The 281,749-nt window shown below is 44.0% G+C and overlaps 1 protein-coding gene across 3 annotated transcripts; it reads right to left on the bottom strand.

The window, feature by feature from the left end:
* Positions 1–49,741: 49,741 nt before the first annotated feature.
* aplp2 (amyloid beta (A4) precursor-like protein 2) lies at positions 49,742–250,770 on the bottom strand. Of its 3 annotated transcripts, XM_080214733.1 has the most exons (18): positions 250,653–250,770; positions 183,294–183,467; positions 179,410–179,539; positions 148,861–148,973; positions 128,988–129,169; positions 116,351–116,514; positions 103,485–103,652; positions 94,152–94,282; positions 88,280–88,354; positions 81,355–81,513; positions 78,496–78,624; positions 77,371–77,470; positions 67,136–67,291; positions 64,681–64,716; positions 62,069–62,151; positions 55,121–55,195; positions 54,626–54,781; positions 49,742–50,480 (listed from the first exon to the last, which is right to left on the bottom strand). In XM_080214733.1, the coding sequence occupies exons 1-18, from the start codon at positions 250,728–250,730 to the stop codon at positions 50,379–50,381; spliced, it is 2,211 nt and encodes a 736-aa protein (XP_080070859.1). In that variant the 5' UTR covers positions 250,731–250,770; the 3' UTR covers positions 49,742–50,378. The 3 variants fall into 3 exon arrangements, with proteins under 3 accessions (XP_080070859.1, XP_080070860.1, XP_080070861.1); XM_080214734.1 differs by lacking the exon at positions 64,681–64,716; XM_080214735.1 differs by lacking the exon at positions 103,485–103,652.
* Positions 250,771–281,749: the final 30,979 nt, after the last annotated feature.

Raw genomic sequence — 281,749 nt, 5'->3', positions numbered from 1 at the left:
TAATTCAAGAAACATCTTCTTCATCAAGTTTTTTTACTAATTGTTCTCAGATGTGAGCATCGCATTTCACATTTATTGTGTATTCTCAGTAGCTTTTGAGCAGGGGGTGGTTCACTCTCTTTCTGAATTGCTGCAGTTTGTGTAGTGACGATATACACACTGTGCTGTTAGGGAAGTAATTCCAGGATTTTGACACAGTGACTACAAGTCATTCACTGCAGAATACTCAACTTTGACGTCCTCTTCTGGCTTGGGGATTTGCGCAGTTTCATCCCAGGTCAATAGTGATCCCAGCTTTCGTGAAAGAAGCATTAGTAACCTACAAGATGTAATGATATGCCCCTCATATCCATTCTCCATTTTACATGCCCACCTTCCATTTTACATGTCCACCCAATTTCAGGAAACAGTCACATCAGGCTATGTTACTGCCTCCATGCACCAGGAATACTCCTGACCCAACATAAAATCCCAAACTGGCCCTCTAAAAGCTCTCAACAAGATCCATAACTAGCTGACGTAGAATTATTGCTCAACTGGGCAAGTTTTCAAGGCCAGAGTTTCCCCTTCCAAATGAAACTCACTGGTGGCAATGGAACCCAACCTGCCAGCCTATTTTCAGCAGTGCCATTTATAGCTTCCGCCCATCTCCATTCACAACACCACTGGGGCATAAATTCTACATGCAGGTCACTAATGGGTTGACTGTTAGAAGTCACAGCTTTTTTTGAAGCTATGATGGCCATCTATGAAGCAAGGTCAAATGAACAAAATCTCTTTTACTCACAAAATGATGGCAATGCCATCTGTTTTCTTTTTAAAGAGAGCAGGGCTTCTCAGTGTCTACCTTTGATAAGTTTATCTACGTTTGATAAGGTTCACCATGGTGGGCTTCTGCAGAAAATGCAGATGTATGGGATTGGGGGTAATCTAGGTACTTGGATCAGGAATTGGCTGGCAGATAGGAGACAGAGGGTGGTGGTTGATGGTGAATATTCGTCATGGAGTTCGGTTACGAGTGGTGTGCCTCAGGGATCTGTTTTGGGGCCACTGCTGTTTGTAATTTTTATTAATGATCTGGATGAGGGTATAGTTGGGTGGATTAGTAAATTTGCTGATGACACCAAAGTCGGTGGTGTGGTAGATTGTGAGGAAGGGTGTCATAGTTTGCAGGGTGACTTAGACAGGTTGCAGAGCTGGGCCGCGAGGTGGCGGATGGAGTTTAATGCAGAGAAGTGTGAGGTAATTCATTTCGGTAGGAGTAACAGATGTGTTCAGTATAGGGCTAACGGGAGGACTTTGAATAGTGTGGATGAGCAGAGGGATCCAGGTGTATGTGTACATAGATCCCTGAAGGTTGGGAATCAAGTAGATAAGGTTGTTAAGAAGGCATACGGTGTCTTGGCGTTTATTGGTAGGGGGATTGAATTTAGGAGTCGCAGCGTCATGTTGCAACTGTACACAACTCTGGTGCGGCCGCACTTGGAGTACTGTGTGCAGTTCTGGTCCCCACATTACAGGAAGGACGTGGAGGCTTTGGAGAGGGTGCAGAGGAGGTTTACCAGGATGTTGCCTGGTATGGAGGGGAGGTCATATGAGGAGAGACTGAGGGATTTGGGGTTGTTTTCGCTGGAAAGAAGGAGGCTAAGAGGGGATCTTATTGAAACATATAAGATGATTAGAGGTTTAGATAGGGTGGATAGTGATAGCCTTTTTCCTCGGATGGAGAATGCTAGCACAAGGGGGCATGGCTTTAAATTAAGGGGGGGTAGTTATAGGACGGATGTCAGGGGTAGGTTCTTTACCCAGAGGGTGGTGAGGGATTGGAATGCCCTGCCTGCTGCAGTTGTAAATGCGCCTAGTTTGGGGGCGTTTAAGAGATCTATGGATAGGTTTATGGACGAAAAGGGATTGGTTTAGATTGGTGGGTCAGTGTTTTTTTTAAAAAAACTGGTCGGCGCAACATCGTGGGCCGAAGGGCCTGTTCTGCGCTGTAATGTTCTATGTTCTATGTTCTACCTCAGTGAGAGGTTTTTATTCAGTTGAACTTAAGATGGCACCCTCCAGAGAGCTGCCTCATGGTGGAGGTCAGATGACTACACCAAGTCAGGTAAGACATGTAGAAATGATTGCATTTCAAACCAAATACTCCTGTTTTCATTCCAAACAAAAGATACAAACACCAAATTTTTCTCGCAAACAAAAGACAACTGTGCCTACATGCAATTTTCCACTATACCTAAGTTACCAACTACACAGCCACTGTTCTCTGCATTAATAACTAATTTTTCTACTAGTCAGTTCCTGCCCCTGCATTGCATATGTAGGCTGGAATTTTCCAGCCATTCATACAGGTGGGATCTTTCAGTTTCCCAGTGGCAAAGGATGCATTCAGCCGGAAACTCCGCTAATAACAACAGGACCAGAAGATCCCACCACCTCCGCGAAAAATGCAACGGGTTGCACGGAAAATCCCACCCATAGTCTTTAAACCATGCAAGTCTCTTAATGGTACCAGTCCATGTTGACATTGACATCTGGGTATTGTTTCTTGTCCAGAAGAGTGTTGTTCCTGTAGAACTTGTTGCCATGGGGACTTTCATTGCGGTTGTTGCGACCTCGGGGATTGATGGTAGTTCTGTACAGTACTCAGTAGTGAGATCCCTTCTTTCTGACTGGCAGATTTCTCTGAAGGAACAGTTTTACTAGTTGTGTATGTATGCCTATGGCTGAGCTGATACATTTGGTCATTCATTTCCACTGAATTTAATCAAGGTGACAATTTCTCGATGAATGTCTGAAGTTTTCACTTGCTTTACACCTTGGGTATGTGTATCATTAACCCAAGGTTCAAAGCATTAGTTCAAGGCTTTCAAAATCTCTGGCACCTGTTTTCTTTGCTTTTTGGTTAAATTTAGGGTAGCATACAATTTGTAGCAATCTCTTCCCATAAGTGTTAGACGTATGGATACTCTTATTGGTTCTGGCTTGTTAACTGACACTGTTGCAAGCTCATAGTTTTGCCATTGCAAGTGGATAAAGTGCCAATTCTGCCATGTTTGACCTTTCAATTTGACAAGAACTGGAATTAGGAAGTTCAACACCCTTTTCTCTTACCCAGTATCTTACTTGCAGCTTTCAGTATGCATTCACTTCTCCTTATCCTTTTCCAGCAGTTCTTTGCAGATTTTAACATTTCCGTGTGCCTTTCTGAGCTGTGTCTTCTCTGCAGCATTTCCAGGATTCTAAAACATTGTTTTATCCCCACTTTCTGACACTGTTTTATCTTTAAAGACAGCCTAGCTGCTCAGTGAATGTCTCAGTTAAGAGGTCTTTTTTAAACTGAACTTACGATGGTAGCCTCATAGTAGAGGTACATTAAATGCAGCAAGCCAGACAGGAATATTTGCATTTCAAACCCAAACTTTCCATTGATGCTGGACGAAACATTTTCAACAACTCCTCAGTCATGAATCCACAGTGACAGCTTATACCCTCCAGGCTATTCCCCAGTGGGTCTGTGGTAGAATCCATGGTGAACTACGATCAATGGGGGACCTGCGATAAGCAATCAAATAAATGAACAATAACAAAGCCTGCTGCTCCAGTGGAATCCCAGCTGAGATCATTCAGTCACATCAAGACTCAAAACAATCATCTGGGGGGATAAAAGAGCTCGCCGCCCTGACTTCAGGAATGCAACTGTTGTAACTACTTTCAAGAAGGGAAATAAATAACGCTGTGGAAACTATTGTTGTACTTCTTTCTTGTGCAAAGCGGGGTAAATCCTGACACACATTCTCCCGAATTGCCTATGAAGGCTGAGGAAATCCTCCCAGAGAGATCATGGGGGGCAGTTTAGAACGGAGTTGAGGAGGAACTTCTTCACTCAAAGGGTGGTGAATCTCTGGAATTCTCTGCCTGTTGAAGTGGTGGAGGCTGCCTCGCTAAATATTTTTAAGACGCGGGTTGATGGGTTTTTGATAAGAGAGGGGATTAAGGGTTATGGGGAGAGGGCGGGAAAGTGGAACTGAGCCACGACAGATCAGCCATGATCTTATTGAATGGCGGGGCAGGCCCGAAGGGCTAGATGGCCTACTCCTGCTCCTATTTCTTATGTTCTTATGGAACTTATGACCTTCCAGAGGAACCTCTCACATGGCTTTTGTGGCCAAGAACAATGTTAGCACTGCTGCCTCACAGCGGTTTGGGTCACTGTGCGGAGTCTGCACCTTCTCCCTGCGTCTGCGTGGATTTTCTTTGGTCCTCCAGTTTCCTCCCTCAGTCCGACTGATATGCTACTTAGATGCATTGACCCTGCTAAATTGTCCCTCAGTGTACCTGAACAGACGCCACAGTGTGACGACTAGGAGATTTTCATAGTAAATTCATTGTTAATGTAGGCCTACTTGTGACAACAATAAATAAACTTTAAAAAGCTTATTTATTAAAATGCAATTATTATTCATTTGACGACCTGACCAAATCATGGGGTTTGTGCTCCAAAGAGTTGGATGTCCAAGAATCTTCATCACAATCTACAATTGCTTCAAATATATGACTGCAAGTGCCTGGACAGTGGTTATCTGAAACATTCACCCCCAAAATTCCGACCAGGCTAAGCAAGGTTGAGTGATATTCGCAGTCTACAACGGCTATTTGCCTCATCAAAGATCAGCTGTCCTTTGGCATTAGTAATAACTCAACTCTCAGATGGCCCAACTTCCAGGAGAGGACAAAGGAAATGCTTCAGAGACACTCTGAAGTCTCCTCAAACCATGACAGCATTGACACTAATGACTGGGAGGAGGCGACAACTTATCCATCGAGCTGCGTTATGCTTTGAATCATAATACCTTAATGATGAGGCAGAGCAGTGGCTAATAAAGAAAGGAAAAGGAAGCATATCCTGCACTCCCACTACCCTATGTGGTCAAAGTTCTGTGGGCTGAGAATCAGACTGTACAAACATGTGAAGACCAATGGCAGAAACTTGCAGGCCAAGTGTCAGATTTGTTTGTGGGGGAGCACTTTGGAGATAGTGACCACAATTCGGTGTCCTTCATTATTGCAATGGAGAGGAATAGGGTCACACAGCAGGTCAAGGTTTATAATTGGGACAGGGGTAATTATGACGCGATTAGGCAAGAATTAGGGAGCATAAGATGGGAACAGAAACTGTCAGGCATGGGCACAAATGAAAAGTGGAGCTTTTTCAAGGAACAAATACTGCGTGTCCTCGATAGGTATGTCCCTGTCAGGCAGGGAGGAAATGGCCGAGTGAGGGAACCATGGCTCACAAAGGAGGCTGAATGTCTTGTCAAGAGGAAAAAGGAAGCATATGTAAGGATGAAAAAACAAGGTTCTGTTGGGTCGCTTGAGGGTTACAAGGTAGTTAGGAATGAGTTAAAGAAAACCCCAAGGCTTTTTACTCTTATGTGAGAAATAAAAGAATGACCAGGGTGAGGTTAGGGGCAGTCAAGGATAGTAGTGGGAACTTGTGCCTGGAGTCAGAAGAGATAGGTGAGGCATTGAATGAATACTTTTGTTCAGTGTTCACTAAGGAGAGGGCCATGTTTTTGAGGATGAGAGTGTGATATGGGCTGATAGGATGGAGGAGGTAGATGTTCTGAGGGTATTAGCAATTTTGAAAGACCTGAAGGTGGCTAAGTCCTCTGGGCCAGATGGGATACATCCTAGGATACTTTGGTAGGCAAGGGATGAGATTGTGAAGCCTTTAGCTTTGATCTTTGAGTCCTCACTGTCCACAGGATTGTGCCAGAGGACTGGAGAGTGGCGAATGCTGTTCTTCTTTTCAAGAAAGGAAATTATAGACCAGTTAGTCTTACTTCGGTGGTTGGTAAGTTAATGGAAAGAGCCCTGAGAGATAGGAAATATGACCATTTGGAAAGATTCAGTTTAATCAGTTTAGTCAGCACGGTTTCATGAGGGGTAAGTCCTGCCTCACAAATTTGATTGAATTCTTTGAGGAGGTAACTAAGTGTGTAGATGAAGGTAGAGCTGTTGATGTTGATACATGGATTTTAGTAAGGGGTTTGATAAGGTTCCCCATGGTAGGCTCGTGAAGAAGATAAGGAGGTGTGGGATAGAAGGAAATTTGGCTGATTGGATAAATAACTGGCTGTATCATTGAAGACAGAAGGTGGTGGTGGAGGGAAAATTTTCAGACTGGAGGCCAGTTACCAGCGGTGTACCACAGGGGTCAGTGCTGGGTCCTCTGCTATTTGTGATTTTTATCAATGACTTGGAAGAGGGGGCTGAAGGGTGGGTTAGTAAATTTGCTGATGACACCAAGATTGGTGGAGTAGTGGATGAGGCGGAGGGCTCTTGCAGGCTGCAAAGAGTCATTGATAGGATGCAGAGCTGGGCCGAAAAGTGGCAGATGGACAAAGAACAAAGACAGCCCGGGAAACAGGCCCTGTTTAACCCTGATAAGTGTAAGGTGATTCATTTTGGTAGGACAAACTTGAATGCGGATTACAGGGCCAACGGCAGGGTTCTGAGGAATGTGAAGGAACAGAGAGATCTTGGGGTTCATATCCACAGATCTCTGAAGATTGCCACTCAAGTGGATAGAGCCGTGAAGAAGGTCTATGGTGTGTTAGCGTTTATTAACAGGGGGTTTGAGTTTAAGAGCCGTGGGGTTATGCTGCAACTATAATCTACCCCATCACAGGTGTGGCTGATGATGAGAGAATTGTCCGTTTCTTAACGGTGACTGGATTGGTGAGTAATCAGCACTCGTTCACCAGCTGTTTACAGGGAAATCGCTTCACGCACACTTACAACTGGACTAAAAACAAGCAAAGCAAGATTCTCCCCAGTCACTGAGGCAAATTGCCCACGTTGCGTGCTCACTCATCACTCTGTACTTGCTATTCCATCATCACCTCCCAGTCCATCGCTGCTTCTCGAGCTATGAGGAGAGGCTGAATAAACTAGGCTTGTACTCGTTAGAGTTTAGAAGAATGAGGGGAGATCTCATTGAGACGTATAAGATGATGAATGGGATGGATAGGATAGAGGTGGAGAGACTCTTCCCGCTCAGAAAGGACAGTAGGACTAGGGGGCACAGCCTCAAGATAAAGGGGGGGCGGTTTAGAACGGAGTTGAGGAAGAACTTCTTCACTCAAAGGGTGGTGAATCTCTGGAATTCTCTGCCCGTTGAAGTGGTGGAGGCTACCTCGTTAAATATTTTTAAGACGCGGGTTGATGGGTTTTTGATAAGAGAGGGGATTAAGGGTTATGGGGAGAGGGCGGGAATGTGGAACTGAGCCACGACAGATCAGCCATGATCTTATTGAATGGCGGGGCAGGCTCGAAGGGCCAGATGGCCTACTCCTGCTCCTATTTCTTATGTTCTTATGTTCTTATGTTCTTATACTGGTCATTGGTGAGACCACATTTGGAATATTGTGTGCAGTTCTGGTCACCTCACTATAAGAAGGATGTGGAAGCATTGGAGAGAGTGCAGAGGAGATTTACCAGGATGCTGCCTGGTTTGGAGGGTAGGTCTTATGAGGAAAGGTTGAGGGAGCTGGGGCTTTTCTCTTTAGAGTGGAGGAGGATGAGAGGCGACTTAATAGAGGTTTATAAGATGATGAGAGGGATAGATAGAGTGGACGTGCAGAGACTATTTCCTCGGGTGGATGTAGCTGTTACTAGGGGGCATAACTATAAGGTTCATGGTGAGAGATATAGGAGGGATGTCCGAGGTAGTTTCTTTACTCAGAGAGTGGTTGGGGTGTGGAATAGACTGCCTGCTGTGACAGTGGAGTCGGACACTTTAGGAACTTTCAAGCGGTTATTGGATAGGCACATGAAGCACTCCAGAATGATAGGGAGTGGGATAGCTTGATCTTGGGATTGGACATAGCTCGGCACAACATTGAGGGCCAAAGGACCTGTACTGTGCTGTAATGTTCTATGTTTCTATGGCAGCATAGTGGCAGAGTAGTTAGCATTGCTGCCTCTCAATGCCAGGGACTCCGGCAGTCTTGGGTATCTGGCCAATCCACCTACTCTACACATCTTTGGACTCATCCTGTCCTGGAGATTTATCCACTTGTAAGTCTGCCAACACCTCCAATACTTTGCCTTTTCTACGTCAGTTTGCTCAAAAACCTCACAGTCTCTGTCTCTGAATTCTACACTTCCATTCTCATTCTTTTGAGTGAAGATGGATGTGAAGTATTTGTTCAACTCTATACCAATGTCCTCTGACATCACTCATAGATTGCCCCTTGATCTCTAATGGTTATCCTCTTCCGATTGATATACTACATAATATCTTGGGATTTTCCCTATTTTTATCAGCCAGAGATTTCCCATATCTTCTCTTAACTCTCCTAATTGCACCATGTACTTTCTGTACTCCACTAATGCTTCTGCTGATTTACTTTCCTTGCACATGCTAAAAGCCTCTCTTTTCCTTCACATCGTATCTTGATATCTGTGGCCATCCATCGTTCTATGGGCTTGTTATTCCTTCCTATAACCCTAGAGGGAACATATTGGGCCTTTACTCTCCCACTTCCTTTTTGAATGTTGCCCCCCCCCACCCCCCCAAAACTGCTCTTCTGTAAATTTCCTGACAATGAGCTGTTCCCAGATCCTGCCTTATTTTACTAACTAAATCACTCTTCATACAATCCAAAACTTTTCTTTGCAATTTGCCTTATTGCTTTGTGTATAACAAGCTTGATTTGTACAAAGTTGTGATCGCTGTCACTAAAATGCTCCCTACCAGCACCTCACCCACTTGCCTGGCTTCATTCCCTGGAGTCAGGTCTAACACAGCTCCTTTCCTTGTTGGATCCTCCACATATTGGCTGAAAAATTTTCTCCTGTACACATTTCAAGAAAACCGCTCCATCCAATCCCTTAACACTGTGGGGGGAATTTACCCGTCCTGCCTGCCTCGGGAATCGTAGCGCGCTGGGGACGGCCATCCAAATTCCATTGACCTCAGGCAGGTTTTTCTGGTTTTGGGGCGAATGCGGCTGGAAAATCCCACCCTATGTCTATCCCAATTAATGTTGGGAATGTTGAAATCACCCAAAGTAATTACCCTATTGTTACTGGTTTTACACATCTCTGTGAATTGAGCACATATTTGCTCCTCGATATCCCTCTGACTTTCTGGGGGTCTGTTATAAACATCTAACAATTTGGCTGCTCCTTGTTTTATTTCCAAACTCTACACACAAAGCTTCATTTGATGCCCTCCAAGTTATCATCTCTTCTTCCTGCAGGACTGACTCCTTACTGACATTGAAATATACATAGAAAATCGAAGCAGCTGTAGGCCATTTGGCCTTTTGAGCCTATTCCACCATTTATTATGATCGTGGCTGATCTTCAAAAATACACAAAAAGCAGCTACAGAAAGCAAAGGCAGGAAAACCTCCCGCCAAAGGATCAGGAATTGGCGGGTCAGTTAGGGGCAACGGGGCCTTTTAACAAAGATATGGAGAGCTGACACTCATGATGGAACATTTCAACTCTTATTTCAACTCTTATTTAAAGGCAAGTAAGGTAGAGGAGGAACTTGCAGTCACAGTGTTCTTAAGCACTACAGAGAGTAAAATGTTTGCAAAGTTAAAAAGCCTCACACAACCAGAGAGACCTGCACAGTGCAGCCGATCAGAACGATGCAATTCACTAAAGAATCATTCAGCCCCAAAGTCACTGATAATAGCAAAACAGTTCTGATTTTATTTGAGAATGCAATTGGAAGGTGAACCCATTGTGCAATTTGTGGCTGTGTTAAAGAGACAAGTTGAGCACGGAGATTGTGGGGCTTTCCCACAAGATGTTTTGAGGGACTGTATAGTGTGCGGGTTTCACAATGGAGCGATTCAATGGTAACTGCCGACAGATTGGAAAGTGGTTTTTGAGACAGCTACTGCCATGGAACTGGCTGCAAATGAAGAAATACAGCTGGGTGTCAGTGCCTGAGCACACAAAGCAACCAAAGAGCAGCAGAACGTGGTGTCCGCCATACAATGCTGCTGTTGTGCCAAGTTCAGCCACAAAGAGTCCACATGCTCGATTTGCTAAGCCCAGTGGCCCCCCCCAGTGTTAGCAGGTGGGGCACATTGCCCAGAATTGTAGAGCACAATTAAAGGAGGAGAAGGGGAGCTGGAGAGAGACAAACCTGAAGACTGGACACAAAATAAATGCCCACCAGCCATGAAGGGGACAGGGAGTCTGCCGGATCTGCCGAGGAGGCAGAAGAACCCAAATTGACAGAATTTTGATTGAATATTTTGTCAGTTGGAGGAGCAGCCGATATATTCTGGGTCCTTCCAAAGGTGGAAGGGAAGGTAATCAAAATGGAAGTAGATATGGGGGCAGCAGTGTCACTGATTCCAGACTCAGCGGAAAACACTGCAGCCTTCGAAATTCACCTTCCAGCCTCATGTGGAGCAACTGGTGCTACCAACAGGACATGTGCCGGTAAAGATACAACTGACGGGCTAGAGTGTGGAGCTACCATTGTACACGTTCAAGGGTGACTACCCTGCCTTGTATGAACATTCCTGGCTGCAAAAATTAAAACTAAATTGGAGCGTGGTGGATTCAAAGACAAGGGTGTTTTTGTCCCTTTTGTGCTGAGGTACTCAGATAAATGGCATACTCAACTGGGAGACAAATTAACTGCATTCGGTGTCACATGTGGGAGTTTCTGGGGACAACTCATCTCCCGAAAGTCCACATCTGTGCTACGTGTTGGGAGCTGCAGCGCCTGAGAGACCGGGTCAGGGAGTTAGAGCTGAGGCTTGAGGATGTATTTGTAGTGAGGGAGAACGAGGCAATAATGGATATGAACCACAGTCAAGTGGAGATACCAGGGCTTAAGGGGGGTAACCATTAGGAAGGGGAAAAAGAAGAGAAGTCACGGTCCAAAGGCTACCCCAGTGGCAGTCTCCCAAGACGTCAAGGGAAGGGTATCAAATGGGGGAGATGACCTTCCAGAGGGAAGACAGGAGGACAACTACGAGAGGACACAGGTTTAAGGTGCTGGGGAGCAGGTACAGAGGAGATGTTCGGGGTAAGTTTTTCACTCAGAGGGTGGTGAGTGAATGGAATCGGCTGCCGTCAGTGGTGGTGGAGGCGAACTCACTGGGGTCTTTTAAAAGACTTCTGGATGAGTATATGGGGTTTAATGGGATTGGGGGTTATAGATAGGTCTATGGCTTAGTAGGTATAGAAGTGATCGGCGCAACCAGTGGGCCGAAGGGCCTGTTTGTGCTGTAGTGTTCTATGTTCTAGAACGCCTTACAGGGAAGGAAGGGGATTAGAAGTGAGATAGTGGTGGGGGATGGGAGGATCAAAGGAATAGATAGGCGGTTCTGTGAGCAAAAGCGAGACTCCAGGATGGTAGTCTGCCTCCCTGGAGCAGGGGTACAGGATGTTTCTGAAAGGGTAGAAGGAATATTGAAGGGTGAAGAGAATCAAGCTGATATAATTGTGCATGTAGGTGAGAAGGACATAGGAAGGAAGAGCAGGGGGGAAATACGTAGGCAGTTTAGGGAATTGGGTGCCAGGCTGAAGAGCAGGGCCTCCAGGGTGGCAATCTCTGGGCTGCTACCAGTGCCTAGTGACGGTGGGGCTAGGAATACTGAGATCCTTCAACTGAAAGATTGGTGTAAGACGGAGGGTTTTACATTTGTGAGTCACTGGGAAGTGTTTTGTGAGAGAAAGGCACCTGTATAGGAGGGATGGGGAACACTTAAATGGGAAGGGCACAAATATCTTAGCTGGGAGGTTAGCTGGAGTGTTCGGCAGGGTTTAAACTAATGTGGAGGGGGGCTGGGGATGAGACCGATAGCTCAGTAGGCACTGGGATTGGGAGCAAGTTGGGTGACAGGGTAAGATTAGACGAGAGGAAAATCATCCGGGAGAAGGAGGGTCCGAGTGAGTCTGGAAGTCTGGAGTGCGTCTGTTTTGACGCGAGGAGCGTAATGGGTAAAACGGATGAACTTAAGGCCTTAATGTTCACGATGAATTTAAATGTGGTGGCAGTGACAGAGACGTGGTTAAAAGAAGGGCAGGACTGGCAGCTAAATATTCCTGGGTACAAGTGTTTCAGGCGTGACAGAGGAGGGTCAGAAAGAGGAGGGGGAGTGGCGCTGTTAGTGAGGGAGCAGATCACAGCGGTGCAGAGGGAGGATAATTTAGAGGAGTCAGGAAATGAGTCGCTGTGAGTGGAGTTCAGGAATAGGAAGGGAGCAATCACTATGCTAGGGGTATATTATAGGTCACCCAATAGCCCGCAGGAAGTGGAAGAAAGGATATGTAAAGAAATTCTGGAGAGGTGTAGAAAAAATAGGGTTGTTGTAGCAGGAGACTTTAATCTCCCTGGGGTGGATTGGAAGGTGCCTAGAGCTGGGGGTCCGGACAGGGAGGAATTTGTAAAATGTGTACTGGAAGGGTCCTTGGAGCAGTATGTAGATAGCCCGACTAGAGAGGGGGCTGTACTGGATTTAGTTCTGGGTAATGAGCCTGGTCAGGTGATCGAGGTTGCAGTAGGGGAACATATGGTAATAGTGACCACAATTCAGTCTACTTCAGGATACTAATGGAAAAAGATGAGTGCTGTCCGAAGGGGAGGGTGCTAAATTGGGGGAAGGCTAGATACAGCCGGATTAGGCAGGAGCTTATAGATACTGACTGGGAGAGGTTGTTTGAGGGTAAGTCCACATTTGTCATGTGGGACTCTTTTAAGGGACAGCTGAAAAGGTTACAGCAAAGACATGTGCTGGTTAAGAGGGGGGATGGGAAAGGTAGGATGAGGGAGCCGTGGATAACTAGGGAGATTGAGGACTTGGTCAGGAGGAAAAGAGAGGCGTATGTTAGGTCTAAGCAACTGGGAACAGAGAGAGCATTGGAGGAATATAGAGAGAGTAGGCAGAGCTTAAACAGGGAGTTAGAAGGGCGAAAAGGAGGCATGAGATGGTCTTGGCAGATAGGATTAAGAACATAAGAACATAACATAAGAACATAAGAAATAGGAGCAGGAGTAGGCCATCTAGCCCTTCGAGCCTGCCCCGCCATTCAATAAGATCATGGCTGATCTGTCGTGGCTCAGTTCCACTTTCCCGCCCTCTCCCCATAACCCTTAATCCCCTCTCTTATCAAAAACCCATCAACCCGCGTCTTAAAAATATTTAGCGAGGCAGGGAAAATCCAAAAGCATTTTACTCCTATGTCAGGAATAAAAGGGTGGTTAGAGGAAAAATCGGTCCTCTTAGGGACGGAGGAGGGGAACTATGCCTAGAATCCAAGGGAATGGGGGAGATCCTGAATGAATACTTTGCGTTAGTATTCACAAAGGAGAGGGCCTGTTTGGAGGGCATTGTAGACCCGTTAGAAGAAATTTCTATTGCGAGGAAGTGTTAGGATTTTTAGGTAGTATTAAAGCTGATAAATCTCCTGGGCCTGATGGCATTTATCCCAGGCTGCTTAGGGAGGCAAGAGATGAAATTGCTGGGCCTCTGATGCAAATCTTTGTCTCTTCTTTGGACACAGGTGAGGTCCCAGAGGACTGGAGGATAGTGAACGTGGTACCGTTGTTTAAAGGGTAGTAGGGATAACCCTGGTAATTATACGCTGGTGAGTTTGACGTCGGTGGTAGAGAAGTTGTTGGAGAGGATTCTTAGAGTTAGGATGTATACGCATTTAGAGCGTTGCAATCTGATTAGGGATACGCAGCATGGCTTTGTTAAGGGGATGTCGTGCCTTATGAATCTGGTAGAATTTTTTGAGGAGGTAACAAAAACGGTCAATGAAGGACGAGCCATTGATGTCGTCTATATGGATTTCAGTAAGGCGTTTGACAAACTCCCTCATGGTAGATTGGTTGAAAAGGTTAAGGCTCATGGAATACAAGGACAGGTATCTAGATGGATCGATAACTGGCTTGCTAAGCGGAGACAGAGATTAGTAGTGGAGGGGTCTTTTTCTAGCTGGAGGTCTGTCACTAGTGGTGTGCCGCAGGGCTCGGTACTGGGACCTTTGCTATTTGTAATATACATAAATAACTTGGAAGAGGGAGTACGTGGTGTGATCAGCAAGTTTGCAGATGATATGAAGATGGCTGGACTTGCTGATAGTGAGGAGCAGTGTCAGGCAATACAGCAGGATGCAGATAGGCTGGTATATTGGGAAATGGCAGATGGAATTTAATCCAGATAAATGTGAGGTGATGCATTTCGGAAGAAATAATGTAGGGGGGGTTACACCATAAATGGTAGGCCTATTAAGAGTATAGAAATGCAGAGGGACCTGGGGGTGCAAGTGCACAAGTCCTTGAAAGTGGCAGTACAGGTGGAGAAGGTGATGAAGAAAGCCTATGGTGTGCTTTCCTTTATAGGAAGGGGTATAGAGTATAAAAGCTGGCATCTGATGTTGCAGTTGTACAGAACACTGGTTCGCCCGTATTTGGAGTACTGCGTCCAGTTCTGGTTGCCTTACTACCGGAAGGACGTGGAGACCCTGGAGAGAGTGCAGAGGAGGTTTACCAGGATGCTGCCTGGTACGGAAGGACTGGGTTATGAGGAGAGATTGGGGCTGTTCTCCTTAGAAAGGCGGAGAATGAGGGGAGATCTAATAGAGGTGTATAAGGTTATGAAGGGTATAGATAAAGTGAACAGTGGTAAGCTTTTTCCTAGGTTGGATGCAAAAATTACGAGGGGCCATGGGCTGAGGGGGGGGGTGGCGGGGGCAAGGTATAACTCGGATGTTAGAGGGAGGTTTTTCACACAGAGGGTTGTGGGGGCCTGGAATGCACTGCCAAGCAAGGTGGTGGAGGCAGGCACGCTAGAGTTGTTTAAGGCTTACTTCGATAGGCACATGAGCAGACTAGAGATGGAGGGATACAGGAGACTTTTCTAAATAAAGATCAAGAGCTTTGGGACGTCCCTGGGAATCAATTGATTCCTATGGACCTTCCAAAATATTCATGACTCACTTGCTTTATTTCTGAGCTTCTGGGGATTCCATAAATGTCTGTCTAAGTTGTGCATGTTTATTGATGTCTTTTCTTTTACTTCACAGGTGATCGGTCTGCCTTGTTGTCCAACGAGGGGCATACACGCGGTGGGTCGTGCGAGGGCTGCTCTTGTTGCTTCGAGAGTTGCCTAGTGCTTCACGTCGTTAGTGTACGCTTAAACTGGACCAACAACGGGTAACACGACAGCTCAGTGACTATCACTGTTTGCTGTGCAGACACATGGATTTGGGCCGGTGTCTGTGGGAGTTTGCGCATTCTCCCTGTGCTTGCGTGGGTTTTCTCCGGGTGCTCCGGTTTCCTCCCACATCCCAAAAACGTGCTCTTAGGCTGATTGGTGTAACAAATTGTCCCTAAATTAGTCTCCCCTCAATCTTCCCCAATAGGTGTAGATAAAGGTCATGGGTAGAGGAGGACACTCACAATGTTAAAATGGCAGCGTGGGCTCTTTGGGCCAAAGGGCCTGTTTCCCGTGCTGTGTGGTGTTGTTCTTTGTAAGGTTACAGAAAGTTCTAGAGAGATATCAGGATGGATTCAAAGGGACAATAGGTGAGATAAAGATTCAACTTTCAGAAGCACGTCCAGTGCTATACTTGATGAGGTCAGAGGTAGAGGCTGAATTAAAATGTCTGTTGAGCATAGGGGCACTCGAAACAGTCGTGACCAATGAATGGGTGACCCCAGTTGTGCCAGTCTTGAAGACTGATGGCATGGTGAGAAACTGTGGGGACTTCAGGGTAACTGTAAACACAGCACTGTGTAAAGAACAGTATCCATATCCTCCGATTGAGGAATTATTTAGTGGATCAGCAGGAGGGAAGAAATTTATGAAAATGAATATATCTCGAGCCTATCTTCAAATGGGAGTTGCAGAAGAGTCGTTATCACTCTGACCATTATAACCCATTGGGAGCTTTCTCCATTGTAAGGCTCATCATTTTGGTATCACATCGACACCAGCCTTTATCGAAAGGACAATGGACCAAATTCGAGGTGGGTTCCCTGGGGCGAAATGTCACTAGGACGATATTTTGGTGTTGGGCTCTACCGAGAATGAACATTTGAAGAACCTTGACTAAACTCTCAGAAGTTTGCAGGAACATGGCCAACAAGTAAAGACAAGGAAATACAAATTCTTTAAAGGTTTGATTGGCCACATCATTGATAGTGAGAGACTACATAAGTCATCCAGGATAAGTCATCCAGTCCCCACAGTTTCTCACCATGCCATCAGTCTTCAAGACTGGCACAAAAGGAGAGAGCAGTGATCACTGAGATACGCACAATACTCACACTGTAAACAGGAGAGAGCAGAGTTCACTGAGATACACACAATACTCACTGTAAACAGGAGAGAGCAGAGTTCACTGAGATACACACAATACTCATATTGGAAAACAGGGGACAGCAGATTTTATTGAGATACACAAAATACTCACTGTAAACAGGAGAGAGCAGTGTTCACTGAGATACACACAATACTCACTGTAAACAGGAGAGAGCAGTGTTCACTGAGATACACACAATACTCACACTGTAAACAGGAGAGAGCAGAGTTCACTGAGATACACACAATACTCATATTGGAAAACAGGGGACAGCAGATTTTATTGAGATACACACAATACTCACTGTAAACAGGAGAGAGCAGTGTTCACTGAGATACACACAATACTCACTGTAAACAGGAGAGAGCAGTGTTCACTGAGATACACACAATACTCACTGTAAACAGGAGAGAGCAGTGTTCACTGAGATACACACAATACTCACTGTAAACAGGAGAGAGCAGTGTTCACTGAGATACACACAATACTCACTGTAAACAGGAGAGAGCAGTGTTCACTGAGATACACACAATACTCACTGTAAACAGGAGAGAGCAGTGTTCACTGAGATACACACAATACTCACTGTAAACAGGAGAGAGCAGAGTTCACTGAGATACACACAATACTCACTGTAAACAGGAGAGAGCAGTGTTCACTGAGATACACACAATACTCACTGTAATTAATTAATTAATTAATTAATGGGGGTAAGGCAGTTGACGTGGTATACATGGATTTTAGTAAGGCGTTCGATAAGGTTCACCATGGTAGGCTTCTGCAGAAAATGCAGATGTATGGGATTGTGGGTAATCTAGGAAGTTGGATCAGGAATTGGCTATCAGATAGGAGACAGAGGGTGGTGGTGGATGGTAAATATTCATCATGGAGTGCAGTTACGAGTGGTGTGCCTCAGGGATCTGTTTTGGGGCCACTGTTGTTTGTAATTTTTATTAATGATCTGGATGAGGGTATAGTTGGGTGGATTAGTAAATTTGCTGATGACACCAAAGTTGGAGGTGTGGTAGATTGTGAGGAAGGGTGTCATAGTCTGCAGGGAGACTTAGATAGGTTGCAGAGCTGGGCCGAGAGGTGGCGGATGGAATTTAATGCGGAGAAGTGTGAGGTAATTCACTTTGGTAGGAGCAACAGATGTGTCGAGTATAGGGCTAACGGGAGGACTTTGAATAGTGTGGATGAACAGAGGGATCTAGGTGTGTGTGTACATAGATCCCTGAAAGTTGGGAATCAAGTAGATAAAGTTGTCAAGAAGGCGTACGGTGTCTTGGCGTTTATTGGTAGGGGGATTGAATTTAGGAGTCGCAGTGTAATGTTGCAACTGTACACTACTCTAGTGCGGCCGCACTTGGAGTACTGTGTGCAGTTCTGGTCCCCGCATTACAAGAAGGATGTGGAGGCGTTGGAGAGGGTGCAGAGGAGGTTTACTAGGATGTTGCCTGGTATGGTGGGGAGGTCCTATGAGGAGAGACTGAGGGATCTAGGGTTGTTTTCGTTGGAAAGAAGGCGGCTAAGAGGGGATCTTATTGAAACATATAAGATGATTAGAGGTTTAGATAGGGTGGATAGTGATAGCCTTTTTCCTCGGATGGAGAAAGCTAGCACGAGGGGGCATGGCTTTAAATTAAGGGGGGGTAGCTACAGGACGGATGTCAGGGGTAGGTTCTTTACCCAGCGGGTGGTGAGGGATTGGAATGCCCTGCCTGCTGCAGTTGTAAATGTGTCTAGTTTGGGGGCGTTTAAGAGATCTCTGGATAGGTTTATGGACGAAAAGGGATTGGTATAGGCTAGTGGGTCATTGTTTTTGTAACTGGTCGGCGCAACATCGTGGGCCGAAGGGCCTGTTCTGCGCTGTAATGTTCTATGTTCTATGTTCTATATTAAACAGGAGAGAGCAGAGTTCACTGAGATACACACAGTACTCACTGTAAACAGGAGAGAGCAGCGTTCACTGAGATACACACAGTACTCACTGTAAACAGGAGAGAGCAGAGTTCACTGAGATACACACAGTACTCACTGTAAACAGGAGAGAGCAGTGTTCACTGAGATACACACAGTACTCACTGTAAACAGGAGAGAGCAGTGTTCACTGAGATACACACAATACTCACTGTAAACAGGAGAGAGCAGTGTTCACTGAGATACACACAATACACACACTGTAAATAAGACAGAGATATGAACAATACCCACTCTGAACAGGAGAGAGCAGTGTTCACTCAGATACACACAATACTCACTGTAAACAGGAGAGAGCAGTGTTCACTGAGATACACACAATACTCACACTGTAAACAGGAGAGAGCAGTGTTCACTCAGATACACACAATACTCACTGTAAACAGGAGAGAGCAGTGTTCACTGAGATACACACAATACTCACACTGTAAACAGGAGAGAGCAGAGTTCACTGAGATACACACAATACTCACACTGTAAACAGGAGAGAGCAGTGTTCACTGAGATACACACAATACTCACTGTAAACAGGAGAGAGCAGTGTTCACTGAGATACACACAATACTCACACTGTAAACAGGAGAGAGCAGTGTTCACTGAGATACACACAATACTCACTGTAAACAGGAGAGAGCAGTGTTCACTGAGATACACACAATACTCACACTGTAAACAGGAGAGAGCAGTGTTCACTGAGATACACACAATACTCACACTGTAAACAGGAGAGAGCAGTGTTCACTGAGATACACACAATACTCACTGTAAACAGGAGAGAGCAGTGTTCACTGAGATACACACAATACTCACACTGTAAACAGGAGAGAGCAGTGTTCACTGAGATACACACAATACTCACTGTAAACAGGAGAGATAATAAAAATCTGGTAAAATCATAGCCATTATCTTCAACAACACCACAAACTGTATTCCCAAACCACTGATCATCCCATGTCCCTCCCGAGCTCCTCTGGGAATCCTGTGATTTTGACTTGTCCCATCATCACTTTGTCATTTAATCACTCTAGTAATTCCAGTTTGTCCTTCCTTTGTTTCTTCCCCAGCCACCCACCGTTGCCACTTCAAACCTGACATTTCCCAGTTCCAATGAAAGCTCAAACTTTAACCTTGTTTCTTCCTTCACAAATATTTACCTAACCAACTGAGCATTTTCATTATATTCTATTGATGTTTCATTTTCAGCATTGAGTATTTCCTCATTCTATAGCAATGCAAGTTGTGCTTTTACAATGTCTCATACTGTACATTATTATTTTTAATTGTATTATTTAAAACACTGGGAATTCCATTTATTTTTCTGTCTCTGATATCCAGTCTGTGCAGTGAGACTCCCAACTCCACTCTCAGTACAAACCACTCACTGAGAATTCTGGACCTGGATTCAAATTTATTTCATTTTTAGTGTTTCTTGGTATTTTAATACATAATTTGGTCTGAAACCTCCAAGCAGTGGCTGTAGCCGTTCATGAACATGATTCGAACCTGAAACTGCTGCATATTCCCCTCAGGATCTTCAGCGCAGCAACCCCAGAGCACAGTATAGTCCCAGAAGAAGAATGAGGTTAACTCAGAGGCTTATCAGGTCAGGAGAGATTGGGTTCTTGGGAGGTTTGATAAGCTTTGTTAAATGGGGTAGTGGGCAGAGATAGTCGGACTGGTGTGGTGTAGTTGAGATGAATCGGGGGGCGGGGTAAGTCAGGTTGTGGGAGATGTTGTATGCTAGTCAATGGTGGCTATTTAGTTATTTGTTATGGGGGACTTTAACTTTACTAACATTGATTGGAATTGCTATAGCTCTAGCTCGTTAGAGGGGTCAGTTTTTGTTCAAAGTGTGCAGGAAGGTTTTTTGACTCAATATGTAGATAGGCCAACTAGAGGTGAGGCTATATTGGACTTGGTGCTGGGAAATGAGCCAGACCAGGTGCTAGACTTGGAAGTTGGTGTGCATTTTGGTGATAGTGACCACAATTCGGTTACGTTCACCTTAGTGATGGAAAGGGATAGGCATGAACCTCGGGTCAGTAGTTTTAGCTGGGGGAAGGGTAATTATGAGGCCATTAGGAGAGAATTAGGAAGCATTGGTTGGACTAGGAGATTACAGGGACAAGGAACGTCTGAAATGTGGAGTTTTTTCAAGGAGCAGCTACTGCGGGTCTGTGATAGGTATGTCCCTGTCAGGCAAGGAGGAATTGGTAGGGCTAGGGAACCGTGGTGCACAAAAAAAGTTGATTTGTTGGTTAGGAAGAAGAAGGAGGCTTATGTTCGGATGAGGCTTGAGGGCTCGGGTAGTGCAGTAGAAAGCTTTAGATTGGCTAGGAGGGAGTTGAAGAGGGAGTTAAGAAGGGCTAGAAGAGGGCATGAGATGACTTTGGCTGATAGGATTAAGGAGAATCCTAAGGCGTTCTATAGGTATGTCAAGAACAGAAGGTTGGTTAGGGCAAGATTAGGGCCAGTTACAGACAGTAGGGGGAAGTTGTGTGTGGAACCGGAAGAGATTGGAGAGGCATTGAACCATTATTTCTCTTCGGTGTTCACGCAGGACGATATGAATGTAGCTGAGGAGGTCACTGGGGTGAAGGGGTGTAAAATAGAAAGTATTGCAGTTGATACAGAGGATGTGTTGGATATTCTAGAAGGGTTGAAAATAGATAAGTCCCCTGGTCCAGACGGGATTTACCCTAGGATTCTATGGGAGGCAAGAGAGGTGATTGCAGAGCCACTGGCTCTGATCTTCAGGTCGTCGTTGGTCTCTGGTATAGTACCGGAAGATTGGAGGACAGCGAATGTTGTCCCATTGTATAAGAAGGGGAACAGAGACTTCCCTGGGAATTATAGACCAGTGAGTCTTACTTCTGTAGTGGGCAAGGTTTTAGAAAGAATTATTAGGGATAGGATTTATAGTTATTTGGAGAGTAATGAATTGATTAGAGACAGTCAGCATGGTTTTGTAGCGGGAAGGTCGTGCCTTACTAACCTTATTGAGTTCTTTGAGAAGGTGACCAAAGAGGTGGATAGGGGTAAGGCAGTAGACGTGGTATATATGGATTTTAGTAAGGCGTTTGATAAGGTTCACCATGGTATGCTTCTGCAGAAAATGCAGATGTATGGGATTGGTGGTAATTTAGGTACTTGGATCAGGAATTGGTTAGCAGATAGGAGACAGAGGGTGGTGGTTGATGGTAATTATTCATCATGGAGTTCGGTTACGAGTGGTGTGCCTCAGGGATCTGTTTTGGGGCCACTGCTGTTTGTAATCTTTATTAATGATCTGGATGAGGGTATAGTTGGGTGGATTAGTAAGTTTGCTGATGACACCAAAGTTGGAGGTGTGGTAGATTGTGAGGAAGGGTGTCGAAGTTTGCAGGGTGACTTGGACAGGTTGCAGAGCTGGGCCGCGAGGTGGCGGGTGGAGTTTAATGCGGAGAAGTGTGAGGTAATCCATTTCGGTAGGAATAACAGATGTGTTGAGTATAGGGTTAACGGGAGGACTTTGAATAGAGTGGAGGAGCAGAGGGATCTAGGTGTATGTGTACATAGATCCCTGAAAGTTGGGAATCAAGTAGATAAGGTTGTTAAGAAGGCGTACGGTGTCTTGGCGTTTATTGGTAGGGGGATTGAATTTAGGAGTTGCAGCGTCATGTTGCAACTATACACAACTCTGGTGCGGCCGCACTTGGAGTATTGTGTGCAGTTCTGGTCCCCACATTACAGGAAGGATGTGGAGGCTTTGGAGAGGGTGCAGAGGAGGTTTACCAGGATGTTGCCTGGTATGCAGGGGAGGTCCTATGAGGAGAGACTGAGGGATTTGGGGTTGTTTTCACTGGAAAGAAGGCGGCTAAGAGGGGATCTTATAGAAACATATAAGATGATTAGAGGTTTAGATAGGGTGGATGGTGATAGCCTGTTTCCTCGGATGGAGAAAGCTAGCACGAGGGGGCATGGCTTTAAATTAAGGGGGGGTAATTATAGGACGGATGTCAGGGGTAGGTTCTTTACCCAGAGGGTGGTGAGGGACTGGAATGCCCTGCCTGCTGCAGTTGTAAATGCGCCTAGTTTGGGGGCGTTTAAGAGATTGGTGGATAGGTTTATGGACGAAAAGGGATTGGTTTAGATTAGTGGGTCAATGTTTTTTTTTAAAAATAAGACTGGTCGGCGCAACATTGTGGGCCGAAGGGCCTGTTCCGCGCTGTAATGTTCTATGTTCTATGTTCTATTAATACTCACTGTAAACAGGAGAGAGCAGTGTTCACTGAGATACACACAATACTCACTGTAAACAGGAGAGAGCAGTGTTCACTGAGATACGCACAATACTCACACTGTAAACAGGAGAGAGCAGTGTTCACTGAGATACACACAATACTCACTGTAAACAGGAGAGAGCAGTGTTCACTGAGATACACACAATACTCACACTGTAAACAGGAGAGAGCAGTGTTCACTGAGATACACACAATACTCACTGTAAACAGGAGAGAGCAGTGTTCACTGAGATACACACAATACTCACTGTAAACAGGAGAGAGCAGTGTTCACTGAGATACACACAATACTCACTGTAAACAGGAGAGAGCAGCGTTTACTGAGATACACACAATACTCACACTGTAAACAGGAGAGGGCAGCGTTTACTGAGATACACACAATACTCACTGTAAACAGGAGAGAGCAGTGTTCACTGAGATACACACAATACTCACTGTAAACAGGAGAGAGCAGTGTTCACTGAGATACACACAATACTCACACTGTAAACAGGAGAGAGCAGTGTTCACTGAGATACACACAATACTCACTGTAAACAGGAGAGAGCAGTGTTCACTGAGATACACACAATATTCACACTGTAAACAGGAGAGAGCAGTGTTCACTGAGATACACACAATACTCACTGTAAACAGGAGAGAGCAGTGTTCACTGAGATACACACAATACTCACTGTAAACAGGAGAGAGCAGCGTTTATTGAGACTCACACTGAATTTCAACACATTCAAAGTTGTTTTTGCACTTCATTCTCTGGTTTCTGATTGGTGAGGCATCTGTGCTTCATGCCTCTTCCATCTCTCTGAGAGAGAGATAATTAATCCCGCTCCCGCGTTCTCTCCCCATAACCCCTCAGACCTCCTCTTCTAATACCCCAATATCTTCTCAAAATTATCACCATCATTCCATGGTGTACAGATGGGATCTTCGTGTTGTCTTGTACTGAGACTCAGTTTGATGTTCTCCGGTCTCTCTGCCTCTTTCTCAACCTTCCGGGTGACTTCCTTTAACTCCACTCCCTGCCTCCATGGAGTAGTTTGTACTTTTACTCACTCCTCCCCTTTCCACCTCTGCCTGTCTGTCTGTGAGATGTGTGGAATATTCTTCGCTCCGGTCTGACTCTGGGCTCCATCCTCATCTCTTTATCGAGAATATCAATGACCGGATTGGTGTCATTATCTGTTCTCACCCTGAACTGGAAAATCTCGCCACCTGTGTCCCAATTTCCATCCTTCCCTGATCCTGACAGAATCCCTACAGTGGGCCATCTTTCCCAGCCCGTCCTTCACATGATCCACCTTCCCCATTGGCTTCTCTGTCTCTATTCCTGGTGATCAGCCATCAATAAATATTCTCTGACTCCCACAGCTATCTCAACTCCACTTTCTCCCATACTGACTCCTGGAAGGTTTTTATTCTATTCTCCTGGGTTTTCCGTCTCTCTTTCACTGGATACTGCGTCCTTCATACGAGCATTTCTGATATTTCTCCTTTCTTCCTGAATTGGGAAATCCCTCTCACCGTGGCCAACAATACTCTGTACAAAACCTGCCCCATCCCTCTCACCCCCCTCCCCAAACTCACCAAACTCAGGCAGAGTGGCAGCGTCCCCCCCCTCCCCTTCTCCCTCTCACTGATCTCAGGCAGGGTGGCAGTGCCCCCGCACCCCCTGCACCCCCACCAGCCTCCGAACTCTGATGGAGTTTCATTTTCCTCTTTTTCAGCTCTATTGGTTTGCAATGGCTCATTCTCAGCCATTCCAGAGGAACCGACTGGGTGTATTGAGGGATTGCACACACCCCACCACCCCCCCGCCTCCACCCCCCACCCGCCACCCCCCCCCACATCCCCATGACCTTTACACTTGACATCCCTAATCTCCCACCGCTGTCTGTCCCGCCTCTCTGATTCCCCCCCCCCCCACACGAGCTAGTGCTGTAATGAGGGGGTGTTGCTTCACTCGCCCCACTGCTGTCCCATGAATTATAATGACTGGAATGTCAGACTTTGTTCAGCAGGTACAGCTCAGAAACCTGGGTGAAAATATCTCGTTCCAGTCTCAGCAAAGCAAAGGGTGTCTGAATGTTGATCCGATGATGATAGATGTGGAAGATTCAACCCAGAAACTAATTTCTGGTTCAGCTCCGCACAACCTTCAAAGTTCAGCACTTGATAGAACCTCAGCCCCACCCGTTTCCTTTTATTTGGAGTTCATGGTTTTAACTCATTTTTCTTTAGCTTTTGTGTGACAACTGTCCATTGTTCCACCTTTCACACTCACTCTGGCCTCACCCAGTTATCACTCTGCCATTCACACTCCCTCCGGACACAACCTCTATCCTTTTGCTTCTTCCATTGCTGCTCCCTTTGACCCTGCTCCACCAAACGATTGTTCTTTAATCTCCGTGGCCTTCCGCCCTACTACAGGGTTTTCCTTTTGTTCTTTTTCCTACCCTTGCCAGTCCTGTCGAGGTCGGGATGATGCAGCACAGGAGGATCCCCTGGGCCCAGACAGACACATGTGGAGATGCCAGGGTTGGGCTGGGGTAAACACAGTAAGAGGTCTCACAACAACAGGCTAAAGTCCAACAGGTTTATTTGGCAGTAAACGTCACAAGCTTTCGGAGCACTTGTTGCCTCTTCATCAGGTGACTCACCTGACGAAGGAGCAGTGCTCCGAAAGCTCGTGGTTTTTGCTACCAAATAAACCTGTTGGACTTTAGCCTGTTGTTGTGAGATTTCTCACTGTGTTTGTCCAAGGCAGACACACAGCGTGTAAAAGCTGCTCCGTTTTATTAATAAAGTTTGGTTGTTGCTGTGCCTGGTCACTGGTGATAATCACCAATATTCCCACATGGTGTCAGGAGTTGGCAAAATGTTCACCACACGACTCGCTCGTCTTTGACAAACATCATGGACAACTGGACAAAAATTAGAAAAATATATCCAGTGTGGTGCCAACCTATCAGACAAACCAAAGAAAGTACAGGCATAAACTCTCTTCAATGTAGTCTTGCTTCTCAAGTGGCAGAAGAGAAGGAGGATCCCAAAATGTTGCTATGGGAGTTCGAGGACTGATGCACGCCACAAATAAAATTATATTGTATAGGCATAGCATTAATGCAACCAATCAAAAATCTAATGATTCTATTCAGCCTTGTACAGTGACTCTTAAAAAAAAGCAAAGAAATGTGCATTTGGTGCCCTCGGTGATGATGCTGTGAGAGATTGCATTGTGTGTGGGATCCATTGGGATGTGGTTCACAAGCAGGTCCTACATGAGAAAGATCCAACACTGGAATCAGCCACCAGCACCTCTGCCCTGAACGAGCAGCCAGAAACAAACAGCAAAGTGGGAAATAGAGGTTTTTGGAGTATAGGGTGTGTCCTGAGCCACCGTGCTAGCCATCATCCTCACAACACAGCAGCAAGTCTGGTATTTGGTAAATGCTGTGACAAGTGTGACAAGTGGAACCACTTTGCAAAATGCTGTGGATCCAAACCCTGCCCCTATCACCGGCCACATCGCAGCTCAACCCTGCTCCAGAGCATCAGCAGGCTAAATTAATAGAAGTTCAGAGCAACCAAGGCACTGAGACTCCAACAACAGTCTATAATGAGAATGTTGACACCATTATGAAGGACATGAGATTTTCGCCACGTTAAACATTGCCCACAGCAACAGAAAACTAAAAGTAAAGATTGACACTGGTGTGAAGTACCGTGTACAAAATCCAATTCAATCCAATCGAGTCCAATTCAGACTCTCAGCAAGTGAGACATTCCCGATCCAAGCTGATGAGACAGGGCTCTCACCTCGTGTCTTGGGCTTGATCTACGTGATCCTAGCTGATTGGAGTAGGCATTGCACCTCCTCCAAGGCTTGATCTCATTTGCATCTTAGCCAAAAGGCGAGATGCTGCTTTTAAAAATTGCTTCAATTGAAGCCTCAGTGTAACCTTATGACTTCAACCAAGCACAGCATGTTGATACTGCACTTGATCTTAGCTGAAAGGCCAGAGAAGTGTACCACCCAGGCAAATGCCACAGGAACTAGACCCAGATGCAGCACCAAATCTTAACACCCAGGTGGATCTCATGGCGTATGACAGACAAACTATCGACATGGACAGTGTGGCCACTCTTCACTCCACACAGGACAGGCTCCAGTTTCATATTGTTGACTAGAACATAAAGCCACTGCTGGATCATCAGGCAGTATCACACCGGGGTTAACACACCTTGGTCCAGACGAACGCACTTTGCAACACCAGGCCCCTGAGCTGGTAGATTATAAAGATCTCTTCAACTACAACATTATTGGGAAGCTAGCTGTAGATGACCTGGTACCACCTACAGTCTGTGCTCCAAGAGGAGTTCCCCTCGCAACAAAGCAGAAAGTTGTTAATGATCTGCACCATGTGCCAACATCGACTGTCATAGCCCCCATTGGCGAGGCCACAGAATGGGTTTCAGCAATGCTGGCTGCGGTAAAGAAAGACAACACGGTCAGGATATATATTGACTCAGTGAACTTGAACTAGGAGCTGCTCAAACCTCATCGCCCCATGAAGACGATGGAACAGGTAATGGCAGACATGCCCAATGCCAAAGTGATCAACATCCTGGATGCAAAATACGGCAAATCCTGCTGGATGACAAATCCGTGAGATTGATCACGTTCATGTCACTGACGACAGACACCATTTCCTCTGTATTCCCTATGGGATCACCACAGGCAGTGAGATTTTCCAATGGTGCAACTCCTTGTACATCAACTCTGTGAAATCATTTTCACTTACTTTGTAATCTGGGGTTGTCCTTTACAAGAGCACAATGCTAATCTTCACCTCATCCTTGACAGAATCAGGATTGTACAGTTAAAGCTCAACCCTGCTAAATGCAGATTCAGGGTGAATCAGATTCCCTGTGTGAGTCACTTGTATAAAGCCTGATGCAGATAAGGCAGCGGCTGTACGACAGATGGACTTTGCAGCACCTCATTGGTTTGACAAATTATCTTTCTAAATTCATTCCTGTTACATTGAGGTCACCAGAATTCTTCGTCAGCTCCGTCCATCCATGGTATCGAATTGTGTTGGCAAAAGCAGCACAAAACTGTGTTCAGCAGACTCAAAGAGGCACTCTCAGCTCTCCCAATGCCACAATATTTCACCATTCAAGCCCCTGATCTCCTATCAGCAGATGGCTGCCAGCTTGGCAGACCGATAGCCACGCATCTAAGGCCCTCACTAACCCTGAGACTCCTTATGCCCAAATCAAGACAGAGATTTTCGCCCTCATCTTTGCTTGTCAAGAAATCTCATAAATTCTCTTATTTTTGTAAGTGTTGAAACTCATCATCAGCCTCTCATCACTATTCTAGAAAAGCCTCTTCACGCTGTACCTGCCTGAGCACGATGCTACACCTGAACATTGTCTACTCACATGTTAAAGAACTGTACCTTTGGGAAGCTGTTTCCAGATCCTTCCAACTGAACCACACATTGTGATTGGAGGGTCCATGGAAACATAGAAGATAGGAGCAGGTGGAGGCCATTTGGCCCTTCAAGCCTGCTCTGCCAGTCATTACAATCATGGCTGATCGTCCAACTCAATCGCCTAACCCTGCTTTCTCCCCATAACCTTTCATCCCATTTGCCCCAAGTGCTCTATCCAGCTGCCTCTTGAGTACATTCAGTGTTTTGGTATCAGCTACTTCCACACCCTTTGGATGAAGAAAGTCTCCTCATCTCCGATGTTGTTGGCATCCTGGAGATGTGGCTGCAAGGGAATCAAAGGCAGGATCTGAATATCCAAGGAGAAGTGTCATATTGAAAGGACAGGCAGAGGAGGCGGGGTTGCCTTGATGGTAAGAAAGAAAATGAAATCATTAACAAGAAGTGATATCGGGTTGGATGGAGTAGAACCTGTGTGGATACAATTGAGAAATCACAAAGACATAATGTACATGGTGAGAGTTATATACAGGCCCCCCTAGTAGTTGTGAGGACGTCAGACAGAAAATAAACCAGGAGATAGAAAAGGCAATATTTCAATAATCATTGGGAATTTCAATTTGCAGGTGGACTGGGAAAATCAAGTTGGTAGAGGATCCCAAGATAATGAACTTATGGAATGTCTATGGGATGGAGCAGTTTGTGACAAAGCCCACTAGAGGTTTGGTGATGTGTAATTAGGCAGACTTGATTACAGAACTTAAAGTGAAGGAACCCTGAGGAGACAGTGACCACAATACGATAGCATTCAACGTACAGTCTGAGAGGGAGACGTTGGAATGGGATATAACGGTGCCAAAGTTGAGTAAAGGAAACTACAAGACCGTGAGGGAGGAGCTGGCCAGATTTAATTGGAAAGGGAGTCTAGCAGGAAAGATTGTGGAACAACAGGGTTAGGAGCATTTGGGGATAATTCAAAGAGCGCAACGTAAAATCATTTCAAGGAAGAGGAATCATTTTAAAGGGAGGACGAGGCAACCACGGCTGACAAGGAAAGTCAGAGACAGCGTAAAAGCAAAGGGAAGAGCGTACCGTGAGGTGAGGAATAGTAGGAAGCCAGGAGGATTGGGAAGCCTTTAAAAGTGAGCAGAGGAGAAATAAAAAAATCAATAAGGGGGAGAAGATGAAATATGAGCGTAAGCGAGCTAGTAATATAAAAGAAGATTGCAAGAGTTTTTTTTCAGTAGTTAAAAGGTAAGAGAGAGGCAAGAATGGACATTGGACCACTGGAAAATGAGGCTGGAGAAGTAATAATGTGGACAAAGAAATGGCAGAAGAACTGAATGGTACTTTGTATCAATCTTCACCAGTGACATCAGAACTTCAGCGGTAAGTGTAGTGACCGTCACTAAGGAGAAGGCGCTAGGGAAGCTGAAAGATCTGACGGTGGATAAATCATCCAGATGGGATGGACTACATCCCAGGGTTCTGAAGGAGTTGTCTGAGGAGATTGTAAGCATTAGTGATAATCTTTCAGGAATCATGAGACTCAGGGAAGGTCCCAGAGGACTGGAAAAAGCTAATGATTAAGAAGAGAGGGAGGCAGAGGATGGGAAATTATAGGCCAGTTAACCTCACCTTGGTTGTTGGTAAATCTTGGAGTTCAATTTAAGGATGAAATTGCGGAGTATTTCGAAGTGAATGATAGAATAGGGCTGAGTCAACACAGCTTCATAAAGGGAGGTCATAGCTGACAAATCTGTTAGAGTTCTTTGAGAAGAAATTAGATAAAGAAGAGTCAGTGGATGTGATTTATTTGGATTTCCAGAAAGCCCTTGACAAGGTGCCTTACAAGAGGCTGTTAAATAAACTAAAAGCCAATGGTGTTAGAGACAATGTATTGGCATGGAAAGAAGATTGGCTGACAGATAGAAGGCAGAGAGTCGGGATAAGGGGGTCCTTTTCAGGATGGCGATCAGTGACTAGTGGTGTTCCGTAGGTGTCAGTGTTGGGACCACAACTTTTCACTATATACATTAATGATCTGGAAGATGGAACTGAGGGCATGGTTGCTAAATTTGCAGATGACGCAAAGGTATGTAAAGGGGCAGGAAGTGTTGAGGAAGTGGGGAGGCTGTAGAATGACTTGGACAGGTTAGGAGAGTGGCCAAAGAAGTGGCAGATGGAATACAATGTGGGAAAGAGGGAGGTTATGCATTTTGATTGGAAAAATAGAAGCATAGACTATTTTTTAAGTGGGGAAAAGCTTCGGAAGTCTAAAGAACAAAGAGAGTTGGGACTCCTGGTCCAGGTTAATGTGTAGGTTCAGCTGGCAATTAGGAAGGCAAATTCAATGTTAGCATTCATTTCTAGAGGGTTAGGATACAAGACTTACTGCTGAGGCTGTATAAGGCTCTGGTCAGACCCCATTTGGAATATCGTGAACAGTTCTGAGCCCCATACCTAGGGAAGGATTGCTGTTCTTGGAGGGAGTCCAACTGAGATTCACAAGAATGATCCCAGGTTTGTCATATGAGGAGCGGTCGAGGAGTCTGGGTGTGTACTCGATGGATGAGGGGGGGGATTGAATTCAAACTTGCAGAATACTGCAAGGCCCAGATAGAGTGGATGTGGACTGGATCCACTAGTGGGAGAGACTAGAACTTGGAGACACAACCTCAGAGTAAAGATATATTCCTTTAAAACAGAGATGAGGAGGAATTTCTTCAGCCAGAGAGTGGGGAATCTGTGGAACTCTTTGCTGCAGAAGGCTGTACAGGCCAGGTCATTGAATATCTTTAAGACAGAGATAGATAGATTCTTGATCAATAAGAGGATCAAGAGTTATAGGGAGAAGGTAGGAGATTGGGGATGAGAATCATATCAGCCATGACTGAATGATGGAGTAGACTCGATGGGCTGAATGGCCTAATTCTGCTCCAATGTCTTATGGCTCTTATGGTCTAACTGTCAGCACAGGCTTGGTGGGCCGGAAGGCCTGTACTTGTGCTGTAGTGTTTTTTGTACCACTGACCAGGCCATTGACATCATGAACATACATGTCTTCTCATCTCATGAGAACATCATGAGAAGCTTCCTATACCCACAGTCCAATGACCTGGTAGAATGGGCAATATGCAGGTGTGAAATGTGCCAAACAGGGTCTGCCCTCATCAGCATAGACAATGTTCTCCTGGCGTACCTGGACCACAATCCACATTGGCTTCGACTTTCAGTGGCAAAAGGGCTTCGGCAGTACAAGTGGCACTCTCATGGAGTGGCGATGATGGGGAAAGAAGTATTACGATTGCAATACATGCACACTATCCTCTAGAACCTGGTCAAACTGTTGGAATCCGGACCACACACTTCTATGACAAGCTGGTGATGGTACACAGCCATACCCACAGCCAAATTGTGTGCCTGCCTCAGACAGTGTTCACTCTGTCCAAAACCAGTATTACCTGCTTTAGGTATCAGACCCAGCATCATCACCCAGCCCACAGTCCAGGTTCCCAATGCCAGTGGAAGTGGAGAATCCTCCAGGGCTTGACACAGCAAGTCCTACTGCCATTGGGTACACCGCAAGGTGTCCACACTGAGGACACCAATCCAAGAGCATCTCCAACACAGCCAACTGACACAATCACCCTCTCCGTATGCAAATTGGCCAGAAAAAATAACAGACCTGAGGATTGGGAGCAGTTTAGAATTCATCAAAGGAGGATCAAGGAATTGATTAAGAGGAAAACAGAGTGTGAGAGTAAACGTGAAGAGAACTTAAAAACTGACAATGGAAGTTTCTATCGTGGCGAAGAGAAGATCGGTGAAGGGAAAGGTCGGAAACTGGGAATTTATAATGGGGGAAAAAAAACATGGCTGACCAACTAAATACATACTTTGGTTCTACCTTCACAAAGGAGGCCACAAATAATGTACCAGAAATGTTGGGAAGTCCAGGGTTTAATCAGACGGAGGAACTGAAGATCAGCATTAATAGAGAAATGGTGTTAGGGAAACTGATGGATTGAAGGGTGATAAATCCTCAGATCCTGATAATCTACATCCCATAGGATGTAGGTTTGTGGCCCTAGAATTTGGTGGTCATCTTCCAAGATACTCTAGACTCTGGAACGGTTTCTATAGATTGAGGTTATCTAACATAACCCCAGTAATTAAAAATGGAGGTAAAGAGAAAACAGGGGATTAGAGACCAGTCAGCCTGACCTCAGTTGAACCAGTATCAGGGACCCAGGTTCAGTTCTGGCCTCAGGTGCGCACTTTGCACATTTTTCCCCTGTCTGTGTGGGGTTCCTCCTGATGTTCCGGCTTCCTCCCCACTCCAAAGATTTGCCAGTTAAGTTGATTGGCCATGCTGATTAACCCTTAGTGTTACATAGAAACATAGAACATTACAGCACAGTACAGGCCCTTTGGCCCTCGATGTTGTGCTGAGCTATGTCCAAACCCAAGATCAAGCTATCCCACTCCCTATCATTCTGGAGTGCTCCATCTGCCTATCCAATAACCGCTTGAAAGTTCCTAAAGTGTCTGACTCCACTATCACAGCAGGCAGTCTATTCCACACCCCAACCACTCTCTGAGTAAAGAAACTACCTCGGACATCCCTCCTATATCTCCCACCATGAACCTTACAGTTATGCCCCCTAGTAACAGCTACATCCACCCGAGGAAATAGTCTCTGCACGTCCACTCTATCTATCCCCCTCATCATCTTATAAACTTCTATTAAGTCACCTCTCATCCTCCTCCACTCTAAAGAGAAAAGCCCCAGCTCCCTCAACCTTTCCTCATAAGACCTACCCTCCAAACCAGGCAGCATCCTGGTAAATCTCCTCTGCACTCTCTCCAATGCTTCCACATCCTTCTTATAGTGAGGTGACCAGAACTGAACACAATATTCCAAATGTGGTCTCACCAACATCCGGTATAGTTGCAGCATAACCCCACGGCTCTTAAACTCAAACCCCCTGTTAATAAACGCTAACACACTATAAGCCTTCTTCACGGCTCTATCCACTTGAGTGGAAACCTTCAGGAATCTGTGAATATGAACCCCAAGATCTCTCTGTTCCTTCACATTCCTCAGAACCCTGCCGTTGACCCTGTAATCTGCATTCAAGTTTGTCCTACCAAAATGAATCACATCGCACTTATCAGGGTTAAACAGGGCCTGTTTCCCGGGCTGTCTTTGTTCTTTGTCCATCTGCCACTTTTCGGCCCAGCTCTGCATCCTTTCAGTGCCTCTTTGCAGCCTGCAAGAGCCCTCCGCCTCATCCACTACTCCACCAATCTTGGTGTAAATTTACTAACCCACCCTTCAGCCCCCTCTTCCAAGTCATTGATAAAAATCACAAATAGCAGAGGGCCCAGCACTGAGCCCTGTGGTACACCGCTGGTAACTGGCCTCCAGTCTGAAACTTTTCCCTCCACCACCACCCTCTGTCTTCTATGATACAGCCAGTTACTTATCCAATTGGCCAAATTTCCTTCTATCCCACTCTCCTTACTTACTGGCCTATTCCTATTTCCTTTCTTTCTCTTGTCCTTTCTCGAAAGAAGTTAAGGGGGATTAGTAGGTGGGATTATAGGGCTAGGGTTTGGGGTGGAATTTCACCCTCACTTCTAACACCAGAAGCTCATGGGTTACTTTCTCTCCTCATGAATCAAAAGCTTGTTATTCTGCACAAGAATTCTTATCCACCCTGATAGATGTTCGGCATTTTGGGGAATGCAGCAGTAAGGAGGGTTGATTTGGTATTTGGGACACAGGGAGAGGGTTGAATTGGTGCTTATGGTGGAGAGGGGGAGGGATAGGTTGGTGTTTGGGGTTGAGGGGGAGGGATAGGTTGGGTTTGGGGTTGAGGGGGAGGGATAGGTTGGTGTTTGGGGTTGAGGGGGGAGGGATAGGTTGGTGTTTGGGGTTGAGGGGGAGGGATAGGTTGGTGTTTGGGGTTGAGGGGGAGGGATAGGTTGGTGTTTGGGGTTGAGGGGGAGGGATAGGTTGGTGTTTGGGGTTGGGGGGAGGGATAGGTTGGTGTTTGGGGTTGAGGGGGAGGGATAGGTTGGTGTTTGGGGTTGAGGGGGAGGGATAGGTTGGTGTTTGGGGTTGAGGGGGAGGGATAGGTTGGTGTTTGGGGTTGAGGGGGAGGGATAGGTTGGTGTTTGGGGTTGGGGGGAGGGATAGGTTGGTGTTTGGGGTTGGGGGGAGGGATAGGTTGGTGTTTGGGGTTGGGGGGAGGGATAGGTTGGTGTTTGGGGTTGGGGGGAGGGATAGGTTGGTGTTTGGGGTTGGGGGGAGGGATAGGTTGGTGTTTGGGGTTGGGGGGAGGGATAGGTTGGTGTTTGGGGTTGAGGGGGAGGGATAGGTTGGTGTTTGGGGTTGAGGGGGAGGGATAGGTTGGTGTTTGGGGTTGAGGGGGAGGGATAGGTTGGTGTTTGGGGTTGGGGGGAGGGATAGGTTGGTGTTTGGGGTTGAGGGGGAGGGATAGGTTGGTGTTTGGGGTTGAGGGGGAGGGATAGGTTGGTGTTTGGGGTTGGGGGGAGGGATAGGTTGGTGTTTGGGGTTGGGGGGAGGGATAGGTTGGTGTTTGGGGTTGAGGGGGAGGGATAGGTTGGTGTTTGGGGTTGAGGGGGAGGGATAGGTTGGTGTTTGGGGTTGAGGGGGAGGGATAGGTTGGTGTTTGGGGTTGGGGGGAGGGATAGGTTGGTGTTTGGGGTTGGGGGGGAGGGATAGGTTGGTGTTTGGGGTTGAGGGGGAGGGATAGGTTGGTGTTTGGGGTTGAGGGGGAGGGATAGGTTGGTGTTTGGGGTTGAGGGGGAGGGATAGGTTGGTGTTTGGGGTTGAGGGGGAGGGATAGGTTGGTGTTTGGGGTTGAGGGGGAGGGATAGGTTGGTGTTTGGGGTTGAGGGGGAGGGATAGGTTGGTGTTTGGGGTTGAGGGGGAGGGATAGGTTGGTGTTTGGGGTTGAGGGGGAGGGATAGGTTGGTGTTTGGGGTTGGGGGGAGGGATAGGTTGGTGTTTGGGGTTGGGGGAGGGATAGGTTGGTGTTTGGGGTTGGGGGGAGGGATAGGTTGGTGTTTGGGGTTGAGGGGGAGGGATAGGTTGGTGTTTGGGGTTGAGGGGGAGGGATAGGTTGGTGTTTGGGGTTGAGGGGGAGGGATAGGTTGGTGTTTGGGGTTGGGGGGAGGGATAGGTTGGTGTTTGGGGTTGGGGGGAGGGATAGGTTGGTGTTTGGGGTTGAGGGGGAGGGATAGGTTGGTGTTTGGGGTTGAGGGGGAGGGATAGGTTGGTGTTTGGGGTTGGGGGGAGGGATAGGTTGGTGTTTGGGGTTGAGGGGGAGGGATAGGTTGGTGTTTGGGGTTGAGGGGGAGGGATAGGTTGGTGTTTGGGGTTGAGGGGGAGGGATAGGTTGGTGTTTGGGGTTGGGGGGAGGGATAGGTTGGTGTTTGGGGTTGAAGATGTTAACTTTTGCTGGGATAAGGGGAAGAGGGAGTGATAGGTTCCATGAAGATTCATCTTCAGAGCAGTGCTGAGAACAAACAGCTTTTTGGACTTTGGCCAGGCTCCTCAAAGCACTCTATCGGTCTTTGAGATCAATTTCCATGCTCATGAGCATTGGAGATTTAGAAATATGACAGCACACACACACCCTACACAGAGCCTCAAGGATCTGTTCTGGGACCCTTGTTGTTTGTCATTTTCATAAATGACCTGGATGAGGAAGTGGAGGGATGGGTAAGTAAGTTCGCTGATGTCACGAAGGTCGGTGGTGTTGTGGATGATCTGGAAGGATGGCAAAAGTTGCAGCAGGACATAGATAGGATGCAGGACTGGGCGGAGAAGTGGCAGATGGACTTCAACGCGGATAAATGTGTAGTCGTCCATTTTGGCAGAACCAACGGGATGAACGAGTACACTATCAAGGGCAGAAGTCTGAGTAGTGTTGAGGAGCAGAAGGATCTTGGGGTCCGGGTCCACAGGACTCTTAAATCGGCCTCGCAGGTGGAGGAGGTGGTCAAGAAGGCGTATGGTGTACTGGCCTTCATTAATCGAGGGATTGAGTTTAGGAATCGGGAGGTAATGCTGCAACTTTATAAGACCCTTGTCAGGCCTCATTTGGAGTATTGTGCGCAGTTCTGGTCGCCTCACTATAGGAAAGACGTAGAAGCTATTGAAAGGGTACAGAGGAGATTTACAAGGATGTTGCCTGGACTGGGAGGCATGCCTTATGAAGATAGGTTGAGGGAGCTGGGACTCTTTTCCCTGGAGAGACGAAGGTTGAGAGGCGACCTGATAGAGGTTTATAAAATGTTGAGAGGAATAGATAGGGTGGATTCTCAGAGGCTATTTCCCCGGTTTGAAATGGTCGCTACGAGAGGACACAGATTTAAGGTGCGGGGAGGGAGGTTCAGAAGTGATGTTAGGGGTAAGTTTTTCACTCAGAGGGTGGTGAGTGAATGGAATCGGCTGCTGTCAGTGGTGGTGGAGGCGAACTCGCTGGGGTCTTTTAAAAGACTTCTGGATGAGTATATGGGGTTTTATGAGATTGAGGGTTATAGATAGGTCTGTAGGTTGGTAGGTGATGTGATCGGCGCAACTTGTGGGCCGAAGGGCCTGTTTGTGCTGTAGTGTTCTATGTTCTATGTTCTATTCAATGAGGTAGCCTCAACTACTTCAGTAGGCAGAGAATTCCACAGATTCACAACCCTTTGTGTGAAGAAGTTCCTCCTCAACTCAGTCCTAAATCTGCTTCCTCTTATTTTGAGGCTATGCTTCCTAGTCCTAATTTCACCCGCCAGTGGAAACAACTTCCCTGCTTCTATCTTACCTATTCCCTTCATAACCTTTATAAGACCCTTGTCAGGCCTCATTTGGAGTACTGTGCGCAGTTCTGGTCACCTCACTATAGGAAAGATGTAGAAGCTATTGAAAGGGTACAGAGGAGATTTACAAGGATGTTGCCTGGACTGGGAGGCATGCCTAATGAAGTTAGGTTGAGGGAGCTGGGACTCTTTTCCCTGGAGAGACGAAGGTTGAGAGGCGACCTGATAGAGGTTTATAAAATGTTGAGAGGAATGGATAGGGTGGATTCTCAGAGGCTATTTCCCCGGGTTGAAATGGTCGCTACGAGAGGACACAGATTTAAGGTGCGGGGAGGCAAGTACAGAAGTGATGTTAGGGGTAAGTTTTTCACTCAGAGGGTGGTGAGTGAATGGAATCGGCTGCCGTCAGTGGTGGTGGAGGCGAACTCGCTGGGGTCTTTTAAAAGACTTCTGGATGAGTATATGGGGTTTTATGGGATTGGGGGTTATAGATAGGTGTTGATGTGATCGGTGCAACTCGTGGGCCGAAGGGCCTGTTTGTGCTGTACTGTTCTATGTTCTATGTTCTACAACACGAGGGAAAAATACAAAGTGGTATCTTTTGAGATGGTAATAAATTTTCCTTTCCTTAACCCGTGTGCAGCATTTTACACCGTTAATTTTTTAATCATTAATTTACAGGATATGGGTGTCATTGGTTTGCAGAATTTATTGGCCATCCCTAGTTGCCCTTGAGAACGTGGAATTTAATTGTGGAATTTAATCCAGATAAATGTGAAGTGATGCATTTTGGTAGATCTAATGCAGAGGGGAATTATACAGTGAATGGCAGAACCATCAGGAGTATAGACACACAGAGGGACCTGGGTGTGCAAGTCCATAGATCCTTAAAGCACAGGTGGAGAAGGTGGTGAAGAAGGTAATGGCATGCTCGCCTTTATTGGACAGGGCATAGAGTATAAAAGTTGGTGTATGATGTTGCAGGTATATAGAACGTTGGTTAGGCCACATTTGGAATATTGCGTCCAGTTCTGGTCGCCACACTACCAGAAGGACGTGGAGGCTTGAGCGAGAGTACAGAAAAGGTTTACCAGGATGTTGCCTGGTATGGAGGGTATTAACTATGAGGTGAGATTGAGTAAATTAGGGTTGTTCTCCCTGGAAAGACAGGGGATGAGGGGCGACCTGATAGAAGTTTATAAAATTATGAAGGGCATAGATAGGGTGAACAGTCGCAAGCTTTTTCCCAGGTCAGAAATGACAAACACAAGGGGTCACAAGTTCAAGGTACAGGGGGCAAGGTTCAATATGGATATACACAGAGGGTGCTGGGGGCCTGGAATGCACTACCAAGTAAGGTGGTTGAGGCAGACACACTAAGATCATTTAAGACTTGTCTAGATAGCCACATGAACAGACTGGAAACAGACGGATACAAATCGATGGTCTAGTTGGGAACACATGGTCAGTGCAGGCTTGGAGGGCTGAAGGGCCTGTTCCTGTGCTGTAATGTTCTTTTGTGGAGAGCTGCTTTCTGAACTGCTGCAGTCCCGAAGGTGTAGGTACAGACACAATACTGCAAGGGTGGGACCGCCAGAATTTTGACCTAGTAACAGCGAAGGAACGGTGATATATTTCCAAGTCAGGATGGTGAGTGGCCTGGAGGCAACCTTCAAGTGGTGGAGTTGTCGTGTATCTACTACTCTTGTTCTTCAAAACAGCAGAAGTCATGGTTTGGAAGATGTTGCTTAATGAGCCTTGGCGAGTTATTGCAGTGCACCTTTGTAGATGACTGCCACTGTCAGTGGTGGAGGGATTGAGTGTTTGTAGAAGGAGTAACAACCAAATGGGCAAAACATAGTGTCGACAGCTAGATGGTGTCAAGCTACTTGAGTGTTTTTTTGGAATTGCACTCATTCAGATAAGTGGAAAGTATTCCATCACACTCCTGAATTGCACCTTGTAGATGGAGGACAGGCTTTGGAGAGTCAGGAGGTGAATTGCTTACTGCAGGATTCCTAGCCTTTAATCTGCTCTGCTAACCACAATGTTTATATGACAATTCCATTTCTGGTTAATGGTAACCCTCAGGATGTTGATAGTGAGGGATTTAGCAATGGTAATGCCATTGAACGTTAAAGAACAATGGTTAGATCCCCTTTTGTTGGAGATGGTCATTGCCTGGCATTTGTGTGGCACAAATGTTACTTGGCACTTGGCAGTCCAAGCCTGGATGTTGTCCACACCATCTCCTCCATTGTCCAGCTGTGTGGGGCTGTCCTTGTTTGGTTCCCCTTACCTATTCAGTCATGCATGTCCTTTACAGTACACTGGATGGAGAATCGTTCAGCATTTTAGAAGTGGTTACTGTGCAAGTTACTGAATTCTCCCTCCAAGCTTCCCAATCTCTTTGGATCCCTTTAGAGCAACTATTTAGTCACTTGTCCTCATATCACCCATTTTCATCTCTAAACTCCTTTACTTTCTGTCCAAGACTCTCGAACATGTTCAAACTTACCTGTTCCAAATGCCATTTGAGTTTTCCAATATTGAGCTCAACCTGGTCCATCTCATCCCTGCTTCCAATCATCCACCTCCCTATCCGAATCCAAACTTTAAAGTCTGTTTACTTCTACTTCTGTCACTTACTTTCATCTCTACAATATTTCCTATCTCTGTTCCAATCTAATTTTTAGTGGTGATGAAATCCCTGCGCACTTCTGCCACTTTTAGACTGAATTCTACATTCTATAACAGTTGAATAAACAGTTTTCTTCTTTGTAACATGCTTGAAATATTTCATTGGAACTAGAAATACTGCAGTTTTTGCTTTGTGCAATTAAGATAATGAGCTTGTTTAATGTTGATCAAATACAGTAATCTAAAAACTAGAAATATCCATGTCCTTTCAGAAATACCATTTTAAGATCACAGCTTTTCATGCACAATGAACAAGCAGCCCCATGGTGAGCAGGTTCTGAACATTGAACTTAATCAGCTTTGGAGCAAGACAAAAATACTTTTGGGTGAAAGAGACAGAGGCTCTGAATACAGAAGAGGATTGGAAGCTAAGGCTATACATTTTTAATTAAGCTCACATTGCATGACGATAAATAACATAGCACAGCGAGATACCAAAAATGCATCCTTCAGCTTGGGTTTTAATAGGCTAGTAATTACTGGATTGTCATGCAACTGGAAATGACTGAAAATTTTCTTGCTCATGTTCGATATTGATCTAATTGGCAATAATGAAATTTCTGGATTTAAAAGATTATAAATCATTAGCAGCCACCTGGAACTGGTAATTAATGCCACCGAAGATTCAGGATTTATGGTCCTCACATTACACACAAACTTGGAGACCACAAAGAGGGGTTAATTGAAACTGAAACATCTCATTCCAACAGTTTGGAAATCGTTCCGAGAGGTATTTCTGATCTGTCTTCAGTAATTTTTAAAGCTTCTGTCGGCCACATTCACGTTAGTGTCAGGATGCAAAACTGCCTCAACTTTCACATCACTACTTCAGTACATTTGTGGTTTGAGACATTGCCATTCTAAGTACAATATTCTTAGATGGAAAGGGGTGACTTTGGATCTATGATTTCCAAAGATTTGATCACCGGAGATTGATTGTCATGATCGCCTAACTCAAAGAAAAAAACAAAGAACAAAATCAGCCTGGGAAACAGGCCCTTCGGCCCAACGAGCCCGCGCCACCATCTCAACACCACCCTCTACCCATGACCCCTATCTAATGTTTTATGGCCATCCAAATTGAGGGAAACTGATTTAGGGACAATTTATTCCTGCCAATCAGCCTAACAGCACATCCTTGGGGTGTGGGAGGAAATCTCTCTGTATTCCTCCAACGCTCTCTCCGTTCCCAGCTGCTTAGACCTGACATAAGCCTCTCGTTTCTTCCTAACCAGGTCTTCAATATCTCTAGTAATCCACGGCTCTCTAATCCTACCTTTCCCATCCTTCCTCCTAACCGGCACATGCCTTTCCTGCACCCATTGCAGTTTTCCCTTGAAAGACTCCCACATGCCTAACATGGTCTTGCCCTCCAACAGCCTATCCCAGTCTGTATCCCTAAACTCCTGCCTAATCCGGCTGTATCTAGCCTTCCCCCAATTTAGCACCCTCCCCTTAGGACAGCTCTCATCTTTTTCCATTTGTATCCTAAAGTAGACGGAGTTGTGGTCACTATTAGCCACATGTTCACCTACCACAACCTCAACCACCTGACCCGGCTCATTGCCCAGAACTAAATCCAGTATCGCCCCCTCTCTAGTCCGGCTATCTACATACTGTTGCAAGGCTCCTTCCAATACACATCTTACGAATTCCTCCCTGTCAGACCCCCCCAGCTCTAGGCACCTTCCACTCCACCCCAGGGAGATTAAAATCTCCCACTACAACAACCCTATTCTTCCTACACTTATCCAAAATGTCCCTACATATACCCTCTTCCACTGCCCGCGGGCTATCGGGCGGCCTATAGTACACTCCTAGCATAGTAATGGCCCCCTTCCTATTCCTCAACTCCACCCACAGAGACTCAATTCCCAACCCCTCCATGTTATCCTCCCTCTGCACCGCTGTGATCTGCTCCCTCACTAACAGTGCCACTCCCCCTCCTCTATCACGCCTAAAACACTTACACCCTGGAATATTTAGCTGCCAGTCCTGCCCCTCCTTTAACCATGTCTCTGTCACTGCCACCACATCTAAATTCCTCGCAAACATCAAGGCCCTAAGCTCATCCGACTTTCCCGTCACACTCCTCGCATTAAAACAGATGCACTGAAGACCCTCAGTCCCTCTCGGATCCTCCTTCTCCTGGGGGATTTCCCTATCAACTAGACTTCCCCTGACCTCCAACTCACTCCCAGTGCCTGAGCTGTCTCTCTTCTCCCCACCCCCTCTCCATACTAGTTTAAACCCTGCCGAAACACTCCAGCCAACCTCCCAGCTAAAATATGTGTCCCCTTCCCATTTCAGTGTTCCCTATCCCTCTTATACAAGTGCCCTTCCTTTGCAAAGACTTCTCAATGGTCAACAAAACTAAAACCCTCTGTCCTGCACCAATCCCTCAGCCACACATTCAGCTGCAGGATCTCATTATTCTTATCCCTGCTATTGCTGGGCACTGGCAACAGCCCAGAGATCGCCACCCTGGAGGCCCTAAACTTCAGCCTGGCTCCCAACTCCCTGAACTGCGTACGTATATCCCCCCTACTCTTCCTTCCTACGTCCTTCTCTCCTACAAGTATAATTACATCCGCCTGGGTCCCTTTGCCCTTCAACATTCCCTGTACCCTCTCCAACACATCCTGTACCCCAGCTCCAAGGAGGCAGACCACCATCCTGGAGTCCCACTTTTGCCCACAGGACCGCCTATCAATTCCTCTAACCCTCCCGTCCCCCACCACTATCTCACATCCAGCCCCCTTCATAGAACATAGAACACTACAGCACAAACAGGCCCTTCGGCCCACGAGTTGCGCCGATCACATCAACACCTATCTATAACCCCCAATCCCATAAAACCCCATATACTCATCCAGAAGTCTTTTAAAAGACCCCAGCGAGTTCGCCTCCACCACCACTGACGGCAGCCGATTCCATTCACTCACCACCCTCTGAGTGAAAAACTTACCCCTAACGTCACTTCTGTACTTTCCTCCCCGCACCTTAAATCTGTGTCCTCTCGTAGCGACCATTTCAACCCGGGGAAATAGCCTCTGAGAATCCACCCTATCTATTCCTCTCAACATTTTATAAACTTCTATCAGGTCGCCTCTCAACCTTCGTCTCTCCAGGGAAAAGAGTCCCAGCTCCCTCGACCTAACTTCATAAGGCATGCCTCCCAGTCCAGGCAACATCCTTGTAAATCTCCTCTGTACCCTTTCAATAGCTTCTACATCCTTCCTATAGTGAGGCGACTAGAACTGCGCACAGTACTCCAAATGAGGCCTGACAAGGGTCTTATAAAGTTGCAGCATTACCTCCCGATTCCTAAACTCAATCCCTCGATTAATGAAGGCCAGTACACCATACGCCTTCTTGACCACCTCCTCCACCTGCAAGGCCGATTTAAGAGTCCTGTGGACCCGGACCCCAAGATCCTTCTGCACTTCAACACAGCTAGGACTCCTGCCCTTGATAGTGTACTCGTTCATCCCATTGGTTCTGCCAAAATGGACGACTACACATTTATCTGTGTTGAAGTCCATCTGCCACTTCTCCGCCCAGTCCTGCATCCTATTTATGTCCTGCTGCAACTTTTGACATCCTTCCAGACTATCCACAACACCACCGACCTTCGTGTCATCAGCGAACTTACTAACCCATCCTTCCACTTCCTCATCTAGGTCATTTATGAAAATGACAAACAGCAAGGGTCCGAGAACAGATCCCTGGGGCACTCCACTGGTGACTGACCTCCATGCAGAAAAAGACCCATCCACAACCTCTCTCTGCCTTCTGCAGGCAAGCCAGTTCTGGATCCACAAGGCCAAAGGCCCTTGGATCCCATGCCCTCTCACCTTTGCAAGAAGTCTTGCATGGGGGCCTTATCAAACGCCTTGCTGAAGTCCATGTACACCACTATCTTACCCCTGCTATCTTGAGAGACTACCCCTGGGGTAGCCTTTAGAACATTACTCCTCTCCTTTTTCCCCTTCCTAACTGTAATCCACCCATCCCCCCTCCTAGGCTCTGAGATCCCCTCTTGAATCTGGTTCCTATTCATTAATGCCTCATTCTCCCTCACTAAAAATAAATCCTCCAGCCTCAACTCCAGTTGCCTAACCCGGGCCCTCAAACGCTGCAACTCCAGACATTTGGTGCAGATGTGGACTCGTCGGAGATGCTGTGTCTCCAGGAGCTCCCACATATTGCATCTTACACAGCTGACATGTCTCCCCATGGTCCCTGCCATTTATTTGACTACCCTCAGACCTTTGGACACGCTTTGAAAAACTTGACCAGTAACTAACCTTGCCTAACCCTGTCTCGCCTAAGCCCTGTGAGCCAAAGCCCTTGCAGTGCTCACTCAGCACCCGCCTCACTCCAATGCCTGCTCCTGACGCTGCCCGCTATCTACTGTGACCTTGTTTTTATACTTCCTCACTCCCTTCCCAACAGCCCTCTATGGAAAGCACAAAGGGAAAAAAACCCACAACCCAGCAATGTAATTTAAATAAAAACACAGAACACTCGCAGTTTACACTCTCCAGCCACCAGTACACTGCTCCAGAGAACAATGAGACTGATCCCCAGGTGAGTACTTGTTTTTATACTTCCTCACTCCCTTCCCATATCATATGGACAGTATTTCTGGAACTGGTGGATCAAGAATAACGTGTTTCACACATTTACCCTTTCATTCACTCATGAAATTTTCAAGGACTAGTGCCCAACTACCAAACGCTACTAAATTTCACCTTTTTTTCTTATTTTCCCTTGGTGTGTTTCCTCGATTTCTCCCTATCCAATTTTTTTCTCTTTATTCCTCTATCTTCATCTAAAACTTTGACTCTGATTCACGTCATTGCCATCTTTCTGTAAACCTTTCTTTCATTAGTTATGGAGTGAAATCATTAGACAAGATATTCATGAGGTTATTGAGCTATGATTTGTGGCACTATGGTGAGCAACACTGTCAAATTCACAGCTTTTATAGAAAAATAGCAAGTATTTTAAAACTTGTGGCACACAAACGAGGCTATTTGGCCCAACACACCCGTCTTCGTCAAGAAAAAACAGTAACAGCTTAATTTCTCGGCTCTTGCTCTGTAGGTTGCAGCTCATCTGAATGTACTCTGATCACATTGAAAATGGCCCAGGTATGTCCTCTCCACAAAACGCAGGGCAAATACTGCCCCAGTCTACTGCGGCACAGTGATTAGCACTTTTACCTCAGTGCCAGGGACCCAGATTCTTTTCTAGCCTTGGGTGACTGTGTGGAGATTGCACCTTCTTTGTGTCTGTGTGGGTTTCTTTTGGGTGGTCAGGTTTCCTCTCATAGAATAAAGGTTAGATGCAGGTTAGGTGGATTGGCTATGCTAAATTGCCCCTTGGTGAAGGTTAGGGAGGGGGAGATTAGCAGGGTAAATGTGTGGGGTTACAAGGATAGGGCAGAGGGTGGGCAAGGTTAAGATGCTCTGTCAGTACAGACTTGATGGGCTGAATGGCCTCTGTCTGCTCTGTAGGAATTTCTATGACTCTCCCAATTATTAACAAAGTGATGAATCGTTGTTGTTGGAAGTGCTATCAAGTGGCATTTGCACAGCAATACCCTGTTCACTTTCACATAAAGTTTGAGTTTTGCCAAGGCCACTTGGCTCCAGACTGTATTATAACCTTTACTCCAACAAGAACAACTGAGCTGATCTCAGTAAGTGAGGTGGAGTGTCTGTCGTTGGGTATCAAGGCAGCATTTGGTCAAGAGTAATATCAAGAAACCTGGGCAAAATTGAGGTCAATGGACTTGGAGGGGAAAGTTCTCTAATGGTTAGAGTAATTTTTTCACATAAAAAGGTTTTGGATATTGGAGGCCAATCAGCAGACGTCCCTCTGTGCAGTGTCTAAATCCAACCATCTTCAGCTGCTTCATCAGTGACTTCTCTTTAACACAAGGTTAGAAGTGGGGACGTTTGCTGATGATTGTGCAGTACTTAGAAGCACTCCTGACTGCTCAGATACTGAAGCGTCTGTGCCCATGTGCAGCAAGACCCGGGCAACATTCAATGTTCCTTCATCATTAAGATATTAAGGGGTTAACATCGCATGCAACTAAGAACTTCTGAGTTGATTTCAAAATTACAATCTTAAAGACATGTGATTAAAAAATTTACCCTTTAACAGTTCTCTTTCTTTCAACATAACGATATTATGACCTTAGATATGGTTAACCTGACTAGAACAAAGGGTGTCTTGTGATAAACTATATTGTATCAGACAGCATGTGATCATAAGGATTGTAAAAGCTACTGTTCGGTGTGCCTTTGCTACCTGATTCCCAGCACTGGATGGAAGTTACATAGCAAAGGTTTGCCAGCTTGTATATGTAAGAAGAATAAAGAACTTTTGAATCGGACAGCTGTTGGCGTTTGCCTTTGTATCAATGACAGAAGAGTCTCGCGAAAACGAACTTAACATCATCACTGGGTGAAAACCATGGAACTTTTTCCTCAACAGCATTGTGAGTATACTTGCACCACATGGACTGCAGTGATTCAAGCATGAGGGCATAGGCATAGGCAATAAATGCTGGCTGTACATTCTACCCATTGTGGGCAGCACAGTGGTTAGCACTGCTGCCTCATAGTACCTGGGACACGGTTCAATTCCTGATTTGGGTGATTGCCTGTGTGGAGTATGTATGTTCTCCCCATGTCTGTATGGGTTTCCTCCAGGTGCTCCAGTTTTTCCTTCCACAGTCTGAAAGACGTGCGGGTTAGGTGCATTGGCCATGCTAAATTTTCACTCAATGTACTCAGATGTGTGTCAGAGTATGGTGACCAGGGGATTTTCACAGTAACAGCCTACTTGTGACACTAATAAACTTTTAAAAAAATCCAGAATGAACATGAAGTGCATATCCAAGTACTGTTTAACTGCCTCTAACAGCCTTAGAGTTGACAGGTTCCAGACCACCACCATCATCTGGTTAGAAACTTCTCAGTTCTCTCTAAACCACCTGTCAATAACTTTAAACCTATGCCCCCAGGTTATAGATTAACCTCACTGATCAAGGAAAAAAACGTCCTTTTTTCTGGACCCAATTAAATCTCCCTTCAGCCTGATCTGTCCCAAACAAAATAACACCAGCTTTTCCAAATTTCTTTACTGGTAATAACATCCCTGTAAATCTTTCTAGTATCTAGGACTTTCTTCCTATATTTCAGACAGTAATTTGAACTGTGCAACACAGTGCTCTTTGTGGACAAATTAGCTTCAATAACAACAAATGGCACCCAAGCAGTAGGAGAATGGCAGCATAAGCAGAGGGTTAACGTCCTTCAGCAATAAACTCAGTGACCTGTCTAGATTTGAAGTACACTGTTTACCAATGATTGGTCTGAACTCAACTCCTTACCACAGCTCACACTGGGAAAAATATTCCTTAATGTATTTACCAACTTGCCCATCTGTGCTCTTTGCTAAACAACTTCAGAAAATTTGCAGGCAATCCAGACGGCAGCTCAAGCAGAAACTGACTCCCATCCATCAGCACAAAACTTGTGCTATCATACCCCACCCACAGCTCTGCAACTGTATCACTATCCACCCCATCACTTCTCTTTCTTTCAAGCTCTTCAAGGAGAGATGGTGGTGTATCAGTGATGTCATTGAGAAATAATATTTTCAAAGAGCCAGGTTAATGTTCTGGGGACATGGATTCAAATCCCACCATGGCAGCTGATGGAATCCCAATTTAATTAATAAAGCTAGTCTCAGCAACAGTGACCATGAAAGTACTGACTGTGATAAAAACTGACCTGATTTATTAACGTTCTTCAGGGAAAGAAATCTGCTATCCACACCCGATCTGGCCTATGTGACTGCAGACCCACATCAATGTGGTTAATTCTTAATTGCCCTCTGAAATGACCTAGAAAATCAATCACTTCAAGGGCAATTAGGGATGAGCAACAAATGCTGGCCTTGACAGACACACCCACATCTACAGGTATGTCAAGAATAAAAGATTGGTTAGGGCAAGATTAGGGCCAGAGACAGCAGTGGGAAGTTGTGTGTGGAGCCTGAAGAGATAGGAGAGGCACTGAATGAGTATTTTTTGCCAGTATTCACACAGGAAAAAGTCAGTGTAGTCGAGGAGAATACTGTGATACCAGGTAGTAGACTAGACAGGGTTGAGGTATATAAGGAAGTGTTAGCAATTCTTGAGTATGAAAATAGATAAGTCCCCTGGGCCAGATGGGATTTACCCAAGGATTCTCTGGGAGGCTAGGGAGGAGACTGCAGAGCCTTTGGCTTAGATCTTCATGTCGTCATTGGCTACAGGTATAGTGCCAGAAGACCGGAGGATAGCAAATGTTGTCCCCTTGTTCAAGAAGGGGAGTAGAGACCATCCTGGGAATTATAGACCGGTGAGCCTGACTTCTGTTGTGGGCAAAGTTTTGGAAAGAATTGTAAGGGATAGGATTTATAATCATCTAGAGAGAAATAAATTGATTAGGGATAGTCAACACGGTTTTGTGAAGGGTAGGTCATGCCTTAGAGTTTTTTGAAAAGGTGACCAAAGAGGTGGATAAGGATAAGGCAGTTGATGTGGTGTATATGGATTTCAGCAAAGCGTTTGATAAGGTTCCCCATGGTAGGCTATTGCAGAAAATGCAGATGCATGGGATTGACGGTGATTTAGCAGTTTGGATCAGGAATTGGCTAGCTGATAGAAGACAGAGGGTGGTGGTTGATAGGAAATATTCAACCTGGAGTTCAGTTACAAGTCGTGTACTGCAGAGACCTGTTTTGGGGCCACTGCTGTTTGCCATTTTTATAAATGACCTAGATGAGGGTGTAGAAGGGTGGATTAGTAAATTTGCTGACAACACCAAAGTTGGAGGAGTTGTAGACAGTGAGGATGGATGTTACAGTTTGCAGAGGGACATAGATAAGCTGCAGAGCTGGGCTGAGAGGTGGCAAATGGAGTTTAATATGGAAAAGTGTGAGGTGATTCACTTTGGTAAGAGTAACGGGAATACAGAGTATAGGGCTAATGGAAGGACTCTTAGTAGTGGTGACGAGCAGAGAGATCTCAGGGTACATGTGCATAGCTCCCTGAAAGGTGGCATCCAGGTTGATAAGGTTGTTAAGAAGGTGTATGGTGTGATAGCTTTTATTGGTAGAGGGATTGAATTTCAGAGCCGTGAGGTCATGTTACAACTGTACAAAACTCTGGCGCGGCCGCACTTGGAGTATTGCGTACAGTTCTGGTCGCTGCATTATAAGAAAGATGTGGAGGCATTGGAAAGGGTGCAGAGGAGGTTTACCAGGATGTTGCCTGGTATGGTGGGAAGGTCTTGAAGAAAGGCTGAGGGACTTGCGGTTATTTTCATTAGGGAGAAGAAGGTTACGAGGTGACCTAATTGAGGCATACAAGATGATCAAAGGATTGGATAGGGTGGACAGAGAGAGCCTTTTTCCTCGGATGGTGACACGAGGGGACATAGCTTTAAATTGAGGGGTGGTAATTATAGGATGGATGTCAGAGGTAGGTTCTTTACTCAGAGGGTAGTAAGGGCGTGGAATGCCTTGCCTGTAGCAGTTGTGGACTCGCCAACTTTAAGGGTGTTCAAATGGTCAGTGGATAGGCATATGGATAACACTGGAATAGTTTAGGTTACAGGGTCATTAGATTGGTTCCACTGGTTGGCACAACATCGAGGGCCGAAGGGCCGGTACTGTTCTTTCCCACAAAATAATAAATCTTAAAATGAGTATGCATTGATCAATGCTCGTATCAAACTCATTACAAAAACACAGCTCCTAGGATGGTCACTTCACTGTACATCACCTTTCCGCTGTGTAGATTTAGAGCACAATCCCTCCTGTAATCAAATTCCTTGAAATCACAGTATGACGAAACACATTTTGCCAACGTAGCAGAGCTGTGAACACAGTATCTTGTGCAGTCCAGACCAGCTCTCCTCTCCACCATTACCCATCCATTCATGCAATTATATCAGGCTGACTCCCAAACTGCCACAGCAGAACCAGACAAGATCTGATGTGAGAAGATTCAATGTTAAAAGGGGACACACATTTTTGGAAGTAGTGTTTATTGATGAGTTTGCACTCAGTAGCCCTGCAATTTAAAGCTACCACAGTAACATAACTGAAAAATGTGCATAGTTTGACAGAACAAATAAGAAATGTGCAGGGGAAACGAGCCACAGGTTTCCAGAACCTCAGTAAATGCGACGTGAATTTATAATCACTCAGACGCACAATGAAAAATGGAATCATCAACTCCCGGTTTCAGCTGCCAATCACAGTGTTAACCATTTAAACGTAGTATACAGCAAAAAATCCTGCAGGTTCTGTGAGATAATTCAGTACAAATCCCCTTCATATACGGTGCTCCATTAGGTAGAAATCTACAGCCTCTATTTATAGATCTTTGTGACACACAAATAAAACTGATTTAAAATAATTTTAAAAAGGAAACAACTATATCATCATAGCTCTCATCAGATAATAGATTTTCTCACGATTATACATCATATATATTGTGTATTACATTTCAAGCCCATTTAAAAGAATGGGAATCTTACAATCTACAGTAATAAGTGTTTTACACTCTGAATTGTGTATGTGAAATGGAGACCTCTAATGTTATAGATCAGTAGTTGGAAGATTGGCTGAATGTGCCACATTTGGCCCGGTTTAGCATCTGGTGTTAGATCTGCATCTGCTCCAGATACTTGTAGGTTGGGTTTTCATACCCATGGTTTTGCATCTTGTTCAAGTGGCGTTCCTCTGGGGTTAACATGGGATCAACCTGTTAAAAACAAAGAATTGCATTTTACAGAATCCAGGTCATACTCAATTCTGGAAAAAAAGGCGTTGACACTGAAATTCTGCGAGAATTAACCAAAGTCTCTCTTGCATACTGGCACCAATTTTGTAAGTTAGGATCCTAATTAAAGAACCGGTGCCAGATGAACATAGGCTAATCAAGGTTCCAAGCCAATCCACCCAAGAATGGTTTACAGCAGATCAAAGAGAAAGACAGAAAGGACTTTAAGAGAAGTTTGATATACGATCAAAGTTTTCTTCATTTTTATTTTGTTCTGGGAAATAATGAAGTTTTACACCTGATGAGAATGTTGTATTAGATCAAGTATCTAACAGTTTGATCAAGCAGATGCAGCATGGATTCGTGAAGGGGGAGTCGTGTTTAATGAATTTATTGGATTTCTATGAAGATGCGACTAGTGCAGTTTTTAGATTTCCAGAAGGCATTTGATAAGGTGCCTCACACAAGGTTAGGGTGCAGAGAGTTGGGGGTAAGGTATGAGCGTGGATTGAGGATTGGGGATTGGTTATCTAACAGGAAGCAGAGAGTTGGAATCAATGGGTGCTTTTCTGGTTGGCAGTTGGTGACTAGTGGAGTGCCACAGGGATCGGCGTTGGGCCTCAACTGTTTACCATTTACATAGATGATCTGGAGAAGGGGGCTGAGTGTAGGGTGACAAAATTTGCTGATGACACGAAGATGAGTGGAAAAACAAATTGCGTGGAGGGCGCAGAAAGTCTGCAGAGAGATCTGGACAGGCTGAGTGAGTGGGCGAGGATGTGGCAGATAGAGTATAATGTTAGCAAATGTGAGGTTATCCACTTTGGTAGAAATAATAGAAGGAGGGATTATTATTTAAAGGGTGAAAAGCTACAGCATGCTACGGTGCAGAGGGACCTGGGGGTCCTTGTGCACGAATCGCAAAAACCCAGTCTGCAGGTGCAGCAGGTGATCAAGAAGGCGAATGGAATGTTGGTCTTTATAGCGAGGGGGATAGAATATAAAAGCAGGGAGGTCTTGCTGCAACTGTACAGGGTACTGGTGAGGCCACTACTGGAGTACTGTATGCAGTTTTGGTCCCCATATTTGCGAAAGGATATATTAGCCTTGGATGGAATACAGAGAAGGTTCACCATGCTGACACTGGAGATGAGGGGGTTGGCTAATGAAGAGAGATTGAATAGACTGGGTCTGTACTCATTAGAGTTTAGAAGGCTAAGGGGGGATCTTATAGAGACTTACAAGATAATGAAGGGGCTAGATAGGGTAGAGGTAGAGAGATTCTTTCCGCTTAGAAAGGATAGTAGGACTAGGGGGCACAGCCTCAAAATAAAGGGGGGGGGGGGCAGTTTAGAACTGAGTTGAGGAGGAACTTCTTCACTCAAAGGGTGGTGAATCTCTGGAATTCTCTGCCCATTGAAGTGGTGGAGGCTACCTGGCTAAATATATTTAAGTCACGGGTAGATAGGTTTCTGATAGACAAAGGAATTAAGGGTTATGGGGAGAAAGCGGGTAAGTGGAACTGATCCACTTCAGATCAGCCATGATCTTATTGAATGGCGGGGCAGGCTCGAAGGGCTAGATGGCCTACTCCTGCTCCTATTTATGTTCTTATGTATTTATCAAATTAATTTGTTTCATCATTGTAGCTTCTCACATTTACCTGCCCTAAACATTGAAAATAGGATGAGCCCATTCAGCCCTTTGAGCCTGCTACACCATTCATTGTGATCGTGGCTGATCATCCAACTCAATAACCTGATCCCACTTTCCCCCATATTATAGAAACATAGGAAGTGGGTGCAGGAGTGGGCCATTCAGCCCTTCAAGCCATTCAATATGATCATAGAACATAAAACACTACAGCACAAACAGGCCCTTCGGCCCATAAGTTGTGCCAATCATACCCATACCTACCAGGCCATAGAACTATCTATAACTCCCGATCCCATTAAATCCCTTGTACTCATCCAGAAGTCTTTTAAAAATACCCCAGCGAGTTCGCCTCCACCACCACCAACGGCAGCCGATTCCACTCACTCACCCTCCTCTGAGTGAAAAACTTACCCCTGACATCTCCTCGGTACCTGCTCCCAGCACCTTAAACCTGTATCCTCTCGTAGCGGCCATTTCAGCCCTGGGAAATAGTGTCCGAGAATTCACCCTATATACCTCTCAACATTTTATAAACCTCTATCAGGTCGCCTCTCAACCTTCGTCTCTCCAGGGAGAAGAGACCTAGCTCCCTCAACCTAACTTCATAAGGCATGCCTCCCAATCCAGGCAACATCCTTGTAAATCTCCTCCGCACCCTCTCAATAGCTTCCACATCCTTCCTGTGGTGAGGCGACCAGAACTGCGCACAGTACTCCAAATGGGGTCTGACAAGGGTCTTATAAAGTTGCAGCAATACCTCCTGACTCCTAAACTCAATCCCTTGATTAATGAAGGCTAGTACACCATACGCCTTCTTGACCACATCCTCCACCTGCGAGGCCGATTTAAGAGTCCTATGGACCCAGACCCCAAGGTCCTTCTGCTCATCAACACTGCTAAGACTCCTACCCTTGATATTGTACTCCTTATCATGGCTGATCACGCACTTTCAGTATTCTACTCTTACTTTCTCTCCATTGTCCTTCATTCCTTTATCCACAAAGGCCACATCCAGCTCCCCCTGGAACATATCTAACGAACCAGCCCAACAGCTTTCTGTGGTAGAGAATTCCACAAGTTCACAGTGAAGAGGTTCCTCCTCATCTCAGTTCTGAATGGCTTACTCCTTATTGTTAGACAGTGACCCCTAGTTCTGGTCTTCCCTAACATCAGGAACATTCTTCCCGTATCTAGTCTGTCCAGTTCCATCATGATTTTATAGTTTATATTTTATATCCTTTGATCCCTTCAGCCCAAAGTGCTATATCCCAACTCCTTTTTGAAAGTAGACAACGTTTTGGCATCAACCACTTCCTGGGGTGGCGAAATCCACAGGGTGACCACTCAAGGTGAAGCCATTTCTCCTCATCTCAGTTCGAAATGGATATCCCCATACCCTCAGACTACGACCCCAGTTCTGGACTCTCCCTGCCATTGGGAACATCCATTCTGCATATACCCTGTCTAATCCTATTCAATTTTTATAGGTTTCTATGAGATTCCTCCTTTATTCTTCTAAACACTAGCAAATATAATCCTGCCTTAATCTCTCTTCATATGTCAGTCCTGCCATCCCATGAATCAGGCTGGTAAAGCTTCGCTGCACTCCCTCCAAAGCAAGAACAGAATTGAAGACTATAGAAAATAGGATGAGATTTATACTGTTGTGGTGATAAGGTGGAACTGGAGACGACGGAGGCTGGAGAGAGAACCAGGAGAATTAGGAGTCAAATTTAGCAAAGACAAATATGGGCCCATTACAGGCAGAGATGGGAGAGTTTCTAATGAGGAATAAAGAAAAGGCAGAGAAACCAAGCAAATGCTGTGCATCAGTCTTCAGGGAGCCAGTGTGGGAGGGTGTTCCAATACCCAGTGGCACCAGTGTGGGAGGGTGTTCCAATACCCAGTGGCACCAGTGTGGGAGGGTGTTACATTCTACCTAATTTATGTGAAATGTAAATGTAAAACTCCAGAATTAAAGTTTATATGACATCAAAAGATGCAAGTTGTGATATTAATTCTTAACATTTTCAGGTTGAGTGTCCAGAGGAAGCACAGCTCCAATGAATTTTAATACTCCTTTCATGCAGAATGGAGTTTGGAGAACAGCCTGAAAATACTGTTAGCAGCACTTCCAACCCATGCTCCGTCGGCTGGCAGCTAAGGGGCTGAATTTCCACCAGGTTTCAGTGAACTGTACCATGAAATGGATATGAACTTTTCACGACACACCTTGGACAGTGAAAAGTCCAGCTACCATGTATGTCATTTCCCAAGCTTGTGTGTAGACTGCAAAGAGCATTATGTGCTGTGTAACACTAGGATTACGCATCTATCCTTGGTCCTGGCAGCCAGCTGAAGGGATAAATTGAGGGTGTCACCCAAGATGAAAAATGTTTTCTTTCCACAGCATATTTATAACAGACTGTAAAGAGATAGCTTCACACCGAAGGTTTATTTGACATGCTCACCTCTACAATGCCATGGCTGATTGTGCCATATTGCCTCTTGCGTAGCATCACCAAGCTGATGACAATCACCGTGGCTACAGCAACTGCAATCACCAACATTCCAATAAGGGCACTGCTGCTTAAGCTGAAGCCATCTTGCATATTCCCATCAGTGTCCTAGAGAAACGGAAACATTTAGTACAGTAGTCTATCTTGGGAGCAATCCCAAAGTTCGTTAAAACAAATGTAGCACTTTTAGTTATGTGCGGAGGAAAAATAAATTTGTGTAAGCCCGATTAAAATTCTCAAGAAAGAGCAAGTTGGATAAACAGAATCAGTACTTTGCCACCAGGATCTTATCCAACATTACAATTCTTTTTCTGCATAATCTCATGCACAATTTGCAAAAAAAGTATACACTGTTTTATTCATGATATCATTACTTTCTGAAGCACAAGTTATTCCCAAATGGATTGGACCTCACTCAACCTTCCCACCAGAAAGTGCTGTCCATACCATGTCATCGTCTCCTCCACTGACTCGTTCTGCATTGAAAATCATTTCTTTCACATCAAAGCTCTCATCAATTACCTGAGGAGGAGGAAGACACAGCTATTAGAGTTAATATGTGCAATTATCATAACAATACACCTACTGAGCTATCAAATTATCATTAGCAACAACTGAAACAGCAACAGGTCATTCAGCCACTGGAATCTGTTCTAATTTTTCACTAGATCATGGCTGAACTGCTTCAGTAACTCTTCTTACAACCTCCCATTCAAAGGAAAATTAATTTCTATCCACTCTTTCAAGTCACCATAACAGTTTTTTTATGTTGCAATAAAAACACCTTCAGATAGTACTGACCACTCAGCCTCTCATCACAGGGCTTCCCTCTCATCCCAGAGGCCAATTGAGTGAACCTTCGCTATACTGCAGATATGAGTTGTATGAGCATATTCTTAAATGTGGAGAGCAAAACTGCGCACAGTATTCCAGGTGTGGTCTCATCAAATTCCTGCACATTGTAGTAAGACTTCCATATTCATGCACTCCAATTCCTCATTGCAATGAATGTTAATGCTCCATTTACCTTCCGAACCGCTTTCTGTACTTGCATGCTAGTTTTGTGCTCATTGTACAAGTACAACAAAGTCTGTCCGAACATCAACAATTACAAGTCCCACACCTTTTTAAAAATATTTTGCGTTTCTATTTTCTATTCACACTGTCAAAAGTGAACCCCAACATACTGTACTCCATCTGTCACCTTGGGTGTCCATTCATTTAATCTGTTTATATCTCCTTGCAGCCTCTTTGCATCCTCTTCATAGCTTATGCTCTCAACTAGCTTTGTATTATCAACAACTTTAGAAACATTAATATACATTTTAAATCGTGGCGGCTCTAGTACTGATCTTGAGAGACATCAGTAGTCACAGCTTGCCAACTTGAAAATCGCCTACTCACTCCTGCTCTTTGCTTCCTGTCTGTGAACCAATCTTCTATCCATGTGAATATATTAACCCAATTCCATGAGCCCTTATCTTGTAAATTCGCCTTTTGTATTTTCAACTTATCTAATTTCGTTAGAAAATTAGAGAAAATCTTTTATCTAACATACAAACCACATCCGCAAAAGACTCGTCGAACACCATTTCACTTTTGTAAGACAGATCAACGCTGTCTGGTTGTTTGATGATTTTCTAATGCAGTGTTAAGATTATTTTAATTATCTACTGCAGCATTTTTTAAGTAACCAAAGCCAGGCTAACGAGCTGTAGTCTGTTTTCTCTCTTGCTCCTTTCTTAAATGTGTCACAGCTGCTGTCTTCCAGTATGTCAATCGAAGGAATGTGGGAAAACTATAACAGCACATCTACTTGCTCTGGATCTATCGCTTTTTGAACCTCGTGTGTAGGCCATCAGGTCCGAGAGACTTGAGGTTTTAGTCCCTTAAATTTCTCCAATTTTTTTTTCTCTTCCTGATACTAATTACCTAAAGTGTTGTACTCTTAGCATGCAGGTGACCCTCTATTTCTGGTTGCTGTTTGTCATTTCAGCTTTGAAGATGGACACAAAATATTTTAACAATGTATCTGCCTTTTCCTCACTCCCCATGATAACTTTCCTATCTCTGAGTCTAACGGACCAACAGTTACTAACACAACCCATTTATTTACTTCTAAGAGCTATTCCAGTTTGTTCTAATATTACTGACAAGTTTACCCTCTCAAAGAACAGTACAGCACAGGCCCTTCAGCACTCCAAGCCTACACCAATCATAACCAAGCATTTGACAAGGTACCGCACCAAAGACTGCTACATAAGATAAGGGTGCACAGTGTTACGGGTAATGTATTAGCATGGATAGAGGATTGGTTAACTAACAGAAAGCAAAGAGTGGAGGTGAATGGGTGTTTTTCTGGTTGGCGATCAGTGACTAGTGTGTGCCTCAGGGATCAGTGTTGGGACCACAATTGTTTAGGACGACTTGGAGTTGAGGACCAAGTGTAGTGTGTCGAAATTCACAGATGTCACTAAGATGAGTGGAAGAGCAAAGAGTGCAGAAGACACTGAAAGTCTGCAAAGGGATGTGGATAATCTAAGTGAGTGGGTGAGGATCTGACAGATGGAGTACAATGTTGGTAAATGTGAGGTCATCTATTTTGGTAGGAATAACAGCAAAATGGACTATTATTTAAGTGGTAAAAAATTGCAACAAGCTGCTGTGCAGAGAGGCCTGGGTGTTGTTCTGCAGGAATCTCAAGGAGTTGGTTTGTAGGTGCAGCAGGTAATTAAGAAGGCAAATGGAATTTTGTCCTTCATTGCTAGAGGGATGGAGTTTAAAAACAGCGAGGTTATGTTGCAGCTGGATAAGGTGCGGGTGAGGACACACCTGGAGTACCGTGTACAGTTTTGATCTCCTTACTCGAGGAAGGATATATTGGCCTCGGAGAGGGTCCAGAGGAGATTCACTAGGTTGATTCTGGAGTTGAGAGGGTTGGCTTGAGAGAGAGACTGAGGAGACTGGGCTATACTCATTGGAATTCAGAAGAATGAGGGTCGAGCTCGCTGAAACATATGATTATGAAGGGAATAGATAAAACAGAAGCAGGGGAGTTGTTTCCACTGGTGGGTGAAACTAGAACTCGGGGGCATAACCTCAAAAATAGGGGGAAGCAGATTTAGGACCGAGTTGAGGAGGAACTTCTTCACACTGTTGTGGGGGAATTAAAGTGATGGACACAAAATGGTTACCTGGGAAGGGACATTAACAGGCACTGGCTTTTGGCACAGACAATTACTTAGAAATTAAAACATGCAGGATCCGAAATGCTTCAGGAAACTGATCAGAGCTTGAGGCACTTTAGATAAGGGCAGACCCAGAACAATGAGTCTGAGGTCAGCCACAGATGGGGACGCAAATACATAAATGTAACAAGATCAGCCACTGAACCAGTCACTGATACAGGACATAACTGTATAAATGTGTCCATTCTATGAACAATGATATGTTAACTGTCCATGTCTGTACCTGTTGCTTGTAATGATACGTTAACTATCGATGTCGATATCTGTCTACTCAACTTGTAACTACGTGTTAACTGCTGATGTCTGTACTGCCCATTGTCTAAAAGGTATAAAAATGATCAACTACCATTGTGTAGCTGAGAAGGTAGCTGCCAAGTACTGCAGAATACCAGTGCTTTCTCTCACAGCATTGTATCCGAAATAAAACTATTGTTGAAACCTCCAAGTCTGACTTTGAAGTGGTAAATTTCCCACAACAACACAAAGGGTTGTGAATCTGTGGAATTCCCTACTCAGTGAAGCAGTAAAGGCTACCTCATTATATGTTTTTAAGGCAAGGATAGATAAATTTTTGAACAGTAAAGGAATTAAGGGTTGTGGTGAGCAGGCAGGAAGTGGAGCTGAGTCCACAAAAAGACCAGCCATGATCTTATTGAATGGTGGAGCAGGCTTGAGGGGCCAGATAGCCTACTCCTGCTCCTAGTTCTTACGATGCCTGCCTAAACTAAAACTGTATGCACTTAGAGTCTATATCCTTCCATTCCCAACTTATTCACGTATTCGTCTAGATGCTCTTTAAATGCCACTGTCATAACTGTTCCTATCACCTTCCCAGGCAGTGCGTTCCAGACGTTCAGTACCCTCTGCCTCACACAACTCCTCTAAACTTTTCCCCAAGCACCTTAAACCTATGTTCCCTAGTACGTGACTTTTCAAACCAAGGAAAAATCATCCGACTATTCATTCTGTCCATGGATCTTGAGCCATCCATCAGGACACCACACAATCTCTGTTGTTCCAGCGAGAACAAACCAAGCGTTTCCAACCTCTCCTCATAACTATCACCCTCCAGACTAGGCAACATCCTGGTACACCTCTTCTGTACCCTCTCCAAAGCCTCCACATCCTTCTGGTGGTGTGGCATCAAGAATTGCACATAATATTCCAAATGAGGCCTAAGGTTCTGTGCAACATGCAGATGCAGCATGACCTACCAATTTTTATACACAACGCTACGACCAACGGGGGCAAGCATGCCATATGCTTTCTTGACTACCTTATCCACCTGCGTTGCCACTTTCAGTGATTGGTGGACATGTACACTCAGATCTCTCTGCCTGTCAATACTCTTATGCGCTCTATTATTTACTGTATAATGGACCTTTCAAAATGCATTACCTCAATTGTATGAATTAAATTCCATCTGCCATTTTTCCACTAAAGTCAAGATGTAGACCCAAAATATAAGGTCTATATCTTGTATATGCCCTGACAATCCTCTTCACTATCCACAACTCAACCAATTTTTGAGCTATGAATTTACTACATTATCCTCCGAAGCATTTATATATACTACAAACAATAAAGGAGGGTGGCAGGGAGGGGGAGGGGAGTAGCGGGAAAGGAGTGAGAGGTGGGCTGGCCAGGGAAGGGGGGTCCGCCGGGGGGAGGCAGAGGGGGTCCATGAGTGTGGGAGGGAGATGGTGTTTGCGGGAGGAGGGATAGGAGGCTCAGTGGTTGCGGGGGTTGGTGAGGCAATTGCCAGGTAGAGTGACGGGGCTTGCGGGGGCAAGGAAAGGATGGAGGGAAGGGAATGAGACTTGGGGGGGGGAGGGGGGGGGGGCGGCAGTAGAGCGAGATAGAGGGGTAGAGCAAGATAGAGGGGGAGACAGACAGTTGGCAAGATCAAAATATAAGGGTGGAAGAAACAGGAAGAATGAGGGGGACTGTCATTGCCATCTCCACAAATACACAATCTCCCCAAAACACCTCCCCTTCCTCATGGAACTGCCATCATCCCAAATCCTCCTTTCCAGCATTCCTCAGCTCCCTGATCCAAGTTTCATCAGCTCCTCGAGCGCGAACAAAGTTAAATGTGGTCCACTGTGCAAAATATGTACACCCCTGTTTTTTTTTATATAAATCAAAGGAAGGGTTTAATAAAGAAACTTCATTCTCCAAACTTGGAGGCTTGCCCTGGGCCACTACAAGCTTCCCACACAAACTGTCTAAATATATCCAAGGTAGACATTCAGATTCTATAGATAATCAGCTAAATTGCACCTGTTTACAAGGCTGTTAGTCAGATTACATTGGAAAGAGCCTTTGACAGAAGGAGTGTCCATCCGAAGCCATTGTGTAGGATGGAGTTAAAACTTTCCTAGAATACAACTCTGCAACTCTCAGTTAAGTTACTCAGCCAGGATCCAGCAGTGTGCCAGAAAGCATGGAGGTAGGTGATGATTGAAATGGTCAAATTGTGAGGATTTTAAGTGAGACTGGAAGGTTTGTCTAACTTGTGCCAAAAAACCCTCACCATTAAAGACATCTTAAAAGATACCAGTCTGGGAAAGAAAAGGAATGGAAGTAAACCCTTGAGAGCTGATGTAGATTAGCTGATCTAGTTCAGCTAATAAAAACACATAACCATAGGTTTAAGAACGCCAACACAATACTGACTTAACAGTGAATGATCTTGCACGATAGGAATGCTGATAAGGGTCGATGCTATGGAAGACAGTTCTATATGACTAACAGGCAAGGAAAACATTTAAAAACATTTGAATTTATGAAATGACTGTAGTTTCAGGATTTAGTGAAGTTTCAGTCAGTGACAAAATACAGCAGGGCTTGATGGGGAAGTATAGATAGTGCCTGCATTTCAAGGGACAATGGTTTCAATGAATGTGGTTATGTTATCAGCAGTGGTCCGGAATAAAATGGCTACCAAAGCCAATTTGATGAATAGAGCTATACAGCTCCGAGCTGATAACGTGCAAGGCAGACATCAGGGAATTCTCAGGTTCAGATGAGTGTCATGTGGGTTCAATTTAGTCGGAATCATTCTCACATCTCGATCATCACATCTCACTGTCCAGCATTCTGTGTTGCTGGGCAACAGAAGGGATGTAACATCCATAATTAATGACAAATGATATCCCATGAGGTTCATACGTGTATTGTTATTGGCTGGAGTTAATGACAGGGTGATCCTTGACTGATTTATATTAATGTTTACTAGATTTAGTTTTAAGGGTCTTTTAAGAGACTTCTGGATGAGTTCACGGGACTTAGGATTGAGGGTTATAGGTAAGCCTAGTAGGTACAGATGTTTGGTGCAACTTGTGGGCCAAAGGGCCTGTTTGTGCTCTAGTTTTTCTACGTTCTATAATGCCCATCGGAAAGGTAGGCAATATGATTTTCTAAGTGTATAACTGTCCTTGCGAGGGCTTTGTATCTTACTGTGATAATGGGCTGCTAACATTCTATACCTCGAGTGCTGGGCTGCCTTGTATTGTTCTCCCATTCAACCATTCGGTTAAATAAAGTCATAGCTTAAAATCAGTACTCTGCATTTCATGAGCCTTTGTATTAGCTTAAATTTAACAATATATAGCCTCGAGAGAAAATCCTTATCAACAGGAGCTAAAAGTCACATTGCGTTGGCTCTGTGAAAATGGAATAATTACTTAAGGGACAGTGTAAATTAACCAGCTGAACTAGGATTTCAGTTGTGTTCAATCCAAAAGGGGAAAATTCTATTCTTTAGCTTGAAGTAGAAGTTGTCTACAAAAATAGTGTTTAGGCAAATGATAATGTTTTTAGTCTGTTGTAATAAAAGTCTTAAAACATAAAATGTTCTTGTGTCAACTTTTTCAGCTATCAACTGGAAGTTCAAATTTATTTTCTTTAAAGTTATTGCTCTGTACAGGGATAGTGATATAACTCCAATCACTATTTGTTGTCAGAATCTATCTAGCAAATTTACAATAAACAGGTTAATACCTGAAGTTAGGCAGAAAATACTGAAAACAGATTAATATTTGCACCTGAAACAAATCCATTAAAACAACATAACTCCACTTCCCTATCAGCAAACTCAAGATCTCAGATCAGATTACAGGATTCTAGTAAAGATGGTCCATACCACATTCTCTTTAACATTGTTCTCATCGCTGCTGATTGCATTCTCATCAGGTACCAATCCTTCAGGATCAATCATCCCAGAACCTGTTCACAATATAGTTAGTTACTCTGATGATATGTACATTGGATGATGAACATCATTAATTATGTGAAAGAAAAAGCTGTGAAACAGATTAAAGTTGACTGCTGTGAATTTCTAAATTAAAGCTCAAGATACAAGGAGTCTGATGTAACCCTCACCTCAGCTGCTGTCTGTCACCTTTGGAGCTACCAAAAGGTCCAGGCATATTGGGAAAAATGTGCTCTCAGTGTTATGCTGTATGCTGAAGCCTCTCAAGTTATTGAGGCATCTGTTTGATACGGAGCACAGAATCCCAAAGAAACAAACTGTAGTTACCCATGTCCAAAGCCAAGCTGCCAAGGCCAAAGCTTAGGGCAACATACCAGTGCTGAAACTTAACCAAATGGTGGAGGTTCTTAAGTTTCTACCACTTGTTCTGCCAGCAGCAACCCATGGGGTCACTAGATATAAGGTTACCCGAGCTAAGTAAGCTCAGCCCTCCTGGTACCATTATTGAAGCTGTCTGACTATTCCCATAGTGTTTTGGAGGACTGCATCCTTCCTGCTCTGTTATCAGTCTGACACAGTGAACCCACCTGGTTCCAAAATTCCAGCACTTAGAATGTCATCTTATGCCTACTCAAAAAAACAGACCCCATCTACAATTTACAATTAATTAATGACTGTACTGGTCACAACATTAGTACTTTAACAAAAACGTACACATATATCTGTGATTATTGTAACCTGGGGCTCACAGGGCAAGGATCAGAACTATGAAGCTCTTCCTTAAGCACTGACTTCGCATTCAAGCTGTGGAGATGCTGGCATTGGACTGGGGTAAGCACGGTAAGTCTCACAACACCAGGTTAAAATTCAACAGATTTATTTGTAGCAAATGCCACTAGCTTTCAGAACTGGCTGTTCCTTCGTCAGGTGGGTGGAAGTTCTGATCACAAACAGGGCAATATCAAGAGATAAACTCAATTTACTTGAATAATGATTGGAATGTGAGTCTTTTGAGCTAATCAAATCTTAAAAGGTACTGGACTACAACCTCCTCAGAAGACAAACACGGGACAGGTAGACAGAGTAGCTTCGTAGTCTAGTACTTCCCCGGAGCGTAGAGGCTACGACATCTTCTCTGGAGCCTTCAACACGTCATTGATGAAGACGAACATCTCGCCAAGGCCATCCCCACATCTTGCCTTCAAACAACCGCACAACCTCAAGCTGACCATTGCCCGCAGCAAACTGCCCAGCCTTCAGAAGAACAGTGACCACAACACCACACAACCCTGCCACAGCAACCTCTGCAAGACATGCCAGATCATCGACACGGATGCCAACATCTCACACGAGAACATGATCCACCAGGTACACGGTACATACTCCTGCAACTTGGCCAACATTGTCTACCTGATACGCTGCAGGAAAGAATGTCCCAAGGCATGGTACACTGGGGAGACCGTGCAGATGCTACGGCAGCGGACGAATGAACACCACTCGGCAATCACAAACTTCCTGTTGGGGAACATTTCAGCGGTCACCGGCATTTGGACTCTGATCTTCAGGTAAGTGTTCTCCAAGGTAGCCTTCACGACATATGGCAGCACAGAGTTGCTGAGCAAAGACTGATAGCCAAATTCCGCACACATGAGGATGGCCTCAACCGGGATCTTGGGTTCATGTCACACTATCTGTAACCCCCACAACTTGTCTGGACTTGCAAAATCTCACTAACTTTCCTGTCTTGAAATAATACACATCTTTTTAACCTGTGCTTAACGCTCTCTCCACTCAACATTGTCTGTACCTTTAAGACTTGGTTAGCTGTAAAGACTCACATTCCAATCATTATTCATGTAAATTGAGTTTGTGATCAGAATTCCTACCCACCTGACAAAGAAACAGCCAGTTCCGAAAGCCAGTGGCATTTGCTACAAATAAACCTGTTGGACTTTAACCTGGTGGCATGAGACTTCTTACTTAGCATTCAAGCCACAGAGCTGAGAAATGAACGAGTGTTAACTAATTCAATATCAGCATTGACATTCCAAAAGCATTAGTGATGTGTGAAATCTGGGGATCAGGATAAAGGATAGGAGAATTAGGACACAGCGCATTACAGTGGTCAGCTGCCTGAGCCTAACATTTGGCTCATGCTGTAATCCTGTAAACAATCCGCAACTGAGCTCACCTAAAAGGAATGCAGGCTTCTAATCTGAAAGCAAAAGCATTAAAGCTTTATACTGAAGCAGATGCCTTTGGGTTTGCAAAATCAACTGAAGGTAGCGGCCAATTTCATCCAACTTTCCAAAGTTCAGGACAATAGAAACATTCCAAGTAAACTTCAGACAAGTGACAACTAAACAGCGTAAACTAGGATGGCATGCAGGTCAGTGAAGCCTGGGAGTGGAAGAAAATTACTGTTTCCAGCAACAACAAATAAATGATAAGCAATTGATTGAGATGGGGAAGGCAAGTGGAAGAACAGGCTGAGGAGGAAGAATGAGTGTGAGAAGTGAGGCCTGGGACAGTTTTAAACCAACCTTTCTTAATTGCTGGCCACGAATCCGGCACTGTGCCTGGCAGCGAAGTCAAGAGAAATCGAAGAATGAAAAGACCAAGAAACAAAGAATAGGACAGACAGAATTCCTAATTTACATTTGTAAATACATGTGATTTTGAAGCAAGTCCAAATATTTGTGTATTAGAGTCCCATCTATGTCAAACAGTAGGTATCAAATGCTTTTATTAGTGTGAACCCTCGCTTTTCACAACTGAATCACAAAAACGAAGGTCCAAACTTCTGGTCCCTGTTAATCACAGCAACACTGCTTAAGGGCAACAACTGGGAGGGGAAATGAATTGGGATAGTTGCTTACAACACCATTGGTTGAATTGGTCCACATTCTGCTTGAATTCAAGTGGTCGTGATGTGGAGATGCCAGCGCTGGACTGGGGTAAAACAGAAAGAAATCCCACAACACCAGTTTAAAGTCCAAACACGTTTATTTGTAGCAAAAGCTGCTTTTGCTACAAATAAACCTGTTTGCTCTTTAAATTGGTGTTGTGGGATTTCTTTCTGAATTCAAGTGTCATGGTGCTTAGCACTGCTGCCTCTCAGTGCCAGGGACCCAGGTTCAATTCCAGCCTTGGGTGACTGTGTGGAGTTTTCAGGCTTTCCCCCAGCTGGTTTGGTTCCTCCCACAGCCCAAAGATGTTAGGTGGAATGGCCATGTTAAACTGCTCCATAGTGTTCAAAAAACTGTAGGTTAAGATGAATTAGCCATTGTATGGGGATAGGGCAGTAGGTAGGAAGCTTTCTCAGAGATTCTGTGCAGACTTGATGGGCTGAATGGCCTCATTCTGTACTGTAGGAATTCTGTAGGAGAACAAGTTTTAACATATTGATCCTTGTTAACTTGGTCTTGAATTATAGAAGGATCAGAAGAAAAACTCAATTACTGGAAAACGCACAATATTCTGAGATTCGGAGGTGCATGTTTGTAAAATTGACTGGAAGGACATTAGAAGAACATCTAACCTGATTGAGTTGCTTCAAACTGACACACAGAGCCTAAAAGTGGAAATATGCTCCAGCTATAAGCACCAATAGCCCCAAACATTGTGAACAAAATAATAAAGAAAAAAATCTTCATAAACATGCAAAAGGTTCCTTTCACTGAAATATTTTTTCCTCAAATTTAGTAGAGTCAGAAGTAGAAGCATTCGTATCTCAGTTCCTTCACTGAAACTCCAGAAGTCTAGGAGAAGCATTTGGGCACAGAGGTCAAATATAAAATCTGACTAGCATTTGGGTTTAAGACCAAACTTTTTGTAACAGCAGTATGCCATTTGCATTTTTACCACATGGCATTCCATCACCCATAGAGGCTGGGTTAAAACACCCCAACCTCATTGCAATTTAGACTTTCAAAGCTCATCGAGAATTTAATTCCATCTGGATTTACAGTATGCACACCACATCATTGTAATTTCAGCTCATTTGTTAATTTGTACCTATAAGGACAGGTGGACTACTGCAGTGAGAAGGCAGCCTTCATTGCCACCTACCACGCTTGGTGAACTTGCTGATGCTGACAAATTGTATCAAAATTCAGACACAAAAAGTACCAACTAGAGTCTCAGAAAGAGAGTCAGCCGAAGCATTTCCTGCTTTTTATGAAATATGCTTTCACATTAGGAAGTTGCACAAACAGAAACTGTAGATCTGAAGACAATAGAGCCCAATGCCAAACTATCCTGGGACGATTGTTTTTCGGAATGGGTCCTGGTGCCATTGCTCTTTACTGGCAGATTTTAAGGGCCACAAAATTACAGCCACACTGCAGTATTTGCAGTTTGGAAAGGATTCTTATAATTCTGAAACAAAATAATGACTGGGGTGATGCACTGGCTGGAGAGAAACAGAAATATTCTCCAAGATTAAGACTTCATTAAGGAAAACAGCAGAGATTTAATCTAGAAGTTAGATTCATTTTAATTAATTAATTAAAATAAATTGTTATCAATGCTCACGTTCACCTTTTTATGTTCTTTACTACATTACGTACAGTATAGGAATTTAGGAATGAATTAAACTGATCTGTTTTATAAACAATCTAAAGCTTCTTTGTAATTTGAAAATTGATCGCAACATTGGCACAATCACTGAAGAGGAAGGGGTGAAAAAGGGACACATGTTAACCAGCCAAATTTATTTATGTACGTATATCTCCCTTCTCATTCCTGATCACCCCTAGCCTCCCTCCGTCTCACGATCTTCACGGTGTCATGGCAATCCTGATCTAAACCAGGGTGTGTGTGTTGGGATGGGATTGATCAGCTCACCTTTGAAAGTTCTTGACCTTATATTGAAAAAAATCTCTACCTTGCAAGGAGAAATTTCTTCATGTACAATTTATCCTGAATAATCAATCTTTTAATTATTGCATTGAAGAACCAAATCAATTTTGCATTCTTTGTTTCAAGCGCACATACCTTCTACATCAGCGATAGCCGGCATGGTCTTAACCTGAATCGGCCGGAATGGTTTGCCATCAACAAATGGTGCCTCGATGGAATCAAAAGCAGTTTGGCTTTCAGAGCTGGAAGCAAGTTGATCCATACCAAAGTGTTGCTCCTGCAATAGTTCATCTAGGAAGAGTGCATTTCACATTGTCACATTTTGCTGGGATGAAGCCAACAAAACAAATTGATCTACAAAAATCCAACCACTGATGAATTACATACAAGCTGAAAATAACCAGGTTAATCAGATTCAGAGGCATGTCAAATTTCAGCACTTTTTCTCTAGCTATCTAGTACAAAGTATTTACACATAGGTATGAATCAGGAGTAGGCCATTTGGCCCCTCAAGCCTGCTTCACCATTTGATTATTAGATCATGGCTGCTCTGACTGTGGCTTCATTTCTACATTCCTATCTACCTGGCACAACCTTTGATTCCCCCGTTAATCAAGAATCTAACTCAAACTTAAAAGTGTTTATTGACCCCGCCCTAGATGCTCCCTGTGGGAGAGAATCCCAAAGATTAATGACCTTCAGAAAAAAAATTCTCCTCATCTCTGTCCTAATCAGGACACCCCCTTTTTTTAAAAAAAGTGATGTTCCCTCATTCTTGTATTGCTGAGACTGCCCAAGTTGTCTTCTCCATCCGTTCCTGTGCAGCAAGGAGGACATGTTGCTCACTTGCAGCTCTCTGACCTGGAATTCAGTGGCTGCATGGTGACTGAACTGGAACAGTTGCCTGCTCAATTATCTTTGTTTACTATGAGCAAGCACTTATGAATTCATTTGGGAACTTACTACATGGGGAAAAGTTACACATTAGAAAACGCTAAATTATTTTGTGACATCACAGAATATTCCAAAAAGCGTCCAATAGTTGATGGGTCTAGAACCAGAGGGCACAATTTCAAAATATGGGGGATGCCATTTAGGCCTGAGATGAGGAGAAATTTCTTTACAGGTTGTGAATCTTTATTGAACCGTAGGACATTACAGAACAGAAACAGGCCCTTTGGCCCTTCTTGGCTGTGCCAAGCCATTTTTCTGCCTAGTCCCACTGACCATATCCCTCCACACCCATCTCATCCATGTACCTGTCCAAGTTTTTCTTAAATGTTAAAAGTGAGCCCGCATTTACCACTTCATCTGGCAGCTCATTCCACACTCCCACCACTGTGTGAAGAAGCCCCCCCCTAATATTCCCTTTAAACTTCTCCCCCTTCACCCTTAACCCACATCCTCTAGTATTTTTTTCTCCCCTAGCCTCAGTGGAAAAAGCCTGCTTGCATTCACTATAGAACCTATAATTTTTTACCCAGAGGGCTGTGGATGGTCAGTCATTGTGTTTGTTTAAAGCAGAGATTGGTAGATTTTTGATTCACAATAATGTAAAGGGTCATGGAGATAATGGGCGTAAAAGGTATGGAAGTGTTTGATCAGACACAATCATATTAAATAGTGGAACAGACTTGATGGGCTGAATGGTCTACTCCTGTTCCCATGTTTCTACAAAATTAATAAGCGAGTACAGAAGGTCAAGGAAATAAAGGCCAGTAAACAAACAACAAATTGTTCAGTGATTAGTGGATATAATTCAATGCAAGGAGTCATTTGAACAAGGAAGATAAGCTGAGGGCACAGATAGATATCTGGAATTATGAGATCATAGCTATTATTTAGAGGTGGCTTAAAGAAAGAGAGGAATGGAATGGCAGCTTGATGTTCCTGGTTATAAATTAGAATCGAAAGAGGGATAAGGTGAGGAGTGGGGGGTGGGAACAATAGTGTTACAATATTAGTTAAAGAAACAATGATAACTATGAGGAGAAGGTGACATGTCAAGAGGATCAAATGAAATCATAATGGGATGAACAAAAGCACAAAAAAGAAGCAACTACACTTTTTGGAATAAATGCTCTCACAGGGAGACAGAGAAGCAGTTCGGCAAACTGAAAAGTGCAGAAGCAAAATGGGGGATTAATAGCAAGGGATTTACTACCATCATGTTAAATGGGGGGAAATAGAATGTACAAGAATCACAATCATAGAAACCCTACAGCGCAGAAAGAGGCCATTCGGCTCATCAAGTCTGCGCCGACCACAATCCTACCAAGGCCCTACCCCCATATATTACCCACTAATCTTTCTAACCTATGCAAATCAGGAACACTAAGGGGCAATTTTAGCATGGCCAATCAACCTAACCTGCACATCTTTGGACTGTGGGAGGAAGCTAGAGCACCCAGAGGAAACCCACACAGACACGAGGAGAACGTGCAAACTCCACACAGACAGTGTTCCGAGCCGGGAATCAAACCCAGGTCCCTGGCGCTGTGAAGCAGCAGTGCTAACCACTGTGCTACCACGTCGCCCAAAAAGTACAACATAATTCTTAAAACACATTCAAAAGAATTTTTTTAGCCTGAGTAACAAGTCCACCAAAAGAAGGGGCAATTTTAGACTGAATTCTATCAAATGAATCTGAGTGGACGGAAGCAGTGTTAGTGGGAGAGCATTTTATTGGTAGTAATCACTATTCCAAAAGATTTAGAGTAATTATAGAAAAGGATAAAGATGGATCAGGCTGAGGCCGTTTTTATTAAGCTGTGCTGTGATGTGTCAAAAGTGGACTGAATAGCTACTTGAAAGTAAATCAGTGTCTGAGCATTGTGAGATGGTCAAAGAGGAGTTCAGGAAAAATACATTCCCACAAAGAATATTCTCAGATATCAAACAGCATAGAGTAGGATAAGGCAATAAGAAAGCTTATGTCAGAAATTAATATCTCAACACTGCAGAATGCTTGAGGTATCAGAAATATAAGGTGACATCACAAAAAGCTGGGAATGAAATAAGGGCATGAAAGAAAATATTGACAAGTAAAACCAAGAATAGCCAAGAGCAAAAGGTTAACTCAGGAGAAAGAGCATAGGCAATTAGAGACCAAAGGAATTGCTGGTGCGTGTGGAGCCACAAGATGTAGCAGTGGTTCTTAATGGGTACTTTGCATCTCTTTTCACAAGAAAGGAGCAAAGCAGACATTCTCGTCAGAAGTGTAAAATACTGTCTGGGACAAACAATGAGAGTGGAATGATTAAGTTGTACAGCATCTCTGAAAGTGGACAACTCATGAATCCCAGAAGAAATATATCCCAGGCTGCTGAGGAATGTAACAGAGAAGGCTATGACCATCACTCTTCATAGAGCATTACAGCGCAGTACAGGCCCTTCGGCCCTCGATGTTGCGCCAAACAGTGGAACCAATCTAATGACCCTCTAAGAGCTTCAATCTTCTTGGATACAGGTGTGATACCAGAAGAATGAGGGCAACTAATGATGCACCACTTTTTAAGTAGGAAAGCAGGGATAGCCTGAATAAATACAGGCCATCAGCCTAAGCTCAGTGGTGGAAAATGATTGTGAACAATCCTGACACACATTTGAAATCATCATTTAAAGAGGAACAGTCAGGACAGATTTGTTAAGGGCAGACTGCATCTGGCTAAATTGACTGAATATTTTGAGGAGATAGCAAAGAAGCTTGATTAGGGTAGTGCATTTGATGCAATTACCCCATGACATTACGATCGCTGAAATCTACACCATCAACATCCAGCGGTTATCAATGAATCATTTAAGTACTATAGCTACAAGAGCAGGTCAGAGGCAAAGAATCCTGTGGCAAGTAACTCACCTCCCGACTCCCCAAAGACTATCCTCAATCTACAAGGCACAAGTTAGGAGTGGATTGGAATACTTTCCACTTGTCTGGAAGAATGCAGCTCCAAACACTCAAGAGGCTGCACGCTACCCACAAACATTCTCTTCATCACCAATGCACAGTGGCAGCAATATGTCCCGTTCCGGAATTCCCTTCCTAACAGCACTGTGGGTGTAACCACATTATGTGGATTGCTGTGATTCAAGAAGTCAGCTCACCATCACCTTCTCAGGGCAATTAGGAATGGGCAATATTATGTCTGGGTCTTGTTGTCATGAGGAACAGTTTATTTCAGGTCTTTACAGTTGCACAGTCTGACTCCCCAAGCTCCATCCTGGAGCATGCCACTCAGGATCACCTGATGCACACTTAAAGGGAAGGCACACACCCAAACTTGCATATGTAACAGGCAATAAATGCTGGCCTAGCCAGCAATGTCCACATCATCGAGAAGAATTATATTTAGCACCAAATGAAGCTACATCAGGACTACTTGCCTGGTCCCTCAAGCTCAAGAAGCTTACGGGGTCCAAGATAATGTGCAAAATTGAAGCAAAGTTTATTGGTCAGTGGGTGTTTCTGTGACTTGAAAGCTATTTATAGTAGAGACTCCACAGGGCTCAGCATGAGGTTCCTTTGCATGTAAACCAGTAATAATTGAGAGTCAAATATAAAATAGAATATAAAAGCAGGAAAACTACAAATGAGTTGTATGAAACGCTTGTTTGACCACAGCTAGAGTAGAATGTGCTGTTCTAGTCACTACGGTACAGGAAGGATGTGATTGTAAGGGGCAGGATATTTAGTGGGAAGTTGAGGAAAACCTTTTTCACCCAGAGGGTGGTGGGAAGCTGAAACACTAACTGAAAGGTGGGAACGCTCACAACATTTAGAAGATATTTAAATGAGCGCTTGAAATGCCACAGCTACACAGGGCTATGGACCAAGTACCAGAAAATGGGATTCAAATAGGTAGGTGCGCTAACAGCAATTTGTCCCCATGTCAGATATACTGAAGTGGTCATAGAAGGCAGCCCACCATCCAACAACAATCAGGGATGGGAACAAACACTAGCAGTGCAGACAAAAATGGGCCGAAAGGCCTCTTTCTGTGCTATAAAACTCTGACTCTAAAAGAATCTAAATATGAATTAGGAAGCTTTCAGATTATATGAAAATTTGCCATGTGGCTGAGTGTGACAAAGACTGCGAAAAGATATCGATGGTCAGGTGGGCAAAACATGGCAAATGGAATTTATCGTGAGAAATATGAGGTAATGCATTTGAGAAGGACAAATCAGGCAAAAGAACACACAATAAGTGCAGTATTTTGACAAGTATAGGGAATGGAGGGATCCTGGAATCTCTGTCTACGGTTTCCTGAAAGGAACAGGTTGAGTATATAAATTGAGCAAAGTGGTGTCCAGAATATTTTCCTTTAATGGTTAAAGTACAGATTATAAGAATGGGGAGGTTATGCTAAAGATTACACTAAAACACAAGATGAAAAGAACTGTCCCACATACAAGTCAAGAAACATACTCCTTAAATTACACCTTACAGTCAATATCCCAGACACAACCATCACCATGTCCTAATAGCAGGACAGACTCACCAGAGGTGGTAGCACATTTGGTAGAGAGTTACCCTACGAGTCCTCAACATCCAACCTTAAAGTCTCATCGTATCAAGCCAAACATGGGCAACGGAATTACCGCCTATCCTCCCTCAACTAATGGATCAGTGTTCTCCATGTGGAAAGCAGTTTGGTAGAAGCACCAAGGGTTGAACAGGCACAGAGTTGGTTGGGGGATTTCAACACCCATCACCAAGAATGAATCAGTAGCACCAAGCTGGCTGAATCTTGAATGACATAACTGCGAAACTGGGCTTTCAGCAAGTCATAAGGGAATCAAATGGAAAAACCCTTATCCTCACCAAACTAATTGTTTAAAATACATCTGTCCATGACTGTTCTGGAAAGAGTGACCATTGCAAAGTTCTTGTGGAAATTAAGTGCTGCTTTCAGACCGAAGATACTTTCCATCATGTTGTGTGCCTCTATCACCATGCTGGATGGGAAAATTCAGAACCTATCTAGGAACTCAAAATTGGGCATCTACATGGCACCGTGGACCATCCGCAGCAATGGAATTGCATTAAACTATCACCTTATGGCCTGGCATATCTCCCACTCTCTCATTACCATCAAGCCAAGAGATCAGTCCTGGTTCCATGTAGAATGCAGGAAGGCATGCGTGAAAATGAAGTACAAATCTGGTCACGCTACAATGCAAGTCTACTTGTATACCCAACAGCAAAAGCAGCATGTGATAGACAGAGCTAAGTGATCCCAAAATGAAAGCGCCGCAATCCTGCCACATCCAGTTGTGAATTGTGGTGGGCAATTAAACAAATAACTGGAGGAAGAGATTCCGCTATTACTGCCATTATTTTAAATGTATTTGCTTATGGGATGCGGGTGTTGCAAGCAAGGCCAGTGTTTGTTCCCATCCCTGATTGTTGTTGGATGGTGGGCTGCCTTCTATGACCACTTCAGTGCATCTGTCATGGGGACAAACTGCTGTCAGGAACGAAGTTCCAGAATTTTGATCTAACAACAGTGAAGGAACAGCAATATTTTTCCAAGTCAGGATGGTGTGTGACTTGAGAGGAGAACTTGCAGAAGCCGGTTTCCATGCAACTCTTGACTTTCCAAGTGGTGGAAGTCATAGGTTTGGACAGTCCTGTCTAAGGAGCCTTAGTGAGTGGCTCAGTGTGTCTTGTAGATGGTACACAATGTTACTAGTGTGTATTAATGGTGGAGGGAATTAATGTTTAAGGTGTTGGATGGGAGGCCAATCAATCAGCTGCTTTGTCCTGGGTGGCTTCAAGCAAAATGGAGAGCATTCTACCGCACTCTGGACTTGAGAACTCAGCTGATGAGAGACAAACTGCCTTTGATGTGAACAAATACAAGGTAATGAAACGGCAATCAACATGTGAATTTAAATCAAATAATTGAAATTGATGAGACTGTTAAAAAAAGCAAACAGTACAAAGGCAAGCAAGTGACACTAAACTTTATAAATCACTTTTGGCCTCAGCTACAATTCTGGGCAAAACATTTTAGAATGGCTATCAAGAGCTGAGAGGGCACAGGGGAGATTAATGACAGTGCTACTAGTGATGAGAGGCTTCAGTTACGTAGAAAGACTAGTAGTGTCCTTCAAGCAGAGGTTAGAGGAAATTTAGAGGTCAAAATTGTGAAGCATTTTGATAGAGTAAGTAACAATGAGCTGCCAAAGGCATAATAATCGTTAACCAGCAGTGACAAATTAAAGACTATTTTTCAGTGCAGTGAGTTGTGATCATTTGAAATACACTGCCTTAAGGGTTGTCAAAGTGGATTCAATTCTAACTTTTCAAAAGAAATTAAATAAATAGTTGAAAAGGAAAAATTTGTAGGTTGATGATTCTGAACAGATGGTAAATTGACTGGTTTGTAGCTTGCTTTAAAATGGCATGGAAAGGCAGAAATAAACAGATTTAATGAGGGTGTTTAATGAAATAGACCAGAGTTGGCTTTTGTGTGTTGTAAAGGTTAAACCTTCAGACAGCAGAGGACATAAAGATTGAAGGGACAATATAGATCCGTGAGTCTAACATTGGTAATAGGGAAGTTGCTAGAATCATTATCAAGGATTTCGTAGCATAGCATTTGGAAAGCAGTGACATAATCAAAGTCTGTATGGATTTATGAAAGGGAAATCATGCTTGACAAATCTCCTGGAATTCTTTGAGGATGTAACAAGCAGAGTTGACCAGGGAGAACCAGTGGATGTGGTTTACTCAGACTTTCAGAAAGCTTTTGACAAGGTCTCACATAGCAGACTGTGTAAAATTAAGGTGCATGGGATTGCAGATAATTTCTTGATATGAATAGAAAGCTGGTTAGCAGACAGGAAGCAAAGAGTTGGAACAAACGAGTCTTTCCCCAATCGGAAGACAGTGACCAGTGGGGTACCATGGTGATCTGTGCTAGGACCCCAACTGTTCACATTATATGTGAATTATTTGGAAGAGCGAACTAAATGTATTATCTCCAAATTTGCAGATGATACAAAGATGGGTGGGAGGGTGAGCATATGTATGGCAGATAAATTATAATGTGGATAAACGTTAGGTTATCCATTTCAGTAGCAAAATTAGGAAGGCAGATAATTATTTGAATGAGTGTACATTGAGACGGGGGATACTCAGTGATACCTTGGTGTTTTCATGCAAAAGTCACTGAAAGTAAGTGTGCAGGTAGAGCAGGCAGTAAGTAACAAGGCAAATGGTATGTTGGTCTTCATAGTGAGTGGATTTGAGTACGGAATAGGGGTATCTTCCTGAAATTGTATAGGGCATTGGTGAAGTCACACTTGGAGTATTGTGTGCAGTTTTGGTGTTTTTATCTGAGGAAGGATGTCCGTGCTATAGAGGGAGTACAGCGAAGGTTTACTAGGCTGATTTCTGGGATGGCAGGTCTTTCATATGAAGGAAGATTTAATCAGTTAGGATTATATTTATTGGAGTTTAGAAAAGTGAGAGGGATACTCATAGAAACTTATAAAATTTTAATAGGATTAGACAGGGTAGATTCAGAAAGAATTTTCCCAGTGGTAGGGGTCAGAGCTTAAGGATAACAAGTAAAATTTTTAGGACTGAGGTGAAGCAGTACAGTGACACAAAAGGTTAGCACTGCTGCCTCACAGCGTCAGGGGCCTTGAGTTACTGTGTAGGGTTTGCACGTTTTCCCCGTGTCTGCATGGATCTGCCAGGTTTCCTCTGGGGGCACTGATTTCCTCCCAAAGTCCAAAGATATGCAGGTTAGCTGGATTGGCCATGCTAAATTGTCCTTTAGTGTTTCAAGGTAAATAGGTTAGGAGGATTAGCAGGGTAAATATGAGGGGTTGCAGGGATAGGGCCTGGGTAACATGCTCTGTCGGGACTCGATGGGCTGAATGGCCTCCTTTTGCACTATAGGGATTTTATGATTCTTTGAAATTTCTTCACCCAGACAGTGGTGAATCTGTGGAATTCACTACCAGAAAGTATTTGAGGCCACAGCATTGTGGGAAAAGAATTAGATATAGCTGTTGAGGCCAAAGGAATTAAGGGAAGTGGGGGAGGAGGAGAGATCAGCCATATTTTTATTCATTTGTGGGACGTAGGCATTTCTGGCTGGCCAGCATTTATTGCCCAACCCTAGATGCCCTTGGGAGTGCAGTTGAGAGTCAACCACATTGCTGTGGCTCTGGAGTCACATGTAGGCATGGCAGATTTCCTTCCCTAAAGGCCATTCGCGAACCAGGTGTTTTTTCTGACAAGCAACAATGGTTTCATGGTCATCATTAGATTCTTCATTCCAGATTTTTTTTTATTGAATCCAAATTCCACCATCTGCCATGGATTTGAATCCAAGTCCCCAGAACATTAGCTGAGTTTCTGGATTAATAGTCTACTGATAATACCACTAGAGCATCGCCTTCCCCTATGAATGAATGATGGGGCAGGCTTGAAGGGCGAAATGGCCTATTCTTGCTTCTATTTTCTACGTATATTTTGATGTATGTTATGTTTCGTAACATTCTTGCTCGTAGCAAGCAGGATTACATTCAATGGAAGCCAAATTAAATCCTATAAATTATACATAAAGACTCGGGCATGCAGGATTCACTGTTGATTAAATGCAGACCATAAACAAAATCTCCGCAACAAGTTTCAGTAACATCCTCAAAGGGTGCTTGTAAGCCTCACAATCTGCTAATGAAAAGACGCAATCCAGCTTTATCGTGGACCAAAGGGAGCTCTGCCTAACTTCCAGGGCTTTACCAAGTGTACACTAAGGATATACACCAGAGTAGCCATGAAACACAAAAGAAAAACTTACGTTAAAACAACATTCCTTCCTGACATGGCTGACAACTGAAGGATTGCAGGTTTACACCTGACAGATAACAATCTGACGTGCCTCATCACTGAACACAATAGTATTTATTTATTCCAAGTAGAATAGGGTTAATCTCCCAAATTATGTCACAGCTCTTCAATTTGGTCTTGGAATCGTTGCCCCATATTCTGAGCTCAGAAACTGGTTGAACCCTCTGGCCTGAAACAGACAATTTTCATTCACTGCACAGAGCAGAATGTTTCATTGGCCATTAGGGGTAGTTTATGAGCAGTCAGATGGCAAAAGTTGCTAGACTGTGTCTATCAAAGTGGTGGATTAGTTCCAAGATCAGTGAGGCACCTCTTTGGATTTCAAAAATTCTGAAGATTGTGGCAATAACCATAAGAAACAAATAAGACTACCAAGTCTAATGCACAAAACACCTCACTGTGCATTCTGCATCGAGAGAATTATTGCAATATTGGTCCACAATGTAAGTACTCTCAAGTATGAAACACAAACAAATGCTGCAATACTTGTACGCACCAATCTGATCTTGGATTTCCTCAGCAACAAATGGCACCTGGTAAAGCAGAGAGAGGCTCTGGTTCATTCGTTCCTCAATAACATGGAGGTGGGTCACAACCTAGGCACCAGAGACAATCATTTAAAGTATTTTAACACTTGCTTGCATAAATTAACATGAAACTCAAATGCAAACAACATCAGCAACAAGATATTCTTGTTTTTCTTTCACAATGGTTGGCTCAGAGGTAGCACAGAGAATGGGGAATTAAGACATAGAAATCATACAAACCCTATAGTACAGAAAGGCCATTCAGCCCATCGAGTCTGCACCGACCACAATCCCACCCAGGCCCTACCCCCATATCTGTACATATTTTACCCACTAATCCTCTAACCTATGCATCTACGGTCAATTTAGCATGGCCAATCAACCTAACCCGCACATTTTTGGACTGTGGGAGGAAACCAGAGCACCTGGAGGAAACCCACACAGACACAAGGAGAATGTGCAAACTCCACACAGACAGTGACCCAAGCTGGGAATCGAACCCAGGTCCCTGAAGCTGTGAAGCAGCAGTACTAACCACTGTGCTACCGTGCCGCCCATGGTATAAATATAGCATCTAGGACAAATATCGACTGTAATACCTGCTGCACTGAAGACGCCATTCTTCAGGTGAAATCAAATCAAAAGCAACTGCTAATTCTGGTTGGTGAGCTAATTGAAGGATAATGGGGATATTTTCAGTATTCTAGCTAATCCTTCTGTTAAAAACACCCAACTACATTTGTGTGTGTCCTAATCTTGCTGAATTACTACCTCATTCTTCCAGAAAACAGTTAGTGCATCTTAAAGTAATTTATTGATTGAAGTGCTTCAAGATATTTTAATACTGCCCTGAAGTTCCCAATTATCCACATCATGAATCCCAATTCTATATTCCCAGAGATTTTAAAATGAACTCTGTTTAACTGTGGAGTTATTATTTTATTGTATTTTACTGGAAAATCTGAAAACTATCCAGTGTCAATAACTATTTGCATCTGAGGCCTACGTCTGAGGAGCATGTTAGAAATGAACAGAACAGGAGGCTCCCTTGGATAACAAGGGCAATGTATTTTGTTTCATAATATTTCACTCACTTGAGATTTCATCTGTGCTGCTTTCTCTGGATCTACAGCCATGACGTGCTGGTAATGTCGAAGAGTGTGCTGCCGATCCTTCTGCTCTGCACGGATGTAGCGTTTCAGGGCCTGAAGGATACGATGAGGCTGCAGAGGAAATTATTTATTAAAGGTATCAGTGTCAGTCAGAAGGCAAGGTTGAAACACAGCATTTAACTTGCATTTTAATTCACTACCACTTTTTCAGGAAATTAAAAATTTCTCCATTTCTCTCCAATAGGATTCCCATTTGCTTCTTTTACCTTGCTCACCCTGTGTCGATCCAGCACAGTCCCTCTCATTGGGATCTGATCAATCAAATGTCAGCTCACATCCTGCGCAGTAGCAAGCTCCATCTCCAATCTTCTGTCTGAGAACTTGTTCAGTATCATATTCTAGCCTCTTTTTTAACCACATGTGAATTTCTATTGTGCTCAGATTGCTCATGGCCTTCATTTCTTTTGCTACTCTTTTAAGGGAATGCCAGAGACTGAGGTACAAATGAGAGGAAATAATGGAAAGACGATGATAATGCCCTCAAAAAGGAGGCAAACAGATAATGAAATTATTAAAAATAAAGCAAATCAGCCAATACAGGAGTTGTGGCAAAGTTAAAGTGGAAGCAGGGTTTTTTTTCTCATTACAGATGTGGGCATCACCAGCATTTATTGCCCATCCCTAACTTCAGAGGGCATATATCAACGGGGATGTAGTGGAAATGGTCAACAGCTTCAGGTTTCTAGGTATCCAGATCACCAATAACCTGTCCTAGTCCTTCCGCACTGATGCTATAGTTAAGAAAGCCCAGCAACGCCTCTATTTTTTCAGTAGGCTAAGGAAATTTGGCATAACCATTAAGACTCCCATCAACTTTTACAGATGCACCACAGAAAGCATTCTTTCTGGTTGTATCACAGCTTGGTATGGCTCCCACTCTGCCCAAGACCACAAGAAACTACAAAGAGTCGTGAGCGTAGCCCAATCCATCACACAAACCAGCCTCCCATCCACTGACTCTATCTACACTTTCCTGCTGCCTCGGCAAAGCAGCCAGCATAATCTAGGACCGCATGCACCCCAGACATTTTCTCTTCCACCTTGTTTTGCGGGAAAAAGATACAAAAGTCTGAGGTCACGGACCAACCGACTCAAGAACAGCTTCTTCCCTGCTGCCATCAGACTTTTGAATGGACCTACCTTGTATTAAGTTGATCCTTCTCTACACCTTAGCTATGATTGTAACACTACATTCTGCGCTCTCTCCTTCTCTCTGCATGGTATGTTTTGTCTGTTTAGTGCGCAAGAAACAATATTTTTCACTTTATGTGAATTCTATGATTAAATCTATATGACAATAATAAATATCAACATTTAATCAACAAGAGTTTCATGGTCATCATTAGACCTTCAATTCTATATTTTTTATGGGATTCAAATTTCACCATCTGCCGAGGTGGTGATTTGAAACCGGGTCCCCAGATCTTGCTCTGGGTCTCTGGATTACTAGTCCAGTGATAATACCATTACGCCATTTCCTTCCTTGTCAGTAAACAGGCACAATTTGCACATGGGGAAGCTGAGAAATTGGGAGCTACAGCAATGTTCAACATATCGTGATGGACATTGACTGGCTGAATGAGCAAGCAATGGCACAATGTCTCAGCCTGCAGTGCCAAGATCTAGCACTGGGCATTACTGACATGCTAGGTATATAAAAATGTAGATGCTGCAAAACACATCAGTCAGAAAAATGGCCCAAGATTTTTACCATGGCTAGTAGTATGAAGAAATACTCTGACTCAGCAGAGGGACTTGGAAATGGTACTACCTGAAAGGGAACACAGCAAGTGCTCCAATGTATAGCATCAGTCTTTTTACATTTCATTTGTGACCACTGAAATCAGACATTTAAAAACTGGACATTACTGTTGAAACTGCCTGATATTTTCCAGTCACAGTATTAATTAGTGGCTGTTTCCCTGAGTAACATCAAATTCTAGCAAACAATTCTGGCTATTGCAGGCCCGTTTGACCAGAGGATTAGATCAAAATCCCGAACAGTTTGCCTGAAGGAATATGCATCAACTATACTATAATTTAGAGATGGGAAATGTTGCTATTGCTCCGTGGGATCAGGAACTCAGGTCAGATGTTTATCTCACTTTCAAAACATGGCTTATTATCCCTCAGAAGTCTTGGACTGGAACTCAATAGATACATGAAACAATCCAGTAATGTAATTAGCAAAATACTGCAGATGCTGGAATCTGCAACAAAAACAGAGGATGTTGGAAAAACTCAGGAGTCTGACAGCATCCGGAAGGACAGAAAACAAGAATGAATGTTTCAAGTCTGCTTGACTCTTCATCAGAACTGAAGAGGGAGAATGTGTTAGACATTAAAATGTAGCTGTGAGAAACTGCAACAAGATATAGCAACTTTAAGATCAAGACAGATAGCCTGATGTGTGTGTGTCTGTCTGGGAGGGGAGGGGGTTGTGGATTTTTGCATTGAGAGAATACATAGAACATTACAGCGCAGTGCAGGCCCTTCAGCCCTCGATGTTGCACCGACCAGTGGAACCAATCTAATGACCCTCTAACCTAAACTATTCCACGTATAGGATATGTTAAAAGACAGCTTAAGATGAAGCAAAGTGCTGTACTGTTCTATGTTCTAAAGTTGTTAAACTTATTCAGGTTATTTTGGTTACCCAGCCTTGCTGGTTTATTTTATTCCAGGTTTGTGTGTAGGAAAGGGAGAGGTTTATTGACCTCATTCCTGTCCTAAAATCTCTGCTCCAAATTCCATCAGCAATTGGAAGCAATGGTTACTCACACGTGGTGGATCTGCTTGTAATGCAGATAGGTAGTTCTCCAAAGCAACACGACGACGATCGTTTAGCAAGGCCTCAACACGTGCAAGATGAGTCTCAACCAGCTGCAGCTTTTCAGTGGCTGCCTCTTCCTCCAGAGCCTCAACCATGTTCTGGAAATGCTGAGCAGCAAGAAAGGGTTGTCAGCACATTGCACTGCAGATCCCATTAGTATCAAAGATCTATTCATTTCTATACAAAGTAGTATTCAGGGACAACCATTCAGTATAAAAAAAACACACAATAAAGAATTGGACAGCATGCAGGAAAGAACAGATAATTAATAATTAAATGTTTGTGTCAGCTATGGATCAATGAGCAACACTCACATCCAAATTAAAAGATTTTGGTTTCAATTCCCATAACAGAGAATTCAGTACACATAATCCAAGCTAACAATCCAGTTCTGAAGGAGTGCTGCACTGTGAGAAGGTGATGGCTTTCAAATGAGATGTTAAAGCAGGGCTCCATCTGCACAGTCAGGTGGATGCAAGATATCATGGCACCATTTCAAAGAGTGGGGAGATCTCTCCTGGCTATTATTAAACCTTCAATCAAAATGATTAAACCAGATGATCTGGACCTTGCATCATTTCTGTTTATGGAACAATGTTGTGCACAGAGTAGCTATCACGTTTCTAATGCACAACAGAGACGTACAGATCAAAGAACTTAATTAAAAGTGATTTGGGGCATGAAATATTCTACATAAATGTGTTGTTGATTCCTCAGAGATTTGATGGGCTGAATGAGGATAAGACAGTGGTTGGTATGGATGCCTCATAGTGGCAGGATTTGATTCCCGACTTGGGTGACTGTGCGGAGTCTACACCTTCTCCCTGTGTCTGTGTGTATTTCCTCACACAGTCTGAAAGATACGTTTGTTAGGTGGATTGGCCATGCTAAGCTTTCCCTTAGTGTACCCGAACAGGTGTTGGAGTGTGGCAACTAGAGGATTTTCACAGTAACTTCATTGCGGTGTTAATGTAAGCCGACTTGTGACACTAACAAATAAGCTTTAGACACTTCTCTGATAACTATTTTCTCTCCTCTTTCTGATTCCCTCCACCTTCTGACAGATGTTTCCTCTGACAGTTTGTTCCACCTGAGGATTGATGGTCTCTAACCCTCTCTTTACAGCCTGCACACCACACTCCTTCAAGCATTACAACTCCCCGTTCACCCAGCTCTTTGATACTTCTTGCATTTTATTGAGCTACAAAAGCCAGCGAAAGTACAGACTGAATCAATAAAGTGAGATATTGTAGCTGTAAAAAAAAACCATTAATTAACAAAATTCTTGGATTTAAAATTTAACTGGTCAAGCATTAATTGCCATTTGCAGATGACACCACTGTGTGTGTGGAGGCATTTCCAAATTTCACCCTTGAAAGGTCTGACTGACATGAAAATATTTAGATCCCTAGTCCTAGATTTCTCAGCCAGTAGAAATAGTTTGGATCTACCCCAACTATTGCCCTTAAAATCTTGAAAGTTGAGATCAAATTATCACACAGCCTTCTAAATTGTGGAGAATACAACCATAGTTTGTGTAATCTCTGTTACTTAATTTTGAGTCCAGTATCATTCTGATAAACCTAAGCTGCAATATTACCAATATCAGAACATATAAAAGTTGCTTTGCAGTGACCTCTTACGATATAATGGAAGAATTTCACCTGGAAAGATCATTTGGACCATGGGAAGGAAAGAGGTAAAGGGCCAGTGTTGCATTTCCTGCATTGACACAGTGGCACAACGTTGGCACTGCTGCCTCAAGCACCAGGGACCCAGGTTTGATTCCCGGCTTGGGTGACTGTGCAAATTCCACACAGACGTTCATCTTGTGTCTGTGTGGGTTTCCTCTGGGTGCTCTGGTTTCCTCCCATAGTCCAAAGATGTGCAGGTTAGGTGGATTGACCATGCTAAATTGTGCCTCAGCATCAGGGGGTCTAGCTGGGATTGTGTTCGGTGCAGATTTGATGGGCGAAATGGCCTCCTTCTGCACTACAGGATTTGATGATCTTCTATGATCTGTGATATGGGGAGGGAAAGGGATGAGCAATGAGTGGAGCAAGGTGTGATAGAGGGAACAGTCTCTTTGGAATGCTTCAGTAAGGTATACTGGAAGAGAAGGTTATTTAAAAGCAGTGTCGGAATCAGGCATCAGCAGCAGTACAGCAAAGCAGAGAGAGGTGGGGAAAAATTCAAAAAGTGACATCAAATCTAAATCAACATAGAGGGAGGAGTAGCAGAATCCAAGGGTTTGAAGGCAAATATATAATTTAATAATCAATACATTTATAGCGACTTGTGTGATTAGTCATTTTAAGCTATGATCAATTGAACCAGAGAATGGTGAGTATAAGTGTCAGGAAAAAAGACAAATAACAAAAATGATATCAGCACAAAGGAACCTCTGGTGAGTAAGCAGCTGCTGAATGTTTCTTTGCCAGGTCAGATCAAGGACATGACTCAAGTTTATTTCTGCTAAGTTTAGAGGGTAGTCTTAGAAAAGGATACATTTAACATTTCTTCCATTTCTAAATGTTGTACTTACTGCAAGTTAATGTGTAACAGGAAACCCTACAAACTAAAAAGTATATCCAAGTATTCTAGACCAATGTTTGGCAAAGCAGGCTGTACATCTGGACCGCAGTACATTGGAGCTTGTGGACAATCAGAGTGGCCCAAGTTAACAACTGCAGGTAGGTCCCTCCTTCTGAAATCTTTCCGTCGCAAAGCATGAAGCTGAAGGAGCTGGATATGCTCCAACACAAAACGGAGTGGGAACATAACCTAAACAGTGGTATTCAATAATTAAGGGATCAGTATTCATTCCCATTTGATGCCAAGATGAAGGTCATTGTAAACCAACTTGAAAGTATATTGGAGATGAAAGGGAAAGGTTCAATCATTGAAGTCCATTCTGAGACCAAAAACATTGAAACGAATAGACAAAAGGTCCTGTTTAGAGATTGAAGATCAAATCAAAGCAACTCAAGGGATGCAGTCATATGATTATGGCTGGGTTTGCGTCCAATGCGGTTGACAGGGTCTTCAACCATTTCCCTCCCATTTCCAGCACTTCTGTTAACACTCCTTCCCTTGCAAAGCCATAATAATGTGGTTAAACTCAAATAAGTCAGTATAAACACTGACGGTTCTTCCCAAAATCATCTGGAAGGGCAAGGGTAACAGGTGCCTCATCCCCAAGTTGCTCACTATTGTGACGTGGACATATGCCGCTGTTCTTCATCTCTAGTAGGTCCAAACCCTTGCAGTCCCCAACTAACAGTATTACAAAGAACAGTCGAGCACAGGAACAGGTCCTTGGGCCTATCAAACTTGCACTGATCCCTAATCTTTATTTAGACCCACTACTTATTGCCTATATGCAGTTTCTATCTTCCTGTTCACTTCCTATTCACGTATCTATCAAGATATGCCTCGAATGTTGCTATTGTGCCTGCTTCCACCACCTGCACTGACAGCGTATTCCAGCCACCCACCACTCCATGAGAAAAACTTTCTCCTCACATCTCCCTTAACCGTACCCCCTTTCACCTTTTACCTGTGCCCTCTTGTAGTTGACCTTTTCATTCTGGAAAAAAGCCTCTATTCTACCTATTACCTCTCATAATTTTGAAGACCTCTATCAGATCGTCCTTCAGCCTCCATCTTTTGAATGAAAACAATGTGGGTTTATCTAACCTCTCCTCATAGTTAAAACCCTCCAGGCCAGGCAACATCCTGGTAAACCATCTTAGCGCCTCTTCCAAAGCGTCCACGTCCTTCTGGTAGTCTGTTGATCAGAGCTGTATGCAAAATTCCAAATGTCGCCTAACTAAAGTTTTATACAGTTGTAACATAACTTGCCAACTTTTATATTTGATGTCCTAGCCAATGAAGGCAAGCATGTCGTATGCCCTCTTGATCACTCTGCCCACCTGTAATGCTACTTTCAGGGATTTGAATTCCCAAATTCCTCTGTATGCCAACGCTCTAAGGGTTCTGCCATTTACTGTATAATTTGCACCTGATTTTTTTCTTCTAAAATACAACACCTTGCATTTGTCCAGATTAAACTTCACCTGCCATTACTCTGCCCAAGTCTGCAATCTATCTACAGCCTGCTGTATCCTTTGACAATCCTCATTACTAACCTGCAAGTCTGCCAATCTTTGCGTCATCTGCAAACTTTCTAATCAGACATTTTCCTCCAGACCATTTGTATACATCACACACAACAGAGGTCCCACCACTGATCCCTGTGGAACACCACTCGAATTAATCTCCATTTTGAAAAGCACACTTCCGTTACTCTCTGCCTTCTACGACTAAGCCGGTTCTGTAAGTATCTAGTCAGGACGCCCCAGATCCTGTAAGACTTTACCTTTAGTACCAGCCTGCCATCAGGGACCTTTTCAAATGTCTTACTAAAGTCCATGGAGACACCATCTACTGCCTTTCCCCATCAATCATTCTTGTTGCCACTTTAAAAAACTCAATCAAGTTGGTGAGGCATGATCTTCGCTACACAAAACCATACTGCTTATCACTAACAAGTCCATTCACTTCCAAATGTGAATAAATCCTGTCTCTCAATACCTTCTCCAGCAATTTCCCCATCACTGATGTCAAACTCATCTGTCTATAATTACATGAATTATGTCTGATTCCCTTCTTAAACAATGGAAAAACATTGGCCATTCTCCAGTCCTCTGGAACCTTGTTTGTGGCCAAAGAGGATTCAAAGATATCTGTTTAAGTCCCAGCTATTTTCTCCCTTGCCTCCCATATATCCTGGGCTAGATCCCATCCGGCCCTGGGCACTTGCCTACCGCAATGCGTTTCAAGACACCCAACGCTAACGTGCCTGAAAGTATTCACACGCACTTCCCTAACCTCAACTTCCCTCATAACTCCCTCTTTGATGAATACTGATGCAAAGTACTCATTAAGGATCTCATTGACTTCCTCTAGCTCTACACATAACCTCCCTCCTTTACCCTCGAGTGGGCCTACTCTTTCCCGAGTTACTCTCATGCTCCTAATATATATAAAAAATAAAATATGCATATGTAAAAATATATACAAAATAATGTAGGAATACTTTTATCATATGAACAAAGAACAACACAGCACAGGAAACAGGCCCTTCGGCCCAACGTATGGACCACAACAGCTCAGACAGTGGCCTATCACAACCTTCTCGAGGGTAACTAGAGAAGGTCAATAAATGCAAGCCTTAGCAGCGATGGCCATACCCCAAGAATGATTTTTTTAATAAAAAAATCAGCTACAAGGCAGGACAAAAAGATGACAAACTGCTAACTAAACAGCAAACTTGCAGTGGGACTGTGAACACATACTCCATTATGACTAACCACAGAAAGTATGATCCTTTGCAGTCATGGAATTTAGATTCTGGGTCATCAACATGTTCAGGGCTGGTTCTAACAGGACGGGAGATTGCTCTTAGTGATTTCAATACTGTGGATTAAAAAAAACCCTGGCTCTCAATCTCCACAATGACAAATTTACTACCTCTTAAAAAGGCTAAAGGAATGAGTATTCCCCGCGATTTACAGGTTTATCCAATTCTGGACCACAATCCGAAATTGCCAAATAACCAGTGGGATAAGTTGAAATAGATTTGAGGAAGCTCTGAATTGAACTGGATTACTTTTATTCCTCAAGTCAGAACCTAATAGTGCACTAACTCCACAGTGCGAACAAAACGAGGTGATGTTCAAAGGGGAAGGAATGGTCCATCTATACTGGTGGTTTTTATTGCATGGACATTTAGAACTGCTCATCTTAGACAACAAGCAGCAGGCCAAGGGAGAATGAAGTAAGGAATCCAAGGCAGCATTGATAATGGGCTTTTAAAAAATTGAAAACCTTGCTGCGCATTAATACAGTGGTCTCTTTCCTTTGGAGTCTTGTAACTTTATTTGTTTCTGGGAATGTGGCCATAGCTGATTAGGCCAGCATTTATTGTCCCTCCTTAATTGCTTGAGAAGGATGAGAGCTACCTTCTTGAACTGCTCAAACCACAGTGCTGTCAGGGCATTTTGACCCAGCAACAGTGGAGGAATGGCTGATATATTTCCAAATCAGGATGGTGAATGGCTTGGAGGAGGAACTTGTAAGTAGTGGTGTTCTCAGGTAGCTGCTGCTGTTGTCTTTCTATGGTGGTCATAGATTTGGACGTTGCTGCTTAAGGAACTTTAGTGAGTTGCTGCAGTGCATCTTGGTCTACACAACTACTGCTATTCGCCGCTGGTGGACGGATTAAATGTTTATGGAAGGGTAGCAATTAACCAGGCTGCTTCGTGCTGGAGGATGTTGAGCTTTTTGCACTCATACAGGCAAGTGGAGAGTATCCGATTATACTCCTGACTTGTGATGTGTAGACTGTGGGGGGTCAGTAGTTAAGTTACTCATTCACTGCTCACCAGAATGTTGACAGTTGGAGATTTAGTGATGGTAATGCCATTAAATGTCAAGGTGAGATTGTTAGATTTTCTTTTGTTGGAGAGGTTATTGCGTTGTACACGTGGGGCACATTATTTGTCACTTATCAGCTCAAGCTTTAATGGACATGGACTGTTTCAGGAGCCCTATGCTGAATATTGTGCAATCATCAGTAAACATCCCACTTCTGACCCTAATTGCTAATTTTGAGCGAGTGAAAATGGCACAGGATATAGTTCACTTAAAAGATGTCACCATCAGGTAATAAAAACACAAACAGCTTGCTAAACAATTCTTCTAAACAGACTGCCGCTACTGGTTACTTTTCCAGAATTCCACACAGCAAAAACAGAACATAAACCTGAGCTTCTAAAGTAAAATGATCACATGGGAATGTGCTCATACCTGAACCAACAGCTGTCTTTCTGTTCTTGGCAGGTTCTTCGCTTGTCGTTCAGCTTCTTCCCACTCCTCTCTTACCTAATTTAGAAGCAAAAATTTAAGTGTCAGTTGGGGAACTACAGAAATATTTGCCCCAGAGAGTTCTTAACAGAGGGGAAAAAAAAAAGCAACAGCCACTGGCACAGATCCAAGAATCAGAAACACTGCTAAAATAATCAACTCTACAGGCTTTAAAGACCATTGAAATAACAGTGACGTCAGTGGTCCTGGAGTGACATCCATCATTACAGTGACCAAGTCCACCATAATGGAACAAGTGTTACAACAATCAGCACAGCAATCTGTTATCATCTGAAATAACAAATGCTGGAAATACTCCAGAGGTCAGACAGCATCAGTGAAAGGTCATCAACCTGAAAATTTATTTCCCTCTCTCCCACATCATTAATATTTTCCTTTTGTCCACTGTATGTATGTACCAAATTGACACTATTCTCCCCTGAATCTGGCTAAGTTAGGGGTTCCATTCGTAGACATGCAGGGTAGAATAGGTGTAGGGTGATGCGGCGGCGCGGGCTCGTTGGGCCGAAGGGCCTGTTTCCCGTGCTGGGTTGTTCTTTGTATGGCACAGTACAGAGAATTTCGCCAATAAAAAAAGGCAGGTGATAAGGAAGAAGGTGCAGTGTGATATAAGGTGGTCAGGGAATGGTACCAAGTGAATTATTCATTTCGTGAGCCAGTGCAAACACAAAAGGCTGAATAGCCTCCCTATTGCTGTAACAATTATGTGATACTGCACCCAACACTTAAGGAAGAATGACAGAGTTGCAAAGGAGATTTCCAAAATGATTTCCAGGTATAAAGAATTGTAGCAAGTTGGAGAAGCCATTGCAGAAATTGAGTGACCAGATCTGGAGAATCAATATTAGAATCCCAACTATGCAGAAGGAGGCCATTCAGCCCATCGAGCCTGCACATACAACAATTTCACTCAGGCCCTAACCCTGTAATCCTATATATTTACCCTGCTAATCCCCCTGACATGAATGGACAATTTATCATTTCCAATCCAACCAACCTGCATATCTTTGGATTGTGGGAGGAAACAGGAGCATCCAGAAGAAACCTACACAGATACGGGGAGAATGTGCATATTTCATACAGACAGTGACCCAAGCTGGGAATCGAACCTGGGTCCCTGGTGCTATGAGGCAGGCCCAGTGTACAATATTCCGGGAGAGACAACATTTCATAAAAACAGAGTGGCATAGGAAGTGAAGTAACCTTGATAGGAGAGGATGACATAAGGACATTAAGTAGAATACTATGATTTGGAATAACAAGAACCTGAAAATGGTGCTGCGAGTAGTTTAAAGCCTCCCCGAACTTATGTAGTTGGACATTGCAGCAAACAAGAGACTACTGGAGTTTTTTTTACAAAGTCAATGTAATAATTGGGGGGGGGGACACACTGTAATAAAGAACAAAGAAAATTACAGCACAGGAACAGGCTCTTCAGCCCTCTAAGTATGTGCGAATAATGATGCCTGCCTCATCAAACTAAACAGTATGCACTTACAGAATCTGTATCCTTCCACTCCCATCCTATTCGTGTACTCATCTAGTTGCCCCCAACTGGTTCACTAATGTCCTTTAGGGAAGGAAATCTGCCATCCTTACCTGGTCAGGCCTACATGGAACTCCAGAGCCACAGCAACGTGGTTGACTCTCAACTGGCCTTAGGCAACTAAGGAAGGGCAATAAATGCTGGCCAGCCAGCAACACACATGTCCCAAGAATGAATAAAAAAATCTTCACAAAAAGATAAATAATATCCCAGAAATAGATGTAAATCAAGAAACGGAAGGAAGGAACTTGAGAAAATTACAATTACCGGGGAAGTGATATTGAGAAAATTCGTGTACTGAGAAAATTTCTGGAACTGCGGGCTGACAATTCCTCAAATCCTGTTGGGTTTCATCCTTGCGTCTTAAAATAAACAGGTGGTAGAACAGTAGATTTGTTGGTTTTAATTTTCCAAAATTCTCACATTAATTTGGCAAATACCAAACGTAACTCCTTTATTCAAAAAGGGAGACAGAAAGCCAGAAACAACAGGTCAATTAGCTTAACAGCTGTCATTGGGAAAACGTTAAAAAAATGTTATAGCAGTGTGCTTTGGGAAATATGGGATAATCAGGCATGGTCAACATGATTTTGTGAAAATAAATCATGTTTAACCACTTTAATGGAGTTTTCTGAAGTAATGTGCTATGGATAAAGGGGAACCGGTGATTGTACTGTATTCACCAAGAGGCATTTGATAAGATACCACATCAAAGGTTACTGTGGAAAGTAGAAGTTCATGGTGTTGTGGATAACATCTCAGTAGCAGTCTCTAGTGGAGTGCTGCAAGGATCAATACGGGGCCCTCAACTATTTGCAATCTATATTAATTATTTAGATGAAAAGACAAATTATGTATCTAAGTTTTTTGACAATACATAATAAGATGGAAACATCAGCTGTGATGAGAACACAGAGAAGCCACAAAGAGAGATAGACCAGTTAAGTGAGCAGAATGTGGGGAAGTGTCAGGTTATTCACTTCAGCTGCCCAGTATTTATTACCCATTACTAACTGCCCTTGAGAAAGTGGTGCTATGCTATCTTCTTGAATGCTGCAGTACATGTTGTGTAGGAACAACTACAGTGCTGTAAAGAAATTTCAGGACTTTGATCTAGCAACAGCAATATATTTCCAGGTCAGGATGATGAGTGGCTTGCAGAGGAAGTCGCAGGGAGTTGCAGCAAGTTACAGATGTGTGTTCCCATACATCTGCTGCTCTTGTCCATCTAGGTAGAGGTTGAAAGTTTGGAAAGTGCGTCAAAGAAGCATTGGTGAGTAGCTGCGGTGCAGCTGAGAGATGGTATACATGGCTGCCACTGTGTCGGTGGTGGAAGGAGCAATTGTTTGTAGAAGGGTTAGCAATCATAAAAGCTGCATTCTACTGTATGGTGTCAAACTTCTTGAGTGTTGTTGGAGTTGCACTCTTTCAAGCAAGTGGACAGTATTCCATCATACTCCTGACTTTTCCATCACATCCTGACTTGTGTCTTGTTGATGGAAGACAGACTTTGTTTATAAGTTTATTTATTAGGGTCACAAGTAGGCTTACATTAACAGAGGAATGAAGTTATTGTGAAAATCCCCTAGTCGCTACACTCCAGCGCCTATTCGGGTACACTGAGGGAAAATATGGCAAAGCCAATGCACCTAACCACCACATCTTTTGGGCTGTGGGAGGAAACTGGAGCACCTGGAGGAAACTCACACTGACACGGGGAGAACATGCAAACTGCACAGATACAGTGACCCAAGCGGGAATTGAACTCGGGTTCCTGCTGCTGAGAGGCAGCAGTGACAACCACTCTGTCACCGTGCTGCCCATTTTGGGGAGTCAGAAGGTGAGTTATGCGCTGTAGAATTCGCAGTCTGTCCTGCTCTTCTAGCCATAATAATTAAACGCCTAAATAGATGTTGGTAGTGAGGACTCAGTTATGGTAATGCTAATGAACGTCAACAAGGGAGATGGTTAGATTCTTTTTGTTGCAGATGGTCATTTCCTGGCACTTACATGCAATGGATGTTACTTGCCAGTACTTGCCAACGGGCGGCACGGTCACACAGTGGTTAAGCACTGCTGCTTCACAGCTCCAGAGACCTGGGTTCGATTCCTGGCTTGGGTCACTGTGTGTGGAGTCTGCACATTCTCATGTCTGCGTGGGTTTCCTCCAGTTTCTTCCCACAGTCCAAAGATGTACAGGTTAGGGTGATTGGCCATGCAAAAAATTGTCCTTAGTGTCCTGAGATGTGTAGGTTAGCAGGATTAGTGGGTAAATATATGGCGGTAGGGCCTGGTTGGGGTTGTGGTCAGTACAGACTCGATAGGTAGAAAGGCCTCTTTCTGTACTGTAGGGTTTCTATAATTTTTCTATGATTTATCTGCCCAAGCCTGACTATTGTTCACGTTTGCTGCAAATGGACATGGGCTGTTTCAGTATCTGAGAAATCAAGAATGGTGCTGAGTATTGCGCAGTCATCTACAAACATCGCCCCCTCCCTCCCCCCCCACCCCTTATGATGGAGGGAAGGCCACTGATGAAGCAGATGGTTGGACCATGGGCAATATGCTGGGGAACTCCTGCAAAAAATTCCTGCAACTAAGACCAGTGACCTTGAACAACCTGAATCATCTTCCTTTGTGTTAGGTATGACTCCAACGGTGAAGAGGTTTCAGGCCTGAAAACAATTTTGATTATGTATTTATTTGATCAGTCTAGTTAAGTTTCTGGCCATTGGTGACCACCAGGAATTTGTTGGTGGGAAATTCAATACCATCGAATGTCAAAGGAATGTATGTATATCTCTTATTGGAGGTGATCATTGCCTGGCATTTGTAGGTGGAAGGTGGACTTTGTCACACTAAGGTTATTTACCATTTATCAGCCCACGTCTGAATGCTATCCAGAACTTGCTGCATCCAGGCACAAAATGCTTCTTTACCAGCAGAAAACTCACAGTTTTACTTAATAAAAACACTTTCTTTTGTTCCAAGACAAAAGTGTGCTTGTGTGTTAGCAATCTGAGATACTGATGTAGGTGAAGATGCTTGGTAGGTGATCATAAGCTGCTGCAGTACAATGATCTCAACAGATCAAATAATCCGTGATTACTAAAATCTGATAAATCAGTCTGTTTCATTGTATCAATCCTATTTATTTGATATTTCCTTTCAAAGAACTGGCAGAGGATAACAAAACAAGGTCTTACATGAAACAATGTTGAGTAAATTACTTGTTTAAATGTGGGATAAATGCTGGGAGGGCTACCATTCAGACCCCCTTCTTTGTATTACTGATTTAACACATTCGAGTCACACAGTTTTGGGAAAATGAGATGCTCATTTTGAATGTAGTTTTTCATCAATAGTTACAAAGAATTAAATGAATTTCCTTTCCATTTGTTAAATCTCCCCATAAAGAGATGTGATCAAAAGAAGCAAACATTACACAAGGATCTGGGGAGAACGTAGGGTAATGAGATCATTTTTGGATTGTCTTAGCAAGGAATTGACATGGACACAGTTAGCAAGGAGGTAAATGTTGGAGTTGTACACAGCATTGATGAGACCACACTGAAAGTACTGTGTACAGTTCAGGTCACCTCACTATAGGATGGATGAGATTGCACTAGAGGTGGTTACAGAGGAGGGTCACCAGGATGTTGTCTGAGATGGAACATTTGAGGAAAGACTAGATAGGCTTGGATTGTTTTCTTTAGACCAGAGAAAGCTGAGGGGGGACATGATCGAGGTGTATAAGATTATGAGGGTTATGGACACTGAATAGGGAGCAGCTGGTCCCCTTAGTTAAGGGGTCAATCATCAGGGGGCATCGATGGACCGAATGGCCTCTTTCTGCACTGTATGATTCTAAATTCTGAAATTCTAAAAGGCGGCAATGAGAATCTGGAATGCACTGCCTGGAGGCCAGAAGCCTGACAACCTTTAAAAAACATTTGAATGAGCACTTAAAATAGCATAACAGTCAATGATATGGGACAAGAGCTGGAAACAGGATTAACGCAATTTTAAACTCAAAGGGCCTTTCCTGCATGTGTAACTCCATTACTCCTTGACTCTAAGTAAAGGCAGGCTCCGTTCCCTTCCTTCATGACCTGGTTATCAAAGTATAACAACACTACCTTCATATGAAATAATGGGAGGGTATAATTAGGACATTCCAGACAGATTACTGACAAATCTCACTTCAAAAACTAAGCTAACACAAATGCTCATAAGTGTACCTATTACCTTATCCATGCGGTCACGATGTCGGACCTCCAGTTGCTGTTTCGCCTTCGCAAAACGAGCGTGTTCATTTTCATCAGCAGGTGTCTCAAAATAAACATCCACCTCATCAGTTGGTTGACGTGTGGACAGAACTGCAAAAAAAGACACGAGTCAGACTCCTCACCTTCTGCAAGCTCAGACTTACACCACAGACACTTCAATGTTAGTTTTCATCTTTTACAAAAAGCAACTTCCTTGGTTTCTTTTTGTCAAGACAAGTTCTAAATATTGGTTACAAATCTCCACCTACAAAGCACTGAACATTCTATAATTTTGCAGATAGTTTAGAAAAATTAAAATTTAAACTAAGAACAATGTTTTTCCCTTTTCTTTTTAACACAACCAAAAGGCAACTCCATGGATAAAAGCAAATTTCTGTGGATGCTGGAATCTGAAACAAAAGCAGAAAACACTGGACAATCACAGCACGTCTGACAGCATCTGTGAAGCGAGAACAGAACTAACGTTTCGAGTCTAAGTAATCCTTCCGGAACAGAAGGGTCATTTAGATTTGAAATATTAACTCTGTTTCTCTCTCCACAGATGCTGACAGACTTGCTGAGATTTTCCAGCATTTTCTGTTCCTAAGCTGACCTCAGAGTATGCTTTACACTGTCCCTTAAATTGGGATTTGATTTTCCCAAATCTACTAAAAACTGATTCTTAGTTCTCAAAGGTTTATTTCCATTTATTTCCTTTCCCAACATCATAACTTTTAAGCCACAACACTCTTTCACAGTGAGGATTTTCCATGGAAATTTTCCCACTGGCACAAGATAAGCGGATCTGCCAGCAATGTTTCAAATCCTCACAAATTTGGACTTTTGAATCCAAATGCAAGCCCCTGCCTGTATTTCTGTGTGGTAAACTAGAGAGACTTTCCACATCCAGCAATGAGTTCCAGATTCTCACCATGAATGAATTTTAAAAAATGTCACTTGGACTGCATCTCACTCAGAATCTTGTCTCTCCCAGCTGTTTGTGCGCTTCTTACTATCTTTTATTGATTTCACCATCTGCCTTGGTGAGATTTGAACCCAAGTCCCGAGGGCATTACCTTGGGTCTTTGGATTGCAGTCCAGTGACAAGATCACTACACCATCACCTCTCTTGTGCTTCCCCAGAATGCTGGTGTTTCTGCCAATCCCAGGATTCATTGTTCATCTATAAACTGCTGACACAGTGGTTGCGTGTCTTCTTCTTGAATCAGTTTAACACAAATGAATGCTTTTCTACGCCACTTGAGAAAATAATGAAGAATCAAACAGGATAGTACAGACTGAAGTAACATTCAGATCAGACTAGGTGAGGGCAGCGGGTTTCCTTTCCTGAATTGAGTAGAAGCAAGTGAGTTTTTAAGTATAATCCATCTTTACTGCTACAAGGTTTTTATTAACAAATATTTGTTTAACATTAATGCAAATTCTCTATGATGGAATTCCAACTCAATCTTGGGGCTCTGAGCCCAGCCCTTAAAGTTATGAGCAACAATTATGCCAGCACTGAAAAAGGAGAAAAACGTTTAAGATGGCATTGGAACATGGCGACTCCTTGCGAGCTGCCCCCAGCATAGCCTTCAATTTTATCTTTTACTCTCATTCTATGCTTTTAAAACTGTTCTCTAACTCTTTTAAACTGTCTATTAATGACACCCTCTCCTTTCCTTCTCCCCTATGTACTCAATGCATGGTATGGTGTCTGAAATGTATGCAAGAAACAATACTTTTCACTGTATACCAATACATGTGACAGTCAGAAATCAAATCAAAAGCAACTTTTTACATGTTTTTGAACATTTATTGCATTTTCCTGGAAGGGATGGTCAAAAACAAAAGCAAAATTTACTCAGAATTTAAGGAGCTTGCTTTCGACATCTTCAAACGCATGGCTTTATCCATTTTAATGGTGTATTTTGGAACTAGTAAAGTGCCAATGAACTTTCCAACAAGGACAGGATTGAGATAGTAGTAAGAAACTTGGCAAAATTTGAAGCTCCATCCACTCATCTCTCTTTCTCAAAGCCTTAGCTGTAATAGTCCAAGGAAGAAACTTGAGATGAGAAATTGCTGTGAATGGAATGCAGTCAAAACCACCATGTACTAGGGAGGCACAACGGTCTTGTCCATCCAGCATTTAGCAATAGTCTTACGCTGTTGACCAAACAACATTCTTTTTGTCAGCAGCTTGCAGGTTAGAGCGAGGTGAGTCATTTATGGTTGTGGAATCATGTGAGAGGAGAAATTTTGTGGGTCCACACTATTTAATCCAAATTCTTGTCCATGAATGAAGTCTCTAACTTTCAAACTAAGTCACAGAATGATGAGTATTTTCTGAGTATTTTACTTGTCATGAAAATTTTCTTGATGTTTTCCTCCCCAAGGGTTTATTTCAATGCCTCTGGATTGCTGATTACAAAAGATCGAGAGGTTTGTAGCGCACACATGCAAAGGCAAAATATTTTATTTAAGGATCTCATTCCCTCAGAATCTGACTAACTGATGAGTGCGTTTGGTCTTGCAAGGAAACCAATAAAATTTGTAAGAAACTCAATACCAAGTGGCAGCGTTGAAGAGTTAAGGCACTCAAAATGGAAAAGGCAATGTCATCCAATGGTTGCCATCCGAGAATACTACATAAATGCAGAGACAGAAAATTAAACAGGATATGACTAAAGCGTGTGATACATTTTGCCAGAAGGGAGAGGCAATATATCTTCACGGCAGGAAATATTGCGAGAGTAATTAGCAAAGCCTGTGTGAGTGTTGAATTTACAAAGGGGCACTGAGTATAAAAGCAGGGAAATGATGTTAAATCTTTATAAAACTCTGGTTTAGGCCAGCATTGGATTGGGGTAAACAAAGTAAGAAGTTTCACAACACCAGGTTAAATTCTAGAAGATTTATTTGGTAGCAAAAGCCACTAGTTTTCAGAGCGCTTGCTGCCCCTTCGTCAGGTAAATGAGAGTTCTATTCACAAACAGGGCATATAAAGGCACAAACCCAACTTACAAAATCATGATTGGAATGAAAGACTTTACATGTAATCAAGTCTTAAAGGTATAGACAATTTGAGTGGAGAGAGCATTAAGCACAGGTTAAAGAGATGTATATTGTCCCCAGACAGGGCAGTTAGTGAGATTTTGCAAGTCCAGGCAAGTCATGGGGATTACGGACAGAACACAGAACATAGAAAACTACAGTGCAAAAGGCCCTTCGGCCCACAAGTTGCGCTGACCTACAAGGCCTATCTATAACTCTCAATCCCATTAAATCCCATGTACTCATCTAGAAGTCTCTTAAAAGACCCCAACGAGTTCGCCTCCACCACCACCGACGGCAGCCGATTGCACTCACCCACCACCCTCAGTGAAAACCTTACCCCTGACATCTTTGTACCTACTCCCCAGCACCTTAAACCTGTGTCCTCTCGTAGCAACCATTTCAGCACTGGGAAATAGCCTCCGAGAATCCACCTGCCTCTCAACATCTTGTAATCCTCTATCAGGTCACCTCTCATCCTTCGTCTCTCCAGGGAGAAAAGACCAAGCTCCCTCAACCTATCCTCATAAGGCATGCCACGCAATCCAGGCAACATCCATGTAAATCTCTGCTGCACCCTTCCACATCTTTCTTGTAATGAGGCGGCCAGAACTGCGCACGTACTCCAAGTAGGGTCTGACTAGGGTCTTATAAAGCTGCAGCATTATCTCCCGACTCCAAAACTCAACCCCTCGATTAATAAGGGCGAGTACACTATACGCCTTCTTGACCACAACCTCCACCTGCGAGGCCGATTTAAGAGTCCTATGGACCCGGACCCCAAGGTCCTTCTGATCCTCTACACTCTTAAGAGTCGTACCCTTGATATTATACTCCCTCATCCCATTGGACCTGCCAAAATGGACCACTACACATTTATCCATGTTGAAGTCCATCTGCCACTTCTACGCCCAGTCTTGCATCCTATGTCTCGCTGCAACTTCTGACATTCCTCCAGACTATCCACAACACCACCAACCTTCATGTCGTCGGCAAACATACCAACCCATCCCTCCACTTCCTCATTCGGGTCATTTATGAAAATGACAAACAGCAAGGGTCCCAGAACAGATCCCTGGGGCACTCCACTGGTGACCAACCTCCATGCAGAAAAAGACCCATCCACAACCACTCTCTGCCTTCTGCAGACAAGCCAGTTCTGGATCCACAAGGCAACAGCCACTTGGATCCCACGCCCTCTCACTTTCTCAAGTCGTCTTGCATGGGGGCCTTGCTGAAGTCCATGTAAACCACGTCCACCACTCTTCCTTCGTCAATGTGTTCAGTCACATTTTCAAAGAACTCAACCAGGCTCGTAAGGCACAACCTGCCCTTGACAAAGTCATGCTGACTACTTTTGATCATACTAAACTTCTCTAAATGTTCATAAATCCTGTCCCCCAGGATCCTCTCCATCAACTTACCAATCGCTGAGGTTAGACTCACCGGTCAGTAATTTCCTGGGCTATCCCTGTTCCCTTTCTTGAATATAGGAACCACACCCACAATCGTCCAAAACCTCTCCCATCTCCACTGACGACGCAAAGATCTTTGCCAGAGGCTCTGCAATCTCTTCCCTTGCCTTCCAGTAACCTGGGGTAGATCCCATCCAGTCCCGGCGACTTATCTATCTCGATGCTATTCAAAAGTTCCAACACATCCTCTTTCTTAACGTCCACATACTCAATCTTTTCAGTCCGCCTTCAAACCTGCAGTACAACCTCCAAGATCATTTTCCACCATGAATACCGAGGTAAAGTATTCATTAAGCACTTCTGCCATTTCTACCGGTTCCGAACAAACTTTTCCCCCTTCACCTTTTATAGGTCCTATTCCTTCAGATCTCATCCTTTTAGTCTTCACATATTTGTAGAACGCCTTGGGGCTCTCCTTAATCTTACCCACCAAGGCCTTCTCACGACCCCTTCTGGCTCTCCTAATTTCCTTTTTAAGCTCCTTCCTACAACCCGTATACTCCTCCAGATCCTTAACATTGCCGAGCCCTCCGAACCTTTTGTACATCTTTCTTCTTTCTGACTAGGTTCATTACAACCTTTGTGCACCACGGTTCCCGTTACCTACCAAAACTCCGTTTCATCGGAACGTTGTCATGCAGAGCTCCAGACGAACATTCCTTGAAAATCCGCTACCTTCCTTTGGTACTTTTCCCCAAGAGTACCTCGTTCCAATTTACTCGTCTAATTTCCTGCCTGATGGCTTCATATTTCCCCTTACTCCAGATTAACATTTTCCTAGCCTGCCTGATCCTATCTCTTTCCAATGCTATCGTGAAGCAGATAGAATTATCATCACTATCCCCAAGATGCGCTCTCACCAAGACATCCAACACCTGTCCAGGTTCATTAGCCAGTACCAGATCAAGTACAGCCTCTCCTCTCGTAGGCTTATCCACGTACTGTGTCAGGAGACCCTCCTGAGCACATCTAACAAACTCCTCCCCATCCAAACCCCTTACCCTAGATATATTCCAATCGATGTTTGGGAAATTAAAGTCTCCCATCACGACAACTCTGTTATTACGACATCCCTCCAGGATCTGTTTCCCTATCTGCACCTCAACATCCCTGTTACTATTGGGCGGTCTATAGAAAACACCCAGCAAAGTTACCAACCCCTTCCTGTTCCTAATTTCCACCCACAGAGACTCCGTAGACAATCCCTCCACGGTGTCAACCTTGTTTACAGCTGTGACACTATCCCTGATCGACAGTGCCACTCCCCCTCGGTCTTTTGCCTCCCTCCCTGTCCTTTCTGAAATATCGGAATCCCGGCACCTGAAGTACCCAGTCTTGTCCCTGAGACATCCAAGTTTCTGTAATGGCCACAACATCACATTCCCAAGCAGCAATTCACACTCTAAACTCATCCACTTTATTCACTATACTCCCAGCGTTAAAATAGATACATCCCAGACCTTTGGTCTGAGCGCTCCCCTTCTCTCCTCTCTCTTACACAGTCTACGATCCTTCTCTATTTGCGAGCTAACCTCCTCGCTCTCAGTCACCTTATCTTGACTCCCTCCCCCCAGCCTTTCTAGTTTAGAGTCTCTCCAGTACCTTAGTGTGACATGAACCCAAGATCCCAGTTGAGGCTGTCCTCATGTGTGCGGAACTTGGCTATCAGTCTCTGCTCAGCAATTCTGTCCTGTCACGTGTCATGAAGGTTGCCTTGGACAGCGCTTGCCCAAAGATCAGAGACTGAATGCCTGTGACCGCTGAAGTGTTCCCCAACAGGAAGAGTCTTGCTTGGTGATTGTCTAGCAGTTTTCATTCATCCAGTGTTATATCGTCTGCATGGTCTCCCCAACATATCATGCCTCGGGACATCCTTTCCTGCAACGTACCAGGTAGACAACATTGGCCGAGTTGCAAGAGTATGTACCGTGTACCTGGTGGATGGTGTTCTCACGTGAGATGATGGCATCCGTGTCGATGATCCGGCATGTCTTGCAGAGATTGCTGTGGCAGGGTCGTGTGGTGTTGAGTTCACTGTTCTCCTGAAGGCTGGGTAGTTTGCTGCAGACAATGGTCAGTATGAGGTTGTGCTGTTGTTTGAAGGCAAGCAGTGGGGGTGTGGGATTGGCCTTGGCGAGATGTTCATCGTCTTCAATGATATGTTGAAAGCCCGAGAGAAGATGTCGTAGCTTCTCCATTCTGGGGAAGTACTGGACGATGAAGGGTGCTCTGTCCACTGTGTCCCTTGTTTGTCTTCTGAGGAGATCAGTGCGGTTTTTTGCTATGGCGTGTCGGAACTGTCGATCGATGAGTCGAGCGCCATATCCTGTTCTTATGAGGGCATCTTTCAGCATCTGGAGGTGTCTTTTGCGATCCTCATCTGAGCAGATCCTGTGTATACAGAGGGCTTGTCTACAGGGGATGGCTTCTTTAATGTGTTTAGGGTGGAAGTTGGAGAAACGGAGCATCGTGAGGTTATCCGTGGGTTTGCAGTACAGTGAAGTGCTGAGGTGACCATCCTTAATGGAAATGTGTGTCCAAGAATGCAGCTGATTCTGGAGAATAGTCTGTGGTGAGTCTGATGGTGGGATGGAACTTGTTGATGTCATCATATAGTTGTTTCAGTGACTGTTCACCACGAGTCCAAAACTTCCTGGTGGGGAACACTTCAGCGGACACTGACATTCAGCCTCTGATCTTTATTCTGTGAGGCAGCCTTCACGACACATGACAGCGCAGAGTTGTTGCGCAGAGACTGATAGCCAAATTCCACACGAGGACAACCTCAACCGGGATCTTGGGTTCATGTCACACTACCTGTAACCCCCACGACTTGCCTGGACTTGCAAAATCTCACTAACTGTCCTGTCTGGAAACAATACACATCTCTTTAACCTGTGCTTAATGCTCTCTCCACTCACATTGTCTATACCTTTAAGACTTGATTACCTGTAAAGACTCACATTCCAATCAGGATTTTGTAAATTGAGTTTGTGTCTTTATATGTCCAGTTTGTGAATAGAGCTCCCACTCACTTGATGAAGGGACAGCAAGCGCTCCGAAAGCTAGTGGCTTTTGCTACCAAATAAACCTGTTAGACTTTAGCTACAACTACAATAATGTGTCCAGTTCTGGTCATGTTTTTCTCTGGAACAAAGGAGATTATGGGAAGATTTGACAGAAATGTACAAGATTACACTAGATTTAGATCAAATAATGAAATTGCTCCTATCAGTTTATTGGACAAAATTTGGAGAGGGGTTGTTGGGGGTCACAGATTTAAGAATTTGTTGAAGAGATGCAGGGGGAATGTGAGAATTTTTTTTTAACCAGTTGAGTACTAATAACTTAGAACTTGCCGCATGAGGATGCTGGAAGCAGAGATGAACAATTTCAAAAATGGGTATTTGAAGGAAATAAAGTGGCAGATCTACAGGGAAAGAGCAAGGGAATGAGAATGACTGAACTGCTCCAGAGAGCTGGCACAGGCTTCATGGACTGAATTGCCTCCCCTATGTGCTGTAAATAACTCTATAATGCTAAGGTTTCGAACATGATTTAGATGAAAGCTATAATAGAGAGTTGGACAAAGTCCATGTAGAGTGCTTGTGCACAGTTATGCATGTGGGCTTTACTAGAATATTAAATATTTTTGCAAAATTTCAGCTGTAATGCAAGATAAATTCCATACATGGGCCTGTATTAGATACACAAATATTCAAAGCCATACTCCAGCACTGGAGTCCACACTTTGTACAATGTGGTTGAGAGCTTCTATTTTCCAAGGCTATCAACATAAATTAGTACCTAATTATTAGATTCAAATAAAACAGTTCTCCGTTTAGTATTCAGTAAATTTATCCAGTTGTGTCATACAAATCAACAGTCTCATATTCCAACACCACTTTTAACTCAATTTGTGGATCTGCTACAATTGAAAATATAGGCCTGAATTTCAGATTATTCACTAACTACTGCTGTGACCTGTGGATTGAGCCCAGCACTCAAACCTGACAGGATTCAGCGTAAGACCTGTCATCAGGGCTGAATAACAAGAGGAGACCAACATCAGTTCCACAGAAAATAGGCAACATTTGAGAAAGGAGAAAAATCAATGGAGATGAGGCTAAAGGAACAAAGAACAGATTTGCGGGCAGCTGCACTATTTAATAGCACTGCAAATATCAAACAAAATACTCCTCTGCTCTGGAGCCACTAGATTGCTTGTTCATAGTGCATCATATGCAGGGAATACTGACAAAGCAAGAAGAAACATGGCAGGCTGGAGTAATTGGCAACTGAGGGATGTGAACCTGAGACGTGGTCTGCATTTGCAAATAATAACATCTTAAAATCATGTCATTACCTGCAACTTGTACAAGACTTCAAGTTGCATATACCTTGAGGGTTACATGCTGAAGCAAGCAGTACAATTACACATTTTAAATTGATTCAAAACAATTCACACTTCTCCACAATTAGCTAAGGTTTTCAAAAGCTTGTTGAACAGGAGCAAAGCCCACTGCCCACACCCACACAAAGATGAAAAGAAAGGCACTGCAGACAAAGTATGAAAATTGTCAAAGAAAATTAGTGTCAACAACAGGGCTTTCTGGTCTCGGCGACAGTAAGCTTACAACAAGGAAGTGAAAGCAAAGCTCAAGACAGATAAAATGAGTCTATAAATCACAAGGACTGGTGGGTTACGAGGTTAACTTATTGATTGGTCAGGAGAGATTGGTACTAAGCAGATTGGCTGCTTCAACAAATGGCTGACTTACTTATTCTATTACATACAGCCATACAGTATTCCTCGGATTCAAAATTGTTTCTGTTGCCTCCGCAACCTCCGTAGACGAACCGAACACATTCCTTCTTGCTGATGTTGAAATACCAGCGAGGCATCATGGCCCGACAGGGACCAGTCACAGCCTCCTGTGAGCAGACAACTGTGTGGAAACAGGACAAAGCATCAGAGATGGCTATAGGCCAAGTAACCCCTGACAGATTCTATAAGCCCAGCAAAGGGCACACTGCGTAAATAAACTTAACACAGCTTTGGACACTGTAAAAAGTATGGTATCAACCTTGGAGAGACAGGTTGCCAAAAATTTACTCCTGAGTCATGATTTAACAAGGTACAGCATGATATCCACTACCACTCAACACTCCACTGTGAGGTGCTGCCAGTATCGGTCAACATTCTGCTCTTACAACTACAGGAACTGTACTTGGACTCTATCCATCTAGACTCCACCAAATGTTTCATTTTTGATGATTGTCCGCAAAAAGACTTGCATCCTTAATTGAACAGAGACTCAAATGGAAACCAGTGATAGCTGATGTAGGAAAAGCAAGTGTCCCATTGCATATTATATGCGTAATAGGAACAGCAGTAAGCCGCTCAGTTCTTTAGCCTGTTCTATCATTCAATATGATAGCTGATCTGACGGCAACCTCAACCCAATATTTCTGCCTACCCGCTGACAAGAGGGTGAAAGGTTAATCAAAAATCTATGCAACTCCGCCTTGAAAACATTCAAAAATTCTGCTTCCATTGCCTTTTGAGGAAGAAACCAAAGACTCGTGATTCTCAGAAAACAATTCACATCATCTGTCTAAATGAGCAATCCCTTATTTTTAAGCAACCTCTAGTTCCACATTCTCCTGCAAGAGGAGGCATGCTCTCCACGTCCATCCTGCCAATATACCTCATGATTTTAACCATTTTGATCAAATCACCTCTTACTCATCTAAATCCCAGTGGATACAAGCCTAACCTGTACAAAAAACTCCTCATAAGACAAGCCACCCCTCCCAGTATTAGTCTGGTAAACCTTCTCTGAACAGCTTGTAATACATTTACATCTTTCCTTAAATAAGGAGACAAGTATTTTACACAGTACTCCAGACTTGGTCGCACCAATGCCCTATATAACTGAAACATAACCTTCCTACCTTATAATCGATTCCCCTCACAATAAACTATTGGCTTTCCTAATTACTTGCTGTACCTACATATTAGCTTTTTGCAATTGATGCACTAGGACATCCAGATCCCTCTGCATCTCAGAGCTCTGCAATCTCTCACCATTTAGATAATACGTTTCTTCTTTATTCTTCCTGCCAAAATGGGCAATTTCACATTTGCCTACATTAAACTCCATCTAATCTTTTTCCACTTATTAATCCATGATCCTTTATAACTTCATGTCTTCTTTGCAATTTATCTTTCTACCTTTTATCAGCAAATTTAGCAACCATACCTTTTGTCTCTTCATCCAAGTCATTTATGAAAAATTTAAGAATTTGAGGCCCCAACACTGATTGGTATGGCACACCAGTCGTCACATCCTGCCACCCAGAAAAATATCCATTTATGCAAACTTCTGAAGCCAATCTTATATCCATGCCCATATTTTACCCACTATAAGCTTCTATTTTCCACAATAATCTTTGATGTAGCACCTTATTAAACACCTTCTAGAAATCGAAGTACAGAATATCCACCTGTTCTCCTTTAACAGTATATGTGACTACTTCTAAGAACTCCAAGAAATCGATAAAACATGATTTCCCTTTAACAAAACCATAAACTTTGCCTGAATGCCTCAAACTTTTTAAGTGTCCTGCAATAATACTTTCAATAATAACCTATAAAGTTTTCCCTCTGACAGATGTTAACTGGTGTGCAAATTCCAGCTGTTTCCCTCCCTTTTTGAACAATAATTATTTTTTACGAAGTTCCCACTGTCTCATTCTGAATATTATTTTGAACATTGGCTATTCTCCAATCTAATGGAACATTCTCCATTTTTAGTGAATTTTGGACAATTAAAACCAACACATCAACTATCTTATCAGCCACTTTTTTAAGACCCAAGATGAAGCCCATCAGGACCTGGGGATTTGTCAGCCCTCAGCTCCAACAATTTGATCAATTTGGGCAGCACAGGAGCACAGTGGTTAGCACTGCTGCTTCACAGCTCCAGGGACCTGGGTTTGATTCCTGGCTTGGGTCACTGTCTGTGCTGAGTTTGCACATTCTCCCTGTGTCTGCATGGGTTTCCTCTGGGTGCTCCGGTTTCTTCCCACAGTTCAAAGATGTGCAGATTAGGTGGATTGGCCAAGATAATTTGCCCCTTAGTGTCCCAGGATGCATAGGTTAGAGGGATTAGCGGGTAATATGTAGGGATACGGGGATAAGGCCTGGGTGAGATTGTTGTCGGTGCAGACTTGATGGGCCGAATGGCCTCTTTCTGCATTGTAGGGTTTCTATGGTTCATTTCTATGATCAGTACAACTTCTTTGATGGTTGCAATTTTCCCCGAGTCCCCCTCTCCCTTCCGTAGTTGGCACAAGTTAAGGTGCAGGCAGGAGAGTTTAGGTAAATTCATGTTTACATAGGATAGAAGGTGGAAGGTAGACCTGTGAAGTATTGGAATAGTCAGGTTTTGCGATAACAGAACTTTGGATGAGGGTTTCAACAACAGATGAACTGAGTCAGGGGTAGATTTGGGTTACGTTAACACAAGTGGAACTAAGCAGTCTTAGTAACACTGCTGCTCCCTGACTGAAATCTCACTGCCAGTCAAACATGACACCAGATTGCGAACAATCTGGTTCAGCCTCAGATAGTTGCCAGGTCGTGGAGGTCAGTGGCTGGAGTTTGGGGTGGAGACAGAAGACAAATGCAAAGATCTTAAGGTCAGTGTCAAAACAGAGAATTTTCTCCTCCATCCAAGTGTTTTTTCTAATATTGGTAGAGTTGAGAAGCCAGTGGAGGAGGCAATGTACCTACTGAAGGAGTGGATAAAGCTCGGAACGTTGGAGCGGTATGCGGGCAAAAGTGTTGGAACAGCAGTGGTGCATTCACACTCCTGTTGATCTAATTAAATACACATAAAAGGTGGTTTAAGTTCTGACATGTTCTGGCAGAACCCTCAGGGTGGGCTATTTGGGCTCACTACAACTTTGGATTCAAGTGCAACTGGCCTTCCCAGTAATTATGGTGCCAGGCAGTGCTTGTGCAGCCTTCAATTGTGGCAGACTATCAACATTCACAGTTATTGGGAGTGCAAGATTAGGGGCCAATTGTTTCAGTTTCCCACTATTTAGTTTGGAGGAAATTTTAGTTAATCAATTACCCTGTACTGGACATTGGGCATTTATCATGGTCACACTCACGCAAGATGAAACTGATGACTTGGCAGGCCACTTTAGGGACAGAAAACCAGTGAGAAGGATATAAACAAAGTTGCGAGAAGGACAAAATCATGAAATCATACAGCTCAGAAGGGCCCACTGAGTCCACATTGACACTGAACTCCCACCTAATCCCATCTCCCAGCACTTGGCCCATATCTCAATGTTATGATGTGCCAAATGTTCATCCAGATACCTTTGAAAGGATATAAGGCAGCCCGCCTCTCCCACCCTCCCAGGCTGCGCATTCCAGGACATTTCCATCCTCTGGTAAAAGATTTTTTCCTCACATCCCTACCAAACTTCCTGCCCCTCATTTTGAACCTATGTCCCCTCATGATTGACTTTTCAATGAAGGGGAACAGCTGCTCCTTATCCACTCTGTCCACGTCTCTCATAATCTTATACACCTTGATCAGGTTGCCTCTCAGTCTTCTCTGCTCTAACAAAAACAACCCAAGCTTGCTCAACCTCTCTTTACAACTTAAATTTTCCATCCCAGATAGCCTACTGTGAATCCTGCTGCACCCCCTCCAGTGCAATCACATCCTTCCGATAATGTGACGACAGAACTGCACACAGTACTCTAGCTGTGGCCTCACTAAAGTTCTATTCAACTCCAATATGACTTCCCTGTTTTGTAATCTGTGCCTTGATTGATAAAGGCAAGTGTCCCATCTGCCTTTTCACCACGCTACTAACATGCCCTTTCACTTTCAGAGATCTGTGGACAAACATGCCAAGGTTCCTTTGTTCCATAGAATTTTCTAATGTCCTATTGTTCACAGTACTTTCTTGTCAAATTACTCCTTCCAAAGTGCATCACCTCTCACTTTTCATGGATAAATTCCATCTGCCCATTTGGCCATTCCACCTATATTTTCTTGAATCCCAAGACACACTGCCTCACTGTTAACTCACCGTCCAATTTGTGTGTTATTTGCAAATTTACTAATCCTAGCCCCCCCCTCATAGTCATCACTGTAACTTATATAAATTATGAATAGGGGGCTCAACACACATCCCTGTGGTACGCCACTGGACACCGGCTTCCAGTCACTGAAGCAGCCTTCCATCACCAGCCTCCATCTCCGACAAGTGAGCTAATTTTGAGTCCACTTTATCAAATTACCTTGTAGACCATGTCCAACTGCCTTCTTTACAAGTCTCCCATGTAGCAACTTGTCAAAGGCTTCGCTGAAATCCATATAAACTACATCGACCGCACCACCCTCATCTACACACCTGGTCACCGCCTCAAAAAATTCAATCCAATTTGTTAGGCCTGTGACAAAGCCATGCTGACTATCCCTGATCAAGCTTTGCCTCTCCACTTGGAGAGGGATGCTCTCTTTCAGAAGTATCTCTAATAGTTTCCCTAGCACTGGCATGAGACTCATTGATCTGTAGTTCCCTGGTTGATCTTCATAATTCTTAAATAGCAGAACTATATTAACTGTACTCCTGTCACCTAGCACCTCCCCAATAGCCAGAAAGCACCGACACGGGGCAGGGTAACCGCACAGAGCACCAATGCAGGGCAGGGTAACCGCACAAGCACCGACGCAGGGGCAGGGTAACCGCACAGAGCACCGATGCGGGGGCAGGGTAACTGCACACTGCTGATATGGGCAGAGTATCTGCAGAGAGTGCCAACACGAGGCAGGGTAGCCACTTAGAGTGCTGACACGGATCTAAAGTCTCAGATGCGGATCTTGACCTGGTGCCAAGAGGTCATTCTGTTGAATATGCAAACCATGATGGTTGTCAGCTTGCATTCTCAAATGAGGACCCAATTATTTTGCGATTCTCCACATTTACATGCTTATTCTAAAGCTTCTCAAATCTAAAATACATCTTAAAAAACCTCTTTTCCACAATCTGATCCAGTACTTCTAAATTAAACTGATGAAAAATATTCTAGATTTATTCAAGGAAGGAAAAGTTGATGAGGATTTGCAAGTTTTCTGTTCAACTTTTTTTGTAAGGTTTATTCTCTTTTAATATTAGATGGTACAAACTAAATATTTCACCAACTGATCTCACTGCACATAGTTATGAGAGTGAAAGCACCTCCTTTCGCTAGCTAATTTTGAAGATCACCCTAGCCTCCCTTCGACTTGTGCACAGGGGCATAATCTTGGATATATTTAACCATCTTTAGTAACATGAATCTAATGTTAAATATGTGGAGATCACCTCTACAAAGAAAATGATCTTGTGCCTATTATTCAATTAGTTGTGTCCCGTACTATAAAATCTCTTTCAGAAAGTACAAAGAATGAGGTAAGTTTAACAGAAAAGACAGAAAAGTTAGAAACAGAACATCACTGCTCACAAGGGAGAGAGCAGTGAGTCTAACACACAGACACGGCCTGTTCATAATTCTAAATCAAACACAATGACTTGGAATATTCTGGATTAACCTTCCACAAAAATTACACTAAAATGTGCTGTAAATTCTGTATCAGTCTGGCTGACAAGGAACTTAGCTGAAATTTCCTGCCAGTGAATCAGGAATGTGTAAACAAGCTCAGAAGCAGTGTCATTAGAGGAGGAGAAAAATGTTATGCAACAAGCAATGATGATCTTGAATGCACTGCCCGAAAGAACAGAAGAAGCAGATTCAATAACAGTTTTTTTGGAAGGAATCGGGTATATACATGTGCACCTGTGTGGGTGCATGTGTGCTCATACAAAAAAAAACAAAATGCAGGATTACACACGAAGAGGATAGATGTTCTTTCAAAGAGTTGACAAGACACAATAGGCCAAATCGCCTCACTTTCTGTTGCTGCAATGATTCTACCAAAAAATGCAATAGTGAGGGGGCGGCTGTTTTCTGTCCTAACTCTGCCAGAACTTTCTGGCTCAACTGTTCCTCTTTCTTTTCTGTAAAGCAGATTGATGAAACTTGTGTGTAATGATGATTCACTGCAAAACAGTTGTACATCAGTTAAACATGAATTTTCTCAAAACATAGAACACTACAGCACAAACAGGCCCTTTGGCCCACAAGTTGCGCCGATCACATCCATACCTACCAAGCCATAGAACTATCTGTAACTTCCAATGCCATTAGATCCCATATGTCATCCAGAAGTCTTTTAAAAGACCCCAGCAAGTTTGCCTCTACCACCACCGACGGCAGACGATTCCATTCACTCACCACCCTGAGTGAAAAACTTCCCCTAACATCTCTTCTGTACTTGCTTCCCAGCACCTTAAATCTGTGTCCTCTCGTAGCGACCATTTCAGCCCTGGGAAATAGTCTCCGAGAATCCACCCTATTTATTCCTCTCAACATTTTATAAACCTCTATCAGGTCACCTCTCAACCTTCGTCTCTCCAGGGAGAGACCTAGCTCCCTCAACCTATCTTCATAAGGTATGCCTCCCAATCCAGGCAACATCCTTGTAAATCTCCTCTGCACCCTCTCAATAGCTTCCACATCCTTCCTGTAGCGAGGCAACCAGAACTGCGCACAGTACTCCACGTGGGGTCTGACAGGCTCCTATAAAGTTGCAAAAAGGCATGCAATACTGCAACTTTATAGGAAATTCCAGGCGAGGTGTGGCATTCCAACTAGTTTCCACCTGAGGCAAAGCAGCTTCCAGCGTCACAGGAAAATCCATCTCGGCAACACCTGACAGCTGGCTGCAGTGGACTTTTATATCAATCATCCCTTGAATGTGCTTGATCAGATATGGAATGAAATAAACTGACAATCAGGACAAAGCAAAAAGTAGAAAATAATAACGAAACAACTTCTGAAACCACGTCAAAATGTTCAGTGAACATGGCAATTCAAGCTGTTGTTCAGGACGGTTTTCAGAGATCTGTTTCTAAAAAAAATTGCAGACAGGATATTCACTCGAAATCAAGAAAATCAGAGTTAAAACTGGAGAGACAGAAGAGAAGGGGAATTAAAGAGAGGAAAGGCAAGTGAGAAACAGGGAAAGGAGAACAAGAAAGACTGTGGGTCCAATGTAGGGGGGAGCTATTCAATAAATGGCAGAACCATCAGGAGTATAGACACACAGAGGGACCTGGGGATGCAAGTCCACAGATCCTTAAAGATGGCAGTACAGGTGGAGAAGGTAGTGAAGAAGGCATATGGCATGCTTGCCTTTATGGGACAGGGCACAGAGAAGAGAAGTTGGCATATGATGTTGCAGCTATATAGAACACTAATTAGGCCACATTTGGAATACTGCGTCCAGTTCTGGGCGCCACAATACCAGAAGGACATGAAGGCTTTGGAGAGAGTACAGAAAAGGTTTACCAGGACGTTGCTTGGTATGGAGGGTCTTAGCTATGAGGAGAGATTGGGTAAACTGGGGTTGTTCTCCCTGAAAAGATGGAGGATAAGCGAAGACTAATAGAGGTGTATAAAATTATGAAGGCCATAGATAGGGTGAACAGTGGGAAGCTTTTTTGCAGGTCGGAGGTGGCGAACACGAAGGGTCACAAGTTCAAGGTGAGGGGGGCAAGGTTCAACACAGATGTCAGGGGGACGTATTTTGCACAGAGGGTGGTGGGGGCCTGGAATGCACTGCCAAGCAAGGTGGTTGAGGCAGACACGCTGGGATCATTGAAGACTTATCTAGCTAGCCACACGAACAGACTGGGAATAGAGGGATACAAACAAATGGTCTGGTTGGGCGCATGAGCGGTGCAGGCTTGCAGGGTGATGGGCCTGTTTCCTGTGTATCGTTCTTTGTTAAGAAAGCAAAGATGGAAAGAAAAAAGTGGAAGTTGAAAGGAAAAAAAAGCAGAGTAGAAGGAGGATTGTGGCAAGGAGACGACGGGGGAAAGAAAAATGGAGTGAGACAGGAGGAGACTAAGGATGTGGAGAAGAGGAGGACAGCATGGTGGCACAGCGGTTAACACTGCTGCCTCACAGCGTCAGGGACCTGGGTTCAATTCTGGCCTTGGGTCACTATATGTGGGGAATCTGTACGCTCTCTGTGTCTGCGTGTGTTTATCCCCCATGCTCTGGTTTAGAACCGTAGAACACTACAGCACAGAAACAGGCCTTTTGGCCCTTCTTGTCTGTGCGGAACCATTTTTCTGCCTAGTCCCACTGACCTGCACCTAGACCATATCCCTCCACATCCCTCTCATCCATGTACCTGTCCAAGTTTTTCTTAAAAGTGAGCCCGCATTTACCACTTCAGCTGAACAAATAACAAAGAACAATACAGCACAGGAAACGGGCCCTTCAGCCCTCCAAGCCTGTGCCGCTCATGCTTCCAACGAGACCGTTCGTTTGTATCCCTCCATTCCCAGACTGTTCATGTGGCTATCCAGATAAGTCTTAAACGATCCCAGCGTGTCCATCTCTACCACCTTGCTTGGCAGTACATTCCAGGCCCCCACCACCCTCTGTGTAAAATACGTCCCTCTGACATCTGTGTTAAACCTTGCCCCCCCCTCATCTTGAACCCGTGAACCCTTGTGTTCGTCACCTCCGGCCTGGGAAATGTTTCCCACTGCTCACCCTATCTATGCCCTTCATAATTTTATACACGTCTATCAGGTCGCCCCTCATCTTCCGTCTTTCCAGGGAGAACAACCCCAGTTTACCCAATCTCTCCTCATAGCTAAGACCCTCCATACCAGACAACATCCTGGTAAACATTTTCTGTACTCTCTCCAAAGCCTCCACGTCCTTCTGGTAGTGCGGCGACCAGAACTGGACGCAGTATTCCAAATGTGGCCTCAGCAACATTCTATACAGCTGCAACATCATACGCCAACTTTTATACTCTATGCCCCGTCCTATAAAGGCAAGCATGCCATATGCCTTCTTCACCACCTTCCCCACCTATGCTGACACTTTTAAGTATCTGTGGACCTGCACCCCTAGGTCCCTCTGTGTGTCTATACTCCTGATGGTTCTGCCATTTATTGTATAGCTCCCCCCTAGATTAGTTCTACCAAGATGCATCACTTCGCATTTATCTGGATTAAATTCCATCTGCCATTTCTCTGCCCAATTTTCCAGCCTATTTATATCCTGCTGTATTCTCTGACAGTGTTCATCACTATCCGCAAGTCCAGCCATCTGGCAGCTCGTTCCACACACCCACCACTCTCTATGTGAAGAAGTCCCCTTTAATCTTTTCCCCCTTCACCCTTAACCCATGTCTTCTAGCTTTTTTCTTCCCTAGCCTCAGTGGAAAAAACCTGCTTGCATTCACTATCTATACCCATCATAATTTTATACACCTCTATCAAATCTCCCCTCATTCTTCTACACTCCAGGGAATAAAGTCCTAATCTATTCAATCTCTCTCTGTAACTCTGCTTCTCAAGTCCCAGCAACATCCTTGTAAACCTTCTCTGCACTCTTTCAACCTTATTAATATCCTTCCTGTAATTAGGTGACCAAAACTGCACACAATACTCTAAATTCAGCCTCACCAATGTCTTGTACAACCTCACCATAACATTCCAACTCTTATATTCAATACTTCGATTTATAAAGGCCAGTGTTCCAAAAGCACTCTCTACGACCCTACCTACCTGTGACGCCACTTTTATGGAATTATGTAACTGTATTCCCAGATCCCTCTATTCTACTACCCTCTTCAGTGTCCTACCATCTACCTTGTTTGCCTTATTACCATAGATTCCACGCCAGTTTCTTCAGTAAATACGGATGCAAAAAACCCATTTAATATCTCCCCCATTTCTTTCTGTTCCATACAAAGCCGACCACTCTGATCTTCAAGAGGACCAATCTTATGCCTTAGTATTCTTTTGCTCTTAGTATACCTGTAGAAGCTCTTAGGATTATCCTTCACCTTGACTGCCAAAGCAACCTCATGTCTTCTTTTAGCCCTCCTGATTTCCTTAAGTAGTTTCTTGCACTTTTTATACTCCTCAAGCATCTTATTTGTTCCCTGTTGCCGACACATGTCATACATCTCTCTCTTCTTCTTTATCAGAGTTCCAATATCCCTCAAGAACCAAGGTTCCTTATTCTTATTCACTTTGCCTTTAATCCTGACAGGAACATACAAACTCTGCACTCTCAAAATTTCTCCTTTGAAGGCCTCTCACTTACCAATCACATCCTTGCCTGAGAACAGCCTGTCCCAATCCATGCTTTTCAAATCCTTTCTTATTTCTTCAAATTTGGCCTTTTTCCAGTTAAGTACCTCAACCTCTATCTTTATCCATGATCAAGTTGAAACTAATGGATCATTGGATCAACTTATGATCACTGGAACCAAAGTGTTCCCCTACACACATTTCCATCACTTGCCCTAACTCATTTCTTAATAGGAGATCTAATATTACATCCTCTCTAGTTGGTACCTCTATATATTTATTTAGAAAATTTTCCTGAACACATTTTACAAACTCCACCCCATCTAGACTTTTAACAGTATGGGAGTCCCAATCTATATGCGGAAAATTAAAATCCCCTACTACCACAACTTTGTTTCTGGCAGTTGTCTGCTATCTCTGCAGATTTGCTCCTCCAATTTTCCATAGAACCATAGAAAATTACAGCTCAGAAACAGGCCTTTTGGCCCTTCTTGTCTGTGCTAAATCATTTTTTGCCTAGTCCCACTGACCTGCAAACTGACTATTTGCGCTGACTATTGGGTGGATAATAATATAACCCCATTAATGTGGTCATATCTTTCCTGTTTCTCAGCTCCTCCCACATGGACTCGCTAGACAAGCTCTCTAATCCGTTCTGCCTGAGCACTGCTGCAACATTTGCCCTGACTAGCAATGCCACCATCCCCCGCGGCCCCCCCCCCCCCCCCCCCCCCCCCCCGACCCCCCTTCATCCCTCTGCCTCTATCATATCTGAAATACTGGAACCCTGGGACATTGAGCTGCCAGTCCTGCCCCTCCTGTAGTCAAGTTTCAGTAATGGCTATAATGTCATAATTCCAATGTCAATCCACGCTGTCAACTCCTCTGCCTTCCCCACAATGTAGCTTCCTCCCACATTCCAAAGATCTGCAGGTTAGGTGGATTGGCAATGGTAAAATGCCCATTAGTGTCAGGGGATTAGTAGGAGAAATACATGAGGATACCTGGACAGGGCTTTGGTGGGATTGTTGTCGGTGCAGGCTTGATGAGCTGAATGGCTTCCTTCTGCACTGTACAGATTCTGTGAATGAAGCTATGAATTTACAGATGCAATTTAAAGAAGTAGCAAAATTCAATAAATATTCTGTATGGACTTTTACTTGAGAGAAGGGTACTAGGGACAAAATATATTGTGCAGTGGTTGAGAGTGAGATAAGCAGTATTAGGATGAATACATGGACAATTTGAGGTAGAATTGTTAGATTAACAGTAGACAAAGCATATGGGCCCAATGGGGTACATCCTGAAACCCAATGGGAGATGGGAAGGAAATTGTAATGGTTCTACAAATTGTGTTTCAGATTTCAACTCAGAGTGGATGTGTGTCGGAAGAATGTCGAAGGGCCATTTTAAAAATATTAAACCATCAAGCTGGGTAGAATTTACACAGTCTCTAATTAATGATGAAGTGACTATCTAGCTAGATAAAGAGAAAACATTTAGAAATAGACAGCATGGATTTCAAAAGCGGTGACAAATCTCAGAATTCTTGAGAGATAGCAGGCATGGTCGATGAGAAAATGAAATGAATGTTGTGTGTGGGGACTGTATGAACGCCTTTGAAAAGTGTCTTTTGGGGTATTATGAGGGGAAAATAAAGGTTTATGGTTAGATGGCAAAAACAAATGGGATCAAAACACATTTGAAAAAGAAAACAGAATCAGAGTGTTTCCAGAGTGATTGCAAGTTGTTCGCAGTATCCCACATGATTCAGTTCTGAGTTTACCTCTGCTGACCATGTATATGAATCATTCAGATATTCACAGAGTGCTGTTGAAGACGATACCAGTATCAAAGGCACATAACAAAGCATAAAATAAAACGAGGGTTTATCTCTATCTATCCTTCTCTTCCAAACATGCAAAGTTGAAAATGCAATAACCTGGCTTCCTGCTCTTCTCTTTTCAATAGCTACACAGCATACTGCACTGTCCATAAAATCCTGCATCGCCATTTTCATCCAACTGCATCATACCATGTCACAGTATCTACCAATGCAAACTTTACTCCAGGAGCTAGATCTTGCCAAGACTTAAAGGACTTGATTAACAATCACAAAATATACTTAAGCAGATATATTCCATGGCACTTGATGAAATAAACTGCTGGCAGAGGACCAGGACTCTGGAAAAATAAATACCAGAATATCCAATTCTTGCTACAAGAGAAAACTGGGAGATATGTGGAAGGCTCCTTGTCACATGAATAAAGTGTTTTTTTTTTCCAGTGAGAAAGCTGCTTGTTTTTCAACCACATGATAAAATGTAAAGTTAAAAACCTTTTAATAGCTTTTGTACACAATAACGAATACTTGAAATACCTTTCATATCATCGTGATTATTTTTGTACAAATCCTCCTCACTGCTTTCCTCCTCCCAGTCATCAGTATATTCATCTTCATCTTCTTCAGAATAGTCATAATCCAGTTCATCCTCCTCATCCTCCTTAACAGCCATTTTTTCTACTTCGATGGACTCCTCTTGGCTAAGGAATTTAGTGGAGGACAGTTAGAAAGGTGCATTCAGCATTAGAAAATGTCCATTTTGTGAGATTGATTATCCCGACCCATAGCCCACTTCCCATTTGCACATTTCATAACTGAGTCTCCACAGACTCTGACACGTTACTGACTCAGGCATGCTGCCCAAAGGATTCCACCTATTGGATTTTAATTTGTAAATTGCTCAATTAATGCTTTTGTGGCATTTAGTCTCTGGTCACAGATGCACTGTTCAATCCCTCTCCCATTGTTCCAATCCCGACCTACTTACTACAGCCTATCTACTATACTGTTATCCTACTGCTGTATGAAAAACAGGTCTCCCTCAAGGACTAGATACCCAACTAGGACAGCATTATGTTGATTTTATTCTTGTCATGCAATGCCATTTGACTTACCATTTGATAAGTCAATCATTTGCCATTTGACTTGTGCCTGGTCAGTGCTGCAAGTATTGTGTACTATCAAAACTTATTGACCTGAGGATGAAGTCAAGCTTAGATCTCTCAATTTTGAACTACTTTTATCAGGGCATTCTCCACTTGGGTCACTGTCCCCTTGTCTCTCCCGGCCAGAAGATGATGCTGCAGAAGACCCTCACTGGGCCACGGGGGCTTGTGCTTGTTGGCTGAGCCCTCACTGCCAGGCTTATAGCTGTTCTCACCAGGTATCCCTGTGCACCCATTATCCTATACAGTTACTGGCCAGCAATGAGGAGTGGTGGCACAGTGGCAAGCGCTGCTGCCTCATAGCGTCAGGGATCTGGGTTCGATTCTAGCTTTGGGCGACTATGAAGAGTGTGCACGTTCTCCCCATGTCTGCGTGGGTTTTCTCCAGGTGTTCTGTTTTCCTCCCACGCACCAAAGATCTGCAGGTTAGGTTGATTGGCTATGCTAAATTGCCCCTTCGTGACAGAGAAACTAGCAGGGTAAATCCATAGGGTTATGGGGATAAGGCCTGGGCAGGATTTGGTCAGTGCAGGCTTGATGGGCTGTATGGCCTCTTTCTGCACTGTCAGGATTCTATTCTATGATCAAATATCATGCTCTGGAAACATTCATATATTTTCTTATGTAATAACCATCATTACACTTCAAAGTGAATCAATGTGTGGAATATTGCCTCATTTTAATATTAAGGTACCTGATAAGTGAACACCATAGCAGGGGCACTGAGGGAGCAGGTATAAGAGAACCAGCTGGTGGAATAAAAGTCATGGGGGCAATTTGCTTCAGTATGGCGTCTCATAGTTGTCCTCTGCTGCCCAGCATGCCCATATTTGATTGTATTTGATTAATTTTCATGTTAACTCAGTTTAACATGTATATATTTGTTTCTTCTTTCAGATTTTTCCATTCCTCTCCAAAACGTCCTCATTTGCGCACATGGTTTGCAACTCCACATAACATCAAATGTAAGATCCAGAACCAATTTGTGAAATGAATTTCTGGCAGAAAAGGGGAAAGGGCTGTTGTATGAAGCGTCTGCCCACAGGCACTGGTCATTTGCCTGGTGCCATAGCTTCAGTGGTCACAATTCCATCATAGCCTGTTATAAAATACTTGGATTACTGGGGACAAGGAGGTCTGCTTCACAGTACTTGGCTTGGATTTGTGAATTTTATCACGTTGAAGGTCTATCATTAAGGTGATAAGGAAATGCTCCACTTTTGGGAGAGATCTGGTGTAAAGCTGGGCATGAAAACATGGGTTTGTGATGGTTCATTGCATACCTTTGTGCTGTTCCCAACTTGCTGAAGCCTGACACCTCTAACTGGCAGAGCGACCTGTTATGGTCTCAGCCAACAGGAAGATGGGATTTACTTGCATTTTCGGTCATGTGGTGCTATTTATCATGCTGCACACAAAGTTAATTATCTGTCCATCCAACAAGCACTCAAATTCATGCTCAGTGCGTCAGGACCAATTGGTAACTGTGTTTCTTTAGGAAGAGGGGAATGATGCTGTGGGAAACAGAGTTGGTTCTGAATGATATGGAGGGCAGCACAGTGGATTGCAGTGCTGCCTCACCGCACCAGGGACACAGGTTTGTAACTGTAACTTGGGTAACTGTAGATGTGGAGTTTGCACATTCATCCTATGAGGACGTAGGTTTCCTCCAGGTGCTCTGGTTTGCTCCCACAGTCCAAAGATGCGCAGATGGATTGGCCATAGCAAGTGAAGGGGTTCTGGGGATAAGGCAGATGGGAAGGCCTGGGATGCTCTTTCAGAGAGTTGGTGTAGACTCAGTGTGCCAATTGGCCTTTTTCTCCACTGTAAGAATTCTATGGTTTTATGACAGATGTTCGTGCTTCAGGGCAGACTCAGCGATTTAATACACATCCATACTCCAGGATAATGTTCATAATGAATAGGATGGCTTTGACTGATAGACTGGTCACTGGAGGTGGGTTGCGGATTGTTTCAATCATCAAATCTCTCAAAGCTACCACGGGTACCTGGTCACTAAGCCCTACTGACGCCACTTGATTTCTTTTTTGCTTAGCTAACATCCAAAGTGGATCAACTGAAGTAATATTTCAAAAATGTTTTCAATGGGGGTGGCACAGTGGTTAGCACTGCTTCCTGGGTTCAATTCCCGGCTCGGGTCACTGTCCGTGTGGAGTTTGCACATTCTCCCCGTATCTCTGTGGGTTTCCTCCATGCTTTCCGGTTTCCTCCCACATCTTCAAGACATGCTGGTTTGGTGCACTGACCCAAACAGGTGCCAAAATGGGGTGACTAGGGGAATTTCACGGCAACATTACTGTACATAGAACATTACAGCGCAGAACAGGCCCTTCGGCCCACGATGTTGCGCCGACCAGTTTTTTTAAAAAAAACACTGACCCACTAATCTAAACCAATCCCTTTTCGTCCATAAACCTATCCACAGATCTCTTAAACGCCCCCAAACTAGGCGCATTTACAACTGCAGCAGGCAGGGCATTCCAATCCCTCACCACCCTCTGGGTAAAGAACCTACCCCTGACATCCATCCTATAACTACCCCCCCTTAATTTAAAGCCATGCCCCCTCGTGCTAGCTTTCTCCATCCGAGGAAAAAGGCTATCACTATCCACCCTATCTAAACCTCTAATCATCTTATATGTTTCAATAAGATCCCCTCTTAGCCTCCTTTCCAGCAAAAACAACCCCAAATCCCTCAGTCTCTCCTCATAGGACCTCCCCTCCATACCAGGCAACATCCTGGTAAACCTCCTCTGCACCCTCTCCAAAGCCTCCACGTCCTTCCTGTAATGTGGGGACCAGAACTGCACACAGTACTCCAAGTGCGGCCGCACCAGAGTTGTGTACAGTTGCAACATGACGCTGCGACTCCTAAATTCAATCCCCCTACCAATAAACGCCAAGACACCGTATGCCTTCTTAACAACCTTATCTACTTGATTCCCAACTTTCAGGGATCTATGTACACATACACCTAGATCCCTCTGCTCCTCCACACTATTCAAAGTCCTCCCGTTAGCCCTATACTCAACACATCTGTTACTCCTACCGAAATGAATTACCTCACACTTCTCTGCATTAAACTCCATCCGCCACCTCGCGGCCCAGCTCTGCAACCTGTCTAAGTCACCCTGCAAACTATGACACCCTTCCTCACAATCTACCACACCTCCGACTTTGGTGTCATCAGCAAACTTACTAATCCACCCAACTATACCCTCATCCAGATCATTAATAAAAATTACAAACAGCAGTGGCCCCAAAACAGATCCCTGAGGCACACCACTCGTAACCGAACTCCATGATGAATATTCACCATCAACCACCACCCTCTGTCTCCTATCTGCTAGCCAATTCCTGATCCAAGTACCTAGATTACCCCCAATCCCATACATCTGCATTTTCTGCAGAAGCCTACCATGGTGAACCTTATCAAATGCCTTACTAAAATCCATATATACCACGTCAACTGCCTTACCCCTATCCACCTCTTTGGTCACTTTCTCAAAGAACTCAATAAGGTTAGTAAGGCACGACCTACCTGCTACAAAACCATGCTGACTGTCTCTAATCAATTCATTACTCTCCAAATAACTATAAATCCTATCCCTAATAATTCTTTCTAAAACCTTGCCCACAACAGAAGTAAGACTCACCGGTCTATAATTCCCAGGGAAGTCTCTGTTCCCCTTCTTAAACAATGGGACAACATTCGCTGTCCTCCAATCTTCCGGTACTATACCAGAGACCAACGATGACCTGAAGATCAGAGCCAGAGGCTCTGCAATCACCTCTCTAGCCTCCCAGAGAATCCAAGGGTAAATCCCGTCCGGACCAGGGGACTTATCTATTTTCAAGCCCTCTAGAATATCCAGCACATCCCCGGTATCAACTGCAATACTTTCTATTTTACACCCCTGCACCCCAGTGTCCTCCTCAGCTACATTCATGTCCCCCTGCGTGAACACCGAAGAGAAATATTGGTTCAATGCCTCTCCAATCTCTTCCGGTTCCACACACAACTTCCCTCTACTGTCTGTAACTGGCCCTAATCTTGCCCTAACCAACCTTCTGTTCTTGACATACCTATAGAACGCCTTAGGATTCTCCTTAATCCTATCAGCCAAAGTCATCTCATGTCCTCTTTTAGCCCTTCTTAACTCCCTCTTCAACTCCCTCCTAGCCAATCTAAAGCTTTCTAATGCACTACCTGAGCCCTCAAGCCTCATCCGAACATAAGCCTCCTTTTTCTTCCTAACCAACGAATCAACTTCTTTAGTACACCACGGTTCCCTAGCCCTACCAAATCCTCCTTGCCTGACAGGGACATACCTATCACAGACCCGCAGTAGCTGCTCCTTGAAAAAATTCCACATTTCGGACGTTCCCAGTCCCTGTAATCTCCTAGTCCAACCTATGCTTCCTAATTCTCTCCTAATAGCCTCATAATTACCCTTCCCCCAGCTAAAACTACTGACCCGAGGTTCATGCCTATCCCTTTCCATCACTAAGGTGAACGTAACCGAATTGTGGTCACTATCACCGAAATGCACACCAACTTCCAAGTCTAGCACCTGGTCTGGCTCATTACCCAGCACCAAATCCAATATAGCCTCACCTCTAGTCGGCCTATCTACATACTGAGTCAAAAAACCTTCCTGCACACTTTGAACAAAAACTGACCCCTCTAACGAGCTACAGCTATAGCAATTCCAATCAATATTAGTAAAGTTAAAGTCCCCCATGACAATTACCCTATTACTTTCACTCCTAACCAGGATCGTCTCCGCAATCCTTTCCTCAACCTCTCTAGAACTTTTTGGAGGTCTATAAAAGACTCCCGGCAGGGTGACCTCTCCTCTCCTATTTCTAATCTCCGCCCATACTAACTCAACAGACAAGTCCTCATCAAACTTCCTCTCTGACACTGTGATACAGTCCTTGACCAATAATGCTACCCCACCCCCCCACTACCTCCTTCTCTACTCCAACTAAAGCATTTGTACCCCGGGACCTGCAACATCCATTCCTGACCCTGCTCTATCCATGTCTCTGAAATGGCCACAACATCAAAGTCCCAGGTACTGATCCACGCTGCAAGTTCATCCACTTTATTGCGAATACTCCTCGCATTAAAGTATACGCATTTCAAACCCTGCTCCGCCCCACCCCCACAATGCCGTGCATTGCAGTCCCCATCTATGCCCCCCTCACTTTCACCCCCTCTACTCAGGATCCCACCCCCCCTCTGAATCAGTTTAAACCACTCCGCATAGCCTTCACAAATTTACCCCCCAGGATATTTGTTCCCCTCTGGTTCAGGTGTAAACCATCACTCTTAGAGGTCCCACCTTCCCCAGAATGAGCCCCAATTGCTCAAGTACTTGAACCCCTCCCTCCTGCACCATCCCCTCAGCCACAAGTTCAAACTTTCCCTCTCTCTATTCCTCTCTAAACTATCCCGTGGCACAGGCAAGAGTCCAGAGATAACCACTCTGTCTGTCTTGGCCTTTAGTTTCCACCCCAACTCCATGAATCTCTGCTTAATATCCCCTTCCCTTAGCCTCCCTATGTCATGTGTCCCCACATGAATTATAACTTGGGGTTGATCTCCCTCTCCCCTAAGAGTCTTGAATATCCTCTCTGATACATCCCGGACCCCAGCCCCTGGTAGGCAACACACCAGCCCTGAGTCCCTACCATTACTACCGACTCTCCTATCTGTCCCAGAGTAGCCACTGTAGTGTTAATTTAAGCCTACTTGTAACTAATAAATAAACTTTTAAACATAGCCCTGTCGAAAGGGAAAGTCTGGAAATGTAAAGATCGTCATCCTCATCTGATCTCCCTGTGAAGAAAGGTGCTGGATTTAGTTTTGAAACGATGACTCTCACATACGCTCAGATTTCCATGGGGAAGACGACTGTTAGATTCAGCTTGATTTTGTGCTAATGCCAGATTTCATGGAGATTAAATTTGTAAAGGTTCATTTACTATGGCCAGTAAATCAGGTCACCCTCCAATATAGGGACATTACCAACACAAATAACAGGGAGAAAGGACAATTTGAAAACTGTCCTATTATTTTAAAAAGGCATATACGTCACTTGAGTTCAGGGAATTGCACATGGTAAAATGAGGCCAAATTTGCTAATGGATCACGTACAAGAACGAAATCAGACTCAAGCAAAATTACTTTCACAGGTTTATAAAAAAAGCCTCAGGGGAAATCAGCAAAAGGCAATAAAAATTGCCATCAGAGTAGCCACAAAATTCTTGGAATAGATGGAGTATCCAGTGGCTGCAATCCCAAAGCCTTCTTCAATCATGTTAGCAATCAGATAGTCATTAATGTAAAGGATTCCTCAGAGCAGATTCAGTTAAAATTCCAGTATACGCAAAGGTTTTAAAAGACAACTTTACATCAGTATTCACAACAGATGACGATGATAAGTTAACCATAAATTGAAGGACTGATGATCAAGTTCTACATCCATGTGAATGTGTATATGATCCTGGCAAGAAGGCCCTCAAAACTGGTCACCCTGCTGTTTCTGACAGCAGATTAAAACTGATCACTCTGCTATTTCTGACTGGAGTGCTCCAAGAGCTGGGATTTGAGCAGTTTGAGCTATATACTCATCTGCCTAATAGCTCACTAAAGTCTAGGACTGTTTCTATGGACTCACGATGTGGAGATGCTGGCGTTGGACTGGGGTAAACACAGTAAGAAGTCTCACAACCTGGTGGACTTTAACCTGGTGTTGTGAGACTTCTTACTCTATGGACTCAAGCAGGGGTTCCCAAACTAGGGTTCGTAGATCCTTGCGGCTTCATGAAGGTTCTCCAGGGGTTCCACTAAGCTGCTGGCCACCATCAGGAAAACACCAGTTCCAATGTGCAAAATTTTAAAAGAAATAGAGAAATTAAATGAGCCAATCAGAGCAAGATCTCCTAGAACACCACATGCTGATATGCTGACCAGCCTACCAGCATCCAGATCTCCAACAGGTCTTGCTCTGATAGAATAAATGAAATGGGCCAATCTCCCTGTTGCTGGGCAGAAACGTCAAGGCTGAGGTGAAGTGAGAGCTGGCAGGAGACCAATCAGCTGGAAGTGGGGTTGCAGTGATGAGGGGAGACTGCAGGTAGCCTCTGGGCAGTAGCAGTGGCTCAGGAAAGGGTGGGAGGTCTCAAGGCCTCGTGAAAGGAGCAGGGTGGAAGGTTTGGTGCCTTGGTATAGAACATAGAACATTACAGCGCAGAACAGGCCCTTCGGCCCACGATGTTGCACCGACCAGTTAAAAAGCAATGACCCTCTAATCTAAACCAAACCCTTACCATCCATAAACCTATCCATGGATTTCTTAAACACCCCCAAACTAGGCGCATTTACAACTGCAGCAGGTATATATTGTGACTGCTTATCTCTTGCTAATTCCAATATATGTCTAAATATAGTTGGCAAAGAGTTGTTTACATTTGATTTCTGTGTTCACATCTATTTCACAGCAAGAAATCGACACTGAGAATGCTTGGGATTCCCCAATGTTCTTGGGAGGTCACTTGAGGTTCCAGGGCTCAAAGAAATTGGGAGACTCTGAATTCGAGGCAAGTCCATGAGGCATCAGTATTTGAAAGGGCAGAAAGTCTGAACTGGCAAGTTAGAGGTCCATTAGCTTCATTACAGTTGGAGATACATTGCTAGCGATCAATGTGATATGAAGAATGGCCACCTTAGCAGAGAGAGGATTACAAGCCTCAACAAAGTGTTTCAAAGAGGTCTTGTCTCAGCAGCCTAGTTGAACTGTTTGGGCATGTCATTAATTGATTAATTTTAACTACTTGGTTGACACAGTACATGTTGATTTCCAAATGGCCTTTGGAAGGCTTTACTCCAATTAATTAATAAGATTGAGTCCTGTGAGATTAACTGGCAAATTTTGGCTTGTTTAAGAATTGACTGCATTCCCGCAGACAGAAGCTTGTTATTAATAGCAATCATTCTCCATGGGGACCACTTACAAGTGAGGATTGCTGCTGAAGCTTCAGACTTTCATCAGCATCACTGATTTGGATAAAAGTGTTGAGGATGCTCTTTACAAGTTCACGGATGATGTTAAAAATTAGATGGGGTCAGGACCCGAGTGGCAAAACAGATTGTAGGCAGACTTAGATGAGGGGAGTGAACCTATACCTGGCAGGCTAAGCATTTACAGGAGGGCAAGCTCTAGACCGTTGGGTGGGAGAAAGATATGGCTGTTTGTAATACAAGGTCCATAACTAGTGCTTGGAAGCCTGCAAAAATGAGCTAAAATATATTGCCAGAATAATCAATTTTAAAGCCAAAATACAATACTATCCCTGTACAAGATCTTCAGCTGGGTCACATTTGGAACGCCACAATGTGGGTGAACACAAAGCCAGAGATCGATATCTTGTTTAAAGGATCCCAATAGAGTTGAAGAACTCAACTTTTTAATTCCAGAAAAGAGGAGATTTGAATGAGGTCTTCATAAAATGAACAGATTATATAGATGGCTCATGCACCATAACAATTTACAGTTTGTGCTAGGCTGGACAGACCAACTGGGTCTTTTTCTAGTTTATAATGTTTTGAACTTGCACCAAAGTTCTCCTGGCTTAGGTAAGTGGGATATGTACCTTCTCGAAATTTACATACACCCTATATCTGACAAAATCCCAAACTATCTGGACTTAACACCTGCTTGGTTTGGGGTCCTGTAAGCAGATGATGAGATTTGGCAAATGCCAGATACCACAACAAAATTAAAGGACAGCAGGTGCTGGACTCATTACAAAACAGAGGTGATGACGCAGAATAGCTTGTCAATCTGTTGATCCCCATTCTACAAGCACATTCTCATATCTGTTTGGCTGCAAACGTTACAAGCAACAAAGCTGTTATTCCTTCCTGTATCTGCCAATGTTATTCAGAACAGACAGATTGGCACCCTTCGGACATTTGCAAGTCTGAGCAAGTAGTGTTTGAAGGGAGAAGTTTACTGCATAATGTGAGTCTTTCTGCACAGCAGCAGTCCTACAAAATGTCTTCTGCCATAGAGTTCAAGATCAACTGAAACCAACACCAAATACATTTCTATTCAGTCCCAAGCTTCCTGTTTAAAAAAAAACTTGAATGCTGACGCTGCTATGAATAGTAAAGAAGGCATTGGTGTGTTAACATAGAAACACAGAAAAGTACGCACAGTACGGGCCCATCAGCCCTTGATGTTGTGCTGAGTTACGACCAAACCCAAGATCAAGCTATCCCACTCCCTATCATTCTGGTGTGCTCTATGTGCCTATCCAATAACCACGTGAAAGTTCCTAAAGTGTCTGGCTCCATTATGTTGGCCTTCACAGCAAGAGGATTTCAGCATACAAATAGGGATGTTTTAATGCACTTGTACAGGGCGTTGGTGAGGCCACACCTAGAATATTGTGTGCAGTTTTGTTGTCCTAAGCTGAGGAAGAATGTCCTTGTTATAAAGGGAGTATAGCAAAGGTATACCAGGCTGATTCCTGAGATGGCAGTTTTGTCATATGAGGAGAGACTGTTAGATATGACTATATTCATTGGAATTTAGAAGAATGAGAGGGGACCTCAAAGAACCTTATAAAATTCTAATAGTTAGACAGAGTAGATTCAAACAGAATGTTCCCCATGGTGTGGGGATCCAGAACGAGGGGTCATAGTTTGACGAGGTGCAGAGAAATTTCTTCATCCAGAGGGTGGTGAATGTATGGAATTCAATACCACAGAAAGTAGTTGAGGCCAAAATATTTTCTGATTTCTTGGGGCTAAGCGGGGGGGGGAAAGAGTAGGTGGCGCATAATTGGTAATACTGCACCATCCTGTGAAAACGTACAATCACATTTATGTTTTAAAATGTATGCGTTTGTTATAAGCATCGAGCTGGGAATTACCTGACAAGATGGCTTTTACTTCGGTATTCACGATGGCAAAACATCTTGGTGGTTGTAGTGCAGGCTTGCAGCGGACTGAAAAGCTTGAGTATGTGGACATTAAGAAAGAGGGTGTGTTGGAGCTTTTGAATAGCACCAAGGTAGATAAGTCACCGGGACCAGATGGGATGTACCCCAGGTTACTACGGGAGGCGAGGGAAGAGATTGCAGCGCCTCTGGCAATGATCTTTGCATCATCGATGGAGACGGGGGAGGTTCCGGAGGATTGCGGATGTGGTTCCTATTTCCAAGAAAGGAAATAGAGATAGCCCAGGAAATTATCGACCAGTAAGTCTAACCTCAGTGGTTGGTAAGTTGATGGAAAAGATCCTGAGAGACAGGATTTATGAATATTTAGAGAAGTATGATCAAAAGTAGTCAGCATGGCTTTGTCAAAGGCAGATCGTGCCTTAGGAGCCTGGTTGAGTTTTTTGAAAAGGTGACTAAACACATTGATAAAGGAAGAGTGGTAGATGTGGTTTATATGGACTTCAGCAAGGTGTCCGATAAGGTCCCCCATGCAAGGCTTATTGAGAAATTGAGGGGACATGGGATCCAAGGGGACGTTGCTTTGTGGATCCACAACTGGCTTTCCCACAAAAGGCAGAGAGTGGTTGTAGATGGGTCTTTTTCTGCATGAAGTGGAGTGCCCCAGGGATCCTTGCTGTTTGTGATTTTTATAAATGACCTGGATGAGGAAGTGGAGGGATGGGTTGGTAAGTTTGCCGATGACACGAAGGTTGGTGGTGTTGTGGATAGTCTGGAGGGATGTCAGAAGTTGCTGCGAGACACAGGATGCAAGATTGGGCGTAGAAGTGGCAGATGGACTTCAACCCAGATATATGTGTTGTGGTACATTTTGGCATGTCCAATGGGATGAAGGAATATAGTATTAAGGGTAAGACTCTTAGCAGTGTGGATGATCAGAAGGATCTTGGGGTCCGGATTCATAGGACTCTCAAATCAGCTTTGCAGGTAGAGGATGTGATTAAAAAGATGTATGGTGTACTTCATCAATCGAGGAATTGAGTTTAGGAGTTGGGATATAATGCTGCAACTCTATAAGACTCTGGTCAAACCCCGCTTGGATTACTGTGCTCAATTCTGGTCACCTCATTACAGGAAGGATGTGGAAGCCATTGAAAGGGTGCAGAGGAGATTTACAAGGATGTTACCTGGATTGGGTGGCACGCCTTATGAGGATAGGTTAAGAGAGCTTAGTCTTTTCTCCTTGGAGAGATGAAGGATGAGAGGGGACCTGATAGAGGTGTATAAGATGATGAGAGGTATTGATCAGGTGCATTCTCAGAAGCTTTTTCCCAGGGCTGAAATGGCTGCCAAAACAGGACACAAGTTTAAGGTGCTGGGGAGTAGGTACAGGGCTGAGTTTTTCACTCAGAGGGTGGTGGGTGAGTGGAATTGGCTGCCGTCGGTGGTGGTGAAGGCAATTTCAATAGGGTCTTTTAACAGACTACTGGATGAATACATGGGACTTAATAGGATTGAGGGTTATAGGTAAGCCTAGCAGGTAGAGATATGATCGGCGCAACTTGTGGGCTGAAGGGCCTGTTTGTGCTGTAGTTTTTCTATGATTCTATGGTGTTCATCATGCACAGAATCTAATTCTTACAGTTGTGTAAAACTGAATGTATGGACTGGACCTACATCAAGGCTTATAACTTGAAAACAACAGAGTCAGAGAGCCCACAGACTCAATAACTCTACATTAATAAATAAGAATAAATTAGAACAACAAAGAAAAAGACCAGTACATCACAGGAACAGGCCCTTTGACCCATCAAGCATCAAGGGTTCGGAAGGGAAAATCCCACTTTACCTGAAGGGCAGATACCATCTGACACAGAAGTACCAATGAGCAGTGCAGATGGTAGCACAGAATGCAAAGTTACAGTGGTCAGTGTAATTCATTGGGTAAGGTCTCCTAATCTACTGTCTCCTCTAAAACTCTCATTATTTTTCACAAGTGTCAGCAGTACCTTGCATCAGCAATTTCATCCTCTTCATCTTCATCCAGATTCTGAAGATCAGACATTTCAGAATTCACATCATCAATTTTGTTTTGAGGGCAGCAAACATACTCGGTACCATGAAACCTGTCGATGCCACAAGGACGCAACATTCCATAGGTGTGGAGAATCATAGACTCAGCAGTACAAGCCTGAAACAGAACAGCAGGAACACATTCATACTTCAGACTCAAGGACCAACAGTAGAAGGAAATAACATTTGTCCAATTAGATAATGAGACATTGATCCGTAACCACTCAGTAATATTTAGCTTGCGCATAGTTACAAAGCCAAGCAATTGTTTTGTCAGTGGTTTTGATCCCACTCTGAAATATTGTTTGGATGCACCACAACTATAGCCTGGATAGTCTTGCCTATAATAGGAGAAAATGCTGGATAAACTCAGCAAATCTGGCAGCACCTATGGAGGGAGAAAAACAGGTTAACATTTCCAATCCATGTGACTCTTCTGCAGAACTGGAGGTAGAAATGTCATGGATTGTATTGTGGGAGAGGGGTTGCAGGAGGTGGGGCGAAACTGAAGGTTAAGAATAGGTCAGAGCTAAGGAGAGATTAGCAAAGGTGTCATTGACACAAAAGAAAGGGAGCATTAATGGTAGAATTAAGGACGAAAGAACTGCTGCCAGTGGCATAAACTTAAGATAGCCAGTGCAACAACGATATAAAAGGGTCCACTATCACTGTGCGAGATGAAAGCTGGGTGGACAAGCAGTAAAGTCCATGATGATAAAGTGGCAGAAATGTTGCTCAGGACTGGGAGTCAGGGGAGATGCCTTGGTAAAAGAGCACCTGTGATGGTTGCTAACATGCATATTGATAATTCTGAAGAGGGCAGATGGGTAACATATAGGTGGGCAGTATGCTGCATATTGAACATGTGATGGCAAGAGCAGAGGTCTTTGGGGTCTTTGCCTGTCATCACATGAGGTACCAGCCAGTTTACTGAGGAGGTTCTCACAAATTTTAATTTATTCTAGTTTTGATGAGGTGCTGTCAGTGAGGGTTCACTTCACTCATGTTGTCTGATTGGCTGGGGATTGCACATTCAGGGCGATGACACAGCAGCAAATATTTACACTGGCTTCACAGAATTCGTATCGTGCAGGAGGTGGCTGTTTAGCCCGTCATGTCTACGATGGGTTTCTGTGAAGGGTAGCACAGTTGGACAGTGGTTAGCACTGCTGCCTCTCAGTGCCAGGGACCCGGGTTCAATTCCTGGCTAGGGTCACTGTTTGTGTGGAGTTTGTATGTTCTCCCCATGTCTGTGTGGGTTTTCTCCAAGTGCTCCAGTTTCCTCCCGCGTTCTGAAAGACATGCTGATTAGGTGCGTTGACTCGAGCAAGTATCAGAATGTGACGACGAGGGGAATTTCACAGTAACTGCATTGCAGTGTTTATGTAAGTCTTACTTGTGACTAATAAACTTTACTATGGTACTCACTCCTTCATCTCCTGCACATTCTTCTTTTTCAGATAAGAATCCATTTTCCTCTTAGATTGCATTTGCCTCCGCTACACTCTCAAGCAGCACCTTCCAGATTCTAACTACTCACTGCCTGAAAAAACACCTCAAGTATATTGATTCTTGTCAATTAGCTAAAACTGTGCCTTTTTGTTTTCAAGTCATCCACCAGTGAGAACATGTTTCCCCCCCATCAGTTCAGCCCAGACTCCCTCTTATCAAATCTCCACTCAATCTCTCTTTGTCCAACGAAAACAGTTCCAACTTCCAATTTCAGTTCCAATCTTTCCATATAACTAAATCTCTTATCCCTGTGGCCATTCTCATAAATATTTTTAAACACACTGTCTAAAGGCTTTTATAAAATCATAGAATCATAAATACAGAATCATAAAATCCTACAGTGAGGAAGGAGGACATTCAACCCACCAGGTCTGCACTGACTCTTTGACATTTTACCCATCTTATCCAGGCCAATCCCTGCCCAATCTCTGTAATCCCATACATTTATCTTCTGATCCCCCTAACCTACACACACACATCTTTGGACAGTAAGAGGCAATTTAGCATGATCAATCCACCTAACCTGCATGTCTTTGGACTGTGGGAGGAAAGCAGAGCACCCACAGGAAACCCACACAGGCACGAAGAAAACATGCAAACTCCTTACAAACATTCATCCAAGGCCAGAGTTGAATCTGAGTTCCTGGCACCGCGAGGCAGCCGCGCCAACGGCCACGAGGCAGCCAACCAGCACCAATCATCTTCCAGTAGTCTAGCTGAGGCCAAAGCAGCTTTCGATACAGAAATATATTTTACACCTTAACTATGACTGCAACATTATATTCTACATCCTCTCCTTTCCTTCTCCCCCAAGTATTCTATGTACAGTATGCTTTGTCTTTCTCACTTATAAGAAACAATACTTTTCAGTGTATCCCAATACTTGTGACAGTAATAAATCAAATCAAAAATGTATCTCACTAGTGTTGTCAGAGTCTGTTCACATCACAGTTCTGTACCAGCAAATGTTTCATCCGAAGTCCTTTTCACATTATGCTGTGCTCTCTGTAATGGATTGATCAATACTTCCTTTTGCAAGGCAAGACCTCATGGAGTTAAGTTTAGGAGTGGCATCCTGTATTACATGCATTCTGTCCAAATGCATTGCTTTAATCTAAACTCAGAGCTCCCTGAAAGGAATCACAGGTGGACAGAGTGGTGAAGAAGGCATTCAGCATGCTTCGTTTCTTTGGTCAGAACATCGAACTGGAGTTGGAATGTCTTGTTGAAGTTGTATAAGACATTGGTACAGCCACACTTGGAATACTGCACAGTTCTGGTCACTCTATTATAGAAAGGATATTATTAAACTAGAAAGAGTGCAGAAAAGATTTACTGGGATACTAGTGGGGCTTTACGGTTTGAGTTATAAGGAGAGGCTGGATAGACTGGAACCTTTTTTATCTGGAGCACAGAAGGCTGATTTTATAGAGATCTATAAAATAATGAGGGCATAGATCAGCTACATAGTCAATATCTTTTCCCAAAGGTAGGGGAGCCTAAACCTAGAGGGTTTAGGTTTAAGGTGGGAGGATAGAGTGACAAAAAAATCCATCAGGGCAAATTTTTCACGCAGAGGGTGGAGTGTGTCTGGAACGAGCTGCCAGAGGTAGCACTAGAGGCGAGTACAATTTTGCCTTTTAAAAAGCATTTAGACAGTTAAATGGATAAGACTGGAATTGAGGGATATGGGCCAAATGTGGACAATTGGGACTAGCTTAGCGGTTTAAAAAAAGGGTGGCATGGACAAGTTGGGCCGAAGGGCCTATTTCCATGCTATAAACCTCTATAACTCAATGAAATAATCTCCGAATTACTCTTTTTGTTTCGGCCTTCGAATGTACAAATCCTATGGCAGCCACTGTGGAAGTTGGTGCAAAATGACTGTGCAGAATAAGTTGAGTCAATAAATATGTTGCCCAATGGAGCCTTCAGTCATAAAAATAATGAAAGGCCAAGCTCGAAGCACTGAGCCCCAATTATGACCTCCACACTCTGCACGGCAAGAATAACATTAAACATTTGGCAGCATAAACACACCAGATTTCAATTCATCATGTGTAAAGCGCCATTTTGATGGACATTTTTGGATAGAGTACGAGTGAGGCCTTTGCTCCAAGCCAGTGAGACCTGAGATTCAAAAGTGTGGGTTTGATAATGTAATTCAGAATCTCACTCTATTTTTTCTTGTTCATTATCCAGTGTAGGGTTTGCTCCCATATGAAAGCACTGGACTTCCTCCAAATTGAGTCTTTCCCTCTCCTCTCTCAACTAAGATTGTGTTCCGATCCTCTCTTCCCAACTCTGATCTGTATATCCAATACCGACAATTGCTCCTGTCGCTGCCTGGTTCAGTCTGCACCATTCCTGCCCACCAACCAGCCTCTTCCAGGAGTCAAGGCTGGATTGTGTTAATGTGGCCTGAGTAACACGTAGCAAATAGGAAGGAGAGATCAGTTGATGTTAGCAGCATTTCGTGTCTGAAGTCTATCCTGATGAAAAGGGATTGGTTTAGATTAGTGGGTCAGTGTTTTTTTTAAAAAAAACTGGTCGACGCAACATCGTGGGCCGAAGGGCCTGTTCTGTGCTGTAATGTTCTGTGTTCTATGTTCTATGCACAGAGTACCTGGATGCTGTTCTGATCACAGAATGTCTAAATACCACACTGTCAGGCCTGAAAGAGACAACCACTTGTACTGCTGTCTTCAATTGGCATGGTGGCACAAGTGGTTAGCACTGCTGCTTCACAGCTCTAGGGACCTGGGTTCGATTCCCGGCTTGAGTCACTGTCTGTGTGGAGTTTGCACATTCTCCTCGTGTCTGCGTGGGTTTCCTCCGGGTGCTCCGGTTTCCTTCCACAGTCCAAAGATGTGCTGGTTAGGTTGATTGGCCATGATAAAATTGCCCTCAGTGTCCTGAGATGCATAGATTAAAGGGATTAGTGGGTAAATAAGTAAGGATATGGGGTAGGGCCCGAGTGAGATTGTGGTCGGTGCAGACTCGATGGGCCAGATGGCCGCTTTCTGCACTGTCGGGTTTCTATGATTCTCAGACCAATGTCGGCATCTATGAATCAGTGACATTTAAGCATTGCAAAGTTCAGCTGGTCATGGGCTCCTTGGCTATGCAGGACTAGAGAGAGAAAATGTGACCGCAGGAGATAATCTTTCATGATCAGAGTCAGACAGTCTGCCACCAAAAGAGAAAATGCTGGAAAATCTCAGCAGGTCTGGCAACACCTGTAAGGAGAGAAAAGAGCTGACGTTTGAAATCCAGATGACTCTTTATCAAAGCTGAAAGGCACAGAAAGTGACTTGAAACGTCAGCTCTTCTCTCCTTATAGATGTGGCCAGACTGCTGAGATTTTCCAGCATTTTCTCTTTTGGTTTCAGATTCCAGCACCACAGTAATTTGCTTTTATTCAGACAGTTTGTCGTTGAACAGCAACTGAACTTTGATACTAGAACTGTTTGCCAACACAGATTCCTATTGGCAAAAAGAGAGGGCAAAACGAGAGAAAGCATCATGAAATGAAAGCAACAATCCTCCTACATGTCCACCAATGCATCGTCTGATATTATGTTGCAGGTAACAGACAATTTGTTTAAACCTATAAATTTTTAATTTCTTTATAACCTGCATGGGAACTTCAGGGTTCCCCGTAGCCCTGTATATTCTTCCTTTTCAGATAAGGATCCCATTCCCTCTTGAACACCACAATTGATTCTGCCTTCAACACAGCCTTGAATAGTGCATTCCAGGTCTTAACCACTCACTGTGTGAAAAGCCTCTTTTGCCCAGTTACCTTAAATCTGTCTCCACTGATTCTCAATCTTTCCACCAATGTAATGGTTTCTCCCTATTAACTTTGTCCATACTGCTCATGATTTTAAATCCTCTACAAATCTTCTCTTAACCTTCTCCCAGGAAAAATAGTCCCGGCTTCAATTTCTCTACATAACTGAAGTTCCTTAGTGTTAGAACCATTTTCAAGAATCTCTAATGGCTTCACATTCTTTCAAAAGTGTGGTTCTCAGAATTTGTCATAATACTTTAGTTATGATTGAACTAGCATTGTTTTTGTACTCCATGTCACTATTGATAAATCAATAAATTGATAAATTGAGAAGTCTCACAACACCAGGTTAAAGTCCAACGGGTTTATTTGATAATAAACGCCACTATCTTGCGGGGTTTGCCCCTTCGTCAGGTGAGTCACCTGACAAAGGGACAAGCCCCGAAAGATTGTGACGTTTACTACCAAGTAAACCTGTTGGACTTTAACCTGGTGTTGTGAAATTTCTTACTGTGTTTACCCAGTCCAATGCCAGCATCTCCACATTATGACTATTAATAAAACTTAGGATGCTGTATGCTTTATTAACTTCTCCTAACCTTACCCAACACCTTCAGTGTTTTGAACACATCTCCACAAAGATTTCTCTGCTCCTACATCTTCTTTCGAATGAGACCCTTAATAAAAGCAAATTACTGCAGTGCTACAATTTGAAACCAAAAGGGAAAATGCTGGAAAATCTCAGCAGATCTGGCAGCGTCTATAAGGAGAGAAAAGAGCTTCCACTTGAGTCCAGATGACCCTTTGTCAAAGCTAAATGGTATAGAAAGTGGGAAATATTTATACTCTAGGACGAGGGAATGAAAGATGAGTCATAGCCATAAAACCAGAGGGAAAGATTCTTAATGGCAGTCCATAGAGATGTGAAGAGACCCTTCAGTTTATATTGTCTCTGCTTACTTTCTACCAAAATGAATCACTTCACACTTCTCTGCATTAAATTTCATCTGCCATTTGCCCATTCTTTCCACCAATCTGTCGGTGTCTTTTCGAGCATTTTCCTCCTTACAGTTCACAATGCTTCCAAGTTTTTGTTATCTGTGATTTTTAAAATTGTCACCTATATGCCAACGGGGAAGAGTAGGGGTTCTAACACCATCCCTGAAGGAGTTCCACAATAAAATTTCCTCCAATCTGAAAAATCATTCACCACAATTTTGCTTCCTGTCACTCAGCCAACGTATCCATATTGCCACTGATCTTTTTATTCCATGAACTCTAACATGGCTCACAAGTCCACTGTGAGTCACTTATCAAGAACCTTTTGGAAGTCCGTGTCATTACATCCAGCATTAGTCCCATCAACCCCGTGTTAAGTCATCAAACTCCAGCGAATTAGTTAAAAGTAATTTGCTCTGAATAAATACATGCTTGTTTTCTTTAGTTTGCATTTGTCCAGGCGACAAATTGTGTCCCAAATGTCTAAGCGTTTTCCACCACCAAGGCTAAGCTGGTTTGCAGTTTCTGGGCTTAGCTTTTCTGACAAATGTAATATTGGCAATTCTCCAGTCCTCTGGAGCCATCCTGAGTCTAAGAAGGCTAAAACAGTATGGCTAGTCCTTCTACAATTTCCACTCTCACTTTCTTCAGTATCTATGGATGCGTATTATCAGGTCCTGGTGCCATCTCAACTTCATATATGGACTGCCTATTTAATACCTCATCATCAATTCTACATCCTTAAATCTCTGAACTGGCTTTTCTTTCAACATTACCAAAAAGAAGCTACTATGCTGGTTAAAAGAAAAAGCAAAGAATAAATACATTTAATAGCACAGCCGTGCCCCCTGCCATAATCTAAATCCTAAAATGCCTAAACACCTTTTTGGTCCCTTTTCATCCCCCACCCGCTCTTTGACCATCCTTGTACTATTTATTTGCCTATGACTTTTGAGTGCCATTTTATGTTAGCTGCCAGTCTCATTTCATACTCTACTTTTCACTTCCCCTCTGAACCTTCAATATTCAGCCTGGTTCTTCTCAATTATAATATCCATCTCTTAGGTGTTATAACCACACCTTCTGCTTTATCTTAGTCTCCATTCTCTTTCATTATCTGGGGAGGTTGGATTTGTTTGCCCTACCTCTTCCCTTTGTGGGAACATTCATAGAACATACAACATTACATCACAGTACAGGCCCTTCGGCCCTCAATGTTGTGCTGAGCTATGTCCAATCCCAAGATCAAGCTATCCCCTCCCTATAATTCTGGAGTGCTCCATGTGCCTATCCAATAACCGCTTGAAAGTTCCTAAAGTGTCTGATTCCACTATCACAGCAGGCAGTCTATTCCACACCCCAACTACTCTCTGGGTAAAGAATCTACCTTGGACATCCCTCCCATATCTCCCACCATGAACCTTATAATTATGACCCCTAGGAACAGCTACTTCCACCTGAGGTTCCTTGACAGTACCGGAACTATTTTTTAAAGACTGTCAATTTTTATTCCAATTAATTCAGGCCAGCTTCATTCTTGTTCCATTGAAATAGTCCCTGTCCCAGTCCATCATTCTTTCTCTGGATTGTTCCCAGCTGACCTAAACACTGTGTTCTGAATGTCTCCTGGTTGACACTTGATTCATTTGGCTCAGCTCAGTCCCAAGGACATGCCTCTTCATACTATAGAAAGTTCTCCTGAATCACTCCAAAAATTTGTGCACCTAGGTGTCCTTTACACTACTCCTACCCTGTCAATATTCAGATAAAGTCACTCTTTATAACTATTGTAATTATACTCCTCTGCAATTTCCTTGCTAATTTTGGTCCTGTATATTTTTCCACTAGTTGATGGCCTTTAAATTAGCAACGTAATTGTGCCTATTTTGTTCCTGAGGTCTTGCAAAATAGATCGTCCTTGATGCTTTTGGAATATCTCTCTACAGAACTGCAATATTCTCCTTAAATCAATAATGCCACTCCCTCCACACCTCCCTTCCCTATCTTTCCTGAACACCTTGTATCCAGCAATTTTTAACTCGCTGTCCCAGCAATACTTAAATCCCAGTTCTAAACCTTCTTTGGGTCAGGTCCCCATTATCACATCATATTATCATATTTCAAAAGTGGCTACTGATGCCTGCAACTAATCATGGTAGCACAGTGGTTAGCATTGCTGCCTCACAGCACCCAGCTTCCATTCTTGCCTCAGGTCACTATCCATGTGGAGTTTGCACATAAGAACATAAGAAATAGGAGCAGGAGTAGGCCATCTAGCCCTTCGAGCCTGCCCCGCCATTCAATAAGATCATGGCTGATCTGTCGTGGCTCAGTTCCACAATCCCGCCCTCTCCCCATAACCCTTAATCCCCTCTCTTATCAAAAACCCATCAACCCGCGTCTTAAAAATATTTAGCGAGGTAGCCTCCATCACTTCAACGGGCAGAGAATTCCAGAGATTCACCACCCTTTGAGTGAAGAAGTTCTCCCATATCTGCATGGATTTCCTCTGGGTGCTCTGATTTGTGCAGGTTAGGTTGATTGGCCATGCTAATGTCAGGGAGATTAGCAGGGTACATATGAGGGTAAATATGAACTTATGCTGGGTGTCTCATATGCAAATGTTTCCAAGACCAGAACCTGTCATCATTGCCGTGAAATTGAAGTTGATTCCAAAAACTATCAACAAAGAACTGGATATTGTGGGATTTATAAAGATTGCCAATATTGGTCGTGAGAGCAGACACGATAGTGATTTTTAAGATGCATCTGGACAAAGACATGAATGGATCGGAATCGAGGGCCTGTTTCCAATGCTGTAAACCTCTGATTCTTTTATTCCGATGGTTAAAAAGGACAGTAGGAAGAGAGGTAATAAGCCGTGGATAACGAAGGAGGTGAAGGAAAGTGTTAAATTAAAAGCGGAGGAATTTAGAGTAGCTAAGAGTAGTGGGCGAGAAGAGGATTGGGAAAGGTTTAAATGTCAACAAAGATTGACAAAGAAGTTGATAAAGGAGGGTAGGAGAAGCTATGAGGCTGGGCTAGCACTTAATATAAAAAAGGATAGCAAGAGTTTTTATAAATATATAAAAAGGAAGAGGCTGGCTAGGGTGAACGTTGGTCCTTTAGAGGATGAGAAAGGGGAGCTAGTGGTAGGGGATGGGGATATGGCTAAGGTCTTGAATAACTTTTTTGTTTCTGTCTTCACGGAGGAGGACGTGAATAATTTGCCGGGTGTTAGCGATGGAAAGGTGGTAGGAATGGAGGGTCTTAATGACATTACTGTTACTAGAGAGGTGGTGCTCGACAGACTGGAGGGGCTGATTGTGGACAAGTCCCCAGGACCGGATGGAATGCATCCGAGGGTTCTGAAAGAAATGGCGGAGGTGATAGTGGATGCCTTGGTGGTTATTTTCCAGACGTCGCTGGATTCCGGGGAAGTGCCGGAAGATTGGAAAACGGCTAATGTTACGCCGTTGTTTAAGAAGGGTGCCAGGCAAAAGGCGGGGAATTATAGGCCGGTTAGTTTAACGTCTGTGGTAGGTAAAATGTTAGAATCCGTCATTAAGGAGGAAATTGCGAGGCATCTTGAAGGGAATTGCTTGATAGGGCGGACGCAACACGGTTTCATTAAGGGGAAGTCGTGTCTGACAAATTTACTGGAGTTCTATGAGGATGTGTCTAGGGCAGTGGATAGAGGAGAGCCGGTGGATGTGGTCTTTCTGGATTTTCAGAAGGCGTTTGACAAGGTACCTCACAAGAGGTTATTGCAGAAGGTCAGGGGACATGGAGTTGGGGGTAGGGTGTTAGCGTGGATAGAGGATTGGTTGTCAAATAGGAGGCAGAGAGTGGGGGTCAATGGGTGCTATTCGGATTGGCGGTTGGTGACTAGTGGGGTGCCCCAGGGGTCGGTGCTGGGGCCTCAGCTATTTACCATTTATATAGATGATCTGGAGGAGGGAACCGAGTGCAGGGTGTCGAAATTTGCTGATGACACCAAGATTGGGGGAAAGGCAAATTGTGCGGAGGGTGTGGAGAGTCTGCAGAAGGATCTAGATAGGCTGGGCGAATGGGCCAGGAAATGGCAAATGGAATTTAATGTTGGCAAGTGTGAGGTGGTCCACTTTGGTAGGAAGAATGGTAGGAAGGACTATTACTTACGGGGCGAAAAACTGCAGCAGGCGACGGTGCAGAGGGACCTCGGGGTCCTTGTGCATGAGTCGCAAAAACCCAGCTTGCAGGTGCAGCAGGTGGTCAGGAAGGCGAATGGGATGCTGGCCTTCATAGCGAGGGGGATTGAATATAAAAGTAGGGAGGTCTTGCTGCAGCTGTATAGGGCATTGGTGAGGCCGCAGCTGGAGTACTGTGTGCAGTTTTGGGCGCCGCACCTGCGCAAGGATATTTTGGCCCTGGAGGGAGTGCAGAGGAGGTTTACTAGGCTGATACCGGAGTTGAGGGGATTAAGCTATGAGGAGAGGCTGAATAAACTAGGCTTGTACTCGTTAGAGTTTAGAAGAATGAGGGGAGATCTCATTGAGACGTATAAGATGATGAATGGGATGGATAGGATAGAGGTGGAGAGACTCTTCCCGCTCAAAAAAGACAGTAGGACTAGGGGGCACAGCCTCAAGATAAAGGGGAGGCGGTTTAGAACGGAGTTGAGGAGGAACTTCTTCACTCAAAGGGTGGTGAATCTCTGGAATTCTCTGCCCGTTGAAGTGGTGGAGGCTGCCTCGCTAAATATTTTTAAGAAGCGGGTTGATGGGTTCTTGATAAGAGAGGGGATTAAGGGTTATGGGGAGAGGGCGGGAAAGTGGAACTGAGCTACAACAGATCAGCCATGATCTTATTGAATGGCGGGGCAGGCTCGAAGGGCTAGATGGCCTACTCCTGCTCCTATTTCTTATGTTCTTATGTTCTTATGTTTATGGTTCAGATGGGCAGTATGATTGGTGCAGTCTTGGAGGGCCAAAGGGCCGGTTCCTATGCTGTAATTTTCTTTGTTCGAGTCAAGGTGGGATGGTGGTTTGTGCAGATTTAATGGGCTGAATGGCCTCCTTCTGCACGGCAAGGATTCTATGATTAACATACGGTGCATTCACGAACATGCACCGTAAACCAAATTTAGACTTTTCACTTTCCCCCTTATGCTGAAGCTACCTGATAGCTTACTATTCCAGCACCATCCATCTCTCTCAATGCTGGTATTTCCTCCTGGTTCCTACATCTGTCAATTTAAGTTTAAACACTTCCTAATAACACTAGCAAATCACTCTGCATTGAAATCAGTCCCGATTCTGTTTAGGTGAAACCTGCCTGGTCTGCACAGGTCCCATTTCACCCAGAGGTGATGCCATGCCCCAGGAATCTAAAACCATCCCTCCAGCCACACATTCATCAACTTTCTCTTCTTATTTTGACGTTCACCTTGGCGTGATACTGAGAGTAACCCGGAGATTACTACCTTTCAGGCCCTGCTGGCAAATTTTTGACCTACATCCCTAAATAGTGACCACAGCCCTCTTCCTGCTTATGCCATTCATACTGATATGAACTGAGTGTTGACTGTTCACCCTTCCCCACATGGTGTTCTGCTGCCACTCAAGTGACATTTTTCATCCTGGCATTAGGAAGGCCACATACCGATTCACACGTAGCCATCTTTTCATATCCCAAGTTATTAAATCTTTTGCTTTTCCAGCCCTCTTTTTTTGGTTATAGATCATAGAACCCTACACTGCAGAAAGGGGCCCATCGAGTCTGCACAGAACACAATCCCACCCAGGCCCTACCCCCATATCCCTACATAACATACCCACTAATCCCTTTTAACTACGCATCCCTGGACACTAAGGAGCAATTTCTTAGTACGGCCAATCAACCTAACCCACACATCTTTAGACTGTGGGAGGAAACCGGAGTACCCGGAGGAAACCCACGCAGACACGAGGAGAATGCGCAAACTCCACACAGACAGTGACCCGAGCCAGGAATTGAACCCAGGACCCTGGAGCTGTGAAGCAGCAGTGCTAACCACTGTGCTGCCCATCTTTTTGCATCTATCTTTATAGCTGAGCCACACAGAGCCTGGGCTCTGACTACACTCTGTAGATGAACTAATGCTTTCATCATGATCGGGAACTGAATATATGTTGGACAGCGAGATGCACTCAGGTGACTGCTGGCTGTTTCATTTTGGCTTTTTAATGATCACCTATACCGCCTCAGCCTGCAGACCCTTAAGCTGTTATCCTGAAAGCTCTGAACTTCACAAATGTGCTGCAGCAACACCAACTGCTGCTCAAGTTCTGAAACGCAGATTTTGAGCTGCTGCAGGTAGTAACACTTCCTTCACATATGGTTATCCAGGACCCAGGAAGAGTACTGGCGTTCCCACATGGAACAAGGTGAGCACACCGGATGTCAGAGCTGCCCTGTCACTCCTCCATCTCGTGAATGATAAAGCATATTGTAAAGAATACTCATTAGCTGCTGCCTTCTCTTCTGCTGACGCCACTTAAATATAGGGAGGTTAATTGACGTACAACTTATTAGAAAAATGAAATTATTAATTTTCCAGCCGCTTAGATTAACATTCTAACTTTGTAGGAAGGAAAATAAGCTCCTATACTCACCAGCCAATCAACTCTCTCAGCTTTCGTGTAATATCAGCTTGATTTTTATTCTCCACTCCCAACCTTCTCCCCCCACACCAGGCAGTCCCAGCCCCTGAATTCCTGACAATGGTTATAATCCTTTATTCTGTTTTATTTTAATCTTCATTTCCTTCATATCATCCAGATCTCATTAGCTCCAGAAGGCCAGCTTTTCCCTTCAAAGCAACGTGCCTACTCACATCGTAACCTCATGCAGCAAATCTGTGCCTGCAATTCACCCACATTAGTTACACTACTGATACTGATGTACATTTTAACACCTCATTTGTCATTCTTCCTGTTTTCCTCAATCAAGTCCTTGAAATTTTAAGGATATTCTGAATTTTATTACTGTTTATATCTGTTACCTGATTTCATTTTTCAGGCAGCACAGTGATTAGCACTGCTGCCTCATAGCACCAGGGATCCTGGTTCAATTCCTGGCTTGGGTCACTGACTGTGTCTGCGTGGATTTCCTTCAGGTGCTCCGGTTTCCTCCCACAGCCTGAAAGACGTGCTGGTTAGATGCACTGACCAGAACAGGTGCCACAGTGTAGCAACTACAGGAGTTTCACTTCATTGCAGTGTTAATGTAACCTTACATGTGACACTAATAAATAAAACCTTTAACAAGAAAATTCCTTCTTGCCAGTTTATGGCCTCACCCATTACCAAAGTAGTTTAAACACCAACCCAGTAAAAGCTAATCTTTAAGCTTTGTTTGGGTACAAATCACTTTGTATAAGTATCACTTCCTTGAAACTGGCCCAATGCCCTAATAAACTGCAAACCTCTCCTCCTGCAGCACCTCTCCAGTCACATATTCACCTGCACTATTTTTCCGTTTGTTTCCTCACTTGCATATAGCACCGGGAGCAATCTCAATTACTACTCTAGAGGTCTTTTTCCTAACAAGGTCCTATTTTTTAATCTTTTTCCTAACTCCTGAAACTCGACCAGAAAGATCTCAACACTTGTTCAACCTGATGTTCAACAGAGGTTTGAGGAATCTTTTGATTACTCGATGACTTTCTGGACTCAACACTGAGTTCAACATTTTCAGACCTTGGCAACTGCTTCCATTTCATTTTGTTGGCAACAGTTCAGCTGTTGCCATTCATAGTTCTGATTGGACTATGTTCTGTTTTTCACTTGTCCCATTCTAAGTCCTTTCTGCTCTGCAGTGAAACTGCAGTGCAAAGAACAGTACAGCACAGGAAACAGGCCCTTCGGCCCTCCAAGCCTGCGCCGCTCATGCGTCCATTCGTTTGTATCCCTCCATTCCCAGTCTTTTCATGTGGCTAAGTCTTTAACGATCCCAGCGTGTCTGCCTCTACCACCTTGCTTGGCAGTGCATTCCAGGCTCCCTTTGTGTAAAATACGCCCCTCTGACATTTGTGTTAAAACTTGCACCCCCCCCCCCCCCCACCCCCTCACCTTGAACCTGTGACCCCTTGTGTTCATCATCTCCAACCTGGGAAAAAGTTTCCACTGCTCACCCTATCTATACCCTTCATAATTTTATACACCTCTATTAGGTCGCCCCTCATCCTCCAACTTTCCAGGGAGAACAACCCCAGTTTGTCCAATCTTTCCTCATAGCTAAGACCCTCCATACCAGGAAATATCCTGGTAAACCTTTTCTGGAGGCTTTCCAAAGCCTCCATATCCTTCTGGCAGTGTGGCGACCAGAACTGGACACAGTATTCCAAATGTGGCCTAACCAACGTTCTATATAGCTGCAACATCATACACCAACTTTTATACTCTATGCTCCGTCCTATAAAGGCAAGCATGCCATAAGCCTTCTTCACCACCTTCTCCACCTGTGCTGCCACCTTTAAGGATCTGTGGACCTGCACACCCAGGTCCTTCTGTGTGTCTATACTGCTGATGGTTCTGCCAGTTATTGTATAGCTCTCCTCTACATTAGTTCTACCAAAATGCATCACTTTGCATTTATCTGGATTCCATCTGCCATTTCTCTGCCCAATTTTCCAGCCTATTTATATCTTGCTGTATTCTCTGACAGCGTTCATCGCTATCCACAAGTCCAGCCATCTTTGTGTTGTCCGCAAACTTACTGATCACACCAGTTACACCTTCTTCCAAATCATGAATATACATCACAAAACAGCAGAGGGCCCAGTAACAGCCCTGTGGAACACCACTAGTCACAGACCTCCAGCCGGAAAAAGACCTTCCACTGCTACCCTCTGTCTTCTACGGCCAAGCCAGTTCTCCACCCATCTAGCTAGCTCTCCTTTTATCCCGAGAGATTTAACCTTTTGCACCAACCTGCCATGAAGGACTTTGTCAAACGCTTTACTAAAATCCATATAGACAACATCCACAGCCCTTCCCTCATCAATCGTTTTTGTCACCTCCTCAAAAAACGCAACCAAATTTGTGAGGCATGACCTCCCTCTTACAAAACCATGTTGTGTATCGCTAATGAGATTATTCCATTCTAAATGTGCATACATCCTATCTCTAAGAATCCTCTTCAACAATTTCCCTACCACAGACGTCAAACTCACCGGCCTATAATTGCCAAGGTTATCCTCACTACCCTTCTTAAATAACTGGACCACATGTTCTATCCTCCAATCCTCTGGGACCTCACTTGTGTCCAGTGAAGGGACAAAGATTTCTGTTAGAGGCCCAGCAATTTCATCTCTTGTCTCTCTGAGCAGTCTAGGATAGATGCCATCAGGCCCTGGGGATTTGTCTGTCTTAATGTTCCTTAAAAAACCTAACACTTCCTCCCTTGTAATTGAGATTTTCTCTAACGAGTCAACACATCCCTCTGAAACACTCCCAGGCAACACGTCCCTCTTCTTTGTGAATACTGATGCAAAGTATTCATTTAGGTTCTCACTACTTGCTTGGGCTCTAAGCATAATTCCCCTCTTTTGTCCCTGAGAGGTCCGATTTTTTCCCTGTCAACTCTGTTGTTCCTAACACAAGAATAAAATGCCTTAGGATATTCCTTAATCCTGTCTGCCAAGGACATTTCATGGCCCCTTTTTGCCCTTCTAACTCCCCGTTTGAGTTCTTGACTACTTTCTCTGTATTCCTCCAGTGCTCCATCTGTTTTTAGCTGCCTGGACCTAACGTATGCTTCTCTTTTCTTTTTGATCAGGCCCTCAATTTCCCTGGTTATCCACGGCTCTCTAATCCTACCTTTCCTATCCTTCCTTTTTACAAGCACATGCCTGTCCTGCAGCCTTATCAACTGCTTCTTAAAAGACTCCCACGTGTCAGACGTGGATTTACCCTCGAACAGCCTCTCCCAATCGACACCCACCATTTCCTGCCGAATCCGGCTATAGTTAGCCTTTCCCCAATTCAGCAACTTACCCGTAGGACAACACTCATCTTTTTCCATTATTATCCTAAAGTTTACAGGATTGTGGTCACTATTTGCCAAATGTTCCCCTACTGAAATTTGATGACCTGACCGGGCTCATTCCCCAGTACTAGGTCCAGTATAGCCCCCTCTCTAGTTGGGCTATCAACATATTGTTCCAAAGAACCTTCCTGTATGCATTTTGTAAATTCCTCCCTGTCCAGGCCCCTAGCCCTAAGCACTTTCCAGTCTATAAAAGGGAAATTAAAGTCTCTCATTACAACAACCCTATTTTTTCTGCAACTATCCAGAATCTCCTTAAATATCCGTTCCTCCACTTCTCATGAGCTGTTGGGAGGCCTGTAGTATACCCCAGCATAGTGACTGTGACATTCCTGTTTCTGAGCTCCACCTACAGTGACTCGTTACATGACCCCTGTAAATTGTCCATCCTACAGTGCAGGAAGTGTGCTGTGAAGTGAAAAAAACTTTGGTCAATTAATCACTTCTGTTGTCCATCCAATCGCAGGCCTTCTTTTTAAAGAATTTCCTCTCCGGTCTCTGCACTTCCTTAAAAGCTGTGTCTCATTTTTTCCGATTTTGATTAAAGGAAATTTTCTTGAAACGTTAATCGTTACGCTCTCCACTGTCGCTACCTGACCTGCTGTGTATCACCAGTGTTGTCTCTTGTATAATTTTGCTGATTAATTTGCACTGCAGGGTGAGGAATGCTGGGTAACAACAATATCTTATCAGACAAGAACAGAATTTACTGCAGACATTTTGGCAAGGTTTCAACTCAGCTCTGATAATGAAGCCATGGAGGTGAGTCAGCTTCAAGGAAGGACACCAACAGCTTCTAAGGAATTCTGAAAAAACATCACAAAAAAAAACCCCACCACCCACCCAGACAGTTTTTTTTAAAATCAAGAAAATCAGGGAAGGTAATCAGAAAAAGATAACTATTTTTCTGGCTATGACAATAACTTCCCCAAAAACTAGCAAGCACAGGAAAAAGGTTATTTTTCTTGACAGTTCATGGAACTACCCTCCTTACACAAAGTCCAAATGTCACATGCTTGATCTGGCTTATTCAGAGGGTTCCAGCACTGAGTGGTGCATGTGAAAATCAAAGATTGGTAGTGGAGTCGATGTTAATCGCACATAAAAATCAAATATCCTCAAAAACCTTAACCAGGTTGATTAATAAAATCAGAAAATAAAATAAGTCAGAGTTATGGCACTGGGAAGCTATGTACACTTTGAACCTTCCAATCGGCTCATAAAATAGTCAGACAGCATACTTCCTTTCCACATTACCCATTAATGCTGAACTTTCACAGAACTAATTTCCATATCTTTTACAAACTGAAGCACACCAAAGACAGATCACTGTTTACAGCAGAAAGAAGCTGGCACATAGTAACAAATTTAAATGTCGGTCATAAGACTGTTACTCAGATTACTTTCATCAGTACTGGTAAAAAAAAGTTAATTCCAGTCACCAGTGCAGGAATTAGTTTTGATGTAAGCATCACTATCCATCTGGGATAAGCAGTGTGAACAGATATTACGCAAAATGGTGTCAGAATCCACCAACTTCTCCAAAATGTATCAATTTCTTGGCTTCATAAAATGCCAGTTCAGCACTGGCAGCAGCAAACAAGCAACACGCTCACCAGTTTGGTGAAAAGGGCAAGTCTGCATTGAACAGATGATTCATTCTGCAAATTCAGAATAGCAACAAGTTGAAATGACAGCATTTAAAAACCAGTCAGGGACAGGTCTTCAGCCTGGACACTACTGCCCTAATGTAACAAATCACGCTTAGCCAAACATTTCAAGTCTTATTTGTATGCCTTTATTAATTACTAAGTGTCACAAATCATAAACAGTGTTATTCTAAAAAAACTTGTAATATTTTTCCAACAAAGCTTAACCAATGACTGTTCAACTCAAAAGGGGCTAGTAGTTTACCTTGATCTGGTGAAATTAGGTTCAGCTGCTCAAGTGACAATGGCATCTTTCAATGCAATGACCAGTTTTTTTTTGATACCTGTCAAGATGCCATGCCACTCAATTAAAATGTTTTGAATTGTTTATCTGAATCTCAGCAGATTGGTAACTTTGACATTCCATTAAGATCCTTGTCAGGCCCACTTGGTTGTCATTGTGCCAACCACGGCTCAGAATGTTATCTCAAGTCAGAAGCTTTTGCGTTTCCTCCACAGGAATTTGAACACAATCAAATTCCATTGCAGTACTGAGGGAGTGCTGCACCACTGAAGCTATCAAACCAAGACTCCATTTCACTTCTCAGATTAACACAAAAGTTGTGTCATGGGATCTTTTAAGAGTAGGGGAGTTGTTCCCAGTGTCTAGGCCAATACTTACATTCTCAATCTATGCTACAACACCGCATTCTCTGATCATTATTACATTACTATTTGTGGAACTTTTCAATTTGGCAGTGTATAACAGTAACGTAGAAAACAAAGAGGGACATGATAGCCTGGTGGTATTATTGCTTGACTATTAATCCAGAAACTCAGTGGAAATGTTCTTGGGACCCAGGTTTGAATCCCAGTGGTGGAATTTGGATTCAATAAAAAATATCTGGAATTAAGAATCTGCTGACGTCCATGGAAACATTTCGATTGCCAGAAAAACCCACCTAGTTCACGAACATCCATGAAGGAAGGAAATCTGCCATCCTTACCTGGTCTGGCCGATGTGTGATTACAGAGCCACAGCAACATGGTTGACGGTCAACTGCCCTCCAAAGGCAATTAGAGATGGGCAGTATGCCATGAGTTAATAAAAAAGTGAAAATTATTTAATTGGTTGCAAGCTGCTTTGGGAATGTCTGAAGTTACGAGAGGTGTTATATGAAGAAAGTTTTCCTTTTATTTGAGAATGTTAATAACAGAAAAGTTCATCTGCTTTCAAACTTCAAAGTAAAGAGGGTCTGTCTTGTTGTTCTTAATTCAAATGAACACTAGTCTGAGCTGAAGACAACTGTCTAAGTGGAATGACAAAAATGCTTGCACTCAACATGGTGGCAATTGGGGCTTTGCCTTAATCCAAAAGGCTCGACATGCTGAAGAATTTGAGTCTATAATTGAGGTTTAGTTCAGACCAGCCTAATCCTCTGTCTGACAGTGTAACAAACATTAATTAGTTGTTTCAGTACATTCCGTGTGTAATATTTCCAACTGTCTAATGGGACCATGGCAACACAGCAAAAACTGTAATTAGACAGGTAATTGCTGGCCCACACTAGTAGAAAGCAAAAAGACCCAGATTTCAGCTTGTGAAGAATATTAATTGGTGAGAGAAATTATCACTTGGCTATTGATTGGTGCAAACAATTGTAAAACATAAGAAATAAAATCATGCGACAGATTAAGCATCTGTATGTTTACCAGTTTTGTATGCATGAGAGACAACAAAATCCAGAAGCCCCATCCATCCCCTGGGTCTTTAGCTCTTACCGCTTTGGCAACAGACTGCCAGTGCTGATGACTCCGACATTCATCCATCTGCTCTTTGTGGAAGAACCGACATTTTTCTGGAACCAGGAGCACATCGCTCACAAACTCACCCACTGTCAAAGACACAAGAATGAAACTCTGCTGTTATTCTCAAAAAGGATTATAATTATAAGATTTCAATCCCCAAAGGGGACACTTAAAACTAGTGGATTTTCTCAGAGATTTCAACCACCCACAGCTCCATGCAATTCGCTCAACATTTTTTGGGAGGCAAATCGGAAGGATCATTGGAAAGCTTTCACAGAGTAAGAAGTCTCACAACACCCGGTTAAAGTCCAACCAATTTATTTGGCAGTAAACTCACAAGCTTTTGGGGTTTGCCCCTTCGTCAGGTGAATGGAGAGTTCTGGCCTCAGACAGAGCATATAACAGCACACACAGTTTACAGATTACTGATTAGAATGCGAGTCTTTACAACTAATCTGCTATTCAAGTCTTTAAGATGCAGACAATGTGAGTAGAAAAAGCATTAAGCACAGGTTAAAGAGATGTGTATTGTCTCCAGACAGTACAGTAAGTGAGGTTTTGCAAACCCAGGCAAGTCATGGGAGTTACAGATAGCGTGACATGAACCCTAGGTCCCGGTTGAGACCTCCACATCATGACAGCTTTCACAGAGCCAGAACAGGTATAACAGGCCAAATGGCTTCCTTCTGTATTGCATTCTATTAAACTCAAAGCTTCACGAACTGGCCAACGATCAGAGGTTTCTGCAAAATTTTGGCTCTAGTGTGGTTTTGAATTAAAATGTATCAAATTACATCCAAATTTTGATGGAGCTAATGTCCTTTTACGCACAATTCTCAGCGTCAACACCAAAAGGATACAATCACTTCAGGTGATTGAATGTAAGACCAGCAAAGAGGCACTGACAGGAATTGGATTTCACTTAAGACAATCATGTCACCTTTGCCTCCCACTAATTCCAAATAAGAGTCATGCAACTAATTGCAAACATTTCCAGGAAGAGAGGCCAAATGTTTAAGTAGTTCACAGATAAAGACAAATATCACCTGTTGAAATCACTGAAAACTGCATTAAGGTCAAATTAATATCTTCTAACCTCATCTAAAAGATGGTTATTAGCTCTGTAAAGCTCCCAAGAGTAAAAAAATCAACTCATCTGCTCGCTAAATACACAAAAAAACTGCACTTTTCAGTGAGTCCAAGTACAGTCCCTTCACATGTTTTGGTAGTACAAGAAGCTAATATAAATACAACTACTTTTATGGTTGCAGAAATCTTTTGTTAAACAGGTTTCATAAAACCTCAATCCAACTTGATGCTAAGACTGCCTAAAAATATTCAAGAACAACTTTGTCCCTGCTACCATCAGACTGTTGAATGGACCGACCATATGTTGACCTTTTCTCTCTCTACACCCTCATCTTTCCTTCTCCTCTATGAACAGTATGTTTTGTCTGCACAGCTTGCAAGAAACAATATTTTTCAATGCATTCGTGACAATAATTAATCAAATCAAATATCCAATTCCCACTCATGGAATGTTATCCACTTGCCGAATTTGATGGATTCTGGGAACCCATGTACACATATTGTGTCAATGCTGACAGTTAGTATCCAAATGCATAGATTATGTGGCATTTTCTATCTTTCTACCAGCTCTGATTTTGGATCAATCTTGTACGAAATTCCATCTCACCACAGCTTTGACATCCCAGCTTTCTGTGAAAACTAAGCTAAATGGCACAACGGTCAGCATCCAGATTTAAGGTATTTGATGAATGAACCAAAGGTGACATGAGAGGGGTGAAATTGATGCTGAATGAAATGATGATCCTCTTCTGCCTAAGACCGCAAGAAACTACAAAAGATCGTGAATGTGGTATAATCCAACACACAAACCAAACCCCCATCCCTTGACTCTGTCTATATTTCCTGCTGCCTCAGTATAATTAAGGACCCCATGCAGCCCAGACATATTCTCTTCCACGTTCTTGTCGAGAAAAAGATATGCAGTGACGTACCAACCAACTCAAGAATGGCAGCAGGGAAGAAGCCATCGGACTTTTTAATGACCTACCTCGCACTAGGTTAATCTTTCTCTACACCCCAGCTATGACTGTAACACTACATTCTGCACTATTTCATCTCCTTCTCTACGAACAGACTGCTTCTTCAGTAAAGCGCTCAAGAAACAATACTTTTTACTATATAATAGATCCAAAAATGTATGGGTTAGGTTGATTGGTCATGGTAAATTGCCCCTAAGTGTCAGGGGGACGAGCACAGTAAATATGTAGGGTCAAGGGGGTAGGGCCTGGGTGAGATTGTGGTCTGTGCAGACTTGGTGGGCCGAATGGCCTCCTCCTGCATTGTAGGGATTCTATGATTCTATATGACTATAATCAAATCAAATGCGCTGTCCGAAAGGATGATTGAAGCAACCATAATATTCTGTTTCAAAAGGGAATTGAACAGATGCTTGAAAGAGAAAATTTCAGGAAATGGTGTTAACTAGGGAGCTGTTTGAAAAAGCAACACAAGCACAATTGGTTGACATTTTGTTTGCACTACCAAACCTTTAATCATTTTAAAGAGCTCCGCTTGGTCAACCTTCAGCCTTCTCAGGAGGAGATGTAACCTATTCATAACTTCCTGATAGACACAGCCTTATAGGTCTGCAATCACTCTTTTAACCTGTGCTGCACAATCCCAAGTTCCTCCAGACTCCTACTAAATCAGATTTGCACACAGTACTCCAAGCATGATCTAATCAAGGTTCAAGACAAGCTTTGGAGAATTTCTCCATTTTTCAATTCTACCTTTCCATTTTTGTCCCACCAGCAAACTTAATACTATGCCTTGAAAACACAAGTTGAACTAAGTAATTAATATCAAAAAGTGCAGTAGCTCTAATAGATTCCCTGGGAAACAACCAGTGCACTTAAGAAACAACCATTAGCAAATACTCTGCATTGTGTCCTTCAGCCAATTTTGTCGCCACACAGCTCCATTAATTCCATTAGTCAACTTTGCTAATACATCTGACACACCATCAAATATACCTTTCGAATGTTCATGTGCATAACATAAAATACCTTCTTTGAGCTCGTCAATTATTTCAACATACTTAGCCAAGTCAAACATAAAAGTTTGTAGGTCCTCACTTTAAGTTGTGTGATTTAACGTTGTATTTTGAATGGGGTTGGTACTCATGGTAAGCATTGTGGCTTTGTATCATCATTTCACGCTGGGTATGACATGGGGTCATGTTCAAGTTGAAATGACCTCTGTTGTGAGCCAACCCTTCCATTCACTGCTGGCCTTGATACTCATTGCTAGCTCCCTCACTGGCTGACTCTTCCATCGCCACCTCTTCAGTCTGCAGTTTCATTCAGCTGGTTGCTTCTTGCTTTTCACTGCTCATTTTCCAGGTCTTCACTCATGACAGGAGAGGTGGCAAGTTTTTATGTTGGTTTAATGCGAAAATTTGATTTGCTTAACATGTTTCATTTAAAATTTCACTTTTCAGGAATTACGTAATGTTTTTCAAGCCGAGCTGCTTTTCACGTATTAACCCATTTTTTTTCACACTGCCAAAGAATTTTCAGAGAATCAGGGTACACATCAGGAATCATGTGGTCCACTCATTCTGCACCAAGTCATCTGAAGAGGAATTCAGTTCATCACTGAAATAGCTCTAGCTTTGAATGTACTCTTGAAGTGCAAGTTATGGGGAGGTGGAAAAGAGCCGAGATGGAGAGTGATGCTTTAAAAAGGTAGAGACTGATAGCCAAGTTCTGCACATATGAGGACGGCCTCAACCGGGATCTTGCATTCATGTCACGCCGCGTGTAACCCCCACAGCTTGCTTGGGCTTGCACAATCTCACTAACTGGAGACAATACACATCTCTTTAACCTGTGCTTAATGCTCTCTCCACTCATTGTCTGTACCTTTAAGACTTAATTACCTGTAAAGATTCACATTCCAGCCATTATTTTGCAAACTGAGTTTGTGTCTTTATATGACCTGTTTGTGAACAGAACTCACACTTACCTGATGAAGGGGCAGTGCTCTGAAAGCTAGAGGATTTTGCTATCAAATAAATCTGGTGTTGTAAGACTTCTTACTGTGTTTATCCCAGTCCAACGCCGGCATCTCCACATCATGACTTTAAGAAGTGACAGGGGAAAGAGGTGCGACCATTAACTGAGAGTTAGTACGAATGGTGTGTGCCACAAAAATCCAGATAGTAGAGAATACAACAGGAATATCAAAAGACATGTACAGCACAGGTAAAGGCAATTCAGTCCATCACCTCCAGATCAGCCAATAAATTATCTAGAATGTGCTGAGGGAGCAAGAGCATCAACCTGAACAGAGGAGACTGGAAGAAAGGCATATGCTCAACTACGTTGAAAAGAAACAATTGATGGCAAGCTAAAGAGGGTAAAAAGTCTGACAACACCAGGTTTTAGTCCAACCGATTTATTTGATAATAGACTCTCAAGCTTTTGGGGTTAGTCCCTTCGTCATTCTCCATTCACCTGACGAAGGGACTAACCCCGAAAGCTTGTGAGTCTATTATCAAATAAATCGGTTGGACTAAAACCTGGTGTTGTCAGACTTTTTACTGTGTTTACGCCAGTCCAACGCCGGCATACCCACATCAAGCTAAAGAGGGTCAGGGTCCACTGGGAGGGTTGCAGCATGTAGCATGTTTTAAAATAGTGGAATTGATGAAAGCAACAGGTAGGGAGTTATGCTCACTGTCTCAACGGACTGGGCAAAAACTGCACGTGAGAGTGGCTGTTGAGGGAAACTTCCATGATTGATGCTCGAGTTGGTTCTTCAAATATCTAAAATGTCACCATTTCATTCAAGGTTAAAAATCAACTTGTTGTGAAATGTAAGTGTAATGGATCATATTTTAGGTCCAAGTTCAAAATATTCAAGATCTCAACCACACCCCCAAAAGTGACCACTTTACCCCAAACCCTAAACATTATTTCTTCAAGAGGAACCAATTTTCAACAGACAAATCTGATAATTCTGCAACATTTGGGTTCGCCACTAGATCCCTCCAATAGAGGTGAGGAAATGCTATATACATTTGCCAATTAAGGTACAAATCACACATATCTAACGAATTTCATATCCCATGTTTGTTCCCCCTTTTTGGGGGCTGTATACATTTGGTTAGCACCATTGGTCAGCTTCTGATACATGTTAAAATAGACTGAATGATGGAGTTTGAATCATTGTTAATGTTATAGTGCCTCTTATAGAGCCCTCTGTATCTTGCCCCTTTAATCAGACTAGAACAGCACTTTACCTTTTGGGTTATAGCTGAACGCTAGCTACATCAGCAGCTTTTTAGTAATGCTTCCAGCTTTGTACATCAAGTTGCAACATTGTCATTTAATTTCAGCAGGTCACTTGAGAGGGTAATCGTTTTTCCATTTCAGAAATCATCATCTTCCATCAATAGAAAAGGTTATTCTTTTAATCAAATCTTAGTGCTGAGCATTCAACGGAAAAGCAAGAGAGAGCATATCCTTCAACTGCATAAATAGAAACTAGCCAAATCATTTCCACTAATAAAGCAAACCAGACAGCATTTTAATACAAAAAATGGTCTGTGCAGTTTATAAATTGCAAATCAAAACTCATCCTACACAACATCCAATACTTAAACTTGCCAATTTCAAACTGAGAGGGAAGTACTTCATTGTATTTCTGAAAGGGAAGAATCCAAACTGAAATCTGACAACATTTGGGCAGCCACAAAATTGGCACCTGCCAATGCATAAGCGGACACAGAAACAAAGATTCTTCCTTGAAAGTTGATTTATTAGTGTCGCAAGTAGGCTTACATTAAACTGAAATCAAGTTGCTATGAAAATCCCCTCATCGCCATACTTTGGCACCTGTTCGGGTATACTGACAGAGAATTTAGCATGGCCAATGCGCCTAACCAGCATATCTTTTGGATTATGAGAAGAAACCCACACTGAACACAGAGGGAATGCGCAGACTCTGCACAGTGACCCAAGATGGGAATTGAACCTGAGTCCCTGGTGCTAACCACAGCGAAAAGTCTGACAACCCAGGTTTTAGTCCAACCTACTTATTTGATAATATACTCACAAGCTTTCGGGGTTAGCCCCTTCGTCAGGTGAATGGAGAGTTCTGGCCTCAGACCGAGCAAATAAAGCACAGACAGTTTAGAGATTACTGATTAGAATGCGAATCCTTACACCTAACCTGCTGTTCAAGACCTGAAGTGGCTGACAATGTCAGTGGAAGGAGCACTGATCACAGTTTAAAGAGATGTGTATTGTCTCCAGACAGTACAGTAAGTGAGGTTTTGCAAACCCAGGCAAGTCACGGGGTTACAGATAGTGCGACATGAACCCAAGATCCCAGTTCAGACCGTCCTCATGTGTGCGGAACTTGGCTATCAGTCTCTGTTCAGCGACTCTGCGCTGTCGTGTGTCGTGAAGGCCACCTTGGAGAATGCTTACCCGAAGGTCAGAGGCTGAATGCCTGTGACCACTGAAGTGTTCGCCAACAGGAAGTGAACAGTCTTGCCTGGTGACTGTCGAGCGATGTTCATTCATCCGTTGTCGTAGCGTCTGCATGGTCTCCCCAATATACCATGCTTCGGGACATCCTTTCTTGCAACGTATCAGGTAGACAATGTTGGCCGAGTTGCAAGAGTATTTACCATGCACCTGGTGGATGGTATTCTCACGTGTGATGATGGTATCCGTGTCGATGATCCAGCATGTCTTGCAGAGGTTGCTGTGGCAGGGTTGTGTGGTATTGTGGTCACTGTTCTCCTGAAGGCTGGGTAGTTTGCTGCGAACAATGGTCTGTTTGAGGTTGTGTGGTTGTCTGAAAGCAAGAAGTGGGGGTGTGGGGATGGCCCTGGCGAGATGTTCGTCTTCATCAATGATATGTTGAAGACTCCGGAGAAGATGTCGTAGCTTCTCCGCTCCGGGGAAGTACTGGACGACGAAGGGTACTCTGTCCACTCAGCACCTCACTGTACCGCAAGCCCACAGACAATCTCACAATGCTCCACTTCTCCAGTTTCCACCCTAAACATGTTAAAGAAGCCATTCCCTATGGACAAGCCCTCCGTATACACAGGATTTGCTCAGATGAGGAGGATCGTGACAGACACCTCCAGACCCTGAAAGATGCCCTCATAAGAACAGGATATGGTGCTCGACGAAGGGTACTCTGTCCACTGTGTCCCGTGTTTGCCTTCTGAGGAGATCGGTGCGGTTTTTCGCTGTGGTGCATCGGAACTGCCGATCTATGAGTCGAGCACCATATCCTGTTCTTATGAGGGCATCTTTCAGGGTCTGGAGGTGTCTGTCACGATCCTCCTCATCTGAGCAAATCCTGTGTATACGGAGGGCTTGTCCATAGGGAATGGCTTCTTTAACATGTTTAGGGTGGAAACTGGAGAAGTGGAGCATTGTGAGATTGTCTGTGGGCTTGCGGTACAGTGAGGTGCTGAGTGGACAGAGTACCCTTCGTCGTCCAGTACTTCCCCGGAGCGGAGAAGCTACGACATCTTCTCCGGAGTCTTCAACATATCATTGATGAAGACGAACATCTCGCCAGGGCCATCCCCACACCCCCACTTCTTGCTTTCAGACAACCACACAACCTCAAACAGACCATTGTTCGCAGCAAACTACCCAGCCTTCAGGAGAACAGTGACCACAATACCACACAACCCTGCCACAGCAACCTCTGCAAGACATGCCGGATCATCGACATGGATACCATCATCACACGTGAGAATACCATCCACCAGGTGCATGGTAAATACTCTTGCAACTCGGCCAACATTGTCTACCTGATACGTGCAGCAAGACCTCCCTACTTTTATATTCAATCCCCCTCGCTATGAAGGCCAGCATCCCATTCGCCTTCCTGACCACCTGCTGCACCTGCAAGCTGGGTTTTTGTGCATGAGTCGCAAAAACCCAGCTTGCAGGTGCAGCAGGTGGTCAGGAAGGCGAATGGGATGCTGGCCTTCATAGCGAGGGGGATTGAATATAAAAGTAGGGAGGTCTTGCTGCAGCTGTATAGGGCATTGGTGAGGCCGCAGCTGGAGTACTGTGTGCAGTTTTGGGCGCCGCACCTGCGCAAGGATATTTTGGCCCTGGAGGGAGTGCAGAGGAGGTTTACTAGGCTGATACCGGAGTTGAGGGGATTGAGCTATGAGGAGAGGCTGAATAAACTAGGCTTGTACTCGTTAGAGTTTAGAAGAATGAGGGGAGATCTCATTGAGACGTATAAGATGATGAATGGGATGGATAGGATAGAGGTGGAGAGACTCTTCCCGCTCAAAAAAGACAGTAGGACTAGGGGGCACAGCCTCAAGATAAAGGGGAGGCGGTTTAGAACGGAGTTGAGGAGGAACTTCTTCACTCAAAGGGTGGTGAATCTCTGGAATTCTCTGCCCGTTGAAGTGGTGGAGGCTGCCTCGCTAAATATTTTTAAGAAGCGGGTTGATGGGTTCTTGATAAGAGAGGGGATTAAGGGTTATGGGGAGAGGGCGGGAAAGTGGAACTGAGCCACAACAGATCAGCCATGATCTTATTGAATGGCGGGGCAGGCTCGAAGGGCTAGATGGCCTACTCCTGCTCCTATTTCTTATGTTCTTATGTTCTTATGTTCTTATGTTGCAAGAAAGGATGTCCCGAAGCATAGTACATTGGGGAGACCATGCAGACGCTACGACAACGGATGAATGAACATCGCTCGACAGTCACCAGGCAAGACTGTTCCCTTCCTGTTGGCGAACACTTCAGTGGTCAAGGGCATTCAGCCTCTGACCTTCGGGTAAGCATTCTCCCAGGCGGCCTTCACGACACACGACAGCGCAGAGTCGCTGAACAGAGACTGATAGCCAAGTTCCGCACACATGAGGACGGTCTCAACAGGGATCTTGGGTTCATGTCGCACTATCTGTAACCCCGTGACTTGCCTGGGTTTGCAAAACCTCACTTACTGTACTGTCTGGAGACAATACACATCTCTTTAAACTGTGATCAGTGCTCCTTCCACTGACATTGTCAGCCACTTCAGGTCTTGAACAGCAGGTTAGGTGTAAGGATTCGCATTCTAATCAGTAATCTCTAAACTGTCTGTGCTTTATATGCTCGGTCTGAGGCCAGAACTCTCCATTCACCTGACGAAGGGGCTAACCCCGAAAGCTTGTGAGTATATTATCAAATAAATAGGTTGGACCAAAACCTGGTGTTGTCAGACTTTTCACTGTGTTTACGCCAGTCCAACGCCGGCATACCCACATCATGGCTAACCACAGCGCCACCTGCAATTTCTTTTAATAGTCAATGGTGGGAACCACTAGATTTTGCTGTTTGTCTATCTTGTGATTTTGACCCAGTGGCAGTAAAGGAACGGCGATATATTTCCAAGTCAGGATGGTGTGTGGCATGAATAGGAACATTCAGGTGATGGTGTTGCCTCAACCCTTCAAGGTGGGAGAAGTTTGGCCCTGTTGGAGGATTGACTCTCATCACTTTTCCCATTACGTTTTTTAAAAATTTATATTAAATTTATTAAGTTCCTCCTCTTTTTTATAGCTGCAAGATTATGTTACTAATGAGAATACTATGTACGAATAAGAATAATAATTAATAAAATCTAACTTTATTATTAGGGACTAACATGACTTTACTGCACAGCTTCTTTGTAGAATTGCAGAGTGGTAAAATTTAGAAATAGGACCCAATATAGAAACAATGCCAAGGCAGTGAACCATGCGAAAAATCATGCTAAGTTTCTTGCAGCAAGAAGCTGAGACCTTGAGACAATCTGTTGCAGTGGGAATTACTTGTTTATGCAAAAACACAGGAATGGAATGTCTTCATAGGAGATCTGCAAGAGATAAAACCTTGGAGCCTGGAGATTAGAGAGTCAGTTGAACGTTACATGCAAACTCAAGTCAATTCACAACTAAGCTTTGTTGCAAATTACGAATCTGTTTGAAAAGGAGAGTAAATCTACGCCCTCCAAAACAAATTGACACATGGCAACTGTGGCAGGGCTTGGTGCACTGTGAAAATTTGTTGAGAGCAAGGAAGGATCCCTCATTCATGAATTTGATCCATCTTGGGAGGAAAAACCTTTGGGGAGCATAATGTCTTTTATAGACTCATCAGTGAACAAAGGCTATTACTCAGGCACAGAATCTCTGCGGTGCAGGAAAAGACCACTCTCTTGGTGCATCGGGTCTGCAACAACCTTTGGAGAAAGCATCCCACCCAGGTCCTCCCTCTGCCCTATCGCCGCACATTTACCTTGGCCAATCCACGTAATCGACACATCTTTGGACACTAAGGGGCTATTTAGCATGGCCAATCCACCTAACCTGCACAGCTTTGGACTGTGGGAGGAAACTGGAGCACCCTGAGGAAACCCATGCAGACATGAGAACATGCAAACTCAACACAAACAGTAACTCGAGGCCGAAATTGAACCCTGGTGCTGTGAGACAGCAATGTTAACCACTGTGCTACCGTGCCGCAAAACAACTAGAATTCTAGTGAAAGGTAAACATGATGCCCAAATTGAGTCTCAGAACAGAAATTAGGCAAACCTCCTGATAAAGAGATGCAAGAGCTGATGACTGGCTGCCTGGTTACAGGTGATTTCAGGCCATACATGGAAGCTATGAACTTCATTCAAGATAGGACAGGCTAGAAAATGTTCAGAGGGCAAAAAAACTTTTGACTTGTACTGCTCATTTTTCTACTTGGATGATTAGTCAGAAAGAGAAGGAAATTGAGCCAACGGATCAGCAGATCCAACAGACCAACACTTAAACCAATGAACTCAAGATTCCACCAGCCAGAAAAACCAAAAGAGAGCATCAGCTGGTTGAAGATTTGGAGCTGTACAACCAGCAGAGGATTGGAATGTTGCTGCAGCATGCCTCTGATCTGAATGCTGGGGCAGCCATGATTCCCATTCAGGAAGCAAGAGGAGATATAGATGTTGCTGAGGATTCAAAAAAGTGATGCTTTACAAGTTTATGAACTGCAGGGAAGGCTGGGAAGATAATGGGCAATTGTGGATGCAGTAACAATGAGAGACACCGCCCTGGCATCCTGTGAGGGCAGTGGTGGAAGTGTAGGTTATGAGAAAACCGGATTGGAAGCAAGAGGTATGAAACTGTGGAATGAGGGACAAATAACATTTGAATATCATCCATTCTTGTGACTACAGATGTGAAACAGGAAGGGGAGGGCCACAACAGGGGGGATGGTGGGACACCCATAACACAAGCCTGGTGTCTGGTTTATTCTGACACAGAATACTTAGCTTGAGAACTGAGGTCCATTTAGGCCAAAGGTAACCTGATCACTGTGAACTAGCAGTGGGCTGCTTTTGAGGAGGATGTCTGGGGTCACCAATGAATGCATCCAAGCCAGCTTTCGTCATTCACGTATTTGGAGACTGAATATAGTGGCACTGTGTGGTCAGATCCGACGAGAGAAATATAAGACCCCAAGGGTTACTGGTAGAATCACCCACCTGGATTTACAATGGGCTGAGATAGTCGAGAATGCCCAACAAGAGAGAAAATAAAAAGTTCCCTGAAGGCGGGCATCCTAAAGACTACACATCAAAAGAAAGCCACAACTGCGACAGAACAACCAAAAAGGTAACCAGGAAGGGACAGAAAGCTCCTGCTATAATTATGATAGGGGCTATTATGCACCCACAAAAAGGCTGTAGTTGCTATCCTATGGACCACAGCTGAATCTCACTGGACTACTATCAGCCCAATTCAAATCCAAAGTTAGACCAACTGATCACCCAGTGAACTTCAATGAATGCTGGGGACTTGGTCCCTTCGAACAATCAGCAGCATGATTTCAATGCGATGATCCAAGACTACTTTTGTCCTTTGTTGGTCTAACAGGCCAACAACAAACAATGCTGACCAACAAACGCTCAGCCATTATTACCATACATTCCCTACATACCAAACTCTTATGTTGTAGACTGAGGGAATCACTTGCCACTTGCAAACTTTGATGGGTCCCCACATTAACTGCCACTGAACTATTTCCTGAAATTCTCCTCTTGCTGCTTCCACTGTAATCAACGTCTGAACTGTACACCTCAGATAACAAATCCTCCTTCCTTGTTCTTGAGAACTGCTTGAGGAAGACATGGGTCCCACTGCACTTGCTAATGCCAACACCTCCCAGCATGCAGCACCCGCTCAGAAGCCCATCTGGGGCAAGTTATGACAGTAAACTAGAGGATGGACCAGCATAACTGATCTGGAGTAGGAAACATAGCTCAATTATCAGGATGGTTGGCCTATTGGTTAATGAGCCTGAGAATCTAGATCTCTCAAATAATCCTATTTCAGAACACTGATGCAGGTTTGCTTTGAGGATTATCTTTCTTTGTTATTTCTAATTGCAAAAAACATTCTTTCATTTTTCTAAGCTTCTATCTGCAGGTTCAATGTCGCGTATTCCAATCCCTTGCTTAAAACTATCAATCCATGTCCTAACTCTCTCTAAATTTACATCCATAAATTATGAGCATCTCTGTCACTTCCTGCATCAGCAAACCTGCCCATATTTAGTTTTAACTATCCTGTCTCAGGAGGATATCCTCAAAACACAAGTGAACATGAATACATGAATATCTATCACTTGAGAAGGGGTATAAAGTTTGTCAATAGCAGCAGGTCAGTCGGGGGCGGGGGCGGGGGCGCGTGAAGTTAACACAAAGCTCTTAAAGGATGGCAGTGCAAGACGAAAAACATGGCTTAACAGTGCAAACAAAAATGCAATGTAATTCTAAACCTTTAAAACTCTTAGCTCAGCTTGAGTGTTGTGAATGATTCCTATGACCCTGAGTGACTCTGCACACCATGCAGACTTTGACCTCATTATTTCAAAAAAAACAAGCAGCAAGAACTTTCTATGTGTTTACATCATTTGGTTTGTGACCATTTGCCAGACTGCACCACATTAAACTGGATGTGGCAGCCTCCTGGATCCAAGTGTCCAGATAGCACAATCACTGTGACACATGGCAATGTTTGCAGCTCGGATTCCTCATCAGCGCTGGGGGTGAAATCCCTTGACTTACAAATATTTTTTGCAGATATCTCTTTGCAGACATTTGCCTGGGATCTCACTGGTCTCCACCAACCTCAACATTTTGTAGTTGTGATATAGGATATTGGAATGGCACAGTAGTTCACATTTCTGCCTCACAGTGTCAGGATCCTGGGTTCAATTCAGCCTTGCGTGAGTCTATTGGAGTTTGCACATTCTCCCCGTATCTGCAGGGGTTTCCTCCATGTGCTCCAGTTTCTTCCCATTGCCCAAAGACGTGCAGGTTAGGTGGATTGGCCATGCTAAAACTGCCTCTTAATATCTCAAGATATGTAGGTTAGGGGGATTAGTGGTGTAAATATGTGGAGTTACAAAGACAGGGCTTGGGTAAGATGCTCTGAGTCGGTGCAGACTCAATGAATGAATGGCCTCCTTCCACACTGCAGGGATTCTATGATTCTACACCACCTGCATTCCCATCCTTCTCTAACCCTTTTTATATGCGTTTAAAGTTAATTTATTAGTAGACTTACATTATTGCACGTAATGTATTGTTAATGTAACACTGCAATGAAGTTAATGTGAAAATCCACTAGTCGCCGCACTCTGGCGCCTGTTCGGGCTCACTGAAGGAGAAGTTAGCATGGCCAACACACCTAACCAGCACATCTTTCGGACTGTGGGAGAGAACACATGCAGAGACAGGGAGGACAAGCACACTCCGCACAGATGGTCACCCAAGCCAGGAATCGAACTCGGGTCCCTGGCACTACGAGGCAGCAGTGCTAATCACTGTGCCACCCACATGTTTAATCAGTTAAGATTTTTATTCAATTCATACATTTCTCTAGTTTGCGTTATTTATTTAATGCAATCATTATTTTTTCCAGCTCTTTAATTAAAGACAAGAATTTAACTCATCAATGAATTAGCTGCCTACTGTTACATAACACAGTTCCTTTAACATTTTTTGTTGCCCCTAAAGCCCCTGCTCTTAATCTCTGCTATAAGTGGCAAGTGTATGCGCACCACACAAGTACTAGGCAACAATCATCTCCAACAAAACAGAATCGAACCATTACCCCTTGACATTCAATGACATTGCAGTCACGAAATTTCTCATCATCAACAACATCCTGGGGGTTACCACTGACCAGACACTGAACTAGAGCATCCATATAAATACAAAAGCAGATCAGAGACTGGGGATTCTGCAGAGAGTAACTCACCACCTGATTCCCCAAAGCATGTCTACCATTCACAAGGCTTAAATTAGATGCGTGATGGAGCACAATCTACATGCTTGGATGGCAACATATCCTGCTTCAGGTGTGGTGTCCAGAGCTGCTCACTGGAGTCACAGAGGTTTAGAGCATGGAAACAGGCTCTTCGGCCCAACATGTCCATGCTGCCCTTTTTTTTAAACTCCTAAGCTAATCCCAATTGTCCGCATTTGGCCCACATCCCTCTATACCCATTGTATCCATGTAGCTATCTAAATGCTTTTTAAAAGACAAAATTGTACCCACCTCTACTGCTACCTCTGGCAGCTTGTTCCAGACACTCACCACCCTCTGTGTGAAAAAATTGCCCCTCTGGATACTTTTGTATCTCTTCTCTCTCACCTTAAACCTATGCCCTCTAGGTTTAGACCCCTCTACCTTTCAGAACAGATATTGACTATCAAGCTGTTCTGTGCCTCTCATTATTTTACAGACCTCTATAAGTTCACACCTCAGTCTCCTACGCTCCAGAGAAAAAAGGCACAGTCTATCCAGCCTCTCCTTATAACTCAATACATCAAGTCCTGGTAACATCCTAGTAAACCTTTTCTGCATTCTTTCTAGTTTAATAATATCCTTTCTACAATAGAGTGACCAGAATTGCACACAGTATTCCAAGTGTGGCTTTACCAATGTCTTGTACAACTTCAACAAGACGCCCCAACTCCTGTATTCAATGCTCTGACCGATAAAACCAAGCACGTCGAATATCTTCTTCACCATTCTGTCCACCTGTGACTCCACTTTCAAGGAGCTGTGAACTTAAACCCTAGTTCCATTCCTGCGGCGTGCAGGAATGGAACGGCGATAATTATGGGGGATTTCAATCTACATATTGATTGGTCGGCCCATGTTGGATGCGGTGGGCTTGAGGAAGAGTTCTTGGAATGCTGCTGGGATAGTTTCCTGGAACAGTGTGTGTTGGAGCCGACGAGAGAGCAAGCTATCTTGGATCTGGTGTTATGTAATGAGGCGGGTAGAATTAGGGACCTTGTGGTGAAGGATCCTCTTGGGAAGAGTGATCATTGTATGGTGGAGTTTCTGATGCAGATGGAGGAGGAGAAAGTGGGTTCCCGGACATGTGTCCTTTGTTTGAACAGAGGGGAGTACGGTAGGATGAGAGGGGAGTTGGCGAATGTTGATTGGGGGAGCGCGTTGGAAGGTAGGTCTGCTGAGGAACAGTGGAGGATCTTTAAGGAGATCTTTCTTGGTGCTCAGCAGAAATTTATTCCGATGGTTAAAAAGGATCATAGGAGGAGAGATAATCAGCCGGGGATAACGAAGGAGGTAAAGGAAAAGTGTTAAATTAAAAGCGGATGCGTTTAGAGTAGCTAAGAGTAGTGGGCGAGAAGAGGATTGGGAGAGGTTTAAATGTCAACAAAGAAGTTGATAAAGAAGGGTAGGATAAACTATGAAGCTGGGCTAGCGCTTAATATAAAAAAGGATAGTAAGAGTTTTTATAAATATATAAAAAGGAAGAGGCTGGCTAGGGTGAACGTTGGACCCTTACAGGATGAGAGGGGGGACTTAGTGGTAGGGGATGGGGAAATGGCTGAGGCCTTGAATAACTTTTTTGTTTCGGTCTTCACGGAGGAGGACGTGAATAATTTGCCGAGTGTTAGCAATGGAAATTTGGTAAGAGTGGAAGGCCTGAATGACATTATTGTTACTACAGAGGCAGTGCTCGACAGAATGGAGGGACTGATTGTGGACAAGTCCCCAGGACCGGATGGAATGCATCCAAGAGTTCTGAAAGAAATGGCGGAGGTGATAGTGGATGCCTTGGTGATTATTTTCCAAACGTCGCAGGATTCCGGGGAAGTGCCGGAAGATTGGAAAACGGCTAATGTTACGCCGTTGTTTAAGAAGGGTGGCAGGCAAAAGGCAGGGAATTATAGGCCGGTTAGTTTAACGTCTGTTGTAGGTAAAATGTTAGAGTCCTTGATCAAGGAGAAAATAGCGATGCATCTTGAGGAGAATTGTTTGATAGAGCAGACGCAGCACAGTTTCGTTAAGGGGAAGTCGTGTCTGACGAATTTATTGGAGTTCTATGAGGATGTGTCCAGGGCAGTGGATAGAGGAGAGCCAGTGGATGTGGTGTTTGATTTTCAGAAGGCATTTGATAAGGTGCCTCACAAGAGGTTATTACAGGTCAGGGGACATGGAGTTGGGGGTAGGGTGTTAGTGTGGATAGGGGATTGGCTGTCAAATAGGAGGCAGAGAGTGGGGGTCAATGGGTGCTATTCGGATTGGCGGTTGGTGACTAGTGGAGTGCCCCAGGGGTCGGTGCTGGGGCCTCAGCTATTTACCATTTATATAGATGATCTGGAGGAGGGAACCGAGTGTATGGTGTCGAAATTTGCTGATGACACCAAGATTGGTGGAACGGCAAATTGTGCGGAGGGTGTGGAGAGTCTGCAGAAGGATCTAGATAGGCTGGGCGAATGGGCCAGGAACTGGCAAATGGAATTTAATGTTGGCAAACGTGAAGTTATCCACTTTGGTAGGAATAATGGTAGGAAGGACTATTACTTACATGGCGAAAAACTGCAGCATGCGATGGTGCAGAGGGACCTCGGGGTCCTTGTGCACGAGTCACAAAAACCCAGCTTGCATGTGCAGCAGGTGGTCAGGAAGGCGAATGGGATGCTGGCCTTCATAGCGAGGGGGATTGAATATAAAAGTAGGGAGGTCTTGCTGCAGCTGTACAGGGCACTGGTGAGGCCGCAGCTGGAGTAGTGTGTGCAGTTTTGGTCGCCGCACTTACGCAAGGATATTTTGGCCTTGGAGGGAGTGCAGAGGAGGTTTACTAGGCTGATACCGGAGTTGAGGGGGTTGAACTATAAGAACATAAGAAATAGGAGCAGGAGTAGGCCATCTAGCCCCTCGAGCCTGCCCCGCCATTCAATAAGATCATGGCTGATCTGTTGTGGCTCAGTTCCACTTTCCCACCCTCTCCCCATAACCCTTAATCCCCTCTCTTATCAAGAACCCATCAACCCGCTTCTTAAAAATATTTAGCGAGGCAGCCTCCACCACTTCAACGGGCAGAGAATTCCAGAGATTCACCACCCTTTGAGTGAAGAAGTTCCTCCTCAACTCCGTTCTAAACCGCCTCCCCTTTATCTTGAGACTGTGCCCCCTAGTCCTACTGTCTTTTTTGAGCGGGAAGAGTCTCTCCACCTCTATCCTATCCATCCCATTCATCATCTTATACGTCTCAATGAGATCTCCCCTCATTCTTCTAAACTCTAACGAGTACAAGCCTAGTTTATTCAGCCTCTCCTCATAGCTCAATCCCCTCAACTCCGGTATCAGCCTAGTAAACCTCCTCTGCACTCCCTCCAGGGCCAAAATATCCTTGCGCAGGTGCGGCGCCCAAAACTGCACACAGTACTCCAGCTGCGGCCTCACCAATGCCCTATACAGCTGCAGCAAGACCTCCCTACTTTTATATTCAATCCCCCTCGCTATGAAGGCCAGCATCCCATTTGCCTTCCTGACCACCTGCTGCACCTGCAAGCTGGGTTTTTGCGACTCATGCACAAGGACCCCGAGGTCCCTCTGCACCATCGCCTGCTGCAGTTTTTCGCCCCGTAAGTAATAGTCCTTCCTACCATTCTTCCGACCAAAGTGGACCACCTCACACTTGCCAACATTAAATTCCATTTGCCATTTCCTGGCCCATTCGCCCAGCCTATCTAGATCCTTCTGCAGACTCTCCACACCCTCCGCACAATTTGCCTTTCCCCCAATCTTGGTGTCATCAGCAAATTTCGACACCCTGCACTCGGTTCCCTCCTCCAGATCATCTATATAAATGGTAAATAGCTGAGGCCCCAGCACCGACCCCTGGGGCACCCCACTAGTCACCAACCGCCAATCCGAATAGCACCCATTGACCCCCACTCTCTGCCTCCTATTTGACAACCAATCCTCTATCCACGCTAACACCCTACCCCCAACTCCATGTCCCCTGACCTTCTGCAATAACCTCTTGTGAGGTACCTTGTCAAACGCCTTCTGAAAATCCAGAAAGACCACATCCACCGGCTCTCCTCTATCCACTGCCCTAGACACATCCTCATAGAACTCCAGTAAATTTGTCAGACACGACTTCCCTTTAATGAAACCGTGTTGCGTCCGCCCTATCAAGCAATTCCCTTCAAGATGCCTCGCAATTTCCTCCTTAATGACGGATTCTAACATTTTACCTACCACAGACGTTAAACTAACCGGCCTATAATTCCCCGCCTTTTGCCTGGCACCCTTCTTAAACAACGGCGTAACATTAGCCGTTTTCCAATCTTCCGGCACTTCCCCGGAATCCAGCGACGTCTGGAAAATAACCACCAAGGCATCCACTATAACCTCCGCCATTTCTTTCAGAACCCTCGGATGCATTCCATCCGGTCCTGGGGACTTGTCCACAATCAGCCCCATGAGGAGAGGCTGAATAAACTAGGCTTGTACTCGTTAGAGTTTAGAAGAATGAGGGGAGATCTCTGAGACATATAAGATGACGAATGGGATGGATAGGATAGAGGTGGAGAGGCTCTTCCCGCTCAGAAAGGACAGTAGGACTAGAGGGCACAGCCTCAAGATAAAGGGGGGGGGGGGGGGGTGCGGTTTAGAACGGAGTTGAGGAGGAACTTCTTCACTCAAAGGGTGGTGAATCTCTGGAATTCTCTGCCCGTTGAAGTGGTGGAGGCTGCCTCACTAAATATTTTTAAGACACGGGTTGATAGGTTTTTGATAGGCAAGGGGATTAAGGGTTGTGGGGAGAGGGCGGGAATGTGGAACTGAGACATGAGAGATCAGCCATGATCTTATTGAATGGCGGGGCAGGCTCGAGGGGCTAGATGGCCTACTCCTGCTCCTATTTCTTATGTTCTTATTTCTTTGTTCTGTAACTCTCCCCAAAGTCCTACCATTAACTGAGTAAGTCCTGCTCTGGTTCAATCTACCAAAATGCATCACTGTGCATTTGTCTAAATTAAACTTTATCTGCCATTCGTCAGTCCACTGGCCCAACTGATCAAGATCCTGTTGCAATTGGAGATAACTTTCTTCACTGCCCACTATGCCACCAGTCTTAGTATCGTCTGCAAACTTACTAACGATGCCTCCTATATTCTCATCCAAATCATTAATATAAATGACAAATAACAGTGGACCCAGCACTAACCCCTCAGGCACACCGCTGGTCACAGGCCTCCAGACTGAAAAATATTTCTCAACAACCACCCTCTGACTTCTGTCAAAAAGCCAATTTTGTATCCATTTAGATATCTCACCCTGGACCCCGTGAGATTTAACTTCATGCAACAACCGACCATGTAGTACCTTGTCAAAGGCCTTGCTAAAGTCCATGTAGACAACATCACTGTCCTCATCTACCTTCTTGGTTACCACTTCAAAAAACTCAATCAAATTTCCACTCACAAAGCCATGCTGACTGTCCCTAATCAGTACTTGCTTCTCTAAATGCCTGTAGATCCTGTCTCTCAAAATAGCTTCCAACAATTTACCCAACACAGTGAGTCTCACTGGCCTGTAGCTCCAGGGTTTAAACAAAGGCACAACACTTGCCACTGTCCATTCTTCAGGCACCTCACTCGTGACTATCGATGATTTAAATATCTCGGCTAGGGGATCCGCAATTTCCTCCCTAGCCTCCTACAACGTCCTGGGATACACTTCATCAGGTCTTGGGCATTTATCTACCTTGATGCACTTTAAGGCTTCCAGCACCTCCTCCTCTGCAATATGCACATTCCTCAAGACATCACTATTTATTTCCTCAAGTTCCCTAACATCCATGCTTTTCTCAACAGTAAATACTGATGAGAAATATTCATTTAGGATCTCACCCACTGTATCCACAAGGCATGATCAATACACAGCTTAGCAGCGCTGCAGTATGACCTCTAACACACTGTAAGGACATAAGAACATAAGAAATAGGAGGAGTAGGCCATCTAGCCCCTCAAGCCTGCCCCGCTATTCAATAAGATCATGGCTGAAGTGGATCAGTTCCACTTTCCCGCTTTCTCCCCATAACCCTTAATTCCCTTGTCTATCAAAAACCCATCTACCCGTGACTGAAATATATTTAGCGAGATAGCCTCCACCACTTCAACGGGCAGAGAATTCCAGAGATTCACCACCCTTTGAGTGAAGAAGTTCCTCCTCAACTTCGATCTAAACTGCACCCCCCCCTCTTATCTTGAGGCTGTGCCCTCTAGTCCTGCTATCCTTTCTAAGTGGGAAGAATCTCTCTACTTCTACCTTATCCATCCCTTTCCTTACCTTACATGTCCCTATAAGATCCCCCCTCATCCTTCTAAACTCCAACGAGTACAGACCCAGTCTATTTAGTCTCTCTTCATCGTCCAACCCCCTCATCTCCGGTGTCAGCCGAGTCAACCTCCTCTGCACTCCCTCCAAGGCCAAAATATCCTTGCACAAATGCAGCAACCAAAACTGCACACAGTACTCCAGCTGCGGCCTCACCAGTACCCTGTACAGTTGCAGCAAGACCTCCCTGCTTTTATATTCTATCCCCCTCGCTATAAAAGCCAACATTCCATTCACCTTCTTGATCACCTGCTGCACCTGCAGACTGGGTTTTTGTGACTCATGCACAAGGACCCCCAGGTCCCTCTGCACCGTAGCATGCTGCAGCTTTTCGCCCTTTAAGTAGTAATCCCTCCTACTATTATTTCTGCCAGAGTGGATAACCTCACACTTGCTAACATTATACTCCATCTGCCAGGTCCTCGCCCACTCGCTTAGCCTATCCAGATCCCTCTGCAGACTTCCCACACCCTCCACGCAATTTGCTTTTCCACTCACCTTCGTGTCATCAGCAAATTTTGTCACCCTACACTCAGCCCTCTCCTCCAGATCATCTATATAAATGGTAAATAGCTGAGGCCCCAGCACCGATCCCTGCAGCACTCCACTAGTCACCAACCTCCAATCAGAATAGCACCCATTGATACCAACTCGCTGCTTCCTATTAGACAAATCCTCTATCCACGCTAACACCTTACCCCCAATTCCGTGCACCCTAACCTTCTGTAGCAATCTTTTATGAGGCACCTTATCAAACGTCTTTTGGAAATCTAGAAACACAACATCCACCGGTTCCCCTCTGTCTACCGCACTAGTCACATCCTCATAGAAATCCAATAAATTTGTCAAACACGACTTCCCCTTAACGAATCTGTGCTGCGTCATAAGAACATAAGAAATAGGAGCAGGAGTAGGCCTTCTAGCCCTTCGAGCCTGCCCCGCCATTCAGTAAGATAATGGCTGATCTGTCGTAGCTCAGTTCCACCTTCCCGCCCTCTCCCCATAACCCTTAATCCCCACGCCTATCAAAAACCTATCAACCCGCGTCTTAAATATATTTAGCGAGGCAGCCTCCACCACTTCAATGGGCAGAGAATTCCAGAGATTCACCACCCTTTGAGTGAAGTTGTTCCTTCTCAACTCTGTTCTAAACCACCCCCCCCTTTATCTTGAGGCTGTGCCCTCTAGTCCTACGGTCCTTTCTGAGCGAGAAGAGCCTCTCCACCTCTACCCTATCCATCCCATTCATCATATTATATGTTTCAATGAGATCTCCCCTCATTCTTCTAAACTCTAACGAGTACAAGCCTAGTTTATTCAGCCTCTCCTCATAGCTCAACCCCCTCAACTCCGGTATCAGCCTAGTAAACCTCCTTTGCACTCCCTCCAAGGCCAAAATATCCTTGCGTAAGTGTGGCGACCAAAACTGCACACAGTACTCCAGCTGCGGCCTCACCAGTGCCCTGTACAGCTGCAGCAAGACCTCCCTACTTTTATATTCAATCCCCCTTGCTATGAAGGCCAGCATCCCATTCGCCTTCCTGACCACCTGCTGCACCTGCAGGCTGGGTTTTTGCGACTCATGCACAAGGACCCCGAGGTCCCTCTGCACCATCGCATGCTGCAGTTTTTCGCCATGTAAGTAATAGTCCTTACTACCATTATTCCTACCAAAGTGGACAACTTCACACTTGCCAACATTAAATTCCATTTGCCAGTTCCTGGCCCATTCGCCCAGCCTACCTAGATCCTTCTGCAGACTTTCCACACCCTCTGCGCAATTTGCCGTTCCACCAATCTTGGTGTCATCAGCAAATTTCGACACCATACACTCGGTTCCCTCCTCCAGATCATCTATATAAATGGTAAATAGCTGAGGCCCCAGCACTGACCCCTGGGCACTCCACTAGTCACCAACCGCCAATCCGAATAGCACCCATTGACCCCCACTCTCTGCCTATTTGACAGCCAATCCCCTATCCACGCTAACACCCTACCCCCAACTCCATGTCCCTTGACCTGTAATAACCTCTTGTGAGGCACCTTATCAAACGCCTTCTGAAAATCAAGAAACACCACATCCACCAGCTCTCCTCTATCCACTGCCCTAGACACATCCTCATAGAACTCCAGTAAATTCGTCAGACACGACTTCCCCTTAACGAAACCGTGCTGTGTCTGCTCTATCAAACAATTCTCCTCAAGATGCCTCGCTATTTTCTCCTTGATCAAGGATTCTAACATTTTACCTGCAACAGACATTAAACTAACCGGCCTATAATTCCCTGCCTTTTGCCTGCCACCCTTCTTAAACAACGGTGTAACATTACCCGTTTTCCAATCTTCCGGCACTTCCCCGGAATCCAGCGATCTTTGGAAAATAATCATCAAGGCATCCACTCCTACAATTTCTTTCAGAACCCTTGGATGCATTCCATCCGGTCCTGGGGACTTGTCCACAATCAGTTCCTCCAGTCTTTCGAGCACTGCCTCTCTAGTAACAATAATGTCATTCAGGCCCTCCACTCCTACCATCTTTCCATTGCTAACACCCGGCAAATTATTCACGTCCTCCTCCATGAAGATCGAAACAAAAAAGTTATTCAAGGCCTCAGCCATTTCCCCACCCCTACCACTAAGTCCCCCCTCTCATCCTCTAAGGGTCCAACGTTCACCCTAGTCAGCCTCTTCCTTTTTATATATTTATAAAAACTCTTACTATCTGCTCGATCAAACCACTCTTTTCCAGGTGCCTCGCTATTTCTTCTTTGATGACGGATTCGAGCATTTTTCTTGTATTCTTGATACTCTTCTCAGTATGAAAGCCAGAATTCCATTAGCCTTTATGTTAATTTTCTGTACTGATATTTTAACGACCTGCGCGCTTAGACTCTTTGGACCTCCAGCACTTCACGCAACTCAGCATTTAGAAAGTATCTGTTCTACTATTTTATTACACTCATGGTGTACGTAATCACATTTCCAATGGAGAAAGCCATTTTATCTTTTTGATAAATTTTTTAGGTTCTTTTTCATCCCTTGCAGCAATTTTCTCATTTTCAAGGTTCAGTACTTTTCCATAATATTTTTGTGTGGTATTTCTTTTCATTTTGTTTTGTCTCCTACTTCTTTTGAAGTCAATCGCTGTATTTTTAGGCAGGGAGAACACTTTTGTGCTCATCTCAACCTTCAAAGCAGAAATAATCCCAATTTCCCTGTCACCTTTCCTGAATAGCAAAATGGCATGAATAAGGAAGTCTTACCACAACTGTATTGGGCTTTGGTGACAGCACACCTGAAAGACTGTTTGCAGCTTGGTCTTCATATCCAAGTAAGGACATGTTATATGTAACCAATGATAAAACTGGAATCTATTATAATGTAACCAATGGTAACATGCTGTGAGGATCAGCTGACCAGATATAAAGAGAAAGCAGATGGGATTGTGGGGAGCTTGTGTGGCTCAGGGCGTTCCCCAAGTGATGGAGTAATGAAGTTTCTTCATTAAACCTTTTTCTTTGATTTACTTTGAGAAGTTAGTTCTTTTATTGCTTGCAACTGACATATCCTTACTGCTGGATGACCAGAAACACAAAAGAACGTTCATGAAGATTAGTTCCTGGGATAAAAGGATTATCTTACAATAGGAAGCTGAGTAAATTGGGCCTCTACTCTCCGGAGTTTAGAAGAATGAGAAAAAAACACAAACATACAAGAAGCTTAAGGGCTTGATGGGTAGACACCATGTTATTTCCACTAGCTAAGGAATCTAGACATGGGAACACAGTCTCACAATGATTATTTTGAACTGAAATGAGTAGAGATTTCTTTGTGACTCTTGGAAATTCTCTATCCCAATGCATCGTAAACGTCATAGTTTCTTAATTATTATATTATGGGACATGGTCGTCACCGGCTGAACCAGCATTTATTGCGCATCCCTACTTGCCTTTGAGAAGATAATTAAAGGTCAATCTCATTGCTGTGGATCTGAAGTCACCTGTAGGCCAGGCCAGGTAAGGATGGCAGATATCATTCTGGTAGGACATGAGTGAAGCAGATGGATTTTTTTCAACAATCAATCTCTAGACTTTTAATTCCAGCTTATTTTATTGAATTTAAATTTCACCATCTGCCATGGCAGGATTTGAAACCAGATCCCTGAGCATTATCCTCGGTTTCTGGAATACTAGTCCAGTGAAATGGCACTAGGCCATTAGCACCTCGGCTGGGATAGCTAAAACGCTAGTCTCTTGGGAAACAAAGTTGTTGTTTGGAGTTTAATGCGGAGAAGTGTGAGGTAATTCACTTTGGTAGGAATAACAGATGTGTCGAGTATAGGGCTAACGGGAGGACTTTGAATAGTGTGGATGAGCAGAGGGATCTAGGTGTATGTGTACATAGATCCCTGAAAGTTGGGAATCAAGTACATAAGGTTGTTAAGAAGGCATACGGTGTCTTGGCGTTTATTGGTAGGGGGATTGAATTTAGGAGTCGCAGCGTTATGTTGCAACTGTACACAACTCTGGTGCGGCCGCACTCGGAGTACTGTGTGCAGTTCTGGTCCCCACATTACAGGAAGGATGTGGAGGCTTTGGAGAGGGTGCAGAGGAGGTTTACCAGGATGTTGCCTGGTATGGAGGGGAGGTCCTATGAGGAGAGGCTGAGGGATTTGGGGTTGTTTTCACTAGAAAGAAGGCGGCTATGAGGGGATCTTATTGAAACATATAAGATGATTAGAGGTTTAGATAGGGTGGATAGTGATAGCCTTTTTCCTCTGATGGAGAAACCTAGCACGAGGGGGCATGGCTTTAAATTAAGGGGGGGGTAGTTATAGGACGGATGTCAGGGGTAGGTTCTTTACCCAGAGGGTGGTGAGGGATTGGAATGCCCTGCCTGCTGCGGTTGTAAATGCGCCTAGTTTGGGGGCGTTTAAGAGATTCGTGGATAGGTTTATGGACGAAAAGGGATTGGTTTAGGTTAGTGGGTCATTGTTTTGTCACTGGTCGGCGCAACATCGTGGGCCGAAGGGCCTGTTCTGCGCTGTAATGTTCTATGTTCTAAAGGATACGGGGAGAGTTCAGGACAAAAGGAATTGCGGCAGAAGATCAGCCATGATTGTATTGAAAGGTGAAGCAGAGTCAATGGCTAGTCTATTCCCTACGTCCTAATTTTTATGCCCGTTTGTTCTTATTTCAGTTTCAGGTGCCATGTGTTCAAAGTCTGATTGGAGCACAAAAAGATCTGTTGCCTGTTGGACATTCATGTATTGTTGGTGCAGAAAGGGGGATTGCAGCTCTGGGCTTGTGAAGTTCTCATTTCCAGTTGGCCAGTGCAAGGTTCAGTATCAGAAACGAGAGTTAGTGTCTCATAAAAAAAAAGAAATATACGGTTAAGTGCCCTTTTGGTTGCCCTGAGGCATTTATTTTAAATGCTGAGGCCATTTTCAGTTTAGAAATATAATTTCTATTCCTTCATCGTTGCAAGGTCAAAACTCAAACTCTCTCCCTACCTATGGGAATACCTTCATCATACAGACTGCAGAGGTCAGGGATGAAAAAGGCCGAAGATTAAAAAACTCTGAGTTTTTTTGTGAAAAAAAATCACAGTAATTATCGTACCATATGATCTGTACTAAAGGCAAATGCTTCTCAATCATTTCAAATGAGTGGAATTATTATGGGTAGAAACATTTTTACCTTCTATTACCATCAAGACTGTAGACCAATGCATTTGCAGCAAATCACCAAACCGTTTAAAACATGCACAGCATAACACAACACAAAATAGTCTATGAACGACAAGTCAAAAGGAAAATTAGTAAATTCACGCAACTTATTTGTATCTATGTTCCATGTAAGGGTATCTGAATGATCTGTTCAAGGAGAATCAGGACTGAGTGGAATTGTTATTGGCTTGATGGGGCAAATGGCCTCCCTCTTACTGCAAGCATTCTATGAAGTATTACTAACAATCCCTGCAGTTGCCAGTGATTTAGTCACTGGGTTTCTTTACCTATTAACTACTGTAAACTCGGATCTTTGTACTGACAAACCTTTGATTATCATGTGCACAAGGAATTGTAAAAGTACCACAAGATGAATAGTGTTAGGCTCATTTTTGGACTCTAAAATATAACCGTCACCTGATCTGGTCAGGATGCTGACTTTTCAGTTGCCTCACTGTGAAACATAATAAAAGAACAGAAATGAACTGACTGAAGCATCAGTGAGAGCAGAAGGATGAAACCAGGGTGTGCTTCCTTCACTCAACAGCCAAGAACAGACACATGACAGGTGAGCACATGGACCATGGACGCTGGGGTTAGTTTCCAGCTTTCTATTTAGAGTGGGCTTAACCCTTTTATTCAAATCCACTCACTCAAGTTTGAGACAGGTAAAAAAGGTGATGGGTCCTCACAAAAATGCAACAGTCAATTAAAACAGTGTCACTGCACAACCATGTAATTAAAATCAATATGTGGTTTCAGTGTTAAAAATAGCTGAATATTGAAAAGATAACAGAGAAAACTACCAAGTGCCAACTAGTGAACAACTGAACTCCACAGCTTGTGGCAACTCCAAACCAAGTCAACAGACTTGTATGTTCCCCAGGCTCGGTGCAAGGAGATGACTGAACACTGGAAATATAGCACAGTACAAAACACCACCTCTCCAGGTGGGTTAGCTGATAAATCAGCGTATATTTGAGCCACCTATTTCATGCTGTGGCCACATGCCTCAGCACAAGAGTATTTTAAAGATCATCACCACAATTTTCTTAACTAGACATTCTTTAAAGCGTCAATTTCTCGGGCTAGCAACAATGCGGGGTCAGACACTTTGAAACCTTGTGTTCCAGTGCCCATGTCTTTTGCCTTGACAGCAAAGCCCACCATGGAAGCCCAACAAGCAGAAATCTCCTCACGAGGCAAGCAAGAAAACAGGGACTGGGGAATCTGGCATGTCCTGTTGGGCAGCCAAAAGCAATGGATGGGATCAGGTACAATCAGAACAAAACCCATGTCTGACAGTTCACTTCTAGACCGTGGACAGGAGGAGAAGGTCTGTTGGAAAAAACATTTCCAATGATGGAATTCCAAAATTGGCAAGAAGGAAATACACCATTTGGCAGAAATTTCTAATTTTAGAAGTTCACAATGATGGCTATCACCCAAGGAGAACTATTACAGGCAATAAAAGTTAGCACAGACAGTGACATACTCATTCCCATGAATGAATAAAAAAGGCTTGTACACTAACCTAGACCACTGGTTTAATTAATTTCTCGTGAAATAATTTCAACAGTCTTCTACCAGGACCCAGTAAGCCATATATTGTGCTAACTTTATTTTTTTTTTACAAAAGTACTTTACTCATGAAATATCTGAAAGAACATTGCATAATGGCCATCACACAACATAATATTCTGTTCTCTACATATAGCATGTTGTGGTCTTGGGGAGTTATAGTACAAAGAAATGTTGCAGACATTTCAAGACAGTCATTACAAATGGTGCAAAGGTTGTTACAGGAGGTTAGGGGGCATGGAGTTGGGGGTAAGGTGTTAGCATGGATAGAGGATTGGCTGTCAAATAGGAGGCAGAGAGTAGGTGTCAATGGGTGCTATTCTGATTGGCGGTTGGTGACTAGTGGAGTGCTGCAGGGATCGGTGCTGGGGCCTCAGCTATTTACCATTTATATAGAATGATCTGGAGGAGGGAGCTGAGTGTAGGGTGTCGAAATTTGCTGATGACACAAAGATAAGTGGAAAAGCAAATTGTGCGGAGGGTGTAGAAAGTCTGCAGAGGGATCTAGATAGGCTGAGCGAGTAGGCGAGGACCTGGCAGATGGAATACAATGTTGGCAAGTGTGAGGTTATCCACTTCGGTAGGTTTAATAGTAGGAGGGACTACTATTTAAAGGGCAAAAAGCTGCAGCATGCTACGGTGCAGAGGGACCTGGGGGTCCTTGTGCATGAGTCGCAAAAACCCAGCCTACAGGTGCAGCAGGTGATCAGGAAGGCAAATGGGATGCTGGCCTTCATAGCGAGGGGGATTGAATATAAAAGAAGGGAGGTCTTGCTGCAACTGTACAGAGCACTGGTGAGACCGCAGCTGGAGTACCATGTGCAGTTTTGGTCGCCGCACTTGCGCAAGGGTATTTTGGCCTTGGAGGGAGTGCAGAGGAGGTTCACCAGGCTGATACCGGAGTTGAGGGGGTTGAACTATGAAGAGAGGCTGAATAGACTGCGCTTGTACTCATTAGAGTTTAGAAGGATGAGGGGGGATCTTATTGAGACGTATAAGATGATGAAGGGGATGGATAGGGTAGAGGTGGAGAGGTTCTTCCCGCTCAGAAAGGACAGCAGGACTAGAGGGCACAGCCTCAAGATAAGTGGGGGGCAGTTTAGAACAGAGTTGAGGAGGAACTTCTTCGCTCAAAGGGTGGTGAATCTCTGGAATTCTCTGCCCATTGAAGTGGTGGAGGCTACCTCGCTAAATATATTTAAGACGCGGGTAGATAGGTTTTTGGTAGGCAAGGGGATTAAGGGTTATGGGGAGAAAGCGGGAAAGTGGAACTGAGCCACTTCAGATCAGCCATGATCTTACTGAATGGCGGGGCAGGCTCGAGGGGCGAGATGGCCTACTCCTGATCCTATTTCTTATGTTTTTAAGTTGACTCCCTAGAGCAAGTTGCACTCTGAGGTGCTTCCATACAACTACATGTAATATTTACTGTATCTATTCAATGCAAGTCTAAGTTTAAAATAGATATTTACTAATGGCACACAGGGTAAATCAGTATAAAGAAAGTAAAAACTTCCACTGCAGCAACCTTTTCTGTAAGACTATGTGGCTACGTTAGGGACCAGATCAGAATTTCCACAGTGTATTATAAAGTCAGCCGAGAACCTAACTTTCTTTGATTTTAGCATTAGAGTGAGCATTAAGTGTTTCCAGGTATAATTCAATTGACCCATCAGGGAGCTTTTATTAAAACAAACTTCATTTAAGTATATAGAATATAATGAAAAAGTATAACTTACACCAATTAAAATGTTTAAACACGATGAAGTATAATTCTTCATAATATCTATCTCAATAGTTCCACTGCAAGCAGTATCCCGATAACATAAATCCCTATTCCGAATCAGTGCGAAATAGGTATGTTCACATGGGTGCCACGTTTTCAGCTTTTTAACCACTCTAGACAGATAGAGATATACCTGTCTTCTCATTCCCACACAACAAGTTTCAGAGAAGGACATATCCTGAAACAGCAGAAATTCAGAGAAATAAACCTCGTCTCTAGCAGATCTCAGTCTCCAGACATCAGAAAGGGAAAGGGCTACTTCCCTCCACAGTGTAGCTTCCTAGCAGCAACTGATTTAAGTTTTCTGTGTAAGCCCAGTTCCAACCGATAAATGACTTTTTCTATCGACCTAAGCAAACCCCACTCTGCAAGACCCCAGGGGAAAACCCTTACATAACAGAACAGCATTAGGCCAGATTAAAACAAATATTCTAGCAATTAGGACCAATTATGCAATAACAGCAGGGCTGCTGGATGGAGACAAAACAGCACCAAAAGTAAAATAAATTACTAAAACAGATCCTGCACACAAAAATGATCCAAATACATTTCTTAAAGGCACAATATTGTCACAGCTATGAAGAGCACAATTGAATGGTGGCTACAGTAGATCATGTTGCAGTTTGCATTTGTGCTTACCCAGGCATTTAACAGGAATCACCACATGATTATGACCTCGACAACGTTTCTTTCCCTTCTTACACCAGTTCTCAATGCTGATTGGCTTATTTGCTTCGACCACATTAGTAATTTGGAGCTCTGGGTAAACCTAACAAAAAAAGGTTATATTTATGAAGATAATTATATCAAAGACTCTTGTAACAGAACATGGCAAATGCAGTAAGTCACGTGTGACAAGGAAAGCGTTATTCCACCTAGATGTCAAATACAGACATTATAGTCTCTGTTGTGGAGTTGCATTGACTGATGATTCCAGTTTTTTTAAGGCTGAGTATAGTCAACTTCGAATTCTAATGACATGCAAATCTGGAAAGGTGGCCAAACAATGGCTTAGAAGGGAAATTAGAGATAGTATTAGATTCAAGGGAGAGGCATGCCCACTGGCCAAAAAAAAAACAAACAGACCTGAGGATTGGGAGCCGCTTAGAATTCAGCAAAGGACGCCAAAGGAACTGATTAAGCAGGGTAAAATAGAGTGAGAGAATAAGCTTGCAGGAACATAAAAACTGACTGCAAAAGTTTCTATAGGTATGGAAGAAGAAAAAGATTGAAGTCAAATGTAGGTCACTTACAATCAGAAACAGATTTTATAATGCGCAACAAAGAAATGGCTGACCAACTAAATATGTACTTTAACTCCGTCTTCACAAAGGAAGACACAAATAACACAGAGAAATGTTGGTGAACACAGAATTGAGTAAGGAGGAGGAACTGAGGAGATCAGTACTAGTATGGTGTTGGGGAAACTGATAGAATTGAAGGCCAATAATTTACATCCCAGAGAATTTAAGGAAGTGGCACTCGAAATAGTAGATGCATTGGTGGTCACCTTCCAACATTCTATGGACTCTGGAACAGTTCCTACAGAATGGAGTATAGCTAACATAGCCTCACTATTTAAAAAGGGAGGTTGAGAGAAAGCAGGGAATTATAACCAGTAAGGCTGACATCGGTCATGGGGAAAATTCTAGAATCAGTTCCAAGATTGGTGGAGTAGTGGATGAGGCGGAGGGCTCTTGCAGGTTGCAAAGAGACACCGACAGGATGCAGAACTGGGCCGAAAAGTGGCAGATGGAGTTTAACCCTGATAAGTGTGAGGTGATTCGTTTTGGCAGGACAAACTTGAATGCAGATTACAGGGTCAACGGCAGGGTTCTGAATGTGGAGGAACAAAGAGATCTTGGGGTTCATATCCACAGGTCTCTGAAGATTGCCACTCAAGTGGATAGAGCAAGAGCCGTGGAGTTATGCTGCAACTGTACCGGACGTTGGTGAGACCACATTTGGAATATTGTGTGCAGTTCTGGTCACCTCACTATAAGAAGGATGTGGAAGCATTGGAGAGCGTGCAGAGGAGATTTGCCAGGATGTTGCCTGGTTTGGAGGGGAGGTCTTATGAGGAAAGGTTGAGGGAGCTGGGGCTTTTCTCTTTGGAGCGGAGGAGGATGAGAGGTGACTTAATAAAGGTTTATAAGATGATGAGAGGGGTTGATAGAGTGGACGCGTACAGACTATTTCCTCGGGTGGATGTAGCTGTTACTAGGGGGCATAACTATAAGATTCACGGTGGGAGATAGGAAGGATGTCCAAGGTAGATTCTTCACTCAGCGAGTGGTTGGGGTGTGGAACAGACTGCCTGCTGTGATAGTGGAGTCGGACACTTTAGGAACTTTCAAGCGGTTATTGGATAGGCACATGGAGCACTCCAGAATTATAGGGAGGGGATGGCTTGATCTTGGGATTGGGCATAGCTCGGCACAACATTGAGGGCTGAAGGGCCTGTACTGTGCTGTAATGTTCTACGTTGTAGTTATCAAAGATTTTGTAGCATAACGCTTGGAAATCAGTGACAGGATCGGACAGATTTAGCATGGATTTATAGAAAGGAAGTCATGCTGGACAAGTTGGCTGGAATTCTTTGAATCCGTAACTAATAGAGTTGATGAGGGGAGCCAGTCTATGTGGTTTATTTGGACTTTCAGAAGGCTTTTGACAAGATCCCACATAAAAAATTGGCGTGTAAAATTGAAGCGCGTGGGATTGAGATAGTGTATTGAGATGGATAGAAAACTGGTTAGCAGACAGGAACAAAGAAGGAATAAATGTTTTTTTTTGCCAAATGGCAGGCAGTGACTAGTGGGGTACCGAAGCTATCAGTGCTGGACCCCGATATTCACTTTATATATTAATGATTTAGATAAGGGAACTAAATGTAATATCTCCAAATTTGCAGATGACACAAAGCTGGGTGGAGCTGTGAGGAGGATGTAGAGATCCTTCACTGTGATTTGGGTAAGCTGAGTTAGTAGGCAATTGATTAGGAGATGCACTATAATGTGGATAAATGTCAGGTTGTTTGCTTCGGAAGGCAGATTACTGTCTGAGCAGCCACAAATTAGGAGCGAGAATGTGCAATGAGACGTTAGTATCCTCATACACCAATCACTGAAAGTAAGCAGGGTGGCACAGTAATTAGCACTGCTGCCTCCCAGCTCCAGTGACCCAGGTTCAATTCCTGGCTTGGATCACTGTCTGCGCAGAATCTGTAAATTCTCCCCATGGGTTTCCTCCCACAGTCCGAAAGATGTACTGGATAGCTGCACTGGACATGCTAAGTTCTCCCTCAGTACGCGAATAGGTGCTGGAGTGTGGCGACTGGGGGATTCTCACAGTAACTTCACTGCGGTGCATATGTAAGCATACTTGTGACTAATAAATAAATAAATAAGGATGTTTACAAGGATGTTGCCTGGATTGGGAGGCATGCCTTATGAAGGTAGGTTGAGGGAGCTAGGTCTCTTCTCCCTGGAGAGACGAAGGTTGAGAGGCGACCTGATAGAGGTTTATAAAATGTTGAGAGGAATAGATAGGGTGGATTCTCGGAGGCTATTCCCCAGGGCTGAAATGGTCGCTACAAGAGGACACAGGTTTAAGATGCTGGGGAGCAGGTACAAAGGAGATGTTAGGGGTAAGTTTTTCATTCAGGGGGTGGTGAGTGAGTGGAATCGGCTGCCGTTGGTGGTGGTAGAGGCGAACTCGCTGGGGTATTTTGAGAGACTTCTGGATGAGTACATGGGATTTAATGGGATTGGGAGTTATAGATAGTTCTATGGCCTGTAGGTATGGATATGATCAGCACAACTTGTGGGCCGAAGGGCCTGTTTGTGCTGTAGTTTTCTATGTCCTAAATAAACTTTAGCTTTAAGCATGCAGGTTCAGCAGGCAATAAAAAAGGCAAATGGTATGTTGGCCTTCATAGCGAGAGGATTTGAGTGCAAAAGCAGGGATGTATTAGTAAGACCTCACCTGGAATATTGTGTACAGTTTTGGCCTCCTTATCTGAGGAAGGATATTCTTGCTCTACAGGGAGTGCAAAGTAGGTTTACCAGACTGATTCCTGGGATGGCAGGACTGATATATGAGGAGAGATTGAATCAGTTAGGATTGTATTTCCTGGAATTCAGAAGAATGAGGGGAGAACTCATTGAAACTTGTAAAATTCTAACAGGACTGGACAGGGTAGATGCAAGGATAATGTTCACAATGGTGGGGTAGTCCACAAACAAGAGTCACAGTCTGAGGATACAGGGTAGACCGTTTAGGGCGGAGACGAGAAGAAATTCTGTCATCAAACAGTAGGAATTTGCTTCCACAGAAAGTAAAGGTCGAAACATTGAATATTTTCTAGAAGCAGTTCGATCTTGCACTCATGGCAAAGGGGATCAAAGGGCTATTGAGTCAAATGGTCAGCCATGATCAAATGAATAGCAGAACATATTTGAAGGGCTGAATGGCCCCCACCTGTTCCTAATTTCCATGTTTTATGTCATTCTTAAACTCACCTCTCGACAATACTGCAAAATATCTTCCTTGGTTTCTACGCAGCTTTTGGTTCCTGAAGGGTCAGGTTCCCATTTTCCAGTCTGGATGTTGACATGCATATTCAATTTCCCACAAAACATGGCAATCTGTGGCTCTGCCACTGCAAATCCAGCTCCAGTATTGGCTGCTAATGCCTGAAAATAAAACAGAAACAATCAACCTTCTCACCAGTAATTCTCCTTGTTTTTGAATTTAATGGAGTATTTGAAGATGCTACACAAACAGAAAATGAACCACAGCAGTGAAATATAAACCGGGCTTCGAGCTCTCAGCATGACCACACACCATTCTGAACTAAGGTTTCGGAACCCACAGACGCTTATCCCGTTGCACTTTATACAATGGAATTATCATCACCTCCATTTATTCTGCCTTCTTCCTAGTTCACAACACAGATCAATTTCATTACCTGCTTACGAATAGGGTTGGAAGACTTCACTCGCTACTTGGAAGTTCTACTGTATATAAGAACTTGTGCTTGGAACCAACAAAAACATACAATGTTATTTGATCAGTCTTCATTCTCTATCAAAACTTTTATTAAATACTTCACTCACATTGAAGCATTTTGGATCATCCTGATGAGTGAAATGGATTTAATAAGTGTGTGCGCTTCACTCTATTAGAGCAATAACTGGAGAACAAAAGATATTTACCATCATAAAATCACAAGATGGCATTCATATTTTATAACTGCACATCTATCAATGTCCAATTCCCTGTACAATTGGCATCACCTGTCATTCTTTTAATTTCAAAGTAGAAATGGAGGGTACCAGTTTGCAATGGGCAACAAGGAGGTTGTTATGCAGGGCAGTTGAAACTGCAGATTTAAAATCAATACATCTTAACCAATGCTGGTTATCCTTTCCAGTTATTTTATCCACAATATAGCAATTCAATGCTATCAAAAACATGCATTTTTCATTTGAATTAAGTGTGGCAAAATATCTCAACAGTTGCTTAAAGTGGAGCTTTGGCAGGAAATGGTGCACAAGCGTGCATTAGTAAACAAACAGCACCCATGGCATGTCGAACTAGGTGGGGTTCTCCTGTCTGACTACAATCGGAAGTGCCTCATTACAGCCAAACTCAAGATTAGCACAAGAAATTTATGCAAATTGTTTTGCTGCCTCTAATTTCCAGTTTGTGCTGTGCTTCACTGACAGCAGAGAGATTAGACTGAAACTGCAACAACTTTTGAAGCAGCTATACAGTGGTGGAACTGGCTTAGAACCTCTCACCAGCTGCTCTTTCCATCAATCTCACAGCCTTCATCAAATTAACAAATCTGCTCATTTTATCTCTTTGGAATGCCTTATTTTCCATCTTCTCAGCATTCACCTTTTCTTCTAAGGTCTGCTCTTTCCACAACTCAAAATGTAGGAAGGCCTTTGGCAGAGTGGTAGCACTCCGACCGCTGCACCAGAAGTTCCGGATACAAATCCGATGCCAGGACTTTTTGGCTATGGAAGGAGCGTTCATAAAGTGGTTCAATGTGCTGATAATCAGCTCGGAAATGCTTCCATCACTTCCCCAAAGGGAAAAAACAAGTTTGCATGAAGATATAAGAACATAAGAAATAGGAGCAGGAGTAGGCCATCCAGCCCTTCGAGCCTGCCCCGCCATTCAATAAGATCATGGCTGATCTGTCGCTGCTCAGTTCCACTTTCCCGCTGTTTTCAGCAGATTAATTTCCAATCCATCACTGAAGTAATGTCTTTGGGAGATACTGGAATCACAAGGTAAGTTTCTAATCAATAATGACAAGCATAATCAGGCCCAAAAGATTCCTCTTTCTCAAAGGTTACTCAGTTTTGTGGCTTCAAACTTGGACAGGTACATGGATGAGAGGAGTCTGAGAGGATATGGTCCAGGTGCAGGTCAGTGGGACGAGGCAAAAAATGGTTCGGCACAGCCAAGAAGGGCCAAAAGCCCTGTTTCTGTACTGTAATGTTCTCTGGTTCTAAATAAGCTCAATGCTGTCTTCTCACTGGATAAATCCTCTAGCAGAACACAAATTATCAGCAAACCTGGAGAGGTGAAATCTAGTGGAAACTAAACTTCTGCTCAACAGCCCCTCTTTAATGGTCAGCTAACCAAAGCGATGTCTCAGAATCTACTTCATGCCTTCACTCCTTGATGGGCCAAAGGGCCTCTTTCTGTGCTGTGGGGTTCTATGATGATGATCTATGACCATAGAAAGCATTCTTTCTAGTTGTATCACTGCTTGGTTTGGCTCCTAACGATCCTAAGCACCCTGGACACTCTCTCTTCCACCTTCTTCCATCAGGAAAAGATACAGAAGTCTGAGGTCAGGTACCAACCGACTCAAGAACAGCTTCTTCTCTGCACCTCGCATTAAGTTGATCTTTCTTTACACCTTAGCCATGACTGTAACACTACATTCTGTACTCTCTCCTTTCCTTCTCTGAGAACAGTATGCTTTGTCTGTATAACACGCAAGAAACAATACTTTTCACAGTATATTAATATACACGACAATAATAAATCAAATCATCCTTCGCCTTGCTTTATAGCATGCTAACTTTTTCACCAACACCTCCATGATAGCATTTTAACAATTTCTATGTGCAAACAATTTAGCCACTTGAGCTTGCTTCAAAAATCAGGCTCACATGTCTCCAACATCATGGTCCATGCTTTCTATATCCTTCCTGAAGAGTGACTAAAATTGCACCCCACCATTATTCTGTAAAAAGTCAACAGACTTTAACTTATACTGATTTGGAATCCAGTGAAGTCTCACACTGGCCAGAGACACTCTCAACTAGCACTGTGCAGTTCTTTTAAACACGGAAAAATATTTTTAAGAAGGGCACTTTAAGAAGCTTATGGAAAAAATGAACGTAGCGCCAAAGAATATTCCAAATCCTTTTCTACGTCCAGCAGTAGAAATCTGAGCTTCAGGGCGTATAAAGTGAGCTGCTCCACATTTTGCAGCATTTCAGACAGGTATTAAAAACCTCAATGTGGTCAAGAGAAAGCAGTTCTCGGTGTTGTGGCCAATTAGTCAAGCCTAAAATATCTAGAACCTGCTCGCTTACTTCCCTCAAAAATATTCCACACATCTCCTGTTACTTCTCTGAATAATGATTACCTTTTTTTTAAATCTGCACATGGTAGAAAACTGAACATCACACTAGTATTCAAAACACAGTGTCAGTCAGTGAATTAACTCTTAAAAGCGCCAAAGAAATGAGAGAGAAAAATTGTCCCCCTACCAACTATCTTTACAATCAGGTTCCTCTGTTGTTCAAACAGGGCAAGTACCACTGGGAGCTGAGTTGAGGAATAGCAAGTGAGGCAAGCTGACCCCGTGGTGGGCTGAGGGGGCTGGGCAAGAGGGAGAATGATGTGGATGTGCCGGCGTTGGACTGGGGTAAACACAGTAAAAAGTACAAGAGGGAGAAGTCAGACAAGAGAGAGCCTGGGGCAGGGGGGTAGCTGTTGATGGGCGCCAGGCTGGGGAGGACGTGAATGCGAGGGGGGAAGAGAGCGGAGCGGGGGGAGAGAGTTGTGTAGGGGTTGGGATAGTGAGTTGGGTGGAGGACTTCCGTGTCCCAACACATATCTGAATTGATGATCTAGAGACAGGAAGCAATTGAATGAACAATTGTTTTCATTTTGTTTCATATTTCTGTTTCTAACCTCTTTTTGAAGGTCAGCAGTGGCAAATAGGTTTTTTCCCCAAGAATTTTGAACGATCAGACAGTCAGGTTTTTGCTAACTGGTCAGTTCACTGTTGTTTTTTGTGAGCAGTGCCCTCCTTGTTTCCTTTGGTTTTGGTTCAAACATTCACTCCTTCTTCAATCTTGGCTATGAAGTTGTGAATGGAGTGTGCCATAGCAATACTATGACAACAAGAATTAAACAAACAAAAAGTGTGTTCTAGGTGAAAGATTTACTATTAATTGTTTGATATCCCATTGTATTTCACACAGGGAATTCAAGCCAATCTGTCAGTGAAGCAAATTGAAGTACAAAGGACAAATACAGCACAGGAAACAGGCCCTTCTGCCCTCCAAGCCTGTGCCACTCATGCTTCCAATTAGACTATTTATTTGTATCCCTCCATTCCCAGTCTTTTCATGTGGCTATCTAGATAAGTCTTAAACGATCCCACCGTGTCCACTTCTACCATCTTGCTTGGCAGTGCGTTCCAGGCTCCCACCACCCTCTGTGTAAAATACATCCCTCTGACAACTGTGTTAAACCTTGCCCCCCTCACCTTGAACCCGTGAACCCTTGTGTTTGTCACCTCTGGCCTGGGAAAAAGTTTCCCACTGTTCACCCTATCTATACCCTTCATAATCTTATAAACCTCTATTAGGTCGCCCCTCATCCTCCGTCTTTCCAGGGAGGACAACCCCAGTTTACCCAACCTCTCCACATAGCTAAGACCCTCCATGCCAGGGAACATCCTGGTAAACCTTTTCTGTACTCTCTCCAAAGCCTCCATGTCCTTCTGGTAGTGTGACGACCAGAACTGGACGCAGTATTCCAAATGTGGCTGAACCAACGTTCTATATAGCTGCAACATCATACACCAACTTTTATACTCTATGCCCTGTCCTATAAAGGCAAGCATGCCATTACCTTCTTCACCACCTTCTCCACCTGTGTTGCCACTTTTAAGGATCTGTGAACCTGCACACCCAGGTCCCTGTGTGTCTATACTCCTGATGATTCTGCCATTTATTGTATAGCTCCCCTCTACATTAGTTCTACCAAAATGCAACACTTTGCATTTATCTGAATTAAATTCCATCTGCCATTTCTCTGCCCAATTTTCCAGCTTATCTACATCCTGCTGTACTGTCTGACAATGTTCATCGCTATCTGCAAGTCCAGCCATTTTTGTGTCGTCCGCAAACTTACTGATCACACCAGTTACACCTTCTTCCAAATCATTTATATATATCACAAACAGCAGAGCTCCCAGTACACAGCCCCATGGAACACCACTAGTCACAGACCTCCAGCCGGAAAAAGGCCCTTCCACTGCTACCCTCTGTCTTGTATGGCCAAGATGTGGATGTGCCAGCGTTGGACTGGGGTAAACACAGTAAAAAGTCTGACAACACCAGGTTTTAGTCCAACCGATTTATTTGATAGTAAACTCAGAAGCTTTCAAGGGGACTCCCTCTTCGTCAGGTGAATGGAGAGTTCTGGCCTCAGACAGAGCATATAAAGCACAGACAGTTTAGAGATTACTGATTAGAATGCGAATCTTTACACCTAACCTGCTGTTCAAGTCCTAAAGTGGCCGACAATGTGTGTGGAAGGAGCACTGATCACAGGTTAAAGAGATGTGTATTGTCTCCAGACAGTACAGTAAGTGATGTTTTGCAAACCCAGGCAAGTCACGGGGGTTACAGATAGTGCGACATGAACCCAAGATCCCTGTTGAGACCGTCCTCATGTGTGTGGAACTTGGCTATCAGTCTCTGCTCAGCGACTCTGCGCTGTCGTGCGTCGTGAAGGCTGCCTTGGAGAATGCTTACCAGAAGGTCAGAGGCTGAATGCCCGTGACCGCTGAAGTGTTCGCCAACAGGAAGGGAACAGTCTTGCCTGGTGATTATCGAGCCTGGTGATTATGGGGAGACCATGCAGACGCCACAACAATGGATGAATGAACATCGCTCGACAATCACCAGGCAAGACTGTTCCCTTCCTGTTGGCGAACACTTCAGTGGTCACAGGCATTCAGCCTCTGACCTTTGGGTAAGCGTTCTCCAAGGCGGCCTTCACGACACACGACAGCGCAGAGTCGCTGAGCGGAGACTGATAGCCAAGTTCCACACACGAGGACGGTCTCAACAGGGATCTTGGGTTCATGTCGCACTATCTGTAACCCCCGTGACTTGCCTGGGTTTGCAAAACCTCACTTACTGTACTGTCTGGAGACAATACACATCTCTTTAAACTGTGATCAGTGCTCCTTCCACTCACATTATCAGCCACTTCAGGTCTTGAACAGCAGGTTAGGAGTAAGGATTCGCATTCTAATCAGTAATCTCTAAACTGTCTGTGCTTTATATGCTCTGTCCGAGGCCAGAACTCTCCATTCACCTGACGAAGAGGGAGTCCCCTTGAAAGCTTCTGAGTTTACTATCAAATAAATCGGTTGGACTAAAACCTGGCGTTGTCAGACTTTTTATTGTATGACCAAGCCAGTTCTCCACCCATGTAGTTAGCTCTCCTTTTATCCTGCGCACTAACCTGCCATGAGGGACTTGGTCAAACGCTTTACTAAAATCCATACAGACAACATCCATGGCCCTTTCCGCGTCAATCTTTTTTGTCACCTCCTCAAAAAAACTCAACCAAATTTGTGAGGCATGACCTCCCTCTTACAAAACCATGTTGTCTATCACTAATAAGATTATTCCATTCTAAATGTGCATACATCCTATCTCTAAGGATCCTCTCCAACAATTTCCCTACCACAGAAGTCAAGCTCACTGGCCTATATTTACCCGGGTTATCCTTGCTACCCTTCTTAAATAACGGGGCCACATTTGCTATCCTCTAAGCTTAACTGCACAGTCATGGGCTGACTTGCCTCCTTTCATACTGCACTGTTCTGTGATTCGAGAAGTGGATCATTAAAAGCAAACAGAATCCAGTCTCCATTTTGTTGTCTCCTAGCTTTATTTCAATATGCTATACCTGATTTTAGCTACATCTGTGTGCAGCTCTTGTCTGTCTAACTTGACTGCTAGCTATCACATATTTGTCACTTTCTCAGACTTCTCCCCATTATAAATTTCTATGTCAGGTTTTAATGTCTATATATACACATATATATCCAGACTCGAAACATTGGCTGTATTCGTTCTCCACAAATGTGGTCAGACCTGCTGAGATTTTCCAGCATTTTTCTGTTTTCGTCATAATGTTAAATGCCTGGGTAAACACTGACTTCACATAAATTGCTAAATATTTTCTGAAAAAACTTCATAGGCACTTTTCTTTATCTTTTGTCACTGAAATTTCTAATCTCTAAATTAGTTAGCGAGTTTTAATAGAATTCAAACTTACAAAAAAATGCATTGTTTGCAATAGAATTTACATCTATTTACAAAGTTGCGATCTTTCTCTTAACGCCTCATTTAAATTCTAAAGACCCATGCCCAAAAGGCTGGGTTTGAACTTGATATTTTTGTCTAGGGCTGAGTATTTTCAGCATTCTTATATTCCCAGGTTATAAATCATTAGTTATGGATTCGGAAGTACTGACTAAATACTTGCTCCAGTTTCCATCAGATTCTGTTCAGACATTTTCTGAAATTATGTGAACAAAATCTAGAGCTTAAATGTCAAACTCCTTATTCTGGTGAGCCTGTTTTATTGACAGGGGTTGTTGTATTCAATGAAGACTGCATATGTGGTTTAATTGAGCGATACCGCACCTGGCATCTGTCCATTTTGCAAGCAATCTGTCATCTGTTTCCATTCTTGTTCTCGACTCATGCTGTCCCAGATGTGAAGGCATTTACAAGATTTAAATTGCCAACATAGCACACAGGGAGAAGTAGTAATATGCTTTGTTGTGTCAGTTCAAGTAGAGCAGGAAAATGTTATGAGCTGCTGGGTTCACAGCTTTGTACTTTCCCAACAATGGTGGAAATACCATACGTACAATACAGCCATATTTCTCACAGGTTGCCACTGGCAACTTCAGCACGAACAGGCTTCAGTAATGAGAGCTTTCCTTACTTTAATACCAAGTAATATTTTCCAAAAAAAACAAGAACTGCACTTACATAAAATCTTGCATGACTTTGGATACTGCAAAGAATTTTACAGTCAGTACTAACATTTCGCACAATGTTCAGCACCATTCACAACTTCAGAGATAGTGAAGCAATCCTTACCCACATGTAGTGCGACCTGCAGAACATTCAAGCTTGCACTGTCGAGTGGCAAGTCCCATTTGCATCACAGAAGTGCCAGGCAATGATTATCTTCAACAAGACAGGGTCTAACCACCTCCCCTTATTCAATAGTTTCATTGCTGAATCACCACTAACAACAGCCTGGAAGTCACCACTGACCAGAAAAGGAACTGGACCAGTCATATAAATACTGCAGCTACAATACCAGATCAGAGGCTGGGAATTCTACACAGAGTAACCCGCCTCCTATCCAAGGGTACAAGTCAGGAGTATGATACAATACAATCCTATTGCCCTGATGAGTAGCTCCAACACGCAAAAGAACACAATCCAGGAGATGTTAGGGGTAAGTTTTTCACTCAGAGGGTGGTGAGTGAATGGAATCGGCTGCCATTGGTGGTGGTGAAGGTGAACTCGCTGGGGTCTTTTAAAAGACTTCTGGATGAGTATATGGGGTCTAACAGGATTGGGGGTTATAGATAGGTCTATGGCTTAGTAAGTGATCGGCGCAACTAGTGGGCCGAAGGGCCTGTTTGTGCTGTAATGTTCTATGTAAAGCAGTCCAATTGAGCAGCACCTCTCCACCACTTCAACATTCACTCTTTCCAACATTGGTGTAAAATGGCAATAGTGTGCATCATAAACAAAGTACATTGCAGGAACCTCACCAAGGATCCTTCAACATTGTGGGAAGCTAGGGAAGAAATTGAGGGGCCCTTAAGCGAAATATTTGTATCACCAGCAACGTGCAAGGTGCTGGAAGATTGGAGGGAGGCAAATGTTGTGCCACTTTTTTAATAAAGGCGGCAGGGAAAAGCTACAGACCAGTGAGCCTAACATCAGTGGTGGGTAAGTTATTGGAGCGGATTCTCAGAGGCAGGATCTACATGCATTTGGAAAGGCAAGTACTGATTAGGGATAGTCATCACAGCTTTGTGTGTGGGAAATTGCGTCTTACAAATTTCAGGTTTTTTTTGAAGGGGTGACCAAGAAAATAGATGAGGGCAGTGTGGTTGACGTCATCTATATGGACTTTAGCAAGGCCTTCGACAAGCTATCCTATGATAGACTAGCCAACGGATACAAAACTGGTTTGCCGATAGGAGATAGAGGATGGTAGTCGAGGGTTGTTTTTCAGACTGGAGGCCTGTGACCAGCAGTGTGCCTCAGGGATCGGTGCAGGGTCCACTGTTGTTTGTCATTTATATAAATGATTTGGATGAGAATATAGGAAGCATGGCTAATAAGTATGCAGATGACATCAAATTTGTGGTGTAGTGGACAGTGAAGGAGGTTAGCACAGATTACAATGGGATCTTGATCAAACAGGCCAATGGACCGAGGAATGGCAGATAAGAATCTGATTCAGATAAATGCGAGGTGTTGCACTTTGGTAAGACAAACCAGGGCAGGACTTGCGCAGTTAATGATAAGGCCCTGGGGAATGCTGTCAAATAGAGAGACCATAGGGGTGCAAGTACATAGTTCCTTGAAAGTGGTGTCACAGATAGACAGGGTGGTGAAGGTATTTACACACTTGCCTTCATTGGTCAGAGCACTGAGTACAGGGGTTGGGACGTTACAACTGTACAAGACATTGTTAAGGCCACATTTGGAGTACTGCACATAATTCTGGTTGCCCTGCTATAAGAAGGGTGTTATTAAATCTTATTAACCTTCCTCACTGTCCACTACACTTAGACTGGAGGTGTAGTGGACAGTGAGGAAGGTTTTCAAAGCTTGCAGAGGGATTTGGACCAGCTTAAAAAATGGGCTGAAAAATGGCAGATAGAGTTAAACGCAGACAAGTGTGAGGTATTGCACTTTGGAAGAACATACCAAGGTAGAACGTACAAGGTAAATGGTAGGACACTGAAGAGGGCAGTAGAACAGAGGGATCTGGGAACACAGTTACATAATTCCATAAAAGTGGCGTCACAGGTAGATAGGGCCGTAAAGAGTGCTTTTGGAACACTGGCGTTTATAAATCAAAGTATTGAGCATAACAGTCGGAATGTTACGGTGAGGTTGTATAAGACATTGGTGAGGCCGAATTTAGAGTATCGAGTGCAGTTTTAATTACAGGAAGGATGAGAGGGGTGTGGAGGAATATGTTCTAGATGCAGGTCACAGACTAGGCAGAGAAATGGTTCGGCACAGCCAAGAAGGACCAAAAGGCCTGTTTCTGTGCTGTAATGTTCTATGGTTCTAAATTGGAAAGGACGCAACAAAGATTTACAAGGATGTTACTGGGACTGGAAGGTTTGAATTATGAGGAGAGGCTAGATAGGCTGGGACTTTCTCCCCCGGAACGAAGGAGAATGGGGATGACCTTATTCAGTTTTATAAAATCATGAGGGGCATAGATAAGGTGAATAGCCAATATCTTTTCCCCAAGGTAATGGCGTCTAGAAGGCATAGGTTTAAGGAGAGAGGAGAAAGATTTAAAAGGGACCTGAGGGGCAACTTTTCACACAGAGGGTGGTGTGTATATGGAATGAGCTGCCAGAGGTGGTGGTGGAAGTGGGTACACTCAGAAAATTTAAAAGACATTTGGACAGATACATGGACGGTTTAGAGGGAAATGGGCCAAATACAGGCACGTGGGATTAGTTTATTTTAGGGAACTTGGCTGGTTGGGTGGACTTGTTGGACTTTAACCTGGTGTTGTGACACTTCTTACTGTACTCATTGAGGCCCTCAGGGGCTGCATGGTGGCACAGTGGTTAGCGCTATTGCCTCAATGCCAGGGACCTGGGTTCGAATCCTGGCTTGGGTCACTGTGTGGAGTTTGCATGTTCTCCCTGTGTCTGCATGGGTTTCCTCCAGGTGCTCTGGTGTACTCCCATAGTCCAGGGATGTGCAGGTTGTGTGGATTTGCCATGCTGAATTGCCCCTTGGTGTCAGGGAGACTGGCTGGAGTGGATGCATGGGGTTATGGGGATATGGCCTAGGTGGGATTGTGGTTGATGCTGGCTCGATGTGCCGAATGGCCTCCTTCCGCACTGTGGGATTCTATGATTGACGTAAACATTGCTTGGGAATTGAACCGTACACTTGCCTGGGAGTGTGTGTGGCAGGGCAAACCAATATTTTGATGAGCTGAATTATTGAGAAGGTGGCTTATTTGATATGTTACATTTTCTGCTCTGTTATCTTGTTCCCAATAAAATTAGCTGGAGAACTCGTGTCCCAAGTTTCCCAACATTCTTCCACCTTAAACAGCACTTTTTTTGACAGACATTAAAATGCTCACAACCCATCCCATACAAAAAGGTTCACACACATGTCTGCCTTTATCAAAGCATCCTGCCCAATGTTGGATAGTCCCCGTAAAGGACCATAGTTTGCATTGTGTGGCTATTATTAGGACCTTGTTTCCTCATGATTATGAGGGACTTCTACTTCCTGATTTAACCCACATATGGCTGCTGTATTCTGTGTAGTTGTACTGCAGTTGATCAGGTGTTTGTTTGACTTTGAATTGAAAGAATTAATTATTAGACTCAGTTTGCACTTAGCTTTGGCAAGGAGTGAGTGCTGCGATTGCTGCTTAGATTCAGATTGATGCCTTTATGGCCAAATGGGTTTTTTTTTTAAAAACAAAAAATTGTCCGTACACATCTCCGTTGCTCAGAAACTGAGAATGCCAGATGACCAGTTAACTTTGGTCAAAACACATTTTTGTAAAATTGTTTTAAGATTTCTGTACTTTTATGCCAGGTGGCTGTTTTTCACTGGCTAGGATAGCACATGCTGCTCTTTGCCAATGCATTTCCACTAGGTGCCAGTCTCTTAATAATATAGTGCAACGTATTGCTCTTGCAGGGGCAAGCAGCTGAACCTTGTAGTAAGTTTGAGGAGCTGTATTTGCATGGGATTGGACTATGCTTGGCTCCTTCTATTTAATGCAGCAATGGAGAGCAATACGGCTATAACTGCTATAATGTTAAAGTAATAAATTGAAAGAACTTGCATTCATATAGTGCCTTTCATAAATGTCCCAAAATGCTTTCAGCTAATTAAGTGCTTTTAAAGTGTGGTTATTGTTGTAATGTAGAAGAGGAGGCAGTCAATTTGTGTACGGTCATGGTGCACAAATAACAGTGAGATAAATGACCAGGTAACCTGTCCTTGGAGTAAATGCTGGCAAGGACAAAGGGCGAGCCTCCCATCTCTTCTGAATATTATTGTAAGGAATTTTAAATTCACCTAAGGGGCAGACAGTGCCTTGGTCATCTGAAAGACAGCATCTCCAACAGTGCAGCACACCTTCTGTTTGTCAACCTAGATTGTATACAGAGGTGTATGGAGTGAGGCTTGAACCTAGGTCTTTGCTCTCCGAGGTGAGAGTGCACCACTTAGCCATAACTGACCTTGATTAGGAGCATAAACTGCAAAAGATACAAATATCAGATGAGTAAAATCCCACAGGTGGAATGGTTTGATCCAAAGTCACCGCTTCCTTTAAGTCACGGTTAAACAGATTTCTGATAGACAAGGGAATTAAGGGTTATGGGGAGAAAGTGGGAAAGTGGAACTGATTCACTTCAGATCAGCCATGATCTTATTGAATGGCGGGGCAGGCTTGAAGGCCTACTCCTGCTCTTATTTCTTATGTTCTTATGGCATGGAAAAATTGGGCTGAAGAGCCTGTTTCCATGCTGTACGTCTCTATGGCTCTGTGACAGTATCTTCTAAAGCTGCAGCCTCTGCCATCTAGAAGGACAAGGGCAGCAGATACATGGGAACACCAGCACTTGCACGATACCTTCCAAGCCACACACCATCCTGACTGGGAACTACTTCACTGTCATTGAGTCAAAATCCTGGAACTCCCTTCCTAACAGCACTGTGGATATTCCTATTCCACACAGATTGCATTAGTTCAAGAAGGCAGCTTACCACCCCCTTCGCAAGGACAATTAAGGATGGACAATAAATGCCAGCCAACGCATCCCATGAATAAAATTAATACTTAGGAAGGGTCGTCATTGGTGTATCCACAGCAGATTGTACAGATAATTCAAAATTGTACCCTTGACCTACAATATTCAAAGTCAACTACAGGTCTTAATCAGGTGAATCTGGTTCCCTCAAAATGAAATGATTAACTTTGGCAGTGAACACTGCTCACTGCACAATGAAAGGGCTGAAACAGAATGATTTACTATATTGAGGAGGAAACATTCAGCTGAAAAGTACAAGCGTCCAAGGTAACTGAAAGAGTTGCAACGTAGTCTGGAAAAAATGCCCCAGTTATGAACTGATAAAATGTATTGGGACCATAGGTGCGATCAGGGAACTGGTCAATTCTTCAGTATGACTCAACTGACATCAAAGGGAGATCAAGGAGAGAAAGGGTAAAATGAAAAGCAAAATTATCTGCTGGCTGCCCCTATGCACTTGCTCGTAGCTAACAAAGTCTGAAACTCAATGATGTATCAAACCCTGCCCCTCCACCCTCCCAAAAGCGGTGCTCTGGTTGATCCAGAGAAACTACAGAAACAATGTAGAAATGTACTGCGATCAAAATTCAAAAATGGAGTAGTTCTGTCTATAAGGAGTAATTAAGCAAAGAAGAAACGGTCCAGCTGATATGTGGCCCTGAATTTTCTATAATGGTCAGATCTCTCAGCGTGCCCATTCGGACAGACATCCATTATGTTTGCCCTGTGAGTTGATATAACTGTGAACTGATAACAGGGGCACCAGGATATCTGAGAACAATAAACAATGGGGCCAATGTTCCTCCAGAATCAATGTGAATTAACGATTAAAAACTAAGCAACGGGGAAGGCAGGGTAAATTAGAGTTAAATCAAATATAAAAATACAAAAACAGAAATAACTAAATATGGAAAGATTCAATTCACAGAGAGAGAAAGGATAGAAAGGAAATGTTCTTTTTAAATTTTAAAACTTCAAATTCTGACAAATCACTCCTCGAGACTTCTCACTTTTAATTGCTCACTTTCTGAGACAAAGACGTTGACTCACTGGTATTAATTTTTATCACATTAAGGTGGTTGGGGTGCATGGCGATGCTTACACTATTAATTACACTATTCAGCTATGTGACAAACTTCATGGGCCATTAGTGCAAAAATGCACGAACTTCCGAAAAATTACAGAGAGATTACGAATAATATGTAACTTTTGTTAAACTCATGACAAAACAAACCAAATCAATCAGCAGCTTACAGCAATTGATAATTCAGAAGGAATCTATTTTTGTCCACAAACTACTTGCTAAACTGCATAATTATAAGTTTGTATTGTTCACACATTATTTCAGCAAGTTCTCATTTAACGTCATTAACTGGTTGCTGGAAAACATAACATTATGCAAAATAAAGGTAAAAGGCAAAGTCGTCAAGCCCCAGATGACCATAGGTTGTGAATGGTGATGATTTAACCTGAGGATCACCACATCTCAGGCAAGGGGCAAGGATGAGAAGGCTTCAGTTGGTTCAAGAATTGAACCAGCGCTGTTGGCATCGCTCTGCATCACAAACCAGCTGTCAGGCCTACTGAGCTAAATTTGGCGTTGTGGCAGGAGACAGGGGATGATGGTTGAAGGTTGATTTTGTGATTGGATGCCTATGTGTGCAAGGGTGCTGGGTTCCTTGCTGTTTGTGTTGTACGTGAATAATCTAGCCGTGAAAGTAAGAGATATGATCTGTAAGTTCACAGATGACACAAAAATCGGTGGCGAGGCAAAAAGGCTTAGATTACGAGATGATATAGATGGGCTGGTCAGATGGGCAGAACAGCAGCAAAAGGAATTTAACCCTCAAAAGAGTGAGCTGATGCATTTTGGGAGGACTAATATGGCAAGAGAACAAACAATGAATTGAGTAGGACGCTAGAAAGTAAAGAGGACCAGCGGGATCTTGGGCTGCATGTCCAAAGATCTCTTAAGGCAGCAGGACAGGTAAATAAGGTGATTAAGAAGGCATATGGGATACTTGCCTTTATTAGATGAGGCACTGAATATACGAGCAGAGGTTAGGATTGAGCTGTACAAAACACTGAATAGGCCAGAGCTAGAGAGTAGGGTGTGCAGTTTTGATGGCCACACTATCAGACTGCACTAGAAACACTGCAGAGGAGATTCACCAAGATGTTGCTTGAGCTGGAGACGGAATAGGCTGGGGTTATTTTCCTTAGAGCGGAGAAAGCTAGGGAGACACCTGACTGAGGTAAACAAGATTATGAGGAATATTAATATAGTAGAAAAGAAAAAACTTTGCTCTTGAGAGAGGGGTCAAAAGCCATGGGAAATAGATTTAATATAAGGCCAGGCAATTTCGAGGGGATTTGAGGAAGAACTTTTTCACCCACAGAGTGATGGGAATCTGGGTGGCAGAGGTGGGAATCCTCACAACATTTTCAAAGCATTCGGATAAGCACCTGAAACATCACAGCATACAACGCTACAGACCAAATGGTGGAAAACCGAACTAGGATAGGTGCTGCATGGCCAAAAATACAATGGGCTGAAATGCCTCTTTGTGCTGTAAAATTCCGTGACTCTAAGAAGGGCTCCCCTCATTGCCTTGACCCACCCCACACAGGCTAAACGTGGGAGTTACGTGGGAACATCCAGGCTGAAAATGTTCACACAAAACAGCAGTTGTGCAAGCAAATACGGGACTCCAACTGGACAACAATGTTAATGAAAAACAATATTATGCAGGATGACATTAAGCAAGGACTAAGACCGCAAGACCAAAAGTAGGAGGAACAGGAGTAGGCCATTCTGCCCCTCGAACCTACTCTGCCATTCAATAGGTTTGTGGCTGATCCAACATTGATAGAATTCTGACAATGCAAAGGAGGCCATTCAGCCTCTCTCTTCCATGGAGTATCTCACCCAGGCCCTATCCGTGTAAACCAACATATGTGCCTGGCTAATCCTCCGAACCTACACATCTTGGGACACTCATTACCAATTTGTCATGACCAATTCACCTAACCTTACCGACCGGTGAGTCTGACCTCAGTGGTTGGTAAGTTGATGGAGAGGCTTCTGAGGGACAAGATTTATGAGCATTTGGAGGAGTTTAGAATGATCAGAAATAGTCAACATGGTTTTGTCAAGGGCAGATCGTGCCTTACGAGCCTAGTTGAGTTCTTTGAGAATGTGACTGAGCACATTGACAAAGGAAGAGTGGTAGACGTGGTTTACATGGACTTCAGCAAGGCGTTTGATAAGGTCCCCCATGCAAGACTTCTTGAGAAGGTGAGAGGGCATGGCATGAGGGCGGGAAGATGGAACTGAGCCACGACAGATCAGCCATGATCTTATTGAATGGCGGGGCAGGCTCGAAGGGCTAGATGGCCTACTCCTGCTCCTATTTCTTATGTTCTTATCCAGGGGGCTTTGGCCTTGTGGATCCAGAACTGGCTTGCCTGCAGAAGGCAGAGAGTGGTTGTGGGTGGGTCTTTTTCTGCATGGAGGTCGGTCACCAGTGGAGTGCCCCAGGGATCTGTTCTAGGACCCTTGCTGTTGGTCATTTTCATAAATGACCTGGATGAGGAAGTGGAGGGATGGGTTAGTAAGTTCGCAGACGATACGAAGGTTGGTGGTGTTGTGGATGGACTGGAAGGATGTCAGAAGTTGCAGCGGGACATAGATAGGATGCAAGACTGGGCGGAGAGGTGGCAGATGGACTTCAACACAGATAAATGTGTCGTGGTCCATTTTGGCAGGAACAATCGGATGAAGGAATACAATATCAAGGGTAGGAGTCTTAGCTGTGTTGAAGAGCAGAGGGATCTTGGAGTCCGGATCCATAGGACACTGAAATTGGCCTCGCAGGTGGAAGATGTGGTCAAGAAGGCGTATGGTGTACTGGCCTTCATGAATCGAGGGATTGAGTTTAGGAGTCGGGAGGTAATGCTTCAACTTTATAAGACCCTTGTCAGACCCCAGTTGGAGTACTGTGTGCAGTTCTGGTCGCCTCACTATAGGAAGGACGTGGAAGCTATTGAGAGGGTGCAGAGGAGATCTATAAGGATGTTGCCTGGATTGGGAGGCATGCCTTATGAAGATAGGTTGAGGGAGCTGGGACTCTTCTCCCTGGAGAGACGAAGGTTGAGAGGCGACCTGATAGAGGTTTATAAGATGTTGAGAGGAATAGATAGGGTGGATTCTCAGAGGCTATTTCCCAGGGCTGAAATGGTCGCTACGAGAGGACACAGATTTAAGGTGCAGGGAAGCAAGTACAGAGGAGATGTTAGGGGTAAGTTTTTCACTCAGAGGGTGGTGAGTGAATGGAATCGGCTGCCGTCGGTGGTGGTGGAGGCGAACTCACTGGGGTCTTTTAAAAGACTTCTGGATGAGTATATGGGATCTAATGGGATTGGGGGTTATAGATAGGTCTATGGCTTAGTAGGTATAGAAGTGATCGGCGCAACTAGTGGATCGAAGGGGCTGTTTGTGCTGTAGTGTTCTATGTTCTATGTAACCCACACATCTTTGGACTGTGGGAGGAAATCCGCACAAAGAGAGGGAGAAAGTGAAAACCCAACGCAGACAGTCAACGAGGGCTGGAATTGAACCCGGCACTTTTAGGCAGCAGTGCTCACCATTGTGCCACTTCACGTTCACTTTCCTGTCCTTTCCCTGCAGTCCTTATTATTTCCCTTACTGTTCAAAAATCTATCTCCTTCTTAAATATACACAAGGACTCTGCCCCCACAGATCTCTGTGGCAAGGAATTCCAAAAATTCACAATCCTCCAAGAGAAGAAATTCCTCCTCACTGCTATCTTAAATTGGCGCCCCTGTATTCTAAGACCACGCCCTCAGATCCTAGACTCTCCCATGAGGGGAAACATCCTCTCAGCATTTCCCTTGTCAAGCCCCTTATAAATCCAATATATTTCAACAAGATCACCTCTCATTCTTCTAAATTCCAATGAGTAGAGTCCAAAAACCTTTTTAACCTTTCCTCATAAGGCAATCCCTCCATACCAGGGATTACCCAAGTAAACCTTCTCTGAACTGCCTCCAATGAAATAATACCTTTCTGTAAATCAAGGAACCAATCTGCTCACAGTATTCCAAATGTGATCTCACGGTTGCAGCAAGACTTCCCTATTCTTATACTCCAATCCCCTTGAAATAAGAGCCAATATTCCATTAGCCCTTTTGATTACCTACTGCACCTGTGTTTTGTGCTAGCTTTGTGTTGCATGCAAGTGTTCTATAGCCAAATTAGCAGATGATACAAAAAGGTGGAAAGGCAAGTTGCAAGAGGAATACCGTTTACCGAGAGATATTGATAGATTAAATGGGCAAAAATTTGGCAAGTGGAGTATGATGTGGGAAAACAAAATTCCCCCAGATCCTTTTCTGTTGTAGCATTCTGAAGTTTTTCTCCATTTATTCTTAAATTTTAAAGTTTATTTATTGAAGTTTATTTATTAGTCACAAGTAGGTTTACATTAACACTGCAATGAAAATCCTTGAGTCATCACACTCCAGCACCTGTTTGGATACTAAGGCAGAATTTAGCACAGCCAATGAACCTAACCAGCATGTCTTTCAGACTGTGGGAGGAAACTGGAGCACCCAGAGGAAATCCATGCAGACACAGGGAGAAGGTGCAGGCTTCGCACAGACAGTGACGCAAGTCTGGAATCAAACCTGGGTCCCTGGCACTGTGAGGCAGCAGAGCCACTGTGCCAACATGCTACCCTTTCAAAACAAACAACATTTTCCCACATTATATTCTATTTGCCAACTTTTTGCCCATTTACTTAATCTATCAATATCTCTTTGCGAACTGTTTGTATCCTCTTGCAATTTGTCTTTCCACTTTTGCGTCGTTTGCAAATTTGGCTATCGGACATTTGCTTCCTTCCCCCAAGTTATAAATATATATTGTAAACAGCTGCAGTCCCAATATTGATCCCTGTGGCACTCCATTGGTTACAGGTCTCCAACATGAAAACTAACTCCTTACCCTCCATCACTGTCTCCTGCTCATTAGCCAATTCTCTATCTATGCCAATATACTACCTCCAACACCTTGAAGTCATCTCTTAGAACTTAACCTTTTGTGCCTTATCGAAGTCTAAATACAACACATCTACAGGTTGCCCTCCATCCACTCTTGCTGAGACTGCCTCAAAAAGCTCTAATAAATTAGTCTGACACAATTTGCCTTTCATGAAGCCATGCTGACTCTGCTTGATTAGGTTACGGTTTCCCAGATGGGTTATTACTCCTTAATAATTGATTTAAACATTTTTCTGAGAATTGGTGTTTAGGCTTAATTAGCCCATAGTTATCCGTTTTTTATCTCTGTTCTTTTTTGAATAGTGGAGTCACATTGGCAGTTTTCCAATCCTCCGGTACTTCTCCAGAATGCAGGCGTAGACTTCTTGTACATTATCACCCAGCTCTGGGCCATTAACCCTCGACTATTCAATTCTCACAAGCTTCTAGTAAAGGGAGATTGAGCAGCTTTAAAGTGGACCTGGTTGAAGTTTCATCTCTGTTGGAGAAAGATTTTTGTTCTCAGCTCATCCATGCCTCCCACAAGACAACCGACCATCTATTATTGTGGGATTTGAATTGAACCCTCTCCCCCACCTCGCTAGAGCATTGCTCAATGTTTGTGGTTTACCAGTTCAGTGACCTATACCTCTAGGCCACAGGAGGAAGCCTATTCAGATGTTTTGGTCCACAAGCATCCATTGTCAAGTTAGGAAGGTTAATGCAAGTCTGAAGGGATGAAGACAACTCACACTTGGCTTTCTCTGATGTTTCTGTCACTCGCTGTAGTGCCATGTTGTCCTTGGTGAGGTCTACACCCGACTCTCTCATGAATTCCTTGATGACGTGTTTGAGTGGTAAAATCCATACATGTCTGTTTAACGGGTAATTATTCACACATTTTTTCCCACAATCAATGGAACTCAAGTTCCACCCCTACAGTTTCTCCTGAAATCAATGACAGGACAAATTCCACTCCTTTTTACACTGTTCCATGGCCCATATTGCCAGCTGTGGACTGGAGTAAGGACTCCAGTCCACAGGGACGGCGGCGCGGGCTCGTTGGGCCGAAGGGCCTGTTTCCCGTGCTGTGTTGTTCTTTGTTCTTTGTTTTCTGAGAGGTTTTTTGTCTACTGTGCGTCAGTACAGACTTGATAGGCCAAAGGGCCTCTTCTGCACTGTATGATTCTGTGATTGAGTCTGATCCCTCTCATACAATTAAAATCTGAATGCCAATTATCCCATGCTGTCCCCTTCAACTGGTTTAAATCCAGATTGTACTCTCCCCTCTCCCCAGTACAAATTGTATTCCCTATTCTTATGTCAGCCTCGATCCCCTCACCCCCGCTGCCCCAAACCAACCCTCAAGATACAAAGAAAATACTGTGCATTGTCTTAGTTTAAGTCATGACAAGTTTACATTGCACTGCACTCCCACTGTAGCTATTCTTGTTGGATGTCCTGTGTAAGGCCATTGGGAGTCAACCTTCACAGTAAGCCAATCTGAATAATCCAAGAACACAAATAAAAATTCTGAAATACAATGTTATAAAAGGAGTTTCACTTATCTAATTGCCTTGAAGCAGTAGCCTTCATTCCAAACTGTTTTTCCCATTGCACATTTTTTTTAAATTCCAAAGCATCCGCAAATGACTCAGAGTCTTTTCCACATTTTGCGGATAGACATGTTTTACAGAGCTCCAACTGGCAATCACCCATAAGTCACTGTATTTACTTTAAGTGATCATTATGGGTGCAAAGCGACCTTAATTAAACTATAAACAAGCATTTTTTTTTATTTCAATCCAACCTTTAAGGTTTCTAAGCTACCAGTTCCCAAGTAATTGTACTCATACAAATGAAATGTGCCAATTCAAATCTTTCTGCTTCCCTTTCATTAAAAAAGCCACTCCTTCTGCCTGCTTTGAAGATAATTCAACTTGTTTCAAAGTATGGCACCAACCAAAATAAAATGAGACAGTTACATCAGTTCTTGCCTTTTTTGTTGTTGTTTGGAAACTTGGATAAAATTAGCATTTTAACCACAGGAATCACATCACTTGATTACTGTATTTAGGATTATTCAATCTGAAACATTTAATGGGTCCATGGAGAGGAACTGCCCATGTGAAATCCAAAATAAACAGAAAATGCTAAAGTTTCCACTCTAACAAAAAGTGTACCGTAATCGATTCAACAGGTTCAGAATTTATCCTCTGCGCCATTCTTTGCATCACCATGATGTCTGGTACAAAAAGGGATCAATGCAAGCTCCAACTTTTCCACCTGATGAAAAGAGAGCCTTCAATGTTCCATTAATGATGACAGCTGGTGGAACACTTGGGTCACAACTGAACCATCTCTCCCACATGTAATAAACAAAATCCTGCTCTCTACTAATTGTAAATAATGTAACTAATATCCAAAGCCAACATTCCTATCCATCTGCTATCTTTTCCTGTGGAAATTTAACAAAAACTACTTCAAAATATCATTTGGCACTGAGCTGGAAAGCCGAGACAGCAATGCAATTTCCCAGTTCAATACTGAGTCATTCATTGCACAACACTGCAGCATCACATTCCAAACACCCAACAAATCACAATTTATCAAAGAACAAAGAACAGTGCAGCACAGGAACGGGCCTTTGTGCCAATCACATTGTCATATCTAGCCCAACCGCTTACATCTCTCCTTGCCCCATCTGCATGAAAATAAAACAGGCATCCTTCTATCAGGCCCCAGTGCAATAAAACAGTCCTAATAGGGAGAGAGCTTTCTTCCAATGCCTATCCTCATTTAATAGCTATTTAATCTGCACAATCAAATCCTGTAACTGCAGGTCAAGTTAAATAATCCGTTTATATTTGTGAAGCAATCTTTGACCAAAGAACAAACAAAGAACCAAGAACAGTACAGCACAGGAAACGGGCCCTTCGGCCCTCCAAGCCTGTGCTGCTCATTGGTCCAACTAGACCATTCGTTTGTATCCCTCCATTCCCAGTCTGCTCATGTAACTATCCAGGTAAGTCTTAAACAATCCCAGCGTGTCCACCTCCACCCTACTTGGCAGTGCATTCCAGGCCCCCACCACCCTCTCTGTAAAAAAAACGTCCCTCTGATATCTGAGTCATACCTCACCCCTCTCACCTTAAGCCTGTGACCCCTTATGATCGTCACCTCCAACCTGGGAAAAAGCTTCCCACTGTTCACCCTATCTGTACCCTTCATAATCTTATAAACCTCTATTAGGTCTCCCCTCATTCTCCGTCTTTCCAGGGAGAACAACCCCAGTTTACACAATCTCTCCTCATAGCTAAGACCCTCCATACCAGGCAACATCCTGGTAAACCTCCTCTGCATTCTCTCCAAAGCCTCCACGTCCTTCTGGTAGTGTGGCGACCAGAACTGGACGCAGTATTCCAAATGTGGCCTAACCAATGTTCTATATAGCTGCAACATCAGACTCCAGCTTTTATACTCGACTTACTTCTTCCATTCTTTAAGCTTCTTCCCACAATTAGTTGATAAAACTAACAGCTTGCATTTACATCATACTTTTAACACAATAAAATATGCTAAGTTAATTCACAAGAGCATTATAAAGCACAATCTGACACCAGGCCACACTACATCAGTACTGCACAGGAGGAGGCCATGTGACAAAAAGTCCATGCCAACACTCTGTGATGGCCAGAACTGGATTTGTATATCCAAAGCTGATACTGGATTCATCTGTCGTAATTTGCTGAAGTCCAATGGAAATTTAATAAAAAAAGTCTAAAATATCAAAGCACTGATTTAGGAGCGTGCTTTGCTAACTTCTCTCCCAATATGTTCTGCCACCTTCAAAGATCCATGTGACACCTGCACACTCTGGCATTAGGTCTATATTGCACCTCTCTATCACATTATCCCATTGCAGTCCACTGGGATTATCCTCACCATCATCCAAGTTGAATATCATCTGCAAATTTTGAGATTTTATCTGTATTCCAATATCCAAATCATTTATTTATTTCAACTCAAGCGGAGGACCTAGCACTGACCCTTGGAGAACACAGTCTACCATCTATTTCCATGGCTCAGTTTTCTGAGCTTAAACCTTTTGGTCTAAACTGTCCACACCACCCCACCCCCTCACATTCCACAAGCCTCAGCTTTGTTAGCCTGCATTTTATGTATCCTTTGTCAAAGGCTTTAAACTCTACATGAATAATATCCACTGCATTCCCTTCATCAACCCCTCCATCAAAAGTTCAATTTGATTTTTCAAACATGATCTGCTTTTTACAGATCCGTGTTGTCTCTCCTTAGTTAACTCAACTTTTCCACGTGGTCTGGATATGGAGTGAAGGAATTATCAGCTACCGGACCAAAAGCTTGCATAAAAGAGTTAACCAAGCTTTAAGAAGCATCTCAAAAAAGAGGAAAGAGGTAGAGATGTGAAGAAGTTTAAGGCAGCATTCTAAAGCTTAGTGTCTCGGTAGCTGAGGACACTGTTACTAAAGGTGCACTAAGCTCGATACCACTCTTCAAATCCCTTTTTTATATCAGCAAAAGGAAGCCAGGAAAGCAAAATATCTGAAATTAATCAATCACTGAAAAGTTTCATATTAATCTAAAACTGCTGTTAACAAGGTGCACTGAATATTAATGCTATTTGCTTTTAAACATAATACATAACATTTCAAAGATGATATTGAGGCAACATAAAAAAAAAGTTCCTTGTAGATGATGTGCCGGTTAGGTTGATGGGCCATGCTAAAAAAATTGCTCCTAATGTCCTGAGATGCGTAGGTTAGAGGGATTAGTGGGTAAATATGTAGGGATATGGGGGTAGGGCCTGGGTGGGATTGTGGTCAGTGCAGACTTGATGGGTCAAATGGCCTCTTTCTGTACTGTAGGATTTCTGTAAGAAAAATTTCTATAAATAAAATTGGACATATATTCCAAATGTCTGATGCATTGAAAAAATTTAAAGCGTGACAAACAGAATTCCAGGAGTTAAGATCCAAAGTATGCAACAGTTTCAAGTCTGCACCAATGCACTGAACCGCAGTCAGAACAAACAATGCCAATGTCCTTTCACATTTACCGACCTTTATTAAGTTAAAAGCATTTGCTTAGGTTATGAATTATCGCAAATCCTTTCAATTTATGTCCTGATTTAATTGTGAATCTCTCAAAATTACAGGGGGAATTCTCCTGTGCCACCTGCCACGGGAATCGTACTGGGCAGGGAGCGGATCACACAAAGGTCCGTTGGCCTCGGGCAGGATTCTCTGGTTTTGGGATGAGCATGGCCGGAGGATCCCACCCTATGTCTTTTCTCTCACTTGCTCCTATATGGGTAGCATGGCATCACAGTGGTTACCATTGATGCCTCACAGCATCAGGGGCCCAGGTTCAATACCAGCCTTAGGTAACTGCGTGGAGTTTGTACGTTCTTCCTGAGTCTGTGCAGGGTTTTCCCCCACGGGTGTGAAGGTTAGGTGGATTTGCCACGCTAATTTGTCCCTTAAATTTGTCCCACACCTTTGTGTGATCCGCTCCCTGCCCAATACGATTCCCGTGGCAGGCGGCACGGGAGAATTCTCCCTGTAATTTTGAGAGATTCACAATTAAATCAGGACATAAATTAAAAGGATTTGCTATAATTCATAACCTAAGCAAATGCTTTTAACTTAATAAAGGTCGGTAAATATGAAAGGACATTGGCATTGTTTGTTCTGATAGTTAGGTAAGAGGAAACAGCAGAGTAAATACATGGTGCTTTGGGGATAGGACCGGATGTGGGCTTGGGTAAGATGCCCTGCCAGGGGGGGAGGGGAAGGGCGCAGGGACGGGGGGAGGGGAAGGGCGCAGGGACGGGGGGAGGGGAAGGGCGCAGGGACGGGGGGAGGGGAAGGGCGCAGGGACGGGGGGAGGGGAAGGGCGCAGGGACGGGGGGAGGGGAAGGGCGCAGGGACGGGGGGAGGGGAAGGGCGCAGGGACGGGGGGAGGGGAAGGGCGCAGGGACGGGGGGAGGGGAAGGGCGCAGGGACGGGGGGAGGGGAAGGGCGCAGGGACGGGGGGAGGGGAAGGGCGCAGGGACGGGGGGAGGGGAAGGGCGCAGGGACGGGGGGAGGGGAAGGGCGCAGGGACGGGGGGAGGGGAAGGGCGCAGGGACGGGGGGAGGGGAAGGGCGCAGGGACGGGGGGAGGGGAAGGGCGCAGGGACGGGGGGAGGGGAAGGGCGCAGGGACGGGGGGAGGGGAAGGGCGCAGGGACGGGGGGAGGGGAAGGGCGCAGGGACGGGGGGAGGGGAAGGGCGCAGGGACGGGGGGAGGGGAAGGGCGCAGGGACGGGGGGAGGGGAAGGGCGCAGGGACGGGGGGGGGGGGAAGGGCGCAGGGACGGGGGGGGGGGGGAGGCGCAGGGACGGGGGGGGGAAGGGCGCAGGGACGGGGGGGGGGAAAGGCGCAGGGACGGAGGGGGGAAAGGCGCAGGGACGGGGGGGGCATGGGGAAGGGGAACGGGGGCATTGAGGAAGGGAAAGGAGGCCACGGGGGGCCATGGGGGGAGAGTAAAGAGAAGTGGGGACAGGGGGAGATGAGGCAGTGGGCTGGTGAGGTGAGGGGAGGGGTCAGCGCCGGCAGGAGGGAGACACGGCCCTCCACAATAAGGTTGAACCTCATCATTACAAAATTTGCCCATCAGCCCTGCTGGGGGCAAATGGAAATGTTCTCCCATAGTGAAAAGTTTGGTTCAGCCTGTCCTAGAGTCTGCATCTTGTTCTCATGTTTTGGTTTCAGATAGTGCTGCTCTTTATTCTGTTATTAACACCTGTTTTAAATGAAAACTTTAGTCTTTGATACGATGACCACACTCTTGGTGTTGTGCTCCGTTTTGTTCTGCTCCACCCTCCTCTCTCCCTTTTAATCAAAAGCATAAAACCCATTAAATTTCTACTTAGATCACTATTGCCAAAAAAAGACACAAAACATTAAGAACATAAGAAATAGGAGCAGGAGTAGGCCATCTTGCCCTTCGAGTCTGCCCTGCCATTCAATCAGATCGTGCCTGATCTGAAGTGAATCAGTTCCACTTTCCCGCTTTCTCCCCATAACCTTTAATTCCCCTATCAGAAACCTATCTATCCGTGACTTAAATATATTTAGCAAGTTGCCCTCCACTACTTCAACGGGCAGAGAATTCCAGAGATTCACCACCCTTTGAGTGAAGAAGTTCCTCCTCAACTCCGTTCTAAACTGCACTCCCCTTCTTATCTTGAGGCTGCGCCCTCTAGTCCTGCTATCCTTTCTAAGTGGGAAGAATCTCTCTACCTCTACCCTATCTATCCCCTTCATTATCTTATATGTCTCTGTACGATCCCCCCTCATCCTTCTAAACTCCAACAAGTACAGGCCCAGTCTATTTAGTCTCTCTTCATACGCCAACCCCCTCATCGCCGGTATCAGCCTAGCGAACCTCCTCTGCACTCCCTCCAAGGCCAACATATCCTTCCGCAAGTGCAGCAACCAAAACTGCACAGTACTCCAGCCACGGCTTCACCAGTACATAAGAACATAAGAAATAGGAGCAGGAGTAGGCCATCTAGTCCTTCGAGCCTGCCCCGCCATTCAATAAGATCATGGCTGATCTGTCGTGGTTCAGTTCCACATTCCCGCCCTCTCCCCATAACCCTTAATCCCCTCTCTTATCAAAAACCCATCAACCCGCGTCTTAAAAATATTTAGCGAGGTAGCCTCCGCCACTTCAACGGGCAGAGAATTCCAGAGATTCACCACCCTTTGAGTGAAGATGATCTTCCTCAACTCCTTTCTAAACCACCCCCCCTTTATCTCAAGGCTGTGCCCCCTAGTCCTACTGTCCTTTCTGAGCGGGAAGAATCTCTCCACCTCTATCCTATCCATCCCATTCATCATCTTATACGTCTCAATGGGATCTCCCCTCATTCTTCTAAACTCTAACGAGTACAAGCCTAATTTATTCAGCCTCTCCTCATAGCTCAACCCCTTCAACTCCGGCATCAGCCTAGTAAACCTCCTCTGCACTCCCTCCAAGGCCGAAATATCCTTGCATAAGTATGGCGCCCAAAACTGCACACAGTACTCCAGCTGCGGCCTCACCAAAGCCCTATACAGCCGCAGCAAGACCTCCCTACTTTTATATTCAATCCCCCTCGCTCTGAAGGCCAGCATCACATTAGCCTTCCTGACCACCTGCTGCACCTGCAGGCTGGGTTTTTGCGACTCGTGCACAAGGACCCCGAGGTCCCTCTGCACCGTCGCCTGCTGCAGTTTTTCGCCACGTAAGTAATAGTCCTTCCTACCATTCTTCCTACCAAAGTGGACCACCTCGCACTTGCCAACATTAAATTCCATTTGCCAGTTCCTGGCCCATTCGCCCAGCCTACTCTGTACAGTTGCAGCAAGACCTCCCTGCTTTTATATTCTATCCCCCTCGCTATAAAGGCCAACATTCCATTCGCCTTCTTGATCACCTGCTGCACCTGCAGACTGGGTTTTTGCGACTCATGCACAAGGACCCCCAGGTCCCTCTACACCGTAGCATGCTCAGCATTTCTCTCCACAGATGCTGTGGATCTTAACTCAGCTTTTCTCTCCACAGGTGCTGTTAGGCATGTTTGAGACATTACAGAATTTTCTGTTTTTAGTTCAGACCTCCAGCATCAATCATATTTTAGTTTTCATCTGTTTAAAGTTGTTTCCCTTTATGATTTTCAGGAGCAAGACCACAATTTAAGGTGAGGACTTGCTGTACAAACTATACCAGATTTTAAATTGTGCAAGGTCAGATCCAAAGGTTAGATGTCAGGAAGTTATGCTTCTCCTAAAATACTGCGGACCTCTGGCATTTCTTGTGCTATTGACGCTGACTTGTACTTCATTCCTTCTAGCGAGAGCTGGACCTGCTTTCAATTGCAGCGGTCACCACCTTTTAGGAACAGTTGCCAATTCCAGGCCATAATCATCATCTGGATTAATTTTCATCATCTAGAGGGATCACTTAGGAACTTGCGAGATTCTCTCCCCAAGAAATGGTCTGAATTTTAACTGGTTTTCAGCCTCTCCCAGGTCACATGGTTTTTGAGTGGCATGATATACATTGTAGTGTATGTATTGAAAGTATGTGTAATGATAATAATGTACATACATATTGCATATATAAAGTATACACACTGTATCATTATGCAAAACAGTTCAGATAGACCCCTCCGTCGTTGTTCCCATGTTCCTAAGTATACATCTAAATCCCTTTTTAAAGTTAGGAATTTGCTTCCACCCACCATTTTAAGCAGATCATCCAGATCATAACTTGCTGCATAAAAATGTTTATCATCTCTCCATTAGTTCTTTTGCCAATTATATTATTTTTAGTCCACTGGCTACCAAACCATGTTATTCTGATTATTCAGCATGCAATCCTGCAAATGTACTCCACATTCACACCATGTGTGGTAAGCTTGGTCAAAACAAATGAATTCATTGCACATCCAGATCATTGTCAATATCATTCAGCAATCAGCTCCAAGGTGCAGTATTCAGATACAAATGTTTAAGCAGCACATTCCAGTTCGTCTTTCCTGTGAAAGCAGCTCACTTCCATTTGGCACCAGAGATTGAAATTAATTAACTGACCAGTTAGAAACACATGCTGCACCATGACAGAACAACGGAGCTGCATAACTAACAGTATCTAAAATATCAAATAGAGAATTCAAAATTAATTGTACAAATTTAAGTTATGATGAAAAGCGACACTTTTTTTTGTTGGAAAAGATGATTAACACTGAGTTGTAAATTCTGCATTGAAAATTTCCAAGATTATGAAGAAATTTAACCAAGCTGTTGCAGGGAAATTATGCAATAATTTAAATCCAATAGGTACTTCATAAAGGAAGGAGGAAAGATTTAGGGCAAAGAATATGGATAAAATTTTCTTGTCACTGATTGGAAAGACAAAGAAGACATGATTTTCAGTTTAAGGGTGTTTTTCAATTCCTTAAAACATTTGGCCCCTAAAACAGTTGCATCAGCAAACAAAACTCCAAAGCAAGCTTATCCAACCAGGCAGACAACTTCCACTTCAAATGTTTCATCCTGCAGTATACACAGCAGTGGAAGGAGAGCAGATTGTTTTTCAGGATAGGGGTGAGTGGTAAAGTGTTGTTTGGATATGAACTTGTCATACCACCCAAACTACTTCAAAAGATCAATTTGTGGAATAAGAATTTCATAAGGTTCAGGGAGAAAAATTACTTCTACTAATATAAATTCAAATAAATCAAATAAAAATGTCTTGAGACACAAATACTACAAAGCAGGAAATCCAAATAGTTGTTGAGAGCCACTGGTTGATCAATAAATTCATGAATATTCAAGGCCTAACTCATCAGTTTTCAGTGGTCAAATTGCAGAATTCACTTGTTATGGAAGAATATATGTTTGTGTGCTATCAAGTAATTGAGGGCATGTTCTTTTCAAAGAAAAGCCACTAAAAAGAAACACATTTGGAGTATATTTCAAAATCCTGAATACCTTATTTGCAAATGATTTAAATTCTCTGAAGGATTGTCCACGTTTTTCTGTTTAATAGCAATCAATAAATACCGAGTCCATGCAACACTTCAGAATCAAAAAACAGGGTACCAGCTACCGGGGTACAAACTACCTGATATTCCTTTATTGGCACATTGACAAAAATGATATTTCTCTGCAAAGTTACGACATCTGTCTGCCAATAACTTTGTGCTGGTTAGCTATCGTCCATGATTCATAAGAACATAAGAACATAAGAAATAGGAGCAGGAGTAGGCCATCCAGCCCTTCGAGCCTGCCCCGCCATTCAATAAGATCATGGCTGATCTGTCGCTGCTCAGTTCCACTTTCCCGCCCTCTCCCCATAACCCTTAATCCCCTCTCCTATCAAAAACACATCAACCCGCGTCTTAAAAATATTTAGCGAGGTAGCCTCCACCACTTCAACGGGCAGAGAATTCCAGAGATTCACCACCCTTTGAGTGAAGAAGTTCCTCCTCAACTCCGTTCTAAACCACCCCCCTTTTATCTTGAGGCTGTGCCCCCTAGTCCTATTGTCTTTTTTGAGCGGGAAGAGTCTTTCCACCTCTATCCTATCCATCCCATTCATCATCTTATACGTCTCAATGAGATCTCCTCTCATTCTTCTAAACTCTAACGAGTACAAGCCCAGTTTATTCAGCCTCTCCTCATAGCTCAACCCCCTCAACTCCGGTATCAGCCTAGTAAACCTCCTCTGCACTCCCTCCAAGGCCAAAATATCTTTGCGCAGGTGCGGCGCCCAAAAATGCACACAGTACTCCAGTTGCGGCCTCACCAATGCCCTATACAGCTGCAGCAAGACCTCCCTACTTTTATATTCAATCCCCTTCGCTATGAAGGCCAGCATCCCATTCGCCTTCCTGACCACCTGCTGCACCTGCAAGCTGGGTTTTTGTGACTCATGCACAAGGACCCCGAGGTCCCTCTGCACCATCGCCTGCTGCAGTTTTTCACCCCGTAAGTAATAGTCCTTCCTACCAAAGTGGACCACCTCACACTTGCCAACATTAAATTCCATTTGCCATTTCCTGGCCCATTCGCCCAGCCTATCTAGATCCTTCTGCAGACTCTCCACACCCTCCGCACAATTTGCCGTTCCCCCAATCTTGGTGTCATCAGCAAATTTCGACACTCTACACTCGGTTCCCTCCTCTAGATCATCTATATAAATGGTAAAAAGCTGAGGCCCCAGCACCGAATCCTGGGGCACTCCACTAGTCACCATCCGCCAATCCGAATAGCACTCGTTGACCCCCACTCTCTGCCTCCTATTTGACAACCAATCCTCTATCCACGCTAACACCCTACCCCCAATTCCATGTCCCTCGACCTTCTGCAATAACCTCTTGTGAGGCACTTTGTCAAACGCCTTCTGAAAATCTAGAAAGACCACATCCACCGGCTCTCCTCTATCCACCGCCCTAGACACATCCTCATAGAACTCCAGTAAATTTGTCAGACACGACTTCCCTTTAATGAAACTGTGCTGCGTCTGCTCTATCAAGCAATTCCCTTCAAGATGCCTCGCAATTTCCTCCTTAATGACGGATTCTAACATTTTACCTACCACAGACGTTAAACTAACCGGCCTATAATTCCCCGCCTTTTGCCTGGCACCCTTCTTAAACAACGGCGTAACATTAGCCGTTTTCCAATCATCCGGCACTTCCCTGGAATCCAGCGACGTTTGGAAAATAACCACCAAGGCATCCACTATCACCTCCGCCATTTCTTTCAGAACCCTCGGATGCATTCCATCCGGTCCTGGGGACTTGTCCACAATCAGCCCCTCCAGTCTGTCGAGCACCGCCTTTCTAGTAACAGTAATGTCATTAAGACCCTCCAGTCCTACCACCTTTCCATCGCTAACACCCGGCAAATTATTCACGTCCTCCTCCGTGAAGACAGAAACAAAAAAGTTATTCAATATCTTAGCCATATCCCCATCCCCTACCACTAGGTCCCCTTTCTCATCCTCTAAAGGACCAACATTCACCCTAGCCAGCCTCTTCCTTTTTATATATTTATAAAAACTCTTGTTATCCTTTTTTATATTAAGCGCTAGCCCAGCTTCATAGTTTCTCCTACCCTTCCTTATCAACTTCTTTGTCAATCTTTGTTGACATTTAAACCTCTCCACAGAACACTTGCTGCCATTAAATAATCAATTATATACCCTTCATTAATATGCCTTCTGGTTTGCTTCAAGAAATTTGAGCAATTTAGGGCATCAAGATTTGTACAAATGGCAGGACTCGATGAACTGACGCACGAATTCTCACACTATCATAGAACACGTTAAAAATTAGCAGAACATGAAGCCAATTGCAAACAGACACTGCTGTGTTGACCACTGCATCTGATAATTTCAATTGATGTGAACATGCACAATTAGCTGGTCTTACTACTTGAGTGACCGAGAAGTACATGGTACAGGGTGGGCACAGTGCTGAGCACTACTGCCTCACAGCACAGGAACCAGGTTCCATTCCAGCCTTGGGTGGCTGTCTGTGTGGGTTTGCACGTTCCCTCAGTGTGTGAGAGAGCTCCCTCCAGGTGCTTCGATTTTGTCCCACAGTCCAAAGATGTGCAGGTTAGGTGGATTAGCCATGGTAAATGTGTGGAGTTACAGCTGTAGGGCAGAAGGGAGAACCTGGGTGGGATGCTCTTTCAGAGAGTTGCAGGCTTGATGGGTTAAATGACCTCTTTATTCACTGTAGGAATTCTATGTGGAGAAACATTGACAATTTTGAGTGCTAATGAACACCACAGCTTAATAAACAGTGACAGTAGAAAGAAGATTTGCTTGGCTAATTACCCAAACATGAAAAGGGCAATTCCAAATTCACCTGCCAAAGTCACTGGTCCATGCCATGCATTCACATGAACAATCAGGAAAGACAGAATATACATTAATTGAAGATCACCAAAACAGCAAATGTCCACTGGCAGCAGTGAACTTAAACATTCAATTTGTTAAACATGTAACATGGGCAAAGTGCTCATGCAGCTACTTGTTTAACCAAAAGTAACCATCCAGGTTGGGATGCAAGTCAGCCTCTGTACAGCTAGAGACTGTAATGTGATCACAAGATTGTTACAAACGCCATTACTGCTATTTATTCTGATGGTTGTTGCATGAAATATCATGCAGCAGTTAGCAAAATGCTGATGCAGCTGTGCATTTCTTGGCTGTTCACTGGAGATGTCATATAGCTGAAACTGTTCTTGTTCTCAATATTTTTATTTTCCTCAGAGATTTCATTGTCAAGAACCATGATGTTTCTTGCATACATCTCTCAAGTGATATCTGGAGATGTTAGTTTCCATTCTTTCGGGTCATGGAGGTTTGAACAAATCTTACAATATGATTACGGACCCATCCATCAACTGAGCTACCATTGATATTCCACTGCCGACAGAGAAGCTGACTCAACCCATTGTCAATGGCTAAAGACAGCTACAATAATGAAATGGGATTGATTTTGCTCTCCATTACTTTATAAAATCACAGAATCCCTACAGTGCAGATGGAGGCCATTCGGACCATTGAATCTGCACTAACTCTCCGACAGAGCATCTTCCTCAGGCCCTATCCCTGTAACTCCATGTATTTACCTTGTTAGTTTACCCTTTACAGACCTTGGGACGCTAAGTGAAAATTTAGCACGGCCAATCCACCTAACCGGCACATCTTTGGAATGTGGGAGAAAACTGGACCATCTGGAGGAAACCCATGCAGACATGGGGAGAATGTCCAAACTCCACACAGACAGTCGCCCAAGGCCGTAATTGAACCCAGGTCCCCAGCACCGAAAAGCAGTGCTAACCATTGTTTTGCCCCAGTCTCATCAAAATCCTTTCAGTTTTAGCAAGCTTCCCCTACTTTTAGACTCCCTTCCTCTCAAAATAAAGATCAACATCCCATTTGTTTTCCTAAATCACTTGCTGCAAACTAACATTTTGAGATGCATGTACAAGGATACTCAGGTACCTCCGTGTTGCAACATACTGCATTGAAAAAATGTTCTGTTTTTCTATTCTTGCAAAAGTGGACAAAGTCACATTTTCCCAAATTATCCTTAATCTGCCAAATTTTGGTAAAGCTCATTGCACAAGAGGAACCAGAGGCTTGCTGGCGATAATATCATAGAGTCATAGAGGTTTACAGCAGGGAAACAGGCCCTTCAGTTCAACTTGCCTATGCCGCCCTTTTTTTGAAACCCTAAACTAATCCCAATTGCCTACATTTGACCCATATCCCTCTATACCCATTGTACCCATGTAACTATCGAAATGCTTTTTAAAAGACAAAATTGTACCCGCCTCTACTAGTATCTCTAGCAGCTTGTTCCAGACACACACCACCCTGTGTGTGTAAAAATTGCCCCCCTGGACACTTTTGTATCTCTCCCCTCTCACCTTAAACCTACGCCCTCTAATTTTAGACTCCCCTACCTTTGGGAAAAGATACTGACTACCTGCCTTGTCTGTGCCCCTCATTATTTTATAGACCTCGATAAGATCTCCCCTCAGCCTTCTACGCTCCAGAGAAAAAAATCCCAGTCTATTCAGCTTCTCTTCATAACTCAATCCATCAAGTTCCGGTAGCATCCTAGTAAATGTTCTCTGCACTCTTTCTAGTTTAATAATATCCCTTCTATTATAGGGTGACCAGAATTGCACACAGTATTCCAAGTGTGGCCTTACTAATGTCTTGTACAACTTCAACATCACATCACATCCCAACTCCTGTATTCAATGTTCTGACTGATGAAACCAAGCATGCCGAATACCTTCTTCACCACTGTCCACCTGTGACTCCACTTTCAAGAGCTATGAACATATGTACTCCTAGATCTTTTTGTTCTGTAACTCTCCCCAATGCCCAACCATTAACTGAGTAAGTCCTGCTTTGGTTCAATCTACCAAAATGCATCACCTCGCATTTGTCTAAATTAAACTCCACCCACTGGCCCAACTGATCAAGATCCCACTGCAATTGGAAATAACCTTCCTCACTATCCACCTTGCCACCAATCTTGGTATCATCTGCAAACTTACTAACCATGCCCCCTATATTCTCATCCAAATCATTGATTATAAGTGACAAATAACAGTGGATCCAGCACTGATCCAAACTGGTCACAGGCCCCCAGTTTGAAAAACAACTCTCTACAACACTCTGGCTTCTGGAAAGAAGCCAATTTTATATCAATTTAGATACTTCACCCTGGATCTTGTGAGATTTAACTTTATGCAACAACCTACCATGCAGTATCTTGTCAAAGGCCTTGCTCAAGTCCATGTAGATAACATCAACTGCACTGCCCTCATTTATTTTTTTTGGTTACCCCTTCAAAAAACTCAATCAAATTTGTGAGATTTTTTCCACTCAAAGCCATGCTGACTGTCCCTAATCAGTCCCTGCATCTCTAGATGGCTGTAGATCCTGTCTCTCAAAATACTTTCCAACAAGCCTGCAGGCTTTTTCCTGCAGCGCTTTTTAATCAAAGGCACATTTGCCACTCTCCAGTCTTCAGGCACTTCACCTGTAACTACTGATGATTCAAATATCTCAGCTAGAGGACCCGCAATTTCCTCCCTAGCCTCCCACATCCTGATGATATACCTCATCAGGTCCCACATTATTTCAATAGTCATTTACAATAATTAGTATAATATTATACTAATCAAGAGACCCAGGTGAAAGCTTTGGACAGCAGAGGTGGACGATGTTCAGTCACTTTTCTTAGCTTGCATAACTTGTCCAAGCAATATCCACAGAACTTTGTATTTTTGATTAGTTTGTTGTAGCTCCACATGTGACCTCTCAACTTTAGCTGTAGTCTGGGAAATTCTGATACTGATGCTGGTGTAACAAACTCCAAATTTTAATTTTAAATCAAAGTGAGAGAATGGGCTGTCAGAGTTCAGGGACTGCAGTTCTTGTCGGGCCTAGGAACGTCTTGTGTGTGCACCAGCTGGATAAGGGCCGCATATGCACATCCATTTTTACAGTTTCAGGCTGGATACTGTTCAAAAAAAATGAGAAGTGACAGTGCAAAACTGCAGGTCTGGTAACCTGAAAAGGAACATCATTGCAGAGTGTATGCCAGAGACACAGAGAAAGTCCCAAATCATGGTGATATTCCCACATGTGGGACAGAAAAAAGTTCCCAGAAGGTGGTCTCATGCAAGGGGCAATGAAAGAGATCAGAAATAGATCCTGTTACGTAAAGTTGAGAAAAAGGAGCAGAACAATAGGCTCCAAACTAAAGACAGCTAGGGGAAGCAGACTTGAAGCAAAGTGTGTTCGACAGAAGCCTGAAGATCCAAGGGTAGCCAAAGGCTGATGACTTGGAGCTGCAAGGACAAAAGGTACCCTTTATAGCAGTGGCATTCTGCTTGGCACAGCCAAAGATCTGAAATTATGCTTGGAAGGTGAAGCCTGAGTGTACACAGAGATCCAGAGGAAGAAATCTCAAAGATGAGATGAAATCTCTAAAAGGTGGAGTCTTGTTGGATGCGTCCAAGTGGAACCAACTTTTGGAGAGAATTCCAAGGTGAGGTCTTCCAAGTGTGGTGATTGGAAACCCGTGTTTCAGTAAGACCATGAGACAACATCTGAGGTTGTTGAGAAATCAAAAAAATCTGATTTGTTCTCTTCTGTCACTTACTTTGGAGTGTGTTGTGTTTGTCCACAGTTTTGACAGTTGGTTCGTACGTACTGCATACTTACCTTGAAAGTTAGAGTATGAGATATGGAGAATAGTGCCTTTTCCAAATTTGTAAATATAGCTCGGGTGAAGGAAAAGTGTATATTTGAATTATCTCCTTGTTTGTATCAAAATCTTTCCAACTTCTTGTATGATGTGGTCTCGATCAGTTTTCTTCATGAATAAATTGTGTTAAAAGTTCATCAGAAGACTACTGCAAATTTGTTCAGCAATGTACCTCCACAGTTTCTTTAAAAAAAGTTAGAACCAATCAAGCCAGTTTTCACTCTCTAATCTGACTCATCCAGGATTGTCAGATGGGGTTTTAACACTGATAACTGTTAATCCAAAGCATGGGAAAGTGAACCTCATCACATTCTGGTCCACAACTTTGGTCTTCTGGACATGGGTAGTACAAACACCTTGCAGGCCCTTCAGAACCAACTGACATGGCATTTCAAATGAGCTTCAGTATGGGATGCCAGCGCCATGTCATCAAACAGTAACTCTCAGATGAGAGCATGACACGCTTCACTCCTGGGTGCAGTCTTCCCAAGTTGAACAACTTGCTGTCAGCTCTGCTGTGCAGGTAGACACCTCTCGAGTCTCTGATTGGCAGCACAGAGAAAAATTTACCCCTAGAAGGGATACAAAAATTAATGGAGATGCTGTAGCTGTACCAGTTTTCCACATTTAATGATTTCATGTGAAATGCCATCATTTCCTAGGGATTTACCACTGGCAAGACAGTCAGTGGTCTTCTACGTTCTACTGCACAGGATTCACTGTCTAACTCTTCCATGGTTGGAAAGTCTGGAATGGCGTCAAGTGCTTCTATAGAGACAATGTGTAGAGTTTGAAGTCGTGCTCCATCTGGCATGGCTTGAATTGGCAGTAACTCTTCATCACACAGAGTCAACGGTAACAGCATAGCTCCAACAATCTCTCCATTTTCCTTCATCTTGCTGATTCTCGAATACCTTATGCACACTGGTCAATTTGTGCAGTCATTACCCACCATCATTTTGAAATGCCCAAGAAGGCACATGCCCTCAGTACTGGGAATTCTGTTCATGGCAGAATCAAATGTCACATGAAATTGGTACTCAGAATCTGAGGTGGAGTTGAGTGTCAGGTGAAGAGGTCTCCCTGAGTCTTTTGTAGAGGGTTCAATCATCACAAGTTGTGTTTTTTTTTAAACTGCAAAACTCATTCCAAGTTCACGTGTTGACACTTGTTTTCTCCTGCCAAAAGAATGTATAGCGTTTCCTCTTCAGGGATTCACTTTAGGTTACTGTCTAGTCACTTGCAGCACAGCAATGCCCACAATGAGCTTTCTGAGTTCTTTGTCAATCATAGAACATAGAACATAGAACATAGAACATAGAACATTACAGCGCAGAACAGGCCCTTCGGCCCACGATGTTGCGCCGACCAGTTACAAAAACAATGACCCACTAGCCTATACCAATCCCTTTTCGTCCATAAACCTATCCAGAGATCTCTTAAACGCCCCCAAACTAGACGCATCTACAACTGCAGCAGGCAGGGCATTCCAGTCCCTCACCACCCGCTGGGTAAAGAACCTACCCCTGACATCCGTCCTGTAGCTACCCCCCCTTAATTTAAAGTCATGCCCCCTCGTGCTAGCTTTCTCCATCCGAGGAAAAAGGCTATCACTATCCACCCTATCTAAACCCCTAATCATCTTATATGTTTCAATAAGATCCCCTCTTAGCCGCCTTCTTCCCAACGAAAACAACCCTAGATCCCTCAGTCTCTCCTCATAGGACCTCCCCACCATACCAGGCAACATCCTAGTAAACCTCCTCTGCACCCTCTCCAACGCCTCCACATCCTTCTTGTAATGCGGGGACCAGAACTGCACACAGTACTCCAAGTGCGGCCGCACTAGAGTAGTGTACAGTTGCAACATTACACTGCGACTCCTAAATTCAATCCCCCTACCAATAAACGCCAAGACACCGTACGCCTTCTTGACAACCTTATCTACTTGATTCCCAACTTTCAGGGATCTATGTACACACACACCTAGATCCCTCTGTTCATCCACACTATTCAAAGTCCTCCCGTTAGCCCTATACTCGACACATCTGTTGCTCCTACCAAAGTGAATTACCTCACACTTCTCCGCATTAAATTCCATTCGCCACCTCTCGGCCCAGCTCTGCAACCTATCTAAGTCTCCCTGCAGACTATGACACCCTTCCTCACAATCTACCACACCTCCAACTTTGGTGTCATCAGCAAATTTACTAATCCACCCAACTATACCCTCATCCAGATCATTAATAAAAATTACAAACAACAGTGGCCCCAAAACAGATCCCTGAGGCACACCACTCGTAACTGCACTCCATGATGAATATTTACCATCCACCACCACCCTCTGTCTCCTATCTGATAGCCAATTCCTGATCCAACTTCCTAGATTACCCACAATCCCATACATCTGCATTTTCTGCAGAAGCCTACCATGGTGAACCTTATCGAACGCCTTACTAAAATCCATGTATACCACGTCAACTGCCTTACCCCCATCCACCTCTTTGGTCACCTTCTCAAAAAACTCAATAAGGTTAGTAAGGCACGACCTACCTGCTACAAAACCATGCTGACTATTTCTAATCAATTCATTACACTCCAAATAACTATAAATCCTATCCCTAATAATTTTTTCTAAAACCTTGCCCACAACAGAAGTAAGACTCACCGGTCTATAATTCCCGGCAAAGTCTCTGTTCCCCTTCTTAAACAATGGGACAACATTCGCTATCCTCCAATCCTCCGGGACTACACCAGAGACCAATGACGACCTGAAGATCTGAGCCAGAGGCTCTGCAATCACCTCTCTAGCCTCCCAGAGAATCCTAGGGTAGATCCCATCCGGACCAGGGGACTTATCTATTTTCAGCCCCTCAAGAATTTCCAGCACATCCTCTTTATCAACCGTAATACTTTCTATTTTACACCCCTGCAACCCAATGTCCTTAGTTGCCTTACGTACGTCATCAACTTGCAGAAGCTTGTCTGTAAAGTCAGACTACACGGTCCTTACATTCCAGTTTGCGATATGAAAGACGGCAGTCGTCTTTATTGAGTTTGTCTGCTCCTCATGCATAAATTAGCAATGCACATGTTGAGACATGACTCCTGAAGCTTGAAGAACCATTGAAGCAAACAAGCCTTGGTGTGATAGTTGGGCAAATGATAACAATGATCACTCCCACTGTCAGAAGTAACCCCTGGAATACACAAACGCATGTGCACACTCACACACAACACCACCACCCGCCGCCCCCCCCCCCCCCCCCCCCCCACCCAAAATGAAGGGAGAGCTTATAACCAGTCAATGTTTCTTCTTGTGTTCTAAGTAAACCATAAAGTTGGAGTGCCCTCCGCGAGACTTAGACCTGGGCAAATGATCGGGACAGCCTAAATTTCATAAGCATCAGGACACCCGTCAACATTGCCAATATTGCTCAAAGAATAAAGCCAATATTGTTTGTAACCAGCCCTGCTGCACAAGGAGCTGAAAGGGTGCCTGTCAGATGATAGATTACTACCCAGAAGACTCCAATCCAGAATTTCTGTCCGAGTTGACTCCCTTAGCCACCTTCTCTCCCAAAACACTCAAAAGGCAGTGGGGCTATTCACCAGACCTGGGAATCTGGGTCATGGCATCAGAATGTCATCACATGGTGGTCAGTCTGCATGCCATGCATCTAAGGAGCAGGCCTCTTCTGAATCCCATCATTTAGTCTGGATCTGCAAGGTACATTGTTTACATAGGTTCCCATAGGGAGACACTTCATATGACTTGCTGAATAGGTTATGCTTTGGGAGAAAAGGCTTATGCACTCATCTCTTTTTTTCCCCTCAATAGCTGACTGCTAGCTAGCAGTGAAAGCTGGAAGCAAGCGGTAACAAGCTGATTAATCCCTATGGACCACACATTATGCTAACACAATGCATCGCAACAACTGGAGGCACACAACCAATGCACTGGAAAATCTCTACAAAATCTCTTCACCCTGCTTCATCTCATTCTCAATTTCAAATACTGCCACTTTAAAACCTGTCCAGCTTCATTAACCACTCCAAAAGCTTTTGCCTATGACTATAAGAGTAAAATGTGGGTAAACAATCATGACAAATGGAATTGACCAGACAACTCTTGTCACCCTGCCTGAGTGAACCAGACCAAGGTTTAGGGTATAAACCAATGTAGCCAAACACAGTAAATTGACAGATTTACTGAAAGGCAACATGTGTTATCCTAACAGACTTTGCTATTCGGCCAGTTTTCTATCAAAAACAAGGTATATACCTTTTATGGATTTATTTCTGAACATTTCATGAACCATGGACATGTACTTATTTGCAAGGTGAATATTATTCTTGGGCTGATCATTTGATGCTCAGAACCCCACCTCAGGCCACAATCAAAATTGTCAGCAACACAACGATTCATTAAAGGTCCAAAACCATCACTGGCCTGCCCCTCCCTTCTGATCTGATCCACATTTCACTCTTCAGGAAAATGAAGAGATTGCTGAAGCTATGCTATTACCATGGACTCAGTGTGATGAACAGTTACTTTCAAATCAAGCCATGCAACATGGAGCATAACCTCAAACTCAATACACTGTCTCCAAAGAAGCAGCCCACGAAGTTTAACAAATGAATAATCTAGTGCAGAACATTAGAAACACTACCGGCTGAAGAAATGTAAAAGGAACAATCACAAGTTCAACTTCATTACAGAGGCAGTTTGATTACCTATTGCCTCCAAAAAGCATGAAGTTTTAGCAAATTAGGTGAAGTAACACAGAAGCAGGAGAGACAGGCAGGTAAGTTATTCTAGTTACTTTTTTTTAAAGGCAATGTACAGGAGAATATTTAACAGACCATTCCTGAGCTCCTAGTGGAGAGGAACCAAGGTGCAGCAACACCTACCCGAGGTAGATGACAAAAAAACTACACAAAAAACCTAAATAATACCTTGTTAACATACATGAAACAAAGCATCAAGGTTATGTCAAAGCTAAAAATAGCACTTGATGGAAGGATAATCAAATGAGAGTCCCTGGGATTAAATAAAAGTTAAAAGCAAGGAATTGAGGGAAGAACATAAGAAAATGGCCAAGAGAATAAAAATGGAGATGGAGACCTTGAGTTGATTGTTGGATGTGCACGAATAATAAAAGCAGATACACGAGAAGTAAAATGACGCATGACACATCTGTGAAAAATAATTCTGGCTTTGGAAAGTAAGATGAAGGAATGTACAAGGACAGATAGATGGGGGGTCATTTAAGGGTCATACATCTCAAGTCAGCAATAAAGCCACAAGAGCAAACTTTGAGGAATTACAGCTGCATACCTGCTCAATCAGAAAAAAACTGTCATACCGGAAGCATACCACAAGTAGAGAAAGTGAGGGCATTGGGTTATCAAGCTTGTAAATGTATAGGAAACACAATGGAGCTACTTAAGAGATTCCATTAGCAAACTGGTAACGGGCACTTTCCAATGATACAGAGAAATACAAGTCCCCAAAATAAAAGCAGGTATAAAAGCAGAGAGAAGTGCAGTCTGCATGTCAGAGAAAGGCTTTAATTGTAGGCAATTCTTTGCTCAGGAAGTGGATTGCCTTAGGTGTCGGAAGACCATCTATTTAATTGGCTACATGGAGCTAGAGCAGAACATACTGGCGAAAAGTTAGAAGATCTACTGAACAGCATAGTTAGGGACAGAGTAGAAATTCTCATCAGGATTAACAGCATTGCAATAACATGGGGGCCATAAAAACTATGAGGAGCGATTCAACATCGCAAGATTACAGATACAGAATAATGTTTTCTGGAACACTTCAGTTATTTGGAAAGGAAGTTCACTTGTGGATTATGAAGTTAAATGTGTGGTTGGCAGGATGGTGTGAGAACAATGCCATTTCTGAAAGAACACTGGGAATTCTTCCAGAATGAAAAGGAATGTGACATGATAGGACACAGAAACCAAGGCCAGACAACATGACATTCAAGAAGTCTCAGGTCATCTGATTTACTGTTGTAACAGAAGAGTGCTATGATGTCTGAATGGCTATAGATTGAGAGGAAGGAGCTGCAATGAGATCTGAGTGTTTTTGTACACCGGTCACCAAACAGAAGGATACAGGTTCAGCACAAAATGGTATGACGGTTTTCTGAGCAAAAGATTCAAGAACAGGGCAGGGAAGTCTTGCTGCAGTTATACAGTGCCTTGGTGAGACCACACATGGAATATTGTGTGCAGTTTTTGTTTCGTTATCTGAGGAAACCTGTAAAATGCTAACAGGATAGACAAGGCAGATGCAGGAAGGATGTACCCTTCCTGTTTCTGTGGAGGCCACCTCCTCCTCCCAATTCCACAGTGAAACCGTGGGAGATAAACCTCCTCCTCCAGATTCCACACTGAGAAAATGCTGAAGGGCATTGTGGGACTGAGCAATGACTATTAGACCAGCATACTTGGAAGTGAGAACAACTGATTCAGCTCGAGACACGGTGGAGTGCTGCAATAGTTACTGATTTTACATTTTTTCTTCTGAATCACGTGAACCTTTTGGCAGCACCAAGGTGGGAGCTGCTAGCCAGTCCGTGATGAGGCTCCCGATAAAGCTGATACTTCTCTGAGTGCTTGACTCTAAGTTGTACCTGCACACTTGGATCAATCGGTTTAACCATTTGAAGTTGGGAGATAAACTTCTGTTGCTCTTTTTTGATGTCAGTTCCTCAGGAACTTTTCATTGAATTAGGGTTAATCCCCAGTTTGAAGTAAGTGGGGGATATGCTGAGACCATGAGGTTATAGGTTGTGATTGTATATAATTCTGCTGCTGCTGATGGCCACGGTGTCTCATGGATGCCTTTTGAGCTGCTAGGTCTACTCAGAATTTATGCCATTTAGCATGGTGGTACTGCCAGATAGCACAGTAGAGGGTATCCTCAATGTGAAGTACGGGATGGTCACTCCTGCCAATACTGTCATGGGCAGATACATCAGCAACAGGGTAGATGGGGAGGACGTGGTCAAGTAGGTTTTTTACTTCTTGTTGGTTCCCTCACCACCTTACACAGAATCAGTCAAGAACTATATCCTTTAGGAATCAGTCAGCTCCATCGTTGGTAGTGGTACTGAGCTACTCAGTGATGGACTTTAGGATTCCCCACCCAGAGAACAATCTGAATCCTTGCCCATGTTTGACCTGATGCCATGAGACTTCATGGGGTCCAGAGTGGATGCTCAGAGCTCCCAGGCAACTCCCTCCTTGAATACCACTATGCCATTATCTCTGCTGGGTCTGTCCTGCTGGCAGGGCAGGGTCGTTCCAGGAATTATGGCATCCAGTACATAGCAGGCAGCTATGATTCCATGAGAACGACTACATCAGACTGTTGCTTCATTAGTTTGTTTGACGCTCTCCCCATTTTAGCATCAGCCCCCAGATATTAGACAGGAAGATTGTGCAGAGTCGACAGGACTGGGTTTGCCATTTTCACTTCCAGTGTCTAGGTCAATGCCAGGTAGTCCATCCAGTTTCAGAGAACATTTAGGAGTCAATTGCATTGCTGTGGGTCTGGAGTCACACATAGATCAGGCCAAGTAAAGACAACAGATTTTCTTTCTGAAAGGAAGTGATTAGAAAACCAAGAATGCACAAAAATGAGTGGGGTAGTAACGTATGTAAGGGATACCTGGGAGGCAAGAGGTTAACCCATGGTATTACTAAAAAAACTAGAGTAAAACCAGGAACACAGGGTCAAACAAGAGATGAGTCCTTTTAGGATTGATATCAGGAAATAATTGTTAAACCCAGCATGCGTTAAGTGGAATAAGGCAAAAACTCTGGAATAAGTTGGATATTGCAAGGGGCAGAGACACAGCGCCGGGATCACTTTCGATAGAAGTTCGATTAGGCCAAGTGGCCTTCCTCATTCATCATTCTGTGAGCCAACTAATCAGCTGTTCAAGAACCCGTGGATATATCAAAGCAAGTTATCAAACTAGTTGTCTGTTAATTTCAAAGATTGGCAAATATAAGGCTTATGGAACAAGCACGGAGCTCCTGTGGGTAATTTGCCTCCAAGTTAATTATTGGAAGGGCCAAGCTTTTAAAAGAAAAAAACTATTATCTTGCAAGTACTGATGATAAAACCCATGCAGACAACCTCTGAGGGTTCTAAACTGAATGTCATTCTGTCTGAAACTAAGTTTTTAACCTCTTGTGGGGACTCTATTATAATAATATTGAATACAGGTAAGTTAAACAAATATTTTTCATTATCACAACTCCCTCTTCCACCACATCCTTCAATTATTTTCTTATTTCTGTAAAAGACAGACTCACTCCTGTGAAGTATCATGGGACATTTCTCACGTTAAGGTACTACATTGAGGGAAGCTGTTGTTAATCAGTACCTTGAAAACAAGGCGGTTAGCTACTATAAAAAGAATCATCGCATTTAAACTACAAGCATCATGCTGGAGGGCACACTTCAAACAAACCAACCAAAGAAAACAACATAGCACTAACCAACTGAAGCCAAGACAACACCAGGCATGGAAAGTCAGCTGCAGCAGCAAAACATCAGGGACACTTACCTGGTTAGCTGCCAAGATTCCCTACGAGACATATTTCACCTGCCACAGAGTACCAGAAGAGCAATAGAAACTATTAGACTGGAACTCCAAGATACATGCAAATAACCATTTGGATGTCAAATTGCTTCATCCCATGAATAAAACACCAAGTTTTCAATGAGCTCCTATTACCAGCAGATCCAATAAACTGAACGTACAGTGATTTGTGGTTTACGACTTGCACATTAAGTGAATATAAAACTCCTGATAAAAACAGAATCCTTGAATGAGCAGCCTCCATTCCACAAGGAGAAATGAATGTCAATACACCCTCAAAAATTCATGTCACTGATTAATATCACTGCTCCTTTACAAGTTTTCAATTTCTGATAGATGAAAGTAAGTCAAGCTAAAGAAACTGTCTGCTTCAATTAGTTAATGAACAATGATACCTACCCAAATGTTTTGCCCACATCCATCCCTGTATAATACACCCTCTTCCAATTCACCACTTACAATTTCCATCCATCTGTACATGACATGCCAATTCCCCCCACCCAATCCCATGTACCCACTCACAACCTCTTCATCCCCTCCGCGTCCTCTTCAACCCTATGTCCCTCCACCCCCGACGCCCACAGACTCCTCTACCCATTCTCACTTCGACACACACCGGGCAGTGGCCCGGTGGCACAGCTCCAGGGACTTCGGTTCGATTCTGGGCTTAGGTCGCTACCTGTGTGGAGTTTGCACATTCTCCCCACATCTGTGCGTGTTTCCTCCAGGTGCTCCGGTTTCCTCCCACAATCCAAAGATGTGGGGTAGATTGATTGGCCATAGTAAATTGTCCCTTTGTGTCCTGGGAAGCATAGGTTACAGAGATTAGCAGGAAAAATATGTGGGGTTATGAGGATAGGGCCTGGGTAGATTGCTGTCGGTGCAGACATGACGGGCCAAATGGCCTCCTTCTGTATTGCAGGGATTCTATGAAACACACCTCCAACATCATGCACACCTCAACCGGTCGATCTTTAATCGACAACTCTCATTTAACCTTGGTGATGGGGAGCTTTTAAGAATGTTAGTTCGGGCCAAAATTAAAGACACTTGGACAATTAATTAAAAACCAGCATGGATTTGTCACGGATAAATTGTGTTTTTTTAACATGATAACAGAGGAACTTTATGAGGCTAACGCCACGGATTTGGTTTACGTGGATTGCCGAGTGACACACACCGGACTTCTGAGCAAAGTTGGAACTCATAGAATAAAAAGGGCAGTCGAAACATGAATACAAAATTGGCTAAGTGACAGAAAACAAATAGCAGCGGTGAGTGATTCTATTTAAGATGGAAGAAAACTTATTGTGGAGTTCCCCAAGGATCAGTGTCTGGGCCATTGATCTTCCTGAGATATATTAACGATCAAGACCTTGGTTTCAGGAATAAATATTCAAAATTTGCAGTGATAAAAAACTTGGAAATATTGTAACTTTTAAGTTTTGCACTTTCCTCTGCACTAAAGGATGGGTGGTGGATTGGACAGGCGAGTGGCAGAAATATGAGGTGATTCATAAACTGAAGGGAGCGGAGGAGCAGGGGAACCTGACTACATATGTTCATACGTCATGGCAGCTGGCAGGATCAGGTTGAGAGCTCAGTTAATAAAAATATGGCATCCTGGACTTTATTAATAGGGGCATTAGAGAACAAAAACAAGAAAGTTATGTCAAATCTTCATAAAACACTAGTTTTGCCTCAACTGGAGCACTGCATCCAGTCCTAGGCACCATACTTTAGGAAGGTGGCAAAGATATTAGAGAAAAATAATGTGCAGAAAAGATTCATGAAAATAGTTTCAGGGATGAGGAACTTCAATTATGTAGACAGATTGTGGAAGTTGCAACTGCTCTGTTTGGAGAAGGTTGAGGTATACATAGAGGTATTCAAAATCTTGAGTTTTGGTTTTGGATAGAGTAGATATAGAGAAACTATTCCCATAGTAGATGTAGAAGGTATAGATTTAATTCAGTTAATTTTAGTCAAATGTGATCTACCTTTTATACATGCTGACTCCAACTGCCTGCTGATTTTTCCCCAATGATTGTTTCTAAACCTTGATCCACTATTTAGAATAGAATTCCTGAAGTGCAGCAAGAAGTTATTCAGCCCATCGAGTCTGCACCCACTATCCAGCAGGACATCTTACTTAGGTCCAATCTCTGCCCTATCACCACACATTTACCCCGCTAATCCCCCAACCTACACATCTTTGGACACTAAAGGGCCATTTACCATGTTCAATCCCGCCTAACCCGCACATCTGTGGACTGTGGGAGGTAACTAGAACACCCGGAGGAAACCCACACAGACAGCGAGAGAACATGCAAACTCCATACAGACAGCCAAAGGCTGGAATCAAACCTAGGTCCCTGGTATTGTGAGGCAGCAGTGTTTCCATGGCACACCAATGTCAATGTTAAACTAACAACAAATTTACCTGGAAATGGCTTCAACTACTTTCTTCAGTAAGGGCGTCACATTTGCCACTGTGTAATCTGCTGGTACCCCACCCAAATATCTAGGGAAGATTAGGAGATTATGGATAGCTCTTCTGCTCTCTGCTCGCACACTTCACTGCAACCTGAATTCAAGCCTTCCAAATCAGGTATGTTCAGTAAGCCTTCCCAGTTCCACCTCCCTCTCAAGTATCACGACATCCTTTATTTTTACTATTTCCACTATCGCTGTTATTTTGTCAGATTCCCATCTAAGTAAACTTTGCCAACATTAAGGGCGTTCAAATGGTCAGTGGATAGGCATATGGATAACATTGGAATAGTTTAGGTTAGAGGGTCATTAGATTGGTTCCACTGGTCGGCGCAACATCGAGGGCCGAAGGGCCTGTACCGTGCTGTAATGTTCTACGTTCTAAACAGTGGTATAAAGTTCTCAAAGTATTCTAGCCTTGTCCTGTACCACGAAGCATATATCATCCTCTTTTGTACCTCGACAGGACACACTCCACCTCTTAGTACATGCTTATTATTTACATGCTGGGACTTCCTTTTATGTTAACAGCACCCATAGATCCCGAAGTACAAAAGTAGGCCATTTGGCCTATCAGTCTGCTCCGACTCTCCAAAAGAGCATCTTATCCAGACCCACTCCCCCATCCCTGTAACCCCATGCTGTTACATGCTCTGTCTGAGGCCAGAACTCTCCATTCACCTGACGAAGGGGCAAACCCTGAAAGCTTGCAAGTTTACTATCAAATAAATCAGTTAGACTTAAACCTGGTGTTGTAAGACTTCTCACTGTGTTTACCCCATGCACTCACCAGGGGTAATCCACCTATCCTGCATACCTTTGGACTGTAAAAGGAAATCAGAGCACCTGGAGGAAACCCATGTAGACATGTTGAGAATGTGCATACTCCGCATGGTCACCCAGGGCTGGAGTCAAACCTGGGTCCCTGGCTAACCACTGTGCCTCCTCATTAACTGCCATTCTATGTTCTATTCTCTTCTTGTCAGTCTTCTTTTCCTCCCCATATCCCTTCTCCACTTATTGTAATTGACTTCACATCCACTTGAAAAAATTTACCTGACATGTATCATACACTGTTTTTTTCCTCCGTTTCGTCATAATCTCTAGTTTCTTGTTCATCCAAGTAACCATTTTTTGATCCCCTACTTTTCACCCTTGTGTGGCCATAACTTGTATCTGAAGCATCACTTCCTTAAAGACTCTCACCCATTGCTCCACTGCAGTTCTTCCTGTTTGTCTGTTTGTTTCACCCAAGCTGGGTCATTCTCATCAAATAAGTAGACCTCTTCCAATCAAGACATTCTACTTTATGGAAAATAGCCACAGCTCAGAGGAGACCATCTGTGATGGCTTTCTGATAGAACAGTTCACTTGATGGCACTCCCCTGCCTTTTCCCTGTAGCCTGCATTTTGTTCATTTTCCGATAATGATCCAGTTCCCTTTTGAAAGTTTCAATATAACCTGCCTCCATCACACATTCTGGCAGCCTGGACCAGGTCCTAATCGTTTGCTGTGTAAAATTATTTCCCCCGTCGTAGTTTTATTTGCCAATAAAACTAAATGAATTTTTTGATGAAGTAACAAGGAAGCTTGATGAAAGAATGCAATGTATGTTGTCTGTTTGAATTTTCAGAAAGCCTTAAAGAGGAGGTGGTAATATAGTGCTTTATCACTAGACTTGCAATCCAGGGGCCCAGACTAATGTTCTGGGGACACGGGTTCAAATCCCACCATGGCAGGAGATGGAATTTCAGAAGCTAGTCTAATGGTGACCTGAAAACAAATGTCAACTGTCGTAAAAATTTCCCCTTAAAGAATGATTCAGTCATCTTTACCTGGACTGCCCTACACATGACTCCACAACAATGTAGCTGATTCTTCAATGGCTTAACAAGCCACTCTGTTACACCAAACCTATGAAACTGGATGGACCACCGACATCATGACATTGTCGTACTCACGTAATCACATCTTGCAGATAATGCCCCAATGCCACCATAACCATCCCATTGACAAGATACAGCCAGCAGGTGGCTGGACAGTGATAGGGGAACTCAGCACATCAGTGCAGAAGACAAGGCTGAAACATTTGCAACCATCCACAGCCACAAGTGCTGAGTCAACGATACATTTCGGTTTTCTCTTGAAGTCCCCAGCATCACAGCTGCCATTCCTAAGTCAATTGACATCAAGAAATGGTTGAGGCACTGGATGCTGCAAAGACTATGGGTCCTCACAATGTTCCGGCAGTAATACAAAAAATCTTTACTCCAGAACGAGCTGCACCCTTAGCCAAGCTATTCCAGTACAGCTACAACACTAGCCTCTACCCAGCAATGTGCAAAATTGTCCAGGTATGTCACATCGACAAAGACAAATCTCACCCAACCATCATTGACACTGCTATCAAAAAGCACTTAACTCAGCAATAAGCTGCTCACTGATGCTCGGTTTGGGTTCCGCCAGAGCCATATACTTCTGACCTCATTACAGCCTTGGTTTAAACATCAACAGAAGAGATGAACTCCAGAAGCGAGGTGACAATGACTGTCTGCTTTAAGGTAGCATTTGACTATACATGGCATTAAGGAGTCCCTGATAAACCAGAGTCAAAGGGAATCAGGTGGAAAACACTCCAATGATCAGAGGCGTACGTAACACAAAGCTTGATGGTTATGGTTGTTGGAGGCAAATCATCTAAGTTCCAGGACATCACTGCAGGAGCTCCTCAAGGTAGTGGCCAAGGCGTAACCACCTTTAGCAGTTTCACAATAAGCTTCTCACCAACACAAAAGTCAGCTATGGGGATGTTTGCTGATCATTGCACAATGGGATATTTATGCAGTTTTGGTCCCCTTATTTGAGGAAAGATGTAGTGACATCTTGCACTTAAACAGGTATAATGACAAAATACTGCAAGTGCTGGAAATCAAAAATATAAACCAGAAATGCTGGAAAAACTCAGTCGATCAGGGAACTACTGAAGAGAAACAAAATTAACATTTCAGGCTGATGACCTCTCAGAGCTATTCTGATACTTATTATCCAATCAATGTGTTAATATTTTGCTCTTAACTCCACAAACTTAAATTTTAGCCAACAGTACAGTACATAGGACCTTATCAAATGCCTTCTGCAAATCCATATAAATAACAACTACATTCCCTGATCAGTAATTTAGTCAGCTCTTCAAAACATTTAATCAGATTCCTTCTTGTCTTTTAGGCTTTAAATACCTGTATTTGTAATTTAACGAATTAAATTACTTGAACTATTAGTTGTCCATCATTGCAAACAGTTCAACTCTTTACTCCTTTTAAGTTTATTCTTGGACTTGAAGAATATGGCTGAAATTTGCTGAACATGCAAACGTAGAGGGTTTGATGAAGACTGAGAATGAAAGGACCTCGAGGAGATGTTAGCAGGACGTGCAATGGACAGCTACATATATATTAACAAACATGGATTCAGTACTTACTTGTCCGGTACACCACTTCTAACCCTTCTTCCCTTATCTGAACAACATCCATTAAACCCAATCTGTCATTAACTTCTTTTCCCATGTTGCATATCCCACATGTTCTCATACACCATATACCAGGATTATCAAATGCTTTCTGAAAATCTATACATGCCAGAATGCACCACTTCTTTTCCACACTTGATATCTTTCTGGCTGTATTTAATGATCTCATAAATTCATTAATTTGATTCAGACACTGATTAGTCTCTTGCCAGATTATCCATGTCTCTCTTTACAAATAATAAAGCTATTACACTGACTGTCCAACATAATTTACAAATCTAAAATAGATTAAAAATTCTGGCCATGGTCCCTGCAAAGCCCTTCTTCTTGACCTCTTGAGTGCAACATTCAGAGCCCAGTTCTTTATCCACTGTGTTAGGGACCAGATCAGAAACTCCAAGGTATATTATAAAATTAAGACTAGATCCCAACTATTTTTGACTTTAGTGAGGATAAGATGTGTCACTCCAGGTATGATTTTATTGACACACTAGAATTCTTTTATCACAAGAAACTTTACTTAACAATACAGTTTAACTAAAGAATTAGCACAATTTTTACCAATTGAAGTACTTAAACATAACAAGTTACAATTCTGAACTGCCAGTCCTTTATTTTGCTGTCCAACATCTAATTAAGCTATAGTATGACCGGGATTAAAAAAGATCATCTTTACTTCACATGCTGGCTACTATAATCCTGTGAGGGCATTCCTGTCTTAAAAAGAGGGAAACACAGTAAAAAGTCTGACAACACCAGGTTTTAGTCCAACCGATTTATTTGATAATAGACTCACAAGCTTTCGAGGTTTCCCTCTTCGTCAGGTGAATGGAGTGTTCTGGCCTCAGACAGAGCATATAAAGCACAGACAGTTTAGAGATTACTGATTAGAATGCGAATCCTTACACCTAACATGTCGCACTGTAACCCCCGTGACTTGCCTGGGTTTGCAAAACCTCACTTACTGTACTGTCTGGAGACAATACACATCTCTGTAACCTGTGATCAGTGCTCCTTCCACTCACATTGTCAGCCACTTCAGGTCTTGAACAGCAGGTTAGGTGTAAGGATTCGCATTCTAATCAGTAATCTCTAAACTGTCTGTGCTTTATATGCTCTGAGGCCAGAACTCTCCATTCACCTGACGAAGAGGGAAACCTCGAAAGCTTGTGAGTCTATTATCAAATAAATCGGTTGGACTAAAACCTGGTGTTGTCAGACTTTTTACTGTGTTTACGCCAGTCCAACGCCAGCATACCCACATCATTAAAAAGAGGGACACAGATAATCATGCTAACTCGATGCAGTATGACCAGAAACTGGCATAATTTACCTAACATGCTTGAAAGGATGGGAATACAAGACTGGGGAATTTTATATTGCTTTTCAATAAAAACAAAGACTACTGTCACTGAAAATGAAGATTAACTTCAAGACAGCTGTTCACAACCGGCATACATTTAATACAGTTAACCTGGTGTGTTTGCAGGCATATGCATTATAGATTTTACTCCTATCAGTTTGTACAAATGCATTTAGTTAACTCAAAATATGCATTTTACCCACAACAATGAAAAGAATAAAGCAGACAATCTATATATTTGTCCATGAATACTTCACAATGGATTGGCTTTTATTTATTTATCACGTGGTGTTTTTCCATTGTTTAAATGGCAAAGTAGCTGCAGAAATTGCCCCTCAGTTCCCGTAACTGACACTGCAAACCAACCAAGTCACATCTTCATCATATGCTTACTTCCCTTTTAAGTTTCAGTTCAGTTTTAATCTCTTTTCCATGAACTTGGCAGTTCCATGCACTCATTTCCTGCCTTACGGGAATCTATTTGTCACGTTAATGAACGCTTCTCAAGCCTTATTGACTGGAAGCCAATATCGAGTGGCGTGTCTCAGGGATCTGTGTTGGGCCCCCTATTCTTCGTCATCTATATAAATTACATTGATGACTATGTGGGGGCTAGGATTAGTAAATCTGTGGATGACAAAGATTAGGCAGGTGGTTAACAGTGAGGCAAAGTATCTTGGGCTACAGGAAGGTATTGACGGAATGGTCAAATGGGCAGATAAGTGGCAGATGTAAGTTAACAATGAAAACTGCAAGTTCATACCCTTTGGAAGGAGTAATTTGACAAGAAAGTACTCAATGAATGGTAGAACAGTAGGAAGTTCTGTGGAACAAAGGGACCTTGGCGTGTCTGTTCACAGATCTCCGAAAGCAGAAGGGCACATTAGTAGGATGGTGAAAAAGGCATATGAGTCACTTGCCTTATCAGTCGAGGCATAGATTAAAGAAACAGGGAAGTCATGTTGGAGTTGTATAGAATTTTGCTGAGGCCACAGTGAGAGGACTGCGTACAGTTCTGGTTGCCACATTATCAAAAGGATACGACTGCAGTGGAGGGGGTGCAGAGGAGATCAGCAGGATGCTGCCAGGGATGGAACATTTAATTATGAAGAGAGGTTGCATAGGCTTGGGTTGTTTTTGTTGGAGCGGAGAAGACTGAGGAGCGACCTGATTGAGGTGAATCAAGATTATGAGAGGCATCGAGTGGATAAGGAGCAGCTGATCCGCATAGTTGAAGGGTCTGTCATGAGGGGATAAAGATTCAAGGTGAGGGGCAGGACATTTGGGGGGATGTGAGGAAAAGCTTTTTCACCCAGAGATGGTGACAGTCTGGAATGTGCTGCCTGAGGGGGTTCTGGAGGTAGGTTGCCTCACATTCTTCAAAAAGTATCTGGATGAGCACTTGGCAATCGTAACATTCAGGGCTATGGGCCAAGTGCTGGCAAATGAAATCAGGTGGGAGTTTAGGTGTTTGTAATGTGTCGGTGAGGACTCGATGGGCCGAAGGGCCTCTTCTGCATTGTATAATTCTATGATGACATGATTCTTATTCAACTGTTTGTTAAACTTACTGTCTGGTTAATTTGGTCCATATTTCCTCTAATAATTTTTCTAAAAAAAGTATACTGCATCACAAAATCTGAAAGATACATTGCAAAACATTTCAAATTGTTATAACAGTAAAGTGTAATGATATTCGCATTTCTCCAAAGATCAAGATATCCCCTCGAATAATCACTGAACCAGGCCTTTAGTTTGACCAATAACTCTATCTTGGACTCATTACCTTTTTCTATTCTTAGAGTGAACTCAAACACATTGTTGTCGCAGTTACTCAATTATTCTCCGAGTGATATTAGCTATTTATTCCACTTCATTTCCCAGAAATCAATCAAGCAATGCCATTGTAGGAGCAGAAACAATGTGTTCTAGGAAGCAGTCTTGGAGGCATTCTGATGACATACATATTCAATTCTCCCTCGGGGTAATTAAAACCAACTCATTCTTATTGCTCTGTTCTTCTTTCATGCTGTCAATGTTGGAAAATGTCATCCTTTCTCTCATCTCCATTGTTTGGCAGTGGGTATTCAAAAATTTATTATTTCCTTTTCTATTCCTCAATTCTTCTCTGTTGATCCTACAGCATCCTTATGCTCTGATGGATATTAGGAAACTTGGGGAAATAAATAGTGAAGTCTTGAGCTTTGTACATATTACAGAGGTAGTGGTGCTGATAGTCTTAAAGTACATCAAGGTCGATAAATCTGACCAGATGAAGTGTATCCCAGGATGTTGTGGAAGGCTAGAGAGGAAACTGCAGCTCCCCTAGCAGAGATATTTGAATCATCAACAGCCACAGGTGAGGTGCCTGAAGGTTGGAGGTGGCAAATGTTGTGCCTTTGTTTAAGAAAGGCTGCAGGGAAAAACCTGGGAACTACAGGTCAGTGAGTCTAGTGTCTATAGTGGGTAGGTTGTTGGAAGGTATTTTGAGAGACAGGATCTACAGGCACTTAGAGAAGCAAGGACTGATTAGGGACAGCATGGCTTTGTGAGTGGAAAATCATGTCTCACGAATTTGATTTGAGTTTTTTTGAAGGGATAACTAAGAAGGTAGATGAGGGCAATGCAGTCGATGTTGTCACATGGAGTTTAGCAAGGCCTTTGATATGGTACCGCACGGTAGGTTGCTGCATAAAGTTAAATCTCACAGGATCCAGGGTGAGGTATCTAAGTGGATACAAAATTGGCTTGATGACAGAAGACAGTGTGATTGTAGAGGTTTGTTCTTCAAACTGGAAGTCCGTGACCAAGGATTGGTGCTGAGCTGGATATTTGTCATTTATATCAATGATTTGGATGAGACTTCAGGAGACATGGTTACTAAGTTTGCAGGTGGACGGTGAACAGTGAAAAAGATTATCTAGGATTGCAACGGGATCTTGATCAATTGGGTCACTGGGCTAATGAATGGCAGCTGGAGCTTAGAATCAGAGAATCCCTACAATGCAGGAAAAGGCCCTTCAGCAGCGACCACAATCCCACCCAGGCCCTATTCCCATAACCCAAACACATATCCTGCTAATCCACCTGACACTAGGGTCAAGTAAGCATGACCAATCAACCTAACCTGCACATCTTTGGACTGTGGGCGGAAACCAGAGCGCCTGGAGGAAACCCATGAAGACACGGGGAGAATGTGCAAACTCCACAGAGACAGTGACCCGAAGTCGGAATTGAACCCGTGTCCCTGGCGCTGTGAGGCAGCAGTGCTTACCACTGTGCCACCATGCCGAAGTTTTGAGATAAATGCCAGATATTGCATTTTGATAGATGAAATCAGGGCAGGGCCTACTCAGTTAATGATGGTGCACTGGGGGGAGTTATAGAACAAAGAGATTTAGGGGTACAGGTTCATAGCTCCTTGAAAAAGGAGTCACAGGTATACAGGGTAGTGAAGGCATGCGGCATGCTTGGTTTCATTGGTCAGAACATTGATACTGGAGTTGGGCATTTTGTTGACATTGGTAAAGTCACACTTGGAATATTGTGTACAGTCCTGGTCACCTGATTATAGAAAGGATATAATTAAACTAGAAAGAGTGTAGAAAAGATTCATTAGGATGCTACTGGGACTTGATGGTTTGAGTTATAAGGAAAGGCTGGTAAGACTGGGACTTTTTTCCCTGAAGCATAGGAGGCTTAGGGATGATATTATAAAAGTCTATAAAATAATGAAGGGCATAGATAAGGTAGATATTCAATATCTTTCCCCAAAGGTAGGGGAGTCTAAAACTAGAGGGCATAGGTTTAAGGCGAGAGGAGAGATCCGCAAAAGGGTCTAGAAGGGCAATTTTTTCCACACAGAGGGTGGTGAGTGTCTGGAACGAGTTGCCAGAGGCAGTAGTAGAGGCAGGTACAAGTTCGTCTTTTAAAAAGCATTTAGATAGTTACATGGGTAAGACTAGTATATGGGATATGGGCCAAATGCGAGCAATTGCAACTCACTTAATGGACAAGCTGGGCCAAAGGGCCTGTTTCCACACTGTAAACCTCCATCATGCAGAAATATAATCCTTTCCAAAAACAGTGTTGCAATTTGCTTTAGAATGTCTAGTTTTTAGTCCTGCAACAGTCCAAATAATTCTAACACATACCTGTACTTTAGGAAAGAACTGAGTGTGTTAGGAGAGAGCCCCAGCCCAGCCCGGGGCTGAGAAACTTCAGTTATGTCAATTGACTGGAAAAGTTGGACTGTTTTCTTTGGAGAACGTTGAGAATATATTTGAGGGATGTATTCGAAATCAGAAGATGTCAAGACAAATAAATAGGGGAAAACTTCCCCTAGGGGAAGGATCGAGGACAAGAGGTCACTTTTTAAGCAAAAGAAGCAATGGAGATATTAGAACATTTTCATGTAGCAAGTGGTTATAAGTTGGAATATGCTGTTAGTGAGTGTGGTCCAGGCAAGTTCAATTGAATCATGAAGGATATAATGGGATGTGAAAAGGAACCAAGGTCTGCAGGAAGGAGGAAAAGAGGTGGCAATAGGTAAATTGTTCCAAGAGAGACCCAGAAAACAATCACGAGATGGCCTCCTTCTGTGCAGTAACAATTCCACCATTCTGCGCATTAACTTCATCAATAACCACACTGTTTTGGCCAATTCAATTCTCCTGAACTCCCCTTTGTTCAAATCTGTGATCTATTATTCTCCTCTCTAATAGCATATTAATGTTAACCCCACTAGCAAAGACAATGCTTTCAGTCCTATTTCAATGATCAAATCCCTTCCATACTACCCCATTTTGCAAACTACAGATCATCCTCATTATCTTGCCATTCTTACTCTGACAAGTATGTGGCACCAACAGTTTATCTGAGTGCACCACTCCAGAGGCCCTGCTGTTTAATACAGGGGGCACAGCTATACAGTGGTTAGCACTGCTGCCTCACAGCACCAGGGTCCCAGGTTCGATTCCTCGCTTGGGTCACTATCCGCAAGGAGTCTGCACATTCTCCTGGTGTTTGCATGGGTTTCCTCCAGTTGCTCCGATTTCCTCCCACAGTCCAAAAGATATGTTGGTTAGGTGCACTGGCCATGTTAAATTCTCCCTTAGCGTAACTGAACAGGCGCTGGACTGTGGCAACCTAGGGATTTTCTGAGTAACTTCACTGCAGTGTTGATGTAAGCCTGTTGTGACATCAATAAATAAACTTTGTAAACATGTCCTAATATCTAAAATTGTTTATGCAAGAGCCTAAATTTATTCCATCCTACGCCTTCAGTTTCAGTGGGTGGGATACATTTCTTCAGAGCTGCGAAGTTCATTTTTTGGGTTACAGGTTCCGGCAGAAGCAAAGTCACCATTCTGGATTAGGTTGAATAGTGGTTGAAAGGGTGTTAATCAGGATGTCGGGAGAAGCTAGGTAACATGTTTGAATTATTTGGAATATTGTATGCAGTTCTGGTCACCTCACTATAAGGATATAGAAGCATTGGAGAGAGTGCAGAGGAGATTTACCAGGATGCTGTCTGGTTTGGAGGGTAGGTTTTATGTGGAAAGCTCGAGGGAGCTGGGGCTTCTCTCTTTAGAGCGGAGTAGGATGAGAGGCGACTTAATAGAGGTTCATAAGATGATGAGGGGATTGATAGAATGGACGTGCAAAGACTATTTCCGCGAGTGAATGTAGCTGTTACTAGGGCGCATAACTAAAAGATTCATGGTGGAAGATATAGGAGGAATGGCCGAAGTAGATTCTTTACTCAGAGGGTAGTTGGGGTGTGAAATTCACCGCCTGCTGTGATAGTGCAGTCAGGCACTAAAAACATTCAAGCAGTTATTGGATAGGCATACGGAACACACCAGAATGACAGGGATTGGGATGGCTTGATCCTGGGTTCGGACATAGCTTAGCATAACATTGAGGGCCAAAGGGCCTGCACTGTGCTGTACTGTTCTATTTGTTCATGTGCAGGGTAAACATCAACACTACTCTGATTAAGTGGTCACCACAACATCTCAGACTTCAGCTCTCAAAATATTTTGCACCCTTTTCTGTTTATCCAGGAATCAGAGGCTGGGTTGCAGTTCCAAAGTCTGCACTCTCATCCCAACTACAAAGCTTCACTGCTCTCCTTCTGGACTACTTGCTCTGTTGTGGTGTGCATGGTTACACTCCTCTCTGGATTATCGTTGCCAGAAGTCTGACAACACCAGGTTTTAGTCCAACCGATTTATTTGATAGTAAACTCACTAGCTTTCATAAGAACATAAGAAATAGGAGCAGGAGTAGGCCATCTAGCCCTTCGAGCCTGCCCCGCCATTCAATAAGATCATGGCTGATCTGTCGTGGCTCAGTTCCACATTCCCGCCCTCTCCCCATAACCCTTAATCCCCTCTCTTATCAAAAACCCATCAACCCGCGTCTTAAAAATATTTAGCGAGGCAGCCTCCACCACTTCAACGGGCAGAGAATTCCAGAGATTCACCACCCTTTGAGTGAAGAAGTTCCTCCTCAACTCTGTTCTAAACCGCCCCCCCCTTTTATCTTGAGGCTGTGCCCCCTAGTCCTACTATCTTTTTTGAGCGGGAAGAGTCTCTCCACCTCTATCCTATCCATCCCATTCATCATCTTATACGTCTCAATGACATCTCCCCTCATTCTTCTAAACTCTAACGAGTACAAGCCTAGTTTATTCAGCCTCTCCTCATAGCTCAACCCCCTCAACTCCGGTATCAGCCTAGTAAACCTCCTCTGCACTCCCTCCAAGGCCAAAATATCTCTGCGCAGGTGCGGCGCCCAAAACTGCACACAGTACTCCAGCTGCGGCCTCACCAATGCCCTATACAGCTGCAGCAAGACCTCCCTACTTTTATATTCAATCCCCCCCTCACTATGAAGGCCAGCATCCCACTCGCCTTCCTGACCACCTGCTGCACCTGCAAGCTGGGTTTTTGCGACTCATGCACAAGGACCCCGAGGTCCCTCTGCACCGTCGCCTGCTGCAGTTTTTCGCCACGTAAGTAATAATCCTTCCTACCATTATTCCTACCAAAGTGGACCACATCACACTTGCCAACATTAAATTCCATTTGCCATTTCCTGGCCCATTCGCCCAGCCTATCTAGATCCTTCTGCAGACTTTCCACACCCTCTGCACAATTTGCCGTTCCCCCAATCTTGGTGTCATCAGCAAATTTCGACACCCTACACTCAGTTCCCTCCTCCAGATCATCTATATAAATGGTAAAAAGCTGAGGCCCCAGCACCGACCCCGGGGCACTCCACTAGTCACCATCCGCCAATCCGAATAGCACCCGTTGACCCCCACTCTCTGCCTATTTGACAACCAATCCTCTATCCACGCTAACACCCTACCCCCAACTCCATGTCCCTCGACCTTCTGCAATAACCTCTTGTGAGGTACTTTGTCAAACGCCTTCTGAAAATCTAGAAAGACCACATCCACCGGCTCTCCTCTATCCACTGCCCTAGAGACATCCTCATAGAACTCCAGTAAATTTGTCAGACACGACTTCCCTTGAATGAAACCGTGCTGCGTCTGCTGTATCAAGCAATTCCCTTCAAGATGCCTTGCAATTTCCTCCTTAATGACAGATTCTAAACTTTCGAGGGGATTCCCTCTTCTTCAGGTGAATGGAAAGTTCTGGCCTCGCCTGAAGAAGAGGGAATCCCCTCGAAAGCTAGTGAGTTTACTATCAAATAAATCGGTTGGACTAAAACCTGGTGTTGTCAGACTTTTGACTGTGTTTACCCCAGTCCAGCGCCGGCATATCCACATCATGATTATCGTTGCCACAGCAATTCAGTACTGGATACCTGTTTGTCAATTCAATGCTCAGGAGGCTCTTTGCACTAACACATCTCTTCCTATCCCAATCAGTCCTGCTGTTTTCTGCACACTGCCTGCGATACCAGTCATGCATATATATGACATAATGAACAAGCTGAAAGCTGTATTCTTAGTGTGGTCTGATCAATGCATGCTAAATCCTGAGTTAGTTTTAAACGTGGCTTTGTTCGATTCACCTGTCTTTGAGTTGATCAGAGTTTCTGATCAGAGTTGCACTCCATGCACACTTTTAGCATTGCTCAGGACTGGCACCGGACTCTTTAAAAGGTAATAAATTTTCAAGCGCAATTAGCCAACTCATACTAGTGCCAACATGTCTGCTGTTCCATGCCACAGAAGTATGTGCAAGTTAGGACAGACCATTAAGTCCAACTAGTTTTGGCATTTACCTGCCACCTGAGCAAATAGTTCCAACACATTTACTCAGCTTGTCCCCCTCACCTTTTAACCCCCTTTCCTTTGTCCTATTCAATCTAATCTTGAATGATGATCACCAATACTAAAAATAAACTCCACAGCCTCAACTATCATAGAACCCTACAGTTCAGAGAAAGGCCATTCGGCCCACCAGATCTGCACCGACTGCGACCCACCCAAGCCCTACCACCATATCCCTACATATTTTACCCATTAATCCCTCCAACATACGCATCTCAGGACAGTAAGGGGCAATTTTAGCGTGGCCAATCAACCTAACCTGCACACCTTTGGGCTGTGGGAGGAAACCGGAGCACCCGGACGAAACCCACGCAAACACGAGGAGAATGTGCAAACTCCACACAATGACCCGAGCCACGAATTGAACCCAGGTCCCTGGAACTGTGAAGCAGCAGTGCTAACCACTGTGCTACCGTGCCGCCCAGGTACTCTGAAGAAATTTTTCCCATTCATTGCCCATCCCTACTTTAAAGCTATTGCATTTAATCCTGTATCTTGGGCTCCTCAATAATTAGAGACCACCAGGGTATGATGAAAGATTATCCAGACTTGAAACATTAGCTCTATTCTCTCTCCAGAGATGCTGTCAAACTGCTGAGATTTTTTAGCATTTTCTGTTGCAGTTTTAAATATGCTGGGAGACCACTGTTACTGACTGGTGCATCAGTTATTATATAGGTGCACGGCATGGTGCACAAAGGGATACCTGAGTCTGGTATACAGCATCCATTATAGGCACAGTGCAATGCTTATTAACAAGGAATCTGGATATGGGCCAGTTTACTTTCCTTTGCTTTCATTATAGTATGATAGGCTTCTTCCAAAAGATCATTCATCTTTATAAGCCAGAGCGGTGACTGCTAGTAGAAATTCAGTCATGGTAGACATCACATTGAATCCTATCTTACCCTATCTCATCCAAAAATGCAAACTCTCTGGAAAGGGCCATTGAATAAGTGGTAGGAACACCGGCTGATCTTTGTGCTCTACAACACAGGTTGCCAACTTTCTTGGTAAAACCTTGATAGGCTGGATGTTTGTTCTGCAGTGAACAATGCATTTACTGGCTCAACAATTGGAGAAGTTCAAAATTCCTGTACTTTCAAAGGTTCCACTCAAAGGTGAATGCTTATTTGAAGTTTCATTAATAGCACGTACCATGACAACATCTATCACTATCTGCAGTCTAAATTTTAATTAACTTCCCCATTAGGTAGAAAATTAAAAACTAAAAATTGCCAGCAACAAAACTAACTTGAATATTCTATTAAGGAGATCTTCAATAAGAATTTCCCAACATCAGTTAGCTGTAAAAGATAGCAGCAATCTCCAAAACTACTATGAATAGTTTTGCAACTCATACAATATGAACGGTTGGGAAACCTGGCAAAGATTGAAAGACCTTACTGTGCAGATTGTTGTCATTCGTGAACTCTATCACATAATAGTCTATGTTATTAACGAGCAGCACAGCAGTTTAATATACGACTGAATCCAAGCCTTTAATGCTTCTGGAATGTGCAATGGGTACAATTGGCATAGTACTACATCATAAATCTTCCCTCTGCTTTTTAACAGCCAGATAAAACTGCCTCGACTAATGCTGTATGTGACAGAATTGGTATTAGGGTCATGTATCAGGATTTAACACCTGCAAGACAGACACAACTTCTCTGATTTGACTATTTTAGTCTTGGATGAATTAAAGCTTGCCCTCTGCTCTGCGCAACCATGTGTGTTATCTAATAGGAACAGTATTACAGAGGAGTAAATACAAGCTGCCAAATGAAACAAAAACATGGCCAACTGGTCTATATCAGCATTTATCCCCCAAATGGACATGACCCAAGTCATGTTTACCTCCAACCCCCCTGTTCTGATACCCTTTGGTCCCTCTTGCTTTATCTGAATGTTGACAATTCTGCCATAGCCACTATCCTGAAGAAGTGAATTCCATAGCTATCTCATATAGTCAATATTGAAAGGCAGTGAAAAGCACCATTTTTGTACAAGGTGAAAACTCCCAAATTACCATTAAACATCCAAGTTCTGATCCTTGGATCGAAAAGCAAAATATTGCAGATGCTGGAAAACTGAACTAAAACAGAAAATGCTGGAAATAATCCCCAGGTCAGACAGCATCTGTGGAGAGAAGACAGAATTAATGCTTCAGGGTCAATGACTTTTTGTCATAACAGTTCTGCTGAAAGGTCATTAATCTGAAACATTAACTCTGTTTCTCTCTCCACAAATACTGTGACCTATTGACAAACGTTTGTCAAACGTTTTCTGGTCACCTCACTATAGGAAAGACATAGAAGCTATTGAAAGGGTACAGAGGAGATTTACAAGGATGTTGCCTGGACTGGGAGGCATGCCTTATGAAGTTAGGTTGAGGGAACTGGGTCTCTTTTCCCTGGAGAGACGTAGGTTGAGAGGCGACCTGATAGAGGTTTATAAAATGTTGAGAGGAATAGATAGGGTGGATTCTCAGAGGCTATTTCCCCGGGTTGAAATGGTCGCTACGAGAGGACACAGATTTAAGGTGCGGGGAGGAAAGTACAGAAGTGACGTTAGGGGTAAGTTTTTCACTCAGAGGCTGGTGAGTGAATGGAATCGGCTGCCGTCAGTGGTGGTGGAGGCGAACTCGCTGGGGTCTTTTAAAAGACTTCTGGATGAGTATATGGGGTTTTATGGGATTGGGGGTTATAGATAGGTGTTGATGTGATCGGCGCAACTCGTGGGCCGAAGGGCCTGTTTGTGCTGTAGTGTTCTATGTTCTAAACATTTTCTGCTTTTATTTCTGACCCTTTAAGTTGGAGCTGTTTTAATCTAAAAGCCAAAGCTAAATAAAAGCATCGGGGGCACAGGTCTAAAGTGTGAGGGATAAGGTTTACAGATGTACAAGGGAAATCTTTTACACAGAGGTGGTTGGTGCCTGGAATTTGCTGCTGAATGAGGTAGTGGAAGCAGACATGATAGTGACTTCTAAGGGGCGCCTTGACAAGTACATGAATAGGATGGGAATAGAGGAATATGGTCCCCAGAAGGGTAGAGCATTTTAGTTCAGTTGGTCAGTGCAGGTTTGGAGGGCCAAAGGGCCTGTTCCTGTGCTGTAATTTTCTTTGTTCTTTAATTGGACATTTAGAACAATGTCAAACATAATGCAGCCTCCTCACCCTGATTCTCAGTCTGAAGGCTGAAGCAACCAGTTTCAAGGCTTCTGGCCCTTTGAAGTTACTGCATGGGATACAAGCCTGACTCTGGATCAAAGACTTGATAACCACACCCCAAAGGTTGGCAACAGTTTCATCAAGCAGTAATGAACCAATATATCTGTCAGGATTAACAATGGGAAATTATGTTGTTCACCATCACTACCCCTGCTGCTCTTTAACTTGCACAGTTTGCCAATTTAAAGCTGAATGCTGAAATCCACTTAGTTGCATTTTTATGAAAAAAGTGGGGTCTTTTTTCAGAAACTTTCCACTCGCCCAGCACAACATGAACAGAGACACACTGTGTCACAAGCCTTTTTTATTCACACTTCAAATATTTCAGAAGCAGTTGGCATTCACCATCACAAGCTGGCTTCTTGCTCAAGTTCAATGGATTTGTGCCCGTGAACAAACTAAGCAATGGTGCAAAGGTATCAGATGAAGTGCCACACAACAGACTTGTGAGCAAAGTTATAGCACCTTGAATAAAAGGGACAGAAGTGACATTGATACAAAACTGGACAACTGACAGGATAAACTCTCCACTCACCTGACGAAGGAAGTGTTCCGAAAGCTCGTGGCGTTTACTACTAAAAAAAATTGGACTTAACCTGGTGTTGTGAGACTTCTTATTGTGTTTACCCCAGTCCAACGCCGGCATCTCCACATCATAAATAACAGGAAACAGAGTAACTAACAGTAGTTTTTCAAGGCTGGAGGAAGGTTTGTAGTGGAGCTCCCCAGAGATCAGGATTAGGACCCTTGCTCTCACTGATATATAATAATGACATGGACCTTGGTGTAAAGAGCACAACTTCAAAATTTGCAGATGATAAAGACTTACAAGTACAACAAAACATTAAAAGGACAGGATGGTGAAAGTGATGGATGAAATTTAACAGAGAAGTGTGAAGGGGATTCAATTTTGGTCAGAAGAACTCAAAGAAACAATATAAAGGGCATAATTTTAAAGGAAGCGCAGGAAGTACCTGGGTATTTCTGTGCATAAATCATTGAACTGGCAGGACAGATTGCAATTGGTTAATAAAGCACACAGTATTCTAAGCTTTATCAGTAGAAGGATTCTTGCAAAAACAAAGAAGCTCCAAAAACTGTATTACAGTATTACGTCCAGTTCTCAATATCATATTTTAGGAAAGACTGAAGTCAGTACAGAAGGTGGAGAAGAGATTCACAAGAATTGTTCCAGGGATGAAGAACACAGAAAGACTGGAAAAGCTGTGACTGCTCCTCTTGAAGAAAAGATTTGATCAAGATCTTCAAAATCATGAGAGTTTTGGACAGTTAAACAGAGACAAACTGTTCCCATTGATGGAAGGACCAGAAACCAAAAGGCATAGGTTTGAATACGCTGCCTGAATGTGGCAGAGGGAGATTTGATCAAGGTTTACAAAAGGATAATCTGAAAAGAAAAAATGTTGCAAAACTACCAGAGAAAGACAGTGGAGTGGCACAAAGCGAACTATTCATTCAGAGGGCCAGCAAAAACATAGAGGGCTAAATGGCCTCCTTTTGCGCTGAAGTCATTCTGTGATATTGGTGTTCTGGGACTGCAACTCAGGATTAGCATATGTACGCAACACTGTGAAGGTGAGAGAAGCAGAAAGCACTGAAACAGCAGTCAGTGTGACAAGCACAAAGCAATAGCCGCACCACTGCACCACTGCCAGCTGGCACACCTGGGTGTTTGTACATGATGCAGACTATATACTTGCAAGTCATTCATTTTAATCTGTGCCTATGCACAAACAAAAAGATTTGCAGATATAGGCTCACAGTTTGTATTAATGGTGTTGGTGTCTGAAGAGAGCACAGTGCAAGGTGATCACTTGGACTTCTCAAAGACACCTTTATTCAAGGAGCTGCTCTGCAGATCACAGGGACAAAAGTCAGCTCCTTGGAAGAAAAGCAGATGCTGTAGGCCGACATGCTGCGAGGAACAGGAAAGCAGCGCGACCATTTCCACAACAACACACGAAGCAGAGCCCTCAGAGCAGCCCTACAGCCCGAGGAGGCACCGACACAGCAATATTCACAATATTCACCAAAAACACCCCCTCCCCAAACCCGGGCAACAACCCCCCCCCCACCCCCTCCCCAAACCCGGGACACAACCCCCCCCACCCCCTCCCCAAACCCGGGACACAACCCCCCCCACCCCCACCCCCTCCCCAAACCCGGGACACACCCCCCCCACCCCCTCCCCAAACCCGGGACACAACCCCCCCCACCCCCTCCCCAAACCCGGGACACAACCCCCCCCACCCCCACCCCCTCCCCAAACCCGGGACACAACCCCCCCCCACCCCCACCCCCTCCCCAAACCCGGGACACAACCCCCCCCCCAAACCCGGGACACAACCCCCCCCCACCCCCTCCCCAAACCCGGGACACAACCCCCCCCCCAAACCCGGGCAACAACCCCCCCCCACCCCCTCCCCAAACCCGGGACACAACCCCCCCCCCACCCCCTCCCCAAACCCGGGACACAACCCCCCCCCACCCCCTCCCCAAACCCGGGCAACAACCACCCCCCCACCCCCACCCCAAACCCGGGACACAACCCCCCCCCACCCCCTCCCCAAACCCGGGACACAACCCCCCCCCACCCCCTCCCCAAACCCGGGACACAACACCCCCCCACCCCCTCCCCAAACCCGGGCAACAACACCCCCCCACCCCCTCCCCAAACCCGGGACACAACCCCCCCCCACCCCCTCCCCAAACCCGGGCAACAACACCCCCCCACCCCCTCCCCAAACCCGGGCAACAACACCCCCCCACCCCCTCCCCAAACCCGGGACACAACCCCCCCCCACCCCCTCCCCAAACCCGGGCAACAACACCCCCCCACCCCCTCCCCAAACCCGGGACACAACCCCCCCCCACCCCCACCCCAAACCCGGGACACAACCCCCCCCCCACCCCTTCCCCAAACCCGGGACACAACCCCCCCCCAAACCCGGGACACAACCCCCCCCAAACCCGGGACACAACCCCCCCCAAACCCGGGACACAACCCCCCCCCAAACCCGGGACACAACCCCCCCACCCCCACCCCCACCCCCACCCCAAACCCGGGCAACAACCCCACCACCGGGATCCTGAGCCCAGCAGCACATTCCCAGCTCCATCCGCCCGCTACTCCAGCCCGGGGACTGGGGAGGGGGGAGAGCCGCAGGCCCGGGCACTCCAGCTCCCCGACCCCCCCCCACCCCTCCCCTCCCCTCCCCGGGTACCGCACCCACCCCGTCCCCTCCCCGGGACACGGGCCCGGTACCCGCACTCTGCGAGCCCGAATCCCCCCCTGTTCCCTTCCCCCCGGGGCTCAGGCGGGCAGCCGCGGGTATTTGTGAGGAGAATCAGCCGCTGGTGAACGGGCCTGAAGCGGCCCCGCACTCGGTGTCCGCTCCTTACCTCCACATAGGCGGCCCGGCCGGGCACGGCCAGCAGGAGCAGAGAGAGAAAGGCGCCGGCAGCCATCATCCTCCCCATCGCGATCTGCGCGCCCCCGCCCCGCCGCGCGCTCACTGCAATCTGCGCGCCCCCGCCCGCGCGCGCTCACTGCAATCTGCGCGCCCCCGCCCCGCGCGCGCTCACTGCAATCTGCTCTCCCCCGCCGCGCGGCGCGCTCACTGCAATCTGCGCTCCCCCGCCGCGCGGCGCGCTCACTGCAATCTGCGCGTTCCAGCTCCGCGTGCGCCACGCCCCTCGCGTTCTCAGCACCCTGCACCCACCCTGCACTCTTAGCACCATGCACCCACCCTGCACTCTTAGCACCATGCACCCACCCTGCACTCTTAGCACCATGCACCCATCCTGCTCTCACACTGCGCTCCCAGCACCCTGCACCCACCCTGCACTCTTAGCACCATGCACCCATCCTGCACTCTTAGCACCATGCACCCATCCTGCTCTCACACTGCGCTCCCAGCACCCTGCACCCACCCTGCACTCTTAGCACCATGCACCCATCCTGCACTCTTAGCACCATGCACCCATCCTGCTCTCACACTGCGCTCCCAGCACCCTGCACCCACCCTGCACTCTCAGCACCCTGCACCCACCCTGCACTCTTAGCACCATGCACCCATCCTGCTCTCACACTGCGCTCCCAGCACCCTGCACCCACCCTGCACTCTCAGCACCCTGCACCCACCCTGCACTCTTAGCACCATGCACCCATCCTGCTCTCACACTGCGCTCCCAGCACCCTGCACCCACCCTGCACTCTCAGCACCCTGCACCCACCCTGCACTCTTAGCACCATGCACCCATCCTGCTCTCACACTGCGCTCCCAGCACCCTGCACCCACCCTGCGCTCCCAGCTCTCTGCACCCACCCTGTGCACTCTCAGCACCCTGCACCCACCCTGCACTCTTAGCACCATGCACCCATCCTGCTCTCACACTGCGCTCCCAGCACCCTGCACCCACCCTGCGCTCCCAGCTCTCTGCACCCACCCTGTGCACTCTCAGCACACTGCACCCACCCTGCACTCTTAGCACCATGCACCCATCCTGCTCTCACACTGCGCTCCCAGCACCCTGCACCCACCCTGCGCACTCTCAGCACCCTGCACCCACCCTGCACTCTTAGCACCATGCACCCATCCTGCTCTCACACTGCGCTCCCAGCACCCTGCACCCACCCTGCGCTCCCAGCTCTCTGCACCCACCCTGCGCACTCTCAGCACCCTGCACCCACCCTGCACTCTTAGCACCATGCACCCATCCTGCTCTCACCCTGCGCTCCCAGCACCTTGCACCCACCCTGCGCTCCCAGCTCTCTGCACCCACCCTGTGCACTCTCAGCACACTGCACCCACCCTGTGCGCTCCCAGCTCTCTGCACCCACCCTGTGCGCTCCCAGCTCTCTGCACCCACCCTGTGCGCTCCCAGCTCTCTGCACCCACCCTGTGCGCTCCCAGCTCTCTGCACCCACCCTGTGCGCTCCCAGCTCTCTGCACCCACCCTGTGCGCTCCCAGCTCTCTGCATCCACCCTGAGCTCCCAGCACCTTGCACCCACCCTGCTCTCACACTGCGCTCTCAGCACTCTACACCCATCCTGTGCGCTCTCAGCAGGGTGCTAAATGGTTGTATTTTCCTCCAGCTGTTGCAAAGTGAGTGCATAGAGCGAGACAGTGCCAAGAACGTGAACATGCAGTGTGGGAGAGCACAGTGAACGTGCATGACAGGAGTGTGGAGAGTGGGAGGAAACAGTGAACATGCATGGCAGGAGTGTGGGAATGAACATAGATAGCAGCAGCGGTGGAATACAGCAAGCAAGCATGACAGGATACTGCTGTTGAGGGACACCATCTGACAGGCTGCATTGTACTGGATGGTGTCAAGCTACTTGAGTGTTGTTGGAGCTGCACCCATCCAGGCAAGAGAGGAGTATTGCATCACACTCCTAACCTGTGTCTTGCAGATGGTGGATAGACTTTGGTGAGTCAGGTGGTGAGTTACTCTCTGCAGGATTCCTAGCCTCTGACTTGCCCTGGTTGTCACGGTATTTATATGGCTAATCCAATCCACTTTCTGGTTCATAGGAACACCCTCAGGTGCTGATTGTGACGGATTCAACAAAGTCATCTAATGTCAAGGGGTGCTGGTTACATAAAAAAAAATACAAGTAGGTCATTTGACCCCTCGAGCCTGCTCCACCATTCAATAAAATCGTGGCTAATCTGTTTGTGTTCAGTTCCACATTCCCCTTTGATCAGCAACAACCTTTGATTCCCTTACTTAACAAGAAGCTATTTCCCTCCACCATAAGAATACTAATTGACCCCACCTTCACCACCTTCTGAAGTAGAGTTCCAAAGTCACACAACCTTCTGAGAGAATTGTTCTGTCATCATCTCTGTCCTATATGGGTGAGCTCTAATTTTAAAACAGTGCCTCCTAGTTCTGGACTCACCCACAAGAGGAAACAGTCTTTCAACGTCCACCTTGTCAATCCCTCGCCTACTTCGATTCCCATGGTGGCGAGACGGTAAAATTCCAGCCGTGGTCTCAGCAATGCCCTATGTAACTGAAGCCTAACATCCTTACTTTTATGTTCAATTCTTTTTGTAATAAAGGATAGCATTACATCTGTCTTCTTGATTACATGCTACACCTACATACTAACCTTTTGTGATTCAAAGGCCATCCCATTAATTCCATGAATCCCATTCCCCAGCTCTACAAGTTTATTTCCTTCAAGTACCCATCTAATTTCCTTTTGAAATCATTGGCCATTTCTCCTGTCACTGCCTTTATGGACAGCAAGTTCCAGATCATTACCAGTCGATATAAAAAGTTAGTCCTCACAATCCCTTGCATCTCTTGACCAAAATGTTCAATCTGTGTCCCCTAAGTGATGTACTATCAGCTAATGGGAACGGTTTTTCTTTGTCTACCTCAGCTAATCCTATCATAATCTTGAACACTTTGATCAAATTTCATTCTCCTTTACTCCAAGGAGAACAATTCCAGCCTCTCAAGCTAACTTTGTAACTAAAATTCTCCATCTTCATTTTTTTTCGTGATCCTCACATCCTTCCAAAAGTGTGGTGAGCAAAACTGGCCTAATCAAAGCTTCAGAAATGTTCAGTGTAACTCCTCTGGTGCCTATATTTATGTCATCCAAGATCCCATGTGCTTTGCTAGCCATGCTCACACCTTCAAAGATTGATGCACATGCACACCCTGATCCCACTGTATTTACTACCTTCATATGACATTTTAGTGATTGTTATACCTACACTTCAAATCTCTCTTGATCGCCATTGCTTCTAGCTTTTTACCATTTAGAAAGTACCCTGTCCTTTCCTTTGTAAGTCCCAAGTGTACAACCTCACAACTGCCAAATTTGAAATCCATCAGGTACAATTTTGCCCATCCACTGAATCTTTTAATACTTACATAATGTTATGCTTTGATTGACACTGCTTACAATGCTGCCTATCATTGTGTCATTGGAAAGCTTGGATATGTGGTTTTCCATCCATCATCTAGGTCGTTAATGAATACAGTGAATTGTTGAGGTCCCAACACACATCGTTGTAGGATACCACTAGTTACACTCTATGAATTGGAGTAACCAATCGTATCCTTACTCTGTGACTCGGGCAGATGAGTTAATTTCCTAACCAGGTTATTACTTTGCCTTTAATTTTACAAACTTTAGTTCAGTTTCATATGAAAGATTTTATCCAATCTCTTCTGGAAGTCCAGAAAAATGTCTACTGATGTGCCTCTCCATTACTTTAGTCACCCCTTCATAAAATCCAATCACATTTGGCAGGTTTAGAACATAGAACATAGAAGAGTACAGTACAGTACAGGCCCTTCGGCCCTCAATGTTGTGCTGAGCTATGTCCAATCCCAAGATCGAGCTATTCCCTCCCTAGCATTCCGGAGTGCTCCATATGCCTATCCAATAACTGCTTGAAAGTTCCTAAAGTGTCCGACTCCACTGTCACAGCAGGCAGTCTATTCCACACCCCAACCACTCTCTGAGTAAAGAATCAACCTCGGACATCCCTCCTATATCTCCCACCATGAACCTTATAGTTATGGCCCCTAGGAACAGCTACACCCACCCGAGGAAATATTCTCTGCACGTCCACTCTATCAATCCCTCTCATCATCTTATAAACCTGTAAATCACCTCTCATCCTCCTCCGCTCCAAAGAGAAAAGCCCCAGCTCGCTCAACCTTTCCTCATAAGACCTACCCTCCTCCTGTTAAATCGCCTCTGCACTCTCTCCAATGCTTCCACATCCTTCTTATAGTGAGGTGACCAGGACTGAACTCATTATTCCAAATTTTGAGCTCCCCTTCACATATCCATGCTGCCTCTCTCTGATTAGCTGAAAATGTCCATGTGTTTAGTTACAATATCCTTAATTATGGACTTGTAGCAATTCCTCAACAATACATGCTGCATTAACTGGTCCATAATTTCCTGGTTTCCCTCTGTCACCTTTCCTAAATAATTGAGTTACATTTCCAGTCTAAATGAATGGTTCTACATCAAGATAATTTTGGAAAATTATAGCTATGACATCAGCAGTGCTCGCACTGCTGTTTAAAACACTGGGATGGAAACATCTGGATCTGGGGATTCGTTGTTTTAGTGCTGTTACTTTCTTACATTACTTTTGCTGATTCCCTGTCCTTTGGGAAGTGTGGTATGTTAACAACTACTTCCGCTAATGTAAGTATTGACACATAGTAATTATTCAGAATTTCTGCCATTCCCTTACTTTCACTGATAATATCACAATTATCAAGGGGCCATCATTTCTCCTAGCCACCCTCTTTTCTAACATAATTTTAACAAGCCTATTGGTTGGCACTTTATCAAAAGCTTCTTGAAAGTCTGTTAACAGCAAATAAATTATTTATTTATTTTGATATCTGTTGCATGCCCTCAATGTTCATGTTCCTGTTTACTGTTTTTATCAGTTTTTATTTTTTGTTTTTGTATCTTTCCCATTCACCAGAATCTCAGCTCTTCTTTGCATATTTGTGTTTGCTTTTTCTTTTAACTTTATATTGTCCTTTATTATTCTGTTCATAATTTTCCAACCTTCCTCAGATAGCAGAGCTGCCTGAGGACGGAAGAAGTATAAAAGTTGCACCTTTATTCAACAAACAATAACTCATCAGCTACTCATCAGTTCAACCTCACTGATGGGAAAGTCTTCAAAAACAATTATCTGGGACAAAATTAACAGGCACTCGGAAAAAGGTGGATTAATCAAGGAACATCAGCACAGTTTTGTTAAAGGCAAATAATGTTTAATTAGCTTGATTCAGGTTTCCTACGAACTAGCAGCGTGAGTTGATGAGGGTGATGTCGTGTATATGGACTTCCAAAAGGTTTTTGATAAAGTGCTATAGCTTAGGCTTACCTGTAAAGTTGAAGCCCATGGAATAAAAAGGGCATTGGCAGAAAGAGTATAAGGTTGGCTGAGTGACAGAAAACAGACTCGTGGTGAACGGTTGTTTTTCCAACTAGAGAATAGTACACTGTAAAGTTCCTGGTGCTAGGCATAAGACCACTGGACTTCCTGATACATATCGATGGTATAAACTTTGGTGTACAAGGCACAACTTAAAATTTGCAGTTGATAGAAAACTTGGAAGTGTATCGAACAATGAGGAGGATAGTGATAAACTTCAAGAGGCTATAGGGAGGTTGGTGGAATGGGTGGAGAAGCAGTGGATGAAACCCAATGCACATAGTTGGAAAGTGATACACTTTGGTAGGAAGGATGAGGAGAAGCAATATAAAATGCAGGATTCGATATAGAGAAACCTGAGGTTATAATTATTTTCAAGGGATGTGGGCATTGCTGCAAGACCAGCATTTGTTACCTATCCCTATTGCCCTTGAGCTGAGTGGCATGATAGGTCATTTCAATGGTCACTGAAGAATGAATTACATTGTTTGGGCTTGGAGGAACATGTAGGCCAGATGAGGATCGCAAATGGAATATGAGTGAAATGGATGAGTTTTTACAATAATCAATGATAACAGACGAGATTGATTCATTAATTGAATTTAAATTCCATCAGCTGTCATGGTTGGATTTAAATCCATATCCCTCGAATATCAGCTGGGGCTTTGGGATTACTAGACAAGCAACATTACCTTACTACCACTGTCTCCCCAGGGGACCTTGGGCAAGGCTGCATTCATCATTTAAGTTGGCAGAGTGAGTTGAGAAAGTGGTCAAAAGGGCATTAAAAGTAGATGCTGGTCTTTATAAATAGAGGCACAGAGGAAGTTATGCAAGGAAGCTATAATGAACATTTATAAAACACTGGTCTGGCCCCAGTTGGAGTATTATATCCAATTCTGGGCACCCCACTTAAGGAAAGATGTGAAGGCGTTAGAGAAGATGCAGAAAAGATTTATGTGAATGGTTCAAGGATGAGGGACTTCTGTTGTATGAAGATGGAAAAGCTGGTTTGTTCTCTTTAAAGAGGTTAAGAAGAGATATGATAGAGATGTTCAAAATAAAAAGGGATCCAGACAGAATAGATGGAGAGAAATTGTTCCTACTGTGGGAGAGCCAAGGGCCAGAGGATATATATTGAAGGTGATTGGTTAAAAAAACCAATGGTGACATGAGAAAAAAACTCTTTTACAGAATGAGTTGCAATGGTATAGAATCCACTTCCAGAGTTTGCAGATAAACACACTCAACAGTGAATTTCAAAAGAAATGAATAAACATCTGAAGCCAGAATACCTTGCAGGACAACAGCGAAAAGGAATCCATGTTGCAGAGATTCAGTATAGGCTCGATAGTCTGAAGGCATCCAACTATGCTGAAACCATTCTGTGATTCTGTTCTACCTCTTGAGATGTCTATGGCTATTTTACTTTGGCAAGTATAGGTCCTTAGGGTATAAATATGTTCTGCGTTACATTTAATTCTTTTCAAACACCTCCCATTGAACTTCTGTCATTTTAACCATTCACAGTTTTGCCCAGTTTACTGTGGACAGTCTCTGTCTCATCCCACTAAAGTTAGCCTTATCTAAATCTTGACTTTAGGAACTTTCAAGCGGTTATTGGATAGGCATATGGAGAACTCCAGAATTATAGTGAGGGGATAGCTTAATCTTGGGATTGGACATAACTCAGCACAACATTGAGGGCTGAAGGGCCTGTACTGTGTTGTAATGTTCTATGTTTCTATGTTTCTAAAGTACTTAAAAGGGATAAATGTGAAACAGTACAAGTAAGTCAAGATTTAGATAAGGCTAACTTTATCCTGCTGTATCCTCTGATGGTCCTCATTGCTATCTGTAAATCCACCAATCTTTGTGTCATCCGCAAACTTACAAATCAAACCAGTTATATTTTTCTTCAAATGATTTTTATATATTACAAACAGCAAAGGTCCCAGCACTGATCAGTGAGGAACGCCACTTGTCACAGCCCTCCATTCAGAAAAGCACCCTTCCACTGCTACCCTCTGTCTTCTGTGACCTTGCCAGCGCATCTCTGATCCTATGCCACTTCACTTTCTGCACCAGTCTGCCATGAGGGGCCTTGTCAAGGCCTTACTGAAGTCCATGTAGACGCCAGCCACTGCCCTACCTTCATCAATCATCTTTGTCACTTCCTCGAAAAACTCGATCAAGTTAGTGAGACATGACCTCCCCTTCACAAAACCACATTGCCTCTCGCTATTTAGCATGGCCAATGCACCTAACCAGCACGTCTTTCAAACTATGGGAGGAAACCAGAGGACCTGGAGGAAACCTGCGCAGGCGCAGGGGAGAACATGCAGACTCTACACAGGCAGTGACCCAAGTCAGGAATCGAACTTGGATCCTTAGCACTGTGAGGCAGCAGAGCTAACCACTGTGCCACCGTGGCATGCTTCTTTGTCCTGCCATATGCTTGCCATAAAACATGCATATGGTATACTCCCTTGCTGATTCACGCTCTGAGGACATATTACTGCAGAAAACACTCCCATGCACTGAAATTCACCACCTTTTTGACTTATACTGGTTTGCTTCTCCTAATCTATATATAAGTTAAAATCCCCAAGTAAAAGCACTCTGCCTTTACTCCATGTTTTTCAAATCTCAGCCTACACAGTCACTAACAGGACATTTACAGACAACTTCTGTTTCAGTCTTGAATCCTTTTCTACCTCTTAATTCTACCCTAAAGTATATACTACTTGCTTGATTTCCCTCCAATCTAATCCCTAAATCCCCATCCTCACCCCATCTCTCCTATTCTCCCCTTATCTCTTCCTCTTCCTAGTTCTCCTCCACTTCATCCCTTCCTTCCAACTCCACTTCTCATCTCCCTCCCATTTCTCTCCACCTCTCCTCATTCTCCTCTTTAATTCCCATCACTCACATCTCCCCTCCCAGCTCTCCCCTCTCTCTCTTGTTAGTGTGACCTATTCAGCCTGTTGCTGAAAAGAGAGACATACTGCTGAAGCTTTTCATTTTGTACTCATCAGGACAAATGCAGGAATGACAAATTTGAAATCATCACAACAATTTCTACTAGAGGAGAAAAGGGTGATGATTGGTTGGTGAGTTCAATCTGGCACATTGTCATGGAGAAAGTAATAGGATTTATAGGCTCACCAGTTGATTGGTAATTCAAACAATGCTTGAAGGTATTGCTTTTGTTTTCACAGAACAAGTTTCTGCATGTGAATGTATGTCAATTCTAGAAAGTGTAAATTAGCCATGTTACAAGCTCAACTGATCATCTTAAATTAATTTTTAATGTTGATATTAGTGCACACAAGATTATTCAGCAAGTGCTGCCCAATTGAATCATATCTAACAGCAGATATTTAGTTTTGGGTTTTGCAAGTACAGGCTGGTTGAGTACAGTAGAGGAACATGCTGTTTGATTTGATCAGCCAACTGATGGATTTATCACCGACAAGCATTGAAAAGTTATGGCACTGAAACAGGCCAATCAGCTCATCATATCTTCACCAGCCAAAAAAGAAATAACTAGCCCATTCAAATGTCACCTTCCAGCACCTGCTGTGTAGCCTTGGAGATTACAGCACTTCAGGTGCAGATCCAGGAACTTTTTAAATGAGTTGAGGATTTCTGTCTCCACCATAAAACCAAGTACTGAATTCCAAACACTCACTACTCTCTGGGTGAGGAAGTATTTCCTCATGTCCTCTCTAACCTTTCTACCAAGCATATTGACTTGATGTCTTCTGCATCAATTGATTTTTCTGCAAGGGAAAAAGATCTTTCCTGTTTACTCTATCCAAATCTGTCATATGTTGGTACACCTCAGTTCGGTCACCTCTCATTCTCCTCTATTCTGAGGAAAACAACCCTTGCCTATCCAATCTTTCCTCATAGCTGCAATTTTCAAGCTCTGGCAACATTATTTTAAATGCTTTTTTAACACTCTCCAAAGCAACTATGTCACAGAATCATAAAATTCTACAGTGCAGATCGAGGCCATTCGGCCCATCAAGTTTGCACCGACCACAATCCCACTCAGGCCATTTCCCCATACACCTATGCATTTACCCTAGTTAGTCCCCTGACACTAAGGGGCAGTTTAGCATGGTCAATCCACCTAACCCACACATCTTTGAAGTGTGGGATGAAACCAGAGCACCCGAAGGGAATGCATGCAGACATAAGGAGAATGTGCAAATTCTACGCAGACAGTGACCCAAGCCGTGAATCAAACCTGAATCCTTGGCGCTGTGAGGCAGCAGTGCTAACCACTGTGCCATCCAATGATGTCCTTCTCATAATGTGGCAACCATAAATGGTACATCTATCCAGTGTTTAATACAGTTCCAGCATTACATCCCTGTTTTTGTATTCATAAGAACATAAGAACACAAGAAATAGGAGCAGGAGTAGGCCATCTAGCCCTTCGAGTCTGCCCCGCCATTCAATAAGATCATGGCTGATCTGTCGTGGCTCAGTTCCACATTCCCGCCCTCTCCCCATAACCCTTAATCCCCTCTCTTATCAAAAACTCATCCAATAAAGCACTTCATAGGCTCTCTTTAGCACCTTATACACCTGTCCTGCCACCTTCAGGGACCTGTGGACATTCACTCAAAGGTTTCCCACTTCTTCAAACCCTCACAATATCCTCCCATTAATTAAATATTCCTCTTTTTTGTTCTCCCCAAATGCTTTACCTCACACTTCTGTGGATTGAATTCCATTTGCCACTTTTCCATCCACTTGACCCCAAACCATTGATATCATTCTGGAGGTTACAGCTATCCTCCTCACTGTCAACTACATGGCCAATGACATACCTGACATCACAGCGGCACTGATCACAATGTTGCTCAATTGTGTGCTAGGCAGAACATGTTTTCTGGACTTATGGCAGCATCCTGAAAGTAGAAAATAACACTCACATAGTCACTACATGGGTAGCATGAGTAATATACTGTCTTCCATAGTGCAACTAAATCAATTCCCTGCTCCCTCTCATGCAATAATATTCCTGTCGAGCAGCCAGCACCTCATTTCTTCTCTTATAGGCTGTACACATTCATACATTGACCTCGGATCTCTCAGTCTCCCTGGCTGACAATAGAATGGCATTGTTCTGTGTCTCTGTATGTCACAGATTGATTACCCAAAGAAAACAGAAATAGCATTCTGACTCCTGTTCACCTCTCTCACTGTTAAAGATTGATTTGCAAAACCATGCACTGAAACTATCATCTTGATTAGAAAACTGCTCCTTGGCATGAAAGCTTGTGTCACGAGTCTGCCCATTCAGCTAATCTCCCGGCCAGGCAGACAGAACATAATGACATGAAATACCAAGGATTAAAAAATAACAAACTCCCATTTTCTTAAAGCAAACGTAATAACTAAAGTAAACAGAAGTTTTTGAGTTGTTTATCCATTATTCCACAAGGACCAGCCTCAGCAGCATTTTATTTGAAAGAAAAGTATTTCCACAGCAAATGGGCAGAAGTTGCACATTTGAAGTACAAAAAAAATCACATTTAGTTGAGGAACATTGCATAACACCATCCCCAGAGAGAATTCAAGCTGTCAGCACCTCAATGAGGAGCCTCAGCTCTCCAAACTAACTTGCTTCCAGTTCCACTTCTCCTATATTACAAACGTTAAGGAGCTCAACAACATGTGACCAGCAAGAGGAAGCAAGAATCTAGATCATGGAAAAAATTGGGGTCATTGGAGAGCAGTAATGAGCACATTACTGATTGCATGTGGTATGTGTTCTGGCCTAGATGTTGACAATATTTTCAGAGATTGTTTTGGGCAGAATCACAGCAAATCAGTCTGAGCAGCTGGGATGTTGCATGTGCTTTAACACAGTCAGAAACATTACAGTACAGGAGGAGGCTATTTGGCCAATCAAGTCCATATCAACTCTCTGCACAATATTCCTTTCGTCCAATTCTTCAGCTCTTATCTCATAACTCTGCAGGTTTATTTCCTTCAAGTCCACCCAATTTCCTTTTGAAATTATCCATCATTTGGGGTGACACAGCACCAAGGATCTGGGTTTGATTCCAGCCTGGGTGACTGTGTGGAACTGGAAGATTCTCTCCATGCCTGGATAGGATTTCCTTGGGTGCCCACAGTCCAAAGATGTGTAGATTAGGTGAATTAGCCATGGCTTACAAGGATAGGGCAGTGGGTGTGGGCCTGGTTAAGTTGCTCTTTTGGAGAGTTGGTGCCAACTCAATGGGCCAAAATGCCTCTTCTGCCATTTCAAAGTTCCCCACGATAATAAAGTTCAAGGTGCGACAAACAGTGAGAATGGTTGCTGAAGGAAGTAGGGGTAAGATAGTGGAAGCGCTTGTCACAATCTTCCAAACATCCCTAGATACTGAGTTGTGCCATGAGATTGGGAAGTGGCAAATGTGACACCATTGTTGAAGAAAGGGTATCAGAATATTCCTCATCACTACTGGCCAGCCAGTTTAACATCTAACGTCATTTAGAAACAACAATGATGAAAATATTGACAGGCACTTGGAGAAAGCCAACACAGACTTGCAAAAGGAATATCATGTTTACTCATTGAATAGAATTTTTTGATAAGGTAATGGATTAGGTTTTGATCAATAGATACAAAGGAGATGTGAGTAATAGGTTTTTCTGCAGCAGGTGGTTATGACCTGGCACTTGCTGCCATTCTCACTGTTTGTTGCACCTTGAACTTTATTATCATGGGAAACTTTGAAATTTTACTCTGTATCCAATATCTAAGTCATTTATACAGATCCAAAAAAAAACAGTGGACCTACACTGACCCTTGGGGAACATCATCCTTCAGTCTGAGAAACAAATATTTACCATGCCTTGCATTTTTTTGTACTTAAGTCAATTTTTCATCCAAGTTAATACAGACCTTTCTACTCCATGAGCTTCAATCCTTTAAACAAGCTTTTTTAAAATGACTTCCACTGCATTCCCTTCATCGACCTTCTCCATTACCTCATCAAAAAATTCTATTCAATGAGTAAACATGATATTCCTTTTGCAAGTCTGTGTTGGCTTTCTCCAAGTGGCTGTCAACATTTTCATCATTGTTGTTTCTAAATGACGTTAGATGTTGAACTGGCTGGCCAGTAGTGATGAGGAATATTCTGATACCCTTTCTTCAACAATGGTGTCACATTTGCCACTTCCCAATCTCATGGCACAACTCAGTATCTAGGGATGTTTGGAAGATTGTGACAAGCGCTTCCACTATCTTACCCCTACTTCCTTCAGCAACCATTCTCACTGTTCGTCGCACCTTGAACTTTATTATCATGGGGAACTTTGAAATTTTGCAAGCCATCTGGACCTGCCCACTATAAAGACTCACATCCCAACCATTATTTTGTAAATTGAATTTGTGTCTTTATATGCCCTGTTTGTGAACAGAACTCCCACTTCTCTTATGAAGGAGCAGCATTCCGAAAGCTCGTGGCTTTTGCTACCAAATAAACCTGTTGGATTTTAACCTGGTGTTGTGAGACTTCTTATCCATTTTAAACATAGCCAGCCTTTGCAGTACATGAAAATGATTATCCTTAATATCAGGGAAACAATTGACCAAGTATAAGAACATAAGAACATAAGAAATAGGAGCAGGAGTAGGCCAACTAGCCCTTCGAGCCTGCCCCGCCATTCAATAAGATCATGGCTGATCTGTCGTGGCTCAGTTCCACATTCCCGCGGTCTCCCCATAACCCTTAATCCCCTCGCTTATCAAAAACCCATCAACCCGCGTCTTAAAAATATTTAGCGAGGCAGCCTCCACCACTTCAACGGGCAGAGAATTCCAGAGATTCACCACCCTTTGAGTGAAGAAGTTCCTCCTCAACTCTGTTCTAAACCGCCCCCCCTTTATCTTGAGGCTGTGCCCCCTAGTCCTACTGTCCTTTCTGAGCGGGAAGAGTCTCTCCACCTCTACCCTATCCATCCCATTCATCATCTTATATGTCTCAATGAGATCTCCCCTCATTCTTCTAAACTCTAACGAGTACAAGCCTAGTTTATTCAGCCTCTCCTCATAGCTCAACCCCTCAACTCCGGTATCAGCCTAGTAAACCTCCTTTGCACTCCCTCCAAGGCCAAAATATCCTTGCGTAAGTACGGCAACCAAAACTGCACACAGTACTCCAGCTGCGGCCTCACCAATGCCCTATACAGCTGCAGCAAGACCTCCCTACTTTTATATTCAATCCCCCTCGCTATGAAGGCCAGCATCCCATTCGCCTTCCTGACCACCTGCTGCACCTGCAGGCTGAGTTTTTGTGACTCATGCACAAGGACCCCAAGGTCCCTCTGCACCGTCGCCTGCTGCAGTTTTTTGCCACGTAAGTAATAGTCCTTCCTACCATTATTCCTACCAAAGTGGACCACCTCACACTTGCCAACATTAAATTCCATTTGCCAGTTCCTGGCCCATTCGCCCAGCCTATCTAGATCCTTCTGCAGACTCTCCGCACCCTCCGCGCAATTTGCTGTTCCACCAATCTTGGTGTCATCAGCAAATTTCGACACCATACACTCGGTTCCCTCCTCCAGATCATCTATATAAATGGTAAATAGCTGAGGCCCCAGCACTGACCCCTGGGGCACTCCACTAGTCACCAACTGCCAATCTGAATAGCACCCATTAACCCCCACTCTCTGCCTCCTATTTGACAACCAATCCTCTATCCACGCTAACACCCTACCCCCAACTCCATGTCCCCTTACCTTCTGCAATAACCTCTTGTGAGGTACCTTGTCAAACACCTTCTGAAAATCAAGAAAGACCACATCCACCGGCTCTCCTCTATCCACCACCCTAGACACATCCTCATAGAACTCCAATAAATTATGGCATCAAGGAGCCTCAGCAAAGCTGAAGTCAATGGGTATCAAGGGGAAAATCTCCATGGTTGTTGGAAATTAATCATCTCAGTTCCGGGATATTGCTGCAGGAATCTGCAGATAATGTTGCAGCTATATCGGACCCTGGTCAGACCCCACTTGGAGTACTGTGCTCAGTTCTGGTCACCTCATTACAGGAAGGATGTGGAAGCCTTAGAAAGGGTGCAGAGGAGATTTACAAGGATGTTGCCTGGATTGGGGAGCATGCCTTACGAGGATAGGTTGAGGAAGCTCGGCTTTTTCTCCATGGAGAGACGAAGGATGAGGGGTGACATGATAGAGGTGTATAAAATGTCGAGAGGTATTGATCGAGTGGATAGTCAGAGGCTTTTTCCCAGGGCTGAAATGGTTGCCACAAGAGGACACAGGTTTAAGGTGCTGGGGAGTAGGTACAGAGGAGATGTCAGGGGTAAGTTTTTCACTCAGAGAGTGGTGGGTGCGTGGAATGGGCTGCTGGCAACGGTGGTGAAGGTGGATTTGATAGGGTCTTTTAAGAGACTTCTGGATGAGTACATGGGACTTTGTAAGATTGAGGGTTATAGGTAAGCCTAGTAATCTCTAAGGTAGGGACATGTTCGGCACAACTTTGTGGGCCGAAGGGCCTGTATTGTGCTGTAGTTTTTCTATGTTTCTAATTCCTCAGGGTAGTGCCCGAGACTCAATCACCTTTAGCTGCTTCATCAATGATCATCTTTTGGCCTGGTTAAGTTGCTCTTTTGGAGAGTTGGTCACAGAAGATGCTCATTACACAGCTATTTACAGTTACATCATTATTCAACAATAGCTAACAGATATAGAGCTCTAACGTGACAGCAAGCCTGCCAATAGTCTGAGACCATTTCAGCTCCAGCCTTGGACTGCCATCTGCTGGATTGCCATTGCAGAAATAAAAACTGAAATATCCAAGTGCTGAAAATGCACATCTGGTCTATCAGCAACTGAGAAAAGACGAGGCCATTTTCATATTTCATAAACTGACTTTACATTAACCAAAAATGGTTAAAAAACGGTTAAAAAATATGTTTGTCTTTATAATGTTTCTAGGACACAGTAGGCTATTACTGACCGGACATGCCAACAGATTATAGCAGTGGAATTCCCTCAAATGTCCCTTCCTCACATAATCCCCAACTATGTCAAACAGTCTAACATACTTGTATTTAAGAAATGTATTTAACAGCCAACATCCAAGAATCCTGCATTATTCTTCCGGTTAGACCAACCCTACGTCAGGTGATGAGCGAACCAAAGAAGGAACCCACTCATGTCCTCATCCAATGTCTGTCCAAGATAGCAACACGGGGCGGCATGGTGGCACAGTGGTTGGCGCTGCTGCCTTATAGCACCAGGGACCTGTGTTCCATTCCAGCCTTGGGTGAATGTCAGTGTGGAGTTTGCACGTTCTCCCTGTGTCGCCGGGCGCTCCAGTTTCCTCCTGCAGTCCAAAGATGTGTAGGTTATGTGGATTGCCCCTTAGTGTAAGGGGAACTGGCAAGCTAAATACACGCGGTTTCAAGGGATAGAGCCTGGGTGGGGCTGTGGTCAGTGCAGACTCGATTGGCCAAATGGCCTCCTTCTGCATTGTAGGGATTCTATGATCCTAATGGGCCATTCAGTCCATCATGTAGATACTGGCCCTCTGAATGTGCAATTTGCCTGGTGTCGCTACCCTGCTTTTTCCCAGTAGCAATGCAGAAGGATCTTGGGGTCCGGGTCCACAGGACTCTTAAATCGGCCTCGCAGGTGGAGGATGTGGTCAAGAAGGCGTATGGTGTACTGGCCTTCATTAATCGAGGGATTGAGTTTAGGAATCAGGAGGTAATGCTGCAACTTTATAAGACCCTTGTCAGGCCTCATTTGGAGTACTGTGCACAGTTCTGGTCACCTCACTATAGGAAGGACGTAGAAGCTATTGAAAGGGTACGGAGGAGATTTACAAGGATGTTGCCTGGACTGGGAGGCATGCCTTATGAAGTTAGGTTGAGGGAGCTGGGACTCTTTTCCCTGGAGAGACGAAGGTTGAGAGGCGACCTGATAGAAGTTTATAAAATGTTGAGAGGAATGGATAGGGTGGATTCTCAGAGGCTATTTCCCCGGGTTGAAATGGTCGCTACGAGAGGACACAGATTTAAGGTGCGGGGAGGAAAGTACAGAAGTGATGTTAGGGGTAAGTTTTTCACTCAGAGGGTGGTGAGTGAATGGAATCGGCTGCCGTCAGTGGTGGTGGAGGCGAACTCACTGGGGTCTTTTAAAAGACTTCTGGATAAGTATATGGGGTTTAATGGGATTGGGGGTTATAGATAGGTCTATAGATTGGTAGGTGTTGATGTGATCAGCGCAACTTGTGGGCCGAAGGGCCTGTTTGTGCTGTAGTGTTCTATGTTCTATGCAAACTTTTCCTTCAAGATAATGTCCAATTCTCTTTTCAAAATCTCAACTGACCTTTCCTCCACCACAGGTAGTGAATTCCAGATCTACTTGTTGTGTGAAAAAGACTTTCCTCATGTTGCTGTTGCTTTTTTTTGCAAATTTCCTTAAATCCGTACCCTCTGGATTGTGATCCTTTCACCAATGATAAGGGTTTTCCCCTACCAAAAGATACAAAAGTCTGAGGACACATACCAACCGACTCAAGAACAACTTCTTTCCTGCTGCCATCAGACTTTTGAATGGACCTACTTTGCATTGAGTTGATCTTTCGCTACACTCTAGCTATGAGTGTATATTCTGCACTTTCTCCTTTCCTTCTCTATAAACGGTATGCTTTGTCTGTTTAGAACACAAGAAACAATATTTTTCACTGTGTATTAGTACACGCAACAATAATAAATCAAATCAAATCAAAATCAAATATCTGCTCTGTCCAGGTTACTCGTGGTTTTGAATACCTCCTTCAAATCTCAGCTTGATTCCTAGTAACAGGAATACAGAGTATTGGGCTAATGGTCAGATACTTGGTCGTGTGGATAAGCAGAGAGATCTCTGTGTCCATGTGCATAGATCCCTGAAAGTTGGCACGCAGGTTGATAGGGTTCTTAAGAAGGCGTACAGTGTGTAGGCTTTTATTGATAGAGGGATTGAGTTTGGGAGCCATGAGGTCATGTTGCAGCTGTACAAAACACTTGGAATATTGCGTACAGTTCTGGTCGCCGCAATATAGGAACGATGTGGAAGCATTGGAAAGGGTGCAGAGGAGGTTTACCAGGATGTTGACTGGTATGGTGGGAAGGTCTTACGAGGAAAGACTGAGGGACCTGAGGCTGTTTTCATTAGAAAGAAGAAGGTTAAGAGGTGACTTAATAGAGGCATACAAGGTGATCAGAGGGTTAGATAGGGTGGACAGTGAGAGTCTTTTTCCTCGGATGGAGGTGGCTAGCACGAGGGAACACAGCTTTAAATTGAGGGGTGATAGACATAGGACAGATGTCAGAGGTAGGTTCTTTACTCAGAGATTAGTAAGGGTGTGGAATGGCCTGCCTGCAACAGAAGTGGACTCGCCAACATTAAGGGCATTTAAATGGTTATTGGATAAACATATGGATGATATTGGAATAGTATAGGTTAGATGGGCTTTAGATTGGTTTCAAAGGTCAGCGCAACATTGAGGACCAAAGGGCCTGTACTGCGCTGTAATGTTCTTTGTTCTTAATACAGTTTTCTCTAAGGAAAGCAGTCCAATCTTTCTACATGGCTGAAATTCTTCACCCTGGAACCATTCTGCACTTTCCCTAATGTTTTCAAATTCTTCTTAATGTGTAATGACTAGAACTGGATGTAACCTCCCAGGCAAAGCTGAAGTAATATTTTTAAGTGGGTACTTTATGCCCCTATTAATAAAATCAAGAATACTGTCTACTTTACAAATTGAACTCTCAACCTTTCCTTCCACCATTAATGATTTGTGCACATATTGAGGAATTGAGTTTAGGAATCGGGGGATAATGCTGCAGCTCTATAAGACCCTGGTCAGACTGCACTTGGAGTATTGTGCGCAGTTCTGGTCGCCTCAATACAGGAAGGATGTGGAAGCTATAGAAAGGGTGCAGAGGAGGTTTACAAGGATGTTGCCTGGATTGGGTGGCATGCCTTATGAGGATAGGTTGAGAGAGCTCGGTCTTTTCTCCTTGGAGAGACGAAGGATGAGAGGGGACCTGATAGAGGTGTATAAGATGATGAGAGGTATTGATTGGGTGGATTCTCAGAGGCCATTTCCCAGGGCTGAAATGGCTGCCACGAGAGGACACTTGTTTAGGGTGCTGGGGAGTAGGCACAAAGGAGATGTCAGGGGTAAGTTTTTCACTCAGAGGGTAGTGGGTTGTGAAATCTGTTGCTGGCGGTGGTGGTGGAGGTGGATTCGATAGGGTCTTTTAAGAGACTTCTGGATGAGTACATGGGACTTTGTAAGATTGAGGGTCATAGGTAAGTAGGTAGAGATATGTTTAGCGCAACTTGTGGGCCGAAGGGCCTGTTTGTGCTGTAGTTTTTCTATGTTCTATATCCACCCTGGTCGTTTTGCTGCTGTTTGCCACTTCTCAGCCCACTCCATAGACCTGCCTTTGTCATCTTTTGTAGTAATTGATTCATGGGCATTGCAGTGACTGGCTGGGCCAGTATTTATTGCAAATCCCCAATTGCCTTTGAAAGAGTGTTGGCACCTTCTTGCAACTGCTGCAGTCCACATGATATGAGTACACCCACGGTGTGATTAGGAAGGGGTTTGCAGGATTTTGACCCAAGAACAATGCGGATTTTGTGATTTGGTTCCAAGTCAAGATGGTGTGTGGCTTGGAGGAGAACCATCAGGTGGTGGTGTTCCCATGTATCTGCTGCCCTTATTTTTCATCGGTGGTAGAAGTTGCCAGTTTGGAAAGTGCTGATGAAAGAATGAGTTATTGCAGTGCATCTTGTAAATGCATGTCAGTGTTGGAGAGATATTTTGGGTTACCAATTAAGCAGGCTGCAGGATGCAAGGATAATCCCAGTTTCTTGAGTGTTGTTGGAAACAGAGAAAATAGAAGCAGGAGTAGGGCATTTGGCCCTTTGAATCTGCTCCGCCATTCATTTAGATCATCAAATTTCCCCTGAACGCCCATTCCTCTCACATCCCTTGGTCCCCTTAGCCCCAGAGCTATATCTAATTTCTTCTTGAAATCAGACAATGTTTTGGCCTCAAATACTTTCTGTGATAGTGAATTCCACACATTCACCACCCTCTGGGTGAAGAAATTTCTCCTTACCTCAATTCTAAAAGGTTTACCCCTTATCCCTAGTTCTTGATTCCTCACCATTGGGAACATTCTTTCTAAATCGATCCTGAATAACTCTGTCAGAATTTTATACATTTCTATGCGATCCCCTCTGACTTTTCTAAATTCTAATGAATATAATCCTAACTGACTTAATCTCTCCTCATATGACAGACCTGCCATTGCAGGAATCAGCCTGGTAAACCTTCGCTGTACTCCCTCTATAGCAAGGACATCCTTCTTCAGATAAGGACACCAAAACTGTGCACAATAGTCCAGGTGTGGCCGCACCAAAGCCCTAAACAATTGCCACAAAACGTCCCCACCCTATGCTCAAATCCTTTCGCTACGAAGGCCAACATACCGTTGGTCTTTACTGCCTGTTGGAGCTGCTCTGGTGCAGACATTCCATTGCACTCTCAGAGTTTTGCCTTGTAGATGGTGGACAGGCTTTGAGTAGAATCCCTAGCCTTTGACCTGCCCTTGTTCCACAGTAGTTTAATGACTGGTCCAGCTCAATTTCTAGTCAATGGATATTGATGATGGGGGATTCAGTAAAGGTTGAACTGAATGTCAAGGGGACATGGTTAGATTCTCCCTTATTGGCATTGGCCTGGCACTTGTGCGGTGAGAATGTTACTTGCCACTTAGCAGCCATGCTCTGGGGACACAGGTTCAAATCCCACCATGACAGCTAGTTGAATTTAAATCCGAATAACAAATCATTCTGCACTGTGAGGATTCTGTGGAACATCTTGGGTTTAGGGTAGAAGGTCACTGGATCATAAGGAGTGCATTCCACAGTCAGAAGGGGCCTTATAATTGAGGCACTTCCTACTCGTTTCTGGCTTTCCCATCCTGAATTGTCATCTACCTGCCAGCCTAAAAATTGAGGCTAGGCAGGAAATCTACACGACACAAGTCAAGAGTGTGATGAAATGTTTGCCTGGATGGGTGCAGTTCCAACAACTCAAAAAGCTTGACACCATCCAGAATAAAGCAGCCCACTTAATTGACACCCCAATCATAAACATTTAGTCCCTCCACCACTGATGGACAGTGGTGTGTACCATCTACAAGAAGCACTGCAAGAACTCACCAAAGCTCCACTGACAGCACCTTCCAAACCCATCACCATTACCATCTGGAAAGACAAGTGAGGCAGACACATGAGATCACCTGGACCTTCCTCTCCAAACCATTCACCATCCTGACTTGTGAATATATTGCCTTTCATTAACTATCGCTGGATTAGAATTCTGCAACTCCCTAAAAGCACTCTGGTGTAGGGACTGCAGTGGTTCAAGAAGGCAGCTATCACCTTCTCGAAGGCAACAGGGATGGGCAATAATGTTGGTCTAGCCAGCAACTTCCAGATACTGTCAAAAAATAAATTTAAAAAAGCCCGAGCGTTAATGTTGTCCAGGTTCTTCAGTATCTGAGGTGTTGTGATTGGTACTGAACATTGTGAAATTTGACGATATTGTGCCTTTAAGAAATGTATTTTAGTCATGTTTCTTTGCAGGTTTTTCCTCGCAGTTCCGCGGTATTTTGGGCACTGAAATGTCTGTACGCAGTGACCTCTAATTGTTATTGAAGTACTATAATGGACTTCATGTTTATTTTGATCTGGGCTAATGCAGTGTCCAGGGGTTTTTAATAATCCCATGGGATTGCTGACTGGGGTATCCTTTTTCATGACCCTTTTTAGCCCTTCTTACTCCTTGCTTAAGTTTCTTTCTACTTTCCTTGTATTCCACACTTGCTTCATATGTTTCCAGCCTCCCAGCCTTGACAAATGTTTCCTTTTTCTCTTTGACTAAGCTTATAACATCTCTCATTATCCAAGGTTCCCAAAACTTGCCAGACTTATCTTTCATCCTTATAGGAATGTGCTGGTTCTGAATCCTTATCAATTTACACTTGAAAGCATCCCACATGCCAGATGTTAATTTACCCTCAAACATCCGCCCCCAATCTACATTCTTCAGTTCTTGCTTAATATTATTCTAATTAGCCTTCCCCCAGTTTAGCATCTTAACTTGAGGGCTACACTTATCTTTATCCATCAGTACCTTAAGGCTTACTGAATTGTGGTCACTGTTCCCGAACTGCTCCCCCACTGAAACATTGACCATCTGGCCAGGCTCATTCCCCAATTCCAGGTCCCATATGGCCTCTTCCCTTGTTGGACTATCTACATTCTGTTTCAGGAAGCCCTCCTGGATGCTCCTTACAAACTCTGCCCCATCCATGCCCCTCGCACTAAGTGAGTCCCAGTCAATATAGGGGAAGTTAAAATCTCCCACCACAACAACCCTGTTACTTTTTTACCTTGCCAAAATCTGTCTACATATCTGTTCCTCAATCTCCCGCTGGTGGCCTATAGTAAACCCCCAACATTGTGACTACACCCTTCCTATTCCTGAGCTCTACCCATATTGCCTCCCTATATGAGCCCTCCGAGGTGTCCTCCCGTAGTCCAGCTGTGATATTCTCTTTAACCGGTAGTGTAACTCCCCCATCCCTTTTACATCCCCCTCTATCCTGCTTGAAACATCTGTATCCTGGTATGTTAAGCTGCCAATCTTGTCCTTCCCTTAACCAAGTCTCTGTAATGGCAACAACAATCTTCTGTTGAAGTTCTGCTTGAAATTTCCTACCTAACTTCCTAAATTCTGGCTGCACGACCACGTTCCTCTTTTAACTTCTTTCATTCATACCAATGTGGAGTACAACTGCTGGCTGTTAACACAACCCCTTTATGGTGTTCTACAGCCATTCAGTGGCAGCCAGCATAATTAAAAACTCCACGTACCTCGGACATTCTCTCTGCCATCTTCTTCTGTCGGGAAAAAGATACAAAAGTCTGAGGTCACCGACTTGAGAATAGCTTCATCCCTGCTGCCGTCAGACTTTTGAATGGACCTACCTCATATTAAGTTGATCTTTCTCTACACCTTAGCTATGACAGTAACACTAAATTCTGCACTTTCTCATTTCCTTTTCTATGAACGGTATGCTTTGTATAGCATGCAATAAACAATATTTTTCACTGTATACTAATACACGTGACAATAATAAATCAAATCAAATCCTTGACCTTGGCACCAGGGAGGCAATACCGTTCTAAATTTGTGACTGCAATTACAGAAACTCCTGCGTGTTCTCCTAACTATTGAATCTCCTATCATTATGAACAAAGAACAAAGAAAATTACAGCACAGGAACAGGCCCTTCGGCCCTCCAGCTTGCACTGACCATGCTGCCCGACTTAACTAAAACTCCCTACCCTTCCGGGGACTATATCCCTCTATTCCCATCCTACTCATGTACTTGTCAAGACATTCTTAAAAGTCACTACCGTATCAGCTTCCACTACCTCCCTCGGCAACGAGTTCCAGGCACCCACTACTTTCTGTGTAAAAAAATCTGCCTCGTACATCTCCTTTAAACCTTGCCCCTCCCACCTGAAACCTATGCCCCCCAGAAATTGACTCTTCCACCATGGTAAAAAGCTTCTGACTATCCACTCTGTCCGTGTCTCTCATAATCGTGTAGACTTCTATCAGGTCTCCCCTCAACTTCCATCGCTCCAGTGAGAACAAACCAAGTTTCTCCAACCTCTCCTCATAGCTAATGCCCTTCATACCAGGCAACATCCTGATAAATCTTTTCTGTCCCCTCTCCAAAGCCTCCACATCCTTCTGGTAGTGTGGTGACCAGAATTGAACACTATATTCCAAGTGTGGTCTAACTAAGGTTCTATAAAGCTGCAACATGACTTGCCAATTTTTAAACTCAATACCCCGGCCAATGAAAGCAAGCATGCTGTATGCCTTCTTGACTACCTTCTCCACCCGCATTGCCACTTTCAATGACCTGTGTACCTGTACACCCAGATCCCTTTGCCTATCAATATTCTTAAGGGTTCTGCCATATACTGCATATTTCCGATCTGTATTAGACCTTCCAAAATGCATTACCTCACATTTGTCTCACTTTTGGCTCTCCCACTCTTCCATATGACCCTCTTTGTGTTGGATAGCATTAGAGTTCTGGAAATCACTGCTAGTAAAAACCATGCCATTATTAGAAACCAGGACATCTGGTATTCCTTGTGTACAGAAACATTGTAATTTCTCAATTGTAGTATGAAAGGCCAACCACTTGCAGCATGCAGCTATCATGATTAAAACATGGAAACCATAAAGGGCCCAACAAAGTCCATGTACATGCATACCTGTGGCCTGCCAGGCCACTTCCATGGATGAAGGAAGACTGACGGAGGGAGTTATTGATTTTCTTGCCATACGCCGCATTGCTTCACCAAGTCTGTGATGTCGAGTCAAGGCTGGGTCACCAGATGTAGCTTCTGGCCAGCATTTTCATCTTTGATATTCCAGGGTGGCCATTATGTAATTCCGTTAATATCGGATGCTGCCCTAGGCAAAGGACAACTACTGAGAAACCCCAGAGATCAGCCTGTCCTCAACACTGAGCTCATATTCCTTAGCCAGATAGGATTTCATTTCTTCTGAGGGTTGTCCTCAGAATTCACCATGTAGGATCATAGAACATAGAATATAGAACACTACAGCACAAACAGGCCCTTCGGCCCACAAGTTGCGCCGATCATATCGATACCTACCAGGCCTATCTATAACTCTCAATCCCATTAGATCCCATATACTCATCCAGAAGTCTTTTAAAAGACCCCAGCGAGTTTGCCTCTACCACCACTGACGGCAGCCGATTCCACTCACCCACCACCCTCTGAGTGAAAAACTTACCCCTGACATCTCCTCTGTACCTGCTCCCCAGCACCTTAAACCTGTGTCCTCTCGTAGCGACCATTTCAGCCCTGGGAAATGTCCGCCGAGAATCCACCCTATCTATTCCTCTCAACATCTTATAAACCTCTATCAGGTCGCCTCTCAACCTTCGTCTCTCGAGGGAGAAGAGTCCCAGCTCCCTCGACCTATCCTCATAAGTCATGCCACCCAATCCAGGCAACATCCTTGTAAATCTCCTCTGCACCCTCTCAATAGCTTCCACATCCTTCCTGTAGTGAGGCGACCAGAACTGCGCACAGTACTCCAAGTGCGGCCTGACAAGGGTCTTATAAAGTTACAGCATTACCTCCCGACTCCTAAACTCAATCCCTCGATTAATGAAGGCTAGCACACCATACGCCTTCTTGACCACATTCTCCACCTGCGAGGCCGATTTAAGAGTCCTATGGACCCGGACCCCAAGGTCCTTCTGCTCCTCAACACTGCTAAGAGTCCTACCCTTGATATTGTACTCCTTCATCCCATTGGACCTGCCAAAATGGACCACGACACATTTGTCCTCGTTGAAGTCCATCTGCCACTTCTCCACCCAGTCTTGCATCCTATCTATGTCATGCTGCAACTTCTGACATCCCTCCAGACTATCCACAACACCACCAATCTTCGTATCATCGGCAAACTTACCAACCCATCCCTCCACTTCCTCATCCAGGTCATTTATGAAAATGACTAACAGCAAGAGTCCTAGAACAGGTCCCTGGGGCACTCCACTGGTGACCGACCTCCATGCAGAAAAAGACCCATCCACAACCACTTTCTGCCTTCTGCACACAAGCCAGTTCTGGATCCACAAGGCAACAGCCCCTTGGATCCCATGCCCTCTCACCTTCTCAAGAAGTCTTGCATGGGGGACCTTATCAAACGCCTTGCTGAAGTCCATATAAACCACATCCACTGCTCTTCCTTCGTCAATGTGTTCGGTCACATTTTCAAAGAACTCAACTAGGCTCGTAAGGCACGACCTACCCTTGACAAAGCCATGCTATTTCTGGTCATTCTAAACTTCTCTAAATGCTCATAAATCCTGTCCCTCAGAACCCTCTCCATCAACTTACCAACCACTGAGGTTAGACTCACCGGTCGGTAATTTCCCGGGCTATCCCTGTTCCCTTTCTTGAAAATAGGAACCACATCCGCAATCCTCCAATCCTCCGGAACCTCTCCCGTCTCCGTCGACGACGCAAAGATCATCGCCAGGGGCTCTGCAATCACCTCCCTCACCTCTCACAGTAACCTGGGATACATCCCATCCAGTCCCGGCGACTTATCTATCTTGATAGAATTTAAAAGTTCCAACACATCCTCTTTCTTAACATCCACATACTCAATCATATGCCTTATTTTATAGAAGATTGGATCCTTTTATGTTCAGGCCCTAATTTGCTTTGCAGACACTGGCAGAATCTCCAAATAATTTAGCGCCATGATGACTTCTTCTCCTGCTGTAGAGGAACCAGGCTCGTGGGCAATGGGAGGTGACTTAGTGCATCAGCTTCGTCTATCTGGGTTCCAGGGCAGTGCTCTAGAAGATATTCATTGACTGCAAGTAACAAGGTCCAATGCTGTATCCAGGTGGAGGCAATAGAAAGTCCCTGTAAGGGTTTTTTTTATGGGCATGTATGGGGTGTCAGGGAGGGGTATAACCTTTGGTGGGGGAACACGCCGTGTCTTTTCAGGGAGGTTTGTCCATCCTTTGTCCCCACCTGGCACTCAGCTCTCACCTGTGGCCCCCCGTAGCTGTTTGCATGCGACAGCGGCCACACCCCGGGCAACGGCCTTGACAAGCCGGCTAAACCAGGTGAGGGTAGCTGACGGGTCTCAACCCTCGGTGAGATAGGGAGATTTTTATCCCAGCATGTGAAGACAGACTCCGGCAGATTGAGCGGACGAGACCAATGGAAGGTCCAACGGTCAAGAAGGTAGTCTCTGCAAGCGTCGTGGAACACGAAGAGCAGGACAAGACACAGAAGATGTCCTGGTCATCCACTGCGCCTAGTCCCACCTCCAGCCGTCTTGACTCTTGTCGAGTCAAGATCGAGATGGGAATTGGGAAGACAGAGTGAGGCTGACGCTGGTAACTCTCCCTCACTTTAATCCAAATCAAGCGCTAGTATCGACACCATCATCATCATCATCAGCGTCCTGTTCAACCCCTGAAGTCCTGTGGTGATCGGCGAGTGATGAAGCAGCAGGTGTGGATACACTGGGAGCTGTAGTCACGGACCTGCACGCAGGCGGCTCAGATCTAATGGTCGTTTTCTGCTGACCGAAGCAGCAGTGAAACTCGGCGTCTACCTGGGCGACTGAGCAGTCCTGTTCAGGAACACACTGCTCACCGCCGTAGAATGAGGAAGGGGCTCGAAAAGGTGCCCTAAACATTGCCTGCTTCACTACACCCTGGCCAGTTTACCACGGCTGGCGGGGATCTCATCTTGCAGTCGAACAAACAAAATAAAACACAAAGTGACACTGCTCACCATTGGCACTTGGAACGTGCGCACGCTTTTGGACAACCCTACAGCAGACAGACCAGACAGAAAAACAGCCTTAGTTGCCAGGGAACTTGCAAGATACAACATTGACATTACAGCCCTGAGTGAAACTCGTCTTGCCGACGTAGGTCAGTTGACTGAAACTGGAGGTGGATACACTTTTTTCTGGAGCGGTCGCGGCAGCGATGAGCGTCGTGATGCTGGAGTTGGATTCGCCGTCAGAAGTCACCTTGTTCAGAAACTTGATAGTCGACCCAAGAGTGTGAACGACCGGCTTATGACATTACAGCTTCTGCTACAGAACAGGAGTCAAGCCACCCTGATCAGCGCCTATGCCCCCACAATGAACAACCCAGACGAAATGAAAGACAAGTTCTATGAAGAACTAGACGCCCTACTATCAGCAGTGAGCAGTACCGACAAGCTGGTCTTGCTTGGCGATTTCAATACAAGAGTAGGGTGTGACTCTGCAATCTGGCAGGGAGTCATTGGGAGGCATGGAGTGAGCAAGTGTAACAGTAGCGGCCTACTCTTACTGAAGACCAATGCAGCACACGACCTCCTCATCACCAACACAACCTTCCGTCTGCCTACCCGTAACAAGACCTCCTGGATGCACCCCCACTCTGAGCATTGGCATTGTATCGACTATGTCATTGTCAGGAGAAAAGACAGGCAGGATGTCAGAGTGACCAAGGCCATGTGTGGTGCTGACTGCTGGACAGATCACAGGCTCATTGTCTCCAAAATGAGACTCCACATCAGACCCAGAGACGACCACAAGGAAGCAAGGTTATGAAAAGAATCAATGCTAAAGAACCCCAGCATAGCGTCAGCACTGGCTGAAGACTTAGAAATCAAGTTTGCTGACCCACACCTCGCAGGCAGTGCTGAGGACGACTGGGAACGCTTCAGGGATGCTGTCCGTACATCTGCGCTGATGACGCTCGGGTCCTCCACCAGCAAGCAGCATGATTGGTTTGATGAGAATGATGAGGAGATACAGGCTCTACTTGTTGAAAAGCACCGTCTTCATTGGGCCTGTCAGAACGACCCATCATCAGCTGCCAAGAAAAATGCTTTTACCAGTGCTCGTAGGACAGTCCAGAATAAACTGCTTAAAATGCGGGATACCTGGCTGAGTGCCAAGGCAGATGAAATACAGGGATATGCTGACAGAAACGACTTGAAACGGTTCTATGAAGCCCTCAGCACTCTTGACGGACCTCAATCTCTCGGGAGATCCCCCCTCCTGAGTACAGATGGTAGAACTCTCATTACAGAGAAGGCTCAGATCCTGCAGAGATGGGCTGAACACTTTGAAGCTGTCCTCAACTGACCGTCATCAATTAACGATGAGGCAATAAACAGGATTCCCCAGGTTGATATCAACAGCGCCATGGATGACCCACCGGCAGTGGCCGAAGTCACGAAAGCTGTCAGCCAGCTATCCAGTGGCAAAGCCCCACGGGCAGATGCCATACCCGCAGAGATCTATAAAGCTGCTGGTCCTGCACTTATCGAGAAGCTCACCGAGTTGTTCCAGTTCTTTAGGAAGCAAGGATCCATTCCTCAGGAACTTAAAGATGCTTCCATCGTACACCTCTATAAGAGGAAGGGCAATCGGCAAGTATACGACAACTACCAAGGAATCTCACTGCTCTCCATCACAGGAAAAACCCTCGCAAGGGTCCTGCTAAATCATCTGGTCATTCATCTGGGGCTGGGCGTGCTTCCAGAGTCACAGTGTGGCTTCCACAAAGGTCGTGGGACTACTGACATAATTTTTGCTATGTGCCAACTTTAGGATAAATGTCAGGAGCAGAATCGTGAGCTCTACACAACCTTTGTTGACCTCGCAAAAGCCTTCGACACTGTCAGCCAACAAGGCCTGTGGAGGATCATGTCAAAGTTCGGCTGCCTCCCCAAAGTCATTCAGATGGTACGCCAGTTCAATGATGGCATGATGGCCGGAGTACTGCATGGTGGAGAATCCTCTGAGGCATTCCCAGTCACCAATGGCATCAAACAGGGCTGTGTGCTCGCACCCACACTGTTCAGCATGATGTTTACTGCCATGCTGAATGATGCCTTCCAGGACAGCGTTGCTGGAATCAGCCTCAAGTACAGAGTGGATGGGAAGCTTTTCAACCTGAGGAGACTTCAAGCTATTACCAAAGTGATGGAAACTGTTCTGAGAGATTTTCTCTTTGCCGATGACTGCGCCCTGTATGCTGGCTCACAGCCAGAGATGCAAGTCAGTATGGACAAATTTTCCATGGCTTGTGACAACTTTGGACTCACCATCAACATTAAAAAGATCAAGGTCATGCACCAGCCTGCTCCTCATGCACCGTACACAGAACCCATAATCACAATCGAAGGGCAGAAACTACAGGCAGTGGACCAGTTCACTTATCTTGGCAGCTCCCTCTCCCAAGCAGTGACTATCAATGCAAAAGTTAACTGCAGAATAGCAAAGGCAAGTTCTGCTTTTCGTAGACTGCACTCCACTGTATGGGAACATTGAGGAATCAGCCCAGCAACAAAACTGAAGGTCTCGCCACGGTACTCGCTACCCTCCTCTACGCCTGTGAAACGTGGACTGTGTATCAAAGGCATGCAAGACAGCTCAATCATTTCCACATGACTAGTCTTCGCAGAATATTACCCATCCAATGGCAAGACAAAGTACCAGACATTGAAGTTCTCTCTAGAGCGAGTCTACCATAAGTCCACACACTGCTGATGAGAGCCCAGACCCAGTGGGCAGGTCATGACATCCGTATGTCAGACGAGTGCATACCCAAGCAGTTCCTTTTTGGGGAACTCTCTGCTGGAAGACGCTAGCATGGAGGGCAGAAGAAACGTTTCAAAGACACACTCAAGGCCTCCCTGAAGTCGCTTGACATTGACACGACCACCTGGGAAACGCTGGCACAAAACTGCCCTACCTGGCACTGCCTCATCCACAGAGGCTGTCAAGCTCACGAAGCAAGGTATACTGCTGAAGCAAAACTTAAGCGTGAGCTGTGCAGGTCCAGAGCCATCAGCGCAACAACTACAGTGTCTACACAAGTCTGTCCAATATGTGCCAGGACATTCTGTGCCCGAATTGGCCTGATCAGTCATCTTCAGACACACTGCAACTAGCCTCAAAATGACTAATGGTGTTGAGGTCCTCATCGATGATGATGGATGAACAACAACATAAGGGTTTGTAGTTGCTAACTATCAGTCTGCCATAGATGTGTTGATGGAACTTTTTCATACCAAATATGATCACCAAACCCTCTTTCTCAATCAGAGAATACCTCCACTTGGAATCCACAGTGTACAGTTCCGGTCACACTATTATAGAAAGGACATTATTAAACTAGAATGAGTACAGAAGAGATTTACTGGGATGTGACTGGGACTTGATGGTTTGAGTTATAAGGAGAGGTTGAATAGACTGGGACTTTTTTCCCTAAAGTGTAGGAGGCTGAGGGATTATCTTATAGAGATCTATAAAATATTAAGGGACATAGATCAGCTAGATAGTCAATATCTTTTCCCAAAGGTAGGGGAGTCTAAAACTAGAGGGTGTAGGTTTAAGGTGAGAGGGGAGAGATAGAAAAGGGTTCAGAGGGGCACTTCTTTCACACAGAGGGTGGTGAGTGTCTGGTACAAGCTGTTAGAGGTAGTAGTAGAGGCGGGCACAATTTTGTCTTTTAAAAAGTTTTTAGAGTTACATAGGTAAGATGGGTATAGAGGGATATGGGCCAAATGCAGACAATTGGGACTAACTTAGGGGCTTAAAAAAAGGAGGCTGGACAAGTTGGGCCGAAGGGTCTGTTTCCATGCTGTAAATCTCTATGACAAGATGTGTTGAGCTTTTCCATCTGTCTTTCCAGCGAGGAGAAATGTGGAAGTACCATTCCAACCATGTATGGAGAAGAATGGAAGAACTATTTCTTTACTGGGGTCAAAATAGGCCAATATGTTGGATGAGAATAACA

Source organism: Carcharhinus amblyrhynchos, chromosome 29 (assembly GCF_965287045.1).
Source record: "Carcharhinus amblyrhynchos chromosome 29, sCarAmb.v2.hapA, whole genome shotgun sequence".
In the NCBI taxonomy this organism is placed as follows: Eukaryota; Metazoa; Chordata; class Chondrichthyes; order Carcharhiniformes; family Carcharhinidae; genus Carcharhinus; species Carcharhinus amblyrhynchos.
The sequence above is the reverse complement of the archived record's forward strand: the minus strand, read 5'-3'. Positions and strand labels throughout refer to the sequence as shown.

Bases quoted from the DNA above. Each gene is read 5' to 3' on its own strand.
- aplp2 (XM_080214733.1), bottom strand. From the start codon at position 250,730: ATGGGGAGGATGATGGCTGCCGGCGCCTTTCTCTCTCTGCTCCTGCTG. The intron at 81,514-88,279 runs GTATGAGCACAT...CTTGCTGCTCAG, and splicing joins AAAGACAGCTGTTGGTTCAG to CATTTCCAGAACATGGTTGA. The intron at 78,625-81,354 runs GTGAGTAACCAT...TTTCCTCTGCAG, and splicing joins TACAAGCAGATCCACCACGT to CCTCATCGTATCCTTCAGGC.